The sequence below is a fragment of the Xiphophorus maculatus genome, chromosome 12, assembly GCF_002775205.1.
Source record: "Xiphophorus maculatus strain JP 163 A chromosome 12, X_maculatus-5.0-male, whole genome shotgun sequence".
Classification (NCBI taxonomy): domain Eukaryota; kingdom Metazoa; phylum Chordata; class Actinopteri; order Cyprinodontiformes; family Poeciliidae; genus Xiphophorus; species Xiphophorus maculatus.
In genome coordinates this window covers 8,105,730-8,389,296 of record NC_036454.1, presented here as the reverse complement: position 1 = coordinate 8,389,296, position 283,567 = coordinate 8,105,730, and the positions used below count along the sequence as shown (strand labels likewise).

General features: G+C 37.5%; 19 protein-coding genes and 3 long non-coding RNA genes across 44 annotated transcripts; 8 read left to right on the top strand and 14 right to left on the bottom strand.

Annotated features, from left to right (window-relative positions):
- Positions 1–4,319: 4,319 nt before the first annotated feature.
- LOC102231316 (lysosome membrane protein 2-like) lies at positions 4,320–23,923 on the bottom strand. 2 transcript variants are annotated; one of them, XM_005800985.3, is made up of 13 exons: positions 23,495–23,922; positions 20,182–20,339; positions 19,009–19,156; positions 18,578–18,772; positions 17,923–18,014; positions 17,056–17,175; positions 15,620–15,798; positions 13,841–13,959; positions 12,788–12,861; positions 12,623–12,674; positions 12,388–12,540; positions 9,099–9,146; positions 4,320–7,203 (listed from the first exon to the last, which is right to left on the bottom strand). In XM_005800985.3, the coding sequence occupies exons 1-13, from the start codon at positions 23,615–23,617 to the stop codon at positions 7,072–7,074; spliced, it is 1,593 nt and encodes a 530-aa protein (XP_005801042.1). In that variant the 5' UTR covers positions 23,618–23,922; the 3' UTR covers positions 4,320–7,071. The 2 variants fall into 2 exon arrangements, with proteins under 2 accessions (XP_005801042.1, XP_023199309.1); XM_023343541.1 differs by lacking the exon at positions 9,099–9,146 and having other exon boundaries at positions 23,495–23,923.
- A 20,900-nt stretch (positions 23,924–44,823) lies between these two features.
- ccdc158 (coiled-coil domain containing 158) lies at positions 44,824–63,241 on the bottom strand. 5 transcript variants are annotated; one of them, XM_023344016.1, is made up of 22 exons: positions 62,808–63,238; positions 62,662–62,716; positions 61,920–62,047; positions 61,304–61,479; positions 61,113–61,219; positions 60,736–61,036; positions 60,600–60,652; positions 59,761–59,862; positions 59,560–59,641; positions 59,255–59,374; positions 55,748–55,891; positions 55,379–55,562; positions 54,192–54,344; positions 52,908–53,020; positions 52,225–52,383; positions 52,020–52,112; positions 50,835–50,951; positions 49,045–49,172; positions 48,543–48,602; positions 48,299–48,360; positions 46,537–46,685; positions 44,824–45,464 (listed from the first exon to the last, which is right to left on the bottom strand). In XM_023344016.1, the coding sequence occupies exons 1-21, from the start codon at positions 62,911–62,913 to the stop codon at positions 46,570–46,572; spliced, it is 2,559 nt and encodes an 852-aa protein (XP_023199784.1). In that variant the 5' UTR covers positions 62,914–63,238; the 3' UTR covers positions 44,824–45,464; positions 46,537–46,569. The 5 variants fall into 5 exon arrangements, 4 of the variants coding, with proteins under 4 accessions (XP_023199784.1, XP_023199783.1, XP_023199785.1 ...); XM_023344015.1 differs by lacking the exon at positions 44,824–45,464 and having other exon boundaries at positions 46,505–46,685; XR_002753605.1 differs by lacking the exon at positions 44,824–45,464 and having other exon boundaries at positions 46,650–46,685; positions 48,299–48,431; positions 62,808–63,241.
- Positions 63,242–63,280: 39 nt separating this feature from the next.
- LOC102232027 (cyclin-G2-like) lies at positions 63,281–70,164 on the top strand. The gene is made up of 8 exons (XM_005800988.2): positions 63,281–63,467; positions 63,960–64,083; positions 64,183–64,320; positions 65,161–65,411; positions 65,550–65,628; positions 65,723–65,821; positions 66,958–67,160; positions 68,919–70,164. Exons 2-8 carry the CDS (start codon positions 63,961–63,963, stop codon positions 69,019–69,021), a joined length of 996 nt encoding a protein of 331 aa, XP_005801045.1. The 5' UTR covers positions 63,281–63,467; position 63,960; the 3' UTR covers positions 69,022–70,164.
- Positions 70,165–73,097: 2,933 nt separating this feature from the next.
- On the top strand, positions 73,098–81,672 carry LOC102232444 (sia-alpha-2,3-Gal-beta-1,4-GlcNAc-R:alpha 2,8-sialyltransferase-like). The gene is made up of 4 exons (XM_005800989.3): positions 73,098–73,643; positions 75,677–75,799; positions 76,169–76,726; positions 77,804–81,672. The coding sequence occupies exons 1-4, from the start codon at positions 73,486–73,488 to the stop codon at positions 78,084–78,086; spliced, it is 1,122 nt and encodes a 373-aa protein (XP_005801046.1). The 5' UTR covers positions 73,098–73,485; the 3' UTR covers positions 78,087–81,672.
- A 10,300-nt stretch (positions 81,673–91,972) lies between these two features.
- LOC102220071 (tripartite motif-containing protein 16-like) lies at positions 91,973–93,813 on the top strand. Its single transcript, XM_005801024.2, has one exon. The coding sequence runs from the start codon at positions 92,152–92,154 to the stop codon at positions 93,811–93,813; it is 1,662 nt and encodes a 553-aa protein (XP_005801081.1). The 5' UTR covers positions 91,973–92,151.
- Positions 93,814–96,873: 3,060 nt separating this feature from the next.
- On the bottom strand, positions 96,874–100,066 carry LOC102232710 (ras-related protein Rab-27B). Of its 2 annotated transcripts, XM_005800990.2 has the most exons (6): positions 99,393–100,066; positions 98,687–98,871; positions 97,865–97,950; positions 97,683–97,786; positions 97,462–97,585; positions 96,874–97,191 (listed from the first exon to the last, which is right to left on the bottom strand). In XM_005800990.2, exons 2-6 carry the CDS (start codon positions 98,837–98,839, stop codon positions 97,002–97,004), a joined length of 657 nt encoding a protein of 218 aa, XP_005801047.1. In that variant the 5' UTR covers positions 98,840–98,871; positions 99,393–100,066; the 3' UTR covers positions 96,874–97,001. The 2 variants fall into 2 exon arrangements, with proteins under 2 accessions (XP_005801047.1, XP_023199020.1); XM_023343252.1 differs by having other exon boundaries at positions 98,687–100,066.
- Positions 100,067–100,131: 65 nt separating this feature from the next.
- Positions 100,132–112,041, bottom strand: poli (DNA polymerase iota). Of its 3 annotated transcripts, XM_014469488.2 has the most exons (11): positions 111,961–112,041; positions 106,849–107,023; positions 106,644–106,760; positions 106,406–106,570; positions 105,414–105,560; positions 105,017–105,253; positions 103,949–104,127; positions 103,352–103,443; positions 103,136–103,269; positions 102,464–102,684; positions 100,132–101,222 (listed from the first exon to the last, which is right to left on the bottom strand). In XM_014469488.2, the coding sequence occupies exons 2-11, from the start codon at positions 106,952–106,954 to the stop codon at positions 100,593–100,595; spliced, it is 2,028 nt and encodes a 675-aa protein (XP_014324974.1). In that variant the 5' UTR covers positions 106,955–107,023; positions 111,961–112,041; the 3' UTR covers positions 100,132–100,592. The 3 variants fall into 3 exon arrangements, with proteins under 3 accessions (XP_014324974.1, XP_023199535.1, XP_023199534.1); XM_023343767.1 differs by lacking the exons at positions 106,849–107,023; positions 111,961–112,041 and having other exon boundaries at positions 106,406–106,559; positions 106,644–106,731; XM_023343766.1 differs by lacking the exons at positions 106,849–107,023; positions 111,961–112,041 and having other exon boundaries at positions 106,406–106,562; positions 106,644–106,703.
- LOC102220592 (RNA exonuclease 1 homolog) lies at positions 107,965–119,828 on the top strand. 3 transcript variants are annotated; one of them, XM_023343765.1, is made up of 16 exons: positions 107,965–108,162; positions 109,604–110,919; positions 110,986–111,078; positions 111,977–112,226; positions 112,897–113,240; positions 113,934–114,077; positions 114,160–114,271; positions 114,370–114,441; positions 114,510–114,650; positions 114,787–114,900; positions 115,733–115,806; positions 115,901–116,005; positions 116,090–116,205; positions 117,613–117,751; positions 119,247–119,367; positions 119,533–119,828. In XM_023343765.1, the coding sequence occupies exons 1-16, from the start codon at positions 108,012–108,014 to the stop codon at positions 119,619–119,621; spliced, it is 3,381 nt and encodes a 1,126-aa protein (XP_023199533.1). In that variant the 5' UTR covers positions 107,965–108,011; the 3' UTR covers positions 119,622–119,828. The 3 variants fall into 3 exon arrangements, with proteins under 3 accessions (XP_023199533.1, XP_014324986.1, XP_023199532.1); XM_014469500.2 differs by having other exon boundaries at positions 111,974–112,226; positions 114,513–114,650; XM_023343764.1 differs by having other exon boundaries at positions 111,974–112,226.
- Positions 119,658–133,860, bottom strand: LOC102220859 (UDP-glucuronosyltransferase 2C1-like). 3 transcript variants are annotated; one of them, XM_023343770.1, is made up of 8 exons: positions 133,078–133,860; positions 126,934–126,942; positions 124,239–124,866; positions 123,702–123,850; positions 123,479–123,610; positions 122,270–122,357; positions 121,678–121,897; positions 119,658–121,321 (listed from the first exon to the last, which is right to left on the bottom strand). In XM_023343770.1, exons 1-8 carry the CDS (start codon positions 133,786–133,788, stop codon positions 121,039–121,041), a joined length of 2,220 nt encoding a protein of 739 aa, XP_023199538.1. In that variant the 5' UTR covers positions 133,789–133,860; the 3' UTR covers positions 119,658–121,038. The 3 variants fall into 3 exon arrangements, with proteins under 3 accessions (XP_023199538.1, XP_023199536.1, XP_023199537.1); XM_023343768.1 differs by lacking the exons at positions 126,934–126,942; positions 133,078–133,860 and adding an exon at positions 126,670–126,828 and having other exon boundaries at positions 119,665–121,321; positions 124,239–125,008; XM_023343769.1 differs by lacking the exons at positions 119,658–121,321; positions 121,678–121,897; positions 122,270–122,357; ... (2 more) ...; positions 124,239–124,866; positions 126,934–126,942 and adding exons at positions 128,272–130,153; positions 130,510–130,729; positions 131,102–131,189; positions 132,311–132,442; positions 132,534–132,682 and having other exon boundaries at positions 133,071–133,859.
- A 590-nt stretch (positions 133,861–134,450) lies between these two features.
- On the bottom strand, positions 134,451–143,578 carry LOC102230510 (UDP-glucuronosyltransferase 2A2-like). Of its 2 annotated transcripts, XM_005816538.3 has the most exons (7): positions 142,815–143,571; positions 137,827–138,475; positions 137,583–137,731; positions 137,320–137,451; positions 136,221–136,308; positions 135,644–135,863; positions 134,451–135,079 (listed from the first exon to the last, which is right to left on the bottom strand). In XM_005816538.3, the coding sequence occupies exons 1-7, from the start codon at positions 143,523–143,525 to the stop codon at positions 134,797–134,799; spliced, it is 2,232 nt and encodes a 743-aa protein (XP_005816595.2). In that variant the 5' UTR covers positions 143,526–143,571; the 3' UTR covers positions 134,451–134,796. The 2 variants fall into 2 exon arrangements, with proteins under 2 accessions (XP_005816595.2, XP_005816594.1); XM_005816537.3 differs by lacking the exons at positions 134,451–135,079; positions 135,644–135,863; positions 136,221–136,308; ... (1 more) ...; positions 137,583–137,731; positions 137,827–138,475 and adding exons at positions 139,514–140,135; positions 140,822–141,041; positions 141,866–141,953; positions 142,262–142,393; positions 142,529–142,677 and having other exon boundaries at positions 142,808–143,578.
- Positions 143,579–145,228: 1,650 nt separating this feature from the next.
- Positions 145,229–149,532, bottom strand: LOC102232176 (UDP-glucuronosyltransferase 2A2-like). The gene is made up of 6 exons (XM_023343035.1): positions 148,777–149,532; positions 148,531–148,679; positions 148,300–148,431; positions 147,044–147,131; positions 146,492–146,711; positions 145,229–145,655 (listed from the first exon to the last, which is right to left on the bottom strand). The coding sequence occupies exons 1-6, from the start codon at positions 149,492–149,494 to the stop codon at positions 145,373–145,375; spliced, it is 1,590 nt and encodes a 529-aa protein (XP_023198803.1). The 5' UTR covers positions 149,495–149,532; the 3' UTR covers positions 145,229–145,372.
- Positions 149,533–153,175: 3,643 nt separating this feature from the next.
- LOC106700291 (UDP-glucuronosyltransferase 2A3-like) lies at positions 153,176–192,277 on the bottom strand. Of its 7 annotated transcripts, XM_023343032.1 has the most exons (9): positions 191,233–191,616; positions 188,708–189,438; positions 183,634–183,635; positions 182,048–182,675; positions 181,801–181,949; positions 181,570–181,701; positions 180,314–180,401; positions 179,755–179,974; positions 178,572–178,917 (listed from the first exon to the last, which is right to left on the bottom strand). In XM_023343032.1, exons 1-9 carry the CDS (start codon positions 191,271–191,273, stop codon positions 178,635–178,637), a joined length of 2,274 nt encoding a protein of 757 aa, XP_023198800.1. In that variant the 5' UTR covers positions 191,274–191,616; the 3' UTR covers positions 178,572–178,634. The 7 variants fall into 7 exon arrangements, with proteins under 7 accessions (XP_023198795.1, XP_023198799.1, XP_023198797.1 ...); XM_023343027.1 differs by lacking the exons at positions 178,572–178,917; positions 179,755–179,974; positions 180,314–180,401; ... (4 more) ...; positions 188,708–189,438; positions 191,233–191,616 and adding exons at positions 153,176–154,016; positions 155,754–155,973; positions 156,447–156,534; ... (3 more) ...; positions 168,354–169,084; positions 171,909–171,988; XM_023343026.1 differs by lacking the exons at positions 182,048–182,675; positions 183,634–183,635; positions 191,233–191,616 and adding exons at positions 188,584–188,618; positions 192,203–192,277 and having other exon boundaries at positions 181,801–181,914.
- LOC111610258 (UDP-glucuronosyltransferase 2A2-like) lies at positions 163,520–176,061 on the bottom strand. Its single transcript, XM_023343033.1, has 7 exons — positions 175,344–176,061; positions 175,102–175,250; positions 174,871–175,002; positions 173,615–173,702; positions 173,056–173,275; positions 171,909–172,218; positions 163,520–164,838 (listed from the first exon to the last, which is right to left on the bottom strand). The coding sequence occupies exons 1-6, from the start codon at positions 176,059–176,061 to the stop codon at positions 171,936–171,938; spliced, it is 1,590 nt and encodes a 529-aa protein (XP_023198801.1). The 3' UTR covers positions 163,520–164,838; positions 171,909–171,935.
- LOC102221111 (UDP-glucuronosyltransferase 2A2-like) lies at positions 183,873–195,748 on the bottom strand. The gene is made up of 7 exons (XM_023343034.1): positions 194,662–195,748; positions 194,420–194,568; positions 194,159–194,290; positions 193,386–193,473; positions 192,874–193,093; positions 192,203–192,512; positions 183,873–185,192 (listed from the first exon to the last, which is right to left on the bottom strand). The coding sequence occupies exons 1-6, from the start codon at positions 195,092–195,094 to the stop codon at positions 192,230–192,232; spliced, it is 1,305 nt and encodes a 434-aa protein (XP_023198802.1). The 5' UTR covers positions 195,095–195,748; the 3' UTR covers positions 183,873–185,192; positions 192,203–192,229.
- A 743-nt stretch (positions 195,749–196,491) lies between these two features.
- On the top strand, positions 196,492–197,639 carry LOC111610259. Its single transcript, XR_002753550.1, has 2 exons — positions 196,492–196,708; positions 197,483–197,639. It is a non-coding gene; the product is annotated as an uncharacterized LOC111610259 (long non-coding RNA).
- Positions 197,171–201,775, bottom strand: LOC102221376 (UDP-glucuronosyltransferase 2C1-like). The gene is made up of 6 exons (XM_014469506.2): positions 200,806–201,775; positions 199,159–199,307; positions 198,905–199,036; positions 198,726–198,813; positions 198,180–198,399; positions 197,171–197,728 (listed from the first exon to the last, which is right to left on the bottom strand). The coding sequence occupies exons 1-6, from the start codon at positions 201,521–201,523 to the stop codon at positions 197,446–197,448; spliced, it is 1,590 nt and encodes a 529-aa protein (XP_014324992.2). The 5' UTR covers positions 201,524–201,775; the 3' UTR covers positions 197,171–197,445.
- A 767-nt stretch (positions 201,776–202,542) lies between these two features.
- LOC111610362 lies at positions 202,543–208,925 on the top strand. The gene is made up of 3 exons (XR_002753630.1): positions 202,543–202,860; positions 206,886–207,064; positions 208,848–208,925. It is a non-coding gene; the product is annotated as an uncharacterized LOC111610362 (long non-coding RNA).
- On the bottom strand, positions 207,744–211,023 carry LOC102232972 (T-cell acute lymphocytic leukemia protein 2 homolog). Its single transcript, XM_005800991.2, has 2 exons — positions 210,887–211,023; positions 207,744–209,183 (listed from the first exon to the last, which is right to left on the bottom strand). The coding sequence occupies exon 2, from the start codon at positions 209,177–209,179 to the stop codon at positions 208,841–208,843; it is 339 nt and encodes a 112-aa protein (XP_005801048.1). The 5' UTR covers positions 209,180–209,183; positions 210,887–211,023; the 3' UTR covers positions 207,744–208,840.
- Positions 209,104–216,645, top strand: LOC111610363. Its single transcript, XR_002753631.1, has 3 exons — positions 209,104–209,190; positions 211,413–211,482; positions 216,562–216,645. It is a non-coding gene; the product is annotated as an uncharacterized LOC111610363 (long non-coding RNA).
- c12h9orf84 (chromosome 12 C9orf84 homolog) lies at positions 215,454–236,888 on the bottom strand. Its single transcript, XM_023344168.1, has 28 exons — positions 236,836–236,888; positions 236,456–236,525; positions 236,212–236,341; positions 235,009–235,099; positions 234,774–234,937; positions 234,522–234,684; positions 234,335–234,449; positions 234,034–234,175; positions 233,200–233,304; positions 232,993–233,122; positions 232,651–232,745; positions 231,232–231,477; positions 230,015–230,404; positions 228,656–228,880; positions 227,791–227,985; positions 227,614–227,706; positions 226,292–226,473; positions 225,071–225,143; positions 224,880–224,949; positions 224,110–224,285; positions 223,120–223,225; positions 222,396–222,507; positions 221,806–221,927; positions 220,975–221,062; positions 220,025–220,156; positions 218,548–218,697; positions 216,591–217,227; positions 215,454–215,733 (listed from the first exon to the last, which is right to left on the bottom strand). Coding segments are annotated over exons 1-28 (4,290 nt in total). The 5' UTR covers positions 236,838–236,888; the 3' UTR covers positions 215,454–215,647.
- Positions 236,889–240,428: 3,540 nt separating this feature from the next.
- On the top strand, positions 240,429–253,814 carry LOC102233235 (keratin, type I cytoskeletal 18-like). 2 transcript variants are annotated; one of them, XM_023343220.1, is made up of 9 exons: positions 240,429–240,513; positions 241,524–241,924; positions 242,800–242,882; positions 244,414–244,570; positions 247,658–247,822; positions 247,913–248,038; positions 251,302–251,519; positions 253,015–253,043; positions 253,330–253,445. In XM_023343220.1, exons 2-9 carry the CDS (start codon positions 241,532–241,534, stop codon positions 253,443–253,445), a joined length of 1,287 nt encoding a protein of 428 aa, XP_023198988.1. In that variant the 5' UTR covers positions 240,429–240,513; positions 241,524–241,531. The 2 variants fall into 2 exon arrangements, with proteins under 2 accessions (XP_023198988.1, XP_014324982.1); XM_014469496.1 differs by lacking the exon at positions 240,429–240,513 and having other exon boundaries at positions 241,532–241,924; positions 253,330–253,814.
- A 7,779-nt stretch (positions 253,815–261,593) lies between these two features.
- Positions 261,594–272,705, bottom strand: LOC102221643 (LIM/homeobox protein Lhx6-like). Of its 3 annotated transcripts, none has more exons than XM_023343249.1 (9): positions 272,468–272,705; positions 271,778–271,908; positions 270,560–270,691; positions 270,228–270,349; positions 267,230–267,450; positions 265,849–265,949; positions 265,663–265,762; positions 263,869–264,046; positions 261,594–262,992 (listed from the first exon to the last, which is right to left on the bottom strand). In XM_023343249.1, exons 2-9 carry the CDS (start codon positions 271,778–271,780, stop codon positions 262,827–262,829), a joined length of 1,023 nt encoding a protein of 340 aa, XP_023199017.1. In that variant the 5' UTR covers positions 271,781–271,908; positions 272,468–272,705; the 3' UTR covers positions 261,594–262,826. The 3 variants fall into 3 exon arrangements, with proteins under 3 accessions (XP_023199017.1, XP_023199018.1, XP_023199019.1); XM_023343251.1 differs by having other exon boundaries at positions 262,821–262,992; positions 265,667–265,762; XM_023343250.1 differs by lacking the exon at positions 272,468–272,705 and having other exon boundaries at positions 271,778–272,001.
- Between the last annotated feature and the right edge of the window lie 10,862 nt (positions 272,706–283,567).

Here is a 283,567-nt window from a genome sequence, read left to right as displayed (position 1 = left end):
TTTCTCATGCATCATATCAGCCCCACAACATGATGCTGCCACCCCCATACTTCCCAGTTGGGATGGTGTTCCCAGGCTTTGGCTACATTCAGACTGAAGTGACTGAATCTGTTTGGTTTTTTTAGTTTTTTTTACAAATGCGACCCATTTGGAAATGTGGTTTTAAATCCGATACATATCCGAATTTTCAAATGTGACCTCAGTCTGAACAGCCAGGCCGCAGTCATCTGGCCGGAACATTGTTGGTACTCGACAAACGTCACTATTCTGCGCTCTGATACGCGCAAGCGGGAAGAAAAACAACAACCATGGCGGGTCATAATGAGGATTAAGTTGTTAATATGTTGACTTCGATTGGATAACAACTTTAAAACCATAAAATATGCTAAATCCTCACCATCAGTCTTTACTTCCGCAAACACTGAGCACACTTGCTACGTGTGACGTAATTGCGTCCTCTATTGACTATGCGGAACACCTTGAGGTCGTTTGCTGTTCACATCAGGAGATCACATATAAGTCACACATGTGAACGACCAGACAAAAATAAATTGGAATTGAGCAATAAGCCCTGCAGAGTGAATGTAGGCTTACAAGCGTTCCTGTTTTTCCTCCAAATGGTCATTATGGTCAAACAGTCCCACTTTAGTTTCAGACATGTCTCCAAAAATGAAGGTCTTTGTCACTGTGTACATTTTCAAACTGCATTATGGCTTTTTATGTTTCTTTTGGATTAATGGCTTCTTCCTCACAGAGTGGCCTTTCAGTCATATTGGACACATTTCACTGTGGATAATGACAGTCTCATCAGATTCATAAGGTCTTTGGCTTTTGTCTTGGAATTAATTTCCACATTTTGGACAAAACATTCCTGAGCGGTGTGATAGTTGGGCATTCCCATCATGTCTATAATTGTTTGAACAGATGAATGCAGCACCTTCAATTATTTGAAAATTGTTCGCAACCGGACTTGTTCAGCTACAGTACTCTTCCTGATATCTTGGCAGTTTATTTCGACTTTCCCATCATGTTAAACACAAAAGCAGTGTCTTCTTCTTCTGTAGTTTTTAACATCAGCTTGCATCCATCAATGCTGCACTACTGTCATCTATTTGACTTTATTACTAATTTCCTTTCCTCGAATTTTCTTGATGAGTCCAGTATTTTGTGACTAACCACATTTTCAAACTTCAGTTCCCTATTACAACCTATTTCCACTCTCAATAATCTTCTTTCACTCACATATTTCCTGCCTCTAATAAAAACACGTTCTTTTGTTTATGCAGTATTACATAAACCAATAAGATTCTTCCCCATTTGAAAATGAGTGCCATTCAATAAACTATAACCAGTTCTTATTCTATTTATAACAATCTTCTCCCTCCAATTTATTCATCTAATTCTTGTATTTGGAATCCTATACAAATGTCTCCTTTTATCTCATTATCCCACCATTTTCCATAATTTATTACGTTCTTTCCAAACTACATTTTTGTGTCATCAAAATATCTAATTTTTTTAACAGGTTTTTCAGTCACCATTCCTGCTCTTTTGGTAAACAAAAATACCTACAAAAGAAAGAAAGCAGTTTGTTTCAGGTTTGACTCCAATTAACACAAATGTGTCAATTAACCTATCAGAAGTCTCTGAAGTCATGACTTCATCTGGGTTTTACCTCATTGTTTAAAGAGACAGTAATCATTATGTGCTTAAACTTCTGATTTTGAAAACAGTAACAAATATATCTGAAATATTCTTTCTCTCAATAGTGTGATATTTAGCAAATAGAAATAATTTAAGTAATTTTAACTGACCAAAAGAAAGAGTAATTTGATTTCAGTGAGAAAAGAACAAGTTTCCCCCCTCGATAGTAAATATATGGTTTTAATTTAAAAAAAAAAAAAAAAAAATCACGTTTTCCAAAATGAAAGTTCAAGCAAGTCTTAAAACATGACTGAAGGACAAGCTGAGGTTTACAGTCCCTGGGCTGATCACCTTGAGGGCCAAAGTAAAACATGCGAGTCCTCATAAGAGATGGTACTGAGAGAACATCCTGGAGGCTAACAGGAAGAAAAATAAAGACAAGGCTGCTGCTGTGTACTTATCACGTCCTCGTGGATCATTTATCTCTGGAATAGTTTTTACATCAACCACAGCAACGTGTGACCTGGTCTGTCTGTTCCCCAAAAGCCCAAAGCCTTTCATCTGTGGGTTTCACAGTCAAAACAGTGACGCAAAAACTGAGTCACGCTTTTATTTATTTCCCAATGTCTTATTTCTGAAGGGAGTATCCCTGAATTCACAGAGCAGTTGTGCAAGAGTCTTGCTCTATCATTTGTTGTGTAATGGAGATTAAACAACTCCACACAAGTTGTAGAAGAGCCAACCAAAATGAAGGATTTTGGCTTTACTGATTAACAGCCAGGTTTATTGAAATAAACCATAAGTTTCACCGTAAGAGCAGAAGTACAAACACAAAAAGACAGTGGAAGATACAAAACACTCTCACAACCGTAACGTTTTAAAACTGAAAACAACGTTCATTACTAACAACATCAACCGATTCAAAAACTATACCGTATTTAATTACAATAAAGCAAAAATCACAATTCCAATTGATCAAAATTAGAAATATCCTAGTTACAAAATAAACGTACCTTGTGCCTCTATCAAGGGGGGCACTAATAACAAGATACATTTTTATAACTGTCGCCACTTAACTTCCGATCCTTCTGTTGCCAAGCTGCCGCTACACAACATAAACAGCGGAAGTTCTCTCATTAAAATAAAAGCATTAGATCCAAAAATCGGAAGTCAACTAACAAAATAAAGGCAACAAGCGCTAAAAAGGAAGACAACAAATAAGGAGCTGAACTTGGGGTTATTTACACAAGGTTTTTAAACCAGTGTACAGTCATGCTAAGGCAAGGCACTTTTTTAACCTGAGTATATTTAGTCACCATTACCCCTTGAAAATTTTCAGAACAAACCAGGCCAGCAAACATTTTAGGTGGGCAGAGATAAAAATAATATATGTATGTATGTAACAGGGTTTTGTTAATATTGTAGATGTGAAGTTTGTCGAAGTTGGTTTATTTATTCTCCAAATTAATTTTGTTTAGCCAAAAATGTATTTTTTTCTTGACAATTACGTTACGTTATGCTGCTCTTGGCAGTTGGTGGCATAACATCAACTAAGTAACAGCACTTCCCCTTTTTCTGTTGCCCTATTTATATTTAAAATCTGTGGAGAGACCAAATAATGGTTGCCATCCAGCCTAAATGAGTTTGAGAAGATTTACGGAAAACATTTATGCTAGTAGTACATACCGCAAAAAAAAACTTGAGGCTACAAACCTTGCCTAAAGGTACTTCACCTCAATATTAAAACCATGAAACTGGGTATTTACACGTATTTATATTTACAAATATACAAAAATGTCCGAGAAAAGTGAGCTTTTTGCACTTTTACCTCACGAGCTATTTTATGTTAGCCAACTTTTAATTTGACCCAGTTGCTAACGTTTGTCCGTGACGTATGTCATGCGCCAGTTCGACGGCATAAAGCTTACCGGAAATTGCCTGTACAACCGTCCTGAACTGCGAACAGAGAAGTGCCGAGCAGGGCATAGGCGTAGAGCATAAGCATGGCCAACACGGTCAGAATAAAATGTTTATGTTATCAATCTTTAACAACAAACGTTTCATTTCATCTCCTGGTTTCTGTCACTCAGTCAAACAAGTGAAAAAGTCAGAAAGGCATTTTCACTTTCTCCGCCGCCATTGCTAAAACTACGAGCAGACTACAAATTCTAAAACAGCGCAGAAAATCGACGTCATCGTTCAGAGCTTCTTTTGATTGGCCAAGTTGACATTTTACCGGAAGAATTCCAAAGACAACAGAAACCATTAAACTTTGCACTTACTTGCAACTTTTATTTTTTTGCAAATACACTAGAAATGTTTACAAAAGCACTGTATAAACATTTGTGCAGTGTAAATTATCAAAACTAAAAATGAATATTACTTTGAAATCATTTTGCACCTAAAATGACAAAAAGGTGGGGGATTGTCATCATCAGCAGCAAAACAAGTTAGTACAAGTCAAAGGAAATGTCTGTTAGAATATCAAAACTGGGAGAGGTGGTCGTTACAAATCAAAAGGTAAATCAGAGTAACAGAAGGATGGCACTAAATCAGCAAAGGAGGCTTCATTCATCTAAATGTTACACTTGGTCAAGATAATCAGCCTTCCAGTGGACCACTCCAGCTTGACGGAAATGTTAACCACTCAAACACAGCACTGCGTCACTAACTGGTCCATCTTTTACACTTATGTTTATTACATTTTCAGTACAAATAAAAAAAATTGAAATGATAGACAGTGAAATAGGTGGACAAAAGAAATGGCTAAATAATGCTACAGACAGAAGAAAGGTAATACAACTAACAGAAACTCAAAAACTTAAATATTACTTGGCCCCTTTAAAGAAACATTCACAATTTGTTTTATTTTTTCCTCACACAACTCCGTATTGCTTTGTCTTACATAACACTGAGATTTTTGCTTCTCAAAGAGCACTGATTACTTATGTTCTGCACCAAGTTTGTTTTTTTTTTTTTTAGAAAAAGAAAGCAATACCCATTATTTTTTCTTTTTAAATCCGTCGCCTTAGTGTAAAAAGGCACACACTCACACGTGCGTTCAGACAACACTGTTGCAAATACTTCACATAAGTGGTGGCACAATTCTTTTTTTTTTTTTTCCCTCCTTGTCAAAGTTAGGCGGTGGCGGTTTAGTGGCACAGCAGTTATCACAGAGAGCAAACACAGCGCCCAGAGTGGATCGATTGGGGTTATCTTTGGTCGAGCCAAACTCATGGGTCAGCGGAGTGGAGTGCGGATCGGGTCGGCGTGTTTGAACAGGATGACTCGGCTCCCTGGATTAAGGTTTTTCAGGGATATTAAGCAAGGTGAACGACTATGAACTGTGAGTTTGCAAAAAGTGGTAGTTGGCTGCATGTATGGAGCGAATGGATCTAACTTGAAAACATTGGTTTTTGGCTCAGAGGTTAAATATATACTCATAAAACTGTTCGCTCAGCACAAATAAACTTAAGAAACTGTCTTTTTGGGGAGGATTTTTGGTGCACCTTCTGAAAAAAAAAATAATTCAGAACTAATCTGAATTTTTAATTGGAAATATAATAGATGATGCAAGCGTGGCTCAACCCCTTTAAAGACGTTTAAACAGAGTAGCTCCCAAGATGATACATATGATATGCTCAGATCCTCTTTGTTTAAATACATGAGTGATTTCAGTATGATAGATTTGGAAACAGTGATAACTAATCACTAAGTTTAATAGATGGCAGCAAGCTTTGGGCTTTGTGCTCAAGTTGGCAACAGAAGAAAAAGCCTCCAGAAACCCAATGAGAGCACGAGGTGGTGAATACAAATACGAGTCCATAGGTCATGGCAATTTTAGCAGCAGTAACAAATACAAAAAAATATCAAAAAGAAGACACCCCAACAGGTGTCTGAAAGCAGATAACACAGAGACAAACCTTTGAAATGTGCTGAACACAAATGGACCACTTGAATTGAAACAATCAGGACAAATAACAACAAATAAAACATTTCCAGGCAAAGTACAGGACTAGTTTTTTTAGGTTGACAGTTTTATGGCCTTAAATCCACTCCCTACCAGAGACCGCCGGAGGGAGTCTTGACAAATGTGGCGGACACACAGAGAAGACGTAAGACGAACAGTGATTCAAGGGCTGTGTGCTGAGTTTGCCTGAACGCCTGCAGCTCCTTGGCAAACTGAGTGAGTGCACAGCGGCGAGCGGCACGCCGGGGTCTGAACACACATGGCACCTGACAGTGTCTCTGACAAATCAGCTGCAAATACAAAAACAAAAGAAGAAGAAAAGAAGAAGATTCCCGCAATCCAAATTGTGCTTTTCATCTCTAATAAGTAGCAGTAATAACATCGACACCAGAGTGAAATTAGTGTCTCTCGGCAAGCCTGCGACTGCCAGCTGGATTTGGTCAGAGGTATCTCAGTTAGTTCCCCTTTAAATATGTACAGTAGAAGTGTTTCCAGCTTATCTGAATACGCTGAACCCGATAAGGCAGAAACAGGTTCAAGTCTCCCTTGTAAGTTAAGTTGGTGTTTTATTCCTTTTTTTTTTTATAATTTGTGAATATTTTTATGAATTTTAAAGCGAAGACGCCTCAAACCAGGGATTTTCACTCTAAATAGTGTTTCAAGGAAAGAAAACATGGGAGAAAACAAAGAGGGTCAAAAGTCACGAGTATTTCAGGTTTTATATTAAACTGTGCCTGCATTAGGAAAAACCAGTAGTCCATTTAAAAATAAAGGTGCACACACAGATTCACTGACTCATACTGGAAGTGCAATGTGAATAACCTGGAGATGCACAAACTTGTCTTGGAAAAAAAGGCTCAGTTGTTGTTTTTTTATGCTTTCCTTACAAAATATATTAAGTTTATGTTTGCTTGCAAATCTGCTAACTCGTCTGATCCCAGGAGGTTTTTCAGGTTTGTAAGGGATTTTTAATCTGAAGGCTCAAAGTTTTCTCCTCTCATAGCACTGACAGAAAACGACTGTAACGACACCCGCTGTTGTTCGAGTTAAAGCGAAACACCGAGTTTCACCAGCGGCGTCTGCCCAGAGGATCATGCATCCGTGTGCAACAGGGATGACTACGCTAAGTTTTTAATTTTCCCTTAGTAGAATTATGGAAAAAGCAATTTTTTATTGTATTCCTGGTGGAATCCAACCATTCCCAGTTTGAAAAGTCCCTCTGTGTTCAGGGTCTGCCAGGACAGAGGTGTTTACGCACGGCAGGGGAGGGGTTGCGTTGTGTTGCAGTCCTGCAGGCAGGAGGATAGACGGTCAGAAGAGTGCTCAGGAAGAGGATCAATGTCTTTGTAGGCTAAACGATCTCCAGGGTTTGTGTCGCACTGTGTCCTCCCCCACCCACGCTAATGAAACAACCCACAGCCCTCTGGATCTCCACGCTTGGGTAGAGGAATCCTCAATCAACACTTCTGGGCCTCCACCGGCGACATGGCGATGTAGGAGCCGTTCTTCATCGGCTGGTTGGCCGGCTTTTCTGACGAGTCGTCCGGCTTGTCGCTGACTTGTGTGTACGCGGTGTCGTCTTTCGCCGTCTGAGCAGGAAGAGTAACGTCAGTGCAAAATAATAAATATTGTTGCCTAAATGTCCAGCCCTATTTTAAACATCAACATCAAAATGGAATCAAATGCTTTGACCTGAAATGTTTTACGGTAAAGTTAAAAAACAAATCAAATAAAACAGGAAAAATTACAATGAAGATGAGAAACAAACAAATGTTTTGATAAATGAAAATAAAACACAATTAGAAATGAAAATCTGCAATCAGAGATGCACTGAAAGAATGGCTGACAACTGGAATCGGTTAAAAATGACCGATTATGCTTCCTTGAACAGGTTAGAAATAGGTCTATGGTCTATACAAAACATGTTCATCACATTATTTGTACAAAGTCATAATAAATAATGAGATTTTAGTCAGGTCAGTTTTGCCTATTTTGAGCTCCTTTCATAACGAGCTGTTTTAGGGCGACTTGTTACTTTAAATCCAAATAAGCTGCTGGCCGCGTCCCCCGCTCTACATTTACACACACACACACAAAAATAGTTGCAAACAGATGCACAATTATACAACCGCAAATCTTTGAAAAGCAGAAGTGTCTATTTTGTCAGGTCTCGGTTCATTGAGATCTGACACAAGCAAAAGATATTTGCAGCTGGTCTGATGAAGGCAAGGTTCATATTTGAACCAACAAGAATGCAGCAAGGACGGTAAGTCAACAACACAACACTTTGTTTTTTTCCAGCAGCCATTGTACAGCAAATACTGCGGTAAAACCAGCTGACCAAAAGTGCTGGAGCTCAGCTTGGGTTGATAGGTTACGGCGGGTCTTCGGTGGGGTTGCTAGGTAACAGGCAGTGCCTGCTGATTTGTGACATTACATTCAGAAGGTTTTTGAAAAGGTGCTTTTTTTTAAGCACTTTGGCTGTTTTTAGAAGCAGTAGAGACCCGAATGGAAGTATACAAACGTGCAAAAAGTGAATTTAGCGTAACAGGCCTCCTTTAAGCTTTAGCTGATTGGTGAACTAAAAAAATCCAATATCCTTCCAGTCAGTGAAGGCACCATGCCTGAGCACTACCAGGTGTGTTTGCGGTCACTGAGGGAAAAGATTGAGAGTTAGCCGTTTTCAGTGCGAGTGATGACAGCCATTTAAAAGGAAGCCATATTTTTTACATGTTAAGACATGTCGCTGGTTTATTCAGGCTGTGAGAAAATGAGAGAGAGCAAGACTTTCAGCAGACAACAGGAAGGCTTAGCAGAGAAACAGAAAAGTTGCTTTATTTTATCCGTTAGCAGGGGTGGGCAACTCCAGGCCTCGAGGGAGGCAACTTTTAGATGTGTTTCTACTTCAACACACCTGAGTCAAATAATGTGGTCATTAGCAGGACTCTGGAGATCTTGACTGCATTTAGGAGGTGATTCAGCTGTTGGATTCAAGTGTGTTGTACCAGGGAGACATATAAGAGTTGCAGGACACCGGCTCTGGAGGACCAGGATTGCCCACCCCTGCGTTAAAGTGTTCAACCTCAGCCAGTCATGGAATATGATGGGTTTGGAAATGTTGGCAGGTCTTTGAAAACCTCAATATTTTTAGTAATGCTAGCCATGCTAATCGCTAATATATGATGCTAACGCTGTTTTAATGCATTTACTGTATTTATGACAAATAATTAGTTTATCAATAAATGCACATCTTTGGAAAGCTGGGAAAATATTCTGAGTAATTAAGTTCTTTTAATTATTTAAAGTTCCCCTATCTTATATTATATTTTAGGATTTGGGTAAAATCGGCATCAGCAGGTCAGAGCTTTTCCAAAACAATCAAACCAAAACACAGCCACATAATTCTTATCAGTGCATCCCTTTCAGAAAAGCCACACAAATGTTAAAAAATGAGAATAAAAACAAAGGGAAACTGAAGACTTACAGTGAAAGAATGAAAAGCCTCGGTAAAATCTATTCGTTTAACTTCATTCTAAAAACAGAAAGGACAAAAATAACGGGGGTTAAACAGAAAACTTAAATCAGAACATGGTTAATAAAACATTGCAATTAAGCATTTCTTAAGAGAAAATACCCCACAAATCGTGGATTTAGGGAATAAACCGAGCTGCTTAGCATAGCAGCGCATGCAGCAAGATAAGAAAAAACAAATCCATCCTGGTAAAGAAACTCAGCTGATAAATATTTTGTTTTAACTTTAACCTGGTTGTTTCTAGCATTGAAGCTAAGCTAGGAAAGGCCGATGAATCAGTCGACGTTCTTTCAGTTTTATGTGGTCTTACTTGGTGAAAATGACCAAAACTTCTTCTGTGAAAATAAATGATCTTCATCTTAAACTGCAGCTCAAGCCGGGCTTGGTGTCCATCAGGGTCGTTGTGTGTCATGGTAGATGTTCCTCAAACAAGCCAGGTAAATACTAGCTTTTGCCTTTTTTAAGTCGCACATTTTATAATAAACGTTATTTTACAGTTTAATGCGAAATGACAGCAAATCTCTGATAATCAAATTATAACATAAAAAAGAGAAAATCATGTTTCCTTTTTCTCCAATATTTTTCTAATTTTTTTCTTATAATACTTTAGTGTGAAGGGCTTCTATTAACATATGAACAGATTAATAAAAATATTTTTAAATCCTGTTTTTCTTCATTTTCCTTTCAAAAACATTTTATTACAAGATGAGACATGTGGCGACTTGTGACTTTACCAACTTGCACAACCTCCCAGCCAATCACGTCACTAAACACCAGATTATGAAATAAATCTGAAAAAAGAAGGATTTGTTGTTTTTCTTTTGTGGTGATTCATCCTTTTATTTCTCAGCCCTTTGCTTTAAACTTTGTGATGTCACAACAATAAACTAAGTTACTGCAGGTAAAACAGGACAGCAGTGGATGCCGCTGCAGACAACAACCCTCATGAAGACACTGCATGGTTGAAATCCAGTGGTCAGTACACTGCAAAAACACAAAATCTTACCAAGTATTTTTGGTCTTTAGTTAGTTAATATCTTGGTACACTTGAAATAAGACTTAGAAGTACATTTTCAGCAAGTTCCATGATATTATATCAATATTAATTCCTTAATATTGATGAAAAAGTACTTGTTCCACTGGCAGATTATTTCACTTATAAGACATTTTTCCTATATTATGAGTGAAATAATCTGCCAGTGGAACAAGTATTTTTTAAATTAATATTTAGGATTGTTTTACTTAAAACAAGCTTGTATAACTTGTAAAAAGTTACTTGTAAGTTAGTTTTGTCTTATTTCAGGTGTACTAAGATATTTGCACTTGAAACCAGACCAAAAATACTTTTTTATTAGCAATACTATTTTTTTTTCCACAGTGTACTGGTTTCACTGTGTAAAAGATCTTTATAATATTTTATCCATATTCTGCCCGATGATATTTTAATGGTCCTCTGTTTTTATCACACTGGGTCCATTTTTCTGAGAGCAGGAAGCTCAGTAGATGACCTAAAGCAGCCAGGAAACCCAAAGCATCCAAGAAGCACATAAAAGAGACGAAAGCAGCACTTCCAAATTCTTCTTTTCTTATCTGAATTAAAGTGATCTCAGACTCTGTGGAGGCTACAGTTCAAAACCACGTATCAGTCAGTGCTGGAGATAACAGGGGGGCATCAATCCTGAGGTTACTCTGGGTTGTTAACCTACAGCTATACAGACTCAAAGGGAACTGAGATGTTTTTCTTCCTGAATTTGTCAAAAAGTGCATTCACTGCTAGAAAACTTTAAGAATAAAAAAGCACCAAGAAGCACTGCAAAAACACAAAACTTTACTAAGTATTTTGGTTTCTAGAGAAATATCTTAGTACACCTGAAAAAAAAGACAAAACTAACTTATGAGTAGCTTGTTTTAAGTCAATAATTGCTTAAAATACTTAATTACTTTAACTTATAATATGGGGAAAATGTCTGAACTGGAAAATGAGACAATGCAACAAAATCTCACACAGGACATGAGAGTTCATCCTTACAAATAATTAAGAATACTTTTATCAACTTAAAAAGTATTTAAAAAACATGAAGTTACATTTATTTATTAAAAAACCTTTATGATCTAATGTCAGCAAAACCGCTATTGCTAAAGACTCGAGTAGGCCATTAAATCTGGTAAAAATGTAACAAGTTAAATAATCTGTCAGAGGGACTAGTACTTTTTTCATTAATATCAGTGATTTATTTACATTAAACAAGCTCCTATATCTTGCTGAAAAGTTACTTGTAAGTCAATTTTGTCTTATTTCAAGTGTACTAAGGTATTTGGAGAAATTAGACAAAAAAATTTGGAAAGATTTGGTGGGTTTGCATTGTGTGATGTTTTACTCCTGGAAGAGTGTGAGCACATTCTGGACTGATCCTGCGACAAAAAGAAATTATTTCCATCTGCTGTCACTGTGCAAGTCTGACGGAGAAGATCATCAGACTTGAACTGATGAACTATTTTGTCAGGTCTCAGTTCATTGAGATCTGGCACAAGCAAAAGATATTCGCACCTGGTCTGATGAAGGCAGGGTTCATATTTGAACCAAAAATACTTAGTAAAATTTTGTGTTTTTGCAGTGACCTCCATTAGATCCAGAATGCTGAAAACTGCTCAAGCTGGCTTTACTGCCTCCAAATCATGCGGTGAGTTAGTGAACGTGTGCAGAACTTGCAGCTGCTCAGCGCAGTTGGTGCAGAAATATGCAAAAATACAAAGTTACATGTACTTATCAGGTGGAGGCTGTATTAGGGCCATTGTAGATAAAAAGGAATAGACTTCTGCCAAAAAATTATTTTCAAAACTATTTGAAAATAAACTCAAAAAATTTTGAAGATAAACTGAAACTTTTCTAGAAAAAAAAAACAATTTCTGAGTTTGAAAAGTTTAAATTTTGTGAGACAAAACTCTAAACGTCTGAGTTTCAAATGTCCAAAATCTCCAAAGAAATTTGGAGATTAAATGTAAATAAAAGTAAAAAAAACTTCCAAAAGTTGAAAATTTTTAACTTTTCAAACTCAGAAATTTCCTAAGTTTTGCTAGAAAATTTCTGAACTCAATCTCAACATCTCCGATTTAAAAAAACAAAAAACAAGCATTTTTTAATCTACAATGGCCCTAATATGCCATGGTAATTTTGCACTGAGTTAATGTAAGCAGAAAGCTAAATAGCAGTGAAATGCAGAACAAAGTTTCTGTTTCTTACCTTCTTCTGACGGTTCCTGCAGAATAACACAACAAGCACCAGCAGCAGGATGATCCCCAACCCCACGATGATCAGCGGGAAGTTAGAGACAAGAGTGAGGATGAGGAGCAGCGTCCTCATCTGAGACGCAGAGTCATCATCGATGGTTGCCGTCTACATTTGGAGAGAGAGAAGGTTGATTTGTGGTTCAGGCGACGTTACCAGAACGTCTGTGGTTCGTTTCTGAGAGTCTCACCTCGTTGACAAACATGATGGGGAAAATTGTCTCGTTGATGAACTTCGTTTTACTGAAAACACAGAGAGACGAAGGTTAGGAGGAACATCTGGATCAACATGCTGCCTGAATGTTGACAAAGTGTTGCAACAGCAAAGTAGGTCAGAGTTCAACAGCGAGACTTACGGGAAGCCCGGGACTCTTTTCAGGATGATGTTGAGCTGAGCTCTCTTACAGGCGCGGATGGGAACACCGGTAGTCTGCAAGAGAGCCGACAAGCACATCTCTTTACTTTCTGATCATTTCTACAGAAAGGAAGGAAACTGCCACCAAAAAACATCAACATTATGCTAATGATTAATTCAAACGGTATGATTTGAGGTTTGGAAATATGGCAAAATGTCTGAGCGGATCAGAGGCATAAACTGTCTAGGATGGTGGTGGCAGCTTCATGATATGGGACTGCTTTGTTAGTCTTGTTGGTTTATATTTGCAGCACACTCCTGGCTATGATGAAGGGAGGGCTTAAAAATAAAATCTTTTTTCATACCGATTGATGCTCTTCTTGATTTCTTTTATAAAAGTGAAATTACAGATGACAGAAAATATTTTTAAAAAGTGTTTTTTGTTTCAATCGTCAGAGTATTAGGCCTTGCCCAGGAGAACTTCTGTTTAATTACAAGAAAATAGTCACGACATTACCAGAATAAAGACGCAATTTTACCAGAAGTAAAGTTGTTTAAATGAGGAAAAAAGCTTGGATAAAAATTGTATTTGTTGGAGTTTTAATAAAATTACTACTTCATTGTCTTCATATTATAATTTTATTCTGGTAAACTGACTTTGTCTTGTTATTAAAAAATATATAGTAGCCTGACCCTTATATTTTATCGCAGAGTTTACTTGTATTCAAAATAAAAATAAATAGAAGCTGTAAAATATGCTTGTCTAACAAGATGGCCGCCTTGGCTATGCTGACATCACTCTGAACTATGGAAACCCTAAGAGTTAATTGCTGAATAAAAAAACAAGAAAAAAAAAATCACTTCAATCTTAAAAAACTAAAAATTCAAGATGAATGTATGTAAATGCAAACAATTTTACATATGTTTGTAGTTGTGCTTTCATTACATTACATGTTGATCAAGTCAAAATAAAAAGATGATTACTCAAAATCATAATAAAAGTAGTGATCCTGATTCAGATATTATCAGTGGAGGTTTTAACTGTTTGCCGTACCGGCTGTAAGTCCAGGTACGTCTCGTGTTCCTCCTTGTTGGGGTTCATCCCGCCGACGGCGTTGATGTACGCCGGGTCGGCCTGGTAGAAGTGAGGGAAGGAAACGACGATGGGAGCACCTGGAAAGAAATGAGACAGGTTGCCGTTTGTTGGCGACGTTTGCAAAACAAACAACAAAGGTCAGAACGAGAGGCACGTGAGATTTTTCACGTCATAAACAAACGCTGATAGCTGAAGATGGAGTGTTCATAAAAGCTCATTTAAATGAGGAGGATTTTATTACAGGCTTTTATACCGACTACTTAAATTTTCCTACTTTACAGTAAAATCAATTCAACCTTAGGAAGAAAGAGCCATTGCGTGCAACGAGCAACAGCTGCAGGTAATGCATTAACATTTAGCACGAGAGAGAAACACGAGACACAAACGCAGGAAACCAACAAATTCTCAGGATTTTGCATAAAGAAATTAAGCTGATTTGTTCATGGAAATGTGGTTAGCCTTATTTTAATTCACTTGAAGGTTTTATTACCTATACAAAGTAGTTCAAAAAGATTCTTCAGTTTAAGTACAGAAAGTCTATAAAACAAATTGAAAACAAGCGTTTAAGTGTTGTTGTCATTCGTTTTAGACACACGCTTCAACCAAAAGACTCATAAAAAATTTGTTACTGGGCGTTGAGAAAAATATTAAAATGAATCAGCAGAATGTGATTCAAGTTCCCAGTGAGGCTCATGCTGCTGTTTGCAATCTAAAATGCTTGATTTGCCCACAAAACTGCACTTTCTGCAGCTTCTGAAAATATGAATGAAACATACCAACAATATTATCAATTACCTGTTTTCTCTGTTTGTGTTAGTAACAACCTTTCTAAGGTTTAAATGGGAATTTAAAACATATGTTACACCAGAATAAAAGTTTTATAGTGCCTTAATTTCTACCCTACCTTACTTTTTTACATTTTGGTAAATCTTATCCTGCTTCCCCCCCATTTAAGGAAAAAAAACTCCTCCCACTCTGCTTTGTCGTCACTTCTACCAACTGATCTCCCAGCTCACTGTAAAGGAACAAACTCACTATAATATTTTACAGGTCATTTTCCTACAACTTTACTGCTTCAACACACCTAAATGAAATGAATGGTTCACTACCAGGCCTCCGCAAAAGACACATGTATAAAGTTACCAGTCACCAACATTTTCTCCCTTTTGTCTGAACCTTTATTACCGTACACTTGAGAAGTTTTGAGTTTCGTCTACAATGCAAAATGTCAATTTTTTCGTACAGTTCTGGCTTCAAATCTGCTCTGATTATGTTATTTCCTAAAATAAATTATCTTTTTTGAGTCTGTATACTCCAGTTAATTAATTACTAAATTAGTGGACGATTATTTCAATAATCGATTCATTGTGATTAATCGTTTAAGCCCTGTATATAAGAATAAAAATGTAAAAATAAGCTACAGGCATGATCAACAAGGTTAAAGGATCACAGCAGAGATTGTCTTTATTACAGCAATCCTACTGCACTTAATCAGTGCCATAAAACCTTCCTGCACAGTCAGCAGAGTTAATCATTGAACCATTGTTGAGTCAAATCTGATGAGTTCAAACACCGGGAATGTCGGCGACCAGGCGGAGGAAAAGGTCGCCGACCGAAAGAATGGACATTTTGGAAGGGAGCAGGGTAGGAAACTGTGTCATGGGGTTGGTTGTGATTAAAGGGTAGTGACGATAACTGGGTCACAGTGTGAAGTAACCGGTTGGGGTCGGGTCATACCTTCTCGACAAACGCTGACTTTCAGCACCCCGGTGCCCAGGCACTCTCCCGCCGGCACGCAGAAGCCGGCGTTGGTGGGGTTTTCCTTGGGGTTCATGAGGACGTCGTTGGGGGGGGCGAAGCGGTACGCCTGGATTCCCTTCACCTCCACGTCCTCCACATACGCCAGATGAATGGACCTGAGGAACGACAACGACAGCGGCGTTGTAAGAACAACTGAGCTGCTTTATCCCCAAGTGGTCTGGAACTTTGCTTTGGTTGCTAGGTTACGGGCGGAGCTCTGCTGGGGTTGCTAGGTAACGGGCTTGAATTCATTGGGGTTGCTAGGTGAGGGCCAGATTTGCGATGTTACATTCAGAAAGTTTTCGATACAAATTTTCCGGACACAAAAAACATTAATTTTGCCAGAAAACAGCTGGGAGGTTGTTTTAAGTAATCAGGTTGTTTTTAGAAGCAGTAGGAACCCAAATGGAAGTACAAAAAAACTTACCAAATGTGAATTTTGCACAATACATCCCCTTCAAAGACAAACTCTCCAATTTTTTCATACCACATCTGAATTTTTCTTTTACTTTTTTTTTTATTTTTTACAGAAAATATTTTCAAACAGTGGCTTTTATTTCAATCATGCCCTCTGTGAGTTGTACGACGATAAGAATATAGAATATAGTCAACTTTGCGGGAAAAAGGCAAAATTTTACCAGATGTTAAATTACATCTGGTAATTTTACCGGTTCATTTATTTGAAACAGACTCAGTTGTTTGAATAAACATTTCAAAGTCCTACTACCGATGATAACTTGGTGCTGATGTGCTAGAAAATTAACCGTTTCTATCAAGTATTATTTATAAAACTTTTACCAAAGTATAACTTCACAAGCTGCTCAATATTTTAAGTCATTTTATTTTTTTATTATTTTTGTGTATGAGTTCTCATAAAATTACTACTTTATTCTGGTAATATTAGGACTTTATTCTTGTAATTTAAAACAAATGATATCCTGTCCCTAATATTCCGTCATAAAGTTGATTTGAATTACAGTCTAAATAAATAATAGCTGTAAAACAGGCTTTTTACCAAGATGGCCACCCTGGGCCATCCCTGTGGGGAAAAAAAAATGAGATTTTCCAAAAATAAACTTAAAAAAAAACAAACATTTATCTAAGCGCTAAAATAAATTTATTGCCCAGCCCTGCTAAAATTAGATCTACACTCTGCAGAATGATTGCTTACTGAATAATAAAACCTGATATCTCTTTCCTGGTGTTTATACTTTGCCAGTCTTATCATTAGTTGTAACAGCACATGTACTTATCAGTAAGTAAATTACTCCACTGGTATTTCCTTCCACACCATAAACTTGAGCGGAAACCTTCTGTCTCCCCTCTGCCGCCACGCTTTGACTGTAAACAAATTAGCAAACAAACGTGCATACCGGCAGAGGTCAGCGGCGAAGATGTACAGCAGCTCGTTCCTGTCGATGAGCGGGTGGAAGACGGCGCCGTCCGTGCCGTTGATCATGTTGCTCTGATTGGAGGACCACCATGTCATTTTCCTGCAGGGGAGGGAAATGAAACAAGGAAACTTTAAACTGCCAATATATTTTTTACTTGCTATACTGATTAACTTTGATACCAAACAGCCACTTTGACTAGGAATGTTTCATAGAATCCGTTCTAAGTACACGTTTCACTCAGGTTTCTCGTTGGTGGCGCACCTTCTTCTATCTTATTTTCCAGAATAAAACGCACAAATAATCGCCCTATATTAGAGTATAAGACATACTAAACGTAAAATATTAACTACTCCGACAGAACCAAACTTACGGTAATTGTGCTGAACTACACCTTAAAGATACGAAGAAACAATTAATGATTAACTTCATCCTGAAATACCTACAATAAATTAATATACTTCCAAACTGCAAAGAAGCCTATTAATAACATAAATCTCTTAGAATTTATTCCCATTCTTTCCTAATTGTCTAATTATAACCACATTAAAAAAATTCAAACGTAATCTTACAAGACATGGATAAAATCAGATAAATAGAGTCAACTGGATTTTGCTTGTTCATACTGACTGAGTTAAATCTACACTTTCACCCACATTTGGGTCTCCAAACATTCAAATTTTGCAATCCTTTTTAGCCTAAAAACCAAAGAGCAAAGGTCTTCGCCTCTGTGCGTTTTGAAACAAAGCAAACATGGATATCAGGAAGGACGGGACGTTTTAGGAACGTGCTGACAGAGGAGTTTCATATCATTCAGACCAAAAATCCTGGCTCAACATGAAAGTTTACCTCAGGCCATTCCAGGTGTCGATCTTTCCGTAATCCAAGTAGTTCTGCTCTCCGGTGTGAAACACAAACTCTCCTTCATGAGTGCCGTTTTTCTGTGGAAAATCAGGAGGAAACAGTGTTCAAACATGTTGTGGTGTGGAACGACAGAGCAGGAAGCAGTGGACGTGCATCTGTCAGAAATGGCACTTATGACCCGTGACAAACAACTCTGTAAGGAGGGGGAAGAAAACAAAAACATACTCCTTTGTATTTCCACTGACAGGTCTTTTAGTGCAGGAACAACGCATGCTTTTACAAGAGCAGCCCTAATGTTTACTTCTATAAATTCTAATAATTTCATTGTGTCTACAATGTTAATTTTCCTGTTCGAACTGATACACAACAGAAAACCGAACACGGTCATTTCCGTTCATTTCCCGATCAATTAGCGAAGCTCCATCTGCGTTACCCTTCAGAGTCATGTGCTTGATTACGTTACCGCTTGGGACAAACTGCAGACGCTGCTCTGTCGATAGGAAGTACAAACTCTCCCATCAGCATCAGGAGACGCCTTTTCAAATGACATTACCACCAACTTCCCCCTTTTTTGTCTTTTCAGTAACTGAGCAACTGGCAAGGGATATATTTACAAAAACAAAGCAAAAAAAAATCTCACCTTCCACATCAGACCAAAGTATTCATCCACTTCTCGCTTAAGTCTGTGGATCTTTGAAAGGAGAGGGTCCTTGAAGCCCCACAGAATCTCATGGACGGTGCGGGTCATGAAAATTTCAACGCCCAGGGAGCCTACATACATGGACACCATGGGCCGCACATAGAAGCTGTAGGAGTTCATCTCGTTCATCACCGCCTTGAAAAGACAGAGAATGACAGAAAAACTTCACATTAACACATGGAAAGAGAAGCACCTCCTGTTTGCAATATTCTGTACCTATTATTTGCTTGACTTGGCCTAATGTACATTTATAGTTTATATGTTTAAAACATAAAATAATGTCACAATAAAACAAACATGATGGTGACATGAAGCGAGTTGGCGGAAAACAAATGTCAGTCAAGGACAATAAAGCAGACACTTTGTCTCACCACATATGGGATGTTGACTGTCCTGATAATGTCGACCTCGGGGTCACCAGCCGACTTCTCAGGAACAAAGACAAAGGATTTGGGGTTCAGGGCATAAACCTTTGTGCCGTTTTCCAAGAAAGTTACATTTTCCCTTGGCCGGTATTCCCTAGTGTGGACAGGGACATCCGTTAATCATTGTAGACAATACAACCACTTTGGCACGGAGTCACGTCCAGCTTAGCAGCGATCGGTGCTAGCCGGGAGAAACGTCTTCATATCTTCTTAATCGTGAATTAAACAAGTTATTAACTAGGCCTGGAACAACTAATCTGATTCATTATGATGAACCAGTTCTTAAGATAATCATCAACTAATTTAGTAATCAATTAATCGTTAAGTATAAAAAACACACAAAAGGCCATTTACTGAAAAAACATCATATTAAGCCTAAACAGTACAAAATATTCATACATTATTAATTTAAGATATAAAACACCTTTGTCAATATGATTGCGTTTTAGACAGAAATGTTTATTTTCTTATTTTAAAAAATTAACTGGATTATTTGTTTTCAGACATTTCTAATGTTGTATTAAAAAAGGTAACGTGGTTAAATAAAAAAATCTGCAGAATGTGACAATTTTTTATCCAATTAATTAATCATCAGAATAATAATTGTTAGTTGCAGCCCTTTATTAATCCATTGTAAAAGTACTTTTATCCTTTATACTTCTTCACATTTTGATGTTTTTATTAAGATTCTGTGTGACAGACTAACAAAACAATTTAAGGAGGAGAAAAAACATCTTTTTTTAACAAATAAATAAAATGTGGAGTCAATTCGTGTTTAGCAGCCCTGAATTGATAATTTTTTACAATCACGTTCTACTGAAATTACAAATGCAAGTAGATTAGGAAATGCCACTAACAGATTTGATAAATTTTTAACCTTTTTAGCAAAACAGCCCAATTTCAGTCAAACTAGATGAAGCAAATTAGTTTTACATTCTTATTATTTTCACTCCTGCAAAGTACTGTCTGAATAAGTTTGTAATGAAGTGATTATTTGAAAAATTGGTGTCACTTTCTTTTTCTGACATTTCCTCTGGGTGAGGATTATGCTTTGTGAGAAAGAAAAAAAAAAAAAGAAAAAGATTTGTATAAATCTCTGTCACTGGCTGTGAAACGTACCTGTAAGTGTAAGGGCCGATCTGTTTGACAGACGCCTTCCCTCCTGCCAAAAACTCCTCAGGATTGGTAACGTTGAAGAAGTAATACTCCATGTAAACAGGTGGGGGTGGGTTCTTCCATGACTCAAACATCTGACTCTTCTCTGTCAAAGTAATTTCCTGTCAAGAAAAAAAAAAAAACGCACACATTCAAACTAAGAAACATCACAATACCAAACAAATACTGCTTTGGAAATGATGCTGTAAGGGTTTGGTTTCATCGTTGTCGCAGGGCGTTGTCAAAGCTTTTCACCCTCTTCAATGCCAGGCGAAGAACCTCAAAAACCAAAAAGGAAAGACGAGCAAAAGCTGACAGTGAATCTGAACAATAGTCCAACTTCAGCAAGCCTGGGCAAAATCCAGATTTGCATAGGCATGACCGTATTTGGAACATCAGCCATTCAAAACTACGTGCGGAAAGTCATAAAACGCCCCCACAAAGTTAAGGCGTACATGCCTCCAGGCGATTTCAAACATGTTTATGTTTTAATCGGGTGGAAAAAGTGAGAAAGAACCGGGCGATACAGTAATGTTTAATTTGAGCACTCAGCTGTTTAGCAGCATGTTCGCTCAAGGTGTCTGCTGACTGGAAAAGTAAATCAGCATCTGTGAGGAGAGAAGTGCTCCACTTCCGCTTCGTTCCCTCCGAGAGGTGCACTTCACAGAAGCCGCACGTATTGTTTTCTGTGGTCTTTCACAGCCGAATACAGTTGAAGAAATATAGCATAAGGTGTGTGTAAAGCTTCCTGTTGGGCAACAACTTCCACCATTTAAAGTGCTCTAATAGATTTTTTTTTTTTTGATTTCCCCCTTTGTTGCAAAGTTCTTCACTGGCTTGTTTATGAAAACAAACAAAAAAATACATTTAAATAAAAACATAAAAGTTTTGATAGCAGAAACATCAAAATATCTTTTTATTCTAACAAAACTCCTCGAATTAAAGATGCACCAATAATCAGAGACTGTTTGGCCAATTTTCCATTGATCAGCTCTGATTGGCAACACGCTGTAATAAAATAAATACTCCCAACGTTTTCATTCTTTTAATGCCATTATGTTTGATAATCTAACAATTCCTTAATTTTTTGCTACTTTGCTACTATTCAATCTCTTCCATTGTGTCAAAAAAATAACAATAAAATCTCCAATGATCGATCGGTGCATCTTGACCTAAACTCAGATTTAAGAAAAAGCAGAAAAATACTGAACTACGTCTTGGTTTAGGACGTTTTCAAATGTTTGAACAAGCGATTTTTAGTTTAGAATCAGCACTTTAAAGGGAACTAGAGGTATTTAAAGAGCCGGACTCTCTGGAGTCTTGATGAGTCTGCTTCTTAATTAAAAAGCTGAAATGAAACCAGATAACGTTAGAAGAAAAAGATGTGACCATCAGCTGAGAAAGAACAAATTACTACATTTTGTTCCTTTTTCTACAAAAGTAAAAAGCATCTGCTTTAGAAAAGGCCTGGCTGTCGACTGGCTGCTTCCCTGCAGGCAGCCTGAACGTGTGACTCCAGCCTGCATGAATCCTTGTGTTTGTCAACCTTGGATAAAGGTCTTTCAAAGGGCTTCGGGCGAAGGTAAAAGAATGGCGATTTATCAGGGAAAATCCTTCCTCTGTCACAAACAAGAACATGTAGCTGTGTTTCCAGTGGACTGAAGGAGAAACAGTTTAATTAGGTTGAAAGTTGAAAAAGACTTTAGCTGCATGACCTTGCTCTTCAAGGCTTCTTAACACCTCAGTGAAAAGGAGTGGCATGAATGGGCGGTTCTTTTTTTTCTCCTCTTTTTAGCTTTGTCACTTGAGCTGAACATTCATTTAAGCAGGATAAACAACAAGGAATTAGGTGACGTCTTTGTGGTAAAAATGATGCCCTCAGGGATGAGAAAGGTGACAAATTCCTGCCACCGCCCCTCCTGTGCTGCTTTACTTTTACGTAAAACTACATTCGGCCTCAGATTAGATGGGTTTTTGGAGTCCGTTCAACATGTCTGGGGCAAGTCTGATTTATTTGCCGAAAGAGGATTAGCTACACTGTCATTTGTTGTAACCATCAGCTGCATCAGAGTTAGATCCCCTGTTGATAAAACTTTTCTCTTAATTTGGGTCCCATTGAGATGCTGCTGCCCTGATTTGGACCTAAATTTAACCCTGATGTGTCTGAGGCGCAGCATCCAAGTTTCTGAAGTAGCAGCAGGAACTTTAACTTTTGATGCATGCTGAACAGAGGAGTGTGAGGTATTTTAAAGGGTCTGCAGCTGCCACTAACCCCACCCAACAGGCTACAAATCCATCAGAATCATCCAGCTCTTACTTATACAGCAGCAAAAAGGAAAAAGCAAGACGTTCTGCACTTTTAGACGTAGAAAAACATGTCCTACACAAAAGCAGAGTATGCCATTTTCTAATTTCACACTGTTTTTTTCCCTGTGAAGACTTTGATTTAAAGATTGCACATTTGGACTGCGTCTTGGTAAATACCCACTGCAAAGAGAAAGAAAGAGCGAGAGAGTTGGTACTCCAGATTTGGCTGCCTACTCACTCAATCTCCCTTCCCCCGAAGCTGCACACCTTCTCCCCCTTATTTACCAAGACTTCTACTACTGCCTCCTGTAATCACTGAACTGAATTAGAATGAAGACTTCATCCTCACCAGGGACGCAGCCTAGTACATTATAAGAATTTCAATGGATAAACAGCTGTTAAATACAGAAATACTAGAAATTATTTTCCCCCATTTTGGCGCCCCCTCAAGCGAGGCGCCCCTATGCATCAAATATAGTGAATTCCCACTTTTTGTGCCACTCATCCTCAGAAATGTTTCACAGGCTCACAAATGCCCTCAGAGGAATATCATACAACTTACACATCAAGTTCCAGTCAATAAAAAGCAGAGACAAGCTTGACTGAATCAAATGTTGGCATCAAATGTTAAATATCCTCCATTATTCCCCTTCAGCATGGGGAGTTGTAGGGGATTCCAGCCACAATTTAAAAACAGAAACCATTCGTTTAACAGCTGTGGAGCTTTTTGACTCCAAAATTATTATTTTTTTTCCATTCCCGCTACGATGGAGACAAACAATCACCAACAAAACCATCACTAATCAGCCAAATCCAGGGGATAATCAGACCCTGGATGAGGCTGCTTGTTCATCCGTGACACACTGAATGCAGCAATGATCTGTCACTGCAGACCGCAACATTTAAAGCACATTTAAAGAGAGACACACATGGGGAAAACCAAAACGACATGTTCACGGTGACTGCTCACCTTTTTTAGCCGGCTGTTTATCATCGTTTGGAAGACCTGAGCGACGACCAGGGCGATCCCCACGATCAGGAGGTGAGCGCAGACGATGCCGGTGGCGTAAATCGCACAGGATCTCCGAGTCATTATGCCGGTGTGTGGGAGGGGGGGAACTTCACTGAAGTCGACGAAAACTTCCAAAAATATGTATGTAAATTTATATATTTGAAGAAGCACAGGTTGAGGAGATGTGGGACCGTGAAAGGGTCGGGTCCGCCGTCTCCAGAGCAGCAGCTGCGGGTTTAAACTTCACTCTTCACCGGTGGCGTGCGGTCCTCCCGGTGAGGCTGAGGATTTTTAAATTGTTGGCACTTCTTTTCTAAAAAATAAAAAAAAAAACTAACACAATTTAAACCTCTGGAGAGGAAGAGGAGGACCAAGCTGCTCGGAGACGGAGGTGAAATGAAACAGCGGCTCTCTGCTCATCTAGAGGTAGAAAAACGGCAGCCCACCTCCTCCCCTTCCTCTACGCAATAGGAAGCCAATGAGACGACAGCACAGACGTAGAATACTAGACGCTACGCGAGGGTCCGGTCCGGACGTGAGGGGGCGGACATTTTGAGAGGGGCATAGGCCCTCTCAAAATGTAAAAATGTACCAACCATAGGCTCGGTAAAGTGGTACAATTGGATTGACTGCATCGTATTTTCTATTATTGTTTTGTTAAAACGTTTGTCAGAATTTGGACAAGTTTACAGAAGTCTGAAAAATACTTATATGACTTCTTAACATGATAATCAGAAACAATAGAAAAACAAAACTAATTTGTGTGCATTTTTTTTCTAAATAAATCAGGTGCAAAGTATTATAATTTTAGAGAAAATCAAAACAAAATATTGAGAAACATCAACACAAAAATATAATAACTAAAACTAAACTTAACATCCTCAGGTTACTGATGTAATAATCACAAGAAGAAGAAAAAAAATACTTTGTTTCATGTTGATTAATGTTGCTAAAATTGAATAACAAATAGCTTGTGTTGGTATATTTTTAGAGGTAAAAAATAAATAATAATAACAATATCACAATTAATTTATTATAAGTTTCAGGTTTCTTTTATTCAGACAATTACTCTTGAATTCTTATCAAAACCCAACTTGCCACTTACAATATGGCGAACGCGCTGACGTTTGGTTTCCTCTGGGCAGCGAAGCCAACTCATGCAGCTTCTACTTCTGCATTTCTATAACGAGATGACTCGTTTGGGGCGTCTGCATGGGCGGTGTGTGTGTGTGTGTGTGTGTGTGTGTTTAAATAAAAGGGAATCAGTTGTAGGAATATGGTTCATAAGAATGTTAATGTAACAAGTCAACAGCAGACGCTCTAAAACATATTTCACCTCATATTCCAGTTCATGTAAATGTTAATAATTGTGAATTTTGTGCTGTGACGATCTGCTGATCCCGGTATTCTTCCCGGGATTATGAATGAATTCAGTAGAGGCAGCGTGGGCTATCACATGGACTCTCTGTTGGTAGTAGCCAACCTGAGAGCTCTTATATTTTCACTATTATCATTATTATTATTTTCCGAGCTCGGATGCCATCAAACTATTCATAACGGTTTACTCTGCTCGCTGGTAGGAAATGATCCGGAAGCGCGGTCCGTTAGCTTTTATACAGAAACCGCTATCTCGCCTCATCACGTCGCCTCCTTAAATAGGCACCGCGTGCTACATAATGTTGGATTCAAACAACCAACGGTCGTTCAGGCGAGCTCTGTGTCGGGCCTCTGATTGGCTGGCGCCCTCACGGACCACCATTCGAGGACCACCCACTCTGCGCTCTGATTGGTCGGCCGGTGGTGAGAGTGATGTGAAACGCAATCGACTGATTTCAGGGCGGAGCTGCTATAAAGGGGGAACCAAAAACACGAGAGGCTCTCCTCCCTCATAGCGGAGGGGGAAAAAAAAATAAAAATACGGATGTTTAGAGGCTTTACGGAACCACACATGGTGCTTCAGAGGAGAACAATAAAATGTGGACAATTTATGACCTACATTGTACTCATAAGTAGTCTAAGCCCATCAGATAATGACAAACCTTGAGATAAGGCCATCAATTAATTCATCCTTTACCTTGACCGGGTATTTGAAAGGTGTGACATTAAGTACTTGAGTACTGATAACACTGTTACTTTACAACAAATATCTCATAATATTTTCTTTTGAGTCGCTAAGACTTTTGGATTAATTAATATCAAATTTGGAGATGTTACAAATCAAATTTTGAAGTAAAATGTTTTTCTCATCTAAGAAAAAATTACTGTTTTGTGCGTACACCTACATTTTAACCCTATTGTGAATCAAAGTGCAGCTAATCTGACAAGGCCCGTCAAAGCACATTATACTCGCAAGGCCATCGGATAAAGTAAATAACAAATCCACAACTGTAACCTTGAGATAAGGAGCTAGACTTGTTTAGTTTTGAGATTTTAAAGGTGTGGAAATAAACATTTAATGAAATAATGAAAATTAAATCCCACTCACAAATGCATCATTAACAGATTCAGATTTATTGAAGTCCCTAACGGGCAATTATAGTTACAGCAAGTATATATGTATAAAAAAAGATAAAAACCTATCAAACTATTTGTGGGGCAAGGCAAAAAGTGAGCATAAGACAACAATATGGATCAATTTAAAATGTAGATTTAAAACAAAACTCACAGTTTCTTTGGGCATTATTTGTGATGCAACTAATTTAGGCCTAAGTCATTGCAAATCAAACTACATCTCAGGAGGTCAAACAGCCGCATATTCATTAGAAGAGTAAGGCCTTCAGACATTGACAACAACAAATCATTAAAACCATAGCCTTGAGATAAGCTGTTGGTCTCACTCAGTTTTACCTTGACCACAATTTGAAAAGGTGGGAACTTAAACATCTGAGAAGCCAGTTTTACAATGTAATACCTCAAATGAGCTCAATAAAAATCTTATTTTTTAATAATGTATTTTTATTTTACTAACTATTTAAAGAATAAATTATAATAATTTTGGTGATGATGGGATTTGTTTTTCACTGAAAAATGTTTTCTTTTTATTTCCAGGTCCCCTTGAATCAAAATGGACCAAACCCTGGCTGATAAATAACAAAACCTGAAGGTTTCAGTTTACTACCACAAAGACATGTTAAGGGTTGTTTGTTATATGACGTATGCAAAAATGTGACCACATTTGTTTTGCATAAATAAAACAACTCCTGCATATTTCTATGGGTGATTCACTCTGCTTTGCCAACGTTCGTCCCTTGAGAGCAAATCTACTTCCTGTTTCAAAATGTATCATCAAAACAATGTGACACGAAGACAGAAACTCACAGTTTCTGTGCTGTACTAAAAAAAATCGTTTGCACAGCAAACATGGTGCTTTGCAGTATTTTCCTGCTGGTTCAGTGACTATTGATTTTAGCCTGAAACATATTATATATTGAGAACTATAGATGCAAGTGTATGATGTTTTGTTATCTACAATAACGAATGCAAAACATCCATAAAATCTAATAAAATCTAAAACTTCTTTGAAAAGTCTTAATCTTCTAAGCTGCTGCAGATTATTTTTTTGTTTTTGTTTCAAAGACAAGCCCACGGCTGTTCCAGCAAAACCCATCCGAAATGCATCAATGTTTCAGAGTCAGAAAAGGTCAAAGGGGAAATTTGCTCTAGGATTCTGCGGCACTCCAAGCATTTAGCTGGCAAATGGCTGAAACAAGACACTGGAAGCTGCAGGAACTACCACAGTCAATGTTTACAGGCAAACACCAGCTGCTTATCTTACGAGCAGACTTCTATCCAGAATTCAAACTGATAAGATCCCGCAGCAGATCCCAAACAAGACAAGAAGGCCGAGTAAATCTGACTCCCATCCCGCAGTGAGTAGTCGCATAATCACCACTCTGGCTGGATTTTTCCTTCTGCAGCGAATCTAAGACGGTTTTCACATCTCGGTGTGGAAGATTTGGTTCAATTGGGAACCAAAATTACAACATTGTTATATTTTTATCTGGTGCGGCTTGATTTGACGTTGCATTTTGTCAAATGATCCAAGCTAATTGAAAAACCTGTCACCCATCCTCACCTGTGGTGGCGCTGCATTGAAGACTAGTGAAAAACACAACATGAAAACCTCTGATGAAGACACAGAACAACTTCTTTCTTCATGAAATCTAAACAAAAATGGACTAGCATCAGATTTTAGCAGTTGCAGGATTTCAATTTTGTCTTAGGCAAAAGACTACAACCCATTTTTTCTACTAGCGCTAGACACATATTTGTTTTGGTTGTATTTACCCATACATAGCTATAGTTGGCTTCCTGCTTTTGGCCTAGTCATCTAGTTGTTCAACTATGAATTTGAACCGCATCAAAGTTAACTTCAACAGAACTTAGATCTAGGATTTTAGACGGAGCAAAGTTAGACTTTTTGGTCGAGCCGAGCAAACAACAAATCGGATTTTCTAGGCGAACAAACTGGAGTTTGTTTAAAATGGACTAAACAGAGCAGGCGTGAATGCACCCTATGATACCCCTAGTGAAAGCTCTCCTATCTCACTGCTGAGCATTCATTTACTGTACTTCAGTAGCTGTGTTTCCATTAACCAAATCGTAAATAAATTTGCTTAATGAAAACACGCAAATTAAAAGAGAGAGAAAAAACTCACTCTTTTCGCTAAACGTTGTTGCTCTAGGATGAGGTTTTGGCTGTATCAAAATAGATGTATTTTGCAAAACTGCAATGAAACACTTTTTTCACATCATACAAGGTCACGTGATCAACAACCGGATGTGGAAACGACAAAAAATATGACAGGAAGTGGAAAGTAGTTTTTACAGACAATGTGCAGCTCACAGCATTGCACAATTCATCAAAAGTTGTTTCATTTCAAAGTGTTGAATCCATTGGTCTTCTGGAAAATCACCGACTACAGTTTATAAGAAACAATCCCAAGTATAAGAGGTTTGACGCTCCGTCAATAAGACGCCATGAATCATGATGTAGATGCTTACATCCGTTGCTGCTATGATTTTTATTGACTTATCACGTGTCATTCTGAATTAATTTCTTATTTAACGGAAACACAGCAATTGCGAAATTATGTTTTTTCAACATTAGCAAAATATCAAACAAGATTTGCGTGCATTCGTAATTTAAATCCAGCTACTGTTGGTCAATGAGTCCAGCTATAAAAAGCTCTTTGGACTGAAAGGTGAACACGGTCATGCAGCTCCTCTTTCATAATCCATTCATAAATAAAGTTGGACAAAAGACCACAGGTTTGCCTGAGGAAGTGATAGACATCACATCATTTGATGTTGCTTGCTGGAAGGAAGTGACTGGGCTGGACTCTTACTATCAATGTAATTGAGTGTTACCTCATTGTGCTAGGCCTTATGGCGGTCCCAGAGGATGGGGGCTGTAGCAGGAGGGCGGCATCTGTTCAAACAAGAGGGGTAAAAAATGCTAAAGAAAATCATTGGGGGGGAAGGATAACAGTCAAGTAATGCAGCAACATTGTTCCTGCCAAAAAAAAGAAGGGAGTTGGGAGGGTGAAGAGGGGTAAAACAGTTCAACCTTTGTAATCGTCTCTTTTTATGTTTGGTCAGCAGAGCGACACTGATGTCTTTCTTTTATTTTTTTTGCAGATGAAGAAAATGTTTGAAATCCTCCTGCAAGAACAGATTATGCAAAATACCTACACGTACTGGACCAATCTGATAGTGCAACTAAGACAAGTATTTACACGCTTCTCAAAATGAAGCTTTTATTTGGGAATGAAAAACCCTTAAAGCTGTTTGCCTCCACAAATCATTCATTGTGTTCCGGCTCCGCTCCTTCTCCTCGGCCTCCTCCCCTGCAAAATAATGCTTTTGTATTGCAGTTTCCAGAGCAAAAAAAAAAAAAAAAAAAAACGTGTCTCAAGAGCAAGTACATTTATCAGGACAGAGACCCCTATTCATGAGGTTTGGGACACAAAATGAATGAATCGTTCATACATCCTCCAGTCAACTTCTCAGAGTCGGCTGGCTTCAGATTCCTTATCCGCGAAGAATTTAAGGCCACTAGTCTCACACGCTGGGTAATTACAATAAGTTCACGTCATAAACCTCGGGTCATTCTCACGTGGCAAAGGAAGAACTGCAGAACAGCAGAAAATCCTGTTTGGTATTTGATGGGCGGATTCACTTTGAGTTCTGTAGGAACAAGCATCTTTTACCTGGGGGAAGATCACATAACGCGCCTGGAAGGCAAACATTGATTCAAGCCTTTTGTACTGACGTGTCCTTCCTATTAAATTATGTTGCAGTGTATTCATTTGTCCACAACTGTACAAATATTACGGCCCACGCCCAAGTTCACAAAACTGTCGGAGGCTATGGCTTCATGTATCAACAAAGACATACAGGAATGCTTGAAGCAAAGCAGCTGCCTGTAAAATGAGCATGGCAAGGCTGTTTGGTGCCAGATGTTTAGCATGTTTCAGGTTTTAGTAACACACATGTATAAATTTATGATAAAAGCAAAACATTTATATAAGAGGTCTCCAATGTGCGGCCTGGGGGCCAGTTGCGGCCCTAGGAGTAGTTTTGTGTGGCCCCTGGATGCAGTTTAGAAATGGTCTAAGTGTTTTTTTGAGTAAAAAGGTTGTTGGTGATTAGTGGCCCTACTTAGTATGATATTGAAATGAAAGCAGAAAAACATGGTTAGTAAAAGAAAAGCACCTGTTGTACCTCAAACTTTCTATTTACGAAATAAAGTTTGTCATTGAAAACCTCTACAAACAAAAACACAAAAAGTCTCCGTCCCCATGAACTTCATTTAACTTAGTCACACCAGTAATTAAAATGGGCCAAATCCAGTGAAGGCTTTTCAAAGACTTTCTCATTTATGTTGCTAGGAATAAACTAATAATGATATCTTGGCCCATATTTTGGTCCACGGTGCAAAAAGTTTGGACATGACTGATTTAAATGCATACTTACAGTATATGACTTTGTACAAGCTTATATAGTAATAGAAACTGTCATGGAGTGATGCATGCAGTTAGATGAGTAACTTGTATGCTTTGCTTACTTTGTTACATTCGGGCAGCTTTAAAAACTGTGCTGCTTGGTTGGTGTTGTAATGTAAAGTCAGTGTAATCAAGGTTGGGTTAAAAGGTTTGGAGAGCGGTTTACAGAGGACTTATTGCGCAAAATTCACATTTTGCAAATTTTTTTTTACTTCCATTTGTATCTCTACTGCTTTTAAAAACCTCAAAATCCTTAAAAAACACCCAGCTGTTTTTGACAATAAGTTATTGTCTTTTGGTGTTTGGAAAATGAGCTGAGTGTAACGTCACATTCAACAGGGACTGCGCCATTACCCATCCACAGTAGGATGAACACGTTTGGTATCACCTGTACACTATCCGAACCTCCTCAATTAAAGGTCACCTTTAATATTTATACCTTGCTATTGTGATTGTGAATATCAATTACTGGTGCTTTTCTTGTAGGAGGAGTTTGGGTCTCAGGATGCACCGTAGCCAGCAGCCTTATAAATTTGATCATAGATTCAGTTTTATTAGTTTAAAATGTCGGGTGTTTGTTTTTCTCTGCAGTAATTGGTTGACCAATGCACTTCCAATTGCTGGGGAACAAAAAAAATAAAATCAAGCCACCAGCTGAAGTCAGAGCGATTAGAGTATAAAACTCAGATCTTTGAAGGCCTGCAGTTTTTCTGAAACAGTCCCACCTCCAAGCTCCAGGTCTTTGTCAGCTCCCTCTTTATGGGCCTTTTCTCTCAAATTGTGTGGCAGGATGACCAGAACTTGGAAGAGCTCTGCTAATGTCAAACCTTTTATTTTTGAGACTTACAAAGGCCACTTTGCTCTCAGGAACCAGAAATAAACAGAGTTTCTTTCAGATCTGTGTCTTACAACAATCTTATCTCACAGATCTTAACTGCAGAGTCAGCATGTAGTCGTCATGTAGGGAGGTGTGAGCTTCTGCAGTTCATGTTCAGTGACTTACTTTACCACAGGTTAGTCAACTCCAGTAAACAAGTGACAGCATCAGCAGCGATGATAAGAAATGGGAGGAAATTTTAAATGTCGCAATGTGTAAAAAAAAAAGCATGTCTGAGCAGAATATTTCATCAACCTATCCACCCGTTTTCTCCTATCTTTCTAAGGTCAGGTGAAGGAATGAAAGCCAGAAATTCCTGGTAGTGTCGACAATGAGGATCTACTGAATTCAAGATCACCCAGGAAAAAAGTCCCAAAAGTGGCACCTGGTACGGCACCCTAACCAGCTTAGGCCAAGTTCACGCTGCAGATCTTGATTCTTAATTACGATTTTCCACTAAAATCCGATTTTCTATGCATAATCGATCACGCCACTAATTAAACCCAACCGCGATCAGACTTCTGTGTGAAAGGTTTACGACCGCAAAGCGACCCGCATGCGCAGAAGAAGAACGTTGACGTCACAAAGCAGCGCATTGTTTACGGAAGTAGTAATGGACGCTGTCGTTTATGGACTGTTAAAGGTTGTTTTGAATTAGCTGTGGTTATTTACACTGTGCTGCAGGCATTAGCTTGTCTTGATCCATGTTTCTTGTGTCTGTTCCTGTCTAATAAACTATAAAACAGATAAAAATAAAATTGCTTTTAAAGTTTATTCAGCAATGGGAGCCAGCAGGATTGTCACAAGATCATACCAACACACAATGAAGCAAATAAAAAGAAAGCACAACTGATAGAAAATTACCTTTTGTGGCGCATTTACTGCATTTTCTGCATAGCAGTCTGGATGTGTAGTTAGAGCCAAGGGTGGTGGGATTGTGATGTGATGCACTTCACTGACAGACTTCTTTCATAAATTTATATTATAATTGTAAGCTGTTGTATCTGTCCACATTTCCATCGCCTATCTTTTTCTGGTGCAGAATTTTGATGCATGTCACATCAATGACATAAAAGTTGGATAAAATGCGACATTCAGACTGCAGTCATTTTGAAAACTATCAGGTGTATCTGAATTAACTCCACATATGGAAGTGGCACAAATTGGAATTTTTTTGGTGTGAAAAGATCGGGAATTGGCTGGAAAAGTTCAGATTTGGATTGCATTCACCTGCTGTGTGAACGTAGCCTTGGTTCTACCCTGAACGCCCAAGCAGAGGATGGTGTCCCTACACCCAGTCTGTTCTACTGGCCACTTGATGGCAAAGCCTGGGTGACGTAAATTTCATCATCTCTACCCACCCACCAGGGGTCTCAGAGGATGTCCGCATGCTGCCCACATGTTTGAGATATTTTTCAGACAATGGCACCACACACACTCACACACACACACACACACCCCAGCCCCCACACACACTCACACACACACACACACCCTACCCCCCACACACACTCACACAGTAAATAGTGAAAACAATGGATCAGGTTGCAAGGAGATAAAGAAAAAGGCTTTAGAAGGAATCTTGTTCACTGAAAAACATAAAATCTTACCAGGTATTTTTATCTAGTTTCTGGCACAAACATTTTGTACATTTGAAGACAAAACTAACTTTCAAGTAACATTTCAGAAGACATACTAGCCTGTTTTCAGTCAATAATTAATTAATATAGATAAAGAAGTTCTGGTTCCACTGCAGATTATTTCATTTGTAACAAGACATTTTGAAATAATCTGCTAGTGGAACTAAAACTTTGTCACCAAATAAAAATATGTATTTACTTTAAAAAATATATTAAAAATAAATTGGGGCTTACTCAGCATAATTTCTGTTCTGCAGAACATAAAAAACATTCAAATATCCAACATCATATCACATAATTACAGACACACAGATATAGCAATTTACAAAATAGAAATAAAACAGCCAACAGTGTAGCAGCATTAATTCAGATCAAAAACTGTTTTAGTGACATTTCTTTTTAGTTGAGGACTTAACCGTCTGGTAATCCTGTTCCTCATAAATCACGTGGTGATCGATCTAAGTGAGGTAATTTCTTAAGTCAGGAGGAGAGCTAATTCCTACAAGACAGCAACAGTCCTAAATGTACGAGTTAGAGAAATGTAAAAACCAAACACATGACTTCATCTCTCCTCCTCTCCAGCTCTCTCCTTACATCTGCTCTGAAGAAACAGCCTTAACTCTTTGTGCCGTGATGTTCGGCACGCAGGCCGGTGTCAGGCTCGCTCCCCGGCGCAGCCTGGTACCGAGCGTTGAGTCACAGCACTCCCGACCCAGACGCCCTCTTTGTGAAGGCACAGCCCTGATATATAGGCATGGAGACTGGTGAGGAGGGGGAAGCCTTTTCGCCAGAGGTGATTCATACAAACTGAGCCATTAACAGAGAGCAGTAAGAGGACACTAAACTAAATTTATTTCAATGTTAGCCCATTCTTTGTTCTCCAGAGACAGAAACTCAGTGACTGAAACTTTGTGTACTGGAGCAGACAAAAGAGATGTAAAGCAATACCATAACTCCAAAGGTGAGCCTGAGATAAAGGCGAAACCTTTTCACTTTTAAATGGGCCCCATTGTGCAAAATTCACATTTTGAACGTTTTTATATTTTGAGTGCTTCTAAAAACATCCTAAACTCTTGAAAAATTTACTTATTAACTTATTTTGTTTTATTTTTTAATGTTTTTTGGTGTCTGGAAAAGGAACCGTTTCAAAAAAACCTACTGATTGTTAAGTTGAAAGGCATTGAGCTGTTACCTAGCAACCCCAGTGGAATTCCGCCCGTTACCTAGCAATCCCAGTGGAATTCTGCCCATTCTCTAGCAATCCCAACAGAACTCCAGAACATTTGGTCAGCAGCAGTACAATGGCTGTTGGAAAAGACAAGTGTTTCATTCAATTAATCAATCAATCAAGTTTATTTGCACAGCACATTTCAGCAACAGGGCAGTTCAAAGTGCTTTATAAAAATACAGCCAAAGGAGACACAGTCAACAACTGAAGCATAACATTTTGTCTGGTGGTGTTATTATATATCAGAATGTTTATCAATGTTTCATTTTTAAAGTTTCTTAAGCAACTCTAAATTCTAAGTCGTTGTTGATTTACCTCCCAGAGACCATTTACTGTATTCTTGTTGGTTGTGCAGGAGGCTCTACTAATGCTTGAAGTAGGAAATGCACAGAGTAATGCAGAAAATGTCACAACACCAGTTCAATCTGGAGAGACTCAGACGGAGATGAGAAGACAATTAGAAGAGTTTATTGACAAACAGAATTTAAAGTCTTTGGCGCTCGGGCCCCGGCTGGGGATAACGGTTATCGCAGCGTTAGCGATAGGCTTCAGATGAGCATCCCCGATGCTGTTAGGAACGTCATCCCCCAGGGCCCGGCACTGGTGGTGGAGGTTGAAGAAGGGTGCGGGCCTCAGGACCGGGCGAATGGAGGAGAAGGGGTGGTGGTGGGTTGAGCTCGGCTGTAGAGCGAAGGACGCCATGAATGAAGGTCCTTATCAGCTGGGACTTGGTCGGTGATTGGACGTGACTTGGCTTGGTCCGGCGTTGATAGGTCGACGATTGTGGGCAGGTCGCTTCAATTAACGGGTCCCGGTGGGGATAAAAGAGTCTTCCAGTTTGAATTTGCGCCTAGGCTTCATTTTGGCAGTATTTAAGACATTAAAAAAATCAATAATTATCAATATTGACTGATATGAAACACTTATATCATGATATGTCTTTCAGTCATATTGTCAAGCCCTACATTTGACAAACGCGTGGCATTCGAAATGCACAGTAATTAAATAACAATTAAAGAGTGAGCCTGCCAAAAGAATGTCATCCATACTTATTCCAGAGAAAAGTACTACAACTTTAAAGTTTATTTACACCAACAGCAGTTAAGTGATTGATCAGCCGCAGCATTCCTTTGTCTGGCTAGGTGTGGTCTGTTTCCCACCATTGAGGCAAAGTGTTCCCTATGTGGAAACAGAGTCATTGTTCCCTACAGGAGCATCAAAGTGTTAATTTAAGAAGTCAAGGAGCCACCGCTGTCACACCTGGTTAAAAAAGGGCACCAAAATAATCTCAATGACCTCTGTGACATTTTCAGAAAACATGCTAAAACAGCTATTTTTTATTTTAATGTTGGGTGTGGGTTGACCCTAAGTTCAGAGCAGAGCTGCGCAACAATGTATGCTCTGTGGATTACGTATAATTTGATAAATCCATCTCAAGAGGATCTTTATTACGGGTTTTCTTCCAAGATCTGCACAAAAAAAGTTAGTTAAAAGGTAGTGTATGCATCACTTATATTTGTTTTGGGAAATGACTGAACTGAATTTCGTTCAGGGTTCTCCAAACAACATGAATTTGGTCAGAATGACAAAGGTGGAGAAACCTGTGAACAAGAATAACAGAGAAACTCTACAACTAAACTAAAACCAATAATAAAATGCGATCCACATAAGTGAAGCATATTGTAAAAGAATGTCTGATTTTGCACATGAGTAGAATTGAAACGTTAATTGGAATAATTATGAAGAATCAATTATTAAAATTACTGTCAAGTAAATAACTGGAGTACAAACTAAATAAAAGACCATTTGCTAAAAAAACAACATACTGGGAGCAGTAATTAAGTTAAAACTGTACAGAAATGTATACATTTTTAATTTAAGATACAAAAAACTCCTCCTTTGTCTGTAAATATGCCCTACACTGCAAAACCACAAAATATTACCAAGTATTTTTGGTTTAGTTTCTAGAGCAAATATCTTAGTACGCTTGAAATAAGGAAAAATTAACCAACAAGTAACTTTTCAAAAACAGCAGAGGAGCTTGTTTTTAATAAACAATCCCTTAATATTGTTTTTTGTTTTTTTTAAATACCATTGCTCTATTGGCAGATTTTTTCACTTATTACATTTTCCCATTTTTAAGTGAAACAATGAAACTTTTTCATCAACATTAAGGAATTACTGACCTGAAACAAGCTCCTATTTATTGCTGGAAAGTTACTTATGAGTTAATTTTGACTTATTTAATGCATACAAAGATATTTGCACTATAGATCAAAAATACTTGGTATAATGTTGTATTTCTTGCAGTGCAATAAAGATGTGAGAGAATTGAGTCAAGTTATTTCTGCTAAAGATGGCTTTAGAAACTATTTAGGCATTTTAACAGGCAGTTTTTCCAATTCTACTTCATATTTATTTGATATTTTGTTGTTTGTTCCTGTACATTTGAGATGAGACTTAAATCAAAAACCAGCAAGTATCTATTTTTATACACACTGAGTCCAAGAAGAAAGCCCACCGCAGAGCAACCCCTTCAAAGCACCGCATTTAGCACATGAAAACAGTGAGACGCTTGACTGAGAATGATGATATTCTGTTATTTTAATTTCAACAAAGCATCTAAAGCAGAAATCCTGAAGTACAGACAAGGTCATATTTGTATTGGCTTCATTATGACAAGTGCATCGGCAGAGCTGCACATCCTTCTCGGCGTATTGTTTTCTATGATTGCTCAACATCCTAATCATTGTTATAAGTGGCAATAAAGTCCTTTCGGGTGGAAAGTCCTCTTGGTACCAAAGTCTCTGATTTTACTGTAAACAAAAACATTTCCTGTGTAACTCGACAGGTTCCTCCAATTGTCCGTGTGCTGCTGATGGAAAGTCTCTAGAGGAAAATTAATGTGGTTTCGTTGTTTTTCGCTTGTTTATTTTTATTCCATTCCATGTGTCTGAAAGTAAATAAGCAAACAATCAAAAGCGATTTCTTATTTCTTCTAATACATTTTTGAATGACACAAAATCAGATCAAATTAAACTGGACCTTTTATTTCTGCTTTATTTTTTGTTTTGTTTATAGAAACAGGGAAGTTGTCAAAAATGTGTCAACATTTTATCTAAGTGCCGATCACATTAAGAACCCTTCAACCAACGCAATGTCCCAAAGTTTGCATGCCAGCTATAGAGTAGATATGATTGTCCACATCCTAATGTTTACTCCCAGATTTAGCTTTTTTCCAAGGGGGCTGAACTTGTTAAAGTCAGGCCATGTCGGCGCAGCCACTTAGAAACCAGTTTACAGACAATGATCAATGACATGCGTGTCGTGTTTCAATATTTGTAAGCCAGGATGCTTGAGAAGGAAATCCTTCTCACAAGGAAGGGAAGGTGTGGCATGGAGAAAGGTATGCAATGTTTTCTCATCAGAAATCATAACTTTGTCTCACAAAAGACAATGACGAATATAAAGGTCTAAATGCAGATCACTCCTTCAGAAGACTCTTCAGGGCGAAAGCTGAAATAACAGAATAATCCTGAAAAGGCTTCTTTTATTGTATTTAAACGGCAAGACCAAGCGCTAACCGAATTGTTGAAAAGATGACAGATAAAATAAATATGCAGAAGATTCTGAAGAAAATGTTTTAGAGGCGAGAAAAGGTTTGAGCCTGAGGTTCAGTTTCCTGAAGAACAATCACCGTAAAAACACAACGTCATTAATAAAGTCACCTTTAAGGGAAGATGACTTACATTAAAGGTGATCTGTTAACCTTCCTAGAACAGGTTAGGATAAACCTATCGTCTATACAAAACATGTTCATTACATATTTTGCACAAAATCACTCCTGGACGATGAGATTTTAATCTGGTCAGTTCTGCCTATTTTGATCTCCATTCAGAATGAGTTGTTTTAGTGCGTCTTGTCATTTTAAATCAAAATAAGTTGCTGCTGTTCAACCTCTCCAACTCAACATTAACAGTCGCACGTGAAAATGGCTTCAAACAGATGTGCATATATACAACCGTACATCTCTGAAAAGCAGAAGTAGAGCCTCCTGCACAACCAGCAAGAATGCAGCAACTGGTTCTTGCTGTTGCTGAACCAGTTGTCTTTTCCAGCAGCCATTGTACATAAGCAAAATCAGTTGACCAAACTGAAACTCAGTTTGGGTTACTAGGTGGCACGCGGCGCTCCGATCAGGTTGCTAGGTAACAGGCTTGTCTTTGCTGCGGTTGCTAGGTGAGGGGCAGTGTCTGCTAATTTGTGATGTTAAATTCCTGAGGTATTTGAAATGTGACATTTTCCAGACACCAGAAAAATATTTACTCATTGCAAAAACATGTTTGGGTGTTTGTTTTTAGTAGCAGTAGAAACCCGAATAGAAGCACAAAAACAGGCAAAATGGGAATTTTGCATAATAAATCCTGTTTTTAATTTGACAGAAATGCCCAAAGTTTTTGGGGCTTTGCTTTCAGGGATGTCTAGATCTGCAAATTAGACAGACACACACCCAAAATATCTGCTTTTGAAACTGCAGGGAGTTTTAAAAGCAGATATTGATAAAAAAAAAAAAAGTATTCCATTTCACAGTTTTGTACTACTTTATGTTGGTAGTTGTAACGTGAAGAAATGTGAAAAGTTTCGAGCAGCATGAATTCTTTTGAAAGTCCCCAGCAGTCTGCTCAACATACTGCTTTGAGTTCATTAGATTATGAACGTGTCTACGCGCCACTCATAAGACATTCTGTACCACTTCGTGACCTTTTTTAAAAATACAAACAAACTAATGATCCTTAATAGAGCTTCAAAAACATCTGCTTACTTAAAATGCTAACATCATTTAACTGATCCATTAACAACAGAATCTCACAGACTGAAGGGAAAAATATATTTTGAACGATCAATATTTTCTGGCTGCGTTCAAGTCGGCCGTGTTGTTGGCAGACAGTTTAAGCATCAAATGAAGCAGTCCACTGACTTCACTGACATGCTTTACTGCGTTAACTTGTAGCTATAAATAGGGGTGAAGAAGAGGAAACAGTCGTCTCTCTGTCCCAGCAGAGCTTCCCCTGGTGTTTGAGCAGCAGGAGAGTCCGGGGACCTGAACTGAGGCTAATTAACTAATTCATGTCCCCTGAAGGGAACGCCATGTGATTACATCCAGTCAACAACAAGCTCTACGGAGCTGCAGTTCGTCTGCCTTCATCCAGAATCTATCCGAATTACATGTACACTTAATGAGGAGCAAATTAAACGTCCATCCTGGTAAAATACGAGTCAAGCAGGATGAAACATGAAAATAAATACTTGTAATGTGAACTAATATTTCTCTTTATGCTTCAAAGGCTTAAACAGGGTTTGTATACTTTTCCCAGAATAAAGTTCAAGCAGTTTTCAAGCATTTTCAAGGTAAGTTTTCAAACTTTTCCAGCACCAAACTTTGGAGATACAAACAATAGAAATTAACTATCACTAGAAAAACACAAAATGTTACCAAGTATTTTTGGTCTAGTTTCTAGAGCAAATATCTTGGTACACTCGAAATAAGAAATAGCTAACTTAAAAGTAACTTTTCAGTAAGTTATAGAAGCTTGTTTTAAGTAAATAATTCCTTATTATTGATGAAAATGTACTTGTCCCACTGGCAGACTACTTCACTTAAAATAAGACCTTTCCCCCATTTTAAAATATAAGTTTATCCGCCAATTGATATTTTCAAAATTGATGTAAAAAGTTTCCAAATATGTCAGGAAAACTCAGTAGCAACTTCTTGAAACTTTAAAACACACATAACTTTTATATTCTTAAATATTTCTGACTGTATGACAGTGTAATTGTTAGCCAATCTGCTTTGCAACAGGCAGATTCTTGATTAAGATCTCAGATGGATCCAGATTATGTGATTCAGTCTGTAAGTAATTAAAGGAAACTTACATTGCAGAATATTGTTTATTCAAGTTTGAGTATGTGCATAGTTAAAACCCAGAAATGAGGAAAGAGACAGTTTAATTAGGATGTCAACATAATTCCTCTACTTATTAGAAATGCTGCTACATGCAATTATCCAGCAAAGGAGCGCCCTCTAGTGTTTAAATAACATAAAAGGAAAAGTAACTACAAAATATTTAAGGAAGTTTTTTTAATTTTAAGTGTCTCTAAAAAAGTTGTGAAGTATTTGGTATGTAAATACAACAACATAAAGCTTCAAACATTAATTTAATGTAAATATTTCAATGCAATGCCGCACCATTAAAATGAAAATAAAAAAAAAACATTTCTGGTTCCTCATTTAAGAAAAAGTAGCCTCACTTCATGTTTACCTTCACTGGCGACATTCATGCTGATCGTTTCCTGGACTTTAGTTTCATTGATGCAAATGTAAGAGCCTGATTTGCAGATAAAACTGTTAGGAACGCAGACTGAACACGGCTCTATTTATTTTTAAAACAGTTGACAACTGGGAGGAGTGAATAGTGGACAGTTTCTGCTACAAGCAGATCTGCAAAGGCAGCATTTACTATCGGTGATTTCTGGGATGTTTTTCTTATCTATGTATTAACTAAATCTACACATTGCTACTCTTCTGCATCCTCACTGATTTTACTGTGACAATAAAACATTTTTTTTTATCAGACTGATTGCAGTAAATAGCTGAATCTGTTCAGTGCTTCAGGACCTAATAATTTGTGAAATTATTTCTTATTTGATACTTTTGAGGACTGATCATAAATTTATCTGAACTTGTTTTTGTTTTTTCTGAAGCCCATTTCTCCAAGCCTGTATTCAAAACAGGAAAGATAAGAGAACATGCAGTTTAAATTAACCCAATGTCTGAAGATCACTCCAGTAAAAGGAAACTGATACATGTAAATATGTTCTTCAAAAAACAAGCAGAAGTATCACTAAGCAGGTCAAAGAAAGTAAAATCATCGTCAAAAAACTGCATCCATTTTTCAGTGAGAGCTTATGCTACTGCAGCAAAAGCTGAATTTATTTTAAGAGTTTCTTCATGTCTTTCCTAAAGGTGCCAGTAAAAGTGGTGCATAAAACATGATTATTTACTTGGTTTTTGTAGCATTTAACAGGATTTTTGTGTAATTTTGGCTCGTTGTTATCAAGGTGCAACACTGTAAGGGACATTTGTTAAAATATTACTACAGGTGTGTTTATATAAAAAGGTTTTCCTCGACCAGATGTTTCCAGTTTTTGTTTTTTAGTCACCATTAAATATTTCAGACATCATTAATGTCAGTGAATCTGTAGTTTTTCAAATAATTTTATTGATTAAAAAAAACAGCGCTGTCCAAACCAACCCGGGCTTTTGTGATTAATAATCGACCCATAAACATAATTTGCAGTCCCACTCTTGACAGCAACAACTTCCAGCCACATTTTCACCACTATGGAGGAACTTTGAGCCACTTCTCGTTGAAAAAGTGTTTCGATTCCCAGTCGATTACCTAAAAAATACGACGATTAAAACAACTGAAACAACTTCAACTCAAACAGCTTTCACTTAAAACCAAAACAGACTTCAGAAGACATTGACTTCTTGTAAATCTGGATTTTTTTTTCCACAATGATTCCTTTGTGAAATATAAAAACCATGAAGAAGCAGAATTTGGTTTTTATTCTCCTCTAATCTGGAACAAACTTCCAGAAAACTGGAAAACAGACAAAACACTGACTTGCTTTACATCAAAGATCTTTAGCGCTGCCTTTGATTGATAACAACTGGAACATTTATCAATATATTTGATGATTATTTGACAAAATGTAATGTTTATTGCTTACTTCTTATATGTTTTTATTTTAAAACACTGAACTGCCTTTTTGCTAAAATACTCAACAGAATTAAACTTGACTCGACTTAAATTGACATAAAAACAGCACACTAGTACAAGTTCCACAAACGGAGGTTTTCTACTCCAGTAAAGTGTTTACAAAGTGTTATTTTAACGCCTCTTAGCTGCTCTGTCTGGTCGCTCACACTAACTATTATGAGAGAAGGTGATAAATACTTTGAATCCACAGGAGGCAGAAGAGTTTGGTGCTGGACAAACATGTTGCAGTGTGTCACTGCAGACATGTTTCTATTTAAAATGCTCCCTGAGCTGCTTTATTTTTATCCTGCGGGATGACAGCTCGGGCTTCTGCTCAGAAGATTGAACACCAACAGATGTGAGTGAAAAAGTTAGAACCTCTTGCAACAGTGAAGATAACTCAGTTACAAAACCTGCTCTACAATGACCTTTACACTGTTTCTGTCTGTTGGTTAGTTATTTCTTATGCAAATGTTTTTTTTTTTAATGTTTTTTTAAAAACAGGTTTATTTTTGTGCTGACTGGTCTTAGGATAAATGATGAAAATGAGCCATTTGGCTAATAAATTATTTTAAAAAAAGAAGAAACGATACACAATGAAAACAGACATTCAAACAGAAAGTTTTAAACTGCTTTTTAAAGAGAGACAGTAAACATAGAGGAAGACGGTTCCCCTGCCTTGGCCCCACAGACTGAAAGTCTCTGTCCTCCTGGGTCTGCTGAGTGAAACAACCAGGAAATCTTTAAAAAGCAGCATGTCTTTGAAAAGCAGAAGTAGAGCTTCCTGCACAACCAAAAATAATGCAACATGCGGTTTCTGAATGGTAAGTCAACAACAAGACACTTGTGTTTTCCAGCAGCCATTGTACAGCGCATACAGAACCAGTTGCCCAAATGTGCTGGTTCTCTGCCTGGAGAGTGTAACTTAATATTCAGGGGATTTGTGAAACAATTTATTTTCCAAGCACCAAAAAACATTAAATTATTACCAAAAACGTGTTTGGATTGTTTTTAGAAGGAATATAAAACAAAATGGAAGAACATGAAACTTTGAAACTATGTGGAATTTATTTTAAAATTATTTCCACAAATATCAACATCCCACAAAAGAAAATGTATATATCTTTTTATTATTATTATTATTATTTACAGCTTCACATTTAAATGTTTCACTAATTTAAAACCTGAAATTATGAAAAAAAAACATTGGATTTTTAAAAATGACCACAAAATTTCTAGTAGATATGTGTCCTTTTTCCTACACTGCAAAAACACAAAATCTTACCAAGTAATTTTAATCTGGTTTCTAGTGAAAATATCTTAGTACAGTTGAAATAAGACAAAATTATCTTAAAAGTAACTTTTCAGCAAGAAACTGACTTCAATGAAAACATTTTTTTCCAAATTACAAGTCAGTGGCATAAGCACATTTTCATCAATATTCAGGAATTATTGATTTGAACAAGCTCATATTTGGTCCTGAAAAGTTTCTTGTAAGTTAGTTTTGTCTTATTTCAAGTGTACTCAGATATTTGCACTAGAAACCAAAAATACCTGGTAAGATTTTGTGTTTTTGCAGTAATATGTGTGGCTTCAAACAAGCAAAAATGTCTCTTTGTTTGATAATAAAGGTTGCAGACCCTTGATTTAAAAAGGCTACTGGATAGGAGTTGAGGTTTCTGCAGGTGACCTTAGAACCAGCATGTTATGATATGTTTTAATCACTTTAAATAGTCCAAGACCCAGAGACTTCAAACCAGGTTTTCAGCAGACCAAACACACCGGTTGTTTTACACCAGCCCCTAAAACCAGACTTTGAAGATAATCTTAAAGCAGATGAAGTAGTAAATCAACAGAGCAACGGTGGGATCTGTAAAAGGAAAGACTCGAGCAGAACCAGAGACACCAACAGGACTTCAGAACTGAGCTGTGCCAGAATGAGAACCCAGATAAGACAAGAGAGAAAAGATAAATGCCTGAATGAAGCAGAGCGTGCTTTTACTGCACAGACAGAAATTTACATCACCGTATCTCTCTTCTTTAGTTATGTGTCTGTTCTGGATCAAACTGACTGCAGTCATCACTTCCTGTGACGAGGAGGATGAAGAAAACTGGAGGGAGCCAAGCGGCGGTGAAGTGGGAGGAGTTCCCCAATAATCAATAATTACAAATATCCTCCCAGATCACTTCATTCAGAGCCTTCCTAAAGGATCCATACCCGTTTTTCACATTTTGTCACATTACAACAGGCTTCAGTTGATTTTGTTGTTTCTAGAGAAACATAAAGTAATGAACGTTTTGGAAAATGCACTGCAAAAACACAAAATCTTACCAAATATTTTGGTTTAGTTTCTAGTGCGAATATCTTCCTACGTTTGACAAAACTAACTTACAAGTAAAAGCAAGAAAAATTAGCTTGTTTTAAGTCAATCATTCATTAATATTGGTGAAGAAGTACTAGTAATACTGGCAGGTCATTTCACTTATAAAAATATTTTTTTCCATGTTATAAGTCAAATAATACAAAAGTGAAACTAGTATTAAGAAATTAATGACTAAAAACAAGTTCATGTATTTTGCTGAAAAGCTACTTGTAAATTAGTTCAGTTTTATTTAAAGTTTTCTGAGATATTTACACAAAATTACGTGGTAAGATTTTGTGTTTTTGCAGTGTGCAAAGTTTTTCTTTTTGTCCATTAAAACCTAAAAACTGTGGGGCACATTTGTTTTTTGTTTTTGTTTTTTTATGTTCTTTGCATTACAGCTCAAGCTTCATCAGCATACATAAAAAGCAGTTTCAGGATTCAGGTGTGGCCTTTGACTAGGCCATTCTGACACATAAATATTCTTTCTTGGTCCTCAATAAAAACAATTTCAACTCTAAATCTGCTAAATGTAAAATACTATAAAAACATACCAACATTTGTGGTACATAACAAACAGAGAAAGTTTAACTATATTTATAGTGTTAAACTTTTAGTAAAAGTTTTTTATTAAACTTTTATTCAAAAACTGAACAGCTGTGTAGAACTATTGAAAGATTAAACAAATGGTTTATAATTATTTCCTGGCCACTTTAAATAACAAATCCAAGCCCAAGAAACAGTTTAACAATACAAATAAATACAAGGTGAATAAAAGAAAGAGTTAAATATAACAAACACTTACATGAGCAGTGAGACGTTTCAGGAAATAGTCTGTCTTTCCTGTAAGACGCACTTTGAGACAAGATTAGATCATCTGAATGTTTCTGCTACACCAGAACAAACACAGATAATAAACACAAGATCTTCTGACAGTTCCCATCTGGACTGTTTTCACCCAGTTTCCACATTTATATGAGGAATGGATTCCTGTAAGAGGAAGGCTAGGGTTAGGCCAAACAAAACTAGCATTTTACGCAAAAATCCAGTTTGAATGTTTTAAGATGGATATTTTTAGTGAAAACTGCAGAAGCGTTTTAAGAAGATTTACAGAAATGTAAGAAAAAAGCAGAAAAAAGAAAAACTGCAGAATCAATCAATCAATCGGATTTTATTTGTGTTGCACATTTCAGCAACAAGGCAACAAGGCAAAGTGCTTTACATCAGAAAAAACACAAAAATCAACAAAGAAGGAAGGAAGGAAGGAAGGAAGAGGAAGGAAGGAAGGAAGGAAGGAAGGAAGGAAGGAAGGAAGGAAGGAAGGAAGGAAGGAAGGAAGGAAGGAAGGAAGGAAGGAAGGAAGGAAGGAAGGAAGGAAGGAAGGAAGGAAGGAAGGAAGGAAGGAAGGAAGGAAGGAAGGAAGGAAGGAAGGAAGGAAGGAAGGAAGGAAGGAAGGAAGGAAGGAAGGAAGGAAGGAAGGAAATCTTCATCGATCAAACTTCCTCTGGAGAGTTTTCAAAAACCAAATAACAGAATTAACAGAAATGATTGTAATCCAGTCAAATTGTGTCAAACTCCAGTCCTTTATGTGCTGTCCTGCAGTTTTTAGATGTGCCACAGGTACAAAACACTGGAATGAAATGGCTTAATTACCTCCTCTTTGTGTAGATCAGTTCTCAGAGCCTTAATGACCTAATTATCTATCCAGGTGTGGTGCAGCAGAGGCACATCTAAAAGTTGCAGGGCAGCGGACCTCCAGGGCTGGAGTTTGACATCCCTGTTGTAAACCTTCGTTTTTTCTGCCTGTCATCTGTTACTGATCAGCTTTAAATATTTTGGTTTTGGGTTGGATCTAAAGCAGCTTCTGAAAGTTCAGAAAGTGAATCTCCGTTCAACATACTGGAATAAAAACCTAACAAATGACTAAATCTGTAAAAACGTGTGTGTTGTCCATTACGTCACATGTCAGACTCCCTGGATTACGCTCTGTTATGTCTGAGTCACACACAAACACAGTCTGTAACGGTTCATAAATTTCCCATTAAAAATTTAATCATCTTACTGACACAAGGAGTCAGCCGCACATTCTTTGTATTTAGTGATAGCTGTTGGGGTCAGAGGTCAGGAGGGTGTGGACAGGTGACCTGCGGTTCGATGAGAGTGGGAACGTGTTGTACTTCGCTGAAATCACCGGGCTCGAAGTTAAAAGGCCTGGAAAAGTCAGAACATGCATTAAGGAGATACAGCAAAAATAAGAGACCACTGCAAAATGATCAGTTTCTCTGATTTCACTCTTTATAGGAAAATGTTTGAGTTAAATGAACATTGTTCTTTTATTCTGTGAACTACTTACAAAATGTCTCTGAAATTCCAAGCAAAAATTTTGTATTTATTTGGAGAAAATGAAAAATGGTCAAAATAATGAAAAAGATGCAGTGATTTCAGACCTCAAACAATGCAAAGAAAACAAGTTCATATTAATTTAGAAACAGCAATACTAACGTTTTAACTCAGGAAGAGTTCAGACATCAATATTTGGAGGAATAACCAGGAGGTTTTCAGTGCAGTGGGCTCTTACATTTTATAGAGCTGAAGATGGATAAAAAAATTAATCTCACAAAAACGTTTCTCCGTCAGTTTTAGAAAAAATTATTCCAGTCACACATAGAAATTACTGGCATCACAATTATCATTGGTGCTTTTTAAAACTATTTACTCTTCACCTTTTTCCAAATGAAATGAGTGTCTAGGAACGATTATTAGCATTCAATGTCTTAATGTTTCCGTGGGGAACAAACATGATGTGACACAGAGAGGCTTTATCAGAGCTTAGAAACTTTCTCTGCTGTAAACATAGATGGAGTTATTTAAGCAAAAAAACTGCAGAGGGCAATATTTTTATTGCCTCATAAATATATACCTGCTAATAGGATCAAACAGTTTTTATTTAAGACATTATCCTGTTAAAGATAACATTTGTTATATTTTCGTCAATGTGAGGGCGAAAGAATTGAACATTTATTTGTGGAGTGTTTTCATACTGTAATGTTTTGGTCAGATTTGCAAAATAAAATAGAAAGAACATTGCTTTATCAAATTTGCAAATATTGCTCATCTTTAACAATTCAACCTTTTATTTAGAATAAATATATATAGTTAATCTAATTGTAATCCTAGCAAAATATTATGTCCACAAGATAAAATAGAGAATAAGCAGATCCCTGCGTTATATTTTATATATTTATTTTTGCTGTAATAGACCCTTTTTATACATGTTTGAATGTATTTTTGACACTTTTTTGTTAAGAAATTTGAATGGACAAAAAGGTATACATTGTTTTATTTTACCAATTTATGAATATACTTACTTAACTTTTGTTTTTTGCTTTATTTATTCTACCTTAACATCAGCATTGTCTATATAAAATGAAGATATTTCTGTATTAGCATAGTAAATGTAAACGTTTTGTAGTTTGCTTCAGGAACCAGGGATGCACTGATTAACCTTTTTCACTTCCAATACCGATACCGATATTTGATGTTTCGTATCGGTTGATACCAATCCTATACAGAAATACAATGCTGAGTTAACTTTTTTTTTTTAACACAGACATAAACATACTAAATTTAAGTTTATTTGTAATTCAGTGCTTAAATTAAAGTATGAGATCATGCTGCTGCAATGAATTTATATTAAAATATTTTCTGCATCTTTACAAGGAGAGGCCATTACGGAGGGTGCAGTCACATAACAAAAATAAAAACACTTCCAAAGAAGTGGAGTAAATTGAAAACACAAGACAAGAGGCAGATTTACAGCTTACCGTCGTTGTTGTTGTTGACTGTTTGCCCGTCCAGCTCTGTTGCCTCCAGAAAACGTTGCTTACTGTATGCGGCGTTAGCACAAACACACTCAGGTTACGTCACTTTGCTCAGACTGAAAGACTTTGTTTAACGCTGTAAGAGAGGAAATGCTGGGAGAATCTTTAAAAACACAACCAGTTGTACTGAACACAGCGGGAAAGACAAACAGAGATGACTCCAGGGAGGATTGGACAGGCTGCCTACCTGTCAAACGTTTTTCTCCTCACACTGGCGCAGACTTTCAGTCCTTCCTCGTCCTCAGCACTGCGTGAGGTGACAGAAGAAAGTGAACTATTGGTTAGGAGGTTTTCTGTGTATAAATCTGTAGATTGGATCACATACTTAGGTTGGACTTATTGTGGCTTCAGTTGATGCACTTTTGGACTTTTTAATAATATTCTAATTTATTGAATATGACTGTAGATTTACTGCGTACTGCAGGAATGTTTGTTTACTTCAGCTGAAAGCAGAAACCTCATGATAAAAAAAAATCAAGCAAATATTTTCCAGAATAGCAAAGCCAATATATTATCAGTAGAATATGAAACCAGTGAGTGAACTCAGTCATATGGATCCACACCAGCTCCGCCTGCATTCCACTGACTTCTTGCACAATCAGCAGCATCACATGGTGTTTAAATGTGACCTGGGCTGCGATACAGAAGAAGCTAATCTTGGCAGAGTGTGAGAACGGAGACAGACGTACGAAGCGGCGGCAGCGTGCGGTCTCTCCGGCGCAGACATCCTCCTGCTGGCGGCGCCCTTAGCGCTGTGTGGTCTGTTGTCTGCTTGCATCTCTTTGATGAGAGCTCTGCGCCCGCACTGAGAACTGTCCTGCACTCAACATCCAGAGAAAAGGAAGGCGTAAATAAAGTTACAGTAATAACAAACTGATAGGACTTATAAGTCTTGAAAAATTTAATTTGATCAGGTTTTACTTATTGTTTTTGGCTGTGTTTTAGTTATCTTCCAGAAAATAACTGTTCTTTACTAAATTAAAGTTAGTTAATTTTTGGTAACTATGGCAAACTGGCATTATTATAACATTATCAATATTACAAACAATATTATTGTTTATTGCCAATTCGCAATAATTACTGGGACAATTTATTCTCCAGGAAACTTTATTATCATGACAGGCCTACACTTGTGTCAAACTCAAGGGTCGGGGGCCAAATCCGGCCCGCCACAGCGTCTGGACTCCAGTTAGCTACGTTAATTGAATCTGGAAGATAACAGTTGTGTGCTTGAATGTTATTTTATCAATTAAATCAGTTTTTATCTGTATACTGCTAAATAACATCAGTCCCTCCAATGTTTTGCTGACGCAAAATCAACAGACACTTTTTTGCACTAATGCATAATTGTGAGTCTATTGCAAATTTTTATCAAAAAGTGTTAAAAAAAAACATCGGGTTTAAGTAATGCTAACTCCCAACTGTGGGTGGCAGTATTTCTTACTTCTACTCCACTGCTGCCTCAATTTTACTTCATGTCAAGTTATCATCTGTGATCGATGTGGAGAGAAACTAAAACTCATTAAATACAGGACGATATGGCTGGAAAACATATCACGATATAAGTGTTTTGTATCAGTCGACATTGATAATTATTGATTAGTTTTTTTGTTTAAATATTTAAAATACTGCCAAACTGGTAGTGGGACCTTTTCTGTTTTATCCAGTTTCCACTCAACGCTGTTGTTTTTCATTTTAAGCATATATGAGGTACGGTGGTGACAACTTAAACTGCTGCCACGCCAGTTACTCAAAAGGTTGTTGCTAGGTAACCACAAGCAACTCAGTAAGCTGTTGCTAGGTAACCAAAGAGAAAGTGAGTTAGTTGATTCCACCATCCCTTTTTAGCTTGCAGTGAAAGGTTGAGCAGCTTAAGCCTTTCTTCTGCCTACATCTCCCAGAGTGCTTAGCAATTCAGCATCAGAGTTCAGTGAATATTCTATATAATAAATATTGAATATTCTATCATACGTATGATCTACCATTTATCCCATGTATATCGCGGTATATATTGTTATTGATTTATTATCCAGTCCTAAGCAAATATCTTGCAAATATTTCCACAATAGCTCCACAAAAATCACAGATTTTGAATGAAAAATATCCCCAAAACAAACGATGTGAAAAGATGCTCAATATTATTTGATTCTAAGAGGCACATAATGAACTCAGACAGATCTATTTATTAATATTCAACACATTCTGGTACAACCAGCCCTTTGAGAACGTTCATGACCTTGACGTGGCTCGAAATGAAAAATTTGTTTGCTTTAAGATAAAGTTGTGTTGAAGTTACCATCTGATTTCCCCTCATGGAGCAGGAATGTGTGTTTGGAGTGTTTCTGATTTAAAGACGAAGCAGATGTGCTGAGCTGGGGCCTTTGCTGCCAGATAAAAACGATTAATCCGTGCGCTCGACGCGCTGGGACCACAGGGACAGACAAAAGGCAAAATGATGTGGGGGGGTTCTGACCCGTACCTTGATCTGGGTGTTGAAGGAGAGCCGGGGGGAGGGCGGGGCAGTCTGTGTAGACCGGGTCCTGCAGTTCAGATCAGATGGAGCCAAACATGTGCACAGACTCCCACCCTGGAGTTCCTACAAGTACAAAAGAGGTTTTGAATGAAGACATGCGAAAAAATCTTCAACATGAAAAGCAATAAAATGAGCATGAAATGATGATGGAAAGTTTTTAGAAACATTCTCACTCTGATACTTGCTCAGATTTCAGTTTTCTACAACCAAGTTGTAGTGAAGTTGGCTCAGTTTAAAAGTTGATTGGGTTTTCTGGGAGTCTGCCCTCCACCAACTGTTTTATTAACAGATCAAGTTTATTTGTTTAGCACATTTCAGTAAAAAGGCAATTCAGAGTCCTTTCATCATAAAACCATCATACAGGACCAATTACCTGTATGACGTCAAATATCCTCATCAATCAGCTGTTGACATGTTGATCAATGCCCCCGTTACTATGAATTAGACGAAACACTACAGTACATGGAGTTTCTGATTTAAAAGAACTCAGTGTTTCAGTTGTTTTGCAGTTTTCTGAAAGTTTGTTCCAGATTTGTGGTGCATACAAGCTGAATGCTGCTTCTCCATGTTTGGTTCCGGTTCTTTGTTCTGCAGAGCAGACCAGAACCAGAAGACCTGAGAGGTCTGGAAGGGTGATACAACAACAGCAGATCTTTAATGTGTTGTGGTGTTAAGCCGTTCAGTTATTTACAAACTAACAGAAGTATTTTAAAGTCTATTCTCTCAGTGTAGGGACTTTAAAACTGGTGTTATGTGCTCTGTTGTCCTGGTTTTAGTCAGAACTCCAGCAGCAGCACTCTGGATCAGCTGCAGCTGGAGGATAGACGTTTTAGGCAGACCTGTGAGGACACTGTTGCAGTAATCAATGCGACTGATAAAGATAAATGCATGAATGAGTTTCTCTAGATCTTGCGGGGAGATTTGTCCTCTAATCCTGGAAATGTTCTTCAGGTGACAGAAGGCCAACTTTGTAACCGTCTTTAAATGGCTCTGAAGGTTCAGGTCACTGCACCCAGATTTTGGGCCTGATGACTAGTTTCAGTAATAACTGAAGATAATAAATAAGCTGAGAAGATTCATTCTTTAAAAAAAACAAAAAACCTCTGGCGTACTGGTTGAGGGTGAATTTACCTTCAAGTTCAGAGCATGTTGGAGTTTCAAGCGAAAATGTTCCTGCTCTCTCAGCTGGAGGAAATCCTGACAGTTCGCCAAACTTTCACACATCTTTAGGAACATAGAAGAAAAAAGATGTTGAGACCGAGAACGACGCTAAAGGAAAGGAAGAAGATCTCAGAGTAAATGTTTTTCTTGGGTCAGGTTTAGTTTCATGTTTCACCTTGTGTAGGATTCCCTCCAGCTCAACAATCCGCTCCCGCAGCTGATGGTCTTTGGAGCGAAGGGCCTTCATTTCACTGCCAAGCTGCCTCTTTTCCTCCCTGACGAAGGTGAGGTCCTGAAGCTGATGGTGTGCCTCCAGGTTCAGGCGACGCTTTTCCTGAAAACAGAAAAAATAAAATAAAAATCAGCAATAGAGCAAATGTTACCTAAAACAGAGTGTCCACTTACTCATAATATTTCTAGACTCAAATATCAAGAATTATCACCTCATTTTAAAATATTGATACAAAAGTTCAATATGAATTTAGTACAAATTTATCTGCAAAGGTTTTAAGTATGGAATCCGAAAAAAATCGGATTGTAGAAATTTGGATGGATGGATGAGTAAACGGATGAATGGATGAGTAAACAGATGGATGGATGAGTAAATGGATGGATGGATGGTTACATGGATACATGGATGGGTAAATTGACGGACTATACAGATTTTTCCAGATGTTTTTTCTTTGTATGAAATGATTATAAATTAACGGGCCTGCATGATATTATAATAAAACATTTTCTGTTATTATTCTTATTTCTAAGATGTCTTCAGTCAAGAACTCTGCAGGTGTTTCTCTACAGGTGAGAAACTGCAGCACCTGGTCTGCCAGTGTATGAAAAGTGTTGAAAAGTTTTAACCTGTTGAAGTTCCTCCACTTTCTCCTCCAAATGCTGGATTCTGCTCTGCATGGCGTCAACCTTCTCTCTCCTGGCGGTGATCTCCTTCTGCATGTCCAAAGCCACCTGCAGGCCTGGGAGAGCCACACATTCATTAGTCCTAATGACCAGGACTCCAGATTTTACTAAAAGAAACACAATTAGGGCTGAAGCCAATGATTATTTCAATTATCGATTAATCTATTGATTATTCCGACGATTAATCGTTTAATCCGATAAAATAATTGCCACATTCTGCAGATTTTTTACCTAAAGCTTCTTTATACAATATTACAAACACATATAAATGCAAATAAACAACAAAATAAAAAATTTGTTGCCTAAAATGAAACAACGTAGTCTTCCTTTGGTCACGCTTGATCATTTGTACATCACAATGATATTTCTGCTTTACTTAACATCAATACAGGCTGATCTGTACAACTATATTTTTTCAATAAACCAATTAATAATTGGATTGCAAAAGTTTATTAGTAGATGATTTTTTCACATAATTTGATCTGGGTGAAGCTAAAACTATGCCAACTGTGTTCTGGGTAGAATAAATTTACAAATTCTTGTTTTTAATTCATCTTAATGCAAAATTTATATATGTTTATAGTTGTAGCTTAATTACTGCTCTGACTGTGTTGTTCTTTCAGCAAATGGCCTTTTTTGTGTCTGCGTATTCCAGTTAACAATTAATCAATTACTAAATTAGTTGACAATCATTTCAATAATCGATTCATCCCAATTAATCCGATTAATCGTCTCTGCCCTATTTATCTCTGCTCTTTATTTCATGAGGAAACATCAAATGCAGACCTGTCACGATAACAAATACTGCTGGATGTAAATTGTCCCAGAAGTTATTGTGATAAACAATATTATTGTTGTCTTGAGACCATTTCCAAGTAATACAGAAGTGATGGCATAATAATGCAAATAATTTCATGGTTATGCCATTAAAGATAGAAGATAACCTCCTGGAAAACATTTTAAATGTACAAAATAAATAAATAAAACACCTGAAACAACATGTAAAATGAATACAGAAGTCAAAATTAAAAAGGAGCTAGTTGAGACCAAAGCACCAGACTGAAGAGTTTTTACATCCAGTTTCTGGCAGAAAAAGAGACAGAAAAAAAACAATCATGCCAATGAAAATTATCTAATTCTTTTTTAATTTATCATGTGATTGATTGAGACTTTTGCTTATTGTGCCACGTCTTTTCCTTTAGTTTCAAATGAAGGTGTAACACAAACCATGGCTGTCGGCTGCTTTCAGGGTCCTCAAGCTGCGTCGGATCTTGTGGAGCTCATCGTGGGCGCTGTCGAGCTGGCTCTGTAGGTGCAGCACCATGCCTTCGTGCTCCTCGTTCTTACAGCTGTGGAGCCGCTGCAGGTTCTCCAGCTGCTCTGAAATTGCGCCCACAAAAACACGTGAAACGTCTAAAGAGTGAGCGATTGCATATAACCAAACAAATGCAACAATGGAAGGGCTTGGTTGACTTTGTAAACATACCAAAGACAGTTGTGCATTTGGTTTACACAGCTGGACAGAAAGATGATCTGATCTGATACAAGAGCTGATCTTTCTAGAAAAAGCTGTGTGAGATATAATACAAGCTGCAACTATAACTAGTCCTGTCACAATAAATGACTTGAGATCATTTTCAGGTAATATATTGATAGTACCATAATAATGTAAGTTCACTCACTCTTTAATTTTGTAAAGAGCACTTTACACTAGAACTGGAAGATATTTTAAATATCCAAAATAAAACACAACTATCAAAAGCAATAAATAAAAAACAACAGACACCAGAAACCATAAATAAAATAGATTCTGATGTCACTGTGAACAAAATGGCCCTTCAAGTAACGAGCAATCAGTTGAAGATACATTTGCAGGAAAACAGCTCCTTTTTTGTTTATTTTTTCCTCCTATAAAAAGAACAAAAATTTCAAAACAGCATTTTGTTTTTACTCTGATGATCGGAAACACTTAAAATCAGAATCAGAATATTCTTTATTGATCAAAGCATTGATGAGAAATTGCTTATTTGTTGATAAGTGCTAAATATTAGCAAATACAAATATAACTTAAGCCATAAGTAATACAGTTAAGGAAGAAATTATTTAGTATTTTAAATATGAATTAAATAAAAATTGGTAAATAAAATAAAAACGTATGCACATTGAAATGTGTTAATCTCTAAAAGAGTCCAGAGTAAACTTAAAGACATTGTATAATCTTAAGCCTTTGTGATGCATTTTTAAAAATGTGATTTTAAAAAAGCTATATCAGAAGAAATCTGCGAGAGGAAAATACTTTTGTGTCAATTTTACCTCAAATTAATAAAGTTTTACCTTAATATTTAGTGAAAACAACAGAAATGATACAGAATCAACAGCAGCAGTCCTTCTGTGATGATATAAACTCTACCTACTGTTGAGATTGAAAAGCTGCGTGCGCTGCAGCTCCAGCTGCTTCACAGCTTGCTGTTTGTCCAGAGTTTCCTGATGAAGGTGCTGGTTCTGGTCGGTCAGGGAGTTCAGCAGCTGATGCTTCTCACATTCCAAACGCACCAACTCAGACTTTTGTCGGGCTAATTCAGCCTGCAGAGCCTGGAACTGAACAGTTACAAGTAGCTGAGAGTAAACTTGGACAGAATGGCAGGTAAGGAATCAATTAATTAATATAAGGAACAATATATGACCTGCTAATCATAATTTAGTCTGGGAACCTGCTGGTTTTGTTGTTCCTTTATCTAACATTCTTTGTCTTTTTCCTGCAGAAGTTCCTGAAGTTTCCTTACCTCCTGTGACCTTTGCTCTGAAAGCATCTGCAGGCAGGATTTCTCCTCTCCGGCTCTGAAAAGTTGCTTCCTGGTCGACTCCAGCTGTCCTCTCAGAGCCTTCATATCTTCCCTGAATTCAAGCTGCTGATTCTCACAAATAGACTGAGTGAAAGATGACAAAACAGAGGCGTAATGACATTTAAATGGGAAAATAAAACAGATTCTTACACATTTAAGCTTGTTTACAACTTATTCTAGACCTGGCATAATAACACATTTTGCTGGGCGTTAAATTGTCTTAGAAGTTATCGCCATAAACAATAATATTGTTGTTTTGAAACCATTTTCAAGTAAAATAATGATAATGCAAGAACACATTCTCAAAGATCACTAAACTTTAAAATCTTTTAAAACTTTTAAAAACATTTCTACTGAAAGACGTTTTAAATATACAAAATAAATAAACAAAACAAGACATAAAATGAATTATGAAGTCAATAAACAAAATGAAGACTTTTTACTTCCACTTTTTATTAGAAAGAGAGAAAAAAGAAAAACGATAAATCATGCAAATGAAAATGATTGGGCTAATTTTAATTGATCTTGCAAATAATTAGTTTATTGCTTATTGCAACAGGCCTATCTTATATAAGAGCTGCAGTGAATCTTATGCCTTGAACTTTTCATATTTTGTTAATTTATAGTGACAGACTGCAATGAATCTTCATGTCAGACCAACAAAAATTAAAGCAAAATTTTTTAATGGAAGGACAGAATTACATAACTTTATATGTTTATGAAAATTAGCAATCTGAAAAGTGTGGCATGCATTTATATTCAGCCTTCATGAATAAATTCCTTGTAGAATCACTATTACAACTGGAAAGCTTTGGCTGATTTAGTGTGTGGCATTTTGTTCATTCTTTGTAACAAAATAATCACAAACTCAGATTGAATAAGGAGAATTTTCACAATAACTTATAATATTTTTGCAAATAGGTCAAAAAAATTAAGTTTAGGTCTCATCTTACCAGAGAAATTTCTTCCATATTTTAGCTGCTTCTTGTGCATGGATTGTAGCGACATAAATGGAACTTCTTATGGCTTTCTTCCATAAAAGCAGTGTAGATAACACATCTAGTTTATGGCCAAAATGATCAAAATCTGTTTAGTAAGGATGATATGGTAATATTTTGTGGTTCTATTGAGATAACAATAAAAAATTAGGATTAAAAAAATAATGTATTACTTCTTCTTTGGCTAATTATATGGTTGTTTCTGAATGGTGCAGCATTCATAGCCTCACAAATACAAATACTGCTATTGAAAAACATTCCCATTTGAAATGGATGCCACCAAACTGCACACAGTAACTCCACTCAGTTATATTTTAAAATTTACTGATTTTAATCGATGCTCTCATGGAACAAACAGTGGAGAAAATAGTAAAGTAAAATTTTAAATAGTACTGTCAGTTTTTTTTTTCTAACATCGTTAAATGAAATTCTTCAAGACAACAATAAATCAAAATTCTACTTATAAAACATTTATCTCGATAAATGCTCCCCACAGCTGATTTATGCAAACTTCTTAAAAATCAAGTGGCATTTTTCTCACCAGCCCAGCAGAAGAAAATAACATTCATTAGTGGATTCAGATTTGTTTTGGTGCCATCTGATGAATATTTTTGAGGCGAAAATGGGAAATGATTGAAAATCTACTTCTACTTGTCATAATATTTTGACAGAAATACAGCTATTTATATTTAACAGCATCACATTTCATTAGTTTGTATTTGGTACTTTATAGTTTTATTTGACTTCTCAGCGACTCCACACGCAGATATTCAAAGGAAAAAAGCCACATCAATGGAAAACAAGAAAAAGACTGACTCACACAGGAGGAGGAGAAGAGGACAACTAAAGAAAGGGAATGAAACATTTTCTGGGAGTCTAAAAATAGATGTGCAAGAAGGAAACAGCTGATGAATGAAGTGGCACAGAAATAAGTGGATATATTGTAATGCGGCTAAATTTGCAGTATTTAATTATTTAAATCTATCAACTGGATTCACTTTGTGGCCACTTTTAGCAAAGTAAACAACATCTCTAAATTATCACAGAAGCTTTTAAGGCTCTGGCATTTTCACACAAACAGTGAAGACGTTCTTCGCAGAGGCACATCTAATTATCGGCATTTTAAGCATTACAGCTTTTGCCATGATGCTCTGCTTGATGTATATAAAACTTTATTAGAAATTCTTTTGGGTTTATTTCAAAAGATGGAGAAAGGTTTAAAGGGAGACATAAGCAGGGGAAAGGTAGAAGGTTAGAGAGAACGCAATCAACATCCTAGAAGTCTGCCTCTACACCTGCAGAAAGAGAAAAAAACAGTCAATTTTAGTTTATTGTGCTAACTGCACAAACGTTTTCTATCTAAGGGAAATAACCCACCCAATTATTTAGAGTCACTGTCCAGCAATAGGTTGTATTTAATATGTACATGTGGTGACAGCAGAAAGGAAAACTCCATCTCTAAAAAGCAGAAACGTCTAGTAGAACCTGGCTCGGCTGCGTTTCCTTGACAAATATACGCAAAACTTTGTCAATATTCCTCTAATATTGAAAAAAGACAATTTGGGCATTCAAAAACATGGCGCATCATCCTCCTCCTACTACTTCCTGTCGTCTTCTTTGTCTTTTCCCCCAGCAGTAACATCTGGTTGTTGGCCACATGATTGGTGTGATCTGAAAAAAGTGTTTCCATTGCAGGTTTACGAAACACACCAACTTCCATACAGCTGGAAAACCATCTCATCCTACTTTTACTTATTGAAAAACGTGAGTTTTTTTTTTAAATTGGGGTGTTTCCATTACGCTGATTTATTTTCATAATTAAAGTTTGAGCAATTATATGGTAAATGGAAGCACAGGCAGTGTGAACATTATTTATTTATTCTATTGAACTAATACAGAAAAACAGAGGCCAGGTGTGGGAGTACTTTCTATGTTAGAGAAAAAGTGATAAAGCAGCAGTAAGTAGCAGGTATAGCTCTTTCCACTCTTTTGTCAAGGAACGAGACGCAATTAAAGACAAAAAGACAACGCCAAGAGTATCATCTCTAGAGAGAATATAACGTCATCGGCACCAACAGGTTTTAAATACTGTGTAAAACATAAATATGAATTAATGGAAGATATTTATAAAGTGGTCCAACATGAATGATGGAGATTAAAATAAACTACTAACTCGGAAGAAGAGATAATTCAAATTTACCGATGCAAATGTATGAATCTTTCTGCCCTTATAACACCTCTGACATGTTTGGACGTCTACAACAATGAGCAGGAAATAATTTTTAACTGTTTAGGAACGCTTAGGAAAGTGTTACATCAAGTAATAATCTGCTGCTTTAGTCACTCAGACTGCTTTTCCTTAATCTACTGAAACATCAGTCTGAATGTAGATTTTTAATAACACAGCATGAGAGGACTGAGGCGACATAAGTAGGGTTTATTCTCGTACTTTAAGTAGTTGAAGCTGTGACTGCAGCTCTTTGACCTGCTGCAGCGATTGGTCTCTCTCTTTATGGGTGGCAAACAGTTCAGTCTCGGTCTCCAGTATCTTCTTCTCCAGGTAACTAACCTACAATGACACAAGCAGAAATCACAAACCTGAGACAAAGAGACTCATTTCTGCATAGGGAGCATTTTCACATGTTAACTGTGATGCTCGGCTGCTTTCTGTCAGGTTAATCAAACTTTAACTGTATAAAACAATGTAATTAGTGCTGTCATTGTAGATAAAAACATCATGATTTGACTCTTTACCTTGTCTCTGTAGCTGGAGACGGTTGACTCCAGTTCATTGATCTGACAGAGCTGCAGTGAGGTCTGACTTTCAGCCAGGTTCCTACACAGACATACTGCTTCAGTGACCAGGTGAAATATTGGTCTAGAATGTCCTGATTAACTCAGCATGAGACACACATTCAACATTTTCAGTAAGAGATTCAACATTTATATATTTACTTTAGCAGCCTCAACTTGTTGCATAAATTCACTCCGCAGTGTTTGGATTTGTCAGTGAACATCGCCATCTCCTGGTCAAGACTTGCAATAAGGTCTTCCACCCTGAGGCAATAAAATGCAAAGGTAGTTTTACAACTGAAACAAAACATTTGTTTCAGTTTAACAGGTTTTAACAGCAGTAGTTAGCAACAAGCCAAGTATGCTGTTGATGCAGATGTAAATTCATCCTTTTCAGTTATCTACTAATTGTTTGTATTATCTTCTTGTTTGTGGTTAACTGTGATAGAATGTCGGTTTTATTTCCTATTTTAACAAGAAGGTATGCATCTTGATGTGTAATGCAGCTGGAACATTTCACATTATTTAGCACATTTTCAGAAGCAAAGCAGTTTAAAGTGTTTTACATGAATTAGAAGGAAATCCAACCAAAAAAAACAAAACCAAAAGAAAGACAATAAAGTACAAAACTAAATATTGGTTCCACATGTTTGATAAGAATAATATGTAGTCCATCATTTCTAAAGTAATAGGGGTTTCTCTACAACTTAAGTTTGTTCTGGATTAGTGAGGTATAAAACTAAATGTTGGTTAAGTTAAAACTAGATGTTGGTTCCAGTTATTCTGGGTTCAGTTCTAGATTTGCATGAAGCTAAATGTCGGTTCTCCATGTTTGATTCTTGTTCTGGGATACTAAGTAAACTAACAGGAGTTTCGCAATTAAAAGTATGAAGCTAAATGTTGGTCTAAAGTAATAAGTACTATATAGTAATAAGTAATTTAAATGAAACATTTATAAAGTTAATAAGCTATTTAAAAGGACATTGCAGCAGATCGTTTACCTTTCTTGGTTATTTAATCCTTCATATTCACTGTTCCTCTGTTGGTCTTTTGACTGGTGTGGAAGAAAAGAAACATCATGCACATCAAGAGCTTAACGGTACTGAATTAAATCCTTAGCTGACTTTTACTACTTACTCTAAAATATGTCCAGCGTTGTTTATCTGAGTCCTTGTGGACATTTTCATATCCAGACTGTGGTTCTTGATGCTTCACAGTCTTATTGCTGGCTGAGTTGTCCCCAAACTGCTTTTCATAAAGTATGTGGTAAACCCTCCTTACGCACTTTGCCAGTGATTCTACTTCTCTTTGAAGAGCAAACGCCTCTTCTTCCGTCTCCGGAAGCTTCCAGACCTTCGACGTTTTGACTTTCTGAAGCTCTTCCAACAAGTGCAGCATCTTCGCCATCTGACTGACCTGTTTCCTTGAGTCCTTCAACCTAACAGTAAGAAGATCTGTGGGTCAAAGTAAGTTATAGCACCTTCTGTACAGGAATGAATTAAATATATGTTCACCTAAGGTCAGTCAGGGAGTCGTTCTCCATCTGAGCTTCATGCAGTTTAGACTTCAGGTGCATGATGGCTCTTTGGGGACTAAATGTCTCCTCTTCCTCACTGTGTGCCTTTATTTGAGAAGGTAAAGTACCAAATTGAGATCCATCAATATAATAGCACAGGGAATCAATGACTGGAATGAAAATATAAACCTTATTAAGTTGTAAATGAGACAGCTGTTCTGCTGCATTTCCCAAAGCATCCATTTCTCTTGAGCCTCGGTCTCGCTGCAACTCATCCTGTTTTAAAGTATCCATACAGTCGACAATAGCCTGAGTCAGCGCCTCAATGTGGGCTGAAAAACCAGCGGATTCTTCAGCTGAGTCATCTGCCACCAGTGAAAATGTTGTTTAAAACATATTGTGGGCAGCAGCGTTGTAATCATTGCAGAGAGCAGAAAAGAAACACATTAAACAGACTGAGCATTTATCTGTTCTTCTTTGCAAGCATTGTAATTCCAAAAGTCTTTGACAAAAATGTGCAATGAATGCTGGATGACAACACATAATACAATTCACTTTTTAATTGGAGCTAAATGAACAGGATTCTTCTGCTACGTTTCCTTACATGTAACTTCATCACATTTCATCATGTTACAACCACATACTTCTATCTATCTTATTGTGTAGTAAAGCCACACAGAGCAGCTATTATTTTAGTTATCAATTAATCCATTGAATGTTTTGATGGATTAATCAGATTTTAAAAATGGCAATTGTGCAGATTTTATTTGGCTTATTTATTTCAAACAGGTTTTTTAAAACCTACTTTTGTGGCAGCTTCGTTCGGGCGATCTGTGTCTGTAAGGGGATCCAAACCTCCTCAAAGCTTCGCTGGATGCATTTTGAATCTCCTCGTGTATGTCTTGTATTTCCATATGCCTGTTGAGTTCTTCGCTGCTCAGAAAATTTACACACGTGTCACCTATAATCTGCAGTTTAAAAGATGTTTCTGCAGACATTTATTCTTTGGAAAAAATAGTCTCGTTCCACAAATTTTAATAAAAAAATACACATTCAAGTCATTAAAATCACACCAAACAGTAAAGATTTTGAGTATTAAACAATCTGTCATTTTATCTTGGCTGTGTGGCAACTCAACCAAAACATTTGTAATATCCATTTAAAATTTTTATTCATCTATATGATGTTTTCCACTTATCTGAGGTTGGATCATAGAAATAAAAGGTTGGAAATACAGACAACTGGCAAAAATTCAGGATAGACAATTTTCCCTTGATTAGTTCAGATTAATTTTAGGCAGCAAAAAAATCTCAGTAAAACAGAGATTTCGATATATCTAACCAGAGCTTTTCTAGCTTTTATATGTTGATCCATTTGATCTATTATTTGTCTGTTTAGTGTTTTTCATACTTTTCATGTTTTGTGAATCCCAGAGAGAACAGACTTGTACACTATTTAGTATACATCGAAGCTACAAACAGATTTGATTTGACAAAAAGGCAAAGTAATATTCAAACGTAAATAACTCAAGTTTTCAGCAGCATTACCTCAGTTCATCCAGAGTCCGATTAAATCTCAGGCTAAGGGAAGTGTTTTGGGTTACTGTGAAGTAAGGAACAAATTAACAACAAAATCACACTGTAAACGCAAAGGCAAAAATAAATAATTAAAAATGAAACTTTAGTTAGCTTACCTCTTTCTGCCTCTTCATTAGCCCCAGGAGAATCGCCAAAAGTTAAAACGTACGAATCAGTATCAACATGAGGCTTCCGAGGCCCAGGAGGTTTAGAATTAGACATTAATAGTTAAACAAATAAAAAAATAATAACAGAAAAAAAATAAGGCTAAAAGAACAGCCAACAAGTCGTTAAGATTCATCTCCATGGAAACAGCGTCGGAAGCTAAAATGGCTAACTGTTAGCACACGCTCAAAATTACCTCTTAAATATGTCGTAGCACATTTACGGAAACTGTCTCAAACAAAGTCAAATCCGACGTATGGTTTCTATAATATTAATGGGAACTAAACAAGAAAAAATAGTTCGCTTTCTGAGACAGGAAACTGGAAGGTGTTGACATTAGCGCCACCGACACTTTGAAACCGCGCGTCATAGCAACAAATCCAGGCGTCATGACGTTTCAGTTCCAGGGTTGCATGACGGTTAACGTAGTTCAAGAGCAGATTAGCGCTAACTTGTTTATTTAGGGTGTCGCTCTTGGACTCGGGTCGAGCATCCTGAGGATTTTATAAAATGTTTAAATGATCGCAGGGATCAAAATGGAACAATGAGAAGGTGAAGGTTACAGTTCGGTGGCAGAGCTGCTATCTTGCATGTCGGCGCTTCTGGACGAGGTAAAATTAGGGTTTTTATATGTATTCAAGCTAGCTGTATGCTACAAAGGCTAACGCTGACGAGTTTATTTCATTTCTGTTTTTATTTTTAACTAAATGATTGCTACTTACCTAAAGATATCATCTACAATTGACAATTAGCACATCATTTACTATTTCCTGCATTTGTCGTACAGTGTTTCCCTTTGTAGGATTTTCTCTGACCTACTTTCGCATAGACACTGAACTACATTAACTTTTATGGAACTGTTGTATTATTTCTGCATTCTTTAACACATCAATCCTATTGTTTTGTTTACAACAGCGTAACAATCAGGACATTTTGTTTTTCTGTTCTAAGAACTGTCAGTTCAGACATCTGACACCCAGTAGGTGTGGTTTGGGAGACAACTTTTAAATACGCTGTTCTCCTCGGCCCTTTGAGGAATCCCTGCTCTAGGGGTCTTCTTGGACTTTAATGTTAATTGGATTTTTAAATATGCTCTTCTGCAGCATGAGAGACCTTCAGGGCATTGACAACCTGCTCTTGAATGAGCTGAAGTCATGCTGTGCAAAGGAGTACAACTTTCTCCCCAGGGAAGCAGGCCTCAACCTGATGGAGTCTACGTCCCCGGAGGTGACCTACTTTTTAGGATTTTCACACTTAATTAGTGAAGACATGATAAATGCTGTTACCACATATTTCCTCCAAATGGATAACAATCCTTCTTATTAGATTCACAGCAGAGTGTCTGCAAAATGCAGAGACAGCAAAGTGGAAGAGTTGTGGAGCCTGACCAGTTTCTTTGGCTACAGGACTCAAACCTTTGTGCAAGCTGTCAATTTGCTCGATAGATTTCTCACCATCATGAAGGTAAGAATTTCAAGTTTAACACTTATGTTTTTAAATTCAAAATCTTCATATCCACTTTCCACTTTAGATCTTAGTAGCAAGTTGTAAATCTTCAGATTTTCCACAAATTTCTCTTTTTTGAAGTACATTTCCAAAGAACTTCATGATGCAAATCTTACATTCATTCTATGAACTGCTATGAACTCTGTGTTCCTCTAATATCAGTCAGTTGTTCCAAAGACCTTTGGACATGTAGTGCTCTACTGACATGTTAAAGCAAAGATCAGATGGAGTTGTTGACATCAGGGCTGTACAATATTAGGAAAACATGATATGTGCACTGATCAGTCTTTTAATGGCCAAAATACCAATTTCTCTCTAAGCAGCATCATGGTGTATTATTTATTTTACACTATATTTAGAATTCCTAATTGGACTTTCTGAACCATTTGAAAGAAAATGTGTTGCAGTTTATATTTTGCATGTCTGAACAAGGCTGTCAATCTATTGTTTCTGTCAGTTTCAGTTTCTTTATTATTTATTTTAAATTGGCCTCCATACTCCTATGACTGAACAAATTAAATTTGTGTTGTTTTACATTTCTGGCCAAGCTATTGGTATATTTAAGTGCTGTATGCTGGTGTAGAGTTATAAAATACATTTTTAGTTCAGTCCATTTATGTCTGTGTTAAAAAAGAAATATTTAAAGTAAATCCAGAACTGCTTTTCTGTGTCGTATTAGTATTGAAAGAGGAAAAAGTTGATCATCCCTCTTTAAGTTAATCATGATTAAATGAAGCACAGACCATTGGACATCCATTAACGAGGCACTGATCCAGATGCATCTCTGCTGTTGGGCAGGTGCAGCCCAAACACGTGCCCTGCATCGGGGTGTGCTGTCTGCACATTGCTGCCAAAATGGTCGAGGAGGAGAGCAACGTCTCACCCAGCCATGAACTCATCCGCATCAGCCAAAGCAGATTCACCGTGTCCGACCTCAACCGCATGGAGAAAATCATCTCAGAGAAACTCAGCGTGGATCCCGACGTGGTGACGGCCCTGACCTTCCTGCACCTCTACCACTCTGCCGTCGGCTCTCTGTTTGCTGAAAGGTAAGGGCTCTTCTCTTCCTGCTTATTGTTTTTTTTTTTTCTGTGATGGCTCCAGTTTCCATGAAGCCGGTTAAACAGATTCTTCTTCATGAGGTCTGTAACCAGTGGATCACAGTGGGGTTCCCTTTATATTTTAAGGGAGGAGATCCCAAGCATTGGGAGGCTGGAAGCGCAGCTAAAAGCCTGCTTATGCCGGCTTGTTTTCTCTAAAGCAAAAGTAAGGATTGCTCTCAGGTGGCAATTTGCCAGAATAGCAATTTTTGCTTTGAATCTCTGAAATGTTTTTTTTGTTTGTTTGGTTTGTTTTACAGCCATCAGTGCTGGCGCTGTCCCTCATCGCTCAGGAGTTTGAAGACCTCCAGTCAGCCACGTTGTTGATGAGCATCCAGCAATTCCAAAAGCATCTAAAGGTATTTAGTCTCTCTTCACACTGAAAGTGTTTGTGTTTCACTTTTTGAGTCAAGAATTTAAAGGTGTGGCATGTACTGTTTACAAGGTTTCCCCCAGAAATCTTGCTAAGCCTGGTGGTTGGGCACCAGGCCAGTCATTCATCCACCGGCTCGTTGTGTTTGTGAGTTAAAAAATGTTAAAATTGACGGGAAATTTGAAAATATCACTTGATAATTATGTGTTATTGGAATATTAGAAAATTAATATCTGAACACCAACTATAAGGCCTTAAAATGCAAACATTTTAAAAAGACTTATTGCTTAAAAATAATCAATGTTTAGCCTGGTGGAAGCACAAGTAAAGCCTGGTGGCCCGCCAGGCTTATAATACACTGGAGGAAACCCTGTGTTTATAAGAAATATGTTTTTTACATCTTTGTTAAAACTGTCACCATTTTGTGACAGTTTGTTATGAGACAGATAATCTGAGAAAAGATTGATTTCATCCATCTTCACTCTGAACTACTATTGCTGTTTGAAGAAATGCAACACACCTGACCAAAAACAACCGATCAGAACCAGGAGGAGTGTCTTAAGCGCTGTCAAACAACCTCATGTAGTTGCTGCTCAGCGTGCCAACGGCAGAGAAACAACTTACCCTTACAGAAAAACCATTTATCCTCTGTCATCGGTGGCTATGCTAACTACTCTAGCATTCACAACAGGCTATGCTAGCAAGGAAGAGTTACGGAAGGAGGATGAGCAGCGCCACACAGATTGTGATTGACAGTGCTACAACACGTCTCCTGGCTCTGATTGGTTGTTTTGAGTTTAATTCTTCACAGATTTTCTGTCTCATATGGTACATGCATATGGTGACAATTTCAACAAATATGTCAAAAAATATTTTTTATAAAAGTTACATGGTAACTGCTGCTAAAACATGTTAAAGTTATACTATTTATGATGACGTATTTGCTTTCAGCAACCATAAGAATAATAAATAAGCACTTTGAATTGCCTTGTTGCTGACAATGTGCTATATGAATAAAATTGCCTTACCTTAAAATACAGAATCCTTTGATTTCTTGATGACAGCATGATATTTTTTTTTACCAGCAGCCTCTCAGTTGCTTCCTGTTTATCATTTCTTCAGATCGGTGACAACGAGCTGCTACACTGGAAGGAACTCGTGACCAAATGCATGATGGAATATCGCTCGAGTGAATGCAACAAACCAGACAACAAGAAGCTTGTTTGGATTGTTTCCCGGAGAACGGCACAGAGTCTGCAGACCTGTTACTTCAGCGTTCCCGGTCTGCCGACTATTCCTGAGATGAGCTGGGATGAGAGCGAGAGGTTGATAGTTTATTCTAATCCTCTTTTAATATAAGTCAATTAAATGCATATTATTGACAAACTGACAACATATATGGTTAGATATGATGGTTTGGTGATATTTCAGGCTGAAGCCCAAACTTTGGCCTTGACTGTACGAGATTCTCACAGTTTGATAACATTGAATACATTTACCACATCATCCAATAAAAACATAAACATGAAAATCATAAAAGGTGTTACAATGTATAATATAATCACTTTTCTTAAAGGGAACCTATTATATAACATTCATGTTGCACATGTTTATACTTTCATTTGGGTTTCTCCTGCTTCAAAAAACAGCCCAAGACCTAACACAAAATAACCAGTCGATTTTTGGCTATAAGTTCATGTTTTTTGGTGTCTAGAAAACTTCATGTTTGTCAAGTCACATTCAATGGACACTGCACTGTTACCTAGCAACCCAAGCGGAGCTCCGCCCATCACCTAGCAACAGTAGAAACAATGTAGCTCAATACAGGCAGAACTGAGCAGACTAAAATCTCATTACCTAAGAATGATTTTGAGCAGAAATTGAAATAAAAAAGTTTGTATAGTTCATTCACCTATCCTAACCTGTTTAAGGACGCAAAATAGGTCACATTTAAACAGTGAACCAACAATTACTCCTACTGCTGTTAAAATATTGTAAGATACTAATACAGTTAAGATATAATTATTGACAGTTATAACTTTTTTCAGTTTGAATTCAGAAACTCAATAAAATGGAATTATGACCTAGTGCAATGCAGAACATTACACCCTTTTGCCATTTATAAAGTCTAAAAATCAGATATTATGTGGTTAATTAGTCAAGCTATCTGCTAAGGAACAGCCTGCAGTCAGCTTTAGTTATGCTACTCTTATCTTTCCAGCTGCAGTTTTAAAACAGTGATTTTAGTCAAGATTAGTGAGCGCCTCTCCTTTAGTTTCCCCACCATGACTGTGGTGGCATTTCCCAACCCGAAATATTCCCAAACAGATTTTCTTTCTTGGTAGTTGACTGGCAGCAACAGGAAGGGGCAGAGCGACGCTACTGGCTACGAAAAACATAAAATAATCTTCACAAATGTGACATTATCCACAAGGTCAGCCTTCACGGACTAAACAGCTTCTGTGTTGTTATTTCTAGCTATCAGTAATGTGCGTCTTCCACCCATAAGAAAGCTCAGGATGTTATTCTGTCTGTGTCTTTGTGTTTGGTTCAAAGAAAATATTGCTTACAGAATATATGAACAGGTCTAAATTTGTTTTCAGCACTTGTGCATATGCAGAGTTAAAAGGAAAAGCAGAATCTGATGTAGAACCAGGAATTTTTACGCAGTCCAGAAAGCTGGAAAAGTGAAACATTTATCTAAATGGATCGTTATGGGAAAGAGAAATTTGGCAAAAACAATTGAGTTTACAGAATGTTTTCTTATTCTATCATTTAAAACAAGAACATCTGAATGATTGAAAATAAGGATCTGGATCGGAGTTCAGTGAAATGATTGACATTCTATGATACTTACTATCTACTGATCTAATATATTTATCCAAATATATATTGTTATTTATTTATTGTCCAGCCCTAACTGAGGGTGAAAATGGCTCTTTGTACTGTAAAGATTGCAGATCTTTGGGTTAGACTAAGTTCCCTGTTTTTTTTAGTTTCTGTCTCTAACACTTAAATGTTTTCAGAAAGAAATCTGAAATATTGAAATTGGTTGTAAGTGTTAATATTTTTGTGTCTCGCAGCGAGGGCTCCTGTGAGGACCTGAGCAGCGTGGAGAACAGTCCGTGCGGCTCTTTCGGAAGCGATGGCGAAGGCGCCTTCTTCCCCTCCTTGTTCCACCACTGACCAAACAGCTGACCGATGTGAAGCTACAGCAGAAATCTGCAATGTCTACCAGTTTTATATGATTCCAAAGCAGACACGTGTGTTAATGTGCATGTTTTGGATCTAAAAGGTGAATCTGTGTCACTGCTGCTAGATCCTGCCCTCAATGTATCTAAGCCTGCAGCTACTACTGTAATATCAGAACAAAACAAAAAAGATTTTATTTTATTTTTGTTTTTGCAACAACAGACCCAAAGTCAAGACAGCTATGTGTGCTGCAGGCAAATAAACCCAAACTACATCAGAAAATATCCAGATATTTAAATGGCAATAAAATTATCTCAACAAAGAAATTACTTCAGTTTGTGAGTGTAGAGCACAGGTGTCAAACTCAAGGCCTGCGGGCCAAATACGGCCCACTGTACCTGTTTATGAGGCCCTCTAAACTCTAGACGGCCACATAAATAATTGTGAACTTTAAATAACAGTTGTGTTCTTAAGTAATATTTTATTTGCCAAATCAAATCATTTTTCATTCGTATAGGACCAAATTGTGTGAAAAGATGCTAAAAATAGTTAAATTTAAGAAATTTTAACAGTTTTTTATTCTGCCTTAACCTACTCTTTGAGGACATTCATGATCCAAGCCAAAATAAAAATGAGTTTGATACCCTGATAGCAGCTGGAGTAGCTCACACCTGGCCAAGCCTCTCCTTTTTCTGCAATTAAAATGCAATTATCTGATTTATATTGTTTGTTTTCAACAGAAAGCAGGTAATGTGGTCTCCTGCATACAAGTAAAAGCAAACATGTTCAGGAGACAACTGACATATAAGATATATTTTATTTTCTAGTTCTTGGGTGCCCCCCCCCCCCCCTTTCTGGTGCCGCCCTGGGCAACCGCCCATATCGTTCATATCACAAGCTGCCACTGTTAGCATGCATGTTAGCCCTACTTTTCAGCTTGAACACATAAAAAATAGGGATAGAGTTACAGAGTACCTGGGGATTCAATCAGTGTGTGTGTGTTTGCAAAATGTCAGATTGTTCATGATAAAGTGCCTGTGTTACATCAGCTTGCTGTCTGTTTCATGATAAATATGACATATCTTAAAAATAGTCTAGAAAATTGTAATACACTTGGCAGCTTGATAATAACAGAACTTTAAAGTCTTCTTCCGAGTTGTTTCTCTTAGTGTTTTTGCCCAGCTGTGACAAATTTAAGGAGAAATAGCGAAGCACAAAGGACCCGAGGATGCCTGTAACGTTGCACATTCAGGGTTGAATACCAGCCAACATCCTCACTAGCTGGCTTTTATACTGTGTACCATTTAATGACATGCAGTGTTCTGTATAAACACACATATGTTTGCTTACATTATTCTCATGTGTCATTGTAATGTTAATATGACTAACCTGTAAATGCATGATGCTTTCAATTGTGAATATGCTTGTTGTTCATGCTAACCAAGATAAGCTCACTTTTAAAACAAAATGTTAAAAAAAAATGTAAATAACATGTGAAAGAGATTATAAAAAGTTGTTTTGTGATGTCACATACTGGTTACTGTATTTATATTTTATGTGAAATAAAGAAACAGGATACAAATAACCCTTATAAATAAAAACATATATTTTTAACTACTTGTGTGACATCAGTTGCTTTTATTTACAGAACTGAAGAAAAGTGGATTAGATTATGCGACAGATTAGATGTTGATCATAATTACACCCGTTTATTTTATTTAAATTCAAAACTGTTCTGTCTGAAAGCTGCAGCACGTAACTTCAATTAAAAATATGTTATATATATGTTAAAACTGTCATGTCTTGAAACCAGAGCAGAGTATCTAAAAATTGTACTCAAGTTAGAATAGCACTACTTCAACATAGTTTTACTCAAGTAAAAGTAAAAAGTTAGAAAAGTATTTAGTAAAAAGTCTATTCAAGTACTGAATTACTGATCAAATTATCAATTATTTAATATCTTAAAATTACATCATCAGAAGGACCAAAACATAAAGTTAACTGTGAATTTTGGTATTTTCAGAACCGAAATGACAAAAGTAACAAAACATAACAAAATCAAGCAAAAAAAAAAAAAAAAGTTTAAAAATCAGCTTCTTTCAATATAAAACTTTTAAAACTTTAACAAAAACTGCAGGTGTGTGTCTGGTGAATTTTTGGTTCAAACAAGTTGTTGTTTTTTTTCATTCAGTGGGTAGAAAACCCAAAGATTTTACTCAAGTAAGAGTAGAGATACTTCATTCAAGCAAATGTAATTGAGTAAATGTAACTAGTTACAACCCAACTGTGCATGAAACCGATTATCTGTGAAAAGATCTATTTCCTCTCTCCGATATTATTGCCATCTGAAGAAAAGCACTGCTCCCGACCAAACACAACCAATCAGAGGGAGGAGGAAGGTCTTAGCGCTGTCAATCATCCTCATGTACTCGCTAATAAATGTACTAATGAATGAGAAACAACTTACAGGAAAACCATTCATCCGCCATCATCGGTAGCCATGCTAACTAGCCTAAGCACTCACAACAGCTGCTAGGTAGCAGAGATCAAATGCAGGAAGAAAAAAGAGGGATAAGCAGCCCCACAAGGAAAATGATTGACAACTCTAAGACCCACCTCCTGCCTCTGATTGGTTGTTTTTAATTAGCGCTGGTAGAAGGCGGAGGGGCTAAATTTTTATCACAGATTATGCGTCTCACAGTTTCAACAAATTGCAAATATATATATATATTTAAGAAAGTCACATACTGCAGCTTTATTATTTATTATAATTTTCCATCAGGCATCCTGTAGTTGCAGCAGCTCGCCACCAGAGGGCGGCTCGAACAGGCACTGACTCAGCAAGCCAACGGAAATTCAGCGCTGTAACGGTTCTTGTAACGGAAACGCTCGTTGATGCTCATGTCTGTCTGTTAACAGGTAAATATAAATGATCAACTCATTAATAGCAATATATAGGATGTATAAATGTGTTAGAAGTCCATGCTAATGTGGGGAAAGTCGTTTTTATCCCTGAGTGCCTAATGGTGAAATGTAATTTATTTGTTAGTTTGAATACGTTTGTAGCTTATCCGTTACCGGTGATGCTGGGATTTACAGAGCAGTGATGCAAATCTTTTTTTTTATTTTCTAGGAGAAGTGAGCTAAGTAAGGTGGAGTAATTTATTCGTTCAAAAGTTATTAATATTTTTTTTATTTGAGCAAATAAATTATTTACTTATTCATATGAAGCAAGCCAACGGTAATGGCCGTTGGTTAATGGAGACGCTCATTGTTGCTCCGTTAATAGTCGCCTATAGCTAAGTCGCAAATCCAGACATTTCCATACAGTAGAATTTAAAAATCAAAATACGTTTTTCTGCCTACATATTCATATAAACTACATGGCAACCTCCTATTTCATATATAAATATCAAAAATAGAATAGAATAGACTGTCTTGATCTCCAAGGGGAAATTGCTTATATACTTACAGCTTCTCCATCCAAAGCGTTAAATATTGGTAAATATAACTATAAGCAATATAAAATATATGTGTGATATTGTAAGCAAATTAAATATAACTAAATATATTAAATAAATAAGTAAGTTATTTATTTTAATAAATAGATTAAATAAATAAATAATTTACTTAATAACTAAATAAATATTTATTTATTTAAAATAATATATCAATTATATGAATTTATGTATTTATTATTATAAATAAGTATAGTTTTTATAATAATAAATACTTTGTTTATTATTATAATATTCATTATATTATTTATTATAATATTTATAATATTTATTTATAATAGATAAATAAATATTTATTCATAAAAATATATGTATGTAATAAATAACAAGAGTGCGCGTGGAAATAATCTATGAATAAATAAGAGTTTAAAGAAATCGAATTATTTTGATATATTAAAAAAAATTATTTCATGCTTCTAATTTATCTGAAACTGTAAATGTTTAGTGTGATTTATGTCAGAACAGTCGTGCTTTCTGGTTTTAACTGCATGTTTCCGCTATAAATTAAAAGCCAGCGGCATCCGTGGATGTTTAGCTTTGCTTCCAGGATGTTTCCTATTTTAAAAGCTTCCCTTATCTATTTCTGCCCCTCTCAGCCCATTAGTAGACAAGCTTGCCTTTGTGCTGCAGAGAAGCCTGCATCAGTGTGAGCGGGTGGAGGAGGAGGTGCTGCTGGTGGTGGGGAAGCTGCCGGTACTGTGAGGACTGGGCTGGTCGTGCAGCTGACTGGATGTTGACGCGCATCTCCGCTCAGTCTCATGATTTGATCACCGGCAGCCTGAGGAGGACCGAGAGCGCACCGAGCCGCGGCGTCTGCACCATGCATCATCCGTCTTCTACGCGACTGTACCCGTCGATGCGCCACGTTTCGCCAGCTCCAGCCCCGACCACGGCAACATAAAAGCTGCGGCTTCCTATCGGGAATGACAAGGCTCCCAAGATGGTTCGCATCGCCAAGGCCCTGGGCTTGTTTATCCTGAGCGTCGTGGTGCTCATCCTGTCGCTCATCAGCTACGTGTCTCTGAGGAAAGACAGCCTCTTCGGCTCCGGGAGATATTACTCCGGAGGTCCGCGGATTATGTTTCATGCAGGCTTTAGGTGAGTACGGATTTTCGGCTGCAGATTGAGGGCAGTTAATGAAATGCAGACCAGGGCTGGTGTGAATGTAAACAGAGGAGTGTGGCCTGTTTGTGGGTCCCCGCATCTCCATTTCTCATACTGGACTTCAGCTGAACTGTGAGCTCTCCAGAGTGCTGATGTTTGTGCCTGTACCTTCTTAAAAACAGTCCCAATTTAGGAAATCAGCTGTATATTCACTGTAAAAATATGCAGGTTATCATAATCAGTTTCTGTGTTTCTTTGAACAATGGGGTAACTAATCCACACTTTAGCTCCAATCTGAACTAAAGATGTTGGATCTTATTTCATTGAAATGTTTACAAGCAGTTCTTAAAAACATGCAACATGATTCTGTCTGCCAGTGTCATTGCTTTTAAACTGTTTTGTAATTTGTTTCAAACTTGTTCATATGTTTTATTTTTTTACTTTTGTGTAACCAGGTTGTTACTTGATTAAAATTTCTGGCCGGGTCCCTTTTGAATACGAGATCTGGGTCTCAGTGAGGTTTTACCCAATTAAGTAAAGGAAACAGAAAGAAAATTTTAATTTACTAATAATTGGGCACCAATTTATGCCCCAATTTAGGAAATTCCATTTATGTTGAGTAGTTTTACAAATTTCTGCTCGTTTTGTGTCCCAGGAACAAAACTATTCCTAATAATTTAAGGCAGTTTTTAGAAAAAGATCATTAGAGATTAGGGAAGCATTTTGCATTCAAACTTTGCAAAAAGAAAGTCTGGAAAATTTGAATGACCAATTGTTTTCTCTTAGTCATTTTTCCTAGAAATAAAATTTAGATCCTTTTATTTAAATATTTTATGCTTTTTTTGTATCTATCAATGTTTGTTGGGTGGAATGAACTGTTCTTGATACAATTCTTAGTATCTTTTTTTAATTCCTTAATTTATTGATTCTTTCTGTTGCTGATTGTTGTTTTACTTTGACTACACAGAAAGCTTTCTGTTTTAGTAAATTACCTGTTTCATTCAGGATTAGTCATTTTTCTCACTGGCCTGTGTATCGGCAACGCTGTAGATTTTTTGTGCGCTGAAAACTACTCGAGGCTAAATACGCCCACCCACTCTGTCCTACAATAAAACCACAAGATTGATGCACACTGAGCTCTGGTTCCCTGATGCTCTGTTGGTCTGTGAAGTATTTGGACACTGGCTGCTTTTTATCCATTTACACCAACCTTTGTGCATATTCATAATAACTCAGTCAAGAATCAGTCGGTATCTCTCCGTTTTACTTGAAATGCATCAATAACATTAAAACAGTCTAACCTAAGCCTAATGTCTAAAGTCAGATTGGGAGGCGGTTCAGACTAATGTTGCAGCTCAAAGATCTTCTTCCCTCAACCCGTCCAGAATCTCAGTAGATTTGTCTAATGTCAAAGTGTTTGGTTCAGGGTGACCTGCAGTTCATTTAGTCACTTTACAATCTTTAAGTTACTGAGATAATATGTGACAAACCAACACAAAGTAGAACAGGAATGTAGAGTGGAAGATCACTTTCAATGACTTGTGTTACAAATAAAAATCTGGAAAGTGTGGCATGCACTGTTTACTTTTCTGTCTTCCATCTGTGTTGCTACGTGTCTGGATGCAGAGAAACGGCTTCAGATAGATAGATGGACAGACGGATAGACGGACGGACAGACAGATATTCTTTAATGTGATTCCATAAAGGCACAGCAATGAATTTGGCAAAGAATAGCGTTGCTTTAATATCTGAGTCCATAGAAAATACTTAGCACTTAGAATTAGTTCATAACTAAGAGCAATTTGGAGAGACAAATTAATGTTTTTGGATTTTGGGGGGAAGCCAGAGTACCCAGAGGGAACCCACTCATGCACAGAGAGAACATGTAAACTCCATCCAAAAAGACCCCAGCCTCCTATTGCTGCAAGGCTCCGGCGTTATCAGCATGAAACCACTGTAATACCACTACAGAGGAATAGAAACAAGAAGCTTTAAAAGCAAACTGCATTTCTTTTTGTTGTTTTCAGGTCTCAGTTTGCCATGAATTTCCTGGACCCTTCCTTCATCCCACTGACAAACGCCTTGAATGAGGAGCTCCAAGGAAAACCATTCAAATGGAAGTTCAACAGGACAGCATTTTACAAGCAAAGGCAAGAGTTTAACCACCACTTTTTAAATATATATCTTTGGTTGATATTTTTATATATATCAAGGGGTGCAAACAATTTAACTAAAACAATACTGCAGAAGACGAAATAAAGAGGATGGGCTCCCAATCTTAAAGTCACACAGTTATAGCAATGAAGCAGTTTTCTAAGGTGTTTACAGTCACATAAAGGAACAATCCGAATAACAAAAAAAAGACATTTTGTGTAATTAGGCCAAAACAGGCATACAACCCAGTTACAAATGCAGGAAAAATACTAAACAAAACAGAAATTAAATCTGTACCTCTGAATGTTTGAATAGAGGATTAAACCTGCTTGTGGTTTGGTGCTGAAGTCTTTTCTGTTTTTCAGGAAAGAAATCTTCAACTACATTGACATTCCCCACAACTTCTCCCTCACGAAGGACAGTGTGCGCGTGGGCCAGCTGATGCACTTTGACTACTCCAGCCACAAGTACGTCTTCTCCATCAGCAACAACTTCAAGTCTTTACTCCCTGACGCTTCCCCCATCCGCAACAAGCACTACAGTACGTGTGCGGTGGTGGGAAACAGCGGCATCCTGACTGGGAGCCACTGCGGCCCCGAGATCGACCAAGCCGACTTTGTCTTCCGCTGCAATTTTGCTCCCACTGAGATCTACTTCAAAGACGTAGGCAAGAAGACCAATCTGACCACGTTTAACCCCAGCATCCTGGAGAGGTACTACAACAACCTGCTGACCATTCAGGACAGGAATAACTTCTTCCTGAACCTGAAGAAGCTGGAGGGAGCCATCCTCTGGATCCCCGCCTTCTTCCTTCACACCTCCGCCACTGTAACCCGAACCCTGGTGGACTTCTTTGTGGAGCACAAGGGTCAGCTGAAGATCGAACTGGCCTGGCCAGGAAACATCATGCATGATGTCAACAAGTAAGATGGATATAGAACCATATAAAGGAATAACACTTGTCAATATTAACATTTGATTTCCTCTTATTTCCATGTATTTTCAAACACATGTGCTGTTAAAGAGGCGGTGTTATGTATTTTCCAGGCACATAGTATAATTTTATAGCACAATCAAGTAACAGTTTTACCTTCAGTAAAATGCTGTTTACATCAAACATGACTTAAAATAAGTTTGACCTTGCAACTTAACTGTCTCTTTTATAGTTTTAGTTAATTTGTTTAGCACATTTCAGCAACAAGGCAGTTCAAAGTGCTTTACATCATAAAAACACAAAAATACTAAGTCATCGAAACACAGTCAACAATTGAAACATTACATTTTGCCATCGATACATATCAGATTGTTGATGAATTTTTCAATAATTATGTTTCAAAAGCAACTCTGAACAGGTGGGTTTGTGTACTGTTGCATATTGTGGTGCTAAGCAGTTCAGTGATTTATAAACTAACATTAGTATTTTAAAGTCTATTCTCAGTGTAGGGACTTTAGAGCTGGTGTTATGTGCTCTATCTTCGTGGTTTTAGACAGAACTCTAGCAGCAGCATTCTGGATCAGCTGCAGCTGGAGGAGTTTTTAGGCAGACCCGAGAAGACACCGTTGCAGTAATCAATGTGACTAAAGATAAATGCATGAAGGAGTTTCTCTAGATCTTGCTGAGACATTAGTCCTCTAATTGTGGAAATGTTCTTCAGGTGATAAAAGGCCGACTTTGTAAATGTCTTTATGTGTCTGTGAAGGTTCAGGTCTGAGTCGACTCACACCTTATTACTGAACAAATAAGCACATCTGAACAAGTTTAGAAGTATATAAATGTTTAACTTCCAGCATCCTTGCTGAACCCAAAAAAAGCCAAACAGTGGATGAAGCATTTTTTACCTTCACCATACCTTCCTGTTTTTGCATGTGTCAGGACTCCAATCTATGAATGACACGCTGTGAAAGAGCGACAGAAAGAGAAAGAGAATTACTTATCTACAATTTAGAGAAATCACACCTGTTTGATTGATTCCTTACTTAACGCCTCATTTCTCCCACAGATACTGGAAAACTAAGAACCTCTCTCCCAAGCGTCTGAGCACGGGGATCCTCATGTACACGCTGGCCTCCGCCATGTGCGATGAAATCCACCTCTACGGCTTCTGGCCGTTCGGATGGGACCCCAACACAGGCAAGGACTTGCCGTACCATTACTATGACAAGAAAGGGACCAAGTTTACCACGAAGTGGCAGGAGACGCATCAGCTGCCCAGCGAATTCAAGCTGCTGTACAAGCTGCACAGGGAAGGCGTGATCAAACTCAGCCTAACACACTGCGCATAGACGTACGAGTGCCAGATCGTCTCACACATCACTCTGGAAACCACGACCCATAGATAGCAACCCATTCCCAACATTTGTTGTGTGACACATAAGCATGATAGATGGCAATTGATTTTTAATCTGTAGACACACTCAGTTTATTTTATCTTGATAGTGACCATCTTTCTGGGTGTGTAGATCACACAAATGTTCAATATGTTGTCGTGCTAAGTAGAACTGTCATGCTTCTATGATTGTCTTTTGCATGACTCCTTACTATAGCGTGACCATTTGACGAGAATAAACATCCCTTCCAGCTGTAAAGTCAAATCTTCCAGTTCTGATTAATGCAAATGATTCACCTTTAAAACAGTGTGCTGATTATTTACACTGAAATCACTGCCTAATCTCAGGGATTGAGTTAGATCAGTGTTTTTTCTAATCAGATTTTATGCCTCAAGAGTGGTACAGTTCTTCTTTTCAGGATTTTATCCCCATGATTTATCAGACAATCTGCACTGCTCTCTAAGATGGTATTGTTTACAAGATTGTCACTATAAATATCTTCATGTTTGTCATTTAATTTCTATAGATAGTGCCACTATCAACCTTAAATTATGTTGCAATGCTTCACTTATTTTTTCTTACAACTAACATTCCAACAATAAGCCATAAATTCATAAACAGACAATATCTATTACCATTTATTGCAGATATAGGTGTCAGCCTACGTTTTATACTTGGACTAAAGATATTCCACCAAAACAGGAAGCATTTAAAGTCACAGAGCATTCACTTTCCAAAATTAAATATGCTGTTTGATAAACTGACATGAGACATGAGTTCAGTTGTACAGTTACAGAAAAAAAAATGTTAGTAGAAAATAAGTGAACGCAAAGTGGATGATTGTTTTCATTCAGTATTTCACGGAATATGTTACTCAAATTTAATTGCTATAACAATATACATCAAATACAGTCTTCATACTAGTTTTAGTCGGTTAACATTCATGTTTTACTTTTATAATTAGCCTGGATTTTCAAAAATATATTGATTGATAATTATTGAACTCAAATAAGTTACAAAATGGTTTCTTCAAATGTTTGAAGATTAAGAACGTTTAACCTGAAAGAGCCAGTTTTTGTATTTCCCTCTTATTTTCAGCTAACATCTGAGCTCAATTTTTAGTTAAATGCTTTAATTATATTTTAAATCTTAACTACATTTTAAATTTTTAATCACTGCTTGACAATCAAGCGATTCACATTCAAAACTGCTGAATGTGACAAAATGTTTGTCATCCATTCGTTAATGACTGAAAAACTCACATTGTTCACTGAAATAACTTAAAACTGACAGAAGTATGAATAAAACAATATTGGACATTAACCAGTAAAAATCCAACATTGCTTCTGAAATGTGATTTAACAGAATCAGCTGAAAAAAACACAAAAACTAATGTGAAATGAGCAAAATATTAAGTTATAAATATCATCATTTCAGGCCTGTTTCATTATTATTATTTATTTATTTATTTATTTATTTTTAAGACTTTGTTAAACCACAATTCAAATTCAATGTAGGATTCTCATTGGTCAATTTTCAGTAAATTTTTTATTTATTATCAGTTCTGCTCGTTTTAACTTGTTTCAGTGACTATTATGGGCTTTTTGGTCATTAACAGACGGGAACAACAGTTTTCTCCACGTATGTAAATGGCGCGAGCAATGGGAGGGAATATGTATGCTTTGGATAAAATTGTGTGAAGTAAACAATCTAGAGGTTTAACATAAATTAAATTTAAATATAATAGAGAAGATACAAAACTTTTTTTAACTGCAAAAATGCTGTTTCACTACAGACGCCTATCTGGGACATTTCCAACCTGAAATGAAGGAATTTTATGTGACTTGCTGCATTTTGACTAAACGCATGAGGATTCAATTTACTAACATTGCATGGAAAGCCAACATATATTTGGGCTAGTTTTATAAAAACCTTTTTGCAGATTGTTTGAGGGTAAATTTAGAATTTTGAAGTCATTTATATTCCTTATTGTATAATCCATAATCAAAATCTTTCTATGAGACTAACTAGAGCAAACCTATTGCTATAAAGCGGTGTGGACCAAAATCGCGACATAAAATACAAGAGAATTTTTTATTTTAAAATGTTATCTGAAATAATCCACCAAATCCAACATGAAACAGGGAAAGAACCCAAACAGTAAACATTTACCACATGATTTTAGGCTTCAACTTTGGCTGATGTTCAATACACAGAGCAATTCATTCAGGTTTAAATTGTTTTAGTGTTTCATCGCCACCCTGTCACAGAAGTTTTATTAATTTGTCTAAGTTTCACATTGACATAAACAGCTATATGAACTGTCGTTACTGTCTCTCCTTAAAGCCAAAAACATTACTGTGGATAAATATTTTACCTCATATAGGTTTTTGTTTTGTTTTTCTTTTTGGGCACACTTAAATGTTTCAGATCATAAGACAATTTTTTAATTGAAGATCATGTTGGTGGAGAAAAAATTATGCTTTTATGTAATGAATGAAAACAGGATATAAACAAACCTGTCTCAATGTGAAAATGTAATTTCACACTGATATAGTTACTAGGTAATTAGATATAGGTGCAGTTACTTTCTCAATGTTTCATTTTTTACATTTCTGAGGGTCTGTCCAGCTTTTTGTTGTATAAATGAATTTAGCAACAACATTATATAAAAAGAAGTTTCTTATCAGGTTGTACATTTAGTTTTTCTGGAACATGTTTGTGTGTTCAAAATAGTAAAAACAAACTAAATTTGTCAGTAAACACTTCTTCATACCTCACTGCACATGAAACAACACATTTGCAGTTTGTCATATTGACTCTTACTTGATATCATAGATGTATAGGAATAATTTCTGTGGTTCATTTATAAAGGGACTGACACTAATTTTTGATTTTGTATGCTGCATAAAATCAAGCACTAGGTAAGATTTAAAGTTTTTTTTTCTTTAATATTGATGTTAAATATTTTTCTTTCTTCTGCTAAATAATGATGTGGTATGGCTCCATGAATGTCCTTCATTTGGACGGATATCTTTGAAATATCTCCTGGTTCTGGGATGAATTTTGGACGGTACAAATTCATGTCAAATGCCGGTACATAGAATGTGTGTAAATTTAGCCATTATAATAAAATCTTTAAGGCTTGTAATGCCAGTTAATGTAAAAGCCAGAATAACAGTATATTGCTTTTTGTGCATTAAATGAACTGACACTGACATGTATCACATAATGTATTTTTATTTTGAAATGCATCACTACACATAGTCTGTCCCAACTCCCCTTTAAGAGTCATGGATTTGTGTTTTCTCTGCACGGCATCTTCGTTTCATGATGCATAAGGAAGCTTGGCTGCTTGTGTACATGCCATAAACAATGTACTGGACTGTGGTATCTGGTTTGTTTGAAAAAAGAAAAAAACAATGGTTCTTAAACTGTCATAAATGTTTTAATTATACTCCATGATAAATAGCCATTATGTGCCTGCGAAATTCCTTCCATTAACGTTCCAGCGTGTCAATAAAAAGCGCTTTTCTCAGTTCAGAGTTGTGTTACCAGTTTGCCTAAAAGATAAAATATATACAGTCTTAAAGTAATCTAGTTTTGCCAGATAATTCAGACTACTTTTCAAAGCATCAGCAATCTCCACACTAAGACTGTCTTAAAATGCTAAGTTATATATATTTCACAATTTATTATTATTTCTATTATTCTGGAATTTTTAAATCAGTTATTTAATTTTTTTTTCTTACCTGCACAATACTTGTAAACCTATATGTATTTATGGTCACACTAAAAATGTTAAAATATTTTTTTCTGACCTTTTGCTGCCAAATTCATCGTTGTGTCTTTTTGCAACAATAAATTGAAATCATGTGAATTTATGACTATTTCTAGACAAGCAAACATTTAGCGCTCTTTAGCAGAGGTTATATAGAAAAACTTGACAACATCACAAAACAATTAAAATGTAATGAAGATTTCTATGAACGAAACATTAGCTCTCTCCATCAATTGGAAAACAAATAATTCTCCGTTTATAAGTTGTTTGATGTATAATTGTATTTTTTTCCCTTTGTAAAATGAACAGTGTTTATGATGAGCAATGGTAAACAAATGATCAGAACTGTACTTACGTCTCTATTTACACCTGACAATAAGATCTTAAAAGTCTTACTGAATTAAGACAAATAAAGTAAGACATATTATAGAGATAGATTTAATTGTGGGCAATTGGTATAATTTAAAATAAAAGTGGATTGAAGGTATTTTACCTGGCTTTTCAAACTAACAGTAAAAACTAACTGCAGATTTAGGGGAGGTTGTGGCTTAACTGGTCTTGATTTTCAGACCGTTATACAATAAACAATAAAGTACAATAAATAGACAATAAAGTCGGTTCATGTAAGACCTTGTTTTTCAAGCGTTCTAGTACAGGACCCAACTATCTCTCATTCTAATGTTACCCTGATAATTGCTCCCACTTCTATAGCCTTTACCCAAAAAAGTGGTTTGAATTGTCTGTGATAAAATCTTTGTTTTAGTATCCATACATGAGAAAAGTTCTGGATAACGTTACCTCTTTAACGGATATCACTCTCATCTATCTTTATCATTTAGACCATTTATTCTTCTATTTAGTCCCTGTAAACAACCTACTTAAACAAGACGTTGCTTGTATTTGAGCATGGTCATGAAACATTGAGAAAACTACTCATAACAATATTTATGTCTCAAGTGTGATTTCATTTAATCTTATCTTTGCATACACTGCATAAAAATATACATTACTTTTTGCCTCTTCCAGCTGCCAGTATTTCCCCACAAACGGCACAGTAGCAAAAAAGCAAATTAATGGAATCCACACAACAATTAATCTAATTTCCAGGTGTTGTTAATCAAAGGCAATTCTAAATATATTAGATTTTAGACTTGATTTAAAGAAGCTTGGTGTTCCAACAGTTTTGCAGTTTTCTGGAAGTTTGTTCCAGATTAGATAAATGCTGTTTCTCCATGTTTGGAGGAAGAGTAGAGTTGTACTAGAAGAACGGAATGATCTGGAAGGTTGATACAATGACAACGGGTCTACGTATTCAGGTTTGCAGCTACTACTGACTTTATGTAGAATTTTATTTGTACAATTTTGTTTCACATGAATGTTAACATGTTTAATGTTGTTTTTGGTGGGGGATTTTTTTTTTAATTCTCCTCTGTGGAGATGTTGTGATGTGAGTTTGTAAGTTAACTATCTTGTACCTACTAGTATGTACCTCGACACTACGACAAACTCCACGGAAAGTGTGGAAAGTTACTAAAGCTACCATATTTCTTGTCGTTTCTCTAAGAAATTGACCCTTTCAAGATGGCGGTGTTGGTTACGTGCGAAACGTTCTGTGACCGGAAAGTGCGTCGAATGACGCTGGTGACGCCCTGCTTGTTTGAACGCGAAGCGGAAAGCGCGAGTGAAATAAGGTAACAGTCCGGCGACGTGATCTCTGAGGGGAGTTTAAGCTTTTTCAGCCAGCAAACAGGTCCAGTACAGCTTTTTTAAAAGTTGTTCCGTTAAAGACTCGTTGGAGCTCAGACTAGTTTCACTTGTCACAAAGCGAAACTTTAACGGTCACCAGTGGCGATTCTAGCCCTGTTTCTCACCACCCCTGAATAGGATCGCCACCCATCCCGTAAAACACAGAGTCGTCCCATATTTGGCCGTTAAATGTGCGTCCCGTATTGAACCGATAAATAACTGTCCGATAGAAGCGCCTATAATATACACATCAACACTAAGTTTAACAATAATGGCCCAAATAAAACACAGAAAATATTAAGGTCAGCTACATTGTCGAAGCGGGAGCTAAAGGACCCCTGAACGCTACGGACCGACGCTGAATGTCACGGTTGCCTAGAGACGGACACCACGCAGCCGCGGTGAGCTGCTATCATGACTGTTTTATTGGTGGAAAAACTCAACATCTGTTGTCAGTTTAAATATTCACTCTGTTGCAGTGATGGGATTTTCGGCTCCTTTTCGAGATGCGGCTCTAATGGCTCTTCTTACTATGGAGAGCCGGCTCTTTCGGCTCCCAAACGGCTCCCTATTAGTGATGTGTCGGTCGCTAACGATCCGGCTCTTTGAAGTGATTGGAACCGGCTCCACAACAGGAGCCGTTTTAGGATCCTATTTGGGAGCCGGGTTTTTTTCTACAGTATATCGCTCTATATATGGGGAGTCCCCATATATATTTTTGACATTATTAATTAATTAATAGCTTAAACCTAATTTTATAATATTTTGTTTTATTATTGACATTGTTAAGCACTTATGATGAGTAAAAATGCCGCATAACAATGCTTTATAAATAAACCTTTTATTATAACCAATTAAATTATCACCAAATAGCACCACTTCCACAAAAATAACTTAAAATAAATTAAACAGTTAAATGTAAATACAAACACCCACCACAATACGAAAAAGTATCAAAGCAGCTTTATAACAGAAAAGGTGCCACAATACAAATATCAAATAATATTTAGTGTTACGTGTGATTGGTCAGATGTGTGGAGCACACGCTTGACATGAGGGCAGTGGACCGACCGAGGGAAAAAAACTCTCCGCTCTGGCACTGGCAGAAGAGCAAAACGCGCAAGGAGAGGGAGAAGGGGGGGAGAGACAGCGAGGCACCGCAGGACAAAAAAAAACGATGTGGGGAAAAACTATCGGCTCTGGCACTTGCAGAGCACAAGCACAACGACAGGGAGGCGGAGAGACAGCGATATACTGTAGAAAAAAACCCGGCTCCCAAATAGGATCCTAAAACGGCTCCCGTTGTGGAGCCGGTTCCAATCGTTCACTTCAAAGAGCCGGCTCTTAGAGCCGGATCGTTAGCGACCGACACATCACTACTTCGGACCAATGATGATGTCACGGTTGCCTAGAGACGTACACTAAGCCCCTGTTGCACTGCACCGCTGGACCCAGGTCGACCCGGGTCCATTTAATAATGGCGTATTAAGTTTTGTTGTGCTGCTTTTGACCAAAAAAGGTCTGAGCTAACTCCCACTCTCCGGGTAAACTCAACTGACGCTCGCCACAGTTGTTCTTATCTTCCCAAACTTCAGCAGTTTTCTAGTTGTTCTGCTGAGATAGTGACATCAACTTGTGACATCACCATAGTGATGTCACAAAGAGCTAGTCACAAAAAGCTGCACACTTGAATTCTGCAGTCATAAGCATTGCAGAAGAGAGAGAGAGAGCAAGAAGAAGGATTGTGTTCTAACAAGAGTTTGAAAAGGAAAGTTTTTCAAGATTAAAAGGAATTCCTCACAAACAAATAAAGGAAAACATGGGGCAGATTTTGGATTTATTCAGACAAAAAGGATCAAAAGTGAGTCAGTGCAATAAGGCTTCATCTTCTGATTCTGGGAATGAAGAAATACAGCAGATCTTGGCAAGAGAGACAGAGAAGCTAAATGGCATCTTGGAAGAAGTTAACATGATGTCCATTGAGAGACAGTCACTCATCAACGCAAACGAGGAGCTGAAGAATAAAGTTATAGACACAGAAAAAGCTGCACTTGCAAAAGACAAGGAATTGAAAAAGCTCTTTGATGTAAACAAAACTTTACAGGACGATAACACCGCATTGAAGCAGGAAAACACTGCACTGGGGCAAAAAAACACCATCTTGGAAGAGGAAAAAAACATCCTGGAGCAGAAAAACACTGCCCTGGAGAAGGAAAAAAATACCCTACATCAGGAAAACATCATCTTAAAGCAGAATAATACGGTCCTGGAAAAAGAAAAGACTGCCTTGGTGCAGAAATACACCACTCAAATCAGTACCCTGGAGCAGAGAATTTCCACATTAGACCAGGAAAACACCTCTCAGAGGGAGAGAATTTCCACATTAGACCGGGAAAACACCGTTCAGAGGGAGAGATTATCTCATACATTGCGGACAAATGCCCACCTGGAGGAAAGAATAAGGCATTTGGAACAGCAAAACTTTGGTTATGAGCTCGATAACAGACACTTGCATCACAACCTCAATTTAAGAAGAAGGCAACATGAGCAGAAAAAAAACTCCCTGATGCTAACTATCACTGCTCTGGAGGTGAAATGCACTGCCCTGGAGCAGAAAAACACTGCCCTCGAGGATGAAAAGACTGCTTTGGAGGAAGAAAAGACCGCTCTGGAGGAAGAAAAAAATGCTCTGGAGGAAGAAAAGACTGCTCTGGAGGAAGAAAAGAACGCTCTGGAAGAGAAAAACACCCCTCTGGAGCAAAAAAGTACCGCCCTGGAGCAGAGAATAAAGTACTTGCAGCAGAAAAACAAGACCTTGGAGCTGATAAATGCCAACCAGGAGCAAGTGAAGAGCTCTCTGGAGAAGGAGAACACCACCTTGGAGCAGGAAAACAATAACCTGCAGCTTGAATTGGAACAGCTGAGGGACAGAATAGAACAGGTGGTTTCAGACCAGCCACAAAATCAGCCGACTGTATTCAGAAGAGTGATCAGAGGCATCTCCAATATACTTCTGAAAATGTACTTAACAGGCACTCTCAGGTACTGGATTGAAAGATGGTACTTCTAAATAAAGAAGTGTCATGAGGGCTCCAAGCTTCATGCTTGATTATCGGTGGTCTCCATGCTGACTTCCAGGGCTTCGTAGCAAGTCCCGTTGGTCTCCTGGCGGACCTCCAGGGGTATTGAGTCCTGTCGGTCGCCCGGTCTGCATCCAGGGCTTCGTAGCGAGTCCCGTTGGTCTCCGTGCTGGCCTCCATGGCTTTGTAGCGAGTCCTGGTGGTCTCCGGGCTGACCTTCAGGCCTTTGTAGCGAGTCTTGTTTGTATCCGGGCTGACTTCCAGGACTTTGTAGCAAGTCCCGTTGGTCTCCTGGCAGACCTCCAGGGCTTCGTATTGAGTCCTGTCGGTCTCCCAGGCTGCCTCCAGGGCTTCGTAGCAAGTCCCGTTGGTCTCCGGGCTGACCTCCAGGGCTTTGTAACGAGTCGTGTCAGTCTCCCGGCCTGCCCCAGGACTTCGTAGCAAGTCCCGTTGGTCTCTGGGCTGGCCTCCATGGCTTTATAGCGAGTCCTGGTGGTCTCCGTGCTGGCCTCCATGGCTTTGTAGCGAGTCCTGTTGGTCTCCGGACTGACCTTCAGGCCTTTGTAGCGAGTCTTGTTTGTATCTGGGCTGACTTCCAGGACTTCGTAGCAAGTCCCGTTGGTCTCCGGGGTGGCCTCCATGGCTTTGTAGCGAGTCCTGTTGGTCTCCGTGCTGGCCTCCATGGCTTTGTAGTGAGTCCTGTTGGTCTCCGGACTGACCTTCAGGCCTTTGTAGCGAGTCTTGTTTGTATCCGGGCTGACTTCCAGGACTTCGTAGCAAGTCCCGTTGGTCTCCTGGCAGACCTCCAGGGCTTTGTATTGAGTCCCGTTGGTCTCCGGGCTGACCTCCAGGGCTTTGTAGCGAGTCGTGTCAGTCTCCCGGCCAGCCCCAGGGCTTCGTAGCAAGTCCCATTGGTCTCCGGGCCTACCTCCAAGGCTTAGTCGCGAGTACCGTTGGTCTCCCGGCCTACCTTCAGGCCTTTGTAGCGAGTCTTGTTGGTCTCTGGGCTGACTTCCAGGACTTCGTAGCAAGTCCCGTTGGTCTCCTCTCGGATCTCCAGGGCTTCGTATTGAGTCCTGTCGGTCTCCCGGGCTGCCTCCAGGGCTTCATAGCGAGTCCTGTTGGTCTCCGGGCCATAAATAAATGTTGCAGGTGACAAAATATCACCTTTCCTCTGTATAGTTCATGCAAAGAAAATGATTACACACAAAATTGGTCAAGAAGGAAGAATAAGCAGATACCAAATAAGGGGTGGGTATCGTCCTCTTTTGTGGGGCCACTGCTTAGGGCAGCATGCAAGAGGGCAAAACCTCTAAAGGAAGATAACTTAGGTCATGTGACTCAAATAAATACAAGGTTTGATTTTGGGTCAAGAACAAAAGTTGAGATGACATCAACTTTTGTTCACTAAGATTGATCAACAAAGGGAAATTAAAAGCTGGGAAACAGTCACTTTAAATGTTTGATAAAGCAAATAAATCGATTAAACAGTTGCTTTTGTCAGTGACTGTGGGAATTTGATAAATAACACACTATGTGTTAACCAGCAGGTGGTCCTAGTGGTGTATTCAATTCAAAAATACTTTATTGATCCCAAGGGGAAATTAACTTATTACTGCATAAGTCTGTTGTCAGCGGTGAATATAATGCCGCTGTCATTGTCTCTGATATCATGCCGCTATCAAAAATGCTCTGCTATGTGTTTTAAAGACAGTCTCTTCCCACACCGCTTCGTCGGCCCCTTTTGCAAAATGATTCATCGGCCGGACGGTGAATGAGTACACACAGTTGGCGGTTATGTCGAATGTGCTGATGGGAATTTAGTAGACAGTGACGACTTTAAAAATATATGTACTGAGAGAGACATTATGTTTTAAGTTGCTTTTTCTTCATGTGACAATAGATAGATATTTTTCTACAGGAAAACAAACATTTTACCCACCAAAACTTAACTTGGGCTTAGAAAATAATTCGGCGAATCTGCAGCCCATCAGCTCACAGCTAAACTTACATAGAGCAGTGTCATTTAGTGATGGGATTTTCGGCTCCTTTTCGAGATGCGGCTCTAATGGCTCTTCTTACTGTGGAGAGCCGGCTCTTTCGGCTCCCCATATATATTTTTGACATTATTAATTAATTAATAGCTTAAACCTAATTTTATAATATTTTGTTTCATTATTTACATTGTTAAGCACTTATGATGAGTAAAAATGCCGCATAACAATGCTATAGCAATACCGATGCGTGTGATGTCCGCATGTGCCTGTGCAGGTTGTTTGTTGAGCCTGCACGATAGGAAATGCTGACTTTGCACAGTCTGCACTCTGCCCTGGAGCTTGATGTAGCATTAAAATGAGTCCAAATCTTGCTCTGTTTTCTGTCACTCATTTATTTTCACCTATTCAGTTCTCACACTGACTCCCCTTCTTTCTGTGCTTCTTGACCGCTGAGTGAGTGTCTGTACATAAACACCTGCCGATGAACGCTATACAGCTTGGCCAACTGCCTGCCGTTTCCACAAAAAAAGTGGAGATAAACTTTTTTTTCAGTGTTTTCCCGCCACATTATTAATTGAAACTATGTGTGATTGGTCAGATGTGTGGAGCACACGCTTGACATGAGGGCAGTGGACCGAGCGAGGGAAAAAAACTCTCCGCTCTGGCACTGGCAGAAGAGCAAAACGCGCAAGGAGAGGGAGAAGAGGGGGAGAGACAGCGAGGCACCGCAGGACAAAAAAAAAACGATGTGGGGAAAAACTATCGGCTCTGGCACTTGCAGAGCACAAGCACAACGACAGGGAGGCGGAGAGACAGCGATATACTGTAGAAAAAAACCCGGCTCCCAAATAGGATCCTAAAACGGCTCCCGTTGTGGAGCCGGTTCCAATCGTTCACTTCAAAGAGCCGGCTCTTAGAGCCGGATCGTTAGCGACCGACACATCACTAGTAACAGTCCGGCGACGTGATCTCTGAGGGGAGTTTAAGCTTTTTCAGCCAGCAAACGGGTCCAGTACAGCTTTTTTAAAAGTTGTTCAGTTAAAGACTCGTTGGAGCTCAGACTAGTTTCACTTGTCACAAAGCGAAACTTTAACGGTCACCAGTGGCGATTCTAGCCCTGTTTCTCACCACCCCTGAACAGGATCGCCACCCATCCCGTAAAACACAGAGTCGTCCCATATTTGGCCGTTAAATGTGCGTCCCGTATTGAACCGATAAATAACTGTCCGATAGAAGCGCCTATAATACACACATCAACACCAAGTTTAACAATAATGGCCCAAATAAAACACAGAAAATATTAATCTCAGCTACATTGTCGAAGCGGGAGCTAAAGGACCCCTGAACGCTACGGACCGACGCTGAATGTCACGGTTGCCTAGAGACGGACACCACGCAGCCGCGGTGAGCTGCTATCATGACTTTTTATTGGTGGAAAAACTCAACATCTGTTGTCAGTTTAAATATTCACTCTGTTGAGACTTTCCTAATTTTTTAGATGTAACCTTATTGCCAGCCTTCTCAATTATTGATCAGCCTCCTGTCATGTTTGAATGAAACATCTGAGAAAAATGTTTGGCAAGAATACATTTAATATTTTGGGCATGTTTACACCGTGCTTTTTTTGTCAGGACAGATTTCTATGTGGCAGATAGAACCGATAAATAACTGTTTTGATGTTTTGATCAACTGTTTTGATCAACTTTGATTTATGCATTCCTACGCTATTACCCTTCCCAGGATGCAATGGGTAGTTCCTCTGAGTAGAGCACAAAAAAGGCTCAAGATGCCACCACTTCAAAACACAGAAGACATTTTGAAAGTTTAATACAATAAAATTAAAATAAAAGATGTATAAAGGGAGTCCTGCTAATGTTTGAAGAAACGTTAACCTGCAGTGACTGGTTGAACCAGCAGGTGGCACAGCAGAGCTGAAATCTCTGAAATGTGACTGAAAAAATGTCCGCTCCTGGATTATTCCAATAAATTAAAGTATTTCTTGATGAAAGATTACTTTTATATCCTGTCTCACCAGTACACTCATCATCTGTGCAGAATCTGATATGAAATAGTTCTTATGCTACAAAAACCCACATTCACAAAGCAAAATTTTCCACTAAAAATGTATGAACAAGTTTGAACTTAAGACAATAAAATGCTGGCAGATTGTTTGAAACTACTTTTAACCAATAAAACTTATTTTATCTGGATAGATTCATTACTGGCAGACGGAGGACGGATGTTATCGCTGATCTCTGGGCTTTTAAAAAATAAACTTGTACATTCATATGTGGCACCAAGAATTATTTAACTATTCAAAGATACCCCAACAATTTTCTATTTTATTACCTTTGCTTTGATTGCTTACGCTATGTGGTGCTGGCTCACATTCACCAGTACTTGGTACAATACCAATTTATACCAAAAGACGGCAGTAGTGGCGCATGGGAGAGAGACTGACTTCCGAGCCTTATGCAGAAGAAGCTGATTTAAAGCGCGTAACGTAACACGTAAGACTGATGAGTCAGCAGCACAGTGCAGCCACTGCTAAAGAATATGTTTTCTGTTTTCACAGGTGGGTTGTTTTTTATTTAGTTTTTCTAATTTTTATAATTTTAGTACCGTGTTTTGTTGACATCAATTCTATTTTGAGATATTTCCGTATATAAGAAGTGAATGTTTACTGCCGCTAGCCTAAATGCTAACTACCGTTAGTGCGACCGTTAATTTCTTGGGGCCAAAAGCTAGCAACAGTTAGCATCTCAGTTGAAGACGTTAGGCTGTTATACGTTATTGTCCCCGTGATATCTGATTAGAGGACAGTTACAAAGTATCTTGTATCATAGATGTATAACACAGGTCCATTATATGTATAAAATTGAAGATGTATTTATGTTAGTAAAGTAATGTATGTTCTCAATTGTCTATCCATGGTGGTTAACAAGTTACTTTGTGTATAATACTGTACAAACAACAACTGTGTAATTATCAAATTGCTAATCTTAATCTTTGCTCATATATATGATTAAAGCATTTAGATATAATGTCTGTTTTTCTTATAGTAATTTAAAAAACATTAAATAAATACAAAGAGAAATCCAAATATCAATAAACTGACTCATATATTCAGCAAGCGATTGATTTGACATAAGAAACTAGGAAAACATCAATTAGATACTAAAGTTTTGTTGTAAAAAGGGTTCAAAGGGTTCTTTGTCAAACTGCATTGATTTCTCCTCCTCTCAAACAGAGTCACTCTGTCAACAGATTTCCTGCTTCCCTCCCAGCCAGAGACAGTTTGTCAGCGAATCCAGTGCTGACGCACCTTCATTGCACAAACTCACGACGTGTAGAGCAGAGATCAGGGTGGTCTCATTTCTCAGAAAGTGAAACTTAAACCGTCTCTGAGAGGAAAAATGGCGCAGAAAGGAGTCCAGCTGGACCGAAAGAATTTCTCCTGTTCAGTTTGTCTGGATATACTGAAAGATCCGGTGATGATTCCCTGCGGACACAGCTACTGCCTGAAGTGTATCAAAAACGTCTGGGATGAAAAGAACAAGAAAGGCGTCTACAGCTGTCCTCAGTGCAGGCAGACCTTCACACCAAGGCCTGTCCTGGTGAAAAACATCATGTTGGCAGGATTAACTGAGCAGTTGACTGGACTCGGAGCTTCACTTACTGAACAGAGTTATGCTGGACCTGAAGATGTGGCCTGTGATATTTGTACTGGGAGGAAACTAAAAGCTATAAAGTCGTGTTTGATGTGTTTGGTGTCTTATTGTGAGAAACACCTGCAGCCTCATTACGACGTGGCTCAGTTAAAGAAGCACCAGCTGGTGCAGCCCTCCAAGCAGCTCCATGACAACATCTGCTCCCGTCACGATGAGGTGATGAAGATGTTCTGCCGCACCGATGAGCAGACCATCTGTTACGTCTGCATGGTGGATGAACATAAAGGTCACGACGTGGTTTCGGCTGCAGCAGAGAGGAAGGAGAAGCAGAAAGATCTGGAGGTGAAGAGAGGAGAAATCCAGCAGACAATTCAAGATGGAGAGAGAAACATGAAGCTGCTTCAGCAGGAAGTGAACACCATTAACGACTGTGCTAATAAAGCAGTGGAGAACAATGACAGTATCTTCTCTGAGGTGATGCGTCTCATTCAGAAAAAAAGCTGTGAGGTGAAGCAGCAGATCAGATCCCAGCAGGAATCTGAAGTGAGTCGAGTCAGAGATCTTCAGGAGAAGCTGGAGCAGGAGATCTCTGAGCTGAAGAGGAAAGATGCTGAGCTGGAGCAGCTCTCTCATACAGAGGATCGCATCCAGTTTCTGCAGAAATACCCCTCACTGTCTGCTTTTAGTGAGACCAAACACTCATCCAGCATCGATGTTCGTCCTCCGAGGTACTTTGAAGATGTGACAGCAGCCTTGTCAAAGCTGAGAGATGAACTGCAGGACATCCTGAAGGAGAAATGGACAAACATCTCACTGAAAGTCACTGAGGTGGATTTTCCACTGTCAGAACCAAGAACCAGAGATGACTTCCTACAATATTCACAGGAAATCACCTTGGATCCAAACACAGCTCAGATGAACCTCCTACTGTCTGAGGGGAACAGGAAGGTGACCCTTGTGAAACAAAGTCAGTTCTATCCCGATCACCCAGAGCGGTTGTCAGTTAAGTTCCAGATCCTGAGTAAACAGAGTTTGTCTCAGCGATGTTACTGGGAGGTGCAGTGGGGAGGACAAGGAGGACGAGGAAGTTATGTGGCAGTCGCATACAGGGATGTCTATAAAACAGACAGTGTGTTTGGACAAAATGACAAATCCTGGTCTTTATTTTGTTGCCCAAACAATCATCAATTTTGGTACAACAGCATCCGAACTTCCATCCCTGGTTCTGAGTTCTCCAGAGTTGGAGTTTACCTGGACCAACCAGCTGGTACTCTGTCGTTCTACAACGTCTCAGAGAACATGACTCTTATCCACAGAGTCCAGACCAGCTTCACTCAGCCGCTCTACGCTGGAATACAACTCTGGTTCAGCATCGGAGACACAGCCGAGATCTGTAAACTGAAATAATTATAACTGTATAAGAAATTAATTTAATGAAGTTCATTGTTTTGTTTTTTATTATTATTTATTTTTTACTCTTCCTTAGATTGATTTTTCTTTAAATATCTGTTCATAAAGGTTAAAATTTCTGTCTCTTGAGGTTTTGTGGATCAGACACCAGTCAGCAACTGGTTACAAGGTAGCAACAAATTCCCTTCAGGTTCCTGAAGTTTAAAATACTTTTAATGAGATGCCAGAGAAAGAGCTGGAGGGAATTTTCCCAGCCAAAAGGGTTATTTGCTGCCCATCCCCCACCTGTTGCTGCTCACTTTGACCAGCTGGACTGCTACAGTAGTCACTCAAAGACAAATTTGGTTGTTTAGGAAATATTTCTGGTTGTGAAAAACAGTGTGGAAGCTAAAGCTAGCAAGCTGAGTAACATCTTGCAGAATGGTTAGTGTTTGATTTTGGTTTATTTTCATCCCAGTGTTAATCTAGAAACAGCAGAACTTTAAAAAATAAAGTACTAAGTTCTGCATTTTTCTACATTCTTCTTAGAAAAAGATTTACAAAATAACATTGAGTTTCCATGACATAAAAAAGTTAGTTATTAGAAGTTAATAACAAAGTTTGTGTAAATAACTGTTTAGAGATTTGCAGCAAATTTAAAGATTCAATCCAATCGACTGTCCTGTTGCTACATGCTTGTCCTGGAGGAATGAAACTGCAGTGACAGGATGCTATCTCCTAGGATTCCTTGGATAAAATGCTTTTTATAAATTTGAATAATAAACTGATCTTTTGTTCAATGTTTAATAAGACGGTTTGAACTGGAATCCATGCAGTTGACTCTGAATCTGTCTTTGTGAAATGGATCAAAATGACTGTATATTATATGTATAAACTGGAAGTGACCCTACATAACATTTGTTGTCAATTATATAAATAAACTAAATTGAAACTGAATATCTCTATGAATATTGATTCAAATGCTGCTGTTTTTCATCAGTCATATATTTGTGTTTGGTCTTCTGAGAACCTTTAAGCTGGAGACATATATAATAGTATATATAAGTTATCTGTCATCCAGGAAATAACTATGATGTATGTATCAAAATTTAAATTTGTAATACTGCTTTAATTATTCCCCTTGATAAAAATACATTATTCTGTATATTTTGTCAGGCAGCACCTCTAATAGACATTAGTACAGTATAATCAACCACTGTAAGATTATATTTATTTTTTAAATTAACGCCCAACTCTTACAGCCTCCCCAAAATAAGAAAATAAATCCATTATAGAAATTAACCTACATTTACATTTTGGCCTAATTAAACTGTTTTTAATCAAGTTTCGTGTATTCCAACACTCCTGTTAAAACAGGTTGATAGGTTTTTGAACACAAATTAACCAGCAGATGAAATATTGATGAACTTACGCCAGTAAGTAATACTGAAGTGAGTATTTTTAGATGTGTATGAAATCTCATAGCCTGGACATGTGTTTACATGGTTGCTCTATCACAGGATGGGCAATCATACAAACACACACACACACACACACATACTGATACCTAAAGGCAATTACGAACTATCAGTCAACCTAATATTGATGTTTCTAGACTGTAGGAAGAAGCTGGAGTATCTGGAGAGAATCCACGAACACATGGGAGGAATATGCAAACTTTGTGCAGAAAGATCCGAGGCTGGGATTTGAGTCCAGGAACATCTTGTTACAAGGTGAAACCACAAACTATTGATCCACAGTGCAGGTGAATAAATGTAAAATTAAAAGTAAATACAAGAGGTATATTTAAGTTTGACTGTAACAGTACACCCTTTTTTTGCTGCCATTTTTATTTGATAGTTCATAGCTGAAGAGTTTGACTCAGAAATTAAGTTGGTTGAACAACAGATATACTGCTTTTTGTTGGGTAGACATAGTTTAAAAAAGGTTTATGTTAATAAAAGCAACAACTGTTGCTTCTTTAATTTCCCCACAAAGGCTGTTTCTGGTTCCATTGCTGCCATTTGCTGGATCAGACTTTCGACAAGAAGCAACTGTTCCAACATAAACGTGAACAAACGTCTGATCATGTTTGATCCATCTTCCTTCCCAAGATTACTTCCACTTAAAAACATGCTACTGTAGGATAGTATTATTTCTTGATTGTTTCATTTGATTTAAACATTTTAAATCTAAATAATCTCACTGAAACACAGGGTATTATTTTCCTGACTGTCCTGTTTTAAAGGAGGGCTATTATGTTCTTCCATTTGGGTCTCAACTGCATCTAAAATCAGCCCAAGCACTTAAAAACAACAATCTCGTTTTTTGGCAATAAGTTAATGTTTTTTGGTAAGCTGTTTCATAAACCTCATTTCACAGGGACCGCACCGTTACCTAGCAATCCGAGCAAAGCCCAGCCTGTTACCTAGCAACCCCAGAGGAGTTCCAACATGTTCGATCAGCTGGTTAGCAGCTGTATGCGCTGTGCAGTGGCTGCTGGAAAAGACAAGTGTTCCGTGGTTGACTTAGCATCCAGAAATTTCTGCTTTTCAAAAATGTACAGCTGTGTAATTGCACATCTGTTTGTGCCGTTTATTTGTATTAAAAGTGACAAGAGGCACTAAAACAACTCGTTCTGGAAGGAGCTGGAAATAGTCAGAACTGAACAGACTAAAATCTCATCATCTAAGAATGATTTTGTGCAAAAATTGTAATGAACATGTCTTGTATTGACTAGACGTATCCTAACCTGTTGAAGGAAGCACCTTTTAACAAACAGACATGTATTTGCAAGAGTTATGTGATGAGAAATAATGTAAAACAATAAAGATTAAAAAAATACTATTACAAGTGAAATATTAATACTTTCAAGGATGTATTATAAAATTACTCACAGAAATCAATAAGAATAATAGTGCTTTGTAACTTAACTAAGTTTCTTTGCATAAATTCACTTTGTGCCTCTCAGGTAAGACTGATGAAGGGGTTTGTTTTTATTTTATTTTATTAAAGTTCATAACTATATACTTTATTGCTTCTTTGTTTTGAAAACAAACTAGGAGGAGAAACTGACAAAAGTAGTTTATTCTGTTCTTAACACAACAAGAGAAACCAAAAGAAATATAGGAAATTTCAATAAGTCTTTGTCTATACACTTTTTAAAGTCTGTTTCTCCTACGCCGTTGCTGCTGCTGCTGGGAACATTAACAGGAGCACCACCTCCTGATGGGGGCCTCCTCCACCTCATGGCTGGTGGTGGGGCTCCCATTGGGTTCAGAGCCAGGGGCCCCATACGTGCTCTGCTCCATCCTCTTCATCACCAGGTTCAGCAGGGTGAGCACAGCGGCGTCCACATTCACTCCCGACACAGAACTCGTCTCGAAGTAGGGGATGCTGAAGGAAACAGGAACATTTCACAAAACTGTACAAGATGCATCATCTTCAAAACACTTCATGAGATCTAGACAAATATTTTTATCTTTACATTTTATTTTGCTTAAATGTCTTTAAAAGGATATCTCATCCAAACTTTGAAACAGAGGGTAAAACACTGATTTAGCCGACAGTTGCTAAATATAATAAAAGTGGGATAGGAAGAAAATCCTATCAACAGATAAAAGGCCAATCTTCCTCACTGATAAAGACTGATCAGTTTCCACTCACCCGTATCTGTCAGCCATCTCTCTGGCCAGTTTGGCGTTAACGTTCCTCGTGTCTCTGATGTCTGCCTTAGTGCCCACAAGTACCACATCTGGGTTATCGCAGTACGCATTGGCCTGAAGCTGACCTGCATAAACACCAGGGAAACTGCTTCAATCAACCTGAAACTGCGAATCAACCAGGCTTAGGAATCAACAGGAGGGAAACGAGAAGACACAACATACTCATCCAGTTCCTGACGTTAACAAAACTTTGCTGATTGGTCAAGTCGAACATCAACAGGAAGCCCATTGCATCTCGGAAGAAAGCCGTTGTGAGGCTGCGAAACCTTGGAGTGAAGGATATTTAACCATGCTAGCAAAGAGTATCTTCTTAACACAGTCAATGTCAAAAATGTCAAACTTACCTCTCCTGACCCGCTGTGTCCCAGAGCTGGAGGTGGACTCTGAAGTTCCTCTCACTCGTCCCATCAGCACCGGTCCCCGTGTAAACCTGAACCAAACCAGAACTCCATCGTCATTTGCTTGGAAAACCAGGACAACTTTGTTTTAATCAGGATGGAAAAAAAGTCATCAGGGGCGTTCCTCCAGGCTCTAACTTTGAGCCACTTTCATTCATTATCTTTATTCTCCACTTTGGTCAGATTATATAATTCCAATATGCCTTATGCTGGTGACACCAAATTTTACATTTCTTTCACCAAATTACCAACGTCCCTTAGAGTCAACAACAAACCCCAACATGTTTAACATTGGTTCACTCCAAGGAGATGTGGTTTAGTCAGCCATGTTCAATGTTGAAAATACTTTATTGATCCCAAAGGGAAATTAAATGTTATTGTTACTCATTTAATTAAAGAGTTGTAGATGGTAATGGCTGTGGGCAGGAGAAGTCTCTGACTGGAGGTTCTGTTTTTCTGACGGTCAAACTCTTGTTTCATTTTAGATGTAATATGTTACAGCATCTAAAATGACAGCAACATGGGAAATTTTGATGTAGAACATCAATTTTACATATGATGTAGAAATTCTAGGCACATATTACATACAGTTGAAATCAGATATTTACATAAACTGAATAAAAACTCAAATCAGATCCAACTTTTCTTGTTTTAGCGTAGTTAGAATTACCCAAATGATTTACTGTATCTTGGCATGTTTTTGTTCCATATTGAACTTGTTTATATAATGGAAGGACTTTAGCTAGTTTTATCTTCCCCAGCACTCACCACTCTCTTTTCCCTGAAGTCAATTCCCACCGTGGTCGTGAACTTCCTGTTGAACTTGCCGTCCGTGTACCTGTAGAGGAAGGTGGTCTTTCCCACGCCCGAGTCGCCGAGCGCCAGGAGCTTGATCAGATAGTCATAGTCCCAGTCCACCATCGTGCTGCTTGGTTGAATCTGTGAACGACTCTCTGCGGATTTTCATGGGAGTTCAGACACATTAGAGCGATTTTCAGTAAATCCTGACAGGGTGAGTTAAATTCTTCCATCAAAGCTACTGTTTTCCTTCTGCATGACCACCAGAGAGGCTTAACAGCACATAATAACTCCCTGATCACAGAAGGACAAGCACATGACTAGGGCTGGATTCCACATGAGCAGTCAAATGCCTCTCTGGAGTTTTCCCTGAATTCGCTCAGCAAAATAAGAATCCTTTCATTGACTTAGATAGCTATGCCACTGAGGTCATCGTTATGAGATGTGGCACTGACTGGGAGCAGCCTGGCCATCAAAAACTGAGTGGATTTCATTTAAAAATAATAAACAGTCAATAACTATTTCTAAAGTAGGTGTCGTAACAGTTTAAGGTGATTGAAAATTCAACCAAACAGTAGTAAGTAGTATTTCTGTGAAACTGACAAATTATTAAAAGAATGAAGCAGATTTTGTTTCTTAAAATTTTCAGCATCATTGAATGTGACAGGAATCTTACCAATCTATCTGCTGGAAGCACAAACATCCATTCAGAAGCCGTTCACCACTTTATGAAATAAAACTACTAGCTGTCATGAAGCGAAGGCACATTGCAGACCCTGAACCTTTTTCCTCGCCTCACATGTGATCCGGGGAGGAGTTTCCAGCCTCTGAGATCCAGGCGGAGCCGCGCCTACAGCCTGTGTTTACGGCTTTTTCTTGTGAAGGAAAGGAGGGTGGAGGGGAAGAAAAGTCAGAAAATTCTACTAATAATGTGCCGCCTTGAATTTTAGTAAAAATAAACATCCCAGAGAGGAATGTGGCCCACTTCTACAGACTGAGTAATCCTGCTTCTCTTAATATTTTACAAAAACAACAAAACAAATTTAAAGCTGACCTAAAATTCTTTTTATGGTCTATAGAAAACATGTTAATTACATTTCTACACAAAATCGTTAATTTTAGTCTGGTCAGTTCTGCCTATCTTGAGCTTTCAGAATAAGATGTTTTAGAGCCTCTTGTCACTTGAAATCCAAATAAGCTGCTGCTGGCCACGCCTCCCAACTCAATGTTTACACTCACCTGAAAATGGCTGCAAATAGACGCACAATTACACAACCGTATGTCATTGAAAAGCAGAAGTAGAGCCTCCTGCACAACCAACAAGAATACAGCAAGTTGTTTCTGGATGTCTTTTCCAGCAGCCATTGTACAGCGTATACAGCTGTAAAACCAGCTCCACATGCTGGAGCTCCACCTGGGTTGCTAGGTGACGGGCTGGGTTTTACTGGGGTTGCTAGGTAACGGCGCAGTGTGACTCAACAATAGGGATGTTCTGAAACGGCTCGTTTTCTACACATCAAAAAACAATAACTTATTGCCAAAAACGATGTTTTTTTGGGTAGGTGGGTGTTTTCTTTTTTTAAGCAGGTGGATTGTTTCTAGAAGCACCTGAGACCCAAATGGAAGTACCGGTACAAAAACATTGCAAAACATGAATTTTGCATAATAGTTTCCATTTCAAACCAATTTTTTCTATTAAAATAAAATCATTTATTGAACTTAAAGCTCCATAACGTTACATTTAATTTGTTGTACTGACACTAAAAATCAACTTTAACGAGCAGTGAGAAGTTTCTTTTATTTTCCTAGAACCTAAAAGCGAGGACTTTGTTTCTTTAGAGAAACAAAGTCCTCATTATGACCCAACTGTTTTTCTCTAACCGGGTTTGAAATACTTGAGCAGATTATTTGACTGGCTGCTCCTTCCTTCAGCCTTTCTGTCTTTGCTTTTGGAGATGGAGCCTTTTCCCGTTTTTCTGGATGACGGAGTCTTCAGAACCGGGTTCTGCTGCTTCCATTCAGACATGAGCTCCTTCTGGACGTCTGGGGGAAGTTCAGAAAACACCTCAGGGTCCACGTTTCCCGGGAAGTTACAGTCAGATGACCGGGGGAGCGATAATTTCTCTTGCTCCATGACGTTTTCTTCATTGATTACTCTTATTCCCGCCGGCTGCTGGTGATTCATTCTGGACCGGTCTGCTTTCATTGATGAATCGTTTCCCAGCGGCTCATGTTTCGACATGTGGCTTTGCAGAGAATTCAGATAATAAGGAGATAAAAGTTCCTTCTGGATTTCTTCTGGAAGGAGCCGGAACACCTCCGGGTCGACGTGCGGTGGCGGTTTGGTTTTGTCCGAATTTATTCCCTCTGTGCTGCAGGACGCTTCATAGTTTTCCTCTGATTGTTCAGAGTTACAAGTCATTTGACCTTTCGGTGGAACATTTCTGCTGCATTCACTGATCTGATGGTCCAAAAGGCGACTGCCAGCATTCTGGGCTGAATTATTCTGCAGGAAGAAGAAAAGCTTTAATGATCTAATAAATTACTGTAACAACAGAGCAAGAAAAAAACCCACAAAATACACAAAACTAGACCAATTAGATTAGAATATTATAGAAAATTGATTAAAGTAAAGGAGTCAATTTCATGAATAGTTAATAGAGAAATAATTATTTTGTTAGCTCTGGTCAAAATCAGAGCTAACAACTTTTATTTTTCTGCTCAAAATAGAAAATTTTCTTTTTTATTCATAAAAAATGGAAAATTTTGGTTACAGAATTACAAAAAATGTAACTATATTTTTATTCACTTATGATTAAAAAACTTTTACAATTTTTAGGAGGCCACAAAAACAAAGGAAGTGACATGAAAACAAACATACCAACATTATTGATAAGTTTTGATTTTGAAAGCTGATGTCATTTCATAAATATTATACACTGTGTTCCAAATTATTATGCAAATTGGATTTTTTTGTGTCATAAAGATAATTTTTTTTGTAGTGCTATTAAATTTATAGATGATATTGTGTGTCAGGGCTCTTTGAATCACTATAATTAATTTCAGAGAGCTGGATTAATTAGTTTGTCTGGTGAGCTCAATTAAATAAAATCTACTTAAGAAGGATGTTCCACATTATTAAGCAGGCCACAGGTTTCAAGCAATATGGCAGGATTTCTCTGCTGACGAAAATCATCAGATAGTGTAGTGCCGTATGACAAGGTATGAAAACTTTAGATATTTAACAAAAACACAATATTTCATAAATTTATTATCACAATAGGAGCTTGTTTTAGGTAAATAATTTCTAATATTAATGAAAAAGTAATACATTTTCCCCATGTTATAAGTGAAATAATCTGGAAGTGAAACATGAACTTCATCAAAATTAAGAAATTATTCACTTAAAACAAGCTCCTGTATCTTGCTGAAAAGTTACTTGTAAGTCAGTTTTGTCTTATTTCAACAGAGCTAAAATATATAATTTTTGTTTTTTTGAAGTGTAAAACATAAAACTAACTCTGACATCTTTAACTTTAGTTCAAATCAGCAGCTTGATGTTTGAAACTTGGACACAGTTTGTTTTTCTGCAGTTTCTGGTGAGAGAAATTGATTTGCTTGATTACAACAATGGTGTACTTTTTTGTACCCAGCAAAGGGACATTTACCCAAATATTAGGTTTTCAGCATTTCATACCTCCAAAGATATTAACAGCTAAATAAAGTAGCATTAAAGACCATGATTACCTGGTTTTGTGTGGACGATATCTGGGATTTCCTGGGTGATGCGCTCTGCGTGAAGAATGACGTTATGGCGCCCTTCCCGCTCGCAGCCGGCCCTCTGCTCTGCAGATTACTGAAGCAGACGTTGATGAGTGTGAGGTGAAATGCCGCGTTGCTGTCCACCATCTTATGGAAGAGCTTCACAGCCAACGGGACCAGCTGCGAAACAGCGTCTTCAATGTTCCCTGGGGATAATTGATCATTTTGAATTTTCCCCAAAATGAAAGGAAAAATAGAATATCTCCATTTATGCAACTAACCTTACGCCTCTAACCTTATTTGATTTTATAAAACTAAGTTCAAAGTGCATCAAATTCACTTTTTTGGCTTTACATGTTGAAAAAGTAAGATATTTTATCTTTAATGGATATAATGAACCTAAAAATGGTTTAATTTGGCAATAATAACTGAAAGAATTTAGAGGCATGGGGAATTTTCGCATCAAGTTTTTGGAAACAAAGAAAGCTCTTACGCTCATCATTTACAATCAAAAACTAGACCAAAACCTGAAAATGTTACTTCTTTAACAAAAACATGTAGTTCAAATTTGCACATGTATAAACGGACAACCATTACATCCTTTTGAGCATTCTTCAAAGCGATATTAATGTTTTATTTCCTGTAACGTCAGCCTACCAGAGACGATCTTCTGCCCGACGGCGCCCGGGATCGGGGCCTGGCGGCTCTCCCTACTGAACCACTTGTTGGTCGCTGAGAATCTTCGTATTGTGAGCCTGAAGGTTTGAGGCTGACGGCCATCTTTGTGCATCCTGGTTTTTACAAGCAAAACACAATTTTAAAAGAAAAATTATGTTTCATTCTAGAAACACACGGATTTAGTGATGACCCGACCTTTCCACCAGACTGCCGAGCAGCTCGCGGATCTTTGCCATGACTTCCTTCACTGAACACATTTTCTTAAAGGAGTCTTCATCACTAAGAGACTGGAACATAAAGAGGACAACGATGTGGCCAGTAAATACACCAACACTCACTTATAATATGAATATCAATCACAATATTCGAGTTTTCAAACATTACAACATTACACTTTCTGTATAGAGTTCTTAGTGATAAAACAAATGAGTTTGAAAGGACAAAAAGTATTTAGATTTTGAGTGTGAAGTATTTTAATTTCCATATCCCTGCGTCTATGTGTATATATATATATATATATATATATATATATATATATATATATATATATATATATATATATATATATATAAATAATAAGTAAAAGTCACAAAAGAAAGATGATAATTTTTCCATTTATTACAATGTCGATTGACTGCAGAGTTAAATTAACAAGCAGTAAATCAGTAAATTAAGATGCACTTTCCTTGTTTTTTTGGTTGCAGGATTATTTAATTAATAAGAAATTTTAAAAGTATTCTCAGTAAACCACAATTTTTATTTTGAGGAGGTAAATTTGGGGCTGAGTCCTACCTGTGGGGCCCCAGTGGGTGTGACGGCTGATTCATCAATGCCGAGAGCCAGATTCCTCAGGCGCTGAGCGGTGGTAGCCCCCAACTCCCTCGCCAGGTCACCCAGAGGGTAGAGCTGCAGGTCTTTCACACTGACTAACCCCAAAGCCTGAAGCCTCTTGGCCGTCTGGTGGCCCACACCTGAAAGAAATCCCAGAAACACAGAAATGCGACATCAACACCATTTAAAACATCTGAAGGTGTTCCCCAGGGATGTGTTTAAGCCTCCTTTTATTCCTTATACTTCGAAATGAGATGGGGCAACTGCAAACAGAATTATTTGTACACTGATGGCCCAGTTATTTATGCTTTTTTAAGTTGCGTCACTTTTACTGAAAGCTGCTTCAGATGAAATTGGTTGTGAATGAAAAAAAGACAAAATTCATGACTTGTTTCATTCTTTCATCAGGACAGCTGGCCCTACAAATAGATGGCAAAATTATAGAGAAATTAGGGCGTTATGGACAATATAAACATTTGATATGAATTTGACATCAATAATTATTGATTCGTTTTTTGCTTTAAATATCTGAAATACTTCCAAGCTGGTGCTGTGACCTTTTCCGTTTCGTCCACAGTTTTTACTCAATGTTGTTGTTTTTTTATTTTTAAGCAGTTGTGAGGCACAGTGGTGAAACCTGAAACTGCTGCTGTGCCAGTTACTCAACAGGCTGTTGCTAGGTAACCAAAGAGTGAGTGAGTTAGTTGATGCCACCTTTCTTGTGAGAGGTTGGGCGGCTAAAGCCTTTCCTCTGCCTACACCTCCCAGAGGGCTGTGCGTTATTGAATATTCCATCAGATGCATTATCTATTTATATTGATTTTGTGTCTATCACTATAAGAATTGTTATTGATTTACTGCCCAGTCCTATGAGAAATTACTTCATATAAATACTTATGAATGTGGCTATCTATAATACAAGATCAGTTAAACTTTTTTTTTTTACTGTTAAGCTTTTGTTTTAAAAAGTTTAATTGTAAAAAACTTTGAATGAGTTAATCCAGCTTTGAAATGTTTTAGGGTGGGTACCTGGTACTTTTCTGAGGCCACTCAAACATCCCATAATATCTCCAACGTTCTCCTGCAGTAAAACCGTTTGCTGGTTGGGTTTGAAGGTGCCTGAAACCAGTTTGGCCAGCAGCTTGTTTGTGGCGACGCCAGCACAGCCAGTCAAGCCGATCTTGCTGCGTATCGCGTCTCTCATCTCCGCTGCGATGTGCGAACCAATAGCCAGCCCTGGATGGTGGCTAGCGTTAGCATCAGCACCTGCACAGGGGAAGGAAAACAGGCTAAAGGAGAACCTGTAGGTGTGAAACTGAAACTGCCAGGCAAATATTTCACAGATGTTAGCGTCTTGGCTCTTTCACAAGCCAGTTTCAGTAAGCCAGATGTTCAGCTGCAAACCAGAAGAACATTTTTAACTTACTGGAATGATTGAAGACATTTCCTTTAAATGAGAAGCTGTCAGTCTCTGATATCTCAGCCAATCTTTGTTCAACCATTTCTGTGACATCCACAAAGTTTTCGTCAAATCCAAGCCTCTCTACCAGCGGACAGTAAGACAGCAGGAGCTCTGAGCAGGAAGCAGAAAGGCAAGGTAAGCAAAGAAATGTTAAATATTTGAGAGTTTTGCTGCAGAAAACACAACTTCATTAATCATCAACAATCTAAAGAGTTTTCCGTTTTACAGCTGCTGACGACAAAATTTCACAAGAAATTTGCTGGTCTTTGCTTGCTAGTTGGCTAAAATCTTTTCCACTAAATTCTGGTTTCTTAAAAATTAAAATCACCTTTCTTACGACAAACCCAAACCAGAGCCTTAATAGAGAACACAAAAATTGTACTTAAGTGATATTAGCACTACTTCAACATATTTTAATCAAGTGAAACGTAACTGTCCAAGAAACTAATCAAGTAAGAGTAAGAAGGTATTTGGTAAAGAATTACTCAAGTACTGAGTAGCTGATCAAAACATCAATCATTTAATATTTAAAAATCACATCAACAGATGGAACCAAAATATAAAGTTATGTGGAAATTTAGGAATTTTAAAAAGAGGGGGGTAATATTGCCAAAAAATATCCCGACATATTTTTAAATACCCCAGTAATGATAAGCAAAAAATATTCAAAATGTTTTGCTTTTCCTTTTTTTAATGTTATTTATTTATTTTTAAACTTTCCATTATACACTTTTAAAAATATTAATATGTAAATACATCACACAATATGTTTAATGCGTCAAATAAAATACAAAATACATAAATAGAAATGTAAACTAAATAAGCTAACAAAAAACAGTCTGAATGGTTTTTGCTTCTAAAAGATGTGTCTACAGACTTCTAATTAATGGGGAGTTTTAATTATTTCTCACATTTTTTTCTTTCAAAAAGCCTCGTGAAATATTCCTCAAGCTTACCTGTGACTTTGTAGGACATTTCTCTGTAGTGTGTCAGGTCTTCTCCTTTAACCAGCACCAGTTCAGGACATTTCTCCTTAGCATCAGTAACAGACATCAGCTTGGTGACGCCCCGCTCCCTGGCCACATAGTTACAGGTGACTATGATGTATTTCTGCTGTATACCTGATGATAAGAGAACGGGCTTCAATTGTTACCCAGAGAACAATGATTTTTATATTCTTCACCGGCTTTGTACCTAAAGGGACATCTCTTAGAGCTGGGTTTCTGATCATTTCCACCTGAGCATAAAAGCAGTCCAGGTCAAAATGCAGAATAACTCTGTGTGCAGATCCAGGAATCTTAATGACTGGCCCTGAAATACACCATAAAACAAATCACACACAATATTCGTCATAGCTCCAAGTGAACTTAGGTTTCTGGCGTCAGACTTCAGAGTTTACCAGAAGCAGCAGCTGGAGAAGTGGCGGGACAAACAGCAGCTGAATCCACGAAACAAGTTTTCCACTCGCTTTCATCTTCCTCCACCTCAATGTCACTGTTATCCATCTCAGAAAGATTAATGTCAGCGAGTTTATTTACTCTGCAGCACCAGGCGTGACGTCCCGAAGGTGCTCGCTGCATAGACAGGGGAGGTAACGTGAGCATCCGGATCAAACGTCAACGTCGCCGCCATATTGAGAGTGGCGTTTTGTTCTGACTTGAAAAACGTGGGCAGAAATATTCCACAAGTTTCAGCTGTAAGTAATGAATTAATAACCAATCAGTAACTATTACAACGATTTACTCTGAAAAATACGGGCTACCTGGTAGTCTATATACAGATTAGTAAAACAAAATAAAAATCAAAAAAGGATAATGTTGGATAATAACTGTCAATGAATGAATGCTGTCAACTTCCATGTGTCTTACTAAGTTTAGATAACCTCTTCATCACCAGACTGTCATATAAAACACTTTAAATAGTGTTTAAATCCTTTCACTACCCTCCCTCAACCTCATTCCCTAATATAGGATTGACTCTAATAATAACAATTTTAAAATGTAGCTGAAAAGTGTAATCACAATAACTAAAACTGAGTTTAATTAATTTATTCTGTATATTTTTGAGCTAGTTCAAGATTGTTAAATGCAACTTTATCTGATTTTTATTTACAGATCCCTATATTTATCTTAGATATCACCATTTTAATAACTGCAATGGGCATAAGTCATTGTTTTTATATATATATTTATGATTGTTAAAAATGAACTGATAAACATTAGTGCTTCATTTTTTGTTCCTTGTTTCCACTCACAATATGAAGAATGTGCAGTCTATTTCAATAGTATACAACAGCGCCATCTAACGTTGTGGATGAATTACTGCGGAACGTAAAATCATCTTAAGGAACAAACAAACAATGTTTAAGTCAATGAAACTAAGCTGAATTATTATAAATATGTATGTGGTACATCTCTATAATTATTTGTTTAAGTATTCTAATAATTATTTAATTTCATAATTTATCGCGACGTTTCCAAAGCCTATATAAATCGGTGCTTAACGCTCGGCTGGCTGAGGTTCGCTGTTAATGTTGTCTAATTGTTTCGACAATTTTCCGCCATGTTTCCGTCCTCTGGTCTTTTTATTCACATAAACTGTCCTTTTTCGCTACGTGGGCTTTGTGAGAGGCCTCATTGTTTATACAAACACGCCGCAGAATCGAGGGGAACGTTTGGTGGCTTGTATAAATCACCCGTGGTGGATTTAACAGGTCAGTGGAGTTTACACGAGTTAACTCGTGTTTCTAATGTTAAATTTGATGCGTCAGCACATTTTACATGAAAAGAAAGAAAAAGACTTCCGCATGATGTGACCCTTTCACCTGGTTTAAACGTTATCTACTAAGCTTTGAAGTCATTGAGAGATTATGAAAGCCAAGATTAATCAAATTAAGGTTAAAACCAAACATTTTAGATTCATCAAAAAGAAAAAAAGGTATTTTATAGTTGTAGATTTGCTGTGCCCAATATTGGCGCTCATAAAGTGATTTCGGGTGCTTTAAAAGTAAAGTAAATTTTAACTGTTCCTGTCCAAATCAGTTATTTTCTACACCTGGTAACTATTGGTAGATGATTGTTGAATTTAATTTCATTGCAGTAACATGATCCCACACTGGAAAATGTAGAAGAAAACCAACCTTTAACTTGGGTACATTTATTTTGTTGGGGGTTTACTAAGAAAAATGGGTGTAGTATTTTTAAAGCTCATTCTTTATGAGCAGGACAATACTTTGTGTTTTATCATATTTCACAAGTTTGGGTCAATGATCCTACCGTCTCTCTGATCCATGTTTGTGTTTTATCACAGAGTCCTCCTTGGTATAATCGTACACCAGAAACACAGAAGTTAAAGATTTGTTGGTGGAAGTTTTTTGCATTGAATTATGCATGGAGATTTTTTTAATCTTTTAAGCTTTTCTAGATGCATTTCAGTTTCCAGTGGCACCCCAAAGGGGGGGACACGGGGTGCCACAATCCCTGTTTGAAAAATGTTGCCTCCCCAGAGAATCATGTTCAGGTCATAGAAAGGCATACATACTCATCTTTTTCAAATAAGACATAAATGTACAACTCGATAAATAAATACATATATGTAGAAAATTAAAAATTCATTGATATTTATATTTTTTACTTGTCTGGCCATCTCTATGGAAAATTTTCTGATGCTTTTCTATTAACCTTAAAATTGGAATTACAAAAATAAATTTGCTTAATGGAAACGCACCAATTAAAAAAAAGTTCATACTTTTCTATACAAAGGTTTTGCACTTGGATGAAGTTTTATTTTTCCACAGCCATATCAAAACAGAATATTTCGCAAAACTGGAATGGAAACACTTTTTTGCATCACACGAGCCACATGATCAACAACCAGATGTTGCCTCTAGTGGAAATAGTAGGAGGATGATGGCGTATCATGTTTTTTAAACACTTAAGTGAACAAACTTATTCACATGTGATTTTAACAGGTTTTCTTATGTAATAGAAACTTTGCAAAATTGTGTTTTTTCATTGTTAGCAGAATATCGACAAGGTTTTGTGAACATTTGTAATGGAAACTCAGCTACTGTTAATTTCACTGAGGAGTTATTTATACCTGGTGTGTGTTACACACACCAAATAGTAATATCTATTTTTTCTTGTGGCTAACAGGGGATCAGTGTGACAGCAATTTTACAACAGTTAACAACAACTCCCTGCATGCGCTGGAGCTACTCGATAAGGAGATTGAATCTGTAAGGCACGAAGTGGAGCAGGAGCAGCGGCGCCTCTCAAGCTATCGGACTAGCCAGGCGGGCAAAAGCAGCAATAAACTCTCAACAAAGTTTGAAACAAACCTTTCCTATGGATTTTCTTCTAGCAAAAACCATAAATCCCACGTTCAAGCAAAGAAATATGTGGTCGACAACTCCAAGCCGAGGACTGATTTAGAGTACGATCCGCTGTCCAACTTTTCTGCTGCTTTGCATTCTTACAGCTCATCAGGAAAGGAAGTGAAGAGCCGACCAGACGGGGAGAGCTCCAGGTCTTTTGGTGAAAAGCCGTCCACTCATCAAACCCAGATGCACCCACCGCAATCCCCAGAAATCCTCGACGACGACTCTACTGAAGATGGTGTCCTGGTTATTGATGTTTCTCTGTCACCTGACAAGACGTTGGATCAAACTGAACACACTGCTGGCTTGGGAAAATCCTCCCAAAATACAGAAAGAGACTCGAAGGAGATTAAGACGGTGAATGTTTATCTTGACTCTCAACCTCAGATGGTAAAAACGAAGGTGGTAAATGCTGCTTCCTGTGATGATGCAAGCAAAGTCCCTGAGATCCATCCTGTGTCTTCTACTTTTGATAAAACAAAATATTGCAGCAATGATGACGGGAATGTAGTTGACTTAACTGGATGTTTAGAAGAGTTTGAAAGAGAGTGTGAGAATATTGGTTTCCAGTCCCCTGAAAGGAAGAAAAAACGGACTGAACTTGGAGGTTTTTCCTTCCCCTCAGATCAACCAAGCAATCCTCTGATTGAGCTGACTTATAAAGTTCAGAAAAAAGATTTAAAATCTCAAACTTCACTTGCTTGTAAACGATCAGATCCCACCACTCAACTTAAACAAACCTCAATAATGGACCAGGACAAACTCCAGGTTCAGAACCAGTTATGCTGTTTACAAAATGGTGAAAAAACAAAGACGAAAGTTTTCACCAACCAGAAACAAGTGGAGGCAGCACAAGGCAGCGGCCAGATTCAGATTCACAAAGTTACATCTGTGAATCGACACAGCAGATCTGACTCAACAGAGCAGCTGCTGCAGGAGGAAGATGAAGCTGTGATAATAATAGACTCCAGTCCTGAGGATGAAGATCATGAAGATGAGGACAATTACTCTGAGCTTTCTGAAAGCGACCCGATGGAGGAATGCTACCGGATCTTCATGGAGTCAAACGCCGAGGAGCAGAGCGGCGCGTCCGTAGGTGAATCGAAACGAGTTTTTAATTTAGCGTGAAGATTTTCTGATTCACTTTTTCTGTTCCAGATTAGAGCCGAAGTGGAAAAACCGGAGGTGAACGATGCAACTCAAACTTTAACCGGGAGGAAGAGGTTGGCTCACGAAGCCAAGAACTCGGAGGTAAACGCTCCAAACATCGTAGTTCAATGTCACGTGACAAACTCGAGGCCCAAGGGCCAAATGTGGCCCAGCACAGCTTGTTTTGTGGCCCTCTAGTAGGACTGAACAATACGGCTGAAAAACACATCACAACTTAAGCGTTTCATTCATAATTATTGATTAGTTTTTTGTTTTAAATATCTGAAATATTACCAATTTGGTGCTTTGACCTCTCCTGTGTTATTCACAGTTTTCACGTTGTTATTTATTCTTAAGCAGTTACAGGCACGGTCGTGAAACTTTAAACTGTTGCTGCGCGAGTTACTCAACAGGTCGTTGCTAAGAAACCACAAGTTACTCAGCAAGTTGTTGCTAGGTAACCAAATGAGTGAGTTGGTTGTTGCTACCAACCTTGCTATGAGAGGTTTAGCAGCTAAAGCCTTTCCTCTGCCTACAGCTACCAGAATGCTGTGCGGTTCTGGATCGAAGTTCGGTGAAATTATTGAACGTTCTATTGGCCATATTATCTGTTGATATTGATCATGTGTCTGTCACAATATATATTATTGATTTATTGCCTCGCTCTACCCTCTAGACTCCAGAGGGACGCATAATTGAACTTTCAAGATAACAGTTGTGTGCTTAAATATTATTTCATCACATCTAAAGAAAGTAATAAGTGGAAATATTGCAAATATTTATAATTTAGCTCCCAAAATTGGTGATTTTGATTGCAAAAAGTAACTGGAATAAAAAAATTAAATATTTATCAAATGCAAAAACAGCTATTTATTAATATTTTAGCGTTGTGTTAATGGGTTTTATCTACACATATTGGTAGAACCGGCCCTTTTAGAACATTATGATCTTGATGCGGCTCAAAATGAGTTTACAGTGTTTAACCTTTTCCACTTAGCAGCCACTGGCCAAGATGAGGCCTCAGCCTCAGGTTTTGGTTCCTCTGCGGGAGCCTGGAGCTTCAGGGTTTGTCTCCCGGCCGTCCATCTGTTCTAAGGTCCAGCAGGTTCCGTACCGGGCCTCAGCTGCTCCGGCTAAGCCGGGCCAGAATCTTCTTTCCTCAGTGAGTCAGAAAACACCAGAGATGCAAACCGTTCCTGCTGCTTCAACTCCAATCCAGAAAAACCTTCAGTCTTATCCAGGTCAAAAGGGTGAGTTTCTGGAGAAAGTAAAGTGTTTTAAAGTGCATTTATATGTTAAATTTTGAATTAACGAGTCAATAATTGGATAGGAAAAGGTGCTTAATGCGAAATTTTTTTAATCAGGAGTTGAATCAGGTGAAGCTAAAACTATTCCACTTGAGTTTTGAGTAGAGCATTAGTTTTTTTAATTTTTATTTGTTTTAGCTAAAATGCAGAATGTATCTATTTTTGTATTGTTTTGGCTTAATTACTGCTCTAAATCAGTTGAGCATTTTTTTTTCTTTAAACTCAAAAAATTCAGCGTTTTTCTAGATTTCTGAAATTAAAATTCTGAGCTCCAAATGTCAAACATTTAAAAGAAAAACTTTGACATGCAAAAGAAATTTAGATTAAACTCAAAAAAATTTCCAGAAAAAGTGGAAATTTCTGAGTTTAAAAAGTAAAAATGTTGGACTTTTGAAACTCAGAAATTTTGAAGTTTGTTTTAATCTAAAAAACTTATTTTTTCCTTGCAAATGTTCAACTTTTCAAGCTCAGAAATTTCAATATCTTTTCTAGAAAATCTCTGAGGTTAATCTCACTATTTCTGAGTTTAAAAAGCCATCATAAGAAACGTGTGTTGTACTATTTTAATGTGTATCTTCCCCTGAGTCTCTCTGCTTGTTTTTCTGCTCCTCAGCTTATCTGAACTGCGTCCCTCTGGGAACTGCGGTTATCGAAGTGGGAAGCGACATTCACCTGATCCTGCCTCAGGGCCGCTTCCCTCTCTCTGCCACCTCCTCATCCAGCCCAGCTTCATCGGTTCTGACTCCAGTGAGTCTGGTCCATCCAAACCCTAACGCAGTCAGGCAAACGGCCGCTCCAGCTGCGGTTTCCGCTCCGCCTAAATATCGCTCCACGGCGCCTCTGCTCATCGCTGCTCCGCCGCGACGACCCGCGGTCAGCACGGCTTTTGGATCGTCTGTCCAGGCGACAGTCGGCGCTTCCACAGCTTCTCAAGCTGCGACTCAGGCAGCTGTCAAGGTAGAAAACAAGTATATGTGGAAAAACGTACAGCCAAATCACCCCAATTCTCTGTGGAAAAGTAATTTCTCCCTAAACCTAATTACTGGTTTGACTGGCAGTGCAGTTTGGAGGATTTTTTTCTCTGCATTGGGGCTTTATTTCGTACAATTTAGAGATTCTGATGTGCAAAAAAAAAAAATGTTAGGCTGGTTTGAATTTATTTTTAATGCATGTAATAATTATTTAAAATTTGTTTGTATGTTTTCAGGTTTTCTTTGGCTACATTAAGCCATTTTCTGTTAATCATACTTCCTTTTTATTAGTTTCCTTCTTCTTGTTATGATCTTGTCGGCTCTCGTTGCTGAAGAAACTTTAAAATCGGTCCATAAACACCTCACTGCATTATTACTTCTGTAAACGCTGCGCTGCTGTGTGACGGCAACGTTCTTCTTCTGCGCGTTCTGGTCACTTTGGGGTTGTAAACCGTTCACACAGATGTCTGATTACGGTTGAGTTTAATTAGTAGTATGAACGACTATTCAGGAAAAAAAACAGTTATTTCTGCAAAAAAATTAAATGGGGCATCAAGATCTGCTGTGTGAACATAGCCTTTGATATTTTAATGTGCTTAATATGAACAATTGGGACTAAAAGTATAAACAGAAGACTTTTGAAATGGGGGACGATGCTTTTCACAGTATTTCCTTTCAGCCACTTCCTGTTAAACGAAAACTGAAGCAGCAAAGTGAGGCAGCGAAGGACAAAGTGCCTCATGACGTCCGCCAGCGTTACGTGAACATGTTCACCGAGGAGTTTCTCAAAACGACAGCTGATGTCAATGAAGCTTTTGAGAAGGTGAACATTCAGCCCCCTTTACTCTTTACTGACACGATTCTGAGTATTTATTATGATTCATCCTGGTGCTTACTGATGGCAGGCCCTGACAGAGGAGAAGAGTGTGTACAATCGCAGCGTGAACAAACTGAAATACCTGAGCATCGCAGTGAATGCCCTCAAGAGACTCAAGAACCAAAGCGCTACTGCTAAAAGTAGGAAAAAAAATAAATGTATTATTGATATTTATAACAGAGCTGACTTAATATAACATTTAGCTGAGTTAAATACTAATCTACGTTTTGTCACACAGGGGAAAAACAGACCCAGAGTCAAAGACCAAAAGGTAACATCCCGTTTAACCAAAGGAAGATGAAGGAAAATGGTGAGAATTTTTTATTTTCCTGAATTTTGTAAAAATTTAAACCTCTTCTGAGTGTTTTCTTCTTTCAGCAGGTGATTTTGTGTTGTATGAAATCTTGAAGGGTTACACTTTGACTGACGAACAAATGTTAGAAAACAACTATCCTGTCCAGCACCCAGAAAAACCCGGTTCTGCTGTTCTTTTTACTGACAAGAAAGTGAACACAGGCTGTAAGTAAAGTGATCCAACTCGGCTGTGTTACCTGGAGTTCCCTTATTGAGCCACAAGAGGGCGCATTCAACTCGTGGATTTGGAGCAAACTTTTGCTTAAATCTCTTTAAATTACCTTTTTGTGTTTTTAAAAAGCTCTGAAAAGGATCTGCTGTCGATGTGGGGCCACCTACTCTGTTGGCAAGACAGGGAAACATCTCAGAACAGAGGAGTGCAACTACCACTACGGGAAAGGAGTTACAAACCGAGGTCAGCAGCCGGCTTGTTTTCAGGGTCTGCTGTAGTTTGAGGTACTGCAAATCAGGCCAGGGCGACATGGCTGAAAAATAAAATCAGATTTTTAATTGAAAAGGTGACCTTTATTTCAGTCATCCCTTCTGTGACTTGTACTGCGAGAGTATTAGGGCAAGGCTATGAGAAGTTTTGTTTAATTATGAGAATATAGTCATATTAGCAGAAAAGACACAATTTTACCAGGAAAAAAAACATCTTTAAATTATGAGAAAAATGTTATTTTAATGAAAAAGGAGCTTAGTTGTCGGGATCTGATGTCAGTTCATGTCGTTCTTTTTTTTCCAACACCGTTTGCACCATTGTTTCAAAGTCCTGCTACATAATTTGATGCTAAATTATCTAGTATTTCTATTAAAGATTATCTCTAAAACTTATACCAAAGTACTTCACAAACTGTTCATAATTCCTCATTTTTATTTTATTTTGACTGACTTTATTCTAGCAATATTAAAACTTTTTTCTTCTAATATTATGATTGAAGCTATTATCTTGATTTTAAAAAAAATTATAGCCTGTCCCTTTATTCTGTCCAAATAAAACACACTGTCAAACAAGATGGCCGCCCTGGGCGTTCTGACGTCGCTCTGAACTGCAGGAACCCAAGAAGTGAATGTTGGAAAAAATCCAGATTTTCCAAAAATTCAGTTGCTCAATAAAAACAATTTATCGCCCATTTCTACTGCAAATGGGGAAATATAAAATATATTACAAGTGAGACTGAATAAGCCAGTTAAAATGGATCATGTGCAAACAGAGTGAAGCATCAACAGTGTTTTGCTTGCTGCAGTTCCAGGTGGGGTGGAAACTCTCTACAGCTGCTGTCAGGGAGTCATGGGAGCGCCGGGATGTCAAATGTTTAAGGTCAGAACACATTTAGTGGACACACATTTCACTGATTAAAATAGGACCAATAAAAGTTTAACATTAGTTTGATTTTTCTTGTTTTTTCACCCAGCTGCATGTCCATGATTACCTCAGCCTGGATGGGTTTGTATCTACAGCACCCAGACGCCCCTCAGACTCCAGCTGTCCTGGAGTTTATTCCTTGGATTGTGAAATGGTAACTTATAAAAACATTTATTTATGTTCGGCTCTTTCTAGAATATGTGTATAAGTGATTAAAACCTTGTGCGAATGGCTTCAGTGTTACACTGTTCAGGGCCTGGAGCTGTCCAGAGTGACGGTGACCAGCTCCAGTCTGCTGGTCGTCTACGACACGTTTGTCAGACCTGATAATGAGGTCATCGACTATAACACCAGGTAACGTCTCTACAGACGGAGTCCAGCGCCCAGTTTATGTCTGCAGTTGGTCTAATTTAGCATTAAAGTTAAAGGTATTCATTCCCTTAGCAGATTTATAGACAGAATTTTTATTCAGCCAGAATTTGTTTATAGAAAATGACATTGACCTCTCGCAAAAGATGAAGAAATTGCATAAATTTTCATAAAAAAATATCTTTTTATTTGTATGTAAAATACAAATAAAAATTATCAATGAAAAAAAATCTGGAAAAATTATTGGCATCAAAATCATCAATCCCTTTTTATTATTGACCAGCTCTATGGTCTTTCTTTTTGTTTTTTGCATGCAACTCTTATTTTATGTTTATATATATATATATATATATATATATATATATAAAATCATAACATAATAGCAATAAATGACGTTTATCAGACGGATAATCTGTGAAAAGATCAATCTCCTCCACCTCCTCCCAGTTGTACTACTGCCATCTGAAGAATTGCACCACTCCCGGTCAATAACAACCAATCAGAGCCAGGAGGAGCGTCTTAGCGCTGTCAGTCAAGCTTGTGCACGTGCTGCTCGATGTGCTAATGGAGGAGAAACAACTTACCGTCCAGGAAACAGTTTATTTGCCATCATTGGTGGCCATGCTAACTATCCTTAGCATTCATAACAGGCTATGTAATGGGGAGAGTACGAGTACCGTGTACCCAAGCGTGATTGACAGCACTAAGACCCTCCTGGTTCTGATTGGTTGTTTCTAGTTAGCACTGGGAGAAGGCAGAGGAGCTTGTTTTTCTTTTTTTGTTGTTTCTTTTTCACAGCTGTTGTAGATGATTACTTTGGTAATAAAGTATTGTGACAATTAATCAAGTGATCACATAAAATATTGGTAGATGCTGTCATAACAGGAGTATTAAAGTTGGGTATAAAAATTGGCCCAAATTTTCACATTTGTGCATCCCTAATAATTACTTTTCTTCCATTTTAGTTTAGATAAAAGTGATATTACATTCAGAATGTAAGTTGTAACTTTTCCTCATATTTCTGTAGCTTAAAAAATCAACTTTTAACATAACGGCTCATATTTCAGTCAAGCTGGACAGAAGTTACACAGAAATCAAGCAGATTCGCTCACTTTTTTCACTCCAGTTTTTAGTTTACATATTCATCTTGCTTTGCACAATATTTATAGTTTTTGTTTAGACCAGTTTTATGGCATATAAAATTAAAACCTACAACTGTTGCTGAAGTTAACATAGAAGAATTTAACAATCTTTGGAAAGTTGAACCAAAAACGTCTTGGATATGTTGCTGTCTTGGTTGTTTGTAATTCAGCGCTTTTGGCTGCTTTTCCTCATTTTTCCCATTGCCCCAACTTTCTTTATTCATTCCCTCTGCTCTTAAACTGTCTGTAGGTTTTCAGGCATCAGTGAGGAGGATGTGAAAGGTAACCACACCTCCCTCAGGGAGGTCCAAGAGACTCTGTTGAGCTTCATCAGTGCTGACACTATTCTCGTTGGACATGGCCTGGAAACAGACCTTTGTTTACTGAAGGTGACTGCTGCTAACATTTGTTTTTTTTTCCTCTTTGTTAAAGGAGGATAATGATCTGAAATTTGGGATTCTTGCTCAAATATCAGGCAGTTCTGTATTTATTTATGTTCTCTAAATTTATTTTAATTCTGACTGTTTTCACACTAGCTGTTCCAGCTGCATTCATCCCTGTTTATTTAAATTAATGCCTAATATTTTAGAGACATGAAGCTTTAAATAAGCCATAATTTTATTCATGGTGTCTTTATCCTTAAAATGTCTTAGACTTAAATTAAGGCCTTAAAATGTCTGAAATTCATTTAAAGATGTAAGTTGGCTTAAATGAATGTCAAGTCTTAAATTTTAGCTGGTAGAACTTTGCAATTTGTAATATTCTATGTAGTTTATTTTTCGCGCTGGACTTTTCGGTCACGCAAATGTCTTCTATGATTTAGGCTACCGCTAAATAGCTGCTAGCATACCTTTGCTAGCTAGCAAGCTTTTTTATGTTTATCATTGGAAAGTATAAATTTATTGCCAACTGGCTGGACAACGTTTATCTTTGCTATTGGCTCACGTTCTGTTGCAAACCCATATATTACGTGTATTTGTGCTAAAAAGCTTGCAACTACTAAAACATAAAATGTGTATTTTTTTTATTTATTTTTTTGTACATTTATGTCATGATACTGGTCTTAAAGCTGCAGTACAAAAGGTTTTTGGGTTTTTTCCATCTGTTAAAACTGTCACCGTGTTGTAACATTATAATATGAAGATTGATCTCTCCCACCCCGTCAGTGAGCTACTATTGTCAGAAACAACCAATCAGAGCTGAGAGGTGGGTTTTGGTGCTGTCAATCACTCATGTACGTGTTGTTAAATGTGCTAGTGGTGAAGAAACAGGAAAACCATTCATCTGTTGTCATCGATGGCCATGCTAACTAGCCTTAGCATTCATGGCAGCCTATGTTGATGAACTTAGCAAAGAGCAAACAGGAGGGAGTGAGCATGAGAGTGATTGACAGTGCTAAGATCCTCCTACTGGCTCTGATTGGTCATTTCTGTCTGAATATATTCCTGCAGTAAGTATTGGGAATAGAAAGAAGAGCTTGATTTCTTTTCAAAGATTATCTCTTATACTGTCATGCCAATTTTAGCAAATGTGTAAACCCCCCAAAAAACCTTTTTCGTAAAAGTTACATACTGCAGCTTTAAGTTTAATCCATAAGGTCCTTAAACACCTGAAATGTGAGTTGGTGAAACCTGCAAAAACCCTGTTGTATTCAGCACAATGAAATTATTTAAAAAGGCTCAATCAAGTTATTTTGTCTATCAAGGGTTTTTGAGCGGCAAATGAACGCCTAATGGTAGCATCCATGTGCAAAAGACACCAACCATTCTTCTGATGCGTCACTACTGGCTTTTTTATTCACCTGTGCATGTTGGAATATGAATTAAACTACGGAGGGTCTGACAGGAGCTTCTGATGTTTGTTTTTGTTGTTTTTGTGCTGTAGCTGCTTCATGGGACAGTGGTAGACACTTCAGTGGTCTTCCCCCATCGTCTAGGTCCGCCCAACAAGCTGAGTCTCAACAGCCTCACCGCTGAATACCTCAGGAGGATTATTCAGGAGAGTGGTGGGTTGCCACTTTACAACCAACTGGTTTTGTTTCTAATCATAATCTGTTAAACCACAGCTGCTTTAATCACTGTAAAAGACTAAGTGAATATAAACTAATAAAGGAATGGAGTGTGTTTTAAAACTGCAACATGTTAAATCCGTGTGCCGCTGTTTCTCCCAGTTTGTGGCCACGACACTGCAGAAGACGCAGCTGCCTGCATGGAGCTCATGCTGTGGAAGATGAAAGAAGATGGAAAACTGAAAAAATGAGGAACTGCCACTAATTATACATGAAACATGATATGTATAATTGTTTATTTGAAGACAAGTAGGGCTGTTAATTTGTGTTTATAATTTGATATGTTTTCTGCTATTGGACATTTGAGTTAAAGCCCATGTATAATAGCTATATGAATATTTATGAGACTCAAGGATGAAGCTACTCTAAGTGGTTCCCAAATAAAGGCATAAAATAAATGTTTTTGTTTGTTGTCCCTCCCTAAGTCATAACCAGCCAACGAGAATTCAGTTTATAATATCTAATTAGCTTCAGGTGCAGCCAGTTAGCGCAGATGCAATGTATAATGACATCATTCCAAATCAGGAAAGGCCAACAAACCCGATGCTGTTCCAGTTGTACAGGAACTGGGAATTAACGATTTCCCAGTCTGAAAAATTAACTGGAATGCAATCAGAGGTCGGATTTCCCACTGGGAGCAACTCCAACTAGTTCCCTGGACTTCACATTTCAACATGGCCGCTAGCTCCTAGCATCAACAGTAAGAAAAAAAACAAATATTTCTCTTTATTTATTGAGAAATAAAAACATTTATTTCTCAAGACACAAAATCAAGAGTGCGTCTTAAATCAATGTTATATGTAGCGCTTTTATACTAAATTGAAATTACAAGTGTTTTTTTATAGAAAGGAAAACCGCTTCTAAAGTTGTATGTGCAGTAAAGGAATTGCAGACAATGGGCGTCGCCATATTGAAATTCTGCTACGGAGTATTTGGGGCAACCTGAATATATAAATATATTAATAAATTACGAGAATCATGTCGTAATATGAATTTATTTTCGAAATGTGACTTTATTCTTAGATTTTTAAAAACTTTTTTCTTGTAATATTATGACTTCGTTTTCGTCGCCTTAAGATCCCAAAATTCAATGTAGCATTGTTATATTTATATTTCTTTTAATTTTGTCCTAATGAGTATACTGTACTTGAGTCAGTTACTGTTTTTACTGTTTTTACTATTTTAAATAATGAGCACTGGGCCATTTTAGATCATTTTATATTTATATTTATTGTGTATCTATGTAAAGTTTCACCTCACCTACCTAATGGAATAACATTGATTGGTCATAATACTATGACTTTTTTCTCAAAATATTTGTCATTTTATTTGGACTATTTTCATACATTCTCAATATATTATAACTATTTCCATATAGTTTCAACTTTATTATTCTATAACTTTATTCTTGTACAAGTTTTTTTCTTGTAATCTATTGTCATAATTGTGTTACTTTATTTTGGACTTTTTTGTTGTGACCTTAAACGTCCGTCATAAAATTCTGACTTCTTAGCTTCCACATCTCTGTTAACAGTAACACAGCATGAAGCCAGTCCCAGTGGTAACAAACACAGGTACCAGGTCCCAAAAAGTAAAATCTAAAGTCTGTTACTCAGCTTTTCTCTTTGTCTGTTTTCTGCTGCAGCATCTCTTGAAACAGAAGCTGCAGCTCTTGAAGAGGATGAAGATGAGGAGCAGATCTATAATGAGGAGGAAGGCTAGGACGTCCAGGCTGTGGTACTGGTACCAGGTGAGTTCGTGGGCCTGGACCCTCAGGTGCTTGGCTCCTTTGTTCCTCATGGTGAACTCGATCCAGAAGACGGCCTCGTCCTGAGGACTCATGGGTCTGTCATGGTGGATTCTGGACAGTCGCATCGCATTTTCTTTGTATCTGTGGATGAGTTTGTACAAGTACTTGTCAGTTTTTAACTCATCAAATAGGGAGATTGCCATGTTAGCAGCCATTTTTAACCCTTTACAACAATTCAAAGGTGCATCCTAGAGACAATAGCACCTTTTCGCTTTAACAATTTTGAAAATGTGGATGTTTACATTTACGCTTACAAAGCTAAACGTTGTGATTTTTTTTGTGTGTACAGAAATTAGATCACGATTCTTGGTTCTCTTAGTGATATGCAAATTCATTGGGAGAAACTTGTATTGTCGAATTCTTCAAAAACTGAAACCTTTGCGTCGTCCAAATGAACTGATTTGATAATTTCTTGATATCTGTTATTCAAAACGTACGATTTGTCATTAATGACAGCCTTGATTGCATCTCTGAGACTTTCGGTTGTCATGAAGTTCAGGTTCTGAATGACTGCAGCTCCTTTGGCCTCCATGTGCACCATGTTGTCTGGCTGGTCAGCGAACATGGGGATTCCCACCATGGGAACGCCGTGGTAGATGGCCTCATAGATCCCGTTTGTCCCACCATGAGTGATGAAAGCTTTGGTTTTAGGATGACCTGGTAGAAACCAAAGCATGAAACACGTGAGTGTGAGTTAATTTTCAAACTAAAGCCATCGAAGGTCAGCGACGTATAATGATAAAAGCTGTTTAATATAAAGACATTTCAATGGTCTTAAGCCAAGCGGTGAGTTGACCCATGTTTATACTGTACAGGATTTGGCGAATGGCGTGTTTTTCTTTTAAACAGTAAGTTGGCTTTTATTTATTTTTATTCAATCAATAACTTGAACTCTGCAGTAACTTCTGCTGAGCACCTTTGTTACATTTCAGTGTTGGCAGCAAAAACAGGCAGTCTGACCGCACAAATGTCAACCCAACATTTCTGCTGACACGGCGTTTGTCTCTGAATGACACAAACTTCACTCACCCAGCAGGTCGTTCTGAGGGATCCAGCTAAATATCCTGGTGTTGGAACCTAAAGTTTTTGGTTTTTCACCGTTGTATCGCCACAGTACCTAGAAACAACACAGAATCTAGAGAAAGCTTAACAGAATTTAAATGTTTTTGATGTTTCAATCCTTGCATATTGATGAGCCGGGAGATTCGGAAAATTTGAGTATTGTCATTCATATTGTCAATCAAAATCCTGCTTATGAAATCGATGAACCTTTCTGTCTCTATTGAGTATTTAAACTACTTTATCTTGTAAAAACATTGCCCAACCCTCCGGACATTTTTTTTCTTCATCAATCAGGTACATTTAAATGGCTGCTTGTACTTGTTTCTTCCTGTTAAAAGGGAGTTTTTCCTCTCCACTGTTGCTATATGCATGCTCAATAAGAGGGATTGCTGTAAAGTCAACGACACAATGTAGGGCTCGCAATAAATAAGTAACAATATATAGACATGATCAAATATCAAAATCAATAATTGTTAACTCAAAACACATTTCTATATGTTGTTAGTTTTGTCCTATTTCAAGTTTACTACGCTATTTGCACTAGAAACTAGACCAAAAACACTTGGTAAGATTTTGTGTTTTTGCAGTGAGGTTGGTAGCATCAACTAACTCACTCACTCTTTAGTTGCCCAGCAACAACTTGCTGAGTAATTTGTGGTTACCTAGCAACAATCTGTTTAGCAGCAGTTTAAGGTTTCGCCACTGTGCCTCATATTAGCTTAACAATAAAAAACAGTATTTCAGATATTTAAAACAAAAACAAATCAATAATTATTGATATTGACTGATATGAAACATGTATTGTGAAATTTTTTTCAGCCATATTGTCCAGCGCTATAATTAATTTATTAAGGACATCCTTTTATATCAAACTACAGCAACCCTAAACAAGAGAAAGGATATAGTTAACATTTAGAAAGTTAAAAAATTGTTAAATTTAAGACATTTTTTAAGTTGGAAGCAGTTTGTATCGAAAATGAGATTTTCTACTACATTTATAACGGTCAGATAAATTGAATGTTAGATTCTGCTTGTGCCAGTAGTGAACAGTTACCTATGAAGCCAATAAACCTGTAGGTGAGTCTCAGCACCCGTCTGATCAGGGCCAAGTTTGGAAAAGTTGCATCAGACGATAAATGTAGGTCATTTGGAGAAAACATTGGACAGATTACCAACCTTTTGGGGAAGCTGAGCAAGGGCTGAAGCTATTAGGTTCGCCTTCTCTGTAGTTACGTTCTTAATCATGGATCCTAACGTGAAGACCACGATGCCATTCTCTCCAGAGCTCTGCACAAATTCTTCCATGTCCTGAAATATCAGTAAAGTTTTAGAGTCAGTGGGTTTGGTTCTCTATGGAGACAGAATGCAATTCATTTATATTGTTTTTAAAAAGTCCTACCTTTGGTAAAGGTTTAGCTGGTTTGCAGTGGATCCCTCCAACAAATTTAAAGTTGGGGAGGAACGGACGAGGAAAATCAAAATCCCAGTAGGTTCTCAGCAACCAGATATCAGCTTTACCCATCAACTCACAGGCACTGGTGGGTGTTCCTGATACAAAGCATTTCATGTAGTAAACTTCCCCTAAAACAATTTCCAAACTTCATGTGCCGCATAAGTGTACACATACGTAGTTCTCCAGGAACTTTGTAGCTCACAGCCATTTTGGTAGGTATCGGACACGAACTGTTGCTATGGAGTTGCTATGACAGCAATAAACAAGCCACAAGCAACTAGCTTGGAAACAATTAAGGACATTACAGCTATTAAGTTTTAAACCTTCTTCCCATATTTTCTTTTTGTCAGTCTCTCACAGACATGTTTCACCTATCCTTTGTGCTGCGTTTGCCTACCAAGATGGCGGTTCAGTGGCACGGATCACTTGCGGCTCAGACTTGTGGGAGCTATGTATGTTGAGGATTCTTGTTGAATTGCTCACCTTTGACTTCTGAGTAGTATTCATCGAACATATTCCACATAACATGGTCGATCACGACGTCCTGCAGGGCGTAGAAGAGGACGTTCCACAGTCTCTCTGAGAAATCCATCTTGTCCGTGAGTTTGCTCATAACTCCAGGGACGAAGGATGGAGGAGCAGGAAGCTGACCACACATCCTCTCCCAGTTATGAGCCAAGGAAAAACGTAAAGAAAAGACCAGAGGGATTCCCAACATGTCTGCTGTCAGGTCACTGCCAGGCAGGAGGGGATCAGCAAAGAGCAGGTCATAGTTTTCCTTCTTCAGTTTCTTCATCAGGGTTTCTGATTTCACCACACCGTCTAGCATCTTGAGACTATTCTGTAGGTCAGTTCTCATAATATTCATATATTTGATATAAATCTGGAAGTAGTTCATGTGATCTATCTCGTACATAGAGAACTGATTAAACTCCTCCAAAAGATCCTCCATATCCTCTAATGGAACGGAAACATTAAAAGGTTCGTACTGGAAGCGAGACGGTTCGCTGCTGTTCATGAACATCGACGCACTCGGGATCAGGACCGTCACCTGGTGTCCTCTGTCCACCAGTGTTTCCAGTACCGGCTTCATGTTGATCCAGTGGCTGGCCTCAGTGTACCACACCAAAATCTTCCCTCCATTTGAGCTTCTGGTTGCACAAAGCAGCAGCAGGACGCAGACGGAGAGACGCAGCTCCATGGTGGCTGTGTGTCTGCAGAAATACCAGCTCCCGTCTTTTCAACAGGTTCACCTGAAAGATATTTATTAACTAAATGAACTCTGACTCTGTCCTGTTGGTACCGAAATACAAAAGATAACAGCCTCACCCCATAAAAACAGCTGCAGGTAAAATGTTATAATAACTAACTTAGCGTGAGTGAATCAAATATGTACAGGAGGATTTTTATTGAGCCTTTAACTGGCTGTACACTGCAAAAACACAAAATTTTACAAAGTATTTTAGGTCTGGGTTCTAGTAGGACTGTGCAATAAATCAACTACAATATATATTGTGATAGACGTGATCAGTATCTATAGATAATACATCTGATAGAATTTCACTGAACTCCGATCCAGAATCGCACAGCATTCTGGGGGATTTAGACAGAGGAAAGGCTTTAGCTGTGCAACCTCTCACAGCTAGCTAAGAAAAGTTGGTGGCATCAACTAACTCACTCACTCTTTGGTTACCTAGCAACGACTTGTCAAGTAACTTGTGGTTACCTAGCAACGGCCTGTTGGCCAACTTGGGCAGCAGCAGTTTAAGATATTGCCACTTTGCTTCATAACTGTTTAAAAATAAAAAAACATCGACATGGAGTGAAAGGAGAAAATTAGTACAGCAGATCAAGAAGAAACTAAAACAGTCACACCAATTTGACAATATGTAAAATATTTAAAACAAAAACTAATCCAATAATTATTGCTATCAACCAACCTTAATATATCATGAAATTAAAGAAATATACCATTAAATAACGTACAGTGGTATACCTTAAGACTTCCATCCATCCATCCATTTTCTTTCACCCTTGTCGCTAGTGGGGTCGGGAGGTGCTGGTGCCTATGTCCAGCTAACGTTCCGGGCGAGAAGCGGGTCACCCTGGACAGGTTGCCAGTCTGTCGCAGGGCAACACAGAGACAGACAGGACACACAACCATGCACACACACACACACTCACACGTAGGGAGAATATAGAGACCTATTAACCTGACAGTCATGTTTTTAGGACTGTGGGAGGAAGCCGGAGTACCCGGAGAGAACCCACGCATGTACAGGGAGACCATGCAAACTCCATGCAGAAAGACGTTGGGAAGAGCTGGAGATGGGCACCAGCACTTCCCGACCCCACTAGTGACAAGGGTGTTAGAAAATGCATGGATGGATGGTTTGGAATTTAATTATTTTGAGATGAGGAGTTGGATTCTTCCTAGTAAAATCTTAGTATAAATATTAACCTTTTTCATCAGCTGACGAGATGTTAAAAATGCCATATTTAGCAAAAAAAAAAAAAAAAATTGTTTGGAGCTAAACGAACAGGAGAGACTATCTCTCCATCCTCATCAGTTTCAGTTCATGCTCTTATTCATTCAGTTTTCCTGTCACTGAGTGACTCCATTTTTAGTGAGAAACTTTAGTATGCTCAAACTCATATCTAGCTTTCAGAATACAACCCACTGAAAACCAGTTAAGTCCAAAACATCTTTCTTTACAATGAGTTTATTTTAACCATCCTGTTACTATTTCTCTCATTCTGGCTAATTCTGTAGCTGTTCATTGTGCTCTCGTCTTGTGTTTGTTAAGGAAAACTTAGTTTTATTTTACCGTGAACCAAAGCAAGGTTCACGGGGCAAGGCCTCACTGGGCAAGGATTCGCCCAGTTCAAACAAAACACTTTGATTCACACATACCGTATCACAGGTCAGCTCCGTTCGAAGCTGGTCGAAACCCGAGCTCTCCTCTTCCAGCTTGTTGTCCTTTCTGGCAGCGCGCGCTGCTCTTCTTGATTTTTATTGGCGGTTGGCTCTGCTGCTCTTCTTCTCTGTAACGTTAGCAGTAGTGATGTTACGTGATGTGCCGAGGCTTCGAGGCGTGTGTCGAGTAACGGAGGGGGCGTTTCCGTAAAGCGCGTATCGAGGCTTGCTTCGTTTAGGGGAGGAGCCGAAAACGATGACGTCCGAAGCCTCGCTGCCCGGCTGTACCACGTGACTGCTTCGGGAAGTGGTTCAGAGTTTGGCGCGGGGTTTGACAGCTTTAGAAACCCAACAGGCTCCATTCAAAATGTGGGTTGTTGTAGGCGAGTTGGGTCAGTTGAGAGAGTGGATAGAGTTTTGATAGTTTGGATAGCAGAGTTTGGATAATGGTTATTTAGTTTGAGACAGTTAGTTTGGTGTTTGAAGAGTTTAGGATGGATAGATAGATAGATAGATAGATAGATAGATAGATAGATAGATAGATAGATAGATAGATAGATAGATAGATAGATAGATAGATAGATAGATAGATTTAGGAGCGCGAGGACAGGATAGGAGTAGGATGGAGCCGGCGAGAAAGAGGAGGATTTCCCCTATGTGGGAACATTTCGATTTGATAAGCCTAACAAGGTAAGGTGAACTGAACATTTGCAGATGCATTAGGTTTGCTTATGAGGAACTGTATTTTTCACAGTTTCTTATTTTCTGTAAAGGTGAGGTGTTTATTGTGCTCCAAGGAGTTGGGGTACAATAATAACACCTCATCCATGTAGTGTCAAAAAAGAGAAATCGTTTGAAACCAAAAACTGTGGAGAAATTGTTGTTTCTTAATAAAAATGCATGAAATCATCCAAGTTACACAAGCATTAGCCTATTCACTACCCCTCCCTAGTTCCACAAGCACTTTAACTGTCCTCTGCCTGATTAAGCCCATGCCATTTTTCTAGAGTCACAGAAAAACTTTATTACACAACATGCCATATCACATGACACTACTATTTTGGGAATAATTACACACAGAGGATACATTCAAACAATATTTTATTATACACATATGTGTATACATAATTTATGTAGACAAATGATTTCGTCCTACATCTTTTGTGACGTCATTCCCAAGAGCCATAATAGACAAAAATTCAATGCATCACACGTGTTAAGATACAGCTGGCTGTGATTATACACCTGGCCAGTAGGTGGTTTCGTGTGCACATGAAGCCTCAAGAAATGAACCCTTTCTCGAACCAGTTGGCTCAAGTGGTTCAATGCCTCATGAGGCTTCATCTCACCATCACTAGTTAGCAGTAGCGCGAGCAGCTACCGTAACTGCTGTTGTTGCGCCCAACACGCTCACTCGCTCTTTCTACTCCCTGTCATATGGAGTCTCTGGCTACCGTAATAACACTCTATAGGAAACTTTTTTTATTCTCATTTATAAAACTCTAAAATCGGGGGACTTTTCCGGGGACGGCTTCAGCCAGGGACAGGCCATCTAAAACGGGGACTGTTCCCGGAAATTTTGGAAGTTTGGTCACCCTATTATAGAAAGGAAAACCGCTTCTAAAGCTGTATGTGCAGTAAAGGAATTGCAGACAATGCGCGTCGCCATATTGAAATTCTGCTACGGAGTGTTTGGGGCAACCTTAAGATATATTATATAAATAAATTACGAGAATCATGTCGTAATATGAATTCATTTTCGAAATATGACTTTATTCTTAGTTGTTTTTTTTTTAAATTTTCTTGTAATATAATTTAAATTTTCTTGTAATATAATTGTTTTTCGTCGCCTTAAGATCCCAAAATTCAATGTAGCATTGTTATATTTATTTTTCTTTTAATTTTGTCCTAATGAGTATACTGTACTTGAGTCAGTTATTTTTACTGTTTTTACCGTTTTTACTATTTTAAATAATGAGCACTGGGCAATTTTGAATCATTTTATATTTATTGCGTATCTATGTAAAGTTTCACCTCACCTACCTAAATGGAATAAAATTGATTGGTCATAATACTATGACTTTATTATCAAAATATAACTATTTTCATATTGTTTCAACTTTATTATTCTATAACTTTATTCTTGTACAAGTTTTTTTTCTTGTAATATATTGTCATAATTGGAACTGGAATGCAATCAGAGGTCGGATTTCCCACTGGGAGCAACTCCAACTAGTTCCCTGGACTTCACATTTCAACATGGCCGCTAGCTCCTAGCATCAACAGTAAGAAAAAAAATAAATATTTCTCTTTATTTATTGAGAAATAAAAACATTTATTTCTCAAGACACAAAATCAAGAGTGCGTCTTAAATCAATGTTATATGTAGCGCTTTTATACTAAATTAAAATTAAACGTGTTTTTTTTATAGAAAGGAAAACCGCTTCTAAAGTTGTATGTGCAGTAAAGGAATTGCAGACAATGGGCGTCGCCATATTGAAATTCTGCTACGGAGTATTTGGGGCAACCTGAATATATAAATATATTAATAAATTACGAGAATTATATCGTAATATGAATTTATTTTCGAAATGTGACTTTATTCTTAGATTTTTAAAAACTTTTTTCTTGTAATATTATGACTTCGTTTTCGTCGCCTTAAGATCCCAAAATTCAATGTAGCATTGTTATATTTATATTTCTTTTAATTTTGTCCTAATGAGTATACTGTACTTGAGTCAGTTACTGTTTTTACTGTTTTTACTATTTTAAATAATGAGCACTGGGCCATTTTAGATCATTTTATATTTATATTTATTGTGTATCTATGTAAAGTTTCACCTCACCTACCTAATGGAATAACATTGATTGGTCATAATACTATGACTTTATTCTCAAAATATTTGTCATTTTATTTTGACTATTATCGTACAACTTTATTCTCAATATATTATAACTATTTCCATATAGTTTCAACTTTCATATTCTGACTTTATTCTTGTACAAGTTTTTTTCTTGTAATCTATTGTCATAATTGTGTTACTTTATTTTGGACTTTTTTGTTGTGACCTTAAACGTCCGTCATAAAATTCTGACTTCTTAGCTTCCACATCTCTGTTAACAGTAACACAGCATGAAGCCAGTCCCAGTGGTAACAAACACAGGTACCAGGTCCCAAAAAGTAAAATCTAAAGTCTGTTACTCAGCTTTTCTCTTTGTCTGTTTTCTGCTGCAGCATCTCTTGAAACAGAAGCTGCAGCTCTTGAAGAGGATGAAGATGAGGAGCAGATCTATAATGAGGAGGAAGGCTAGGACGTCCAGGCTGTGGTACTGGTACCAGGTGAGTTCGTGGGCCTGGACCCTCAGGTGCTTGGCTCCTTTGTTTCTCATGGTGAACTCGATCCAGAAGACGGCCTCGTCCAGAGGACTCATGGGTCTGTCATGGTGGATTCTGGACAGTCGCATCGCATTTTCTTTGTATCTGTGGATGAGTTTGTACAAGTACTTGTCAGTTTTTAACTCATCAAATAGGGAGATTGCCATGTTAGCAGCCATTTTTAACCCTTTACAACAATTCAAAGGTGCATCCTAGAGACAATAGCACCTTTTCGCTTTAACAATTTTGAAAATGTGGACGTTTACATTTATGCTTACAAAGCTAAACGTTGTGATTTTTTTTGTGCGTACAGAAATTACATCACAATTCTTGGTTCTCTTAGTGATATGCAAATTCATTGGGAGACACTTGTATTGTCGAATTCTTCAAAAACTGAAACTTTCAAGTCGCCGAAATTAACTGATTTGATCATTTCTTTAAATCTGTTATTCAAAACGTACGATTTGTCATTAATGACAGCCTTGATTGCATCTCTGAGACTTTCGGTTGTCATGAAGTTCAGGTTCTGAATGACTGCAGCTCCTTTGGCCTCCATGTGCACCATGTTGTCTGGCTGGTCAGCGAACATGGGGATTCCCACCATGGGAACGCCGTGGTAGATGGCCTCATAGATCCCGTTTGTCCCACCATGAGTGATGAAAGCTTTGGTTTTAGGATGACCTGGTAGAAACCAAAGCATGAAACACGTGAGTGTGAGTTAATTTTCAAACTAAAGCCATCGAAGGTCAGCGACGTATAATGATAAAAGCTGTTTAATATAAAGACATTTCAATGGTCTTAAGCCAAGCGGTGAGTTGACCCATGTTTATACTGTACAGGATTTGGCGAATGGCGTGTTTTTCTTTTAAACAGTAAGTTGGCTTTTATTTATTTTTATTCAATCAATAACTTGAACTCTGCAGTAACTTCTGCTGAGCACCTTTGTTACATTTCAGTGTTGGCAGCAAAAACAGGCAGTCTGACCGCACAAATGTCAACCCAACATTTCTGCTGACACGGCGTTTGTCTCTGAATGACACAAACTTCACTCACCCAGCAGGTCGTTCTGAGGGATCCAGCTAAATATCCTGGTGTTGGAACCTAAAGTTTTTGGTTTTTCACCGTTGTATCGCCACAGTACCTAGAAACAACACAGAATCTAGAGAAAGCTTAACAGAATTTAAATGTTTTTGATGTTTCAATCCTTGCATATTGATGAGCCGGGAGATTCGGAAAATTTGAGTATTGTCATTCATATTGTCAATCAAAATCCTGCTTATGAAATCGATGAACCTTTCTGTCTCTATTGAGTATTTAAACTACTTTATCTTGTAAAAACATTGCCCAACCCTCCGGACATTTTTTTTCTTCATCAATCAGGTACATTTAAATGGCTGCTTGTACTTGTTTCTTCCTGTTAAAAGGGAGTTTTTCCTCTCCACTGTTGCTATATGCATGCTCAATAAGAGGGATTGCTGTAAAGTCAACGACACAATGTAGGGCTCGCAATAAATAAGTAACAATATATAGACGTGATCAAATATCAAAATCAATAATTGTTAACTCAAAACACATTTCTATATGTTGTTAGTTTTGTCCTATTTCAAGTTTACTACGCTATTTGCACTAGAAACTAGACCAAAAACACTTGGTAAGATTTTGTGTTTTTGCAGTGAGGTTGGTAGCATCAACTAACTCACTCACTCTTTAGTTGCCCAGCAACAACTTGCTGAGTAATTTGTGGTTACCTAGCAACAATCTGTTTAGCAGCAGTTTAAGGTTTCGCCACTGTGCCTCATATTAGCTTAACAATAAAAAACAGTATTTCAGATATTTAAAACAAAAACAAATCAATAATTATTGATATTGACTGATATGAAACATGTATTGTGAAATTTTTTTCAGCCATATTGTCCAGCGCTATAATTAATTTATTAAGGACATCCTTTTATATCAAACTACAGCAACCCTAAACAAGAGAAAGGATATAGTTAACATTTAGAAAGTTAAAAAATTGTTAAATTTAAGACATTTTTTAAGTTGGAAGCAGTTTGTATCGAAAATGAGATTTTCTACTACATTTATAACGGTCAGATAAATTGAATGTTAGATTCTGCTTGTGCCAGTAGTGAACAGTTACCTATGAAGCCAATAAACCTGTAGGTGAGTCTCAGCACCCGTCTGATCAGGGCCAAGTTTGGAAAAGTTGCATCAGACGATAAATGTAGGTCATTTGGAGAAAACATTGGACAGATTACCAACCTTTTGGGGAAGCTGAGCAAGGGCTGAAGCTATTAGGTTCGCCTTCTCTGTAGTTACGTTCTTAATCATGGATCCTAACGTGAAGACCACGATGCCATTCTCTCCAGAGCTCTGCACAAATTCTTCCATGTCCTGAAATATCAGTAAAGTTTTAGAGTCAGTGGGTTTGGTTCTCTATGGAGACAGAATGCAATTCATTTATATTGTTTTTAAAAAGTCCTACCTTTGGTAAAGGTTTAGCTGGTTTGCAGTGGATCCCTCCAACAAATTTAAAGTTGGGGAGGAACGGACGAGGAAAATCAAAATCCCAGTAGGTTCTCAGCAACCAGATATCAGCTTTACCCATCAACTCACAGGCACTGGTGGGTGTTCCTGATACAAAGCATTTCATGTAGTAAACTTCCCCTAAAACAATTTCCAAACTTCATGTGCCACATAAGTGTACACATACGTAGTTCTCCAGGAACTTTGTAGCTCACAGCCATTTTGGTAGGTATCGGACACGAACTGTTGCTATGGAGTTGCTATGACAGCAATAAACAAGCCACAAGCAACTAGCTTGGAAACAATTAAGGACATTACAACTATTAAGTTTTAAACCTTTTTCCCATATTTTCTTTTTGTCAGTCTCTCACAGACATGTTTCACCTATCCTTTGTGCTGCGTTTGCCTACCAAGATGGCGGTTCAGTGGCACGGATCACTTGCGGCTCAGACTTGTGGGAGCTATGTATGTTGAGGATTCTTGTTGAATTGCTCACCTTTGACTTCTGAGTAGTATTTATCGAACATATTCCACATAACATGGTCGATCACGACGTCCTGCAGGGCGTAGAAGAGGACGTTCCACAGTCTCTCTGAGAAATCCATCTTGTCCGTGAGTTTGCTCATAACTCCAGGGACGAAGGATGGAGGAGCAGGAAGCTGACCACACATCCTCTCCCAGTTATGAGCCAAGGAAAAACGTAAAGAAAAGACCAGAGGGATTCCCAACATGTCTGCTGTCAGGTCACTGCCAGGCAGGAGGGGATCAGCAAAGAGCAGGTCATAGTTTTCCTTCTTCAGTTTCTTCATCAGGGTTTCTGATTTCACCACACCGTCTAGCATCTTGAGACTATTCTGTAGGTCAGTTCTCATAATATCCATATATTTGATATAAATCTGGAAGTAGTTCATGTGATCTATCTCGTACATAGAGAACTGATTAAACTCCTCCAAAAGATCCTCCATATCCTCTAATGGAACGGAAACATTAAAAGGTTCGTACTGGAAGCGAGACGGTTCGCTGCTGTTCATGAACATCGACGCACTCGGGATCAGGACCGTCACCTGGTGTCCTCTGTCCACCAGTGTTTCCAGTACCGGCTTCATGTTGATCCAGTGGCTGGCCTCAGTGTACCACACCAAAATCTTCCCTCCATTTGAGCTTCTGGTTGCACAAAGCAGCAGCAGGACGCAGACGGAGAGACGCAGCTCCATGGTGGCTGTGTGTCTGCAGAAATACCAGCTCCCGTCTTTTCAACAGGTTCACCTGAAAGATATTTATTAACTAAATGAACTCTGACTCTGTCCTGTTGGTACTGAAGTACAAAAGATAACGGCTTCACCCCATAAAAACAGCTGCAGGTAAAGGATTATAACGGCTAACTTAGAGTGAGTGAATCAAATATGTACAGGAGGATTTTTAGTGAGCCTTTAACTGGTACACTGCAAAAACACAAAATCTTACAAAGTATTTTAGGTCTGGGTTTTAGTAGGACTGTGCAATAAATCAACAGCAATATATATTGTGATAGACGTGATCAGTATCTATAGATAATACATCTGATAGAATTTCACTGAACTCCGATCCAGAATCGCACAGCATTCTGGGGGATTTAGACAGCGGTGAGAGGTTGCTTTACCTGTGCAACCTCTCACCGCTAGCTAAGAAAGGTTGGTTAATTCAATCACTACTAACTCAGTCACTTTTTTGTATATACCAAATATATACCATTAAATGTGTCATTAAATAGTGTACAGTGGTATACCTTAAGACTTATTTGACTCTTTTTATTTTTTTATAATATAAAATATACATAATATTTTACTACTAAATGTGAAACCTCATTACTTTGCGTTCAACACACATAATACACATGTTTTTTATGTCACGTTTTTATTTCAGACATGAATTTGAATTCAAGAGTGATTGCTTAATAAAGCTACTTCCATGAACAAACTGTTGCTTAGCACTTTTATGATAACTGTCAATATGCTAATCCAATATTTGTTTAAAGACATTTTGTGCCATGTTTTCTCAGAATATTTGTGATAGTTATAAAAGGTTTGGTAGAGATATTTCAATTAAAACCATGGAAAGAAATGAGACAAAACCATACAACTGTGCATGTTTTAAAGACAATTTTAAGAATACAACACATATTGGTACGACTTTATGTTAAGAAATGTCCTTTTATTCAGCCATCAGATTTATTCACTTCAGTCTCACTCAGCTTTTCTCTTTGTCTGTTTTCTGCTGCAGCATCTCTTGAAACAGAAGCTGCAGCTCTTGTAGAGGATGAAGATGAGGAGCAGATCTATAATAAGGAGGAAGGCTAGGACGTCCAGGCTGTGGTACTGGTACCAGGTGAGTTCGTGTGCCTGGACCCTCAGGTGTTTGGCTCCTTTGTTTCTCATGGTGAACTCGATCCAGAAGACAGCCTCGTCCCGAGGACTCATGGGTCTGTCATGGTGGATTCTGGACAGTCGCATCGCATTTTCTTTGTAGCTGTGAATGAATGAGGAAAAAAATTAACAATCACTTTTTAAAACATCTATATAATGATCTTTGCATCGCAGTCCTTTAAAAACAGCTGTTTCTACAGTGCATCTTATTTTGTGACACTTTTTCTTCCACTCCAAGCTGTAATTTGAAAGCATGGCTCTCCCATAAATAACAGTGAATTAGCAGCTGGTATAAAATGTACAGCGTAATTTCACAGTTGTGCTGTTTTTTACTATGATTCTGTATTTTCTATAAATTACTGATAGATTTATTTTTTAGGTAAATGTGTAGGTATAATAGCAATCACAAACACTGGCCTTGAAAAACATTCCCCTTTGTAATGCACCACTACAAAAAGAAGTGTGGTTTGTATCATATTTTCAAACAAATTAATATTTATTGGTATCTTCATTAAACAGTGGAGAAAATGGCAAGACTAAAGATTCTGTCAGTACGAACAGTTTTGACAGAATAACTTTAAAAAAAAAAAAAAGCATTAATTGGAATTTATCACAATGTACGATAAACGGTACAATAAATGCCCAACAATAGCACAAAGTAACTTGCAATTTGTCATTGATGACGGTGTTGATTGCATCTCTGAGGGCTTCAGTTGTCATGAAGTTCAAGTCGACAACAACTGCAGCTCCTTTGGCCTCCATGTGCACCATGTTGTCTGGCTGGTCAGCGAACATGGGGATTCCCACCATGGGAACGCCGTGGTAGATGGCCTCAAAAACTCCGTTTGCGCCGCCGTGAGTGATGAAGGCTCTGGTTTTAGGGTGACCTGACAGGAACCAGTTATAACACATTTATTGTTCATTTGTGTATAACAGTTCAGACGCAAAGACTTTTTGATTCGCGAAGGCGCTCCAGATAAAAGTCACATCTTGCTGCAGTTTTCTAAACTGTTGTGCTAGAAAGTCTGTCCAGACCTGTTTGTCACACTTCCAGTTGCACATCCTGTTCATAGCAGTTTTTTTTAGTGCTCATTTTTAAAAATGTTTCTGCTCATCCTTTAGTGTCATAAGCTTGATTTTTATTTTTTTTCTTGGATGACATTGTGATTTCACTGTAAATTTACCAATTGACATTATGTTTTTGGTGTACCGCACTTTTGCTTCAAGCCGTTGGGTTTACTCACCAAGCAGGTCATTTTGGGGCATCCAGTCATAAAGTTTAGTGTTGGAACCCAGAGTGTCTGGTATTTTCCCACTGTATCTCCACAACACCTGCAGACAGAGAGCATTTCAGTGTGGCTAGCAGAGTCGGTGCTTTAGAGTGACCATCACAAAGCCCCAATCTCAATTCAAGCCTGACTCTGTTACAGCAGTTCTATCTGGAGGAATGGGCCAAATGTCCAGCAAACTATTTCTAGGAGTCTGAAGTAATATCCGAAAGGTTTTACCAAAGCCATGCAGTATTGAAATAATTTGACCAAATATTAGGGAGTTACATTCGCTCTTCTGAATTTCAAAGCTGGGGCATTTAACCTTTATTTAAAAAAAAAAAAAGTTTTTTCACACATTTGTTAAAACTGTCATTATGTGAAGAAATCATAGTATGAGACAAATAATATGTGAAAAAAAAAATCAAGATCCTCTACCTTCTCCCAGTGCTAACTAGAAAATACATAGTATGGCCAGAACCAATCAGAACCAGGCGGAGGACTTTAGCACTGCCAATCACACTCATGTATGGACCACTCACACCCTCCCAATTGCTCTCTGTTAGCAGAGTCAGCCACGAATGCTAAAGCTAGTTAGCATGGCCATCGATGATGGTGGATAAACAGTTTTTCTGGAATAGTGAGTTGTTTCTCTGCCATTACAACAGTGAGCAGCACATACATGAGGATGATCGACAGCGCTAAGACTGTCCTGGGTCTGAGTGGTTGTTTTTGGTAAGGAGTGGTGCATTTGCACAGACACTAATAATAGCACTGGGAAGAGGTGTAATAATTTAGGAAACAAATAGTTTTAGTAATCCTAATTGATTAAATAAATATCAAAAGTTAATTCTGATTTGATGTCAGTGAGAAAAAACAGCTTTCATATTATATTTTTTTATACAGGCTATTAAAATATCTGGGTTCAACGCTATCCTCAGTTTGGGAAAATTTGTCTAAAGTTGACAAAACGTCTGTGCAACTCAGTGGTTGATTATGATGGCAAAGCAAGAGAGGCTGTACAGACTATAGTGTAAAATCCTGATTACAGCAGACATATGGAGATCCTACTGACCTTCTGTGGAATCTGAGCGAGCGCCGAGGCGATCATGTTCGCTTTATCTGTGGTCAGGTTTGTTACCATCGTTCCTAAAGAGAAAACAACGATCCCAGCATCTCCAGAGCTCTGGACAAACTTTTCCATTTTCTGTAAAATAGTTCCATTTTCAGCTTCAAGAACCCATTTAGCTGGCTTCAGTCAGAATTGTGTTTGTGATGTGGCTTTGTTTACATCAAGATTTAAGAGTGTTTAATTAAATTGGTGGATTATAACCCCACCTTTGGCAAAGGCTTAGCTGGTTTGCAGTGGATCCCTCCAACAAATTTGAAGTTGGGGAGGAGTGGACGAGGAAAATCAAAATTCCAGTAGGTTCTCAGCAGCCAGAAATCAGCATTACCCATCAACTTACAGGCACTGGTGGGCGTTCCTGTTATAGCAGACAAGGGAAGGATTATGACACCTATTTTAACAAAATATTATCCACATGTCTTTGTATTTTTGTGATAATTTTAGATTACTTACCTCTGATTTCAGAGTAATATCTGTCAGCCTCTTTCCACATAACGTGTTCCAGGACAAAGTCTTGCAAAGCGTAGAAGATAACGTTCCACAGTTTCCCTGAGAAGCCCATCTTGTCTGTTAGTTTGCTCATTGAACCAGGGACAAAGGAAGGTGGAGCAGGTAGCTGACCGCACAGCCTCTCCCAGTTATTAGCTATTGAGAAGCGTAAGGAAAAGATAAGAGGAATGCCCAAAATGTCCGCAGTCAGGTCGCTGCCGGCGTAGATCGGATCTGCAAATAACAGGTCGTAGTTTCCCTCCCTCAGCTTCTTCATGATGGTTTCCGATTTCACCACTCCGTCCAAAAACTTAAAAGTTATCATCATGTTGCGCTTCATTAAACTTATAAATTTAATGTAAATCTGAACAGGGTTCATGAAGTCCATCTCATACATGTTGAAATGTAAGAACTCCTCAACAAACCTTTCCACAACATCCAGGGAGATGTTGACGTTAAAAGGTTCGTACTGGAAGCGAGACGGTTCGCTGCTGTTCATGAACAGCGATGTGCTCGGGACCAGAACCATCACCTGGTGTCCTCTGTCCACCAGCGTTTCCAGTACCGGCTTCATGTTGATCCAGTGGCTGGCCTCAGTGTACCACACCAAAATCTTCCCTCCATTTGAGCTTTTTGCAGCACAAAGCAGCAGCAGGACGCAGATGGAGAGACGCAGCTCCATGGTGGCTGTGTGTCTGTAGATAAACCAGCTGTGGTCTTTTTAAGAGGTGGACTGTACAGATACTTATTAACCACATGAACTCTGACTTACTCCTGTTTGTACCGAATGATGTAAGATAACAAGATCACCCCAGGACAACGACTAAAGAGGTAAAGGGTTATAGCTGCAAAAGTTCAAAAAGGACAGCTCAGAGATGTAAAAAAAATCAGGGCAAATCGGTAAATAATTAGCTTGGACATTGAGAATAGTAGACCTGGTTATTCAGTATTTTTCTTTATCCATCTTTTTGTCTGATTACTCAGGGATTTTTAAAGGTTACCAGATACAACTTATCACTTCTCGGCTTCCAACTGTCATCACATTTTTAAAGGTAATTTTTACTCACAAGTTCATGAGGATGTACTTTTCCCAGGAGTGAGTTGTAAAAATATACAATCTCCATTGTGCTTTTGTTTTATATCTGGTGCAAATGTTTTTTTTTTTTTTTAATGATTATCCGAGATATATTCATAGAATTTTCCCAGGACTTATTGTCATTTTATAGCACAATCAAGTGGCTGTGTTAAGCTATATTTTTAATTCAAACAGATTATGTTTGATGTTTTTAGCTTATGTTTAGTTTAACTGAAATTTGATTTTGTGTCATAGCTTTTTCTGACACCTTGAATTCGACCTCTATCTCTTCAAAAATCTCCTGATAGTTAAGTCACATTCCATGGATATTGCGTCGTTACCTAGCAACCTCAGTCAGCCCAGTGCGTCACCTAGCAACGCAAGTGGTCAGCTAGTTTTACAGCTCTGTTTGCTGTTCAGCGACCGCTGGAAAAGACAAGGGTTTTCTTGTTGATTTACTATTCGGAAGCCGCTTTCTGAATCAGAGCAACACTGCAGGAATGTTTTTCATGAGAGAATGACATTATAATATGATGTAAAGCATAATATACCCTGTTTGATAAAATTGATGCTCTGTTAAATTTATGTAGCAATTTTTAATGATCAGTTTTAACTTGGAGTGCATTACAGTACAATTAAAAAACTTTTAAACACATTGAAACAAACAAAAGATGTTTTTTAAAAAACGCCAACTAGCTACAGAGCATACTCTCCTCACAGATAAGCATAATGGTGGCCTGGTCATGCTGAGGTGAAATGTTTTTTGGCTTTAAAGATGTTTGTATTTGATATTTCAAATGGATATATATCAGAAAATGTTAACATTAGTCATGATCACACATGTAATTTAAATAAAAAATTAAGATAGCTCTTAAACAGAAAAGTGCTACAAACACAACTCTCACTTCAATATTTTCATTCAGCTTTTCTCTTTGTCTGTTTTCTGCCGCAGCATCTCTTGAAACAGAAGCTGCAGCTCTTGAAGAGGATGAAGATGAGGAGCAGATCTATAATGAGGAGGAAGGCTAGGACGTCCAGGCTGTGGTACTGGTACCAGGTGAGTTCGTGGGCCTGGACCCTCAGGTGTTTGGCTCCTTTGTTCCTCATGGTGAACTCGATCCAGAAGACGGCCTCGTCCAGAGGACTCATGGGTCTGTCATGGTGGATTCTGGACAGTCGCATCATATTTTCTTTGTATCTGTGGATGAGTTTGTACAAGTATCTGTCAGTTGTTAAGTTGCCACGATAGCAGCCATTTTTAACCAATTACAACATTTACAAAATGAAGGGGGCACATTGTCAAGGGATAAAAATGTTATTTAAAAACATAAATCAGAACATTTATTTATGATTTGTTCAAATCATAAATATTTATAAATAAATGTGCAGCCTAGAAATTGGGGGTGCACCAATTTATCAGCCAGCCGATTTATCCATGCCGATTTCCTTAATTTTGGGAGTTCAGTGATCGGCCGACTTTTGCAAATGAAGCCGATCTTATCCACCGATCTTATCTAGCTTGGCAGATTGTCTAAGAATCAACCACTGTCTTCTTTTGCTCTCTTGTGAGAAAGGTTTGACTGACAGACTGGCCCTCCAAGTTACGTCTGCACGTTTATAATCAACAACTTTCTTACTACATTGTGCAAAATTTCAGACAAAAAAAATTGTATCGGCCAAAATCGTAATCGGCAGAATAAGCTTTTTAATCGATGATTGGCCAGAAAACTGCAATAGATGCACCAATAGTATAAATTGGTGTGTATTTAAATGCCTTCAAAACTTTGTCTTTTATATTGTATTTTTGATTTCCAGGAATGCAAGAAAAGTGTTTGATTATAGTAAACATCATCAAAATAGGAAAAAATAAGATGAAGTACTGACGATTTGTCATTGATGATGGTGTTGACAGCGTCTCTCAGGCTCTCAATAGTCATAAAGTTCAGTTTAACAGTAAGTGCAGCTCCTTTGGCCTGCATGTGCACCATGTTGTCTGGCTGGTCACCAAACATGGGGATTCCCACCATGGGAACGCCGTGGTAGATGGCCTCATAGATCCCGTTTGTTCCACCGTGAGTGATGAAAGCCTTTGTTTTAGGATGACCTGGTAGAAACTGAGGTTATTAAATATGTGGTGTTTATTTTTCATGGTGTAATAATGATGTAGGCAGCAGCTCTGAATAAAAGAAAGTCATGGCTTTATAAAACAGTTTTATCAGCTTCTTTTTGCATTGACATAAATGTGAGCAAACAGAAAATCTGATATGGATCATTATTGTCTAATTTTAGATTTATGTCTAGGCTTTTATTCTTGTCTTAAACCTTAGAAAAAGCTGTTTTTTTACATAACTAAAGGGTTTTGTAAATATAAACAATATTTTTGAGGTTTTTCAAAACGGGCTTTTTCCTCCCGCCAAAGCACAAAATCTGCCCTTTTAATTTTTATTGACATCCTACTGGTCAAAGACTGTGGTGATATTGTGGTTTCTTTTATGCTATTTGAGTTTGCTCCAACCTTTGATTCAATTCACCAAAAAATAATTGATCTCACCTGGATAATCAAACAATAGTTGTATTATTACAAGGTTCTGCCCTGAGCTGGTTGAAGTGAAATAAGTTTTCTTTTAGATTTGTCTTTTCATCACCTTTCTTGTGGGGTGCCACTGGGCTCCATTCGTGGCACTCTTCTTTTTACATTATGTGTACTTGCCTTAGGCTCTATTTTACATAACCTTTCGATCTTGATATTATGACATGATGATGACGGCACTTAAGACAAGGCCTGTTTCAAAGACTCGACCTGTATCTTATGTCATGAAGAGAGCTACAACCACTCCAATTCATTATATGTTGGTTATCTAACTGTGCAAGTATTATGTTATGCTTTTTTAAATAGCTGTTTAAGAAATTATGCTTGTGTTTACTCACCCAGCAGGTCATTCTGGGGAATCCAGTCGTACGTTCTTGTATTGGAACCCAGAGTTTGGGGTTTTTCTCCGCTGTATCTCCAGAGCACCTATAAATATTTAAAATAATTTGTAACTTAATTTTTTAGAACAACTTGAGAAAATCAGACAGTTAAACTTTGCTCTTTTTATAAGAAGCTGATGAAATTATAAATATTCAGAATTTAAATAGCGCTATGCTAGTCACTCCATTGTATCAATGTGCTTTATACTAGAGTCGTATTTATCCATTTCTATTTGAATTGACCGCATGCACATATTCATTTCAAATGCCACAGATAGATAGAAAAACGACTTGGGTTATCCTCATTAAAAGCTGAATTTAGCTGCTTGGAAGTTTAAATGATCAATTCTTGACCTTTTGTGGAATCTGAGCGAGGGCCGATGCGATCATGTTCGCTTTCTCTGTGGTCAGGTTCTTAACCATCGATCCTAAAGAGAAAACAACGATCCCAGCATCTCCAGAGCTCTCGACAAACTTTTCCATTTCCTGCAAAATAGTTATAAACACTTCGTAAACCATTTAGTTGACCTTACTCAGACTTATGTGGGTATATGAACCTATTTTACATCAGGAATATTGTTGTGATGTAATGGGGTTTAAATTGGTGGATTATAACTATACCTTTGGTAAAGGTTTAGCTGGTTTGCAGTGGATCCCTCCAATGAATTTAAAGTTGGGGAGGAGTGGACGAGGAAAATCAAAATCCCAGTAGGTTCTCATCAACCAGATATCAGCTTTACCCTTCATCTTACAGGCATTGGTGGGTGTTCCTGTTTTGCAGTGGACGAGTAAGACATGGACATGTTAATCTTAATTACACTGAAGACTTTTAAGCTTTATTTGACATTATATAATACATATAGTTTGTTTCTCTGCTGGGATTCTTTATAATTTGCTTACCTCTGACTTCAGAGTAATATTTGTCAATTTCTTTCCACATGAACTGGTCTACTATGACGTCCTGCAGAGCATAGAAGAGGACGTTCCACAGTCTCTCTGAGAAATCCATCTTGTCTGTGAGTTTGCTTATAGCAGCTGGGACGAAGGACGGTGGAGCAGGAAGTTGACCACACATCCTCTCCCAATTATGAGCCAAGGAAAACCGCAAAGAGTAGACGAGAGGAATGTCCAAAATGTCTGCAGTCAGGTCACTGCCGACATAGACGGGATCAGAAAAAAGCACGTCATAGTTTCCTTCCTTCAGCTTCTTCATGATTGTTTCTGATTTCACAACTCCATCCAACATACTGAAAGAAAACTTCATGTTGTTCTTTATCAGTTCTATAAATCTAATGTAAATCTGAAAGTAGCCCATAAAATCCATCTCGTAAATGCCAAATTGAAGAAACTCCTGAAGAAACTTTTCCATATCCTTCACGGAGAGAGAGGTGTTAAAAGGTTCGTACTGGAAGCGAGACGGTTCGCTGCTGTTCATGAACATCGACGCGCTCGGGATCAGGACCGTCACCTGGTGTCCTCTGTCCACCAGAGTTTCCAGTACGGGCTTTATGTTGATCCAGTGGCTGGCCTCAGTGTACCACACCAAAATCTTCCCTCCATTTGAACTTCTTGTTGCACAAAGCAGCAGCAGGACGCAGACAGAGAGACGCAGCTCCATGGTGGCTGTGTGTCTGTAGAAAACCAGACACAGCCTGGTTTTTATGAGCTGCACCTTAAAGATACTGATTAACTAAATGAACTCTAACTTATTTCTCTTTGTACCTAATGATGTAAGATAACAGCTGTCCATGTACCTCTAATAGATTTCCTGGGTTGAGCCTAAGCAAACAGAGAAAGTTCAAACAGATAAATGTGATTCACATTGGTGGTGTTTGGAATTTAATTAATATACTGTAATGCACAGTTTGGCATTAAAAATGAATGAATTTGGATTCCTTTAATTTACCAGGATGAATTGTTATCACCCAGCATTCTTAGAGTAAATTAATATAATTTCATGCTAACTTTGACTGACATGTCAATATAGTTATTATATGCAAACTAATGCCTTGTTAATTTAATGGAAGGCACATCATTGTATTTGCATCTTAAGGAGGACCTACCCCATCTTCAAACTACCTATAATTACCAATCTACTACTATCACCTAAAGTTATCCTCCTACTACTTCCTGTCCTCTCCTTCATCTTTTCGACCAGGAGTAACATCTCCCCATTTTCTTGTGTTCTTGAGATCATATTTCAACATTTGTCTAATTTTGTCGTAATTCTGAAACAAAACGGAAAAATAAACCTAGAAATAAGAAGTTATTTTCTAACAGACCCTGATACTACTTCTCAGTCTCTGCTCTCTAAGTTGTGATATAAGCAATGTGATTATTTCTGTCTCATAAGACATTTAAATACATACAGTATGAGGGAGGTGAAAAATAATAAAGCCTGTGTTTTTTAAAAATGTTTTATTTCCCATGTCTCCTTTTTCTTGTCTGGGTAAAGGGTTAAATTCAGTCAATAACAAAAAGCCAGTGTAGATATATTTGCAATTCAGGAGATGGTTGTAACAACAACAAATAAAATAGATCATCTTATTACTATTATTTAATTTGATTATTTCTCCAGTGTCTGAAAAGTATGAGCAAGTAGAGCTTCAGTTTTACAGTTTTGCTACACAGATACGCCACTGGAGGGCGCACTGTGTCCATAGGCACCAATCAACAGCAGGCAGGCAGGCGCGCGGTAGAATAAATCCTGCCAACGGCTGATCCCAATATGCACCTCCGACTTGTCTATCTTAACTAAACGGACGGGTTGTATGTCTCCAGAATTAATCAGTTCAGGTAGAACTTCTATAAAAAGATTGATAAAACTGTGAGGAATTGACCGATGACGAGCTGGCTCTAACACCTGTGTTAAATACAGTGCTAACGACTAACTAGCTAAGGTACAAATGATGGGTAATGTTTAGTTTATGCCTGAAGTGTACACTGAGTAATGCTCAAAGAGCTATTTTACTTCGATTACTTGTACATGCGATTCAGTTAATGCGTTTGTTAGTGTGAGAAATCCAGTTAGGAGGAGCTTTGGGTAAATACCGAATTGTATGAGGAGACTATTGGCTGTCACTGGAAATTCAAGACATGCATAAAATAGTCCAAGTAACTCCAGGTATGCTTTTGATGAGGAAATGACAGACCATGATGTTAAGTTTAAAGTCTATTTATAATAATACCCCATTTTATAAAGATGTAATTGAAAAAAGTGATGCTCTGTGAACATTTGATAAATATCACTTTTTAATGATCAGATCAGAGTACATTATAGTACAAAAAAAACTTAATACATGTACATACTTAAACACATGTAGGAAAATAAGTCCTACATGTGCTAATAAACACTTTTTTGTAATTAAAAATGTTTCAGCTCTGAAAGAGCAGTTATACAACACCAAACATAAATTAATATTCAGTTTGGAAAACACCCGAACAGGAAAACTCGCTTCTGTTTTTTCATTCAGCTTTTCTCTTTGTTTGTTTTCTGCTGCAGCATCTCTTAAAACAGAAGCTGCAGCTCTTGAAGAAGATGACGATAAGGAGCAGATCTATAATAAGGAGGAAGGCTAGGACGTCCAGGCTGTGGTACTGGTACCAGGTGAGTTCGTGGGCCTGGACCCTCAGGTGTTTGGCTCCTTTGTTTCTCATGGTAAACTCGATCCAGAACACGGCCTCGTCCCGAGGACTCATGGGTCTGTCATGGTGGATTCTGGACAGTCGCATCGCATTTTCTTTGTAGCTGTTGATGGATGACGAAAAAAAATTAAAGAGCTTGGGATATTTTACTAAGTTTAATGAATGGTTGCTTCCAAGTTAGCATTTGTGTAAATGATGTTTGGTTTTTGTGGTTTATTTACCAAAAAAGCCACAAACTTTATGCTACATCTTCAGTTTTTCATTAAAGAATTTTTCTTCTTTATCAAAAGTCTCAGAAAGTGAAAATTTTGCCTCAAAATGATAAGAAGTATTTATTTGAATTATCTTTCTGATGGAGGTGGACTGATTGATCAAAAATATTGGTAAGATCAATACCAAGTTAGTATTGATCAGTATAGGATCGATATTTTAATTTCATGTTTCCTCTTGAAATTTAATTTAATTTTTATATATTAGTTTCTCATATCTACTTCACAAACCATTTTCTTTTAATTTGCACTTTGTTTTAAGATTAAATCATCACTAATTGTTTTTCTATTGTATATTCATCATGTCAATATATTAAAGTATTTTATCGACAAGAAGAAGCCTACAAAACATTTGTTACAATTTTGTCCAAATTCTGTCCCACTTTTTAACAAACTAATTCGAAGGGAAAAACAAAAGTTTGATAATATTTCAAACCTAAATCCTAAAAAGCATTTATCAGTGATAGTGCCCCTGTTATTTACTAGGTTTTGGATTGATACTAATGTAGAGTCACACATCTCTACTGCCTGAACCAGAAGGCCAAAATGTTGGGTTTTGCTAGTGCTTTACATCATGACTCCATGGTCATTCTACCCAGTAAGGATAAATAAAGCGTGTTTTGTTACCATAAACCTGAGTGTTGCCACATAAGGAAAGAAAATGACTTACGATTTGTTGTTGATGACCATGTTCAGGGCATCTCTGAGGCTCTCAGTTGTCATAAAGTTAAATTTAACACTAACTGCAGCTCCTTTGGCCTCCATGTGCACCATGTTGTCTGGCTGGTCAGCAAACATGGGGATTCCCACCATGGGAACGCCGTGGTAGATGGCCTCATAGATCCCGTTTGCTCCACCATGAGTGATGAAAACTTTTGTTTTAGGGTGACCTGAAAACAATGTTATCAAACATTCATTATTAATTATCTTGAAAACTGTGCTGTATCAAATCAAACAAAAAACAAGTTAGTTAAATCAGATTTAATAAATTACAGTAACTACACATATTTGCATTTTTGTCTGAGGTACTTCTATTCATCAAAAATAATTAATATTCCATAATTCATTATCTTATGAAAAAAGTTTTCAGTTGGACCATTTGGAAATTAATCAAGGTAGCAGTGTCACAACTGGACTTGCAGTGTAGTTTCTCCTGTATCTCATTTCTTTTTATTTTAGCATAAATTATTCTACAGTGTTGTGAATGCTATTATTTACCCACCCAGCAGGTCGTTCTGTGGGATCCAGTCGTATATTCTGGTGTTTGAACCCAGAGTCTGGGGTTTCTGGCCACTGTATCTCCACAGCACCTAAAAATGGTCAAACAGGTTTTTTGTAAAGGGTTGAGCAATGGCTACAGGAAAAGTTCTTTAAAACAGTATCACTAATCAGAAGTATTCTTATCTGTTTTGTTTCTTTTATATTGTGTACATGCAACTTTTTATCAGTAGAGGGCACTATTTGCAGGTCTGCCAGGAATAATGTAGTTCTAGGTCTGAGCATGCCATAACATTAACTGCCAAAATGTTAATCATTGTGAGAAGACGAAATGCTTTTGTCTGTTTGGTTATTTTAATTTAAGACAACATTTTCTTTTATGAATAACTTTTTTAATTATGTTGATACAATATTTGTCAGTTTTTAAAAACAAACCTGATTCTTTTCTCTATTTTAATATTTGCAGGTTTCATTTTGTGTCTTTGTGAGTACTCAAGACACTGTTGATTGTATTTGTTGGAAATGCATCTCAGGATAAATGATCTCTGGCCGTTTCAACATGGTAGCTTCTGTCTCCCCTCCCTCAGTGTGTACTGGATACACATTGCTCAGCAGCTTATGTGCCACTTGCTGCTGACCCAGACTTCCCTTCCCTGACTTTTGATGCCAGCAACACAACAAATGTTGATGTCTGGGATAACCTACATCAAAGCTTTTAGAAGTGGGGTATGCTGCCTCTGGAGGGCGCCAGAGCTCTTCAGCGGGAGCCATTTGTGGGGAAACAATAAACCAGAACAATTCAATGCAATCATTTAGCCAACTTCACCAAGCCTATGCTTTGAAGAGACAAAATGTATAGATCTTTAGGACCTAAAGCTGTGATCAGTAAGGAGAAAGAGTCTGGGCTAACAAAATAAAAGGAAGTTTGAAGTTGATTGTTTAGGTTTGGGTTGGATCTGAAGATGCTCCACTGACAATGTGGTCTGCCAAACCCTGGGAACTTTTTGACCGGACGCTAAATGAACTGCGATCACAGCAGAAAGCAGGTCACACTCTAAACACTAAATGACAAGGCAGCTGAAGCATCATGAGGTGCTACGAATAGCTAAAGCAGGTAAACCCCATGACATCAGTGAAACATGTATGAATGGAACATCAACTCTCCATCACTTTGAAAACCCCTGACTTACATAGTTCAAAGTTGGCTAAATAAACTCTACAAGTCTTCAACACATGATCATTTATCTGGATCTTCTTGACCTTTTGTGGAAGCTGAGCGAGCGCTGAGGCGATCATGTTCGCTTTCTCTGTGGTGAGGTTCTTAACCATCGATCCTAAAGAGAAGACAACAATCCCAGCATCTCCAGAGCTCTGGACAAACTTTTCCATTTCCTGAAAAATAGTAATATTTTCGATCATTGAGCCAGTTAGTTGGTTTTAAATTCAGAATTTTGTTGGCTGATTATTTGAATTGGTGGATTATAACCCCACCTTTGGTAAAGGTTTAGCTGGTTTGCAGTGGATCCCTCCAACAAATTTAAAGTTGGGGAGGAGTGGACGAGGAAAATCAAAATCCCAGTAGGTTCTCAGTAGCCAGATATCCACCTTACCCAGCATCTTACAGTGGGTAACAGGTGTTCCTATTATAGTGTACACATAACAATAATCAAAAATTTTAAAGCTTTCTTGGTAATTTTGACAAATTTGTATACTCAAAAATACTAATGAGACACTTACCTTTGACTTCAGAATAATATTTGTTAACATCTTTCAACATGAACTGGCTTATTACGACATCCTGCAAAGCGTAGAAGAGGACGTTCCACAGTCTCTCTGAGAAGTCCATCTTGTCTGTGAGTTTGCTCATAGCAGCCGGTACGAAGGACGGTGGAGCAGGAAGCTGACCACACATCCTCTCCCAGTGATGAGCCAACGAAAAACGCAAAGAAAGAACAAGAGGAATTCCCAGAATCTCTGCCGTCAGGTCACAGCCATGGTAGATCGGATCAGCAAATAACACATCGTAGTTTCCATCCTTCAGCTTCTTCATGATGGTTTCTGATTTCACCACACCATCCAAAAACTTAAAAGAAATGTTCATGTTGTTCTTCATTAAATCTGTAAATTTCATGTAAATCTGAATGGGGTTCATAAAATCCATCTCATACATGGAGAAGCGAAGAAGATCATCAAAATTCTTTTCTATATCTTTTACTGAGACGTCAACATCAAAAGGTTCGTATTGGAAGCGAGACGGTTCGCTACTGTTCATGAACATCGATGCACTCGGGACCAGGACTGTCACCTGGTGTCCTCTGTCTACCAGTGTCTCCAGTACCGGCTTCATGTTGATCCAGTGGCTGGCCTCAGTGTACCACACCAAAATCTTCCCTCCATTTGAGTTTTCTGCAGCACAAAGTAGCAGCAGGACGCAGACAGAGAGACGCATCTCCATGGTGGTTGTGTGTCTGTAGATAAACCAGCTGTGGTCTTTTTAACAGCTTTACTTTAAAGATACTGATTAACTAAATGAACTTTGACTTTCTGCTCATTGTACAGAATAATGCATGATAACAGTTCACCCCTGGAAAACTTTTAGTAAGGCAAAAGGCAACGACTGCAAAGATAACTTCCTGTCTTTATGTAGACACAGCCAGTGCCATTGCTAACCTTTTGGCTGCCCCAAGCACAAATGCTTTGCATTTGTGCACCTTCACCCTTGGTATAATGCCCCTTTGTGTATTATACCACAAAATGTGTTTTGTGGTATAATATTGAATGACTCACTTAACTGTAAAAGCATTGTCCTAGGCAAATTTGAATCTTTGAGAATCGAGGTAAAATTCCATGAGTGAGCTCTGTACCAAATTTTTCAATGACTTCAGTGAACTCCTACCTGTTATAGGTGTTGACTATAACTGGTTAATAATTGTGGGAGGCTTCAACATGGTGACAACCCCCAAGACAGAGGGGCAAAAAAGCTGTCTGATTAGGCCTGTCGAGATAAACGATAAATCGATTAATCGTACGATAAATTAAAACTATCGACGTCATTTCAATTATCGGCATTATCATCTCTTTTTCTTTCTGTTGATGACACCGAATGAAAAAAGGCTCAACTCCGGTGCTCGCCACTGACCCTCCCTTCCTCATTTCCTTAGTGTAATGCCCAGCGCACGGCCGATTGTCGGCCCATTTTTAAAACCTGACAGATCACACATTAGCCGACAGAAATCCTAGGTATAACGGTTTGATCGGGTTCGGTCCTGCCGTGTGGTGTCCAACAATGGGCACAAAATAATGGCTACAAGTCCAGTGAACTAATTTTAAAATCAGGCATTAATCAATACTTTACTACAATCTACCTGCAATGCATGTTGCTAGTGTCAGCGTAAAGTCCTGACTGAATGACAATCATTATAACCTTTTTACGTCACGTTAACGAAGAACAGCTGAAAAGTTACCGGGTTTATCAACTGCAGTAGCAATTTCGCTCCAACTCCTCCTCTTGTCATTTCTATATTCTTTGCATGTTGAATAAACATTAATGTTGTTTCCACATCGGCTGGACTTCGGGTTGCGCCGTGTCAGCTGTTTGGGATTCCCCGACGTAATTTCCCCTCAGAAAAGACGGAGGAGAATCCGCGCTTTCTGATTGGCTACCTGTCACATTCAACAGGCTGCGTTAAGCTGCCAGTCGGGAAAATCCCTGATTTGGATCGGAGCGGCAACGACGATCTACCGTAACACACCACACAATCTTAGAAAGACCAACTTTCTAAGATTGTTGTAAGGGGGAAAATAGGAGCAAAAAACCGTGTAGTGTGAATTATTGCATCAGGTAGTCGATATGCCCATCTTCTCTATTTAAATCTAATTATTACTGAAGGGCAACATAGTGTACAGACTTCATAATCTGCACTCTTTTGGTTGAATGCAGTATTTATTTCCACTTTGGCTTTATGTTGTTTAGTTTTTATCAAGTACATTTTTTGTTAATGGAGACTGAGAATCCATTTTGTTTTTGGTTGTTTTGTTTATTTTGTTTATCAGCTGCAGTGTTAAATATTCTTTTGAAAATAAAGTGTATCTATCTTTGGCAGGAAATCACATGCATTATTACGTCATTTCCATTAAATCAGTGTAAAAAGGTCTTCAGACAATATTATCGTTTATCGCAATAATTTTTTGAGACAATTAATCGCTCAGCAAAATTTGCTATCGTGACAGGCCTATGTCTGGTATACTTCAAAACTTTAGTTTGACTCAACATGTTAAACGGGCAACACAGAATTGATGAAAACTCTGGACCTGATTATCAGTAAGGGTGTAAATATTTCCAGTTTCTGTGTAATTGATGTCTAATAATTTCTGTTGTATTTGAAAGCACAATCTCTGTTTACTCATCTAGCAAAAGGGATATAACAAAACAACACAGCTCAAACTTTTGATGAAATCTACTCTTCCACCTCGTTTCTATGCTGTAACCCAGTAGATGAGCTGGTAGAGGACTTCCATTTTAAAATTTCAGTCTTCATTGATTTGATTGCTCCCTTTCAGGTGAAGATCGTGTCTGTTAGGAAGAGGTCTGCGTGGAGCGAGAAATGAAAGACACCTTAGTCCAAATGTTTGGACACACCTTCTCATTGAATTCAATGAGAAAGTGTGTCCAAACTTTTGGTCTGTACTGTACATGGTGTGAAACTTGACTTTATGGTATTATGGGATCTACAGAGAGACTGCAACGCTAGCACTCAACACCACCTGTCTCGGTTTACTCGGGTCTAAGAGCTGTTGTGGGACAAAAATCCATTGACACTGTTGGATGAAAATTCCTCAGTCAGGTTTATTTATACCATAAGCAGGATTTGACAGTTTACAAAACAGTTAACCATGAGCAGGTAACTAAAAATAACTCTACTAGCAGGCCGATAACAGAGATTTTTAGGGACAGTAAAAGGGTGAACAAAATCAAATCATGAAAATGATGTGAAGGTGTGGATTTTTGCTTTACTGAAGGTCATTCAGCAAAACCCCTTCAGTGAGTTTGCTCTGACAAATTACCCACTGGGAAAGCAAAACATCATAACAACTATCAGGCTAGTAAAGTCAAACTATATTACCCTATAACAAAAATTGTCCACCACAGACCATTGTGCTGAACAGGAAGCCAGCTTTTTTTTTTAAAGATTTTATTGACTTTAGTGGCTTTTATTTGAAAGTGGTTAGACAGGAAAGTGGGTAATGAGAGAGCGGGAAGACAAGGGGCAACGGTCATCTGGCTGCGAATGGAACCTGTGGCGGCCGCGTCGAGAACTAAGGCCTCCATGTTTGGGTTGTGCTTTACCCCTGAGTTATCAAAAACTTTTAGATCTCAAGTTTTACTCACTAGTCCAGCTCTGATTGGCTGTTCAGTCCAACATGACACCTCTCAATAATCTAACATTAGTAGACATGAAAACAAAAAACTAAATAATTACCAGAAATAAACTGAGAGTTTACACAATATTTTTATGACTGATTTTGAATAATGTGATTAATTTTTCTGAGCTAGAAAAGCAATGGAAATGAGCATAAACATTTTAAGCTGATTATTAATAGAAGTGTCTGAAATGTCAATAAATGCAGTCATTTTTACAGCTTTGCTGAAGCTTTGTTTGTACACTACAGAACGAAAGCAAAGCACACTAAAAACATGGGTTCAGTTTACTAATAATAGTAATACCGTTTTATACATAAATTGAAAAGAAAAGTAGCATTTAATACATGATTTAGTATGACAGAGTGAAAATGTGATTGGGAAAATAGTTCATGGTTTTAAGCGCGGATAAGAAAACCGATTTATGGACTGGCTTTTTCTTAAAAGAAGCCAGTCCATAAATCGGTTTTCTGTCAGAGGCATTCTAGATTTTTCACAGTGGTGCCACATTGAAGCATGGTAGTGGCAGTGTCATAATTTGGTCATTTTTTCAGCAGGACCTGGAAAGTTGCTCAGAATTTGAGAAATGGAATAAGGAGCAAAATACAAAACTACTAAAAAATAATAATCAACACTAATTTCTCTTCAGTCCTGATTTTTAAAAAAAAAATTTTGTTATTGTTTAAATGTTGTGGAAAATAAAATATTCACAGTGTGTTTTTCTTTTATTTGAAGTTTATTTAGTATTAATTTTACAATGATTAATCAGTTCTTACTCAGGCTTACAAAGTTATTGTTCCTCTTTTGGCCTTCACAGTTCAGTTTGCCATAATGCATCAGAAGCCTAGCAACAGGCGATAAGCAAATAGCTATCACACCTCGCGGGATGACAGACCAGACTCAACTATTATTAGGCACAGAATGTTCCGCTTGAGGCTGTGTTTTTAACTGAAGGTTTCAAGGTTTAATTTATCTCTGTGTGTGTTAATCTGATTAGCTTCTTGGGAATGTTGTTGACAGACACCCTGTTTGTGTGTGAAGGGCAGTAGGCAGTATATAAAGAAGTGCTTCCTTTGTCTAGTTTAGAGCTCTTCTCAACAGTGTAACTGTTGAGTTCTCCATCTGTGCAGATGTATTAAAGCTGTGTTTTGTTCTCTTTTCAACAAGGTTTGGACTTTGTTAATTTTCTCGCTCCACAATGTGTACACTTTAAAACCACAAAATAGATTCTTATTGTGTGAAAAGCACCTGAACAGTAGATCTCACTTCAGTCTGTTACTCAGCTTTTCTCTTTGTCTGTTTTCTGCTGCAGCATCTCTTGAAACAGAAGCTGCAGCTCTTGTAGAGGATGAAGATGAGGAGCAGATCTATAATAAGGAGGAAGGCTAGGACGTCCAGGCTGTGGTACTGGTACCAGGTGAGTTCGTGGGCCTGGACCCTCAGGTGTTTGGCTCCTTTGTTTCTCATGGTGAACTCGATCCAGAAGACGGCCTCGTCCCGAGGACTCATGGGTCTGTCATGGTGGATTCTGGACAGTCGCATCGCATTTTCTTTGTAGCTGTGGATGGATGAGGAAAAAAAAATTAAAGAGCTTGGGATATTTTACTAAGTTTAATGAATGGTTGCTTCCAAGTTAGCATTTGTGTAAATGATGTTTGGTTTTTGTGGTTTATTTACCAAAAAAGCCACAAACTTTATTTTACATCTTCAGTTTTTCATTAAGGAATTTTTCTTCTTTATCAAAAGTCTCAGAAAGTGAAACTTTTGCCTCAAAATTATAAGAAGTGTTTATTTGAATTATCTTTCTGATGGAGGTGGACTGATTGATCAAAAATATTGATAAGAAGAAGAATTACTTTATTCATCCCAGCAGGGAAATTATTTCGCAGTTACACAGATTAACACACACGATGGGAATTGCGTCTGCAGGCAGTGGCAGGACATGCGGCAAAGGTCGTCGGGACTGGGAGTCGAACCCGCGACGTCCGCGGGTCTAAGGCCTCCAAATGTGGGGCGTGCTAACCCCCTGCGCCACCACAGCACGCCAATACCAAGTCAGAATTGATCAGTATAGGATCGATATTTTAATTTCGTGTTTCCTCTTGAAATTTAATTTAATTTTTATATATTAGTTTTTCACATCTACTTCACAAACAATTTTCTTTTGATTTGCACTTTGTTTTATGATTAAATCATCACTAATTGTTTTTCTGTTGTATATTCATCATGTCAATATATTAAAGTATTTTATCGACAAAAAAATGCCTACAAAACATTTGTTACAATTTTGTCCAAATTCTGTCCCACTTTTTAACGAACTAATTCAACGGGAAAAACAAAAATTTGATAATATTTCAAACCTAAATCCTAAAAACATTTGCCGTATTTTCCGCAGTATAAGGCGCATAGAATAGACGCTACAGCAGAGGCTGGGGTTACGTTATGCATCCATTAGATGGAACTGCGCTAAAGGGAATGTCAACAAAACAGTCAGATATTTCAGTCAAACTTTATTAATAGATTACAAACCAGCGTTCTGAAAACTTCGTTCATTCCCAAAATGAATAAGCAGCTGTTTTATTATTTTCCCCGAGGTAAAGTAAGTGACGTGATATTTTCATGACACAGTTTATCTTTTAACAACAGCAAGGTATAACATATAGTGGAGGGGAACTTTTCCTCGATTTAATAAACAGTCTGATACTCCTACGATAAATCAAATGTTTGTGTGATCACAATATATATCCACTTCTGCACCATTGATTTGTTCATGTTAAATTCTCTCGCTGCTGCTCTGTTCCCGTGTTCTACTGCGTGACTGATCGCCTTGAGCTTAAACTCTGCGTCGTAAGTGTGTCTCTTAATAGGGGCCATTTTGGGGTCTTTACACAAAACCCAGTGTGCACCGCGCACTTCTTCTACGGGGGAAAATGAAGTCGGCGGCTGCTTACCGCAGTTGCGAGACCTGTTGTGGCTCAATATTGGCCCATATATAAGGCGCACCGGATCATAAGGCGCACTCTTGGCTTTTGAGAAAATTGAAGGTTTTAGGTGCGCCTTATAGTGCGCCTTATAGTTAAAATACGGTACTTTTTAGGACTCTGCAGAATCCTCTGCAGACTCTGCATTGACTCTGTGGAGTCACAGAGGTGTGTGAACCAGAAGGCCAAAATGTTGAATTTTGCTAGTGCTTTACATCATGACTCCATGGTCATTCTACCCAGTAAGGATAAATAAAGCGTGTTTTGTTACCATAAACCTGAGTGTTGCCACATAAGGAAAGAAAATGACTTACGATTTGTTGTTGATGACCATGTTCAGGGCATCTCTGAGGCTCTCAGTTGTCATAAAGTTAAATTTAACACTAACTGCAGCTCCTTTGGCCTCCATGTGCACCATGTTGTCTGGCTGGTCAGCAAACATGGGGATTCCCACCATGGGAACGCCGTGGTAGATGGCCTCATAGATCCCGTTTGCTCCACCATGAGTGATGAAAACTTTTGTTTTAGGGTGACCTGAAAACAACGTTATCAAACATTCATTATTAATTATCTAGAAAACTTTAATTTAATTTTGACATGATGAATATACAACAGAAAAACAATTAGTGATGATTTAATCTTAAAACAAACTGCAAATCAAAAGAAAATCGTTTGTGAAGTAGATGTGAAAAACTAATATATCAAAATTAAATTAAATTAATTATCTTGAAAACAAAAAACAAGTTAGGATTGTATAAATCAGATTTAATAAATTACAGTAACTACACATATTTGCATCTTTGTCTGACGTACTTCTATTAATCAAAAATAATTAATATTCCATAATTCATTATCTTATGAAAAAATGTTTTCAGTTGGACAATTTGGAAATTAATCAAGGTAGCAGTGTCACAACTGGACTTGCAGTGTAGTTTTTCCTGTACCTCATTTCTTTTTATTTTAGCATAAATTATTCTACAGTGTTGTGAATGCTATTATTTACCCACCCAGCAGGTCGTTCTGTGGGATCCAGTCGTATATTCTGGTGTTTGAACCCAGAGTCTGGGGTTTCTGGCCACTGTATCTCCACAGCACCTAAAAATGGTCAAACAGGTTTTTTGTAAAGGGTTGAGCAATGGCTACAGGAAAAGTTCTTTAAAACAGTATCACTAATCAGAAGTATTCTTAGCTGATTTGTTTCTTTTATATTGTGTACATGCAACTTTTTATCAGTAGAGGGCACTATTTGCAGGTCTGCCAGGAATAATGTAGTTCTAGGTCTGAGCATGCCATAACATTAAGTGCCAAAATGTTAATCATTGTAAGAAGACGAAATGCGTTTGTCTGTTTGGTTATTTTAATTTAAGACAACATTTTCTTTTATGAATAACTTTTTTAATTATGTTGATACAATATTTTTCAGTTTTAAAAAAAAAAGGTGATTCTTATCTCTATTTTAATATTTGCAGGTTTCATTTTGTGTCTTTGTGAGTACTCAAGACACTGTTGATTGTATTTGTTGGAAATGCATCTCAGGATAAATGATCTCTGGCCGTTTCAACATGGTAGCTTCTGTCTCCCCTCTGCTCTGCAGCCTATGTGCCACTTGCTGCTGACCCAGACTTCCCTTCCCCGACTTTTGATGCCAGCAACACAAGAAATCTTGATGTCTGGGATAACCTACATCAGAGCTTTTAGAAATGTGGCATTCTGCCTCTGGAGGGCACCAGAGCTCTACAGCAGGAGCCATTTGAGTGGAAACAATAAACCAGAACAATTCAATGCAATCATTTAGCCAACTTCACCAAGCCTATGCTTTGAAGAGACAAAATGTATAGATCTTTAGGACCTAAAGCTGTGATCAGTAAGGAGAAAGAGTCAGGGCTAACAAAATAAAAGGAAGTTTGAAGTTGATTGTTTAGGTTTGGGTTGGATCTGAAGATGCTCCACTGACAATGTGGTCTGACAAACCTTGGGAACTTTTTGACCGGACGCTAAATGAACTGCGATCACAGCAGAAAGCAGGTCACACTCTAAACACTAAATGACAAGGCAGCTGAAGCATCATGAGGTGCTACGAATAGCTAAAGCAGGTAAACCCCATGACATCAGTGAAACATGTATGAATGGAACATCAACTCTCCATCACTTTGAAAACCCCTGACTTACATAGGTCAAAGTTGGCTAAATAAACTCTACAAGTCTTCAACACATGATCATTTATCTGGATCTTCTTGACCTTTTGTGGAAGCTGAGCGAGCGCTGAGGCGATCATGTTCGCTTTCTCTGTGGTGAGGTTCTTAACCATCGATCCTAAAGAGAAGACAACAATCCCAGCATCTCCAGAGCTCTGGACAAACTTTTCCATTTCCTGAAAAATAGTAATATTTTCGATCATTAAGCCAGTTAGTTGGTTTTAAATTCAGAATTTTGTTGGCTGATTATTTGAATTGGTGGATTATAACTATACCTTTGGTAAAGGTTTAGCTGGTTTGCAGTGGATCCCTCCAACAAATTTAAAGTTGGGGAGGAGTGGACGAGGAAAATCAAAATCCCAGTAGGTTCTCAGCAGCCAGATATCCGCCTTACCCAGCATCTTACAGTGGGTAACGGGTGTTCCTATTATAGTGGACACATGAAATCAAATCAAATTTTATTTGTCTAGCACATTTCAGCAGCAAGGCATTTCAAAGTGCTTTAGATCATATCAAACACAGAAACACAATGCAACATAGAATCAACAATCAAAACACAACATTAAGTCAGGTTCCATCAATAAATTTGAAATTGATACATTTCAAATTCAATCCTAAACAGGTGGGTTTTTAGTCAAGATTTAAAGAAAGTCAGTGTTTCAGCTGTTTTACAGTTTTCTGGAAGTTTGTTCCAAGTTTGAGGTGCATAGATCCTGAATGCTGCTTCTCCTTGTTTGGTTCTGGTTCTGGGGATGCAGAGCAGACCAGAACCGGACGACCTGAAAGGTCTGGAAGGTTGATACAACAACAGCAGATCTTTGATGTATTGTGGTGCTAAGCCGTTCAGTGATTTGTAAATTATTTTATTCAGTATTTTAAAGTCTATTCTTTGAGCTATAGGGAGCCAGTGTAGGGACTTTAAAACTGGTGTTATGTGCTCTATCTTCCTGGTTTTAGTGAGAATGCGAGCAGCAGCGTTCTGGATCAGCTGCAGCTGTTTGATTGATTTGTTGGACAGACCTGTGAAGACGCTGTTGCAATAATCAATACGACTGAAGATAAACGCATGGATGAGTTTCTCTGGATCTGGCTGAGACATTAGTCCTTTAATCCTGGAAATGTTCTTCAGGTGATAGAAGGCCGGCTTTGTAACTGTCTTTATGTGGCTCTGCAGGTTCAGGTCAGAGTCCATCACTACTCCTAGGTTTCGGGCCTGATCGCTAGTTTTTAGTTGTAATAACTGAAGCTGTGCATTGACTCTAGATCAGGGGTCTCAAACTCCAGTCCTCGAGGGCCGCAGACCTACAGTTTTTAGATGTGCCACAGGTACAAAACTCTGGAATGAAATTGCTTAATTACCTCCTCCTTGTGTAGATCAGTTCTCCCAGCCTTGCTAATGACCTAATTATTCTATTCAGGTGTGGTGCAGCAGAGGCACATCTAAAAGTTGCAGGACAGCGGACCTCGAGGACTGGAGTTTGAGACCCCTGCTCTAGATCGTTCCTCTTTAGGTCAAAAAATAATAACTTCAGTTTTGTTTCTGTTCAGCTGGAGAAAGTTTTGGCACATCCACACATTTATCTGTTCTAGGCATCTGTTCAGTGATTGCATGGGGTCAAAGGTCACCTGGTGACATTGTAATGTAGAGCTGTGTGTCATCTGCACAGTTGTGGTAGCTAATATTATTTCCTGTTATAACCTGAGCTAGTGGGAGCATATAAATATTGAATAAAAGGGGTCCTAGGATTGAACCTTGGGGTACCCCACATGTGACCTTTGACCTCTTTGATGAGAAGCTTCCAATTGAAACAAAGAAATCCCTGTTCTTTATGTAAGATTCAAACCAGTTAAGCACTGGACCGGAGAGTCCGACCCAACTCTCCAGTCGTTTCAGTAATATGTCATGGTCAACAGTGTCAAAAGCTGCACTGAGGTCCAACAGAACCAGCACTGTGGTTCTCCCACAGTCTGTATTTATATGGATGTCATTGAACACTTTTACGAGGGCGGTCTCCGTGCTGTGGTGAGCAAGAAAACCAGACTGGAAGGAGTCAAAGAGGTTGGTTATAGTTAGGAAGCTAGTTAATTGTTTACACACAGCTTTTTCAATAACTTTGCTGATGAATGGGAGGTTGGAGATCGGCCTGTAATTCTGCATTAGTGATTTGTCCAGATTGTTCTTTTTTATCAGTGGTTTGATTACTGCTGTTTTCAAAGCCTGGGGGAAAACGCCTGATGAGAGCGATGAGTTTACTATCTGGATCAGATCAGCAGCAATAACAGGCAGGACTTTCTTAAAGAAATGTTCTAGAGTTATAGATCTAGGACATCCAGACAGCAGGAACTGGAGCTTAGTTGACTTATAATTTCCTCTAAGGTTTTATAATTAAGTAGTTGAAATTGGGTCATTTTTCCTGTATTTGTTTTGTTTGGCCACAGCATTGGTACTGGCTTTATAGTGGATGTGCAGATTAATCCTCTTATTTTTTGAATTTTCTCTGAAAAGAAGCTGGAAAACTGGTTGTAGGCGGCAATGCATTGAAATTCAGGTGGTAACGTCACAGGAGGGCTTGTGATTCTGTCAACTGTTGCAAATAAAGCTTGAGCATTGTTAATGTTTTTGTTTATGACATCTGCAAAGAAAGCCTCTCTTGCATGTTTTAGTGTTAAATGATAGTTATGTAGTCTTTTTTTATAGATGTCATAATGAACGTGGAGTTGAGTTTTACGCCATTTTCGTTCTGCCCTATGGCAGAGTTGTCTTGCAGATCTAACTGTTTGTGTATTTCTCCATGGAGATTTCTTTTTACCAGACACAACCTTCATTTTAATTGGGGCAATGGAATCAATAATATCTGAGACTTTAGACTGAAAATCATTTACCAACTTATCTGTGTCATTACATCTTAAGGGTGAGGAAGAAGAGTAGATTTGATTAAAAGTTTCTGCTGTGTTTTCAGTGAGAGAACGTTTTGTGATGGTTGCTGTTTGTCCAAGTGGGTTAAAAGATAAAGAACTTTCAAAGATAACAGCGAAGTGATCCGACAGGGCGACATCAGTTACAGAGACATTGGAAATATTCACACCCTTACTGATAACCAGGTCCAGTGTGTGTCCTTGAGTGTGTATTGCTTGTTTGACATGTTGTGTTAGACCAAAAATCTCTAAAATATTAGCGAGCTTTTTTGCCCCTCTGTCTTGGGGATTGTCAACATGAATGTTGAAATCACCAACGATTATTAAACAATCATAATCAATACATATAAGAGATGGAAGCTCATTCAGGTCAGTAAAGAAATTTTCCACGTATGTTGGAGGTTTGTATAAAGTTAGTGTCAAAGTTTGTTTGTGGCCTTTAACCTCAATACCAAGATACTCAAAAGAGGTGAAGTGACCCTCTTTTGAGTGAAGAGGTGAAGGAAATTTTACAACAATTTATGGTATTCTTAAATATTGAAGCCACACCTCCTCCTTTTTTATGTTTTTTATTCTCACTTAAGAAATTGTAGTTAGGAGGCGCAGATTCAATTAGTACGATCGATTCATTATTATCATTCAACCATGTTTCTGTCAGAAATATAACATCGGTATTATGCTCAGTGATGAAATCATTAATTAATAGAACTTTAGCACAGAGAGATCTTGTATTTAAAAGAGCTAGTTTAAGTGACTTGGATGCCAAAAGTTCTTCAGTCTGAGGTTCCTTTAGGTGGGGGAACAGTCTGAGGTTTGAATTAGGTCTGCTGTATTTTATATTTCTGTTTTTTGTAAATTTTCTTGTAGTGATCCGGACAGTTAATGTCCGGTTTTGCAGTGCCGGGGGGCCAGACACATTATGGAGTAAGACAGGTGTAAAGATAATATCTGGACCCCGGCCTCAGACCTCAGAAACGCAGAGTGATGGATCCTCTGGGTAGTCAGAGGCAGGTGGCTTAAATGAAGTGAGCTCTGCTACACATAACATAACAAAAAGCAAAAGATTTTAAAGCTTCTATGGTAATTTTGAAAAATTTGAATACTCAAAAATACTAATGGGACACTTACCTTTGACTTCAGAATAATATTTGTCAATATCTTTCAACATGAACTGGTTTATTACGACGTCCTGCAGAGCGTAGAAGAGGACGTTGAACAGTCTCTCTGAGAAGTCCATCTTGTCTGTGAGTTTGCTCATAGCAGCCGGGACGAAGGACGGTGGAGCAGGAAGCTGACCACACATCCTCTCCCAGTAATGAGCCAAGGAAAAACGCAAAGAAAGAACAAGAGGAATTCCCAGAATCTCTGCCGTCAGGTCATAGCCAGGGTAGATCGGATCAGCAAATAACACATCGTAGTTTCCCTCCTTCAGCTTCTTCATGATGGTTTCTGATTTCACCACGCCATCCAAAAACTTTAAAGAAATGTTCATGTTGTTCTTTGTTAAATCTATAAATGTCATGTAAATCTGAATGGGGTTCATAAAATCCATCTCATACATGGAGAAGTGAAGAAGATCATCAAAAGCCTTTTCTATATCTTTTACTGAGACGTCAACATCAAAAGGTTCGTATTGGAAGCGAGACGGTTCGCTGCTGTTCATGAACATCGATGCACTCGGGACCAGGACTGTCACCTGGTGTCCTCTGTCCACCAGTGTCTCCAGTACCGACTTCATGTTGATCCAGTGGCTGGCCTCAGTGTACCACACCAAGATCTTCCCTCCATTTGAGTTTTCTGCAGCACAAAGTAGCAGCAGGACGCAGACAGAGAGACGCAGCTCCATGGTGGCTGTGTGTCTGTAGATAAACCTACTGTGGTCTTTTTAACAGCTTTACTTTAAAGATACTGATTAACTAAATGAACTTTGACTTTCTGCTCGTTGTACAGAATAATGCATGATAACAGTTCACCCCTGGAAAACTTTTAGTAAGGCAAAAGGCAACGACTGCAAAGATAACTTCATGTCTTTATGTAGACACACCCAGTGCCATTGCTAACCTTTTGGCTGCCCCAAGCACAAATGCTTTGCAGTGCACCTTCACCCAAAAAGGTATGCAATATACCACAAAACGTATTTTATGGTATAATATTTAACGACTCACTTAATTGTAAAAGCATTGTCCTAGGCAAATTTGACTCTTGAATCTTTGAGAATCGAGATAAAATTCCATGAGTGAGCTCTGTGCCAAATTTTTTAATGACTTCAGTGACTTCAGTTCACCTGTACCTGTTACAGGTGTTGACTATAACTGGTTAATAATTGTGGAAGCTTCAACACCTACGGTGAAACCCCCCAAGACAGAGGGGCAAAAAAGCTGTCTGATATACTTCAAAACTTTGGTTTGACTCAACATGTTAAACAGGCAACACAGAATTGATGAAAACTCTGGACCTGATTATCAGTAAGGGTGTAAATATTTCCAGTTTCTGTGTAATTGATGTCTAATAATTTCTGTTGTATTTGAAAGCACAATCTCTGTTTACTCATCTAGCAAAAGGGATATAACAAAACAACACAGCTCAAACTTTTGATGAAATCTACTCTTCCACCTCGTTTCTATGCTGTAACCCAGTAGATGAGCTGGTAGAGGACTTCCATTTTAAAATTTCAGTCTTCATTTATTTGATTGCTCCGTTTCAGGTGAAGATCGTGTCTGTTAGGAAGAGGTCTGCGTGGAGCGAGAAATGAAAGACACCTTAGTCCAAATGTTTGGACACACCTTCTCATTGAATTCAATGAGAAAGTGTGTCCAAACTTTTGGTCTGTACTGTACATGGTGTGAAACTTGACTTTATGTTTATTATGGGATCTACAGAGACTGCAACGCTAGCACTCAACACCACCTGTCTCGGTTTACTCGGGTCTAAGAGCTGTTGTGGGACAAAAATCCATTGACACTGTTGGATGAAAATTCCTCTGTCAGATTTATTTATACCATAAGCAGGATTTGACAGTTTACAAAACAGTTAACCATGAGCAGGTAACTAAAAATAACTCTACTAGCAGGCCGATAACAGAGATTTTTAGGGACAGTAAAAGGGTGAACAAAATCAATACTGAAAATGATGTGAAGGTGTGGATTTTTGCTTTACTGAAGGTCATTCAGCAAAACCCCTTCAGTGAGTTTGCTCTGACAAATTACCCACTGGGAAAGCAAAACATCATAACAACTATCAGGCTAGTAAAGTCAAACTATATTACCCTATAACAAAAAATGTCCACCACAGACCATTGTGCTTAACAGGAAGCCAGCTTTTTTTTTTAAGATTTTATTGACTTTAGTGGCTTTTATTTGAAAGTGGTTAGACAGGAAAGTGGGTAATGAGAGAGCGGGAAGACAAGGGGCAACGGTCATCTGGCTGCGAATGGAACCTGTGGCGGCCGCGTCGAGAACTAAGGCCTCCATGTTTGGGTTGTGCTTTACCCCTGAGTTATCAAAAACTTTTAGATCTCAAGTTTTACTCATTAGTCCAGCTCTGATTGGCTGTTCAGTCCAACATGACACCTCTCAATAATCTAACATTAGTAGACATGAAAACAAAAAACTAAATAATTACCACAAATAAACTGAGAGTTTACACAATATTTTTATGACTGATTTTGAATAATATGATTAATTTTTCTGAGCTAAAGCAGCAATGGAAATGAGCATAAAAATTTTAATCTCATTATTAATAAAAGTGTCTGAAATGTCAATAAATGCAGTCATTTTTACAGCTTTGCTGAAGCTATGTTTGTACACTACAGAACGAAAGCAAAGCACTCTAAAAACATGGGTTCAGTTTACTAATAATAGTAATACCATTTTATACATAAATTGAAAAGAAAAGTAGCATTTAATACATGATTTAGTATGACAGAGTGAAAATGTGATTGGGAAAATAGTTCATGGTTTTAAGCGCGGTTAAGAAAACCGATTTATGGACTGGTTTTTTCTTAAAAGAAGCCAGTCCATAAATCGGTTTTCTGTCAGAGGCATTCTAGATTTTTCACAGTGGTGCCACATTGAAGCATGGTAGTGGCAGTGTCATAATTTGGTCATTTTTTCAGCAGGACCTGGAAAGTTGCTCAGAATTTGAGAAATGAAATAAGGAGCAAAATACAAAACTACTAAAAAATAATAATCAACACTAATTTCTCTTCAGTCCTGATTATTTTTTGCTGTTGTTTAAATGTGTACACTTTAAAACCACCAAATAGATTCTTATTCTGTGTGAAAAGCACCTGAACAGTAGATCTCACTTCAGTCTGTTACTCAGCTTTTCTCTTTGTCTGTTTTCTGCTGCAGCATCTCTTAAAACAGAAGCTGCAGCTCTTGAAGAGGATGAAGATGAGGAGCAGATCTATAATGAGGAGGAAGGCTAGGACGTCCAGGCTGTGGTACTGGTACCAGGTGAGTTCGTGGGCCTGGACCCTCAGGTGTTTGGCTCCTTTGTTCCTCATGGTGAACTCGATCCAGAAGACGGCCTCGTCCTGAGGACTCATGGGTCTGTCATGGTGGATTCTGGACAGTCGCATCACGTTTTCTTTGTAGCTGTTGATGGATGAGGAAAAATAAATAACTTAGCTGTGTACTTTATGGTTTACCTTAGGTTTGTTTTTTCAAGACTTTTATTTGCATTCTTTTTTCAAAGATCTCAAGTTGGAGAACTTCTTGACCAGACCCCTATTGTGATGCATCTAACTGCTTTCCACTGTAACTCAATGGCCATTTTTGCATTTGCGCACTCAACCTCATCAGTTGACGAAATAATTGATGAGTTTTAATTAAACTTGTAAATGGCCCTGGGTTGGGCTTTTCAAAGTGTGGACCCAAAATAAAGCACAAAAATTGACCGCAGATTTTCAGCAAAGTTCATAGGGCCTATGAGAAAATGAATAGATTTTCAGTACCTAAAGCTTCAGTGACTTGTCTGGGCCAAGAAAAATTTAAAAAACAGGAAAGTATGACGATGACTATTTAACGTTCAGGTTATGGATATTCACGAACTGTTTTTTTGTTTTGCCATTGTAAATGATGGCAAACTGAAACATCATAAATATGCCGGTAAGCCCCACATGTAAATAAATGTAGGTAAGCAGTTATTGAAAAAAAATTATATAAGCCTAGCTAGCATTTAGTTTGACTTGATCCACTATAATTTTCATGAAAAATACTTATGAATGTTTAACAACATCAGAGAAACATTTATGAATGGAACATCAAGTACATCAACAGCAAACAGTTTACAGAAATAAAAGGGATAATTTAGGAAAGGAATACTATTTAAACTAATAATCTGTAAGTGTTATGAAAGACTTGCCAGTCATGACAATACTGCAACACTTAGTGATTACTTCATCGTTGACTCATTGTTAAATTCATGGAAATAAACAGTCAAAAGGCGTCACCACCTCTCAATTGTTTTGAGATGGTGTGCTTACGACGTGCAGTTTGCGACTAATACACAGGATTATGTTTTAAAAAATCAATGCCTAAAGGATTACTAACCGATTACTCTTTCATTCACAAGGGGCTTTTTCGAGTTGTGAGATCCTTCAGAATAAACATGCTTTAGCTCAGAATGACTTTTACAGATATTTGCAGGTTAGACACCTGAAAGTAATCTTTGAAAAGAAGAATTTGGGCTTTTTACATGTATTCCTACCACTAACAAGTCTAAACTATACAACTATAACATTTCCAGGTTACACAAGGATCCATGGAAAGTAAACATGACAGCTCTGAAAGTATAAAGAAAAGGTGGGAAATACGAGTATCTCAAAGGAGAGCTGGATCAAAATATGCCAACTACAATTGACAACAACAGGGTCTGACACAAAGATACTTTATCACTCCCATACAAAAATGCCATCAAGGTAGAGGATATGCATGTTGCTGCCAGTTACTTTCATATCTTCTGGGGCTGTCAGGTTATAATCAACCAGTGTGAACACTTTAATAATATACTTGGAGCTAAAATTTCCTTCAAATGTGAAACAATGTACTGGGGTGATGTATGTCTAACTAGAATGATACAGATAAAAAATATAGAATATGTTGCTTGTTGCAAATAAGAAAGCTATCTCTAGAAAATGATTTAAATTGGATTCTCCTACTACTGATTTATCCAGTGACAAACATTATACACAACATATACTGTATGTCATTGAAAAGTTGTCATTCTCCATCAGAATCCCCCCAAAATCTGGACTAAACGGACTGAGTACATAAAACTCTTTTGGTCAAATTTCCTTTAAAAATTGAGTTCAGGATTCAAAACTTAGTCCTGATTGATGATATACGTCCTTTGACTGTTGTGTGTTGATGCATGTTTGATTTGATACATTGAAAATATATATAAAAATTTGTAACTTTCACATAAGGAAAGAAAACGACTTACGATTTGTTGTTGATGACCATGTTTATGGCATCTCTGAGGCTCTCAGTTGTCATAAAGTTAAATTTAACACTAACTGCAGCTCCTTTGGCCTCTATGTGCACCATGTTGTCTGGTTGGTCACCAAACATGGGGATTCCCACCATGGGAACGGCGTGGTAGATGGCCTCATAGATCCCGTTTGCCCCACCATGAGTGATGAAAACTCTGGTTTTAGGATGACCTGATAGAAACCGAGATAATCAAACATTAGTAGTTTTCATGAAAATTATGGTGGATCGCCTCAAACTAAGTTCTTGCTAGGCTTGTATAAAATTTTTTTTGAATAACTGCTTATCTACATTTATTTATATTTCTTGTTAGCTACATGCATGCATCAAAGTAATGAGTCTTATCCATCATAGCTATACAGATATATATTTGTGTGTCATTAAAAGCTAAGGCCAAATTCTCAGTTGAACATTTTGAACAAAAGTAAAGTTAGCAGAGTCACAATTGTCGTTGCAGTGCTGTGTTTCTGTATATCTCATTTAGCATGGTTTTTATTTTAACATAAATGATGCTAAAATCTGATGGACTCTCTTATTTACCCACCCAGCAGGTCGTTTTGTGGGATCCAGTTGTATATTCTGGTGTTTGAACCCAGAGTCTGGGGTTTCTGGCCACTGTATCTCCACAGCACCTAAAAATGGTCAAAAAATTGTTGTTCAGTCGTGTGGTTTGATGCTTTGTTCATGTTTTTAACACAGAACGAGTGAGTCATACAAAACTTAATGTTTGGGGTAGCATACATGGTTGAAAGTTGGTTAAATAAACTCTACAAGGCTTTAAACACAATCTTTTTTCTGAATTTTCTTGACCTTTTGTGGAAGCTGAGCGAGCGCCGAGGCGATCAGGTTTGCCTTTTCCGTGGATACATTCTTGACCATCGATCCTAAAGAGAAGACAACAATACCAGCATCTCCAGAGCTCTGGACAAACTTTTCCAGTTCCTGCAAAAAAAAGTAATATTTTCAGTCATTGAGCCAGTTAGTTGGTTTTAAATTCTGTATTCTGTTGGCTGGTTATTTGTTTAGTTCAGGCCTTTAAGCAACTTTTGAATTGGTGGATTATAACCCCACCTCTGGTAAAGGTTTAGCTGGTCTGCAGTGGATCCCTCCAACAAATTTAAAGTTGGGGAGGAGTGGACGAGGAAAATCAAAATCCCAGTAGGTTCTCAGCAGCCAGATATCCGCCTTACCCACGAGCTCGCAGGAACTTGTGGGTGTTCCTGATACAGTAACAAAAAGCAAAAGTTTTGAAAGTTTTCATGTTAATTTTGGAAACTTAGAATCCTAACTTTGACCTTTGATTGCTTACCTTTGATTTCAGAGTAATATTCGTCAATCGGTTTCCACATGAACTGTCCTATTAAAATATCCTGCGAAGTGTAGAAGAGGACATTGGAGAGTCTCTCTGAGAAATCCATCTTGTCTGTGAGTTTGCTCATAGCAGCGGGGACGAAGGAAGGAGGAGCAGGAAGCTGACCACACATCCTCTCAAGAATATGAGCAATGGTGAAACGCAAAGAAAGAACGAGAGGAATGCCCAAAATATCGGCAGTCAGGTCATAGCCAGGGTAGATCGGATCAGCAAATAACACATCGTAGTTTCCCTCCTTCAGCTTCTTCATGATGGTTTCTGATTTCACAACGCCATCCAAAAACTTTAAAGAAACATTTATGTTATTCTTCATTAAATCAAAAAATTTTACAGAAATCTCATAGGGGCTCATGAAATCCATCTCATACAAGGAGAATTGAATAACATCTTCAAAAAGGTTTTCTAAATCTTTTACTGTGACGTCGACGTTAAAAGGTTCGTACTGGAAGCGAGACGGTTCGCTGCTGTTCATGAACATCGACGCGCTCGGGATCAGGACCGTCACCTGGTGTCCTCTGTCCACCAGAGTTTCCAGTACCGGCTTCATGTTGATCCAGTGACTGGCCTCAGTGTACCACACCAAAATCTTCCCTCCATTTGAGCTTCTTGTTGCACAAAGCAGCAGCAGGACGCAGACAGAGAGACGCAGCTCCATGGTGGCTGTGTGACTGTAGAAAACCAGACACAGCCTGATTTTTACGAGCTTTACCTTAAAGATACTGATTAACTAAACAAACTCTAACTCACTGCTCTTTATACTGAATAATGCAAGATAACAGGCTGAGCCCTGTAGAGCTGCTAGTAAGAGAAAAAGTAACAGCTGCAAAGGTAACTAGACACACCTCTAATTCGAGGGAAAGAGGTGTGTTCTTTGCTGACGTTCAGTGAGAGGAAAGTTGAATCTCTGCATTACGTCAGCTTTGGATGATTGCCAAATCTTAAGGTGTGGTGAAAGCTAGAGTAAATCTTATTTGTCTACCTTGTTTCTCTTTGAGACTTGAATCTTTTTAAGTAGTACTTTGATGGCAATACAATGCACATCAAAACCACAGATTTCATGTATCAACTGGAAAAGCAACTGGCCCAAAAATGTCCTTGTTGGGCCTTAAAGATCTAGTTGTAATACACTGTTTCCATGCAGGTGGCGTCCAGTAACTTATGTAGTTTGAATGTTTTTTACAACTATCACAGTTTTTATGCACAAGAAGAATTTTGTCAGAATGCCGGTTATTATGTGTCAAAGGTTTCTTTGTACCGATTGTATTATTTTGATTATTTATTAAGTAAGAATCTTTTAGATTTTCTCATGATAGCTTTAAATACTAATTATTGATATCATAAACTTTATATGTTGCTGTTTTTCTTAAGTTGAATCATCATGTTTGAAACTTCAAAAGTGAAAAATAGTTTGTTTCGCGCCATTCTCATGAGCAACTAGAGGGAAAAAAGAGGGTGAGTGTGTTTTAGGATGCAGGTTTTATTAACCTGGTGTCACATTCATGCTGTGAAACTCTTCCTGTTGAAACTGAAACTGTGTTAATGCAGAGAATTGAGGGATTAAAAGCTCTCTCACCGACCTTCTATAGTCAGTCCTTGATGGCTGGAGTCACAACATTCACACCTGTTTAATCCGCTTTAATCAAACTCTAGTTCGTTTGCCAAGAAAGTCTGATGTGGACCAAAAAAGAGAACTTACAGTATTTTCCACACTATAAGGCGCACCTAAAAACCTTCAATTTTCTCAAAAGCCGAGAATGCGCCTTATAATCCGGTGCGCCTTATATATGGGCCAATATTGAGCCACAACATAGATAGCATTTATTGTCATTGAACAGAATTCAACGAAATTTCCATTGCAGCTCCCGTGCAAAAGGTCAAATATATACAGTATAAATAAGCAAACACACAATAATAATAATAACAATATATACAACTAAATTAACTAAAGGCACTCAACCACACCAAAGAAGTAGCAGCAGGTCCAATTATGGCAAAGTACAGATAATGTGACAGTGCAAAGTGCAGAACAGTGTGGCTGTGTGGGGGTGGGGGATATGTATGTGTGACTGCGAGGTTATGATATGTGTGGGAGGGGGTCTCGCAACAGGTCTCGCAACTACGGTAAGCAGCCACCGACTTCATTTTCCCCCATAGAAGAAGTGCGCGGTGCACACTGGGTTTTGTGTAAAGACCCCAAAATGGCTCCTATTAAGAGACACGCTTACTTGAGCAGAGTTTAAGCTCAAGGCGATCAGTCACGCAGTAGAACACGGGAATAGAGCAGCAGCGAGAGAATTTAACATGAACAAATCAATGGTGCGGAAGTGGATATATATTGTAATTGCACTAACGTTTGATTTACCGTAACAGTATCAGACTGTTTTTTACGTGTTTATTGAATCAAGGAAAAGTTCCCCTCCACTATATGTTATACCTTGCTGTTATTAAAAGATAAACTGTGTCACGAAAATACCACGTCACTTACTTTACCTCGGGGAAAATAATAAAACAGCTGCTTATTCATTTTGGGAATGAACGGAGTTGTCTGAACGCTGGTTTGTAATCTATTAATAAAGTTTGACTGACCTATCTGACTATTTTGTTGACATTCCCTTTAGTGCAGCTCCATCTAATGGATGCATAATGTAATCCCAGCCTCTACTGTAGCATCTATTCTATGCGCCTTATAATGCAGTGCGCCTTATATATGAAAAAAGTTTTAAAATAGGCGATTCATTGAAGGTGCGCCTTATAATGTGGTGCGCCTTATAGTGCAGAAAATACGGTATTCACTTGAAATGAACTCTGGCTCAGTTCCAATGCATATGTGGACACAAGTGGGCCAGAGACTGCTCCTAAAGCAGGAAGTAGACTACAACGCAAGGCATTCTGGGAAGATACAACCACACCAAATCACTAGAGGGATTTGTGGTCTTTTATCAGCAATAAAAGCAAAATCCTATAATTACTAAAGTTTGACATCATTTCACCTTTGTTTACCTTTCGTGAAGAAGGAAGTGGCACTCTCAGTCTTCTTCTAAGGTTCTCATGTCATTTCCTTTAGTATTTCTTGGTGCAGCGCCACCAGAGGCGAGCGCTGGAACAGGTTTTATTTAAATGTTTGGTTGGTTTGACACAGTGCAGTGTGAAAGTGAACTGCACCAGCTGAAAATTTAACAAATGTTGCAGTTTTGGTTCCTAATCAAACCCAAGTCTACTGGACTGTCAGATGTGGAAACACCTAAAATCTAAACCTGTTTGCTTTCAAGTGGCATTCTAGGTTGGCATCACAGTGAAACATGGTGGTGGCAGAATCATACTTGAGTTGGTCAGAATTTGAGAAATGCTGTATTGAGAATAAAACGAAAGAATTAATGAGAATACTTATTTTTATGTGTCCTCAATCCTGATGTTTTAATGTTTAATATTTGTACAATTTAAAACTGCAATTCCATGAACACCTGCAAATACTTTATTATTTTAGAAAAGCACCTGAACAGTAGATCTCACTTCAGTCTGTTACTCAGCTTTTCTCTTTGTCTGTTTTCTGCTGCAGCATCTCTTGAAACAGAAGCTGCAGCTCTTGTAGAGGATGAAGATGAGGAGCAGATCTATAATGAGGAGGAAGGCTAGGACGTCCAGGCTGTGGTACTGGTACCAGGTGAGTTCGTGGGCCTGGACCCTCAGGTGTTTGGCTCCTTTGTTTCTCATGGTAAACTCGATCCAGAACACGGCCTCGTCCCGAGGACTCATGGGTCTGTCATGGTGGATTCTGGACAGTCGCATCGCATTTTCTTTGTAGCTGTTGATGGATGAGGAAAAAAAAATTAAAGAGCTTGGGATATTTTACTAAGTTTAATGAATGGTTGCTTCCAAGTTAGCATTTGTGTAAATGATTTTTGTTTTTTGTGGTTTATTTACCAAAAAACCCACAAACTTTATGTTACATCTTCAGTTTTTCATTAAAGAATTTTTCTTCTTTATCAAAAGTCTCAGAAAGTGAAAATTTTGCCTCAAAATGATAAGAAGTATTTATTTGAATTATCTTTCTGATGGAGGTGGACTGATTGATCAAAAATATTGATAAGATAAATGCCAAGTTAGTATTGATCAGTATAGGATTGATATTTTAATTTCGTGTTTCCTCTTGAAATTTAATTTAGTTTTTATATATTAGTTTCTCATATCTACTTCACAAACGATTTTCTTTTAATTTGCACTTTGTTTTAAGATTAAATCATCACTAATTGTTCTTCTGTTGTATATTCATCATGTCAATATATTAAAGTATTTTATCGACAAGAAGATGCCTACAAAACATTTGTTACAATTTTGTCCCAATTCTGTCCTACTTTTTAACAAATTAATTCAACGGGTAAAACAAATGTTTGATAATATTCCAAACTTAAATCCTAAAAAACATTTATCAGTAATAGTGCCCCTGTTATTTACTAGGTTTTGGATTGATACTAATGTAGAGTCACACATCTCTACTGCCTGAACCAGAAGGCCAAAATGTTGGGTTTTGCTTGTGCTTTACATCATGACTCCATGGTCATTCTAGCCAGTAAGGATAAATAAAGCGTGTTTTGTTACCATCAACCTGAGTGTTGCCACATAAGGAAAGAAAATGACTTACGATTTGTTGTTGATGACCATGTTCAGGGCATCTCTGAGGCTCTCAGTTGTCATAAAGTTAAATTTAACACTAACTGCAGCTCCTTTGGCCTCCATGTGCACCATGTTGTCTGGCTGGTCAGCAAACATGGGGATTCCCACCATGGGAACGCCGTGGTAGATGGCCTCATAGATCCCGTTTGCCCCACCATGAGTGATGAAAACTTTTGTTTTAGGGTGACCTGAAAACAACGTTGTCAAATATTCATTATTAATTATCTTGAAAACTGTGCTGTATCAAATCAAACAAAAAACAAGTTAGGATTCTATAAATCAGATTTAATAAATTACAGTAACTACACATATTTGCATCTTTGTCTGACGTACTTCTATTAATCAAAAATAATTAATATTCCATAATTTATTATCTTATGAAAAAATGTTTTCAGTTGGACCATTTGGAAATTAATCAAGGTAGCAGTGTCACAACTGGACTTGCAGTGTAGTTTCTCCTGTATCTCATTTCTTTTTATTTTAGCATAAATTATTCTACAGTGTTGTGAATGCTATTATTTACCCACCCAGCAGGTCGTTCTGTGGGATCCAGTCGTATATTCTGGTGTTTGAACCCAGAGTCTGGGGTTTCTGGCCACTGTATCTCCACAGCACCTAAAAATGGTCAAACAGGTTTTTTGTAGAGGGTTGAGCAATGGCTACAGGAAAAGTTCTTTAAAACAGTATCACTAATCAGAAGTATTCTTAGCTGTTTTGTTTCTTTTATATTGTGTACATGCAACTTTTTATCAGTAGAGGGCACTATTTGCAGGTCTGCCAGGAATAATGTAGTTCTAGGTCTGAGCATGCCATAACATTAACTGCCAAAATGTTAATCATTGTAAGAAGACGAAATGCTTTTGTCTGTTCGGTTATTTTAATTTAAGACAACATTTTCTTTTATGAATAACTTTTTTAATTATGTTGATACAATATTTTTCAGTTTTTAAAAAAAAGGTGATTCTTATCTCTATTTTAATATTTGCAGGTATTTTTTTGTGTCTTTGTGAGTACTCAAGACACTGTTGGTTGTATTTGTTGGAAATGCATCTCAGGATAAATGATCTCTGGCCGTTTCAACATGGTAGCTTCTGTCTCCCCTCCCTCAGTGTGTACTGGATACACATTGCTCTGCAGCCTATGTGCCACTTGCTGCTGACCCAGACTTCCCTTCTCTGACTTTTGATGCCAGCAACACAACAAATCTTGATGTCTGGGATAACCTACATCAGAGCTTTTAGAAGTGGGGCATTCTGCCTCTGGAGGGCGCCAGAGCTCTTCAGTGGGAGCCATTTGAGGGGAAACAATAAACCAGAACAATTCAATGCAATCATTTAGCCAACTTCACCAAGCCTATGGTTTGAAGAGACAAAATGTATAGATCTTTAGGACCTAAAGCTGTGATCAGTAAGGAGAAAGAGTCTGGGCTAAGCAAAATGAAAGGAAGTTTGAAGTTGATTGTTTAGGTTTGGGTTGGATCTGCAGATGTTCCACTGACGATGTGGTCTGACAAACCTTGGGAACTTTTTGACCGGACGCTAAATGAACTGCGATCACAGCAGTAACCAGGTCACACTCTTAACACTAAATGGCAAGGCAGCTGAATCATCATGAGGTGCTACGAATAGCTAAAGCAGGTAAACCCCATGACATCAGTGAAACATGTATGAATGGAACATCAACTCTCCATCACTTTGAAAACCCCTGACTTACATAGTTCAAAGTTGGCTAAATAAACTCTACAAGTCTTCAACACATGATCATTTATCTGGATCTTGTTGACCTTTTGTGGAAGCTGAGCGAGCGCTGAGGCGATCATGTTCGCTTTCTCTGTGGTGAGGTTCTTAACCATCGATCCTAAAGAGAAGACAACAATCCCAGCATCTCCAGAGCTCTGGACAAACTTTTCCATTTCCTGAAAAATAGTAATATTTTCGATCATTAAGCCAGTTAGTTGGTTTTAAATTCAGAATTTTGTTGGCTGATTATTTGAATTGGTGGATTATAACTATACCTTTGGTAAAGGTTTAGCTGGTTTGCAGTGGATCCCTCCAACAAATTTAAAGTTGGGGAGGAGTGGACGAGGAAAATCAAAATCCCAGTAGGTTCTCATCAACCAGATATCAGCTTTACCCATCAACTCACAGGCACTGGTGGGTGTTCCTGATACAGCAGACACAACAAAAAGCAAAGATTTTTTAAGTTTTCACTTTTTTAAAAAAACGAATAGTCTGGAATTACAACTGGGTTTCTTACCTTTGACTTCAGAATAATATTTGTCAATATTTTTTAGCATGAACTGGCTTATTACGACATCCTGCAAAGCGTAGAAGAGGACGTTGAACAGTCTCTCTGAGAAATCCATCTTGTCTGTGAGTTTGCTCATAGCAGCCGGGACGAAGGACGGTGGAGCAGGAAGCTGACCACACATCCTCTCCCAGTGATGAGCCAAGGAAAAACGCAAAGAAAGAACAAGAGGAATTCCCAAAATATCGGCAGTCAGGTCATAGCCAGGGTAGATCGGATCAGCAAATAACACATCGTAGTTTCCCTCCTTCAGCTTCTTCATGATGGTTTCTGATTTCACCACACCATCCAAAAACTTAAAATAAATGTTCATGTTGTTCTTCATTAAATCTGGAAATTTCATGTAAATCTGAATGGGGTTCAAAAAATCCATCTCATACATGGAGAAGTAGATAAGATCATCTAAAACCTTTTTTACATCTTTTACTGAGACGTCGACGTTAAAATGTTCGTACTGGAAGCGAGACGGTTCGCTGCTGTTCATGAACATCGACGCGCTCGGGACCAGGACCGTCACCTGGTGTCCTCTGTCCACCAGTGTCTCCAGTACCGGCTTCATGTTGATCCAGTGGCTGGCCTCAGTGTACCACACCAAAATCTTCCCTCCATTTGAGCTTCTTGTTGCACAAAGCAGCAGCAGGACGCAGACAGAGAGACGCAGCTCCATGGTGGCTGTGTGACTGTAGAAAACCAGACACAGCCTGATTTTTATGAGCTTTACCTTAAAGATACTGATTAACTAAACAAACTCTAACTCACTGCTCTTTATACTGAATAATGCAAGATAACAGGCTGAGCCCTGTAGAGCTGCTAGTAAGAGAAAAAGTAACAGCTGCAAAGGTAACTAGACACACCTCTAATTCGAGGGAAAGAGGTGTGTTCTTTGCTGACGTTCAGTGAGAGGAAAGTTGAATCTCTGCATTACGTCAGCTTTGGATGATTGCCAAATCTTAAGGTGTGGTGAAAGCTAGAGTAAATCTTATTTGTCTACCTTGTTTCTCTTTGAGACTTGAATCTTTTTAAGTAGTACTTTGATGGCAATACAATGCACATGAAAACCACAGATTTCATGTATCAACTGGAAAAGCAACTGGCCCAAAAATGTCCTTGTTGGGCCTTAAAGATCTAGTTGTAATACACTGTTTCCATGCAGGTGGCGTCCAGTAACTTATGTAGTTTGAATGTTTTTTACAACTATTACAGTTTTTATGCACAAGAAGAATTTTGTCAGAATGCCGGTTATTATGTGTCAAAGGTTTCTTTGTACCGATTGTACTATTTTGATTATTTATTAAGTAAGAATCTTTTAGATTTTCTCATGATAGCTTTAAATACTAATTATTGATATCATAAACTTTATATGTTGCTGTTTTTCTTAAGTTGAATCATCATGTTTGAAACTTCAAAAGTGAAAAATAGTTTGTTTCGCGCCATTCTCATGAGCAACTAGAGGGAAAAAAGAGGGTGAGTGTGTTTTAGGATGCAGGTTTTATTAACCTGGTGTCACATTCATGCTGTGAAACTCTTCCTGTTGAAACTGAAACTGTGTTAATGCAGAGAATTGAGGGATTAAAAGCTCTCTCACCGACCTTCTATAGTCAGTCCTTGATGGCTGGAGTCACAACATTCACACCTGTTTAATCCGCTTTAATCAAACTCTAGTTCGTTTGCCAAGAAAGTCTGATGTGGACCAAAAAAGAGAACTTACAGTATTTTCCACACTATAAGGCGCACCTAAAAACCTTCAATTTTCTCAAAAGCCGAGAATGCGCCTTATAATCCGGTGCGCCTTATATATGGGCCAATATTGAGCCACAACAGGTCTCGCAACTACGGTAAGCAGCCACCGACTTCATTTTCCCCCGTAGAAGAAGTGCGCGGTGCACACTGGGTTTTGTGTAAAGACCCCAAAATGGCCCCTATTAAGAGACACGCTTACTTGAGCAGAGTTTAAGCTCAAGGCGATCAGTCACGCAGTAGAACACGGGAATAGAGCAGCAGCGAGAGAATTTAACATGAACAAATCAATGGTGCGGAAGTGGATATATATTGTAATTGCACTAACGTTTGATTTACCGTAACAGTATCAGACTGTTTTTTACGTGTTTATTGAATCAAGGAAAAGTTCCCCTCCACTATATGTTATACCTTGCTGTTATTAAAAGATAAACTGTGTCACGAAAATACCACGTCACTTACTTTACCTCGGGGAAAATAATAAAACAGCTGCTTATTCATTTTGGGAATGAACGGAGTTGTCTGAACGCTGGTTTGTAATCTATTAATAAAGTTTGACTGACCTATCTGACTATTTTGTTGACATTCCCTTTAGTGCAGCTCCATCTAATGGATGCATAATGTAATCCCAGCCTCTACTGTAGCATCTATTCTATGCGCCTTATAATGCGGTGCGCCTTATATATGAAAAAAGTTTTAAAATAGGCGATTCATTGAAGGTGCGCCTTATAATGTGGTGCGCCTTATAGTGCAGAAAATACGGTATTCACTTGAAATGAACTCTGGCTCAGTTCCAATGCATATGTGGACACAAGTGGGCCAGAGACTGCTCCTAAAGCAGGAAGTAGACTACAACGCAAGGCATTCTGGGAAGATACAACCACACCAAATCACTAGAGGGAGAAATGGCTTGTGGTCTTTTATCAGCAATAAAAGCAAAATCCTATAATTACTAAAGTTTGACATCATTTCACCTTTGTTTACCTTTCGTGAAGAAGGAAGTGGCACTCTCAGTCTTCTTCTAAGGTTCTCATGTCATTTCCTTTAGTATTTCTTGGTGCAGCGCCACCAGAGGCGAGCGCTGGAACAGGTTTTATTTAAATGTTTGGTTGGTTTGACACAGTGCAGTGTGAAAGTGAACTGCACCAGCTGAAAATTTAGCAAATGTTGCAGTTTTGGTTCCTAATCAAACCCAAGTCTACTGGACTGTCAGATGTGGAAACACCTAAATTCTAAACCTGTTTGCTTTCAAGAGGCATTCTAGGTTGGCATCACAGTGAAACATGGTGGTGGCAGAATCATACTTGAGTTGGTCAGAATTTGAGAAATGCTGTACTGACAATAAAACGAAATAATTAATGAGAATACTTATTTTTATGTGTCCTCAATCCTGATGTTTTAATGTTTAATATTTGTACATTTTAAAACTGCAATTCCATGAACACCTGCAAATACTTTATTATGTTAGAAAAGCACCTGAACAGTAGATCTCACTTCAGTCTGTTATTCAGCTTTTCTCTTTGTCTGTTTTCTGCTGCAGCATCTCTTGAAACAGAAGCTGCAGCTCTTGTAGAGGATGAAGATGAGGAGCAGATCTATAATGAGGAGGAAGGCTAGGACGTCCAGGCTGTGGTACTGGTACCAGGTGAGTTCGTGGGCCTGGACCCTCAGGTGTTTGGCTCCTTTGTTTCTCATGGTAAACTCGATCCAGAACACGGCCTCGTCCCGAGGACTCATGGGTCTGTCATGGTGGATTCTGGACAGTCGCATCGCATTTTCTTTGTAGCTGTTGATGGATGAGGAAAAAAAAATTAAAGAGCTTGGGATATTTTACTAAGTTTAATGAATGGTTGCTTCCAAGTTAGCATTTGTGTAAATGATTTTTGTTTTTTGTGGTTTATTTACCAAAAAACCCACAAACTTTATGTTACATCTTCAGTTTTTCATTAAAGAATTTTTCTTCTTTATTAAAAGTCTCAGAAAGCAAAAATTTTGCCTCAAAATGATAAGAAGTGTTTATTTGAATTATCTTTCTGATGGAGGTGGACTGATTGATCAAAAATATTGAAAGGTTCAATACAAAGTTAGTATTGATCAGTATAGGATCGATATTTTAATTTCGTGTTTCCTCTTGAAATTTAATTTAATTTTTATATATTAGTTTCTCATATCTACTTCACAAACAATTTTCTTTTAATTTGCACTTTGTTTTAAGATTAAATCATCACTAATTGTTCTTCTGTTGTATATTCATCATGTCAATATATTAAAGTATTTTATCGACAAGAAGAAGCCTACAAAACATTTGTTACAGTTTTGTCCAAATTATGTCCCACTTTTTAACAAACTAATTCGTAGGGAAAAACAAAAGTTTGATAATATTTCAAACCTAAATCCTAAAAAGCATTTATCAGTAATAGTGCCCCTGTTATTTACTAGGTTTTGGATTGATACTAATGTAGAGTCACACATCTCTACTGCCTGAACCAGAAGGCCAAAATGTTGGGTTTTGCTTGTGCTTTACATCATGACTCCATGGTCATTCTACCCAGTAAGGATAAATAAAGCGTGTTTTGTTACCATAAACCTGAGTGTTGCCACATAAGGAAAGAAAATGACTTACGATTTGTTGTTGATGACCATGTTCAGGGCATCTCTGAGGCTCTCAGTTGTCATAAAGTTAAATTTAACACTAACTGCAGCTCCTTTGGCCTCCATGTGCACCATGTTGTCTGGCTGGTCACCAAACATGGGGATTCCCACCATGGGAACGCCGTGGTAGATGGCCTCATAGATCCCGTTTGCCCCACCATGAGTGATGAAAACTTTTGTTTTAGGGTGACCTGAAAACAACGTTGTCAAATATTCATTATTAATTATCTTGAAAACTGTTCTGTATCAAATCAAACAAAAAACAAGTTAGGATTCTATAAATCAGATTTAATAAATTACAGTAACTACACATATTTGCATTTTTGTCTGACGTACTTCTATTCATCAAAAATAATTAATATTCCATAATTCATTATCTTATGAAAAAAGTTTTTCAGTTGGACCATTTGGAAATTAATCAAGGTAGCAGTGTCACAACTGGACTTGCAGTGTAGTTTCTCCTGTATCTCATTTCTTTTTATTTTAGCATAAATTATTCTACAGTGTTGTGAATGCTATTATTTACCCACCCAGCAGGTCGTTCTGTGGGATCCAGTCGTATATTCTGGTGTTTGAACCCAGAGTCTGGGGTTTCTGGCCACTGTATCTCCACAGCACCTAAAAATGGTCAAACAGGTTTTTTGTAGAGGGTTGAGCAATGGCTACAGGAAAAGTTCTTTAAAACAGTATCACTAATCAGAAGTATTCTTAGCTGTTTTGTTTCTTTTATATTGTGTACATGCAACTTTTTATCAGTAGAGGGCACTATTTGCAGGTCTGCCAGGAATAATGTAGTTCTAGGTCTGAGCATGCCATAACATTAACTGCCAAAATGTTAATCATTGTAAGAAGACGAAATGCTTTTGTCTGTTTGGTTATTTTAATTGAAGCCAACATTTTCTTTTATAAATAACTTTTTTAATTATGTTGATACAATATTTTTCAGTTTTTAAAAACAAACGTGATTCTTATCTCTATTTTAATATTTGCAGGTATTTTTTTGTGTCTTTGTGAGTACTCAAGACACTGTTGATTGTATTTGTTGGAAATGCATCTCAGGATAAATGATCTCTGGCCGTTTCAACATGGTAGCTTCTGTCTCCCCTCCCTCAGTGTGTACTGGATACACATTGCTCTGCAGCCTATGTGCCACTTGCTGCTGACCCAGACTTCCCTTCCCTGACTTTTGATGCCAGCAACACAACAAATCTTGATGTCTGGGATAACCTACATCAGAGCTTTTAGAAGTGGGGCATTCTGCCTCTGGAGGGCGCCAGAGCTCTACAGCAGGAGCCATTTGAGGGGAAACAATAAACCAGAACAATTCAATGCAATCATTTAGCCAACTTCACCAAGCCTATGGTTTGAAGAGACAAAATGTATAGATCTTTAGGACCTAAAGCTGTGATCAGTAAGGAGAAAGAGTCTGGGCTAACAAAACAAAAGGAAGTTTGAAGTTGATTGTTTAGGTTTGGGTTGGATCTGAAGATGCTCCACTGACAATGTGGTCTGACAAACCCTGGGAACCTTTTGACCGGACGCTAAATGAACTGCGATCACAGCAGAAAGCAGGTCACACTCTAAACACTAAATGACAAGGCAGCTGAAGCATCATGAGGTGCTACGAATAGCTAAAGCAGGTAAACCCCATGACATCAGTGAAACATGTATGAATGGAACATCAACTCTCCATCACTTTGAAAACCCCTGACTTACATAGTTCAAAGTTGGCTAAATAAACTCTACAAGTCTTCAACACATGATCATTTATCTGGATCTTCTTGACCTTTTGTGGAAGCTGAGCGAGCGCTGAGGCGATCATGTTCGCTTTCTCTGTGGTGAGGTTCTTGACCATCGATCCTAAAGAGAAGACAACAATCCCAGCATCTCCAGAGCTCTGGACAAACTTTTCCATTTCCTGAAAAATAGTAATATTTTCGATCATTGAGCCAGTTAGATGGTTTTAAATTCAGAATTTTGTTGGCTGATTATTTGAATTGGTGGATTATAATCCCACCTTTGGTAAAGGTTTAGCTGGTTTGCAGTGGATCCCTCCAACAAATTTAAAGTTGGGGAGGAGTGGACGAGGAAAATCAAAATCCCAGTAGGTTCTCAGCAGCCAGATATCCGCCTTACCCAGCATCTTACAGTGGGTAACAGGTGTTCCTATGACAGTGGACACATAACAATAATCAAAAGATTTTCAAGCTTTCATGGTCATTTTGAAAAATTTGAATACTCAAAAATACTAATAGGACACTTACCTTTGACTTCAGAATAATATTTGTCAATATTTTTTAGCATGAACTGGCTTATTACGACATCCTGCAAAGCGTAGAAGAGGACGTTGAACAGTCTCTCTGAGAAGTCCATCTTGTCTGTGAGTTTGCTCATAGCAGCCGGGACGAAGGACGGTGGAGCAGGAAGCTGACCACACATCCTCTCCCAGTAATGAGCCAAGGAAAAACGCAAAGAAAGAACAAGAGGAATTCCCAGAATCTCTGCCGTCAGGTCATAGCCAGGGTAGATCGGATCAGCAAATAACACATCGTAGTTTCCATCCTTGAGCTTCTTCATGATGGTTTCTGATTTCACCACGCCATCCAAAAACTTTAAAGAAATGTTCATGTTGTTCTTAATTAAATCTATAAATGTCATGTAAATCTGAATGGGGTTCATAAAATCCATCTCATAAATGGAGAAGTGAAGAAGATCATCAAAATTCTTTTCTATATCTTTTACTGAGACGTCAACATCAAAAGGTTCGTATTGGAAGCGAGACGGTTCGCTACTGTTCATGAACATCGATGCACTCGGGACCAGGACCGTCACCTGGTGTCCTCTGTCCACCAGTGTCTCCAGTACCGGCTTCATGTTGATCCAGTGGCTGGCCTCAGTGTACCACACCAAGATCTTCCCTCCATTTGAGTTTTCTGCAGCACAAAGTAGCAGCAGGACGCAGACAGAGAGACGCATCTCCATGGTGGCTGTGTGTCTGTAGATAAACCAGCTGTGGTCTTTTTAACAGCTTTACTTTAAAGATACTGATTAACTAAATGAACTTTGACTTTCTGCTCGTTGTACAGAATAATGCATGATAACAGTTCACCCCTGGAAAACTTTTAGTAAGGCAAAAGGCAACGACTGCAAAGATAACTTCCTGTCTTTATGTAGACACACCCAGTGCCATTGCTAACCTTTTGGCTGCCCCAAGCACAAATGCTTTGCAGTGCACCTTCACCCAAAAATGTATGCAATATACAACAAAACGTATTTTGTGGTATAATATTGAATGACTCACTCAACTGTAAAAGCATTGTCCTAGGCAAATTTGAATCTTTGAGAATCAAGGTAAAATTCCATGCGTGAGCTCTGTGCCAAATTTTTCAATGACTTCAGTGAACTCCTACCTGTTACAGGTGTTGACTATAACTGGTTAATAATTGTGGAAGCTTCAACACCTATGGTGAAACCCCCCAAGACAGAGGGGCAAAAAAGCTGTCTGATATACTTCAAAACTTTGGTTTGACTCAACATGTTAAACAGGCAACACAGAATTGATGAAAACTCTGGACCTGATTATCAGTAAGGGTGTAAATATTTCCAGTTTCTGTGTAATTGATGTCTAATAATTTCTGTTGTATTTGAAAGCACAATCTCTGTTTACTCATCTAGCAAAAGGGATATAACAAAACAACACAGCTCAAACTTTTGATGAAATCTACTCTTCCACCTCGTTTCTATGCTGTAACCCAGTAGATGAGCTGGTAGAGGACTTCCATTTTAAAATTTCAGTCTTCATTGATTTGATTGCTCCGTTTCAGGTGAAGATCGTGTCTGTTAGGAAGACGTCTGCGTGGAGCGAGAAATGAAAGACACCTTAGTCCAAATGTTTGGACACACCTTCTCATTGAATTCAATGAGAAAGTGTGTCCAAACTTTTGGTCTGTACTGTACATGGTGTGAAACTTGACTTTATGTTTATTATGGGATCTACAGAGACTGCAACGCTAGCACTCAACACCACCTGTCTCGGTTTACTCGGGTCTAAGAGCTGTTGTGGGACAAAAATCCATTGACACTGTTGGATGAAAATTCCTCAGTCAGGTTTATTTATACCATAAGCAGGATTTGACAGTTTACAAAACAGTTAACCATGAGCAGGTAACTAAAAATAACTTTACTAGCAGGCCGAAGCAGAGATTTTTAGGGACAGTAAAAGGGTGAACAAAATCAAATCATGAAAATGATGTGAAGGTGTGGATTTTTGCTTTACTGAAGGTCATTCAGCAAAACCAATCCAGTGAGTTTGCTCTGACAAATTACCCACTGGGAAAGCAAAACATCATAACAACTATCAGGCTAGTAAAGTCAAACTATATTACCCTATAATAAAAAATTTCCACCACCGACCATTGTGCTTAACAGGAAGCCAGCTTTTTTTTTTAAAGATTTTATTGACTTTAGTGGCTTTTATTTGAAAGTGGTTAGACAGGAAAGTGGGTAATGAGAGAGCGGGAAGACAAGGGGCAACGGTCATCTGGCTGCGAATGGAACCTGTGGCGGCCGCGTCGAGAACTAAGGCCTCCATGTTTGGGTTGTGCTTTACCCCTGAGTTATCAAAAACTTTTAGATCTCAAGTTTTACTCATTAGTCCATCTCTGATTGGCTGTTCAGTCCAACATGACACCTCTCAATAATCTAACATTAGTAGACATGAAAACAAAAAACTAAATAATTACCAGAAATAAACTGAGAGTTTACACAATATTTTTATGACTGATTTTGAATAATATGATTAATTTTTCTGAGCTAAAGCAGCAATGGAAATGAGCATAAAAATTTTAATCTCATTATTAATAAAAGTGTCTGAAATGTCAATAAATGCAGTCATTTTTACAGCTTTGCTGAAGCTTTGTTTGTACACTACAGAACGAAAGCAAAGCACACTAAAAACATGGGTTCAGTTTACTAATAATAGTAATACCATTTTATACATAAATTGAAAAGAAAAGAAGCATTTAATACATGATTTAGTATGACAGAGTGAAAATGTGATTGGGAAAATAGTTCATGGTTTTAAGCGCGGTTAAGAAAACCGATTTATGGACTGGTTTTTTCTTAAAAGAAGCCAGTCCATAAATCGGTTTTCTGTCAGAGGCATTCTAGATTTTTCACAATGGTGCCACATTGAAGCATGGTAGTGGCAGTGTCATAATTTGGTCATTTTTTCAGCAGGACCTGGAAAGTTGCTCAGAATTTGAGAAATGGAATAAGGAGCAAAATACAAAACTACTAAAAAATAATAATCAACACTAATTTCTCTTCAGTCCTGATTATTTTTTGCTGTTGTTTAAATGTGTACACTTTAAAACCACCAAATAGATTCTTATTCTGTGTGAAAAGCACCTGAACAGTAGATCTCACTTCAGTCTGTTACTCAGCTTTTCTCTTTGTCTGTTTTCTGCTGCAGCATCTCTTAAAACAGAAGCTGCAGCTCTTGAAGAGGATGAAGATGAGGAGCAGATCTATAATGAGGAGGAAGGCTAGGACGTCCAGGCTGTGGTACTGGTACCAGGTGAGTTCGTGGGCCTGGACCCTCAGGTGTTTGGCTCCTTTGTTCCTCATGGTGAACTCGATCCAGAAGACGGCCTCGTCCTGAGGACTCATGGGTCTGTCATGGTGGATTCTGGACAGTCGCATCACGTTTTCTTTGTAGCTGTTGATGGATGAGGAAAAATAAATAACTTAGCTGTGTACTTTATGGTTTACCTTAGGTTTGTTTTTTCAAGACTTTTATTTGCATTCTTTTTTCAAAGATCTCAAGTTGGAGAACTTCTTGACCAGACCCCTATTGTGATGCATCTAACTGCTTTCCACTGTAACTCAATGGCCATTTTTGCATTTGCGCACTCAACCTCATCAGTTGACGAAATAATTGATGAGTTTTAATTAAACTTGTAAATGGCCCTGGGTTGGGCTTTTCAAAGTGTGGACCCAAAATAAAGCACAAAAATTGACTGCAGATTTTCAGCAAAGTTCATAGGGCCTATGAGAAAATGAATAGATTTTCAGTACCTAAAGCTTCAGTGACTTGTCTGGGCCAAGAAAAATTTAAAAAACAGGAAAGTATGACGATGACTATTTAACGTTCAGGTTATGGATATTCACGAACTGTTTTTTTGTTTTGCCATTGTAAATGATGGCAAACTGAAACATCATAAATATGCCGGTAAGCCCCACATGTAAATAAATGTAGGTAAGCAGTTATTGAAAAAAAATTATATAAGCCTAGCTAGCATTTAGTTTGACTTGATCCACTATAATTTTCATGAAAAATACTTATGAATGTTTAACAACATCAGAGAAACATTTATGAATGGAACATCAAGTACATCAACAGCAAACAGTTTACAGAAATAAAAGGGATAATTTAGGAAAGGAATACTATTTAAACTAATAATCTGTAAGTGTTATGAAAGACTTGCCAGTCATGACAATACTGCAACACTTAGTGATTACTTCATCGTTGACTCGTTGTTAAATTCATGGAAATAAACAGTCAAAAGGCGTCACCACCTCTCAATTGTTTTGAGATGGTGTGCTTACGACGTGCAGTTTGCGACTAATACACAGGATTATGTTTTAAAAAATCAATGCCAAAAGGATTACTAACCGATTACTCTTTCATTCACAAGGGGCTTTTTCGAGTTGTGAGATCCTTCAGAATAAACATGGTTTAGCTCAGAATGACTTTTACAGATATTTGCAGGTTAGACACCTGAAAGTAATCTTTGAAAAGAAGAATTTGGGCTTTTTACATGTATTCCTACCACTAACAAGTCTAAACTATACAACTATAATATATCCAGGTTACACAAGGATTCAAGGAAAGTAAACATGACAGCTCTGAAAGTATAAAGAAAAGGTGGGAAATACGAGTATCTCAAAGGAGAGCTGGATCAAAATATGCCAACTACAATTGACAACAACAGGGTCTGACACAAAGATACTTTATCACTCCCATACAAAAATGCCATCAAGGTAGAGGATATGCATGTTGCTGCCAGTTACTTTCATATCTTCTGGGGCTGTCAGGTTATAATCAACCAGTGTGAACACTTTAATAATATACTTGGAGCTAAAATTTCCTTCAAATGTGAAACAATGTACTGGGGTGATGTATGTCTAACTAGAATGATACAGATAAAAAATATAGAATATGTTGCTTGTTGCAAATAAGAAAGCTATCTCTAGAAAATGATTTAAATTGGATTCTCCTACTACTGATTTATCCAGTGACAAACATTATACACAACATATACTGTATGTCATTGAAAAGTTGTCATTCTCCATCAGAATCCCCCCAAAATCTGGACTAAACGGACTGAGTACATAAAACTCTTTTGGTCAAATTTCCTTTAAAAATTGAGTTCAGGATTCAAAACTTAGTCCTGATTGATGATATACGTCCTTTGACTGTTGTGTGTTGATGCATGTTTGATTTGATACATTGAAAATATATATAAAAATTTGTAACTTTCACATAAGGAAAGAAAACGACTTACGATTTGTTGTTGATGACCATGTTTATGGCATCTCTGAGGCTCTCAGTTGTCATAAAGTTAAATTTAACACTAACTGCAGCTCCTTTGGCCTCTATGTGCACCATGTTGTCTGGTTGGTCACCGAACATGGGGATTCCCACCATGGGAACGGCGTGGTAGATGGCCTCATAGATCCCGTTTGTCCCACCATGAGTGATGAAAACTCTGGTTTTAGGATGACCTGATAGAAACCGAGATAATCAAACATTAGTAGTTTTCATGAAAATTATGGTGGATCGCCTCAAACTAAGTTCTTGCTAGGCTTGTATAAAATTTTTTTTGAATAACTGCTTATCTACATTTATTTATATTTCTTGTTAGCTACATGCATGCATCAAAGTAATGAGTCTTATCCATCATAGCTATACAGATATATATTTGTGTGTCATTAAAAGCTAAGGCCAAATTCTCAGTTGAACATTTTGAACAAAAGTAAAGTTAGCAGAGTCACAATTGTCGATGCAGTGCTGTGTTTCTGTATATCTCATTTAGCATGGTTTTTATTTTAACATAAATGATGCTAAAATCTGATGGACTCTCTTATTTACCCACCCAGCAGGTCGTTTTGTGGGATCCAGTTGTATATTCTGGTGTTTGAACCCAGAGTCTGGGGTTTCTGGCCACTGTATCTCCACAGCACCTAAAAATGGTCAAAAAATTGTTGTTCAGTCGTGTGGTTTGATGCTTTGTTCATGTTTTTAACACAGAACGAGTGAGTCATACAAAACTTAATGTTTGGGGTAGCATACATGGTTGAAAGTTGGTTAAATAAACTCTACAAGGCTTTAAACACAATCTTTTTTCTGAATTTTCTTTACCTTTTGTGGAAGCTGAGCGAGCGCTGAGGCGATCAGGTTTGCCTTTTCCGTGGATACGTTCTTGACCATCGATCCTAAAGAGAAGACAATAATACCAGCATCTCCAGAGCTCTGGACAAACTTTTCCAGTTCCTGCAAGAAAAAGTAATATTTTCAGTCATTGAGCCAGTTAGTTGGTTTTAAATTCTGTATTCTGTTGGCTGGTTATTTGTTTAGTTCAGGCCTTTAAGCAACTTTTGAATTGATTGATTATAACTATACCTTTGGTAAAGGTTTAGCTGGTCTGCAGTGGATCCCTCCAACAAATTTAAAGTTGGGGAGGAGTGGACGAGGAAAATCAAAATCCCAGTAGGTTCTCAGCAGCCAGATATCCGCCTTACCCACGAGCTCGCAGGCACTGGTGGGTGTTCCTGATACAGTAACAAAAAGCAAAAGATTTGAAAGTTTTCATGTTAATTTTGGATACTTAGAATCCTAACTTTGACCTTTGATTGCTTACCTTTGATTTCAGAGTAATATTCGTCAATCAATTTCCACATGAACTGTCTTATTAAAATATCCTGCGAAGTGTAGAAGAGGACATTGGAGAGTCTCTCTGAGAAATCCATCTTGTCTGTGAGTTTGCTCATAGCAGCGGGGACAAAGGAAGGAGGAGCAGGTAGCTGACCACACATCCTCTCAAGATTATGAGCAATGGAGAAACGCAAAGAAAGAACAAGAGGAATGCCCAAAATATCGGCAGTCAGGTCATAGCCAGGGTAGATCGGATCAGCAAATAACACATCGTAGTTTCCCTCCTTCAGCTTCTTCATGATGGTTTCTGATTTCACAACGCCATCCAAAAACTTTAAAGAAACATTTATGTTATTCTTCATTAAATCAAAAAATTTTACAGAAATCTCATAGGGGCTCATGAAATCCATCTCATACAAGGAGAATTGAATAACATCTTCAAAAAGGTTTTCTAAATCTTTTACTGTGACGTCGACGTTAAAATGTTCGTACTGGAAGCGAGACGGTTCGCTGCTGTTCATGAACATCGACGCGCTCGGGATCAGGACCTTCACCTGGTGTCCTCTGTCCACCAGAGTTTCCAGTACCGGCTTCATGTTGATCCAGTGGCTGGCCTCAGTGTACCACACCAAAATCTTCCCTCCATTTGAGCTTCTTGTTGCACAAAGCAGCAGCAGGACGCAGACAGAGAGACGCAGCTCCATGGTGGCTGTGTGACTGTAGAAAACCAGACACAGCCTGATTTTTATGAGCTTTACCTTAAAGATACTGATTAACTAAACAAACTCTAACTCACTGCTCTTTATACTGAATAATGCAAGATAACAGGCTGAGCCCTGTAGAGCTGCTAGTAAGAGAAAAAGTAACAGCTGCAAAGGTAACTAGACACACCTCTAATTCGAGGGAAAGAGGTGTGTTCTTTGCTGACGTTCAGTGAGAGGAAAGTTGAATCTCTGCATTACGTCAGCTTTGGATGATTTCCAAATCTTAAGGTGTGGTGAAAGCTAGAGTAAATCTTATTTGTCTACCTTGTTTCTCTTTGAGACTTGAATCTTTTTAAGTAGTACTTTGATGGCAATACAATGCACATGAAAACCACAGATTTTATGTTTCAACTGGAAAAGCAACTGGCCCAAAAATGTACTTGTTGGGCCTTAAAGATCTAGTTGTAATACACTGTTTCCATGCAGGTGGCGTCCAGTAACTTATGTAGTTTGAATGTTTTTTATGACTATCACAGTTTTTATGCACAAGAGTTTTGTCAGAATGCCGGTTATTATGTGTCAAAGGTTTCTTTGTATTGATTGTACTATTTTGATTATTTATAAAGTAAGAATCTTTTAGATTTTCTCATGATAGCTTTAAATACTAATTATTGATATCATAAACTTTAAATGTTGCTGTTTTTCTTAAGTTGAATCATCGCGTTTGAAACTTCAAAAGTGAAAATAGTTTCAGTCTCCTCAACGCCGTTCTCATGACCAACTAGAGGGAAAAAAGGGGGTGAGTGTGTTTTAGGATGTAGGTTTTATTAACCTGGTGTCACATTCATGCTGTGAAACTCTTCCTGTTGAAACTGAAACTGTGTTAATGCAGAGAATTGAGGGATTAAAAGCTCTCTCACCGACCTTCTATAGTCAGTCCTTGATGGCTGGAGTCACAACATTCACACCTGTTAAAATCCGCTTTAATCAAACTCTAGTTCGTTTGCCAAGAAAGTCTGATGCGGACCAAATAAGAGAACTTAGTTCATTTGAAATGAACTCTGGCTCAGTTCCAATGCATATGTGGACACAAGTGGACCAGAGACTGCTCCTAAAGCAGGAAGTAGACTACAATGCAAGGCATTTTGGGAAGATACAACCACACCAAATCACTAGAGCAGGGGTGTCAAACTCAAATACACAGTGGGCCAAAATTTTAAAATGAATAAAGCCGTGGGCCAAGGTTGAACAAATGAATCTTTTAATATGGACCCAAACAAATTTTGATTTAACAATAAATATTGAACAAGCAAGGCTTATATAACTTAAAAGTGCAGGCGTGCATAATTGAGTTGCTAAAAATAATAATAAAACATTTAAATGGCATATTAAATAAAATTTAAATAAAAATTGAATGCCTCCTTTCTGAGGTAAATGTCAAAATTAGCTTTGCACACAGGCTAATAAATTCGAAAATAAAATAACATAACAACTATGAATAAATAATTAAATAAACTATGAATAAACCATTTAGGCTTTGGAGTAACAAGAAAAGGTGCATAGAAAACTTATTTATTGCTCATTTTGTGACACACTGATCTACTCTGATGCGGCCAAGCCAGATAACTGGCATCTTTTCTTGGATGCCAGTTCATCAATGTCGGGGCTCAGAGTTTGAGCTGAGGAAACCTTCATTACCGAACAAAGATGTTCGTCAGTCAGGCGTCTCCTGTGAGACGTTTTCGTCATCTTCATTGAGGAGAAAAGTTGCTCACATGCATATGTAAACAGATATTCTGTCTCCCACCTGTCCAGAAAAGTTCTATTTTCTGTCTTTCTTTTTGCCATTTTTTGGTAGGGTAACACAGTGACAGCTGTAGCTTGAGGTCGCAGTGTGGTTTGGGGGAGAGATGCGGGGTGCGCCGGGACTTTCAACCGCAGGAGTGCGCAAGAAGACGGATCACCACCTTCCTAATACTTCCATGTCCGCTACCATAAGTGCTACTGACACAGGAGGATGCGTGTCTGCCTCTGTCCTGATTGACGCGCCAAAAAATAGCAGAGCATTATGGGATTTGTAGTATAAGCGGTGAATGCGGCGTCACAGCGTTGCCACCGTATTATACCGGCGGGCCAAATATAATTACATTGCGGACCAATTTTGGCCCGCGGGCCAGAGTTTGACACCTATGCACTAGAGGGAGAAATGGCTTGTGGTCTTTTATCAACAATAAAAGCAAAATCCTATAATTACTAAAGTTTGACATAATTTCACCTTTGTTTACCTTTCGTGAAGAAGGAAGTGGCACTCTCAGTCTTCTTCTAAGGTTCTCATGTCATTTCCTTTAGTATTTCTTGGTGCAGCGCCACCACAGGCGAGCGCTGGAACAGGTTTTATTTAAATGTTTGGTTGGTTTGACACAGTGCAGTGTGAAAGTGAACTGCACCAGCTGAAAATTTAACAAATGTTGCAGTTTTGGTTCCTAATCAAACCCAAGTCTACTGGACTGTCAGATGTGGAAACACCTAAAATCTAAACCTGTTTGCTTTCAAGTGGCATTCTAGGTTGGCATCACAGTGAAACATGGTGGTGGCAGAATCATACTTGAGTTGGTCAGAATTTGAGAAATGCTGTATTGAGAATAAAACGATATAATTAATGAGAATACTTATTTTTATGTGTCCTCAATCCTGATGTTTTAATGTTTAATATTTGTACAATTTAAAACTGCAATTCCATGAACACCTGCAAATACTTTATTATTTTAGAAAAGCACCTGAACAGTAGATCTCACTTCAGTCTGTTACTCAGCTTTTCTCTTTGTCTGTTTTCTGCTGCAGCATCTCTTGAAACAGAAGCTGCAGCTCTTGTAGAGGATGAAGATGAGGAGCAGATCTATAATGAGGAGGAAGGCTAGGACGTCCAGGCTGTGGTACTGGTACCAGGTGAGTTCGTGGGCCTGGACCCTCAGGTGTTTGGCTCCTTTGTTTCTCATGGTAAACTCGATCCAGAAGACGGCCTCGTCCCGAGGACTCATGGGTCTGTCATGGTGGATTCTGGACAGTCGCATTGCATTTTCTTTGTAGCTGTTGATGGATGAGGGAAAATAAATAACTTAGCTGTGTACTTTATTATTTACCTTAGGTTTTTCTTTCCAAAATTTTTTTTATATCGTTTTTCAAAATTCTCAAGTCAATGAGCATCTTGTCCCAAAATTGAAAGAAAAAATGATCTAGAAGGCCACAGTTTTACTGTTGCTAAATTATTAATGTGGACCGCACAAAATCATTTCAAGGGTCACAAATGGTCCACTGACCCTGTTGTATATGGGACATCTGTTTATAACATAACTACATGGCAATTCTTTTCATTTGCCTATCAATAAATAATGTATGTTTTGTTACCATAAATATGATAAATGTTGCACAAGGAAAGAAAACTACTTACGATTTGTTATTGATTACCATGTTCAGGGCATCTCTGAGGCTCTCAGTTGTCATAAAGTTAAATTTAACAGTAACTGCAGCTCCTTTGGCCTCCATGTGCACCATGTTGTCTGGTTGGTCAGCAAAGATGGGGATTCCCACCATGGGAACGCCGTGGTAGATGGCCTCATAGATCCCGTTTGCTCCACCATGAGTAATGAAAACTTTGGTTTTAGGGTGACCTGATAGAAACCAACATTATCAGTTAATTTTCATAGAAATTATGTTGGATGAAATCAAACTAAGCCAGTTAGGGTCACATAAAGTTATTTTAAATGCATAACTACACACATTTACATTTCTTCTGAGATACTTCTATGCATCAAAATAATGAATTTTTAGAAAAAATTAACTTAGAAAAATGTTAGCAATGTTAAGAAATGTTGCAATGGGGCATTTCTGACTATTTAATTTATCATTGTTTATTTTAACTCTAATGATGCTAAAATGCGATGGATGCTATTATTTACCCACCCAGCAGGTCGTTCTGTGGGATCCAGTCATATATTCTGGTGTTTGAACCCAGAGTCTGGGGTTTCTGGCCACTGTATCTCCACAGCACCTAAAAATGGTCAAAACCGGTTTGATGATTTGATATATCATGATTTTAAAACGAAGTATGTATAAGTCATTCAAATCTTGATTTTTGGGATATTCTACATATTTAAAAGTTTACTTTGTAAGAAATAAAGATTGAACCATTGCAACACACCCAGACTATTGGGAACCTTTGCCCTGCACCTCCTGGTGCAGCTTAATGGATCAGCTGCACCTTAAAATGCTCTTTATTCACTAGGCGGTTTTGGACTGACTGTTCAGGTAACCCTTTGTTACTTCCATCATTGCTTTTTGAAGATCATTTAGACTTTGAACCATTATGCTAAATGGTTCAATCAATGTTTCAATCAGATTATTCAATTTGATAATCTAACAATCTGTTAGATTATCAGACATTTCTGCAGTTTGAAACCAGCATTAGTTGCAGGTTGGGTGGTGCTTCTCCACCATGTTTTGTTTGATTGTTTTGTGGTAGTTTAGAAATATTGAATGTTTTATTTTCAGTAGATATATTTTACCCAGCTTACCAAATCTTTGTTTGGTTTTGATTGTTTATCGGTTTGAGTTGTACCTCCTGTCACCAATGTTTCTTGTAAGAAACCTTTTAAATCCTTTTTTACCACCTGGAGACTTTGTGTTACCTCCCCTGACCCTGAGCAGAGTTTGATTGTCACATGGATTTTCTTGACCTTTTGTGGAAGCTGAGCGAGCGCTGAGGCGATCAGGTTCGCCTTTTCTGTGGATACGTTTTTGACCATCGATCCTAAAGAGAAGACAATAATACCAGCATCTCCAGAGCTTCTGACAAACTTTTCCATTTCCTGCAATAAAAAGTAATATTTTCAGTCACTGAGCCAGTTAGTTGGTTTTAAATTCTGTATTCTGTTGGCTGGTTATTTGTTTAGTTCAGGCCTTTAAGCAACTTTTGAATTGATTGATTATAACTATACCTTTGGTAAAGGTTTAGCTGGTTTGCAGTGGATCCCTCCAACAAATTTAAAGTTGGGGAGGAGTGGACGAGGAAAATCAAAATCCCAGTAGGTTCTCATCAACCAGATATCAGCTTTACCCATCAACTCACAGGCACTGGTGGGTGTTCCTGATACAGCGGACACAACAAAAAGTAAAGATTTTTGAAGTTTTCACTTTTTAAAAAAAACGAATAGTCTGGAATTACAAATGGGTTTCTTACCTTTGACTTCAGAATAATATTTGTCAATATCTTTCAAAATGAACTGGTTTATTACGACGTCCTGCAGAGTGTAGAAGAGGACGTTGAACAGTCTCTCTGAGAAATCCATCTTGTCTGTGAGTTTGCTCATAGCAGCCGGGACGAAGGACGGTGGAGCAGGAAGCTGACCACACATCCTCTCCCAGTGATGAGCCGAGGAAAACCGCAAAGAAAGGACGAGGGGGATGCCTAAAATATTGGCAGTCAGGCCACTTCCGGTGTAGATTGCGTCTGCAAATAGCAGGTCGTAGTTTCCTTCCTTCAGCTTCTTCATGATGGTTTCTGATTTCACAACTCCATCCACGAATTTAAGAAAAAACTTCATGTGTTTCTTTATTAAATCTAAAAGTTTTATGTAAATTTCAATGGGGTTCATAAAGTCCAACTCATACATAGATAAGTGAATAATGTCTTAAAAAATCTTTTCTAAATCTTTTACTGTGATGTCGACGTCAAAAGGTTCGTACTGGAAGCGAGACGGTTCGCTGCTGTTCATGAACAGCGATGAGCTCGGGACCAGGACCGTCACCTGGTGTCCTCTGTCCACCAGTGTTTCCAGTACCGGCTTCATGTTGATCCAGTGGCTGGCATCACTGTACCACACCAAAATCTTCCCTCCATTTGAGTTTTCTGCAGCACAAAGCAGCAGCAGGACGCAGACAGAGAGATGCAGCTTCATGGTGGCTGTGTGTCTGTAGATAAACCAGCTGTGGTCTTTTTAACAGCTTACTGATTAACTAAAAGAACTCTGACTTGCTGCTCTTTGTACAAATTAAGCAAGATAACAGGCTGACCCAATAAAAACTGTTGTGAAATAAAGGCTAATACATAGCATAGTGAGTAGGTGAGTGTTTTCAATTTTTAACTTTGAATAATATTGTAAAATCATCTTCCAGTGGCAACCATTCCTACCAGCGCTCAGTGTTTGTTCTAACTAGATGAAGAGTCTCTACCTTTTATATCGGTGTTGCCAATGAGAGGTGTCACACCGCTGTATCTCAGCAGAGATGTGGGAATCTTCAGCCTGGATTAGGTGAGCAGCGTTGTAAGTCTTCAGTTAGACAGTTGACAAAAATTGACCTTTGAACCCAGGAGGGAGTGCTGTCCTTATCTATATGTTCCTGATCCCTCTCTGAAGTCCAGGAGGGTGAAATACAATAAGCTCAAGCATAAATCTGTCTGGCATCAACAGGAGAGTGAATACTTTTTTTTTAGCCCTCCAGGGGGTCTTTTTAGTGGGCTCTACTGTCTCTCATACGAAAGTAGGCCGACAGGAAGGGGGAAGGAGAGGTGGGAAGACATGCAGCAAACGTCGCCGGGTCCGGGAGTCGAACCTGCGCCGGCCGCGTCGAGGACTCAAGGCCCCCATATACTGTATGTGCCACGCTATCCCCTACGCCACCACGGCACGCCCCAGGAGTGAATACTTTTTATCAGGTTATGAAAAAGTGTTAAAAAGAAACTATTTTCTAAAATTGACCAAGGAAGATTACCTGTCAAATTTTACACCTCCGCTTCCACTATCGACAGTAAATTATCTTTTAGCGGTTGATTTTTACTTTTGATCATTTGTCTTCATAAGTTTGATTCTCAAAGCGAATGCTTGAACTTCCTCAGCTCCCTCTTTGGATGATGAGTAGTAGTAGTTAGACTTTATTGAACGTAGTGTAATAAAAGAATAAACAAGTTATACACAAACTAAATAAATTTAAAACAAAAGCAGACAAAACAGAAGAAGAATCTGAAAAGCAGCAGCTCTGCTTATAGCTTTACTAAGACGACAAGTTTCTCATCTCATCGCTAAGTTTGAGTCCAGCCACCGTAGAGAAAATACTTTTACTCATCGACTGGGAGCTCATTCTTCTGGCCACGATCCATACCTGAAGAATATGTTAGACTTGGAACCTACATGGACCAGTGAAATGAGAACTTAACTTTTTGGCTCAGTTGTGATCAAGAAGCCAAGATAGTTGAACTACTTCAATTGGCAGAGTCCAACCTGAAGAAGGTACTCAACTTATTTGTTTCAGCTCATCGTGATTTTGTTTAGACAGTCGGTGGAGAGTTATCTGTGGTTTGTGAATATTCAGGAAGAGTAGAGTTTTTGGGAATCAGTGTTTCTAGGGTAATGTCACTTCTGATTGTTTCAGCACCTAAAGTCTTAGAAATCCTCAAATGTGGGCACTTTGTCCCCTTCATGACCCATGCAGATTACTTTCCTGAATGAAACTGGGTCCAAAGAAACAATAACACATTTGAATATTGGTTTAATCCCTTTTGATGGAGTCTGTAGTGTTTCAGGGTGTTCATTGAATAATGTTTTCAACCTCGGACCTGCCCTCCAGTCAGAAGTGTTTACTCAGTTTGACTGTTTCAGATTAGAGCCAAAGAGGAGGCAGAAACCCAAGATTCACCAGCAGAGAAGAGAGTTACTGAAAAAGATGAAATAATGACGAAGGAAACACACCGGTGGTTGTAATGTGAAGCTGTTCTTTACTGTCGCCCTTGGAAAGCTTTCATGAGGACACCGGAGTTATCAAGACAGTTCAGATCAAATCTTGGAATAAATATTTGAGGAAATACTTATTTTTCTTTCATTAGTATTAATAATTCATAATTTTAAAATATATATTTAAAAAATTACACATTGCTATGATCAATAGCAATGTAAATGACACATTGCAAATGTCTTTTTCTTCTTTTTAGATTTTATTGTACAAAAGCGATTAATCTTTTTTTTTGTTTTTACTCAGCTTTTCTCTTTGTCTGTTTTCTGCTGCAGCATCTCTTGAAACAGAAGCTGCAGCTCTTGTAGAGGATGAAGATGAGGAGCAGACCTATAATAAGGAGGAAGGCTAGGACGTCCAGGCTGTGGTACTGGTACCAGGTGAGTTCGTGGGCCTGGACCCTCAGGTGTTTGGCTCCTTTGTTTCTCATGGTGAACTCGATCCAGAAGACGGCCTCGTCCAGAGGACTCATGGGTCTGTCATGGTGGATTCTGGACAGTCGCATCACGTTTTCTTTGTAGCTGTGGATGGATGAGTTAAAAAGACATTGCTTACAATATTTCACTATGTTTAATGAATAGTTGTTTCCAAGTTTGTGTAAATTAAGCTTGGCGTTTGTGATACTATTAACTATAAACCAAATATTTTATGTTGTACATAAGGTTTTAAATTCTCAGGTTAGAGAAAACATTTCACACCAAAATTAAAACAAAAACGTTTTCATCCTCATATACTGCCTGACCTATAAGGCCAATTTGTATTGTTACTAAGTTTTAATAGTGAACTGCACATAATTATTCCAAGAGTCACAAATGACCCACAGACCTCTGCTCTGTGTGATACATCTAACTGCTTTACACCATAACTCATCTACAGTCAACATTCCCTCGTCTACTGATCAAGAATGATGATCAAAACAATAGTTTTGGTTTAAAAATTATAAATGGTATATGATAAAACAAAACTACTTACGATTTGTTGTTGATGACCATGTTTACGGCATCTCTGAGGCTCTCAATAGTCATAAAGTTCAGTTTAACAGTAAGTGAAGCTCCTTTGGCGTCCATGTGCACCATGTTGTCTGGCTGGTCAGCAAACATGGGGATTCCCACCATGGGAACGCCGTGGTAGATGGCCTCATAGATCCCGTTTGCCCCACCATGAGTGATGAAAACTTTGGTTTTAGGATGACCTGAAAACAATGTTATCAAACATTCATATTTAATTTTTATAAAATTATGCTGGATCAACTCAAATTAGCTGCTATTTAAAATATTTGCATTTCTTCTGACCTATTTCTTTGGATCAAAATAATGAATCTTTGCAAACCAAACAAATCTAAGATCCATTTGTGTAGCAATCAGAATAACAATTTTCAATTGAAACATTTGGAAAAGTTCTTTGCAGTGTCACAACTGTCGTTGCACAGTGGTGTTTTGCTCATTTAGCGTTTTTTTTTTGTTTTGTTTTTTTAGCACCAATGATGCTAAAATGTTATAGACTCTCTTATTTACCCACCCAGCAGGTCGTTTTGTGGGATCCAGTCGTATATTCTGGTGTTGGAACCCAGAGTCTGGGGTTTCTGTCCACTGTATCTCCACAGCACCTAAAAATGAATGAAAAAAAAAATGAAATGAAAAATGAAAAACTCTGCAATGCTTTAAACAGATAATCTTATAAAAAAAAAATGTCTTTACCTTTTGTGGAAGCTGAGCGAGCGCTGAGGCGATCAGGTTCGCTTTCTCTGTGGTGAGGTTCTTGATCATCGATCCTAAAGAGAAGACAACAATCCCAGCATCTCCAGAGCTCTGAACAAACTTTTCCATTTCCTGCAAAATAACTAAATTTTTCAGTCAATAGGTCAGTTAGTTGGCTTTTATTCTATATTTTGTTTGTGATTATTTATTTCAAAACTTAAGATAACTTTTGAATTGGTGGATTATAACCCCACCTCTGGTAAAGGCTTAGCTGGTTTGCAGTGGATCCCTCCAACAAATTTAAAGTTGGGGAGGAGTGGACGAGGAAAACCAAAATCCCAGTAGGTTCTCATCAACCAGATATCCGCCTTTCCCATCAACTCACAGGCACTGGTGGGTGTTCCTGATATAGTGGACACAACAAAAAGCAAAGGTTTAAAAGTTTCTATGTTGTAGAAAATTTTTTATTTGAGGTGCAAGCTATCAATTAATGAGTTAATCTAAAGTTGATTGACCTTATTGATGAGAAGTCATTTCCTTAAAAACTTGAGATTTCTCTTGCATCAAGAAGGCGGTTTCCATAACATAAAGGGTTTAAATGTTTCAAAAATGTGCTGACTTTAATCAAATAAATAAAAAAATATTTAAATCTTAATCTGTATTGCTAAATTAGTAAACAGAACATTGTGATTTTCTCACATTATTAAACATACGTATTTATAAGGTATAATAAAACAGGAACCTTAAAGGTTGCTGAAAAGAAAAATAAAATATGAAAAGAATATTTGAAATAGTTAAAATCCCCATTAACAAAAAGATGTCTTACTCTTGAAGGAATACTAAAACTTCGCTCCATGAAGTGCATTAACTAACGACCATCTGCTTATTAGCATGATGTCTTTTAACATCAGTTTATAATTTTTCGCGTTATTCCCCCCCCTTCCTGTTTTCACTACCCGCTGCTCCGCCACGCATCACGGCTGACTGAGCGCTACTAAAGATAAAACTTAAGCAGCTTGTTAATTAAATCTTCATATTTCAAAACAGAACCACATAAAGTGCATTTGCAGGCCTCTATTTGCTAGTTCACCTCACTGCAGCAAACAGAAAGGGGCGGGGACGGACCACTGTCAGTCTCGTACCTTATTTGGAAATGGAACCATTGCACTCCGGAAGTGAAGGGGGCGCTATTTCCTATATTATGAAAATTAAAATATGTGGTGTTTTATAAGATAATTTATCTTTAACGGTGCCAGAAATGCCGAAATGAATAGTAAATAATATTTTACTAAACCATTAAGAGTTTGTGGTATTCTGATTTAGGAATAGCATTTGATTAGTTTTGTTACCACCCCCAAGCCAATAGCAGGGCCGAAAAGAGGTGACGAAGGAGCAGATTTAGAAGTACACCAAAAGGTACAGAATTTGTTAAAAACTGTGAGCTGCGTGGAAGTAAATAAAAGAGATCAAATACATGCTGAGACTGAAAATCCTTCCCAAAGGTGAAGATATAGCACAGATTTAAAAAATAAAATAAAAACGGGAGACCGCGGATAATATAGGAAATAGCGCCCCCTTCACTTCGGGAGTGCAATGGTCCCATTTCCAAATAAGGTATGAGACTGCCAGCGGTCCATTCCCGCCCCTTTCTGTTTGCTGCAGCGAGGTCCTTCGACCGTCTCTCTTAATCGTTCTGGGACAGTGCCGCCATCTTTAATTCTGTAACAATAGTCTGGATGACCAGCGGCGCCCTCTTCAGGATGGCGGGTAAACTACAACACTAAAAGAATGTCTGAGAGGATATTGGTTAATTGATTGGAAATATTTTTTTTACAAATCTATAAAAAAAAACCTTTCTATTTCTAGTTTTAATACTCTGAAATTACTAATGAGTTGATTACCTCTGATTTCAGAGTAATATTCGTCAACTTCTTTCCACATTATTTGATCTATCATGACGTCCTGCAGAGCGTAGAAGAGGAAGTTCGACAGTCTCTCTGAGAAGTCCATCTTGTCTGTGAGTTTGCTAGCAGCACCGGGGACGAAGGAGGGTGGAGAAGGCAGCTGACCACACATCCTCTCCCAGTTGTTTGCCAAGGAAAAACACAAAGAAAAGACGAGAGGAATTCCCAAAATGTCCGCAGTCAGGTCGCTGCCGGCGTAGATCGGATCAGCAAATAACACATCGTAGTTTCCCTCCTTCAGCTTCTTCATGATGGGTTCTGATTTCAGAACGCCATCCAAAAACTTAAAAGTAATGTTCTTATTGTTCTTCATTAAATTATAAAATTTTATGTAAATTTCTAAGGGGTTCATAAAATCCATCTCATACACGAAGAAGTGAATAATAGTTTCAAAAATCTTTTCTAAATCTTCAAATGAGACGTCGACGTCAAAAAGTTCGTACTGGAAGCGAGACGGTTCGCTGCTGTTCATGAACAGCGATGTGCTCGGGACCAGGACCGTCACCTGGTGTCCTCTGTCCACCAGAGTTTCCAGTACCGGCTTCATGTTGATCCAGTGGCTGTTATCACTGTACCACACCAAAATCTTCCCTCCACTTGAGTTTTCTGCAGCACAAAGCAGCAGCAGGACGCAGACAGAGAGACGCAGCTTCATGGCGGCCGTGTGTCTGTAGATAAACCAGCTGTGGTCTTTTTAAGAGGTGGACTGTACAGATACTTATTAACCACATGAACTCTGACTTTCTCTTTGTACCGAATGATGTAGGATAACAAGATCACCCCAGGCTGTCTGCAGATAAACCAGCCGTGGTGTTTTCTTCTTCTTCTTCTTCTTCTTCTTCTTCTTCTTCTTCTTCTTCTTCTTCTTCTTCTTCTTCTTTTTTATGGCCGTTGGCAGGCAACTTACTGATGTGCATTACCGCCATCTACTGGAATGGAGTGTGGATCGGGATGCTACATATATATTTCCCCCCTCCCAAAAAAAATAGAATAATAATAATAAAATAAATAAAACTTATATCCTTTCTATCAATTTCGGTTTTTTAAGGTAATTTATTAAATAACTAAAATATTCAGAAGTAGAAATTTTTTCCAAAATAACTTGTATATTTAACTGTAATTTATTTTCTTGTAATCGACATACTAATTCCTTCTCTCAACAGAATACTTAGAACAGAACAACAAAACATGTTTCACTGTCTCTTCTTGAAGACAAAAATCACAATTTCCTGTTAGATGTTTTCCCATTTTAAATAATGTACTATTTAACCCTGTATGACCAAAACATAATCTAGATATAATGGTTTCCTCTTTTCTATTTTGTCCTGTTCTCCTCATTGCATCAACATTTCTTTGAATACTGTAAAGCCACCTACCAGATCTATCTTCTTCCCACTGCTTCTGCATCTTCCCTTATCCTTTTGTTTAATAATAGATTTGATTTCTTTTTTACTGAATGGTACCAAAATATCAATATAACTATTTTTTGTAGCTTGTTTTGCATATTTGTCTGCCAACTCATTTCGTTTTATTCCTACATGTGATGGTATCCATGTAAAAATAACTAATAAATCCATTGTCTGAATTCTATAAATTAATAACTGAATCTCTAATAAAATGTCTGGTGTATTAATAGAATGATTTTTTTTTAATGAATATAATGATGTACTTGAATCAGAACATATTATACTTCTCAGTAGAAGAACTTCCTCAATCCATCCTAAAGCCAAAATGATTCCCATCATCTCTCCTGCATAAACTGATACTCCACCAGTAATTCTTTTACATTTTTTAATACTGAATTCTGGAACAATGAATGACATCCCATTATTGCTATTTGAGCAGTAATGGGGTGTCGTGGCCAGCTCTGTCTGTTTTCTGCTGCAGCATCTCTTGAAACAGAAGCTGCAGCTCTTGAAGAGGATGAAGATGAGGAGCAGATCTATAATGAGGAGGAAGGCTAGGATGTCCAGGCTGTGGTACTGGTACCAGGTGAGTTTGTGGGCCGGGACCCTCAGGTGTTTGGCTCCTTTGTTCCTCATGGTAAACTCGATCCAGAAGACGGCCTCGTCCCGAGGATTCATGGGTCTGTCATGGTGGATTCTGGACAGTCGCATCACATTTTCTTTGTAGCTGTTGATGGATATTAGGTAAAATGAAGGGAACACATTCTGTAGAGCTACATTTAAAATTTTCCTCCTGTATAAAATATTGAACCAGAAACTAGAACCTGTTTAACTCAACTCTGTCACAGCTGGAGACATTTGTTAAAGAAACAGTGCCATCTAGTGGCATTTAGTCTTTCTACAACATTGTAAATACCCTAAACTAGGGTTCACAAACTTTAAAACAGTTTTGACCCTGGCCAGGGACTTTCTTTGCAAACCCACAGACAACAATACAACATATGTAAACAAAAAGAAACAAAACAAAAACATGTATTTAAATTTCCTCCAACTTTTACTGATTTAGTTTCACTTTAAAATTATTATAATATGTTTACATTTTCTTGCACTACAATCACAAATGTATCGTGTCGGTATTTTATGTGAATGAAGTGGAAGAAAATTGACTATTAAAATTAGAAAAATGTAGTGTACATTTACATTCAGCTCCACCAACGCATTACTTTGAATCACCACATTTTGCTGCATGTTATTTTCTTTTTTTTGGTTCCCTACCGAACTATCAGGTGTGAAAACACCATCATTCTTGGTTCGAATGCAGATGTGAACATCAAGCAGACTGGAGACTATATCCCTGGGCATTCTGGGTAAATACAACAAAAACAAACCCACAAGAGTCTTGTTCTAGTGGGAGAAATGGCTCGTTGTCTTTTACCAAAGATGAAATTTAAATCCTACCGCCATTAAAATCTGACACTATTCCATTTTTGTTTTCATTTTTTCAAGAAGGAAGTTGCGCTCATGTCTTTTTTTTTTTTTTTTGAGGTTTCTGTGTCGTTTCCTTAACGTTCCCCTCCTTCCACAGGCAAGGAGGGGAACAGGTTTTGGTGTGAAACAGAACTGCAGCAGCTGAAAATGTCAAAAAATGTTCCAACTTTGGTCCCCAATCGAACCGAATCTATCAGGTGTGAAAACCCCCTAAAGCTGTGCACTTCGTCCCCCTCATTAACATTGTAGATCCCCTTCTGACGCTGGATTCAGGGGTGGCTGGAAAAACAATGGCTATTTGAATACTGAATTCAATCCCTGTTGAGCGAGTCAGCATCCATTCACACCGCGAATGTCTTCCGTTCTCATTCCTACACCTCCCCCTGGTGGGACACAGCAACCTGAGATGGAAGCAGCAAAAATCCTTGATTTCTGATTTATTTAAATTAAATTTTCATAGGAATTTACTGTGCATTTGCTCACATTCCTGCTGCTTCCTCTGCCTCCTTTGCACCACTTGCTGAGGGTTACAGAGTGTTGCCTTTTGAAGTAGACATTTGCATAATCAGATTAGGGTGGGTGATTGTCTCTGTGCGCCCCCTGCTTCCTTCACAGGGTGCTCCAGAGGAGAGAGGGTGCTGTCCAGCCCAACAATGGAGGACTCCCCTCCTCTGGCAGCGGACACGCAGCCCTTGCACCTGCATCTTCTGCTCCCACGTCGCAGGTCGATTACAGCCGCTGCTCAGCCCCGGACCTGCTGAGATTGGGAGGAGGAGGAGGAAGAGGGCGGCTCGAGTGCGATGGGAGAGGAAGGGCAGGGGTTGAGCTAAGATATTTAAACATGCAAAGAGTGAATTGGCTTTAAGGGGATAAAGAGCTCAGGGCCTATCGGCTGGCTCCCAGCTCCAGAAACGCTCTCTTTATGGAGCCGGGAGAGCGTGGGGCTGCCTGCGCCGATCTGCTCCATTGTGATAACGGATTCAGACAGCATGCCAGACGCTGATAAGGAAATGTGCTCTCAATAGACGATTACCCGCATGCTCGCGAAGGAATAGTCAATCAGGAAGATGCGGAGGGAGTGAGAGGCATGCAGATTTGTTGTTATGTTGGGTTTTTTTTTACACATCAGGTTTTTCCTAACTCTGCAGAAAAACCGTAATGTTCCGACCTGATTGGGAGGAATCTGTAAATAAAGTGTTACCATGACAGCATTTTTACCTCATATTCCAGTTTTCAAAGAAACCACAAAGCTTATCACTGCAAAAACACAAAATCCTACCAAGTATTTTTGTCTAGTTTATAGTGAAAATATCTTAGTTCACTAGAAATAAGACAAAACCTACTTGGAAGCAACTTTCCAGCAATAAATAAGAGCTTGTTTTAGGTAAATTATTCTTTAGTATTGATGAAAAATGCCTAGTTCCACTGGCAGATTATTTAACTTATAACCAAACATTTTTACCATGTTTAAATTAAAATAATCTACCAGTACAACCAGCACTTTATTTATCAATATTAAGGAATTATTGACTTGAAACTAGTACATATTCCTGAAAAGTTACTTGTAATTTAGTTTTGTCTGATTTCAAGTGCACTTAGATATTTTTACTTATTTTACCATAAATACTTGGTAATATTTTGTGTTTTTCCAGTGTTACAAAGGTTCAGCTGTCATTTCTCTCCAGTCGTTGAGTCCAGCTGCTCTCGGCTTCGTTTAGTCAGAGTTTAACTCCCCCGGTTGAAGAGCCTGCAGTCAGATCAGTGTTTACTCTTCAGCTCAGTTAGCCGCCATGTTTGGTCTGAGGATCGGCTCAATAGATGGTTAAGCAACTAAATGTTGGCCAGGCAGCTGAAATGAACCGACTGCTGCCGTTAGCTCAGCCGTTAGCAAGACAACAAATCAGAAAATCACACATGTCTGTGGTAGCAGTTGGTAATTCTCAGGTTTTCATTATGGAAAATTTTCACTTTTCTGTAAAGGCAGCCTGGAAAATCCTGGAAAAACCTGGAAATTTAGTTTCGTAATGTGGATTAAATATCCATCCAACCAGTCAATATCCATCCATCCATTCATCCATCCAACCATCCATCCATCCATCCATCCATCCATCCATCCATCCATCCATCCATCCATCCAACCAACCAGTCAATATCCATCCAACCATCCATCCATCCAACCAACCAGTCAATATCCATCCATTCATCCATCCAACCAGTCAATATCCATCCAACCATCCATCCATCCAACCAACCAGTCAATATCCATCCATTCATCCATCCAACCAGTCAATATCCATCCAACCATCCATCCATCCAACCAACCAGTCAATATCCATCCATTCATCCATCCAACCATCCATCCATCCATCCATGCAACCAGTCAATATCCATCCATTCATCCATCCAACCATCCATCAATCCAGTCAATATCCATACATCCATCCAACCAGTCGATATCCATCCATCCATCCATCCATCCATCCATTAATCCAACAAACCACTGAATATCCATACATCCAACCAGTCAATATCCATCCATCCATCCATCCATCCATCCATCCATCCATCCATCCATCCATCCATCCATCCATCCATCCATCCAACCAACCAACCAGTCAAAATCCATCCATCCATACATCCAACCAGTCAATATCCATCCATCCATCCATCCATCCATCCATCCATCCATCCATCCATCCATCCATCCATCCATCCATCCATCCAACCAGTCAATATCATCCATTCATCCATCCAACCATCCATACATCCATCCAACCAGTCGATTTTCATCCATCCATCCATTCATCCATCCAAACAACCATCCATCCATACATCCAACCAGTCAACATCCATCCATCCATCCAACCAACCAGTCAATATCCATCCATCCATCCATTCATCCATCCAACCATCCATCCATCCAATCAGTGAATATCCATAAATCCATCCAACCAGTCGATATCCATCCATCCATCCAACCAACCAACCAACCAACCAACCAACCAACCAACCAACCAACCAGTCAATATCCATCCGTCCGTCCGTGTTGTCTTCTTTTAGGTTTATTGTTTTTACATTTACATCATCCTGCTTAAATAACGTTTGTTTCTGTTTTTCTTCCAGGAATTCCTTCGTTCGCTCTCGGCGTTTATGACATCATCCCTCCAGCAACGCCGTCCGCACAACGACCAACTGGACAGCGTTTGACTTCGGAGCGACCTCTGACCTCAGGGGTTACAAGTTAAGCGGGCACATCGAGCCGTTCCTCTGTCAGGCCTCTGGTCAGCGGACAAAGGGCAAAGGTCAGCCTTGTGTCCACATGGCTGCAGAGGAACAAACCTCTGAGCTTTGATGACACAAAGCAGCAGCTTTTCTTCTTTGCTTCAGTGACCACAGTGTGACAATATAAGCGGTCAAAATGGCGGCCATCTTGAAAAATGGCTGTCATCCTGAAATTCAAGTGGTTTTGCTTTTTGAAAATTTGGAAAATTATCTTCATAGTTTCTTTATTTCTGGATATTATGGAAAACAAACTAATAAGGAAAAATATAAATTTTCTACAACTTTATTGAAGTAGGATGAAAATTTAATATTAATTTATATAATAATAATAACTGCCAGGCTTTACAAAAAATAAAAATTTACATTTAGATTAGGAGTGTCTATTTCAGATCGACTTGCAACAAGAGCAGTGAAACGACTCAGAGCTAAACATCAGAAGCCATTTCTTATTGTTTTGTTTCGTAATTGTGGTACTTTTAGATAATTGAACCTTATTTTTAGTTGACGTTTGAGGTGAAAACTTTGAACTCAAATACTAATGTTATTTAGAAATGTAAAAAAAATATCTGGAAATTTATAGCCTTAAAGTGTTGAATGTAATGAAAACTGGGTCAGAACTTCTGTCAGTTACAGTGTTTCTGTGTAAATATTTCACAAAATGCATAAAGAAAAACACCCAAATAATTAACAAATCCTTTATTGAATAAATAGTTAAAATAAATAAGATACTATGTGTCCACAAGTAAATCAAAAATAAATTAGCAAAGACATATAAGATTGATAATTTACACACTCCTCACAGTTGACAATCAGTTCAATATCTTTGGCCATCATATCACATGCATATTTACAAAAAATAAATAAATTTAAAAAAAGCAAAAATTCCTTTGAAATCTGATATTTGTGAGCAATGACTGAAAGCAGATTGTCAGTTTCATCCAAACATCAGAAATTAGCTGCTGAGTTTTGAGAAAAAGGAAGGAAAACAGGAAATCTGGTTTCTCGAAGCCTCAGGAACTTGATAAATGAAAAAAGGTCAGATTAGATATTAGGACTAAGAAATGATGAAAGAAAAATTCAGAGAATAAAGTCATAATATTGTGAGAGTAAAGTTGTATGAGAATAATCAAAATAATATGAGAAAAACGTCAAAATAGTGAGAATAAAAACAAAGTCTCGAACAAAGTCGTACGAGAATAAAGACATAAATTCCCAGAATAAAGTCATATTGTGACTTTATTCTGGAAATACTACAACTTTATTCTCATATTATTTCTAATTTATTCTCAATATTTTGACTTTATTCTCAAAATATTAACTATTCTCATATAATTGTGACTTTATTCCTGTATTACTTTGACTTTATTCTTGTAATTTTCTTATTTTTAATTTTCTTAGCATGGTCCTAGTACTCTGTTGTTGATTGAGTTGTGGTATTTTAAAGGAAAAAAAAACTAAAAGTGCTTGTTTGCAGTCTGGAGACGTATCTGAGCCTTCATCTGTTGCTCATTTAATCTAAGTCAGAATAAGAAAATCCATAATCCTCCATTTTCCTCATTGGAAAACCAGGAATTTTTGCGAAATTAAATCAGTTCCAGCAACAAGGGATGCAAACATGGAGACACGAAGGGAACGTGGGACACTTCCATGCAAAAAACGTATAAATTGCTCCTGGAAATTATATTTTATAAATAATTAGCGTCGCAGGAGGGACGCTTCTCGTCTTCCACAACATAACAAGTTTTTATTCCCCCGTTAAAAAAAACAGTTTGAAAAGTCCTCCATGTTCTTCTCGTCTACCAGGCCTCGGAGCTGTCACTCCTGGATCCGGGCGACGGCGCCTCGGTGTCGCTGGTGGCGGTCCAGGTTCGGGGAGGCGAGTGCAGCCGCTCCATGTTGCCCCTCAGGAAGCTGAGTAGGGCGGTGGAGGAGTGGCCGGCCGGCTGGCCGCTCTGGCTCTCCAGCAGCTGCACCAGGAAGTTGATGTAGCGCATGGCCAGGCGCAGGATCTCGTTCTTGCTCAGCTTCTTCTCCGGAGGATGGGTGGGGATGAGCTTACGGAGCTCTGCGAAGGCCGTGTTGACGTTGTGCTGGCGCCAGCGCTCCCTGGTGTTGGTGAACACCTTCCTGGTCATGATGCTGGAAGGTAATCGGGATTGAATGAAGCCTTTTAGCACAGTTTATTCATCTGTTTTAGATTATATTGATTCAATATTTATGCTTTGTGTAAAAATTTTAATCTTACTAAACATACAGCTCTGGAATAAATGAAGAGCCCACTGCACTGAAAACCTCCCAGTCATTCCACCAAATATTGGTTTCTGAACTCTTCCTGAGTTAAAACATCAGCATTGTTGTTTCTAAATTAATATAAACTTGTTTTCTTTGCATTATTTGAGATCTTAAAGCACTGCATCTTTTTGGTTATTCTGATCATTTCTCATTTTCTGCAAATAAATACAACATTTTTGAGACATGTCAGGAGTTCATAGAATAAAAAAACAATGTTCACTTTATTCAAACCTACACCTAAAAAAACGTAAAATCAGAGAAACGGATCATTTTGAGTGGTCTCTTACTTTTTTCCAGAGTTCTTTTTGGTCTAGTTTCTAGCACAAATATCTTAACTAACTTGAAATAAGACAAAACTAACTTACAAGTAACTTTTCAGTAAGATATATGAGCTTGTTTTAAATAAATAACTCCTTAATAATGATAAAAAGTTCCAGTTCAACTGGTAGATTATTTCCCTTATAACGTGGGAAAATGTATTGTTACGAGTGAAATAATCAGACAGTAAAACCGGTCATTTTTCATCAATATTAAGTAATAAGTTACTTAAAACAAGCCACTATAATTAATTTAAAAGTTACTTGTGAGTTAATTTTGTCTTATTTCAAGTTATTTGTAGAAATTGGACTAAAAATATTCACTTTGTGTTTTTGCAGCTCTACAATGTCTTTAGTTAAATTTAGTATCAGACAGGAATGTGACTGTTTTCTGTTTATATGTTTGGTTTCTGTTGGTACACATTAGATTTTGCAGCATTGAATCATATTAAGAACAAATTTCAGTTGAAGGATTATTTTATCCTTTTAAAGGTATTTTAGGAAAAGTTGCAGAAACAGTGTGTGTCTCATGGCTTTATAGCTGATTTACGACCTGAGTTTTTAATTTTAAAGACAGTTTTGTTGTTGTTGAGTGACGGTGTTTATTTGTTAGTGACTTCTTGTATCTGTTCTGCTGTCACAACTCTCTTGTGAAAATATATTTTGAATCTCAAGGAGTTTTTAAAATTCTGGTTAAATAAAAGTTGATGATAATTTATTGTGTATTTCTGTATCATGAGTCCAGTTTTTATATAAAGCACCTTTAGGTAAAATTTCCTCAAAATCTATATAAATGCGTTCAATGTCATTTCAATTCAGTTTAATATACAAGTTAATTGAAATTATGTAAGTATATAGATCTGAACAAATGCATTTTACAAGACACTTTGCTGTAAGTAATCAAATTAATCTAATAATATAGAAAAATTACAAATTCAATCTTGGCTATAAATATGAATTCAATTTAAAAAGATGCATATTTTATATTTTTATCTTTGAAAATAGCATATTTGTTCAATGTTCAGCCCTGATCTGTGTGTAAGTTTTTGTAGAATAAGTTGTTTTTTTAAATTCATGATCATTTAGTGAAAAATATTGAGTGAAATTATTTTCAGCAGGTTTTCTTGCAGAAAAAGGCGAATTTTCAAAAAAGAAAAATATAATTTTCTCCCACTATTTTTTATAAATGACATCTATAACCAAAGCAAACATGAAAAATATGAAATATCTGACCTGTTTGTGTAGAAATGTGCAGAAATCTCAGAAGGCAGGGCTTTTGTCCGCAGGTCTGGGAGTCCTTGGTCGAGGCTGCGCTCACCAGAGCCTCCTCATCCTCACTGGATCCGGTGGAGCGAGAGGGAGAGAGAGGAGCCGGGGTGAGACGCGGCGCCTCCATCCCACCTTTTATAGCCGGACGCCCCCATTGTGTGACGTGTGTCGTGGTGGTGCTTCATTGTGGTCGCTGCTCAGTCCCCACCTCCACCTCCTTTATTGTTATTGTGAATAAATTGATGTGAATTATTGATGTTGCTCTGCGGAGGTCGTGACTTTAGATGGTTTTAAAATGATTTTATCAGGTTTTTGTGTTCAACTTTTAAAATGACTGAAAGTAGGCCACCTTTAAGGTGATTGTTTGTGTCATTTAATCCCTGAATGATCCCACTGAAGGTCATAAACTCCTATTGAGGTGAAACTGAGACGTTCGGATCGTTCTCTTACTATTCTGGACACTGATTCCTTTCTGCTCCTCTGACATTAGGTGTGGACGCCCCACCAGGAGAAAAACCTGCTGCTCTGCCTTTAAACTCAGCCTGATTGGCCCACAAAAGGTAAAAACACCACATGCAGATTGACAGTCGAACAATATGTGTTTTGTTATGACTACGGTAATCTTGTAGAGTGATTCCAAGGGGCCACACATAAATTAGAGGAAACATGGAGGCCAGAGTCTGACTCCCATCTCAGCGGCCACTCCGCACTTCTTTATTTTCCCTTCAACCCCCGTTCAGATGAAATAACAAGTCCAGTTTAACCAATTGTCACTGTTTCTTTTTACACCCTTCAAGTGTTGTTTCAAAGACGCAGCCTTCCAGAAAACCGTGTGTGTGGAGTAGGAATTTACATAATCCGATTAGGCGGCGGGATTAGCCGAGGGCCTGGAGAACGGGCCCCGATGGGGCCGTTTGCTCTGAATCGCCCATTCATGGGTACTGCTGCACGTCCGAGAGATTGCACCTGCAGGCCGCCGTCCGCCTCCACTCAGGTCTGCAGACGCACTCGGAGTCAGGTGGTTCAGTTTGGTGACGCAATGCCCCGACCAAAACCCTTTAAAGGCACGCCATCTTGATTATTTACATTTGTAACATTTTGCACAACGCAACCCTGCCACACTGGCTTAATCTTTTTCACATTTTGTCAGGTTTCATCCACAATCTTCAATGTGTGCAGGGGGATTTTTAAAATGTGACGGAGCAACACAAAGTGGTGATGGAGCTGAACGATACGGCTGAAAAACTCACCACAATATAATCGTTTCATATCAGTCGATAATTATTGATTTTTGTTTTAAATATCTGAAATGCTGCCAAACTGTTGGCGTGAACTTTACTGCTTTATCCAATTTTTTCAATCCACGCTCATTTTTTTTGCACTTTTCAGAAGTTATGATGCCTCATAACTTAGACTGCTGCTGCTCAACAGGTAACCAGAGACTGGTTGCCTAGTGACTCCATACTCTGGTTGCCTAGCAAATCTGCTTCTTTTTTTTTTTTTTTTTTTTTTTTTGCCTTATTACGACCTGTGTTAAGGTCATATTAATTTATTAATACAGGTCATAACAGTCTGAAAACATTTCGGATTCTTAAATGCGACTCAGGCCGCTTGGATATCCGGTACCGATCCAAATGTGACCTGAACGTCATTGATATTTGACAAACGTCACTATTCTGCGCCCTGATACTCACAAGCGGGAAGAAGAAAAACAACCATGGCGGACTAGAATGAGGATTAAGTTGTTAAAGTGCTGCTCCGGTCGGACAACAACGTCAAAATCGTAAGCTATGCTCCGCTGTTAGCATCCATGTTTACTTGAGCACTTCTGCTTTTTATAGCGCTCTGTGAGTGACGTTATTGCGCCCTCTACTGCGCATGCGAGGTACTTTTAGGTTCTTCACGCCGGAGATCACGTTCAAGTCACTTATAGTTTGAAGTTTGAAGTTTGAACGATCACGACAAAAAAAATAAATAAATATGGGGAATTTAGCATTAAGACATGCAATGTGAACGTAGCCATAGTCTCCTTCTCACCCTTAATTAATATAATAAAAAGTTATTAGTAAATTATAAAGTACTTATAGATAAATTCAGGTCTACGGAACTATTTATTAGCCTTCTATAATCAAAGTTAGTAACTAGTTACATTTACTTAGTTACATTTACCTGAGTAACTATGGGAAAAAATTACTTTTAGGAGTATTTTTACTATGCTGTATTTTTACTTTTGAGTAATCATTAGGAAGTATTGCTTCTCTTACTTGAGTAAAATGTCTGGATTTTCTACACACTGAATGAAAAACAAATGTTTTAATCAAAAGTTCACCAGACAAAAACACACACAGGCAGATTTTATTAGTTTTTTTTTATTAAAAGAAACTGATTTGGAAAAATTTGCCCGATTTTATTTATTTTTTATTGATAATTATACAAATTATTGTCATTTTGGTCCTTAAAATACCAAAATTTCCACTTAACATTTTGTTTTGTTCCATCTGACGATGTAACTTTTAAATATTAACAATTTGATCAGTTACTCAGGATTTGAATAGACCTTTTAACAAATACCTTTGTACTCTTGAGTAAAAATATGTTCAAGCACTACTACTAGAGTATGATTTTTAGGTACTCTGCCCTCTGCCTATAACAGAGCAGAGTACCAAAGTGGTACCTTCATATTTATGGGTTTCTTTAACTTTCGTTTGGTCCTGATCTGTAATCCGACCCGGAGGTCGTATTCCTCAAAAACTTGAAAACACACAGGTGACGGTTTAATTGCCGTCTGCGATGAGAGATAACGGCAGTGTGACCTTTCCAGCTGAATCCAGAGTCAGACCCGGTCGGGTTTAAACAGCCTGTTAATTCCCACATTATCTCTGCCGGCCCATTCACTCCAGCGCTCAAATATGTTCAGGAACCATTACTGCACCATTAGGCCGCTGTTTACCTCGCCCTCAAAGAGAGACTCCGTTGACCACCCGACCAGCCGCTTTTGTTCCTGAGCAAGTAATAAAACGAGCCATTCCTCTCTCTTTGTCCGGCCGCCGCTCGGAAGGCCGGGCCGAGGCGCAGAAAAGACGGCGGCGGGTTATTGATGGCGGCTCGGCGGTGGCTGGCCAGAGGCCGAGAGTCCCCAGGGCTCTTTGTCTGGGGATCATTCCTGGGGGAACTGGCTTCAGTCTGCTGGCTCGTGCAGATAAGCACTCTCTTCACACGCTGAGAGAGCACGATAAGGGGATTGCTTCACTAAATTATATATAAAAAAGAATCCCCACCAATGGAGCTGCTAAAATGAGAGACTTTATCAGTGGAGATGGGAAAGACCCTCAATCCCAGCCCTCCACCCATAAATCACTGCTTCCTCTGCCACTGAGCGCGCTAAAAAAATGAACAACCAACTGCAACTTTTACTTTAACCATTTAATTAGGGCTGCAGCTAACCACTGTTTCAGTAATCAATTTAATAATCACATTAAAAATGGGAAAATTCTGCAGATCTTTTATTTGACCACATAAGCCTTTTCATACAATTTTAGAAATGCATTTAAAGTGCTGATAAATAAACGAATTACTTTTCTTCCAAAAGAAAACATTTTGTTGCACAAAATGCAGTAACAGCATTCCTTTAGTGAATGCTTGATCGTTAGTAAAATAAGCTAAAGAAATCCTCCTAACATTTTAAAAGTTCAGCACTTTCTGCTTCACTCATCAATACAACGTAGAGCCGATCTATTGATTATAAGCCAACTAATAATTAGATAACAAAAGCTACTTAATAGGATTTTCAGGTGAAGGAGTTCTGGCAGAATTTATTTACAAAGTTTGTTTTTAAACCTTAAATGAAAATATTTTTATTTTTATGTGCTCTGAATATGTTGTTTTTTTCAGAAAATGGCCTATTTTAGAATCTGTATATTTATTGGTTGACGATTATTTCAGTAATTGATTCATCACAATTAATCCTACATTTAATATTTACTACTTATTAATTGAACCTCTTTATGCCAGTAAATGTTATATAAATATGTTTTTCAATGTAAAACTTTAACAAAAACTTTATATTTATTTAAAACAAACTTGTTCACTGAAGACAGTTTCCAGAAATTTCACTCAAGAGCAGCAATACTTTTATACTGCATAGTACAAGGGGAGACTGTGGCTCTATGGTAGAGTAGTCGTCTTGTGATCGGTAGGTTCGATTCCAGCTTCCACATGTCAATGTGCCTCTGGGCAAGGCACTTATCCCCAAATTAAGTAAATGTGTGTGAGTGTGACTGGGTGAATGTGACTCTAGTGTAAAGTGCTTTGAGTGGTCAAAAATGACTGGAAAAACGCTAAATAAGTTCAGTCCATTTACAAAATACTCCTAGAAGTATTTTTTCCAAACGTTACTCAAGTAAATCTCAGTAAATGTAATTAGTTACTACTCAACTGGAGGAAGTAAAGGATATGATTTAATCCACTCATAATTTCTCCCAGATTAACAAGACGAGCTGATCTCATTTTATTAAATCTTTTCTGTGAAAATCTTTCAATTACAATGAATTACATATGAGTGACATGTTTTACATCACAGCTACTGAATTTACTGTTTCATTACATTTGAATTTATTTTTATTATTAACTTTTAAAGTGGAACTGGTAAAACTCATAAATATGGAACAGTAATGTTGGAAAAATTTACAGCTACAATAAAAAGAAAATCTTATTGTTAAAAGAAGATTAAAACAGTTTAAGCCTCGTCTGTCCGTCCTTTCTGCCGGGAACCCTCTCATAGCTCAGCCTTCCCCTCTTCAGCGGCGTCAGCACTGCAAAACAAAACCACTTACATAAGAAAACAATTTATTTTTAGAAACAGAAAACATGAAATAGACATTAGCTGTGTTTCCATTGACCATATAGCTGCACAAATTGACATCTTCAAATCAACTTGCTTAATGGAGACACATCAATTTTTAAAAAACTGATTTGGTGTTTTTTTTAATATTTTTTGTATTGAAATTTGTGGGTTTTTTGCAAAACTGTAGTGGAAACATTTTTCTCAAATTGTACGAGTCCCATGATCAACAACCAATGGTGCAAACCACAAAGATGAGGACAGGAAGTAGTGGGAAGATGATAGTGCTGCATGTTTTTTATGTCTTATCACATGAACTCAAAGTTTTATTACAATATTTTATAGAACCATTGTGATAATGATACAAGTGTCAATAAGAATTATTTATTACATTTACTCTTTGTGACTGAGTGTAACAGCAATCAGCTGCTCTTGAAAAAAATTGTAATATTATTTTTTTGGACACCAGTCACATAAAAAAGTGTGATTTGTACCACTGAGCTGCTCACAGTAACTGCATTAACACTAATCAAATTTTAACATTTATTGATTCTCTCAATGAAAAAACTGTGGAAAAAATTGTAAAATTAAAAATCCCAACAGTTGAATAAATTGAAATTTATTTTAGCAGCATTAAATCAAAACTCTTATAGTAATAAATTTATCGCGATAAATGGAAAACGATATAATTGCCCAACTCTAGCAAAACTTATTTTAAGTGTTTCTTATTTAATGGAAACGACGCAATTAAGAAATTAATTGATTAGCAAAATATCAACAAAGTTTTGCTTGTTTGTAGTGGAAACGCAGGAAGTGAGCGGCTCTGACCGGATTCAACCAGATCGGCTGCGTCTCCGGTCCTCTTCCTCTCCTGACCGCTCCAGAACTTGGATCCAAAAGAAGAAGAACCGCTGCTGGTCAAACTGTGATAGCTTTGATCCAAGACGGCCGGCGTAGGAGGGCTCTGACTGAAGATGAAGTGAGCGCTGTGGGGATGCTGGAGGTCACTGTAAGAGGTGTGACTGGAACTGAACCGAGAGTCCAGTAGAACCGGGCTGTTTGATGTCTGAAGGTAAGAAATATCGGGGGAATCTCTTGGGGCCCACAAATCACCGACTCGTTCAACGATTCTCCCTGCCGCTCCAGCTCTGCCTCTCCACACAGGAAGCCTCTCCTCCTCCTTCCAGGGATCTGGACCGGTCCGGTCCTTAACCGGACTCCCAAAGGAATCGTTCAGGTCCAGTTTGAAGTTCGAAGACTCTGGGTTCTGGTTGGGGAACAGGTCCTCTGGGTTCATAGCTTCACATAGGAAGCTGCTGTTAGGCTCTGGATGCAGAAGGTTCATGAACTCGGACTCAGTGCCGAAGGTCTGAGCGGTTCTGAAGGGTTGTTGGTTTGTCTGGTTAATCTGAGGGGTTGCTGGTTCTGTGTTGCTCAAGTACAAGGAAGTGATGTCACTGAACAGCTAAAAACAGGAAGAAGAGAGGTGAAATAAATCACTCATGCAGCATATATACTGTATATATATATATATATATATATGTGGTTTCCAGATGCTTTTCATCTGTTTGCGTTTCGTAGACATAAATGAAGCCTCTTCTGTGCATGTCTTCACTGCAGTGGCTGTCTGCAGGGAAGACATGTTTGTCAACAGCCTTCAGTGTCTGCTGCCCGTGCATCAAGTAGGTGTAGAACTGGGCTGGGTCAGAACCACAGCAGATGACGGAGGACAGGTATTATCGCTCCGTTCCACATTCTCCTGTGTCATCAATGCTCGGGTTGGGAATGACTCTGTGTTTTGAGGAATTACACCTGGCCGACTGTGGCAGAAAAAAGACCAGAACATTGTTGTCGGTGAGGCAGTGTTTGTGATTTAACACTGAGCAGCCTAAGCAACAACGTTTGAGCCCTAAATCCACCCAAAAGCTAAAAAGAGATGCTATGTTGTCTGGCGATGTGGAAGGTGGAAGTACAACCAGGGGGCCGTTACTCAGCAGCTCTAAGGAATCCATTTCACATGTCGCACAAGTGCTTGCACTGTACAACTCCCTATCTGTACCGCCACCAAAAGAGTCGAGCCAGACCAACACAGATTCCAGTAAACACGATATCTCAAAGTCTTTTCCTGTGATAAAATAAAGCAGAGGCAGCGCGCAGAGGCTTCAGCCGTGTGATTGGTCCGCTTTCCAGCTTTAAATATTATTATATTTTAGGAATAAATATGCTCTGCCAGTGAAACAACAGATCTTGCAATCCAGCTTGATTAAAAAATATATATATTTTTAACATTTTTTCCTAAAAACAAGCAACGCTTGGCCTGGCGGGGGGGCTAGTAAAGCATGGCGGGCCGCCAGGCTTATATTACACTGGGGAAACCCAGCACTAATCTTTTTTTTGTGCAGCATTATTTATTTTCCAGGCAGATAGCGACATTTTACAGCACAGTCAAGTAATTATGTTACCTTCACTTGTTCAAATCAAAGATGACTTAAAAGAAGTTTGACTTTGTAAACTAATTCCTTGAAATTGTGCCTCTGACTCTTTAAGAAACCTTTAGTCTTTCAGAATCGCAACATGTCTCCTATATTAACCCTTTAACGTTTTTACCGGCGTTGTTCTGAGAAGTAGCTTCTATAATGAGCTCAGCTGATGTGCAGTTCCACTAGTTGGCTGTTTGCTAATTGCTGCTGGCTAGTCTGAAGGAGCTGAGTGGAGAATTTGTAAGGAAAAGGTCCCTAAAAGTCGGTTTTACATATTACTGCCCCTTTAATAGTGGCGGCGTTACCTTAAGGACTTTCTGTGGGACTTCAGGAAGTAACAGTGAGAGCTGAGGCAGGTCGGCCCCCAGGAGCCACTGCAGGGAGGGAGCTCTGCTCAGCATGAGCTGACCGACCAGAGGACTGACACACGGGAACTGGGACAGACACGCCTCTTCCTAAATGAAACAACACGCAGCATCTTTACAGCTACATTTAACTAAACTTACAGACCGTTTGCTGAACAACTTTTATCATGCAGTAGGAAAATTCAAACCTAGATGATTTATTAGAATAAAACTCAAATTTTTCTCTCAAGTTTGAATCCTTGAACATTTGACTTCAAGTGTCCAAAGACACTTATAAAGCTAAGATGTGAAAATTCAAAAACATTTAAAGCTTTTTGGTGAGTGAACTTCATAGGAAACTACGACGGAGTATTAGAGCCAGACTAAGAGATTTTCTTTGTTGGAAATTATTAAAGTAATAATATTATCAGCATAAATAGGCCTGTCACAATAACAAAGTTTGATGAGCAATTAGTTGTCTCAAAAATTATTGCGATAAACGATAATATTGTCTGAAGACCTTTTTACACTGATTTAATGTAAATTACGTAATAATGCATGCGATTTCCTGCCAAAGATAGATACACTTTATTTTCAAAAGAATATTTAACACTGGAACTGATAAACAAAATAAACAAAACAACCAAAAACTAAAATAAAATGGATTCTCAGTCTCCATTAACAAAAAAACACACTTGAATAAAAACTAAACAACATAAAGCCAAAGTGGAAATAAATAATGCATTCAACTAAAAGAGTGCAGATTATGAAGTCTGTATATTATGTTGCCCTTCAGTAATAATTAGATTTAAATAGAGAAAATTGGCACATCCTACTAGCTGATGCAATAGTTCACGCTACAAGATTTTTTGCCCCAATTTTTCCCCTTACGACAATCTTAGATCTTTGGTCGTTCTCTAAGATTGTCGCTTGGTGCAGGTAGTTCATCCTGTAGTGTGTGGTGTGTTACGGAAGATCGTCCACTCCAATCTAAATCAGGGGTTTTTTGTACATCTTTATTCTCATATTATTATGATTGTATATTGGTAATATTATGATTTTTTTTCTCATATTATTCCAGTTTTATTCTTGTATTATTACAGCCTTATACTCATAAAATTACTTTGTTGTACAACTTTATTCTTGCGTTTTTTTGACTTTATTCTGATAATATTATGACTTTTCTTGTATTATTTCGACTTACTGTTGTACAACTTTTCCTCACTATTTTATGACTTTTTTCTCATATTTTATTTATTTTTATGTCTCTAATACCTTGTCGTGGGAAACAATTCCAATTAAGCATCGTTGAAATATTTAAAGCATTTTTCAAGAGAAAACCAAACCTAAATAATTTATTTATGTCCTTATATACTGCAGGAGAGGAGCAGAGATGCATTTAAACATTAAATATAATAAAACTTGAGTTTAGTGTCACCTGAGAGGGGCTGACAGTCAGCCAGTCTCTGTCCAGGTAGCTCACAGGATCTCCATATTTGGACATCAGGGAGCTGAAGCAGATCTGATTGATAAATTCGGCCATTTCCAACACTTCTGACACAATCAGCACCTGAAAACCAGTTGAGAGAACTAACTGGAAACAACTGGTGAAACTGTGATGGTCATATTTTAGTAAATAACACTGCAACACAATAATACAACAAATTAAACACTTTCTATACCTGAACAGTTTGCTTGTTATTAATATAATTATGAGTCCCTAAGACATAAAGTCATATTCAGTAATGTAGAATATTACTTAAAGGTTCATTTATTTCAGTAACTGAAACCCACAATGTAGGTTAAGTTAATTATGATGCTTTTTCATTTACAGCTGATAAAAACACAAAGTTTAGATTAGAATACTACATCCAATCAGACCAAAATAAACTTATTAAACTAGAAATGTTGCTTAATTAAAACTATGTACACACTGCAAAAAACAAATCGTACCAAGTATTTTTGGTCGAGTTTCTAGTGCAAATATCTTAGTAAACTTGAAATAAGACAAAACTAACTTACAAGTAACTTTTCAGCAAAAAATAGGAGCTTGTTTTAAGTCAATAATTCCTTAATATTGATAAATATGTAATAGTTATAAATCAAATAATCTGCCAGTGGAATAAGACATTTTATGAAAAAACATTTTTCTCATAATTTATGGCTTAAATATTTATTCTTGAAAAATTACTTGTAAGTTAGTTTTGTCTGATTTTAAGTCTACTAAGATATCTAAAATAGAAACTAGACCAAAAACAGTTGGTAAAATTTTATGTTTTTGCAGCTAATTTATTAAATATGACTGTTCATTAAAACTTTAACATATTTTAGTTTTTTATTGAAGTGAGCCACTCCAGGCAGAAAACCTAAAAACATTTGTGTTTCTACCTTCACATCCAGCTCCTCGGACTTCATGCCGAACAAAACCAGAGACGAATAAACCAACACCAAGTTGCTGAAGGTTTCGCTTGAAAACCTGCAATTACACATAAACTTTAAAGTACAACTTAGTAGGTTCTAAAATACTCTTAATTTATTTAGAGGTAAGTCTGGTTATCCAAAAGAGGCTTCAGTTCACAGATTCATTAAAAAAAAAAAATCATTAAAATAATAAATTATTTTAATTTATTATTAAACAAGTTTAGATAATAAGCTGTAGAACTGGATGATATGGCTGAGGTTCATATCAGTCGGTATTGATAATTATTGATTAGTTTTTTTTGTCTCAAATATCTGAAATGCTGCCAAACGTCAGAGGAGAAACTCAAACTGCTACTGCACAAGTTACTGAAAAGGCTGTTGCTAGGTAACCAAAGAATGAGTTGCTAGGTAACCAGAGAACGAGCGAGTTAGTTGACTGTTAAATATTCTATATATTCTATATTGAATATTCTATCAAACATATCATCTATTGTTACTGATTTATTGTCCAGCCCTAACAGGTCGTCTCCATACTGGTTAATCCTTTGAGTTTAGGAGCCTTTTTATGCCTAATTAATTGAAAGTTTTGAGTTTAATGGCTTATATGGCAAAAATATTTCTCTGAAATTGTCAGAAAGTGAAGCAACGATGAGTGAAAAACCAGCCAAAGTATGAAGATCTACAACCCCCTCCCCCAAAAAGGTTATTGATCAAATCAAGTTCACCAAGTTATAAGAAGGTCTGCTAATAGGAAGGAAGGACTAGTTAGTGGGTAATGAAGTTTTAGTGAACTCTGACCCTCCGCCCCGGCCGTCAGGGCAGTGCAGGATGAGCCAGCAGCAGCTGTACTGCAGAGAGAGCGCGCTCAGCCTCATCACCAGCCTCTCACTGGCTCGGTCTTGACCCAGTTCATCCTGCTCCTACACACACACCAAACAGCAGAGACTAGATGAGTCAGTCATCAGCAATGATGTCACTTACGGTGGAAAACTGACTGTGTCAGTGACAGACACAACAACCAAAGTCACCACATTCCCTTACTTTAAAACATTAAGCTTTATATGTGGATTTAATACAGACTTTTCCTCTATTTCCATTTAATTCTGTTTGGAGGTGAGGTCAGAGCCTGGAGTTGGTCTGACTAGGTCATAATTAGGTCATAATTATAATTTTTGTTTACGTCCAGATTTACCAAGTCTGACTTTTTATATTGCAGAATTATGACACGTCTAACACCAGTGACATAAAAGTTGAATAAAATAAAACCGTTCAGACTGAAGACGCTTTGCAAGCAATCAAATATTTATCCGAATTAGTATTTAAATGTTGAGGTGGAACAGATACTGGATAGAGACTGGATACACCAGAAGTCTGATGTGTCCGGATACCTGAATGACGATAGCTGTACTTTCGTCTACAGTGATCACGGTGTAGTTATGGATTCCTCCGAGTTTCTGCAAAGTTGGACTGTGGCTCCTCTCCATCACAGTTACACCGAAGCTGCAACACAGACGGACACTCAAAACCCCAAAGCTCCAAGATAAAGTTTAAAGCCAACATTTTAAGACATTTTTCTGGCAAAATTGCATTTCATAGCCAATATTATGACTATATTCTTGTAATGAAACAAAAATGGTCATTGCATGGCCCTGAAACACCACACAGACAGGATGACTAAAGTAAAAGCATTAAAAAATATTTTATATTTTCTGTCATTTGTAATTTTCTTATTAGAAAGAAAGGAGGGGTGTTGATTAAAATCGTAAATAGGATCTGTTGTGAAAAGAATCTGAGCTTTTATTTTGAAGCCCTAGCGGATGTTGGTGCTGTGTGCAATTGTGATGATAACAATAAAGTTGACGATAACTATTAATATTTATAGTCAGCCCCAATAAACTCCATACAGTAACTTCATTTAATCATATTCTCATATTTTCCTGATGCTCTCAATGAACAAACAGTGGAGAAAATTACGACAATAACAATCCTGACAGTTTAGTTTTTTTAAAAACAACAATAATTGGAATTTATTGTGATATCGATAAATCAAAATTCTCATCATGACAAGAAATGTATCACGATAAATGATAATGGATGTAATGAAAGTCTCACCTTGACTCAAGTGTCTGCAGCAGCAGAGGATAATTCAGAAGCCCCTCGGTCACCAGCAACACAAACGGGACGTTTTCCTCCAGACGCCAACAGATTTTCTCTGCGTCTTTAAGGGAAGAAATGGACATTTAGAGAGAAAAATAAATAAACACAACCCTTTAGATCCCCTGCATGTTATTGTTCTATGTGCGCACAATGCTGGAGGGCAAACAGGCTATTCTTTACATGCTGCTGTGGTAGAGCAGTCCAGCTGTTAGCTAAATGAAACCTGGAGATGCAGGTATTGCCAATGTAGTGCAGTGCGCCACATTTAAGGGAAAATAACACAGAAAACCGTTGAAGAATAACTCAAAATTCGTATTCTCATCTTTTCTCGCTTTCTGTGCCGGCTTCTCTATTCGTTACCATAGCAACTGACAACAACGCCACTAATGTACCAGGATTCAACACCAAAAAACACTCAAACTTTTCCCACACAAAGAAAAGAACATTCAGTCCGTTAGTTTTGTGTTCATAGGCTCAGTGTTTATTTTACAATTATTGTAAACGCCATTAGCTAAACTAACACAGATGTGGTAGATTAGCTAATTTACCCCTTCACTAATGAAGGACCCATATTTGGGGCAATAGCCTTGGTTCCAAGAGACTCGAGGGGTCAAAGGTTTAAACTCCTGCTCTAACGATGATCTGTCTGAGTTGTGTCGCCTTTTTAAAATTTTGTAGCTGAACTGAAACGCACCAAATTCCACAGCACATCTACATGTTACGCCTGTCAGAGTCAACTACTTCTCTCCCTCGCTATTTTTTCTTCATTAAAACTTTTTCCTGACTTTGTTATCCAGTTGTCATAGAGTAGCAAAGCACGGTGTCCATTTTCATATATATGTAACAGGGGTACGTTTAAGATTTAGCACATTATGTGCTAGCCATTGTCTGCCAGCAGCCTTGCAGCAGGGATGCTGATGGTTGACAAGCGAACAGGAATCAAACCGGAGTCGGACAGACTGGTGATGAAGGAGAGGCGGCTGATGCTTCGGTCGCTGCAGATCTGGGACCAGCGGGACGGGCCCGGATGGTCAAACTCCACCAAAACTGAGAAGCAGCTCCAGGGAAAATCTGGTCCGATGTTCTCCTCAAATACCAAAACACAATCGCTGCCGCAAACTCTGGGAAAACAGGACAGGAGGACAGAAACACAGTAAAGCTTCTTACAGGAGCCAGCCATTTTTATGTCTTTATTTTTTTTTTATCTTAAAGTAAAATAATAAACCAAAATAAGAGCCAGGCGATACGGTTTAAAAATAAAATCTTATACCATATCCGATTTTAATCTATTTGTTTGTTTATTTCTGTTTAACTACAAGAATATACTCAAAATATTCACAGAATAAACCTAAATAAAACATTAACAAAACAAAATGGCGGCTGTGCTGATGACATCACTATGGAAATCCAAGGAGCGCGTTGGGGAAAAAGTGACCAAATATTAAATTGATTGATAGATAAAACTGATTCATTGCCTGTCTTAGCTGATAGATTCACATCCAGCCTGCTTGTTGTTTCAGCATCATAAAAAACGTAAATGAAGGAAGAAGTCTACAGTTTTGCCCGAATGTAAAAAATAATGACAAACTCTTTTTATAATAAATGTAGTACAATATATCAAGTTTAAATAGTAATTTAACTTAATATAATATGCATGTAATAATTATTCTCACAGTTTGGAAGAAAACACTGATTGAATTTAATATTTTCAGGACCTGCTGACCACAGAGGCGCCGTTCAGTTTCTTCTTCTCCTCATCGGGACAAACTGAACTCACTGCAGCTCCTGCAGCAAAACAACAAACTCAGCTGAAAATGGTTCCAGGTTAATTTATTTTGTGTAAATATTGCAACAGGAAATGAAAGTTAATGAGAATTTCTGCTAATTAAATCTGAAACCTGCTCACCGGTTACTTTGCTCAAGCTGGTGACGACCTTTGAACTGGTTTCATGAGATTCCACAGAGAGAATGATGAGAATCTAAAGAAACGCAGGAACTGATTTATTACTCTGCCTTGCAAAAGTATTTAAAACTTTTGTCACATTTTAGCTACAAACCCCAAAGTACTTTTAGATTTTATGTGATAAACCAACAAAATGGAAATCAAATTTACTTTTATTTCCTCGCTTTCTTCTGCACAGATTTATAGAGTACAATAAAATTACTATTACACTAAATATACAATTAGATAATATAAAACTTATTTTCAAAGAGAGCATCTATGGAAGTTCATTTACACTAATTAGGAAAAAATTTAAACCCAACAGGAAGTCATGACTACAAAAATAAAAGTTTCAATCATAAGAGTCAAAGTCCCAATTTCAACTTCATGCTGCTTTTCAAAGCACGATCGCTCCAGTGGAAGCCCAGATCTCATAATTAAGAATTTTAAAGTCATGACTTTGACAGTGGGCTGCACAGTGGCGCAGTTGGTAGCACTGTTGCCTTGCAGCAAGAAGGTCCTGGGTTCGATTCCCGGCCGGGGTCTTTCTGCATGGAGTTTGTATGTTCTCCCTGTGCATGCGTGGGTTCTCTCCGGGTACTCCGGCTTCCTCCCACAGTCCAAAAACATGACTGTTAGGTTAATCGGTCTCTCTAAAATTCTCCCTAGGTGTGTGTGTGTGAATGGTTGTTTGTCCTGTATGTCTCTGTGTTGCCCTGTGACAGACTGGCGACCTGTCCAGGGTGTACCCCGCCTCTCGCCTGCAACGTAGCTGGAGATAGGCACCAGCAACCCTCCCGACCCCATTAGGGACAAGGGGAGAACAGAAAATGGATGGATGGATGGATGGACTTTGAAAGTTGAAATGACTACTTTCTATCTCAAAATTATGACTCAAAGTAAAAAAAAAATCACTCTGCATCTCAAAATTATGACCTCAAAATTTAAAATTATGACTTTGACTCTCTATGCCTCCCACTGGTATCAGAGTAGACAGGGCCTTTCATAAATGCACGGTTTTAAAAATAAAAACAAACTTTAATATTATGCACTACTTTTGTTTTGATGTATTAAATTGAATCCTATTCATTAATTTCTGAGACTACAATCTGACCAAATGTTGGAAGGTTACAAATACTTTAGCAACTATTTAAATATGCAACAAAATCTTTTGTGAAATCCGACTTTCTCTGTAGAGCTGCTTCCTTTTCTCATTTGCAGCATTTCAGCCAGAAGCTGTTGCAGCTCCAGCAGTTTGAAGTCGGGTTCTTCCTTCCTGTAACTGAGGAAGAGGATGATCTGCAGCCTCTTCCTCAGTTGCCTCAGGCGATGATCCTCACACGTCTCAGCTGCTCTGGTCAGGTACTCTGAAGAGTCACAAAATATCACATGACAACAAATAAAATTGTTTCACTTCCTTCACTTTATTACAAAACTTGGTACGGTTTTGGTTTCGTTATAACATATTTCATTATTTAACCCTGTGTGTGTGCGTGTGTGTGTGTGTGTGTGTGGTTTAATGTTTTAATAGGTTTCCAACATCTTTACCTGTGATTAACTTAATTCAAGAACTAGGACTGCGACTCATGATTATTTTAGTAAACGGTTATTCTGATGATTAATTGATTAATCAATTAAACAAATTAAAAATTCAGCAATTTTTTTATCTTACCACTTAAGTCTTTTTATGCAATATTAAAATTAGATTAAACATGCAAAATGCAGATAATCCAATCCTCTTAAATACAATAACATTTATTCCTTCACTGTTTGTTTGATCATTTGCAGCTAAAACAAAATACTTCTAATGTCAACATGTTTATAACTGGAGAGCAAAAGCTGCTTAATAGAATATTTTTTTCACAGAATCTGAGCCAGGTGAAGCTAAAACTGCCACTTAAGGAGTTTTGGAAACAACACATTTACAGACAAAGGTTTATTTCTACCATAAATGCAAAATGTGTATGTTTTTTATACAGTTTTGGAATAATTACCGCATTGAGCGTGTTGTTCTTTCAGTAAACAGCCTTTTTGAGTCTGTTAACAATCAATTACTAAATTGGTTGACGATTATTTCAATAATTGATTAATTAAAACAACTCGGCCTAGAAAACGAATAAATTTATTAATATTAGCTTACATCTCAGGAAACATTTTGTCTAAATCTTCAGAAAAGGTAAAGTTTGATCAATAAAAAACAGAAAACAGGGTATCTCCAGTCAGAGGCTTCTTCAGATTCACTGTAACACAGACTGCTACAGGAACTCTTTCCTGCCAACAGGCATCAGTATCTACAATAACTCTGAAGAATCTGAATTAATGAGTAACAGCAAAATTTCATTTCCCTTTGGGATCAATAAAGTATTTCTTAATTTGAATGTTCACCTTTTGGTTGAACCTGAACGACTCTGCTGTGACGTAAATTAATTGACGATTATCCCAATAATCGATTATTCACGATAAATCCGATTAATCATTTCAGACAGGAGATTTCAGTTCACACTGACCCACAGCAATGCTCAGGTCACACTTCAGCAGCAGCTCTTTGAACGTCACTAACACATGGACGAGAGCAGCCAGGTTAAAAAGCTGCTCCTGATCTGCAGCAATAGGAACACAATTGTGAATATCTGATTAAAAACCATAATAAAATATCAGATCAGTGAAAAGAAGAGCGGTCGTACCTCTGACCAGTTCGGAGCTCCCTGCTGGGGTCCTGCTGAGGGCCCGATCCTGCTGTTTGAGCAGGAAGTGCGTCTGGTCTGGGGTCAAGCAGCTGAAGTCTCCCCACGACGGGAAGTGGAGCCCCAGCTGCCTGGCCGAACTCAAACAAGGCACAGCGACGGCCAGCAGCTCGCCGTAAGCTCGCCGCTGACTCTCTGCAGGGCAGCAGCGACTTTTAGGAACATTTCAGACATTTTTCTACGACGATTGTTCAACAGGCGGCAGTGGATTCATTAGTAAAAATACTAACTATTATTTTAGTAATCGATTATTCTGACGATTAATGGGTTAAAATATTGTCACATTCTGCCACTTTTCTATTTATCAGAAATACTTTTAAAAAATGCTGATAAATAATTTATTAAAAAATGTATATGTTTTATTGTCTAAAATACAACAAAACAGCACTTAGTTTACACTTTATCATTTGTAGCAAAGGATGTATCTGCATCTAAAGAAAATACTTTTAACATCAACAAGTGAAAAACTGCTCGATTTATCAATACCGACTGATCGTGTGATTATTTTTAAGGTGGAACATATTTACAAAGATCTTGTTTGTTAAAATGTATACATTATTGTACAGTTTTGGATTAATTACTGCCAAAGTATTTTGTTCGTTCAACAAACTGCCTTTTTTGAATCTCTTAACTCCAGTTGACAATTAATCAATTACTAAATTAGTTGATGATTAATTGATCATGATTAATCAGATTAATCGTTTCAGCCTCATTTATAACCACTAGTTATTAATGGCACAGTAGTGTTAATAAAACCAATATATTTCTGTTTCTCTGACAGGAAACATTTGATCCAAACGTTCACCTGTTGGCTGAACCTGAATGACTCGGCTGTGATGTTTGAGGTCCGAGTCGCCGACAGGACGACCGTCGATCCGACCCGCCCTCACAGCGGCCGGGTTCTGCTCTCTGACTGCGTCTCCCATCACAGCGAGGCTCACGTACGCTGGCTTCCTGTCAGTCGTCTTCATCTCTTCTGGATGATGATGCTGCTGCTCTGGTGTCTCATGGTTCACCTCTTCTTCTGGTACTATGAACACGATGGAAAGAGATCACAGAGAGAAACTTAACATAAAAAGAAACAGAAATTCTGTTCTTCAATTAACTTTAGAAAGAAGAACTTATGGCACAAATTTGGATGGATTTTCTCTAATCCACACATGGTCATAATTACACATACAGGTAAAATATGAATAATAACTCAGTTAGACGTCCTTTAGTAAACTGCGCTTCTGTAGTCACCAACAAGCTGCTGGTATAATTAAAATATCTGACCACTTTTCTTTTCATATTTAGTATTTTGTAGGGGTGCACCAATTGTGTTTTAGCAAAAGAGGACAGTGGTTGAGTTTTAGACCTTTGTCGAAATAGATGAGACCAGCTTCACATGTGAGTATCAGCCGGTCTCACAAAATTAAGGAAATTGGTGCAGATTTATCGATGCATCTTTACTGAAACTGTTTGTCAAATCGTATCGTCCTGAAAAAGAAAAGTCGAAAGAAATGATTAAAGTACTAAAATCCAAACCGAAGAGTGCCTACGTAAACTTTTCACCGTCACTATAGGAGATCTTTCCGGCCAACAACCATCATTAACTCTGAACATTTTGAATCAATATGAGTTACAATAACATTTAGTTTCCCTTTGGGATCATTAAAGTATTTTTGAATTTGAAATAAAAAAAACAACTAAAACTTTCTGTTGAAGGTTCAGAAAGCATCAATGCATCAATCTAATTCAAATATGATTATTTGATAACTGACAAAAAATTAAACCTTTTTATTTTAAATAAACCAAGGCAACACAAGAGAAAAAAATGCTAATTTAAGTGTTTTACAATTATAAGAAGAGCTTGGTAAAAACCTTAAAGACTTTGAATTGTTGTTGAATGTGGAAATGTTCCTCAAAAACACGTTCCTAATTTCTGGCACTGTGCTGAATTTTTAGTGACAACTTTCTCCTTACAGAGTCGGCTACAATTTTAGATTATTGTCAGTGTTTACAGAAGCTTTTCAGCCTTTTTGTTGTTATTAAAACTGTTATTATTATTTAAAGTAAGAAAAGCTCTGCTGTATTAACTGTTGAGGAGAAAAATGTTAAATAAGCTGTAAACCACAGGGGGATTTTTTTTAGAGAAAAGGAGCTGATAACTGTGTGGCTGTACCTGCAGAGATGCTTGTAGTTGCACCAGCTGCAGCCAGCTGCTGCGACCTCAGCGTCATGAAGTCGGACAGAGGGTCCAGGTTCTTCTCCGGTCGATGTTTCGTGAAGATCAAACTCTTCTGATTATCTCCGATGTTTGATCTGGAGGGCAGAGAGCAGCCAGAACCGCCGGAGCTCCTAAACCAATCAGCTACGCCACTGCTGACGTTGACGAGCGCAGGAGAACCGGCAGCAGGTTCCGAACGTGTCTTCTCTGGACCGGTGCTGGTGGTGCTTCGTTCCCAACTGTTTGGGCCGACGATGTGTTTCGAGGACAAGAACCGGGGTGAACCAACAGGGCTTTTTTTTAGGAGATCGGTGTTGTTTGGAGAATCCACATGGAGAAATTCAACTAAAAACAAATATTAAAGGAGACTTATTATGCTTCCTTGAACAGGTTATGTTTATGGTTTTTCCCTGTATTTGTTGCATATATATGTCTGTATGTTTATATATATTTGTTTTTATTTAATCATAATTTAGAAAGAAAGAGAGGAAGAAAGAAAGAAAGAAAGGAAGGAAGAAAGGAAGGAAGGAAGAAAGAAAGAAATCTCTTTTATCTCTTTTAAGAAGATAGAAAGAGATTTTATCTTCTTGTCCCTTTAAATCCTAATAATCTGCTGCTGGCCACGGCCCCTAACTCAACGTTTGCATTTGCAGCTGAAAACTGCTGTAAACAAATGCAATATTACAAACATACATGTTTGAAAAGCAAAAGTAGAGCCTCCTGTACAACCAACAAGAATGCAGCACATGGTTTCCAGAGGATAAGTCAACAACAAATCACTTGTCTTTTCCACCAGCCATTATACAGCATAAAGCGGTAAAACCAGCTGACCAAATGTGCTGGAGCACTGCTGTGGTTGCTAGGTAACCATAGCTGGGCTCTGCTGATTTGTTACATTTGAAAGTTTTATGAAATGGATAATTTTTTAGACACCAAAGGCCATTTAACTTATTGTGAAAAAAAAACAACAACTGGGTGATTTTATTTTTTAAGCATTTGGATTGTTTTCAGAAGTCGCTAAGACCCAAATGGAAGTACAAAAATGTGCAAAAATAATGTATATTTCTGCTTACTGGCTTATTTATATGTTATAAAAGAATTCAAATATTTATTTTAAAGAACAAAACTACTGTAAGAGACTGTCATAAAGATATCTTTATACAGATCCTCACCCTCCTCATGCTCAGGTGTCATTCTGTTGAAGTCTTCCTTCTCGTTCTGTCCGTTTGTAGGAACCTCAGTCGCCATCATTTCAATCAACTCAAGGTTTTTACCCAGAATTATCTCTGGTTTTCCTGTCTCTAAACGTAGTTCCAGTTTGTCAACAGCACTGCTGAAACTTTGTTTTTCTAGTTTGATAACTCCCAACGCTTCATGCAGAGGATGAAACCCGGAGGCTGCTTCGTGTAACGCAGGCTCTGTGAGAAAATGAAAAAGAGTCATTTGGGGAATAAGAAGATATATTTAATATGGATGATATTGATGAATTAATCAGTAATTTAATCTATAAAAATAAATAAATGTGAAGGATGGAACAATCTCTAACATATAGAAAGAAGAAAGTGGAGATTTTTGTATATTTCCCTGGATTATAATTTATTTAAAATCAAAACAAAGATTAATCAATACTAACGAAGAAAGATTGATGAAAGCCAATCATTATTGTAATCAATAATTTATTATTAAATAACCAATATTAGACTGAGAAATATCTACCCTCTACTGATTAACAAAGTAAAAGTAACAAATAAAGTACATAAACCTTTTCCTCAGGAAAATACCGACCCCTGGTGGTTCAGAGAGAGTACTGCACTCACTCACTTTTATTGTACAATAAAAGTCCAAAATTTTGACAGATAATAATAATAATTAAAAAAAATACTTCAATGGTTTTAAATATCACCACATAATAAAATATTTTGTGACGGCAGGTGAAAAAAACCAAATCATTACTGGACTAAAACAAGATAAACAAACTAAAATAAAAGCCTAAAAGCAGGTTAAATTAATCAAATATTAATTAGTAAGTGTGAGAATTTTAATTAAAGATGATGTTTTGAAAGTTTAGAGTTACAATCTGTGTTAAATTGATCATTTAAAAGAACATCAGCAACAATTTTAGTCAAATAAAGGTTCCTGCAGTACAGAGGCGGTTATAACGTCTCTGTACTGCAATATAATAGACTTTTTGCTATCAAACAAAGATCAATACCTTTGTTTAGCAGTCTGTAATGTTTGTTTTGTGCACTAATTGGTGAATTAATTAAAATAATCATAATTCTTGAATATTGTTAAAGTATTAGCTCCATTTGCAGATTGCTGCACATCTATCTTTTTTTAATTTATTTTAAGAAGATAATTTTTTGCAGTGAAATTAATATGGCAAGCAAAGTTGTAAATTTCTCCAAAAAGCTATAAAATACAAATAAAATCATCCAGATATAGTACATCCTATAATGAAAACACTTTTTGCTGCATAGATTTTTCTTGGTATTATGTTTTCTGTAGTATTTTTTAATTAATAATGTAGAAGTAAAGTTATTCGTCCCTGTTTTGCAGTGACGGTTTCTAACGTCTGATAAAGTTTTTACCTGACAACAGGAAGCGAAGGACGGAGGTCAGATGCTTCTCTGAGCTCCAGACTGTTTTCTTCATCTCATTTTTGGTTCTTGTCGAGAGCAAAGATCTGAAAAACAATCATGATAGTTACTTTTTTTAAAAAGTGCATCAACATAAAGAATGCTACAGAAGTCAAGTGTTTGGTTCTGTAATAAAAAGTCGACTGAAATTTGAGTTAATCTCAGCTGGTTTGAGATTTCCGGTTTTGAGTCGTTTTTATTATGAATATTATTTTATTTTATGAAATGTAGATGAAATTTTATCGCCTTTTGGAGAACTTAGAGTTTGAACATGAAGCTGAAATATTTTCTCACGTTGGTGTGAAAGGAGAAAGTTTTTCTTCCTGGAGATGAGATGTGGACAGACGGATGTGGGTTCGGTTCTTCTTAGGAATTGGGCTCAGAATAAAGTCCAGCTCTGTTCCAACTGGAGACGCAACACTCCCTTAAAAAAAACAAAAACGTTTTGGGCCAAATCACAGTTTGGACTCCAGACTGCGGAGATTTTTTGTGTGCATTTACCTGAGCATCCTGATTCGATCAGTTTTCCACTCTGTCTCTTTTCTTTTATTTGTTTTTGTTGTAAATCAAACTGTGAAATCTCCACTGGAGACTTTGAAAGAGAAGCTACAGGAAAAAAGAGAAAATTATAATTAAATACACTTCCTATACACTTTTACACAGTAAAATTCAAACATTTTTCAGGCATTTTTAAGGTAAGTTTTCAAACTTTTCCATCACTCTAGATATAAAAACTATACAAATTAAAAAGGTAAAAATATAATAAAATTATATATTTTGAAATGTCTCCCTCTGACTCACCGTAAACACCTGAGAACAAAACACGAATTTAACAAAAAAAAAAAATCCCCTATTTCAACAACGTTTCATTTATAAAATAAAAAACAATCTCTATTTCAAATACAGATTAGTCATTGAAAAAAAAGGAATAATACATATTAATTACATTGAAACAATCCAAACACATCGACTTTCCTTAAACACAATAAAGAGAGTTACATAGAAAAATCTCTAAAAAAAATTGTTCTCCCTACGTTTTCTGGCTTTTGTCAAATAGAAATAATTTTGGTAATTCTAACTAACATAAAACAAGAAACGTTTAGTCTGATTTAATTTCAAACTGTGAGAAAAGAAATGTGTAATGTATGAAAATATCTGATTTCAACTGTAAATAACATTTCCCACATTTAGGCTTTTAATCAAACATTAGATTGAACTTTATTTCCAAACTGAGCGTTTTGAATACCAAGCACTTTCCAAACCTTTAAAAACATCTCAAGGAAATTCAAGGATTTTCAAAGATTTGAAGCACCCTGGATAATATCTGTTACTCACTTCTACGAAGTAAATCCAGGACAGAACATTCCTCGTCTACTGGTTCTGGAGAAATGCTCACACAACCACCGACACCAGAAAAAGCCGTGAAGTTTTGTGTTTTAATCCGGGAACTGTCGACTACAGGCGGTAACAGCAGCGACTGCAGAGAAGATAATAAAAATATATATATACATAACCAAACAATCTCACACTAATGAATATGCTTAATAATAATTAATCATTGATTTTTATGCAATAAAACAACGATAAGTAGTCCATGCATTAAAAATTTTTACACACTATTTGCAGAGTCCTGTACCTCTGTCTGCAAGAGAGGAAGTTTAAGAAACGGATCTTGAAAATCTCCACATGTGACATCACTGATGGCGTTGGCGTCTGCAGGTTTCTGGTAGGACTCACATCGCCTGAAGCAGCTGGGATGAAACATAATCCTGGTAACAAGAAGCTCTGGAGGCAGCAGAAATGATTCTGGATCAGAAGAGCACCTGAACATGGCGTCCTCAGAGATGCTGATTCCTGTTGAGTTCAGCAGCGGGTCGGACACAGGAAGCGTCTTCAGCCTGGACAGTTTGGCTTTCAAAGACGGTAAATGTCTTTTTAACTCTGCCACCAAATCTGGAGCAATGAAGTCCTCAGAGAGGAAGAGATCTATGTATGTAAGCAGGTTTGGGAGAATAAAACACATTAAAATATCCTCTAAAAAGATATTTGAGGGAAGCACCAGTGTAATTAGTTACCTTTGCTCTTAGTTTCTGGACTCGTCTGGTCAGGTCTGCATTTAGAAAACGTTTCCTGATATGAATCATTAATCTGCTTATTTAGGAGGAAAATAAACTGATCCTCATCGAAGGAGTCGGGATTAGAGCTGGGAACTATCTCCACATCCTTTTCCACAATAAATCTGAAATTTGTACACAGATGTTTACAAAATTCATTTAAAAAGTTTCATTTGTTGCATTTTAGTGCTGATACCTTTCCAATGAATTAACAGGTTGATTTTTCTGTCCAAGGTCATCTAGAACTGAACCACTGACAAAGAGCTTGCAGGAAGAAATCACCTTTCCTGTAAATAAAAGTAAGGAGTAGCTGAATAAATACAGTAATTTGTGTAATTTCTCTTTCAATCCCAGTTAGGATTATTCTAAAAAATGTAAAGATTAACAAATGGAGAAAGAAGTCTCTGTAAATTTACTAGTATTTATAAAAGTTGCTTTTACATTTATTTCTTTCCAGCAGAGATTCAATACCTGGCTTTTCACCAAGCAAATATTTCTTTTGTTTCTGAGTCCATGCTCTGGTTTTAAACCCAAAGAAAACCTTTTTCCAAGGCATACAATATTATAAAAACATGCAAAGTTTGCACATCGTAGAACAAAAAGGTAAATACTGGCAATAGATCAAACTCTACTTGAATTTTTGAACTCATCATGAAATTTGTGATGCATCAACAGTGCCTCCTTTAGGACTTCTACAGCTATGACCAAAACATCTAAAAAAAAAAAATCTCTTGTTGAACCAAAAACTGAGTAGCTAAACATTTTTACAGGGATTTCTGAATGCAATAAACAAGTCCTGAAACATAGTTTTAACAGGAAGGAGAAATTTCCAATCTAAGGTCCTGTTTACGTGACGATGCCAGGACAATAAAACATAACATTTTTGTTGTGTTTTGCCTCACACTTATGGACTTACAACTTATCAGTTATTTACCTTTTATATATAACTTTGTGAGAGTCCCACTCAATAAAATATGTATTTTGTACCAGGAAAGTGTTTGTTTGGTCTAGTGTTTCAGTTCAAGATCAAAACGTGACGTCCAGCTGAACAAAATTTGAAACAAGCAAGAAGAAAACATTAGAAAACTGATAATAATGGGTTACTTAAAGATTGCACTTGGTGCTTCTAAAGACTACAAAATAGATAAATTGATGCGTTTTTAAAAAGTCTGATGACCTGCAACTAAATAAAGCAAAATATAAAAACAAATCAACTGTTTACACATTATTGCTACATTATTGCCCAAAGTCTTAACACTTTTGAGTATGATAAACAGCAGGACAATTATCTTAAAAAAAAACAAAACAGTATTAAGATAACAATTTATTTCCAATAGCCTTTGCTGCTCCACATAAATAAATTGATAACTGTTTAAATGTATCTTTGTGTTTTGTTTACCTCGGATCCATGGCTTCCTGTAGGTGTCATCAGGTAACCTGCCACTGTGGGGGTAAAGGTCACCGGTACCAGTTACATACGGCGCTGGTAGCGACAGTAGGTTTATGGAGATCTTCAGAGTGGTGCTAGCCTAAAAAAGAAGATTAAAAAAACACTAAGGTTTAATTTTGAGGTACTGTCAAGTTAAAGCAAACGCCAACCCTCACCAGAAAGACATAAACTCACCTTACAGGCAAAGACTCACCTCAAACACATAATCAAGAGCTTTAAACCGGACAGCGGAGAAAAGTTCATTTGAGACGTTCTTATCACACCTTCAAAATGTAAAAAAAAAAATCAATTTTAAAAGGACAAAAACTCAATTTCTCCCACCTTACAGCAAGATATTTGATTGTGTTTTCACTCTCCGGAAGTGTGCCCAATACTTAAAATTAAACTGTTAAATGCTAATATATATTTAGCCTATTTAGCTAGCTAGTTTTTAAGCTAGCAATAGCTGACTTGTTAGCTAAAGCTGAAAAGTTATTTTCTATTCCTTAATTTTAGACTTATAAAAAAGAAATACTTAAAGATAATAGATATAGACTTTTATAATAATAATTTGTCACATAGCATCAAACCTACATGTCTTAATTGGGGGTTTATCAGTGTTTTAATTCGGAGCGGAAACGGTGTCGTCGTGCCAGTAGTGACAAAGATCGTCTATTGCGGTTCGATGGGGTGATGCGCTGCTGGACAATCTAACAAATATCTAAAGTAAAAATAATGTATGTGCCCTAATTACTGTGTATGGTTTCGGTGCTTTATATATACAAAAAAGTGTATATCACATCTGCTTAGACAATAGAACAAAAATAAAGTGATGTAAGATTTTAAAATTACATTGTAAAAAAAAAGGAAAAAAAAGATATGTTAGATGAGAATTCATCAGTTTTATGAAGAAAACTTAATAATTTAGGTTAATGGAACAAGTTGCAACAGATATGAGAAACTGACTGATCAGAAACTGAATAGAAACTTATAAAGATATTAGAAAGATAAGACAAAGATATATACAGATACTGTCTGAAGCCTGCACATGTTTCAGCTAAAATATTAGTCTTAAGTATGTTTCTTTTTGAGTACTAAACGTACCCTAAAACTGAAAAATCATTTTAGTTTTGCAGCTGAAAGTATTTTTGCTTTTTATAATAAATCTATTGTTATGCAACCTACAGTTTAAAATTACAGAACAAAAACATTGAAAATAATCAGAAAGTCTAAGGATTTAGAAGAAAATATAGAAAAAGGATATCTTCTATCTAAAAAAAACTAATCAAACTTCAATATTGAAAAGCATACCCAAAGATTTGACTTGATTCAGCTTTCCCTGGAGAAATCTATTTCACTTAATATCACCAGATGTCACTATTTACTACAAAATCAAGATACAGTCATAGAGCAGATTAGAGAACAAATGAATCAAAATATGCTCACATCTAAGGAGTTTTTAGTTACTTAGTTCTTTCTAATTAATTTCAATCCATGTGTGAGTGTGAAGCGTTTTTCTTCCTTTCACCAAACATTCCAGCTCAATGCTCTAAAGCTGTAAAATTTTGCTCATGACCTGATTGGACGACTTCATCTATGTTTAGTTTTTACATGTCTTTCATCAAGGTGAGAAAAATACTGTGTTTAACAAGCCGGGGGTTTGTGCTTGATTTGAGACCTGATCCTCTGAGTAAATGTGTTTTCACACTGAGGTGACGACCTGCAGATGAATTCACACTAACGCGACGCTCCACTGAATGCAGGCGTGAGTCCAATCTTTTTACTTCATCCTCACTTTTCTCACAGAAGATCCACAAAACACAAAGTAATGAAATATGACAAGAATCTCACCCCACATATTCATGTCTTAAAACTAACTAAAAATAACTTATTCTTAAATAAAATTAGTTTGAATAAAAGAAGAACCCACCGAGGTGTTTGTTTTTTCTTATTATTTCATTTATGGCAAGACGTTTATCTAGGGCTGAGTAAAATAATCTGCCAACAGAACTAACACTTTTACGTCAACATTTAGAAACTATTGGCATAAAACAAACTCATAAATCTTGTTGAAAATGTATTTGTAAGTTAGTTTTGTTTTTGACTTTGCAGCAAGAAATACATCTTTCTATGAAATAATCTGCCTGTGGCGCAAGACAAGTTTTCACATAATATAAATTGAAATGTTTTGTTCCACTGGCAGATTATTTCACCTTTAGCTAGAACTTTTTCATCCATATTAAGTGACTATTGACTAACAACAAGCTCCAATATCTTACTGAAAAAATATCTATATGTTAGTTTTGTCTTATTTAAACTGTACTACATTATTTGCACTACAAACTTGACAATAATATGTTGTAATAGTTTGTATTTTGCAGTGTACTGCAGCCTTTTTTATATAAATACCATTTAAGATATTTAGAAAGACATTTCACTGCAAAAACAAAATCCTACAAAGTATTTTGATCTAGTTTCTAGTGCAAAGCATCTCAGTAAACTTAAAATAAGACAAAACTAACGTACAAGGAACTTTTCAGCAATAAATAGTAGCTTGTTTTAAGTCAGTAATTGCTTAATATGGATGAAAAAGTTCTAGTTAAGTGAGATAATCTACCAGTGGAACAAAATATTTCAACTTATATTATGTGAAAACTGTCTTATTCCACTGGCAGATTACTTCACAGCAAGATTTATTTCTCGCTACAAAGTTCCTTCTGAATTAGTTTAGTCTTGTTTCAAATATACTAAGATGTTACTTGAGAGAAACTAACCCAAATCTACTTGGTTAGATTTAGTTTTTTTGCAGTGTACCCCCAATTAACCCTGGGCTTTCGTGATTTTTTAAAACTTTTTCCTCTTCCTGTAGTGACAAATATGTCTCATCATCACATCAGAACCAGGACAAAAGGACTTTTGAGTGCTGGACAAAGCGAGAATCTGTTCGTCCACAATAGAGCTGTGCTGGGTGGAGCTTGGTGGAGTTAAATCTAACAGTCAGTATCATTTAGTGATCTGATATATCCTGGAGAATAATGCTCAGGGCAATTAAAAGTGATACATGTTTATAGTACATACAGCAAAAAGGAGATTACGTATTGTAAAGGTGTGGAGATAGTTGACCTGTATAATGTTTGTGAGGTTTCCAGTTCAGCCAGGTCTGCCTCCGCCCTGCATTTCTCTGTACATTTCTCAGGGGTTTTTACTTTCTTTTCACTCCATCCTTGCATTGTTCTCCCCTCCAGTCATCTGAGTTGCTGTTCAGCTTCTCACATCTCACCAGCAGCCATTGTATTCTTCCTCAGTACACCTGGGTCTGGTGCGTGCAAACCACACAGGGCTCTGAGGAAGAGCTTGTCATTGTTTGGAGATGTGAGACCAAATATTGCCCTGAAAACTAGTTTGTGTGCTGCCAAAACAAACAAGGATACTGTTGCTTTACTTAATTTATCTCACTATAAAAGCACAAAATCTTACCAAGTATTTTTTGGTCATGTAACTAAAATGCAAGTACATTTTCAGCAGGACATAGGAAGTAAATAATTCCTTAATACTGATAAAAACATACTAGTCCCACTGGTAGATTATTCCACCTTTAACGAGCCAAATTTTTATAGAACCCAGTAGAATAGAAACAGCCTTTATTGTCCCGCAAAGGGGAAATTCAAGTGTGACAGCAGGAACAAATAAAAAACTAAATTAACAATAATATTAATATACTAAACAAGACTATAACATAACATACTGTTTAGTTATTAGAAATAGGCAACTGATCACTTTTTCAAAAATATAAGTGAAATAATCTGCTACAGTAGAATTGGCACTTTTTAATTATTAAACCTGTATTGACTTAATTAAAACTTTCATATCTTGCTGAAAAGTTGTAAGTCAGTTTTGTCTTATTTCAATTTTACTAAGATAGTTGCACTAGAAACTGGACCAAAAATGCTTAGTAAGACTATTCTCCTGCAAAATATCAGTTTTAACCATATTTAAAGTGTGTTTAAAGGTAACCATACACCTTTCCTTCCTTAAATTAAGCTTTAAAGGTCATGTTTGCTGAACTCATGACTGCCTTCAGGTATTCTGCGCGGTGTCATGTTGCTTCCCTCTTCTTGTTTGCAGAGGGGCTGGATTCCCCGGCGGCGCCTCCTCTCTAAATACGGTCACCTGTGTTCAGCTGCTGCAGCAACAGCAGTCACTTTCACCTCCGAGAAGCAGAAAGTCGGCCGAGCAAAGCAAAGAAAGACCCACTGACGCTCTGAAGTACATGTAAGTACTGCTTCTCCTTCAAACAGCAGCTCTAACACAAAAACTGGAAACTTTTCTGGAGAAATTATCACTCTCTAACCTAAATATAACGCATAAGATTCAGTTTTCACAGGAAGTTTAATAACTTTTTATCATTCTATTTTTTTAAAAAGGGGAGACATGTAAAGCAATAATTTGCTAAAATAATGGCCAATTTTTGCCAAAATGGCCTAAATCAACTTTTTGAAGCTTATTTTAGTTATTTATCTTTGCTAAATCACTTTTGGCAAAACATGGCGTGGGCCATTATTGTAGGAAGGTGACCACATGAAAACGTAAAAGTTATGTTTCAAGCAATGGGCTGGGCTGGGGTTGCTAGGCAATGGGCTGAACTTCTCTGGGGTTGCTAGGTTACGCCACAGGACTGTGACTTAACAATCAGGAGGTTTTTGAAACAACTCATTTTTCAGACACTAAAAACATTAACTTATTGCCAGAAAAGTCTGGGTGGTTATCCAGTTTTCACAAGCAGTAAAACTCCTATGAAAACTGGAGTTTTCACTCCAGTTTTTTTCACTCAGTGAAAACCGGCTCCCGGTGCCAAGCTTGGGCACCGGAAGCCCAAGCTCCTTGGTGCTTGGGCACTTAAAAAAGCCAGAGCAGTTTTCTAAGTGCTTGGGCTGTTTTTAGAAGCAGTAAAAACACAAATGGAAGTATAAAAATGTGCAAAATGTGAATTGTGCATAATATGTGCCCTCAGTAGCCAAATACGGCCCATAATAACTTTTTCTGTGGCCCTTACATGAATATAACTCCCGAGATAAGAGTTTTGTGTTTAAATATTATTTACTCCATCAAATCAAAGCTGTTTTTATCTGTATTGCCAAATTACATTATTGTGAAATGATGTTAATCAAATACAAACAGGTATTTATTAATATTTAAAGTTTGTTAAAGGGTTTTATCAATACATTCTGCCTCAACACCCCTGCCTTAAGGGAAAAGCTAACTCTAATCTAAACTTTCTACAGAAACCACAATGGCCTCCACCCTGTCGGTGCGCAGCCTCTCAGTGCATCAGCCCTCCTTCTCCAGCGTCACGGTGAGAGACAGCGGGCGCAGCCTGCGCTCCAAGCCCCCCGTCTCCTCTCTGTCCACCATCAGCACGCTGTCCCTGTCCCGCTCGGTGTCCATGGGAAACGGCCTCAACATGCTGGGCTCCAGCCTGTCCTTGAACGGCCTTGGGGCCAGCGAGAAGGAGACCATGCAGGGCCTGAATGACAGGCTGGCCAACTACCTGGACAAGGTACGGTCACTGGAGCGGTCCAACGCCGAGCTGGAGGCGAAGATCAAGCACCTCATGATGGAGAGAACGCCAAAAGGCCACGACATAGAGGGCATGATGGCCCAGGCACATACCATCGGGCAGGAGGTTAGTGACTCAGCAGAAATACTTTCCATGGTCACTGCAAAAACATAAAATATTACCAAGTATTTTTAGTTCAGTTTCAAGTTCAAACTTCTTAGTAGACTTGAAATAAGATAAGCCTAACTTACAGGTCACTTTTCAGCAAAAATAGGAGCTTATTTTAAATAAACAATTTCCTAATACAGACGACAAAGTATTTGTTATAAGTGATCAAATTTGGAACAAGATATTTTTCTCATTATATACTAAGTTGAAATGTCTTGTTACACAGAGAAATTATTTCACTTATAATAAACTTGTTCATCAATATTAAGTAATTATTAACTTAAGATAAGCTCCCATTTCATGTTCAAAAGTTATTTGTAGGTTAGTTTTGTCTTATTTCAAGACTTTTTTGGTTTTGCAGTAAAATCTTTTGTCTAAATGTAACTCAAATGGCTGCAAAAACACAAAATCTTGCCAAGTATTTTTGGTCTAGTTTCTAGTGCAAATATTTTAGTACAAAACTAATTTACAAGTATCCTTCCTGCAAGACACAGGAGCCTGTTTTAAAGTTGGAGAATCTTTTATACAAAATGTTTTCACATATTTGTTAAAACTGTCACCATGTCATGACTGTATGAGGCGGACAATCTGTGTAAATATTGATCTCCTCCTTGAGCTTCTATTGCCGTAAGAAAAAATGCTTCGCTCCTGATCAAAAACAACCAGTCAGAGCTAAGAGGAGGGTCTTAGCGCTGTCAATCAATCACATGTACTAACTGCTCAACATGCTCAAGTGCACTAAGATATTTGCACTGGAAACTAGACCACCAATGCTTGGTAATATTTTGTGTTTTTGCAATGCGACTTTCTCAATCACACATTTTCCTCTACAGATGAGAAAGAGGACGCTGGAGAACGCCCGCATCATGCTGGAGATTGACAACGCCAAACTGGCAGCTGATGATTTCAGGGTGAAGTGAGTGTCATGCAGAGGTTATTTTTTTCTTTTCTGCCTTCCTGTGAGTGTTCACACGGGAGTGCCAGACAACAAAGCATGAGAATAAATGACCTTTCTGTCAGACTGTGAAACAAGAGCCCCCTTCTCACGGAGCTCAGGTACTGAACAACCAAGAAACACCAGTTGGAGCTGGTAGAGATAGATTATGCAGGTCAGAGGGATCCCATCCATCTCCAAAGAGACCGGAGCTGGTAAAGAGGGTATAGACTCAAAAATCACACACTGGGTTTTCATGATGTACTGACGGTATGTTGCTTGGTTTCATGCTTATTACGACATGGCTTCTGTTAGGATGAAAAATGTATCACGATATTAGCATATCATTTCAGTCGTTATCACTAATTATTGATTAGCTTTTTGTTTTAAATGTATAAGATACCACCAAACTGATGGTATAACCCTTCCTGCTTTATTCGGTTTTCACTACACGCCGTTGTTGTTTATTTTTAAGCAATTTTGAGACATGGTGGTGAAATGTTAAAATGCTGCTGCGTCAGTTACTCAACAGGCCGTTGCTAGGCAACCACAAGTTACTCAAAAGGCTGGTGCTAGGCAACCGAAGAGGACACGAGTTAGTTGATACCACCAACTTTGATTAACTGTCCATGAAATGTTGAGCGACTAAAGTCTTTCCTCCGCGTACATCTCGCAGAATACTGTGCGGTTCTGGATTGGAGTTTAGCAAACATTATATTGAATATTCTTTCGATGTATTATCTGTCCATTCATATATATTGTTATTGATTTATTGTCCAGTCCTAGCTTCTGTTCATTTCAGTCCAATTCCTCTAAGTTCCCATCACAGCATTAGAAATAGTTGGCTAATGGCAGAATATTTTATTTATAACAATACATTTTTACATGATGTGAGTGAAATAATCTGCCAGTGGAACTAGTTCTTTTTCATTTATATTAAGGAATTACTCGCTTAAAACAAGCTCTAATATCTTGCAGAAAAGGTACTGCTAAGTTAGTTTTGTCTTATTTCCAGTTTACTAAGATACATTTTAAAGTTGACCAAAAACACTTGGCAAAATGTTACATTTTTGCAGTGCACAGCCAAAACCAAACAGCAGACCAGGTGTAGCTTCTATGGAGAGAATAAACACTGATATAAAACAAAAACTTAACATTTGAAACACCATCAAATAGTGCAAATTGGAGAGTAGTAGAAGACAAAAGCAGAGTGAGGAATTTGGTCAAACTCCTCTTTCTTGGTCTCATTTGTCCAAACGGCATTATTCCAAAAGTTTTTTGCAATTGTATAAGCCGGGGTCATCCTGACAGTTTGTATTCTTCTGTAAAGTCAGATTGGTATTGTGTCAACACACACTAAACTCTGCAGAAATTATCAATTTTTTGTGACTCTTTGATCAAGCATTAGTAGCGTCTGGCAGCTACTTTCACTCTGAAGTTTTGGAAGCAACAAAGACCCACTTTTATTTTTTCTGCAACTATTTATTTCCGATCTCTTTCTTTTTTCCTGCAGATGGGAAGCAGAGGCCTCCCTGTGCCAGTCGGTGGAGAGGGACTGTCAGGCTCTGCGGAGAGCAAAGTCAGACCATGACCAGATCATCGCCACTCTGAGAGGAGACCTGGACAGCCTGAAGGAGGAGATGTACTACCTCAAGAAGAATCACGACGAGGTGAGAAAGAATTGGCGGTCTGGGCAGAGCAGAGTGATTTTCCCGCAGAAAAACAGAAGCCAAAGTTGTTCACAAGCAGTGATTTTAAACAATAATGCCTCACTAGCTGCGTTTCCATTACAAACGTACAAATATTTGTATTTCGCAGATCCGGTGTTTTTATTAAATAAGAAATCAAATGAAAATCACAAGTAGATCAGCTTTTTCACGCGATAAGCCGTTAAAAAACATGGCGACGACAGATGTAAGCAGTTATGGCGACGCTCATCACTCATCTGTCAACCATCAGACGTGAGCGGCTACGCAAGCGGCGTTTAGGGGAAATTGTAATTTGTGATTTTTACAGAAGAGTTATGGATTCAACACGTTAAAATACACAATTTCCTCATAAACTGTGTGATGTTGTGACAGCTCTGGTGGTTCCAGCTGCACACTGTTCGTAAAAACATAAACAAACGTTCATCTTCCTACCACTTCCTGTTGTCTTCTTCTTCGTGGTTTTTGTCGGTAATAACATCCGGCTGTTGATCACGTGACTCTTGTGACACAAAAAAGTGTTTCAATTGCAGTTTTTGTGAAATACAAGTCATATCAAAATGTTGCGCAAAAACGTTTAATTGAAAAACTTTACCTTTTCGAAATTGCCATGTTTCCGTTAAGTGAATTTATTTATTTCTTTAATTTCAAGATGCGCTATTTTATTTTATGGCTAATGGAAACTCAGTTACTGTTAAAATTTGAGTCTGTTTGATATTTTTGGGATAAAACTAAAATAAGACACATTTGACCACCTGAGCTGGACAAAATGTTTTTGCTCCTCTGATCTCAAGCTGGTATGAAACTGGGACAGACAGCATGTACTTTCTCAGTGTTCAGCAGGTTTATCAGTGTCTGAAACATAATAATCATATTATACAGTATGAACACAGACACTCCCTTCATCATCAAACTGAGAGTGTTTAGATAGACAGGCGTGGTGACCAGGATGTCACCTCAGACTTAATTAAGCTTTGCTTTACAGCTTACATAGTGCACTACAAAGATCAAGAAACAATTATTATCCACTTTAAATTATCCACATTGATGGGAAGAATCCTGCCTAGCATTACTTTATTGTTTTCCTTTGGGATCTGAACTTGTGAGGTTAATTTTGGAACATTTTGATTTTCCTTTAAAGGAGTCCAACACAGGGTAGGTCTCCTCTTTATTCTCTTCTTCTTCTTTTTATTGGGTGACAAAGTAAAGCAGGGACGGAGATTGAGAACAGGGCTATGACCCATCAAAATCACTAATTTAAACAAGATTTACCCTTTTTTTTTAACCCGTCTGACAATGTGGCTCTCAGAAGTGCTGTGTTAGACAACAGATTTACTTTTACACATGGAGCATTATGGCTTTTGCCATGGTGCCACATTAGATATATGAATGAAACTTTATTAGAAATTTAGCTTTAGCTTTATGTCAAAAGTAATGAACACAGAGGTGGAAATTAAAGAAAGGTGGGGAAAAAAGGGAAAGAAGGGGAAAGGAGTGGAAAGAAGCATAAAGAGAACACAACTGAACACTAAGAGTCTGCCTCTACACCTGCAGAAAGAGAAAAAACAAAACTGAGGAACCACAGTAACAATACATTCATATGTACTACAACCAGATTTCTGTGAATTTTATCCAGCTTATTCTTGGACAAAATACCTACAAATGGAAAGTAATTGACAAAGCATAATTAAAAACAGAGAAAATGTCCTTTAAAAAAAATACAAAAAACTATTTTAATCATTTTGGGCTCAACTTAATACATGAACACTCCAAATCTACAAAAAGAAGACAGATAATTATTTTGCAAACTACATATATCACCCATTTGTTTGTCTTCACAGCCATTCTGGTTGCAAATTGCTTAGATAAACACTTTGTCATCATTGTTCAACTAACTTAACTCTAATAACTTGAAGTATTTCAGGTTTTTCTTCTTCCTTTTTTCATATTTTGATCTTCATACTCTAAAGATGCAGAGGAAAACATATTTTAGTAACCGATTCTTCAGCTGAGAGAGTCTGCAGCTTCAAGGGTCGGTTATTATCGGTCTTTGTGTGAAATCAAGGCTCCATTGTTTAAATCTTTGCCATGTATTCATAAATACATTCAAAGACTATATGTGCAGTTGGAAAACAGTGCTGAAGAATTATGCTGCCTTCCAGTTGTACTCAGAACTGGGAAATTCTGACTTCTCAGTCGAATCTGGGAAACTGGGAGCATCTCCAACTACCCCCAGTTGACACTTATTAGGCCAACTTTGCGTTTCAATATGGCCGCTCCTCACATCAACAGTAGTAAGATGTAGTGGAAACATTGCCAGATATGTAAAAGTACGTCTTAAATCAATGTTGCATGCAGCACCTGCAACTCTAAACTGAACAAATTAAAAGTTCTGTTTGTTTTTGGATAATTTGTCAGAGGTAGCAGACAATGTTTATTGGGATCGCTAAGTTGAAATTCCAACTTTTTAACTAGAACGCTGTAGAGGGGCAGTGCTCCCAGTGCTAACTAAAAACAACTAATCAGCACCAGGATGAGGGTCTTAGCGCTGCCAATCATGCTTGCGTGCACGCCGTTCTTCTAGATCCCCGCTTTCTGCTACGATAAAGCGTTTCCCGTGAGCAGAACCTGTTGTATTTGCTAATTCTAATTAGCATAACCACATGCCGAATATGTCGGCATAAATGCCAACATATTCCGACAAATGAAGTTGTTTCTCCACCATTAGCACATTTAACAGCACGTTCACAAGGTTGATTGACAGGGCTAAGGCTTTCTTCCTGGCTCTGATTGGTTATTTTTGGTTGGGAGCGGTGCATTTCTTCAGGCGGCAATAGTAGCTCAGGGAGGAGATTCATCTTTTCACAGATGATCTATCTCATAACATTCTGTCACAACATGATGACAGTTTTAATAAATATGTAAAACCATATTTTTTTATAAAAGTTACATACTTCAGCTTTAACATGAGTCTGACATCAAACCCAGCTCCAAGTTCCCACTTCCCAGGTAGCTGGAACGCAACATTAATACCAACTGCACATATTTCAGGAGAAGAGCACCCTGAAGGCCCGACTGGCCACGGAGCAGGTGAGCGTGGAGGTGGAGGCAGCTCAGGGGCCCGACCTGGGGGCCATCATGGCTGAGCTGAGGGTCCAGTATGAGGGCATCGCGCGCAAGAACAAGGAGGACGCCGAAGCCTGGTACCTGAAGAAGGTTGGTGAAAATCGTTCTTGTTTCTGCTGTGATTATTGCTGAAAGCAGAATCTGTAAGCGATGACCCGTTTTACCAATGCTTTTCCGCAGTTGGAGGCTGTTCAGTGTGAGGTGAAAGAAAGCAACGAGGCGCTGCGCTGCGCCCAAGGAGAGCTCAGCGAGAGGAGGCGCTTCCTGCAAGCTCTGGAGGTGGAGCTGGACAATCTACGCAAACAGGTAATCCAGAGTTTATGGGTGGTGTGAATATGTGTCACCTAGGACTGGACAATAAATCAATAAAAATATACCTCACAATATACATGTAGTCAATATCAATAGATAACACTTCTGATAGAAAATTCAATAGAATATTAAAGATTGGTGGAATCAACTAACCCACTCACTCTTTGGTTACCTAGCAACAACCCATTCCATTTGGTTACCTAGCAACAACTTGTTGAGTACATTTAAGGTTTTGCTACAAAGCAACAAAAAGTAATGGAGTGAATACTGTGTATTAAGGAGGAAAAGTCATATCACCAGTTTGGCAGTATTTCAGATATTTAAAACAAAAAATTAATTTAAAAAAATGATCGATAAACTGATATGAAACGCTTATATCATGAGAAGTTTTTCAGCAATATCGCCCAGCCGTGATGTAATGTTTCTTGTTCACTGCAGGAAAAGTGATTTGACTTCACAACAGACTCAGATTCACCCTATTTATTTTTAAAAGACAAAAGTAATCAAGTTGGTGGAATTTAACTAAAATTTACATCAAAAACACAAAGTTAATAGATCGATTTTTCAGCCAGTTTCTGCACCAAAGAGTTAAGAATGTATAAAGAATGTATAAACATGTTTTCATTGAGGCTCTTTAAAAGGTAAATATATACAATTTTATCTAAAAGAATAGAATAGAACAGAAATATACATTATTGTAGAATATTTTGTGCAACAGTGGCAAAGTTACGTGCATTTTAAGCAAATAGTCACACAAATATAGACTATATACATATATAAACAGAATAAAGAATAAAAATACAGTAAGGGCAAAATTTCAACATAAATACTGTGTAGTTATACAAAAAATACTCTAGTCCAGAAGAATGTGGATCTGTGTTGGTTAAAATGTGCATGTCTCTTTGACACTTTATTTGTAATTAGTGAACAAATTTAAATTTTTTATCACTGTCACTCTGCACAAAATAGATCGAGGTGTATTTGCTAATTTATTATGAAGGAGTGCAATACTTCTTATTGCAAAAATGAAATACGCATCACAATAATAGTGTTTTCTTTTTTTTAAAATAAGAAAATATTTTTTTTTAAAAAGATTGTCTCTCATTAGCCCATCTGCTTCTCCTCATCCTCACCTCGTCTTCGGAGGTGCAGACGTGTCGGGACAGTCAGTGGAAAACAGCTGCTTGTTCTTTGTGTATAAAGAGCTATTAATGTACAGATACACAAAGTGTGGAGCAGATTCACTAAACTACTGTGATCAATCAGCATGTCAGGACATTGACATCTGCTGGAGAGGCACATAAAGCTCTTAAATGTTTGCGCAGCATGAAGGCAGGAGGTTGACATCGTCATGCTGACAGATGTGTCAGGCTAAGAAGGGTGACTGAGTGGAAGGGTGAAAAGAGCGAGCTTATTGTCGATAATTTGCTTATAATGATTCAAAAGTTTCAATCTTTTATCCTCACCTTTTGTCTCACTATTCATGTTGCGACATGAGCAGCCCGCTTCATCTGCGGTATATAAAGATTCAATGGTATTTAAGTGTGCCATATTATTTTAACTGTTGGAAAGTAAGATGAGCTGATAAACACTAAATTTACAGTAAATAACAAGTTTGATATCTTACATTTCAGAGGCAGCAGCCATCAACATGATGTTTTTTCTATATTATTTTTATAGTTTTTATTTTTTCCACGTGTAATAACTTTTAGTTTGTATTATTCAATGGTATTCTTGGTGCTCCTGGGAGACCCTGGTGGTGTGAGGGGGTATAGCAGTCGCTTAACTTTCATATGCCTTGGGCCGGTCTTCTGTTTATTTGTGCTAGTCACAAAGCATGTGGGGGAATAGTCACAGCTCACTGTGATTGTATGGCTGGGAAGGTTATATTTAATTTATTTAGCTTTTTATTTTTTAACATGAAAGTCCCACTAAATAAACATTATCTTTTCTGTCCGTGACTCGGCACTGAGCTAGCTGCTAACAACATTAGCACTCTGAGGACAACCACGCTGGGGGATAAAAATAATATATATTACCATACATATGAATGCTTGGCTTTTTAAGTAACTATCCAATAAAATATCTGTAAATACAATTTAAACAATGGATCGTTACCTGTTAGAAAGTGAGGCTGCAAGCTCTGCCGTTAGTTTCCGCACCTCCTGTTTTTAGCTGTAGATTGTTGATCCACTTTTCTCCTCTTTTCCAGTAAGCTTTTTAAAATTAACTCCTTTCTGGCCAACTACCGGTTGGAACAACCATGCAGGATACAGACTTTAGACATTTTGATGCTGGATCAACAGAAATAAATGGGCTGCATTTACTTCCGGCCCTCCATCTGCATTGGGTGACGTCGGTGCCACGTCATCTGAAACCCAGCAATAGACTTAGCTATCTGTCTGTGCTACAGCAGGAAAATCTGACGAGGTAGCACTGATAGTCAGAACACCGGCTCTGCACATAGCTTATCTCATATTTCACATAAATAGTAATGAAGGTATATTTTTAGTACTGGAAATAAAATCACAAATATATGTTAAGGAAATTTATTTGCATTAATTTGCAACAAAAACAAAAGAAAAAGAATTTGAGTTTGTAATTATCAATCCAGCAGCTTCTGCCCTTACATTAAATAAAATGCAATAAATAACCCTCAACAAACTACTTAGGAATGGTTCCCAGTGAACAGTTGACAATAGTTAACAATCGTAAATTAAACACAGCTAAAAAGCACAACATTATAACAGTTAAAAACTTAAACAAAACATGGCAAAATTACACCTAAAACTCTGAATTAATATACTTATATCTTAAAAGTATTACTTGTAAAGAATACATAGAGCTGATCCCAATACCTACCACTTTACAAACAGTAAAAAAGGGGAAGAGCTGACAGTTAGTGGTTGCTATGGTAACCACCAACGGTCAAGAGCAGCATAACTTATACAGCTATGAAAATCAGGATGAAATAACTTTGACTAAACAAAATGAATTTGAAGAATAAGTAAGAACTTTGACAAACTTCACATCTATAAAAATGCTAAAACGAAACCTGTCAGTTACTGGTTTCTATGGTAACCACCGACTGTCAAGCGTAATGGGCCTAATATAGACAGAAATCAAGAGAAAATAACTTTTTGACGAAAAACAAACAAACAATTGAAGCATAAATAAACCATTTTTGACCAACTTCACTTCAATAATAATGTTAAATTCAAAGCCTATTTCAATAATTTTACATTTTGTGTCACCAGGTCAGCGTGTTGGAGGGAAACCTGGGAGAGACCGGACACAAATACACCGTGGAGATGGACCGCCTCCAGGCTACCCTGACGCAGCTGGAGGACGAGCTGTCCCAGCTGCGTTTGGACATGCAGCGCAACAAAACCGACTACGAGCAGCTTCTGCGCATCAAGCAAAACCTGGAGATGGAGATCGCCACCTACAGGCGGCTGCTGGAAGGAGAGGAAATGTAAATACGGAAGGGCAACTGGGAAAAAAAATCTAATCAAAAGTAAACGCTTAAATTAGGATTTTTCTGTCCCAGATTCTGACTAGAGCTCTTCATAACTTTGGCCAAAATGATAAAGAAGGAATAGTTTTAAAACTTTAAAAATTTATTAGTTTTTCTGCATAGAATCACAACAGAAATCATTATATTTGTGTCACTTTATATTTTACAAGCATAAAATAAAAACATTCATTTCATTTATGTAAAGGTTTGATGCTTCTCTTCTTTGAAAATATAATAATCTAAATGAAATAGCTGATTTTTGATAACATATTATTAATTTTTTTTTTAAAAAGTTTTTTTTTAAGTGTCCATCCATGAACAAAAGTTGTTTAGCAGGACATTTTAATGTTAACTGCAAGTGGAAAAAATAAAAATAAAAATGTATTCTCTTGGTTTATAAACTTCTCCAATCAGGTCACATGACACAGAAGCCGCAGCAGTATTTTTTTTACTGTAAGCATCATTGTAAAGAGTGGAAAACTTTGAGATTGTTAGAGACAATATGTCCTCACAGAAAAAACAGCTGATGTTAGAAACTACATTTAGGATTATTATAGAGATTGTTTAAAATGGCCTCATCAGAACATCCAAAATGTTCTTTAAAACTGCTATATTGAACTGCATGTCATGTTGTTAAAACAACAGACCTTTGATTACTGGGAGTAATCCTTTAAATTAACCTTTAAAGCAACTTTAAGCTCAAATTTAGCAAAATTTTAAATACTGTCTTATTCCTCTAGTAAATAGTTACTATAAATGATTATATTTTAGTCTAACTAAGAAGTAATGAAAGTAGAATAGTCAAGTTTACAGTAGCAACACTGCTTTACTAATATTTTACACAATAAAAGCATCATACAGTAACCAATTATGAAACAAGCAATAATTACATTTTGTCAAAAGTCAAATCATTAAGCAAATATATGTCAAATATATTGATCAATGTTCTAGTTATTATGAGTCATAGGTGGGTTTCCAGCCTTGACTTAAAGGAACTCAGTGTTTCAGCATTTTTACAGTTTTCTAGAAGTTTGTTACAGATTTGTGGTGCATAGAAGTTGAATGCAGCTTCTCTAGAATATAATAGAATATAACAGATCAGAATGGTTTTATCCTTTGTGAAAATATTCTGCGTTTGCACAATTTTTGTGAAAAAGCCTCCAAGATTAAACTAATGATTTTTTTATTTATCAAACGCAGATCTGAAGATAAATGAAAAAGGAGTTCCTCATAGAATAACATTCATCTCTTAAATCTTAGAGACACAAAAAGTCTATTTGTACAGCACATTTCAGCAACAAGGCAGTTCAAAGTGCTTTACATCACAAAACACTAAAATAAAACGTCATAAAAACATCATTGAGAAACCAGTGACAAACATGACATGACGTGAACCTCGTTGTATTTATTAAGTTTGTGTTTGTTTCATTAATGCTGTAACTTTTTATTACAGGGTGAAAGAAACGCTTCCGCCTCCTAAAAGTAAGTTTAGACTATTATATTTCGCAAACATTTTTAAAAAATCTAATTTGTATCTTTTTCACTTTACCTTCGGAAATTCCAGCAAGTTAAGAAAAACATTTGATCCTTTATGGAGTTTTTTCTGTTCACTTGATCCACACAAAAGAAAAGAAATGAAAAGAAATGAAATCTCTCCCTGTTGGAGTCGCTGACCCAGATCGTCCAGTCATTAGATTTCAGTCCAGCTTGAGGATTTCCTCGTCGGCGCCGGTCCAACTGGTATCAGATATTTGTTCTTCTGTTGCAGAAGACCCCGAGGTCCGGACCAGGAAGATCGTAAAAGTCGTCACGCAGACGATGATCAACGGCAAAGTGGTCGAGGAGTCCAGTGAGGTGGAGCAGATTGAGGACAGCAAGAAATGAGCCAAAATAAAAAACTCTGCTGGGTTTTATAAGCCAAATAATCCGACCTGCTTCTCTGAAAACTCTGGAAATGAGGATTAAAATTTTGGTGGAAAGTTTTCACTCATAGTTTATTTCATTTAAATTCTTATCTTTACATTAATCTGCTGGTTTCTAATGTTTTGTTCAACTTTTACAACATTAATATATCAATTATTGGTTGTATTGAACAAGCATTTTCTATGCAATTCAAACACTCTGAAGTTTTTACCCAAACAGAATCGGTTTTGAACTTTATATTCTTTTTTTTTAACAAATTTCTGTAAAAAGATCAGAAAGATCTTACTGCCATTTATTTGTTTATAAATTAAATAAATGTTCTTCCACTTAGAGTGTAAATCTGAATTATTATATAGATATTGTTGCAAAAGTATAACAGAGTTTTATGGTCATACTAAAAAGAATAACACAAAAAAATTACAAGAATAAAGTCATAATGTTAAAACAGTCATAATATTGCCAAAATAAATTTGTATGAGAATAAAGTCAAAAATTAACAAGAAGTCATAATATAACAAGAATAAATAAATAATAATATTATAAAGTCGTAATAATGTGAGATCTGCTGTTTTTATAGAAAAAAGGTTAAATATTAAACATAGAGCCAGAATTATGTCAGAATCTTGGCAGGTTACAAAACCTCTATGATTGAGGCAGAAAAAAAAATCACCATAAATTAAAACTTGTGCGTTTATTTCTTGCTTTTAAAAATTATTGAAGTTGCATACTGTATAATTATTCCATCCTGGGAAAAGAAATAGTTGAAATAAATCTGAAAAAGCCTCTAAATTAATGCATTCATGCAAATGGTGAGTGGATGCAGATTTCTATCTGTAATGTGACAGACACTTAATTATGCATTACTTAATAACAGTTACAAATGAATCAACCTGGAAGGATTTGAGCTCAAACTGAAACTCTGCCTGATACTCAGAGAACAAAAGGAGAACCAGAGAAACACGATTCGGCTGCAAACAGCAGCAGTTTCACATTACGACCCGGTGGGAGAGTTCGTGTCAACACATTCACCACCTCAAATATTTCCAAATATTTCAGAGAGAGACGGATTGGAGCAAAATCCTCCAGAGCTGAAAGTGGAATGTGTTTTAAAAGAAGTTAAATGGAGAGACGAAGACCAAAGAGACCTTTAAAAATCATTCAGACGTTTTTGCTCTCCACCTGAAACCCAATCATGTCCCAGGAGACAGAACGCTCCGAGATCAATCATGGGGATCAATTTTGGGGATTTTTGTGTGTTTTTAAGTCTAATATGTGAAACTTCTTGTTTGGTAAAAGTTTCTCAGAGGTGTTGCCGTGTTTCCTAAATCAGGGATGACAAACTCATTTTCAATTTGGGCCACATCAAGATCACGAATGTCTTTAAAAGGATAGAATATATTAATCAAACTTCCCAAAAACAAACTGTTAAAATATGAACAACAATTAATGAGAAAAACTTCTTGAAATTAAATAATATTAAGCATCTTTTTACCTTGATCTGCTTCACCAGAATACAGGAAAAACTGCCGTTTGGATTGATAAAATAATATAAAATAATATTTAAGCACATAACTGTTATGTAAAATGTTCTATTTCTAGAGTCTAGAGCAGAGCTGGGCCTGTTAATCTGTAGAAAGTGTGACTAGACTTACTGTGCAGCACAAACGCCTCATTTTTCTGCAGTTCTTTGTCATGTTTTCGACAAAACGGGGTTTTTATGGAAACAAAAACTTGACAACAATTAAAAAATGCATGGAAAACATGTTAAAGAATGCAGAAAAGAACAATATGAGCTTATATGCTGAGAGAGACGTGGAAATGACAAGGCAACCAGATAATTGGAGAAACGAGGAACAGCTGCAGCAGAGAGCAAGCAGGAAAACATTTACAGTGGAGCTGAATGAAGGAGAAGAGAGGAAAGAACAAAATACAAACACTAAAACAGAACATAAGAATAAATGATTAAACTTAATACTAAGGAATGAACATATACAGAAACACCTTAATGGCAATAATTAGAAACAAAAAATATGGCAAGACGTATTGAAAATAAATAAACCTAAAAGAAATGATCAAAACACCTGATTGTGATTTTCAGTTAACTTTACATTTTTCTTCCTTTTTGTTTTAAACCTTCGTTTTTATTGTGTGATGTCACAATAAATAGGAGATTATCACTTATACTTGCAGGATTTCAAGCTGTCATTGGGTAATGCTGCAAGCAGTATGGCTAACCACTGCGCCACCGTGTGGCCTCCGCCATATTTACATCCCATTGATTTCAAAGTAAAACTTCCGAGACAGTTTGATCAACATCAATAAATAAGGCACAAATTATATATATATATAATGCTGTTTGCATTTTTGTAAATGTCAACAATTGTAGTATTGATTATATTTAACGGAATTATTGCTGAGATGTTCCAAATGTACGCATTTTTGGCTGGATTGTCAATAAACGCGAAGAGTTCATCAAATGTTCCAGCTGAAGTTAATTATAAGGAACTTAAGCAAAGTTATTAGTTCATCATTTTGTCCTTTAATCTTTGATGAATCATCATTAGTCTGTATGAAAGCTAAACAGTTGGTGCAACATTTTAGCCGGTGTATCTTAGAAACATCGCCCTCTTGTGGATGGAAAACGTAATACACAACCGAACTTGTAACAAATTCAAGATCAATAGAAACATAGAAAAAACACATCATCCACTTTATAAATATATGTAAAAATATGGTTACAATTTCATAACGTAATACGTTTTTGTTGTGGATAGAAACTTAAAAAACTGAATAAGTAAATGAACAACTAAATAAATACAAGTTAAAACTGAGCAAAAATGTTATTTAAAATTAACACAAGTAAATCTAAGGTTTCTTCTACTTTTATTTAAATATAAATATTATAATGTACATAAAAATACATGTTAACGCTCAGAAATACTGTTGATTGATGCAAAATTTAAATAGCAAACACATATCTATGTTATTATGAACAATAAACTGAAGTAAAAGAAAATAATACTACTAATAATAATATTTGATCCAGTAAAAGAGAGAAGACAACTAATGAGACTCAGAGATGCATATAATTCAGGTCTTAAACTAACAAAATTGCTGCATAAATAGTTTCTTTTCGAAATAAGAAAATTAGAAATTTCACCCTTAGTTTTTGTCGACACTTTTTGTCTGTGCTACTGAAAGTGTAATTACTTTTCATTTAATAAGATATAATGTTATCTTGAAGTTCTTGTGCAATTTGGTGTAATTCAAAAAATCTTGTAAAAACAACTAAAACTATAAAAATATACATCCATTTTTAATCTTTTCATGCAACTTCTCATTTAATCCTTAAAATCATCACAAGTAAATCAGGTCTGTTATTTATCAAAAAACAAATTTTTAGCGCGAAAGACGATATTGTTGAATCTTTACGTGCTGAAGTCAGGACACTTCTCACAACTCAGCTGCATGTTTTAGATAAACTTTGTGAGTTTTCTTGTTTAATTCCAATTTGGTGATTCGGAAAGTGACTTTATTTAACAAAAAAAGCCAAACAGTAACATGGACGTCTTTCTGCAAAACGTTTCAGTAGTTCCCAGGAATCTTGGTTTTCAGGTTTACTGTATCTCCAGCCTGGCTTAGGAGAGTCATTTAGATTTTACCACAGCTTCTTATAAACCAAACAGAAGTGCTGTGGCGGTTCAGACCCAATGCTGTCCTTTCAGAAACACGCATCCTGGGAAACTGCGGCGGACTCCAGTGTTTATTTTCACATAGTGCACAGTTGGCTGTGAGCCTGGATGAAAGCTTTTGCTTCGCTTTTTGTCAACTTTTATTTTCAGTGCTACTGTAAGAGTAATTGTTTAGCCATGAAACAGATCATTTATGTTTATTTCTCCAAATTTTCTAAAGTACACCATTCACTGGTGCATATTTCAGGAGAAAATACATTCATTCGGGTTTGTCTTAGCTTTGCTTGGAAACATGATACTGAATTTGGTTGCACAGAGCCTTAGGATAAAGTTAAATACTATGTCTGGGTAATATCTACTTAGAAAACACACACAAAGCCAAAAAGTAGATTTAGCTTATGTAAACTTGTGCTAAAATGTTGATTTATACGCTGTTATGCAAGTTTGGGTGACAAATTTCATCACATCACGATGCTCTTACTCTTAGTTTGGAAGCTTAATAGAATAAAATGAACATATTCCACAAAGCAGAAGCCAAACAACCCAAGTGTCTTAAAGTCCTTTATTTACTGTGCTATTATATGTGAATTGCCTGTTTAGTGTCTCTCCTCTTACATTTATATTTAAACAATGTGTATTTTGCAGGTTACATTTTCAGTGGTTGATCTACTATTGTTTAATCATGAGAGTTTATTATAAGAAAAAGTAAGTAATAAAGATTGAAGGTAAATAGTGAAGAACTGATTATGTTGGCAACTTTTGGTATAATAGTGGCAGCTGCAGCAGTGTTTCTTTTTTCTCTTCAGATAATTATTTGAGATGTAAAAGTTATTTTTTCTAACTTGTATTTGTTCTGCCAGACATTGTTTTACATGAAAATATGGGAACAATGTTTTGTTATAAGTTAAATAATCTGCCAATGAGACAAATTTTCATTGGTATTGAGGAATTATTGACTTCAAACAAGCTCATATTTCCTGCTGAAAAGTTACTTGCAAGTTAATTTTGTCTTTCTTCAACCGTGCAAAGATATCTGTACTAGAAACTAGACCAAAAATACTTGAGAATATTTTATGTCTTTGCAGCGATCCCAGCTCATTGTCACCAAACATAGCGCCATCTACAGCATGACAACTCAACAGCAAATGGTTCTTTTATGTTCAGCACTTGACTGAATCCTAAATGGCCTTCGGCTCGATGTTGTCATTTAGCATTTTAACACCACAGTCAAGGATGTGAACAATAAACCGCCTGTGCTAAAACCAAGGTGAAACCTCGAACAACCAGCCTGGCTTCACAGCTTCGTCTGTATAGATTTCCATTTTATGGGGCTCCATTGACTCAAAATCAGCGTGAAATTGTTCTACTAAAGTGTTTAGATGAAGCACATTCATTTTTACTCCATTTTAACTCATTTTTCTTTTACTTTTAGCTCATTTTTTAGTTAAAATTTAGTATTTTTCTTCAATAGCTTCTGGGATATGTGACATATTGATTCAAAATCAGCGTAAAATTGTTCTTCTAAAGTGTTTAGATGAAGCACATTCATTTTTACTCCATCTTAACCCTTTTAATATTTTTTTAGCAATTTTTTTTCAAAATTTAGTCCAAATTTAGTAAATATATATTTTTTTAGCATTTTTTAAGATTTGGACAAACAATTACTAAAAAATATACTTACTAAATTTGGACAAAATATTGCTAAAAGTATATTTACTAAATTTAGACTAAATTATTGACAAAAAATTGCAAAAATAAAGAAAAAGGGTTCAAATGGGGTAAGAATGAGTGTGCCTCATCTATACACTTTAGTGGAACAATTTCACACTGATTTTGAGTCAATGGAGCACATGACCTGGAATCTATTGAAGAAAACATTATATTATTTAATATTAAAATTATTTAAAATGTTGAATACGGCTTAAAATTCAGTAGAGGATGGTGTGTCTCGTGTAACCCTAACTACCACTTGTTGTGTCAGTTGGTCACAAGACAAGGCATTATTTACATTTGTTTGTCAGGAGTGTTTGCTGTTGACAGTCGTCCTCGTCAGTGAACCTCCGAGCGCCTGAGGACGAAGCGAGAGGGAGCGGTAGATTAATGCCTGAAGGAAATACAAGGTAGAAATCTAAGCATTTTGAAAACACTAATATTGAAAGACCAATATTTTTGTAATATCTAATAAACTCTTTGATCAGACATGACCTACTTCAACACTGGCGAAGAGAACAGGCAACAGCAACACCGACCAACGACATGGACCAATCACAGAAGTTACATCAAAAAACAACTGCGAAGGGTTCGCTGCTTTACTGCAGATGAACTGACAAGGTGACAGTGAGCAACAACGACGCAGCTAGAGACGTAACATATGCATCACCTACATGCAACATCTACGTATCCATAAAGCACTAAGACCGTAGACATCAACCAAAGACACAGAGCAACGACACAGACCAACAACATCTACACATATGACTTGTACTTATTTTTGACACAAATGGAACCCCATAGTATTTTACCAGGCTAGCAAAAAATATTATGATTTCTGTGATTAGCAAACCAAGTAATTGGAGACTTGAATGACAGTCAACAACATATAATGTGTTTTTGTTTCAATTCTGGATTTTATGTTCAGAAAAACAGCACAAACGTTTTGCAGAATTATAGATTTTATGGTTATGCCTCATAAGAAAAGTCACACAGTCCATGATCTGCCTTATTGTTCCTTTTGTTCTTCTAAAGCTTTCAGTCTTCATTGACATTTTATCTCCCCGCTTCTATTATTTAATCGTTTAAATTGAGTCATTATCACCCCAATCTTCCCTTCAGACACTTTGCAAGGCATCTTCAGCTCAGTTAAATAATATATTCAAGACCAAAAAAGCTGAAGAATTAGAATATACCCAGAGCATCTGAAATAAACCTGCATGAGGAGGAGGAGGCTGATGATGAAGATGGCTCATGCTGCAATCTTCCACAGAGGTTTTGTTGACTGTTGTGCGGGGAAGAGCTCATCAGTTTCAAGGAGAAAAATGTGAATACGTGGAGACGAGGGGCTCTGTAGCGTATCTGCTCATTAGACAGCCGACGCTGTAATCCTGCAATCAGCGGCCTATTCATTAGCATTGTAGGAGGGGGGCCATGTTTCATCTGCAACCACTTGAAAATGCCAGTCAGGGGTTGGGGGATGTTAGGATGACAAACCCGGGCGGCTTAAATGCGCAGGGATGCACATGCATGGAGGGAGACTTGTATAATTTTTTACAGTGCAGTGCTGGCAGGTGGCCCAAAGTGTGTCAGCCTGATAATCATCTCAGCTCAGCAGGAAGACGGCTTTTGTTTCAGGGTTTCACGAGGAGCGGAGTCATTTTCCAGCTCAGGTTTCCTCCTGCGTTGAATTGATTGAAAGAGACTGATTTAAAGATTATTCAAAGGCAAAATTTAAGAAAGAATAGGAGCTCGTTTCATTTCCTAATGGCATCCAGAGACTCGCACACACCTGGTCATGAGACGGTTTGGGGGTTTTAAGTGAATATTCAGAGCTTAAAGGAATTTCTGCTGCATTTTCTTCATGGTTCTCTATAAAAAACAGGAGCTGTTCCTTGATAATGTTTAACAATTTTACATTAAACACCCTTACCATTTTTGAACACATTATTAGAGATGCAAGTCTTTCAGCATCTAGCAATTTGATTCAAAATTTCACTTTTACGATCACGATTAGATTCAGAAACGATTCAAATGGTCTAGAGATTAAATTATGTGATTAGAGGAAAAGAAATGCAAACAAAAACAACATTTAAAGCAATTCTTTAAGGTTACACGCAAAGTTTGCAACTTAAAATCACCATTTTTAGGTTAGCTTAGCTGCCTAGCATGTTCTGAAATAAGAACCTATCAAAGAAGTATTTAAAATATGTACAGTGGGCAAGTTTACAGGTAAAAATCAATTTTTGAGTGTTTTGAATCGATTCGGAATTCCCATATTTAGGATTTGTGATTCTTTATAGAATTTTTTCTGCACCTCTATAATATTATTTTATTCATTTTACTTTCCAGTTCAGAGTTTGATGAGGAGAAATAATCCAGTCTGCAGCCTGAATCTGTCTGGAAAATAACAAAGAAATCCTGAGAAACATTTTCGCTCCAAGAAAATGCAAATTCTTGAGCAGAATTAGCATTTTGTAAGGGGTCGGTTCAAATAGTATTAACTTATTTCATCATAAAGTTACATGTGATGTATGTCTAACATAGCCTTTATGAATAAACATAGCAGATTGTTTCTGCTGTGTGTTGTCAGCCACACACAGCAGAAACAATATTTGTTCTTTTACCAAAAAAATCTGGATTTTTGTATTTCCACATGGTTTATTTTTAATAATTTTTTCTTATTTCTTCAGTTTAGGTGCTTGTATTGAGTATAAAAATAGAAAAAGAGGGTATAACTTCTAGCCTCCCCTGTTGTCTCATTTGAACTTTGACATTTTACTCATTTTATTATTTTTGATGCTGCCTATATACACTGCCTATATATTTTTGGTCTACTGTCTAGTGAAAACGTCGTAGTACAGTTTAAACAAGTCAAAACTAATTTACAGGTAACTTTTCTGATTGTTATTCCTTAATAATTTCTTACTATATATGAAAAAGTAGAATTTTTTATCAATAATAAGGAATTAAGTGTACTGAGATATTTGCAATTGGTAAAATACGTGGTATGATTTTGTGCTTTTGCAGTGTAAATGTCTAGAGTCATAAATTTTAACCACTAAAGTATAAAAACATAAATTTGAAGGCCTTGCTGGGTTTTTATTTTTCATGTCTTAATCTATCAAATAAATGACACGTAAATTATTTACAAACTGATTCCATTTTCATTTTTCATTTAGTTTTCTCAATAAAGAAACACATTTTTTTAGCTCTTGTTTCAGTTTCTGGTCTGTTTTTCAGGGTTTGAACAAATGAAAAGAAATATTGATCCATATTGGAACATCAAAACCAAATAATATCATTAAAATGCCTCTAAGGTCTGAATAACAGCAGCAGGTAATGCATCTTAAATGAGCTCATAAAGGCCTGAATGAAACACAAATCGATGGCAACACTTTAACTGAATTTGGATTTAATTGATTGATCGTATTTCCTGTAAGTGACGCGTTTTGAATTGGTTTAATGACCAGGATGTTGAGGTCCAACTGACAGTCACAGCAGGTACAATCTGACTCTATATTCTGTTTTTTCTTCTTCTATGACCTTCAAAACACACACACATGAAATCAGTCTCCGTTTTGCTCATTAAATAAACCTGGTGGCAGATCTGATGCGGTTTATTTACACACACACTTTAAAAGTGCTTCAAAAACAAGAGGTTTTGATCTGAATAAATAAGAGTTCCTGTTTTTCTGACAACAGCACAACAACCAACAACATTAAAGCTGCAAAATGTGCTGATCGTGAAAAAAGAAGCTGAGGTTTCTCCGTCGTACTGCTACAATGCTCCTCCGCTCTGCCGTTTGAAACCGCCTGACATACGAACAGGAAGAAAGTGAAAAATTTTTTACGCAAAAACGAGTAGTCTTCTGTGCTTCGTTTAGAACAAAGAGAAAAAAAAATATTCCCAATGTTTGCTTGAATGTTTCACCACAGTTCAGCTCAACAGTCTGACAGCCAGCTGAAAATGGAGGTAACCGTGGCGACAGGCGTCCGTGACATCATCAGGGCGGTGACGGGTCAGCGGCTGATGGGAAGCTGCGGCAGAGCGATGGAGGGATGAGTCAAGTGTCCGGGGGCGGCGAGTACGGAGAAGGGGTGAGCTGGAAACGAAGGAGAAACGTTAAAACGGCGTTTCAATTCAGCCTGGAGACGACGATGATGAGGGATGAAGAGGGAGGAAGAGCGTCTCGACCCACTTCAGAGACCCGCAGAATCAGAGTCCATATGAAGCTATAATAATATGAAAATAATACCACTTCACAACAGAGGGTCTTTATAGATCAGACGAAAATAAAACACTTTAACATAGAGAGTAGAAGACAGGAATAATAGAAAAAAATATTTGTCCACAAGCTAATTTTTTTTACCAAACCTAATGTATGAAATTGATTAATTAAAGATGATTTAACTGTTTTAATCTGCTAATCTCTAGAATAGAGCATAATAAACCAAAACATTTTTATTTATTCTTGTTATTCTCTCCTCAAACAATATTTTATCAAACCTCGTGTATGAAATCAGTAAATTACAGATGATATAATTGTCTTTTATTTGTTAAGACCCTATAAAAATCTAAAAAAGTTGCTCCTTAACTGCTGAGACAGACTTCTTGCTTTGAGAATAAATGATTTGCATTTTTATTTTTCAACAGTTACAACAATCAATCTGCACGTCTTACTTGCCAAAACTTGTTTTCTCCTAATTTTTTGGAATTACAAAACATTGCATCCACTTTTTTGGCATCTCTTGTAAAAAAACAAAAAAACAAAAAACAAAAAACAAACTTAAGATAAATAAAATTTGGTTGTTACAGGCTTCATTTGTAACAACAACTGCAGTTTAATGAAAAGCCAAATAAAAAAAATCTTAACATTTCCCTCACTGAGTTTATTTGGGATTAGATCATGATAAAAACTGAACATGTTGCTTAATAATTATAAAAATCCTCTTTACAGGAATGCAGGTGTGCCACTGACCGTCCAGGTATCCGTGCAGAGCGAGGAGGTGCGGTCGGTCCGGGCTGCTGAACGAGGAGTAGTGGAGATCCTCTGGCAGTGACGGCGGCATCCTGGACAGCGGCGCGCTCTGAGGGAAGCTGCTGCTCTGCAGCGGCGGCTGCTTTTTGTGTCGGGCACGGCAGTTCTGGAACCAAACCTGGAGACGGAGACAGTCGGCATCAACGTAACGATCTCTTCCAACCCAAAGACTCACTGGGTTAAACGTGTAAGACTAATTATTCTGCTCTTCTGTAAAGATTTTAGATGGATTTGGAGAATTGTTACCTAAACTTTAAGATGTTCTAAAGAACATACCAGAAAACCGCAAATTAATCTTTCTTGCTAACAAAGGGGACCTATTATGCAAAAGTCACATATTTAAAGTTTTTATGCTTCCATTTGGGTCTGAACTGCTTCTACAAACAGCAAGAGCATTTAAAACCCCACCCGGCTGATTTTTTATGTTTTTTTAGTGTCTGAAAAATGAGACATTTCAAAAACCTCCCGAATCTTAAGTCACAGTCCAGGGGCACTGTGCCGTTACCTAGCAACCCCAGCAAAGCCCAACCTGTTATCTAGCAACCCAAGAGGAACTCCAGCATGTTTAACCAGCTGGTTTTACAATGCACTGTACAATGGCTGCTGGGAAAAAAAAACAACGTTTTGTTGTTGACTTACCACTCAGAAACAACTTGCTGCATTCTTGTTGGTTGTGCAGGAGACTCTACTTCTGCTTTTCAAAGATGTACGGTTGTAAAATTGTGCATCTGTTGCAGCCAATTTCAGGTGTGAGTGTAAATGTTGAGTTGGGGGCGTGTCCAGGAGCAGCTTATTTGGATTTAAAGTGACAAGAGTCTCTAAAACAACTCAATCTCAATCAAAACAGGCAGAACTGACCAGACTAAAATCTCATTATCTAAGGATGAGTTTGAGGTAAATATGTAATGAACATGTTTATTGTAGCCCATAGATCTATGAAACCTGTTCAGGGAAGCATAATAAAAAAATATGACAAATTAAAAAGTCATAAAAACATCCCTGTAGTGTGAAAATAAATACCTAAAAACTCATTCATCTGAGTAACTAACTAGTTACATTTACTCAATTACATTTACTTGAGTAACTTTTGGGGGAAAAATTACTTTTAGGAGTATTTTTACTATGCTGTACTTTTTACTTTTACTTGAGTCATTTTATTATGAAGTATTTCTACTCTTACATGAGTAAAAGTTCTGTATTTTCTCCCCACTGAATGAAATCAAACATGTTTTAACCAAACATTCATCAGACACAGACAAACACCTGCAGTTTTTTATTTTAAAAAACTGATTTGGAAAATTTTTATTTCACCTAATTTTGTTATTTTTGTTGTGAATTATTGTCATTTTGGTCCTTAAAATACCAAAATTTCCACTAAACTTTATGTTTTGTTCCATCTGATGATTTTTAAATATTAAATGATAATTACTCAGTACTTGAGTAAACTTTTTACAAAATGCTCTTTTACTATTGCTTGAGTAATTTTATTATGAAGTAGTTCTACTTCATAATAAAGTAAATGTTTTGGGTACTTTACTCTCCTCTGCCTGTTACTGACTCACTGATGGTTCAATAAGGATTCAGATCTTTATTAAATCCTCACTAAATGTGACTTTACAATAGTAAATCACTGTTTTTCTTACTTAAATCCTTAATTTTTAAATATTTTTTATTATTATTATTACCTCACAATATCTTTTATTTGGTTGATTCTTAGAGAAGTAATGTCAACACCTGCCTGTATCACTCTCCTGCTGAGTCCCGTCATTTCTGCCAGTTTCTGCAGCGTCTGAGCGTCGGGGTTGTTGTCCTGAGCAAACTGCGTCTGCATGACCTGCAGAACGACGATCCGGCGCGGATTAAACGACAAACTCCTGCGGATTAAACTCAGATTGAAACAGCTGGAGGGCGGCGACCAACCTGCAGCTGCTCAGCCGTGAAGGACGTCCGCGCCCTCTTGGCTGGTTTGGGTTGGCAGTCCTGATCCGACGGCAGCGCTCCTTCCAGAGTCAGACCTGTCCCTTTGAAACGAACAGATTATAATCCAGTCATCAGATTATGTGGAGATTATGTGAAAGCAGAAGGAAATGTTTAAGTAACCATTCTCCAAACAACATGGAGCATAATTAAGGTAATTTGTAGCAAACACTCACAGTTTAAAGCAAATATTAAATATTTTCAAGAATTAGAAACAAAGTGAGAAAATTCAGGAAAATTGGATCTGGGTTCGATTTATGTATTATTATTTCTCTCTTAATCCTCAATTAAATGAGGCACAGATAACAGAAACAAATCCTTTTAGTGATGAATTTAAAATGTTATTAAATTTGGTCAAAATGGGTTTCATTGTAAAATGTCTTCAGAAGGAATTTGTTGCTATTAACTAAAATATTATTGCATTAAAATAACAGCACAAAGAAAACAACAACTTTTGATGCTTCAGAAAAAAAACACCTGAGGTCGAGTTCAACACAAAGAGTAAATATGGATGTTTAAACATGCAAGTATCATTAAAAATCACTTTTGGTTAAGTTTGTGCAGCTTTTGTTATATTCTCAGATAATAAATTAAATATTTTTATCCTTTAGTTATTTGACATTTAACAAACTTAATTAAAATAAACTTAAAGATTGAAATATAATCTCTATAAAGCTGCAAAAACACGAAGTATTTTTATGTTACTATTCTTGGAAATAAGACAAAACTAACTTACAAGTAACATTTCAGCAACTATAGGAGCTTTTTAAAAAAATAATTCCTAAATATTGATAAAAAGTGAAACTGGAATAAGACATTTAAGTTGTAATATTTGAAAAATTTATTGTTCCACTGTCTCATAATTTCACTTATAACTAGCACTTTATTTAAATTCAATATTAAGGAATTATTGATTCAAAACGAGCTCATAGCTGCTGCTGAAAAGCTTCTTATTTAAGATGTTGTCTTGTTTCAATAGTACTAAGATATCATGAACTGGAAGGGATTGAAAATACTTTGTGTTTTTGCAGTGTATCACAAATAAAAGAGCCAAATAATGATCATATCAAACTTTAAGTAAATTTAAACTAAGCATGTTAAATGTTAAACACTTAAAGGCTAATAAAAGTTAAATTTATCATCTGATAACATCACAAAAGCTGCACAAACTTGGCAAAATTATTTTTACAGCATTTTCCCAACAAAATAATGATGTTTACACATCTCATGCAAACATCTAGATTATTTTTTTTACATTTCGCCTCCCTACAGGTGGTAGCTGTTGAATAGAGTAGCTTGCGGTTGATGCTCGGGACTGGGTTACCGTTCTCTGCGGCCCTGCGGAGGTTTTCCAGCATGATGTCGTAGTGGCTGCGGCAGAGCACCCGGCCCTCCACCAGGCCGAACTCCTCCCCGGTCGACAGCTGCCTCTTGCAGGAGAAGCAGGCAAAGCAGGCCAGGTGGTAGACGCTGCCCCGCGCCCGCCGCACCCAGTCGCTGGCGAACACCTGCCGGCCGCACTGGGCGCACTTGGTGCCGAACCTACTGCAGGGGAGGAGGTCAAAAGGTCAGGATTGGGCAGTAATCCCATTTAATTCAACAGATACAGTTGGTTTAAGTCTGTGCTGATTATCAATGCTAGTAAAGTAAAAGTTTGTTCAATTTACTTGATTTTATTTTTTTACATTACATGTGTCAAACTCAAGGCTCGGGGGCCAAATCTAGCCCGCTGTAGGTTTTTATGTGGCCCTCTAGACTCCAGATTACATCAATACGTCCCTCCAGTTTTTCACAAATCTACAAAGTTCACACAAAATCAACAGATCACCACATTTGTGATGAATTTACTGCAATTTTTTGTCAAAATTGGTCAAAAACTTAGGGCTTAATTGACTGCTGCCTCAGCTTGATGTCAACTTAATGTTACAGCGAGGAATAAAAATCCACATTTAACATCATACATTAGCACAAATATCTTAAAAATTCAAGGCATTTCTAAAATAGACATTTTAAAATATGTGATTTTTGATTACAAAGAAACACAAAAACAACCGTAAAATCCTGGAGAGACAACTATTTATCCATAACAATATTTTTGATTGACAGAACTACTCGGTGTAATTTAATTTCCCTTTTGGGATCAATAAAGTATTTTTGAATTTGAATTGTGTAATTACTGTGTAGCTATGTTACTGGGACACATGTTGCAAATTTAAATCCCACCTAGTTATTATAAAAAAGTTCTTCTTGTTTTCTTGCTAATGTAAATAAAATTAATAAATTACAAACATAAAAAAATGCAAGTGCTGCTCACCTTTATCAAACTGCAGTAAAAGCAGGAAGCTGCCGTAAACATTGAGACGACTTAGTCCTGAATTAATCCCACAGATGTGAAATTTACTTTTTACAGCAGCAAGGTGACAATATATTCCCAACTGATTGCAAAAATATCTTTAAAAAACAATATAAACAACAGTGTACCAGATAATAAAACTAAAATTAAATAGAAATCTGAAAACCTGGAGATTTTCTACTTTACAGTTTCTGACAAAATGCCCTTTAGTGCTGCTTCTTCTAACTGGAGCCTGGAAGGCAAAACGCAGGGCAAAACAAAAATATTTACTACAACGATGCAGAGAGAGACAAACCTGTGGAAGCTACGCTAGGCTTTAAAATGTGGAGCAAACATTTATATAACAAAGAGAAAATAAACTTTCTGTTTGTTGTGACATTATGAAACATATAGAAATGAAATACAGAAAGTCAGCAGATGCTTTTGTTCACATTGCAGAGATAAAGGAGTTAAAACTAAGACAAAAGTGACAAACTGCAAAAACACAAAATCTTACCAACTATTTTTGTTCTAGTTTCTAGTGCAAATATCTAATTACTCTTAAAATAGCACAAAACTAACTTACAAGCAGCTTTTCAGCAAGATATAGGAGCTTGTTTTAAGTAAATAACTCCTTAATATTAGTAAAAAAGTACAGTAGTTTCACTGGCAGATTATTTTGTTTATAACATTTTCTCATGTTATAAGTAAAATAATCTGCAGTGGAAATAATACCTTTGAAAATCTATATTAAGGAATTATTGACTTAAAACAAGGTCATAACCTATCTGAAAAGTTATGTATGAATTAGCTTTGTCTTATTTTTAGTGTAATGATATGTTACACCATAATTAAACAAAAATACTTGGCAAGATGTTTTTGCAGTGAAGAGAAAGTTGAGATCAGATCCTAAAACATCAGTTTGATGGATGTGCTGCTTCATTCTGCAGGTCAAACTCTAATAAGTCAATTAATTTGGGTTTGTACCACCAAAATTAATTATCTGTGACAACAATCTGAAAAATCAACCAAGTTATGCTCGGTAACAAATCACTGAAATATTATTAAGACATTAAACTAGAGAGAAATAAATAATTTACCTTCAAGGAGACCAAAACTCCAGAGACAAACATAAATATTAAATCTAAAAGTTCATAATTTAGGGCCATTTTGTAACTTGTTTATTATTTTTATTTATTTTTAAAGCCAATAAAACTTTATAAAAAACATATTTTATAAGGAATTTTGGAATGTTGTTTTCAAAAAATTAACTGGGTTCCAAAAACATCAACAAATAATATTTTTTAGTGTGTTTTAAGATAAAACAATGATTTTAAGACAGATTTATTCTATCTAAAATAGTCAGACCAAAAATCTCTTTAGCTTCAGTAAAATCAATATATTATTCATTTAACATTTTAACAACAGGCACAATTGGGTCAAAATGTATAATTTTAAAAATAAATCCCTGTTAAGACGGGAAGGTTTATGTTTGAAGTATCTTTTATTTTACCAATATCTTAGCAATATTATTTTGAATCTAATAGAAAACAAGAAGATAAAAATTAGGGTGATGGCAAAGAGGCCTTCCAACCCCAAACAAAGACTTAGAAAAAACTAACAATAAGCGAATAAGCAATTTTATGAAGGGTTTAATGATTGTAATCCCCCCCAAAAAAAGAGAATTCAAAGGGATTTAAAAATATATCTCATATTTAAATAAAATTTAAAAATAGATTTAAAATAGTTGTCCTTTTACATTATTTCATTACCTTTTGTGTTATTTTCTGGTTGAAATTAACACATGATAAATAAAAATAATGTTAGATCTAAATCTGCAGGAGTATTAATGCTTGTACCTATCTATTATTAATTTACAAAACTCTGTAATAACATAAATTTAAATTTAACTGATACCCAAAAAAACCCCAAAACACGTAACTGTTTAAGATACATTTCAAAAGTCGCTTGTTTTTTTTGTTGTTCCTACCTGAAATAATCCAGTTTGCAGAATATTTCTTTGTTTTTGACGTAGCAGCTGCTGTGTTGGCGCAGCGACGCTCTGCAGACCGAACACTCCAAGCAGCCCAGATGCCAGTTCAGGTTGTTCACCTGCAACAATTAAATGCAACACGCATGCGCGAATTAACGAACAGTTTGCAGAGATATTGCATTCCCTCAATACATTTCAGACTAACTGGTTTACGTGTCAAGTTCCTGCAAAGCGGAACAATGACGTTTCGATTTCCTTAAATGTAAAAGAAAAAGAATGCATAATATCAAAATCGAGGTAAAGAACGGAAAAAGGTTAAAATGCGTCACCTTCAGCAGGTAGCGGTCTTGGATCTCCAAGCCGCAGCTGGCGCACTGGTTCTTGGCCGCCGGAGGAGAGCAGAGGCAGGCCGCCTCCAGCGGGCTGGACTCCCCGGACTCCTTCTTCACCTCCGGCTTAGACTGATCCACAAAATAAAATAAAACACTTTAGAAAGAGCAGGACGCACCGAGAACAGAGTGAAAACTAAATATACACATATAAAAATCTGCGTGCGCAACAACCCAGATCTCCGTTTTATTCTTCTTTTCTTTTCTTTGCAAAGCAGCGGCTGTTTCTCCTTTCATTTTAAATCTGAATATATTTCCTAAAAACTATCAACTCAAACTTTATAGAAATTACGCCAAATTCCCCCGTAAAAATATGTAAAAATTTGAGACAACATCAAAAATCTATTTAGTTTTTTTGTTGGGATTTGCATTATTTCAAATGTCTTTTCCTTATATAACAAAATCTAATGCATATTTAGCGATTATTAAAATGTAAGAAAGACAACATAATTTTAAAATTAAGAACCGGAGAATATTGTTCAAAAGCTCGTTCAACTTTAATTTATTTAATTTTTGAGGCAAAACTCAGCTTAAGCGCATAGTGGGTGAACTATGGTTCAAATAACAGAGAAATGGTTTAACTGTAGAAGAAAAATATTAATTTATAAGCTCACATAAACCGCCCATATAATTGTCTGTTGCAGAAAACAATTACAAGAAAATGTTTTGAATAAAATAACAAGCAGTTTAAAAAAATCAATGTAACTTAAGCACAGCAGTGTGTTTCATTAGTTTTCCGTCCATTAACACTGTTAGAAGTTAAACTATCTTATGTTTTAAAGTCAGAATGTATATTTTTAAAATTAAAAGCAACATGATGCATTGATGATAAAGCAGAGAAAACGCGTAAAGCTATTTATTGTTTCAGCAGTAAGTAAAGTAAACCAACAAAACAGAAATTACTTATAGATATGGATTCATTCATAGTTTAGCACTTCCTGCAGGTTTTTTTCTTTAGATATGATTAATTTATTTTAAATTAATTTCTCCATTTCCATCATTATAATTCCATTAACACGCACTGAGGTAAAGGAATAACAATTATTATTTTAGCGTTTAGTTGTCGTTTTTGCAATGGTTTGAGCAATTTCACTACGTCTCTTATGACGCTCCCGTAAATAAAATTACTTAAAATAACTTTTTGTGTTTGTGACTCACCATTTTCGGGTCTTGCTCGCTTCCTATTCGGAGTGGAGACCCAGTTTTCTCTGCGCATTACGCATCTCTGCTCCAACCAGCGCTACACCCGCTCCGAAACAACGTCTTAAAGTTTCTCCTGCATTTAAACCCTGACAACAAAAGAAATTTCGATGCAATTAGACATAAAAAAAACACACACACACTACATATGATCGATCATTCCTCTTGTGCGCAACGGAAGGTTGCGTGTTGCAATCACATGCGGTGAAAAGAAAGGATGGCACTATATCTGCAATTAGAGGCGGATTGAAACGCAGCGCTTGATAAGAGGCAACCCGAGTGTCAATTTCATCTGTCAATCAGGGGGAGGCAGCCGCGCCACCAAGCTGAGGAAGGGGGGAGGCGCGGCGCGTCCTAATTTCAATAGCTGTATAATCGAAAATCGAAAAATCTCCAAAGTGAAGAGGCTCAATTGGAGATCGCTCTATTCATAACAGACAATGCGCAGAAACTGCTGCTGATCTCGAGACATAAAGGAGCCTGATTGTCTCTTTTCTCGTGATGGACCCATTTAGGTACTCCAGGCTCCCCTCAGTGATTACAGCTGCATTCATAAAGTGCCAAAAATCTGCGTTTGGGGGGCAATCTGGACCCCGTGTTGTCCTTCACTTCTCGAAATTAACAAGAATGCAAGATTATTTTAATTACCGGCTGGGATGTAAACACTGGAGGCAGCAAAACGAGATGAGATGGTCTGCAGAAACTTCAGAGACAGAGGAGCTCCGAAATGCGGCGAAAACATCATTCAGGGGTGTGAAATAGTTTCTCCAGAAGGAATAAAAAGTGTCCAGATAAATCCGTGGGTTGGTGAAGAGAAAGTCCAACGCTGATCCACGCAGAGGAAGTTTGCGGGACTGGAGCGACGCACTGTGACCTGATCGGAGCTGATCTCCCGCCTGGACTCAGAGTTTACACCCAGTTAGCAGAGGCAGGATGTGATGCTGCGCCTCCTCTTTTACTGGGAAACACACGTACTAAACTGGTAACACAAACTGGGTAAACACTGAACATGTGTTGTTCCTAAACATAAGAAGCTAATTAACTTTCCCTGGTGTAGGAGCGAACTGAGGACTGATTGTTCAGCTCTCTTTAAAGTGGCAATATTAAGTATATTCCAGATAGATAGGAAAATTTTATAGCACAATAAAGTAACTATGCTCCCTTCAGTTGTTATAAAAATGCTGCATATATCACAAATGATGTATAAAAAACTGGGCTTTGTTATTTAATGCCTTGAAATTGGGTCTTTGTCTTCTGCTCTTTCTGAAACTTCGCCTTCAAGAAGTCATCACAACATGGCTCCTCTTTTAACCCTTTAAAAACGTTTTCACCAGCGTTTTACTGAGACGTACCTTGTAAAGCTACAGCTTGACCAGGTGTTTGCTAATTTCTGCTGGCTAGTCTGAAGGAGCTGAATGGCGCCTCAAAGCGGAAGCTCGGTTCTGCTTCAGTTCTGAGGAGGAGCTGCGTCTCGAAGGCGGGGCTAGGTCCTCCAAGATGTTTAGTACAGCTGAATGGTTGCCATGGAGACTAAAGGATTTCTCAAACATTCGTGAAAGAATCAAATCAAATTTCCAGATGTGTTTTTAATGAAGGAAGACCATTATAACATGATGTAAAGCTAAAAAGAGTGAATTTTACATAATCCTGCCTCTTTAAATGTTTTCTCAATACACTTTTAATCGATTTGATTGCCTTGTTGATTACCTCAGCAATCAATTATTCTATCAATTATTTTGGCGATGATTCAGATAAAGTATTGGTGCATTTTGCAGACTTTTCATTTAACCAGTCAAGCTTATTTTATACACTATTAGGAATACATTAAAAGATGCAAATAAACAAACCATTTTTTAGAATAAGTAAATAAATATTTTATTACCTAAAAAGCAGTACAATGACATTACTTTTAAAGAATTCCTGATTATAAATATGCATCTGCAGTAAAAGTACTTCTAACATCAACATGTGAAAATCTCAGTACTTGTTTGTAATTGTTTGTGTTTCTTTAATTTATTCAGATCATTAGAGAATAGATCTTTATGACAACATGTATTATGTTTTCAACTTGATTGGTCTAATTTTCATTCATCATACAGTTTCTCCAACTGCATTTCTATTATTATTTAGTAAATACAGTATATAATAAATATTTCTCAGTGACTTTGAGAAAATAGAATAATTCTTTAGATGAGGGTGAAATATAAAGTTTAAAGTAACTTAATTATGCTCCAAAAGGCTAAATGACTGCAACAAGCTCAAGAAATGTAAACATTAACAGTGATATGAAACGTGTTTTATGAAAAATGGCAAATTTCGCTGTTAGCTTGACGTGGTGCAACATGACTTTGCAAGGCAAGAAAAGGATAAAGCATAGAAACTTTGGATTTAGACCTAAACTTGCAGAACTAAACTAAAAAGTGTAACCTTATCCACATATGTTAAACAATTTAATTGATTTTGTCATGACATCAATTGATTAGGTGCTGTTTTATTTTTTTATTATTGCTATTATTGCTGTTATTTGTTCTCTTATCTTGTTATTTATTTTGTAGATGAACAGCCCCCTTTTTCGCTTTGTGTTAGTCTGTAATATTTGTTGTCTATACACCATAATTAGTGAATATTTTTCCAAAAGATAAAAAAAAAACATGAACAGGAAGCTGATGAATGGGTCTCTTTGGTATATTATATTTTTGCAACCCTTGAATCTGAACTAAAAACATTACTCTTTCATTTACTGTTTTACATTTTGCTACTCTTCAGTCATTGTTGAATTTTATTAATACTTTAATTTTATTACTGTAATTCTTTTTCTCTTTTAACGTCACAGGAATACCAGATTTTAATCTGTTGTAAAAACACCCATAAAGTTGTGGCCTTTTTGAAATATTTCCCAGTTTTTTTCAGACTTTCTTACATCGTACAAAAAAAAAAATTTCCTTCAAAGAGACGTTAATGGTTATTGACCAGCATTTTGTAACGTCATCGTCTCGCTCTGCTTGAATTGTTCCTGCGATGCTCCTCAGCCTCTTTGTGCTTCGGCTGTAATTACCTGGCAGCAGAAGTGAACTGGTCCTGATGAAGGGGGACTCAGACAGGGAAACGTGGTTATTTCACCTCCATTACCGCCGCACTTTAGTGACATTACCAACGCACCGGTTTGGACTATTGTTGACTGGTTTTGACCATTTTCTCACTGGTGTAAAGTGGATCCATTGAGTGATATTTGAGGACCTCTTCGACCCACAAAAGTGTTACGAAGCATGTTATTTGCTAAAGTAGTGCAATGAAAAAGTTGCTTGCTCAAATGATTCTTAAAAATCAACATTTTTAAAGATGAGATTATCTAAATCCAGGCATTTTTTAATACAGTTTTGCTCTAAAACTTAATTTCTGTGGATTTTCTTTGTACCACCAATTTAAGAGTTCAGTGAAATGTATGTGAGCGCATATCTTTATGTAAACAAACAATAACTTCAGTCAGTTGCTAAAGCTCCACCATATTGCATTTCCTTTGTATGGAGTACCAACAGAGCTAAGAAGATGTAAAATTTCAGGTGTCTTTCACATACAAAGTACAAACTACATTCACAACTGAATTTTATTTAATTTCCCTTTGGGAGCAATAAAGTATCTTTGATTTTAATTGAATTTGAAAGTGTATGTAAATAAACCACATTGGCAGCCAATCACTGGATATTTCTTTCTTCATTTTAGGTTTTGAAGGATAAAATGAATCATTTATGGTTAGGAAATGTTGTTGTTGTTTTTTACTATGGTTTAGATTTAGGTGACTTCCTTGACCTTATTATTTGTCACAAAGTTTTTTTGTGATTTGTCCAGTTTACCCAGTTTCAGAAATTGTAGTGACTGTAGTCCAATCAGAGTATTGGATGAAAAAGAGCCAATTACAATCAAGAAGTCAAAATACTCCAGGAAGTTGCAAAAATAACCAAACAAATGGTAGCTGTATTTGTCTCTGTTCTCTTTTTTTTTAAATGTGCTTTCATTTTGTCATGATAAAACTGGAAGTGTTTTTTTTTTTTGCTCCTGAAGCTGCAGAAACTTGAACATGGAGTTTGAATACTGCCTCTCAATATTGTAAAATAACATTGGTTAAGAAGCAGGCCAAAGTGGAACGTTTTATGCTTTCTTTAACTATATTATCTTCAGTACTTTATAATTCTATTTTCTTTACTAACATTATGTACCATCTTGTGTATTTTTTGTGCACTTTAGTTGCATGGGGTTAATAAACATCAGTAAAAAAAACTGTTTAGCTTTAAGAATATTTAGCTTTAAGAAAAACACAACAGAACATGATACATTTGAAATTTGTATTCTAATAACGCATCTAAGCAAACAAATAAGATTAGTTTCCGTTTCCTGCTCTTAGCTAGCTAGCTAGCTGCTTTAGCTATCTCAGCTATGATAAAATCTGCAGATGGTTCAGCAGTAGCAGCTTCAACTGGACAAACAATAGGTGACCAACGAACTGCCAACACAAACACAAACCTATTGAATAAGTGTATCTGTAGAATGAGTCCCAGAGGACAGATCCAGTGCCGTTATGTAAACAATGAATGAAGTCGGAGCGGAGCGGAGGTTAGGGTTCACATGCGGACAAAGTCTTCACAGCTCTGAGAACAGGGAAGCCCCGAGTCCAAAGGTGGGGACCTTTTGTCAAAGTCCAGTAACAATGCTTGTGTAACAGCTTTACACAGGCTTAGTGAAAGTCTCCTGGACTTCCACTAAGAACTGAAAGTCCAGGAAAAGGAACCAATCCCAGAACTCCCAGTTAAACCCAAAACCAGATCCGCAGGTTTTAAAACCAGTTTGAAATATTTAGGTCAGTTCCATCCGTCTGTCCATCCATCCATCCATCCATCCATCCATCCATCCATCCATCCATCCATCCATCCATCCATCCATCCATCCATCCATCCATCCATCCGGTTTCATGAGGACCCGAAAGTCCTTAGAAACAATAAAACTTGACTTTTCTGGCTGGATGATAATTTATAACTCAAAGATTTGTTACAGTTCAAACAAAGTTTTATGTTTCAGAGTTGTTGTGATGACAAGACCAAGAATTATTCTAACAATTTGTGAAAGTCTTTTTCCAGGATTCAAACTTTAAATATTTTAGAAACCGGCTGCAGGACATCAAAAACCACAAAAGGCTTGGTTATTACAGAAAACCACATCTTTCTTGTCTTGTAGCGTCTTTGTTTGGAAATGAATACTTTGAAAACATTAAAACAATCTTCCATCTTAATGACATCAAAAAGGAAAATCCACCACTGCTTTTCTTTTGCATGTCTTTTTCTAACACTAGTACTAGCAGCAGATTTTAGTATTAGTTTGAGAACCATTGCTATAGATAAATTCAGCTTTATTGATTCAAATAATTGCATTAGTTTAATTAGTAGTTCTGCAGAAGCCTGGTAGTGATCCATTCATCAAAATCAAGTTTGTGGCAAAAAAAGAAGCCTCTGAAAAATACAGACCAGAGGTGGAAGCAACAAATATGAACCTTTTTTCTATGCTTTGTCTTTTTTCTATCACTGCCATGTTATAGATCAGAAACATTTTTCTGGGTTTTGCGTTTCTTATATTTACAGATTGCTTTATACACTAAGAAATGAACTTGAGTTTCATTTCTGGTTTATGTCGATGCTCGCCTCAAACAAAGTTACAGAAGGATGGATGATTTTCTGTTTGACATGTTGGCTGAAGGAACATGCCGCTGCAGTCTTTTTCAGGGATTCAAACATTACATGTTTAAATTTTAACCTTTAACAACATGATAGTTTAACCTTTAAAAACATATGTTGATGTGGATTAACTTTTCAACAAAAATCTCTGGCTACTTTGTGATTTGTTTTACTGACAAATATGTTGTCTGAAGGAAGCAATATATTTATGTTGCTAAAGGTTAAAGGGAATCTATTGTGCAAAAGTATGTTTTTGTAATTCCATTTGGGTCTGAACTGTTTCTACAAACAGCTCACGCTTTTAAAAAACCCCACCCAGTTGTTTCTTGGAAAAATGTTAATGTTTTTTGGTGTCTGGAAAATTAGCAGTTTCAAAAACCTCCTGAATTTTAAGTCACATTCTAGGGCCACTTTGTCGTTACCTAGCAACCCAAGCCTAGCCCATCACCTAGCAACCCAAGCCTAGCCCATCACCTAGCAACCCAAGACGTTTGGCCAGCTGGTTTTATCGCTGTACAATGGCTGCTGGAAAAAAAAGTGTTTTGTTTTTGACTTTCCATCCAAAAATCACTTGCTACATTCTTGTTGGTTGCAAAGGAGGCTCCACTTCTGCTTTTCAAAGATGTACAGTTATATAATTGCGCACCTGTTTGCAGCCATTTTCACGTGTGAGTGTAAATGTTGAGTTGGGGGGCGTGGCCAGCAGCAGCTCAGTTGGATTTAACGTGACCAAAGGCCCTAAAACAGCTCAGCCTGAAAGGAGATCAAAATAGGCAGAACTGTCCAGACTAAAATCTCATTATCTAAGAAGAAGTTTGTGTTAAAATGTAATGAACATGTTTTGTATAGACCAATCCTAACATGGAAACATGGAAGCATAATAGGTCATATTTAAAGTCAAAGAGCCAAATCTGAATTCCTTTGTAACTCAACCAAAAGCTGGTCCCCCTGTACAGTTCAAAGATGAATCCTGAAAAATCTTCAAACTTTCTATTCATTACAAATAAAAATACAATCAGTACATGATGCATTTAAGATGGTAGTTTAAAACCACATGCTGTGCGCAGAAGGAAATTCAGGATTTTCCAGGAGTAACCACAGAGGAAACAGGGATATGTGGCGAAAACAAAGAGATCTGAGCCTGTAAATGTTTGATTGTTGGAGATGAATTTGATGTCTCCAGACTCGACATCCAGCAGCGTCCAACGTTCAACAGGCTGCATCCACCGAGATCAAACCCGTCTAGATTACAGTCCTGCAGCCAAGCTTTCAACAAACAAAGGAAATGGCACATTACCCCATCGCTCTCTCTGAAAAGTTGCACTGAAAGAAAAAAAAATCTCTCTCAAAATATTCAACAAATGCAAGTTTATTTGAAGTATAGACAAGGAAAAATGAAGGGCTTTTTTTCTGGGCTTGCACTCCATATGACAGCAATTTGGGAGCATTGTGTGTTTTGGCCCAGGCGTGTGGTCCATGATAGATGACAGGGGAGAAAATCACGAGCCGCTGGCTCGAGCACAGACATGCAAATTGCTTTCAGCTGATTGCTGAATTCTGCTTGATATTTATCAAGTGGATTACAGCATGTGTCTTTATACGCAGACAGGAAGCAGCTGATCCGCCCCACCACAGGAGGGCGAACTGGGAGCTGAAGGTTTCCCTCCACCAGGTGAAAGTGCACAGAGAGATCTAATGTTTCCCCAAACTAATTTGCTTTAGCGCAACAAAATAAATGCAATCCAGAGATCCAGATGTCTGAGGAGTATACAGAAATCCAAAATCTTGTTTGATTAATGAGTTTTGACTTTTGTGGACATTTTGCAAACACTCTTATCAGTTCTGGCTACAGGAAATATTCAGCAATGTTTATTTTATTTCTCTGCATCCACCTGGGGAATTGAGCATGCGTTTGTTCTCTGCAAACTACAACAACACATCAGCCTCCTCAGTGGCTATATGCCACAACAGCTTATTGTGATCAGTGGAAAATAGATTACAGAACATTAAATTCCACAGAAAAGAAACTTTCTTCTTAGATCAAAGGTACAAAATGCACAAAAAAACCCTAATTTACAGGAAGCGTGTTTTGGCATTGGTTCATATAAGTCGGTTGGATCAGCCTCAACACAGCACACATGTGGCTGCCTGCCATGTAGTCAAATTACAGCAGAGAGAACCAGAAAATGCATGTTTGGCTTCTGAAAAGCAAATAAAAAATAAAAACGTGATAAAATACATTTCTTCCGTTCTATGATTTTATTCTATATTTGCAGGTGAAAGAAAAAGTTCCTCTTGCAATTTGAACGTTTCCATATTTTGTCACAAACAAAAATACATTTAAGGGCTTTAATGCAATAGATCAACGCAAAGTGGTATACAATTCAGTTTTTTTACAAATAAAAAAACTGAAAAGTGTGGCGTGCAAAAGTATTTTACCACCCTTTGTCTCAGAAGATGCCTGATGACTGCCAATAAATAAATAGAATTCACCTCTGTGTAATCTAATCTAATCTAATCTAATCTAATCTAATCTCAGATGCTCTGTGACAAAATATGGAAAAGATATGAATACTTTTGGATTTGTGTCAGGGTTTGTAGACTTTTCCCAAAGTAACGTTTCTACACTTTTAAAGCATTTTCAAGGAAAGTTTTTCAACTTTTCCAGCACAAACACTTTAGAGATACAAACAATGCAAATTAATTAACAAAGACCATTTAATTTCACTGTTATGCTATAATTTATTACTATTAGTAATGTCTTGATAGTATTTTTCATTCTACAGGAGGCTAAAACTTAAAATTTATATTTATCCAAACAAATCAAGTTAAGGTAAAAGACCTTCATGCTCAAATTAAATGCTTAAACACAACATACAAAGAGAGTTGCAAAATAAATCTCTAAAAAATGTTCTTGCTAAGTTTTCTGGCATTTAGAAAAAATAAATAATTTTGGTAACTCGAACTTAAAACAAGAAAACTTTGGCCTGGTTTAACATCAGACAGTGAGAAAAAATGTCTCTCTTTTTGTGAGGTTTATGATGATATCTGGTTTCAACTTTAAATAACAGTTTCCAAATTCAGGCTTTTGATCAAAATGTTAGATTGCACTTTATTACAAAAGCCCAGCCTGTTACCTAGCCTGTTACCCCAGTGGAACTCCACCCGTTACCTAGCAACTAAAGTGGAGTTCCAGCTCATTTGTTCAGCTAGTTTCAGCTGGTCACCTTCAAAACTACAAAATTTTAGTATTTTTGACTTGCATTATAATGTATCTTCTCTGACTTTAGAAATGGCTTCTAACGTCAATAAAATATTCAGCGGTTGTTTCAGTCTTTGAAAATGACCCAACTCCTTTCTTCAGCCCCGGATTTGTTTAGGTTCTCCGGTCAGAGTCAGAGATCAGGCTGTTACCTAATCTGGCAACAAGCTCCAGAAGGAAAATTACTTCCTTCCAACTCACCTGCAGTGACCCGCAGCAATCAGAGCTAAACGGGTTTCTAATCACAAAGAAAAACCCTGTAGGTCAGCCGACGCACGGCCCACCCAGCCTCCTCCAACACCTCCTCCCTCGATCGGCCGAGCTTTGAGTGCAAGTGTTTAAACTGTCACTTCAAATAGACTCAGCGTTGGGATTATTTAAGCAGGACCTATCGTGTTCAGTTTGATGCCGGCTACAATATCCTGCGGCTCTGCTGATTCCTGCGGCTCGGAGTGAGGGGCGGCAGTCGAGTCGAGTCAGGGAAAGGTGAACGGGGCTGGGAATCAACCCGGAGAAAGGTGGAAGGTGGGGCAGGAAATGGCAGCAGAAGATACAAAGAGAAGCAACGGATGCTGAGTTTATTTACCAGTGTCAGCATTTAGGACGGAGTTTGGGTTCAGAGTAGCGTTTCTACTGGGGGCGTGTCTGGAGGGGAGGGGAAGCACACTAAAATTTATATCTTATATAAATGCACTGCAGTCTTAGATTACAATAAGCAGTGGACTAAGATTTGAATAACAATGCTATTTGTTTAGCCAAACAAAAACACATGAATCTGTTTAGCAAACGTTTGTTTGTTACAGTGGCTTTTAGGGCACAGGCTAATTAAAATGTTATGTTTTCCGGGCGCATTGTGCCACTTTGTACCGCAATCAAGTAACTATGTTACCTTCAGTAGTAAAAATCCTATATACATCAAATTTCAAATGAATGATTTATAAGGAATTTTACTTTATAATTTAACGCCATCAAATTGGGTCTCTGTCCCTTTAAAAACTCCTGCTTTTTCTGAAACTCCACCCTCAGGTAGTCATCATTGCAGCGCTCCTCTATTAACCCGTTAGCAATGTCTTTACCGGCACCGAACTGAGATTTAGCTTGTCAGCTGATGTGTTTGCTAATTGTTGCTGGCTAGTCTGAAGGAGCCGAGTTGGGGAGTCGCAGGGGAAGAAAATGCAGCTGAGGGGGAAATATCTCAGAATCCTTTCAGAATAAACTAGAAAATTTCTGAGTTTAAAATTTCAAAAACTTGCAAGATCAAACCTCTTGGGAAAAAGAACTTGGAAATATCTGAAATATCTAAGACTGTGGTCAAAAGTTTGTGACTTTTGAAATTTTCTGGAGTTCCAAAAGTTGAAAACGTTTGAGATTTTAAATAATAATTTTTAAAAATCACTTTTTAAAAAAAATTCTGAGATTAATATACAAATTTTTCAGTGTTTTCTAGCAAATCTTTGACTTTACAAACGTAAACGTTTCAAAGTTTTTCCCCCCAGAAATTTTCAGAGCTTTTTGGTGGAAATGTACTCTTCTTTTTTTTTATCTATAAATGGCCCCAATAATTATTCTAATATTTTATGGTTGCTGTAAGCATTGACTGGGACATGTAACCATCTTGCTGAGTTTGGAGGTGGTTCGTCATGGCACTTTAAATAATCTATTGTATAGATTAGTTGTGAAGTTCTGAGTAGATTTTAAGTGTTTGGATTAAACCACCAGTGGACTTTAGAAGAGTTAGCATCACCTGCAGCTGCCGGACCTGTGTAAAGACGCCGGCTTTGTGAGTCCGATTGGACGGCTCTCCGACTGAACAGGAAGTCTGCTAATCTGTAACCTGAACCGGGGGAAGGAAGAAGGAACCATCCTCCATTGCTTTCACCGATTGTATTTATCACCAGAGCCTCATTTACAGAGCGCAGCATGGCTTAACTAAACATCTTCTCCGTAAAATAAATGCTTCCAGGTTACTCCCGGCACAGGTTTCAACTCAGGGGAGCATCTGATTTCAATTACCAGAAACGCCATAGGAAGCGGCAGGCCTAGCCCGCGCCAGCATCACCATGGCAACGGGCATAGGAGGCTCGTGCCAAAAGGAGCCGTGCTCGTAAGGCGGGAAACGCTGATTTGATAATTAGTTCCCGATGTGTCTCATTTTTTATCACATCAATCATGTCTAAGAAAGAGAGTGAAACACAAATACTGTTGGGTCTTTGAAGACAGAGATGTTAGTCGAATCTTAAACGCCTCCAAAAAATGGTGTCTGAAAATTGATTTTCTACATATAACCTATATATATATATATATATATATATATATATATATATATATATATATATATAAAGTAAGAAAAAAATTAGAAAGGGATTTGAAAAAGAAATGAATTGAAAAGATGTCCAACAAGGATTATCTGGGGAAGAAACTGGTTTATGTTGAGTCTGAAGCACCATGTGATGTATGTTATTTTGACCACAAACGACAAAAATGTGTTTGGCAGGTTGGGAAGACATCACGAAAGCTAAAGATTTGCTTTATTTAGCTTCTTTCTGATTATGGCATGGATAATTTGTCAAAATTGGTAAACAAAAGACAGATCCTAATCCTGACAGAAAACCTGTGGTGTAAGTTGTATCAAAACTGCCCCATTTTGACAAATCAAGCACTATTAATTTGATTGAATCCATTTTATGCTGCATGAATACGCTGGAAAAATGCGTTTAAATTCACGTTCATTTTAGGATATTAAAATTAATGTTCACTCCACTTTTT

What these genes read in the sequence shown, in the direction of transcription:
- LOC102232027 (XM_005800988.2), top strand. Translation starts at nt 63,961, where the DNA reads ATGAGAGACCTTCAGGGCATTGACAACCTGCTCTTGAATGAGCTGAAG. An exon ending in GATTTCTCACCATCATGAAG is followed by an intron (nt 64,321 to 65,160) that starts GTAAGAATTTCA and finishes GCTGTTGGGCAG; the next exon opens with GTGCAGCCCAAACACGTGCC. An exon ending in GGCTCTCTGTTTGCTGAAAG is followed by an intron (nt 65,412 to 65,549) that starts GTAAGGGCTCTT and finishes TTATATTTTAAG; the next exon opens with GGAGGAGATCCCAAGCATTG.
- ccdc158 (XM_023344016.1), bottom strand. Translation starts at nt 62,913, where the DNA reads ATGTCTAATTCTAAACCTCCTGGGCCTCGGAAGCCTCATGTTGATACT. An exon ending in CAGAGCAAAGGTCACAGGAG is followed by an intron (nt 55,563 to 55,747) that starts GTAAGGAAACTT and finishes GTAACTGTTCAG; the next exon opens with TTCCAGGCTCTGCAGGCTGA. An exon ending in AAGTGGAGGAACTTCAACAG is followed by an intron (nt 52,384 to 52,907) that starts GTTAAAACTTTT and finishes TTCTGTTTTCAG; the next exon opens with GAAAAGCGTCGCCTGAACCT.
- c12h9orf84 (XM_023344168.1), bottom strand. An exon ending in CTTTCTCCTTTCACACCAAC is followed by an intron (nt 232,746 to 232,992) that starts GTGAGAAAATAT and finishes ATTGTTTTTCAG; the next exon opens with ATCTTTGCTCTCGACAAGAA. An exon ending in AGCCGATCTGGTTGAATCCG is followed by an intron (nt 215,734 to 216,590) that starts GTCAGAGCCGCT and finishes TTTGTTTTGCAG; the next exon opens with TGCTGACGCCGCTGAAGAGG.
- LOC102221643 (XM_023343249.1), bottom strand. An exon ending in TCACGGCTGAGCAGCTGCAG is followed by an intron (nt 265,763 to 265,848) that starts GTTGGTCGCCGC and finishes GTCGTTCTGCAG; the next exon opens with GTCATGCAGACGCAGTTTGC. An exon ending in CAGGAGAGTGATACAGGCAG is followed by an intron (nt 264,047 to 265,662) that starts GTGTTGACATTA and finishes CTCCGTCTCCAG; the next exon opens with GTTTGGTTCCAGAACTGCCG.
- LOC102232444 (XM_005800989.3), top strand. Translation starts at nt 73,486, where the DNA reads ATGGTTCGCATCGCCAAGGCCCTGGGCTTGTTTATCCTGAGCGTCGTG. An exon ending in ACAGCATTTTACAAGCAAAG is followed by an intron (nt 75,800 to 76,168) that starts GCAAGAGTTTAA and finishes TCTGTTTTTCAG; the next exon opens with GAAAGAAATCTTCAACTACA. An exon ending in ATCATGCATGATGTCAACAA is followed by an intron (nt 76,727 to 77,803) that starts GTAAGATGGATA and finishes TTTCTCCCACAG; the next exon opens with ATACTGGAAAACTAAGAACC.
- LOC102232176 (XM_023343035.1), bottom strand. Translation starts at nt 149,494, where the DNA reads ATGGAGATGCGTCTCTCTGTCTGCGTCCTGCTGCTACTTTGTGCTGCA. An exon ending in CAGCTAAACCTTTACCAAAG is followed by an intron (nt 148,432 to 148,530) that starts GTGGGGTTATAA and finishes ACTATTTTTCAG; the next exon opens with GAAATGGAAAAGTTTGTCCA. An exon ending in ATGGTCATCAACAACAAATC is followed by an intron (nt 145,656 to 146,491) that starts GTAAGTCATTTT and finishes ATCCATCAACAG; the next exon opens with CTACAAAGAAAATGCGATGC.
- LOC102232710 (XM_023343252.1), bottom strand. Translation starts at nt 98,839, where the DNA reads ATGGTGGACTGGGACTATGACTATCTGATCAAGCTCCTGGCGCTCGGC. An exon ending in ACTTCAGGGAAAAGAGAGTG is followed by an intron (nt 97,951 to 98,686) that starts GTGAGTGCTGGG and finishes GGTTTGGTTCAG; the next exon opens with GTTTACACGGGGACCGGTGC. An exon ending in GACACAGCGGGTCAGGAGAG is followed by an intron (nt 97,787 to 97,864) that starts GTAAGTTTGACA and finishes CTTCACTCCAAG; the next exon opens with GTTTCGCAGCCTCACAACGG.
- LOC102221376 (XM_014469506.2), bottom strand. Translation starts at nt 201,523, where the DNA reads ATGAAGCTGCGTCTCTCTGTCTGCGTCCTGCTGCTGCTTTGTGCTGCA. An exon ending in TCGCTCAGCTTCCACAAAAG is followed by an intron (nt 198,814 to 198,904) that starts GTAAAGACATTT and finishes ATTCATTTTTAG; the next exon opens with GTGCTGTGGAGATACAGTGG. An exon ending in ATGGTCATCAACAACAAATC is followed by an intron (nt 197,729 to 198,179) that starts GTAAGTAGTTTT and finishes ATCCATCCACAG; the next exon opens with CTACAAAGAAAACGTGATGC.
- LOC106700291 (XM_023343032.1), bottom strand. Translation starts at nt 191,273, where the DNA reads ATGGCAAAAAGAAAGACAGAAAATAGAACTTTTCTGGACAG. An exon ending in ATATTATTCTGAAGTCAAAG is followed by an intron (nt 181,950 to 182,047) that starts GTAAGTGTCCTA and finishes CCACTGTCATAG; the next exon opens with GAACACCTGTTACCCACTGT. An exon ending in CCCACAGAACGACCTGCTGG is followed by an intron (nt 179,975 to 180,313) that starts GTGGGTAAATAA and finishes CGTTGTTTTCAG; the next exon opens with GTCACCCTAAAACAAAAGTT.
- LOC102230510 (XM_005816538.3), bottom strand. Translation starts at nt 143,525, where the DNA reads ATGGAGCTGCGTCTCTCTGTCTGCGTCCTGCTGCTGCTTTGTGCAACA. An exon ending in CAGCTAAGCCTTTGCCAAAG is followed by an intron (nt 137,452 to 137,582) that starts GTGGGGTTATAA and finishes ACTATTTTACAG; the next exon opens with AAAATGGAAAAGTTTGTCCA. An exon ending in GCCCCAAAATGACCTGCTTG is followed by an intron (nt 135,864 to 136,220) that starts GTGAGTAAACCC and finishes GGTTCCTGTCAG; the next exon opens with GTCACCCTAAAACCAGAGCC.
- LOC102220859 (XM_023343770.1), bottom strand. Translation starts at nt 133,788, where the DNA reads ATGGAGCTGCGTCTCTCCGTCTGCGTCCTGCTGCTGCTTTGTGCAACC. An exon ending in CAGCTAAACCTTTACCAAAG is followed by an intron (nt 123,611 to 123,701) that starts GTAGGACTTTTT and finishes CTGATATTTCAG; the next exon opens with GACATGGAAGAATTTGTGCA. An exon ending in TTGCTCAGCTTCCCCAAAAG is followed by an intron (nt 122,358 to 123,478) that starts GTTGGTAATCTG and finishes TGTTGTTTCTAG; the next exon opens with GTACTGTGGCGATACAACGG.
- poli (XM_014469488.2), bottom strand. Translation starts at nt 106,954, where the DNA reads ATGGATAACAGTGACATTGAGGTGGAGGAAGATGAAAGCGAGTGGAAA. An exon ending in AAATGTCTTCAATCATTCCA is followed by an intron (nt 105,254 to 105,413) that starts GTAAGTTAAAAA and finishes TCCCCTGTGCAG; the next exon opens with GTGCTGATGCTAACGCTAGC. An exon ending in CTCGGCAGTCTGGTGGAAAG is followed by an intron (nt 103,270 to 103,351) that starts GTCGGGTCATCA and finishes TGTAAAAACCAG; the next exon opens with GATGCACAAAGATGGCCGTC.
- LOC102231316 (XM_005800985.3), bottom strand. Translation starts at nt 23,617, where the DNA reads ATGACTCGGAGATCCTGTGCGATTTACGCCACCGGCATCGTCTGCGCT. An exon ending in AGTCAGCGTTTGTCGAGAAG is followed by an intron (nt 13,960 to 15,619) that starts GTATGACCCGAC and finishes ATTTCTTTCCAG; the next exon opens with GTGCTCCCATCGTCGTTTCC. An exon ending in CGTACCTGGACTTACAGCCG is followed by an intron (nt 12,862 to 13,840) that starts GTACGGCAAACA and finishes GCTCTCTTGCAG; the next exon opens with ACTACCGGTGTTCCCATCCG.
- LOC102232972 (XM_005800991.2), bottom strand. Translation starts at nt 209,179, where the DNA reads ATGACCAGGAAGGTGTTCACCAACACCAGGGAGCGCTGGCGCCAGCAC.
- LOC111610258 (XM_023343033.1), bottom strand. Translation starts at nt 176,061, where the DNA reads ATGGAGCTGCGTCTCTCTGTCTGCGTCCTGCTGCTGCTTTGTGCAACA. An exon ending in ATATTATTCTGAAGTCAAAG is followed by an intron (nt 175,251 to 175,343) that starts GTAAGAAACCCA and finishes CTGCTGTATCAG; the next exon opens with GAACACCCACCAGTGCCTGT. An exon ending in CCCACAGAACGACCTGCTGG is followed by an intron (nt 173,276 to 173,614) that starts GTGGGTAAATAA and finishes CGTTGTTTTCAG; the next exon opens with GTCACCCTAAAACAAAAGTT.
- LOC102220071 (XM_005801024.2), top strand. Translation starts at nt 92,152, where the DNA reads ATGGCGCAGAAAGGAGTCCAGCTGGACCGAAAGAATTTCTCCTGTTCA.
- LOC102233235 (XM_014469496.1), top strand. Translation starts at nt 241,532, where the DNA reads ATGGCCTCCACCCTGTCGGTGCGCAGCCTCTCAGTGCATCAGCCCTCC. An exon ending in AAGCCTGGTACCTGAAGAAG is followed by an intron (nt 247,823 to 247,912) that starts GTTGGTGAAAAT and finishes GCTTTTCCGCAG; the next exon opens with TTGGAGGCTGTTCAGTGTGA. An exon ending in CTGCTGGAAGGAGAGGAAAT is followed by an intron (nt 251,520 to 253,014) that starts GTAAATACGGAA and finishes TTTTTATTACAG; the next exon opens with GGTGAAAGAAACGCTTCCGC.
- LOC102220592 (XM_023343764.1), top strand. Translation starts at nt 108,012, where the DNA reads ATGTTTCCGTCCTCTGGTCTTTTTATTCACATAAACTGTCCTTTTTCG. An exon ending in ACGAAGCCAAGAACTCGGAG is followed by an intron (nt 111,079 to 111,973) that starts GTAAACGCTCCA and finishes TTTTCCACTTAG; the next exon opens with CAGCCACTGGCCAAGATGAG. An exon ending in GTCTTATCCAGGTCAAAAGG is followed by an intron (nt 112,227 to 112,896) that starts GTGAGTTTCTGG and finishes TCTGCTCCTCAG; the next exon opens with CTTATCTGAACTGCGTCCCT.
- LOC102221111 (XM_023343034.1), bottom strand. Translation starts at nt 195,094, where the DNA reads ATGTATGAGTTGGACTTTATGAACCCCATTGAAATTTACATAAAACTT. An exon ending in CAGCTAAACCTTTACCAAAG is followed by an intron (nt 194,291 to 194,419) that starts GTATAGTTATAA and finishes TTTTTATTGCAG; the next exon opens with GAAATGGAAAAGTTTGTCAG. An exon ending in TCGCTCAGCTTCCACAAAAG is followed by an intron (nt 193,474 to 194,158) that starts GTCAAGAAAATC and finishes GACCATTTTTAG; the next exon opens with GTGCTGTGGAGATACAGTGG.